This window comes from Silene latifolia, chromosome 3, assembly GCF_048544455.1.
Source record: "Silene latifolia isolate original U9 population chromosome 3, ASM4854445v1, whole genome shotgun sequence".
NCBI lineage: Eukaryota > Viridiplantae > Streptophyta > Magnoliopsida > Caryophyllales > Caryophyllaceae > Silene > Silene latifolia.
In genome coordinates, this window is record NC_133528.1 from 3,477,309 (window position 1) to 3,764,544 (window position 287,236).

General features: G+C 37.6%; 24 protein-coding genes and 5 long non-coding RNA genes across 41 annotated transcripts; 19 read left to right on the top strand and 10 right to left on the bottom strand.

Annotated features, from left to right (window-relative positions):
* The first annotated feature begins 7,357 nt into the window (after positions 1-7,357).
* Positions 7,358-13,843, top strand: LOC141646791 (kinesin-like protein KIN-12F). Its single transcript, XM_074454748.1, has 16 exons — positions 7,358-7,867; positions 7,961-8,098; positions 8,982-9,065; positions 9,158-9,283; positions 9,373-9,432; positions 9,568-9,621; positions 9,707-9,799; positions 9,902-9,997; positions 10,108-10,256; positions 10,761-10,901; positions 11,028-11,157; positions 11,329-12,069; positions 12,150-12,248; positions 12,331-12,399; positions 12,533-13,288; positions 13,392-13,843. The coding sequence occupies exons 1-16, from the start codon at positions 7,601-7,603 to the stop codon at positions 13,641-13,643; spliced, it is 3,255 nt and encodes a 1,084-aa protein (XP_074310849.1). The 5' UTR covers positions 7,358-7,600; the 3' UTR covers positions 13,644-13,843.
* Positions 13,844-15,056: 1,213 nt separating this feature from the next.
* LOC141646793 (chloroplastic import inner membrane translocase subunit TIM22-2-like) lies at positions 15,057-18,208 on the top strand. Its single transcript, XM_074454750.1, has 5 exons — positions 15,057-15,349; positions 16,703-16,767; positions 16,870-16,942; positions 17,038-17,091; positions 17,576-18,208. Exons 1-5 carry the CDS (start codon positions 15,163-15,165, stop codon positions 17,929-17,931), a joined length of 735 nt encoding a protein of 244 aa, XP_074310851.1. The 5' UTR covers positions 15,057-15,162; the 3' UTR covers positions 17,932-18,208.
* A 544-nt stretch (positions 18,209-18,752) lies between these two features.
* On the bottom strand, positions 18,753-24,003 carry LOC141646797 (putative cytokinin riboside 5'-monophosphate phosphoribohydrolase LOGL5). 3 transcript variants are annotated; one of them, XM_074454754.1, is made up of 5 exons: positions 23,682-23,985; positions 22,361-22,489; positions 21,981-22,165; positions 21,041-21,317; positions 18,753-20,123 (listed from the first exon to the last, which is right to left on the bottom strand). In XM_074454754.1, the coding sequence occupies exons 1-5, from the start codon at positions 23,904-23,906 to the stop codon at positions 20,082-20,084; spliced, it is 858 nt and encodes a 285-aa protein (XP_074310855.1). In that variant the 5' UTR covers positions 23,907-23,985; the 3' UTR covers positions 18,753-20,081. The 3 variants fall into 3 exon arrangements, with proteins under 3 accessions (XP_074310855.1, XP_074310854.1, XP_074310856.1); XM_074454753.1 differs by having other exon boundaries at positions 20,043-20,123; positions 21,000-21,317; XM_074454755.1 differs by lacking the exon at positions 18,753-20,123 and having other exon boundaries at positions 20,827-21,317; positions 22,361-22,484; positions 23,682-24,003.
* Positions 19,113-20,072, top strand: LOC141646796 (serine/threonine/tyrosine-protein kinase HT1-like). Its single transcript, XM_074454752.1, has one exon. It carries the CDS (start codon positions 19,113-19,115, stop codon positions 20,070-20,072), a length of 960 nt encoding a protein of 319 aa, XP_074310853.1.
* A 1,086-nt stretch (positions 24,004-25,089) lies between the features above and the next one.
* Positions 25,090-28,364, bottom strand: LOC141646798 (small ribosomal subunit protein eS8-like). The gene is made up of 5 exons (XM_074454757.1): positions 28,201-28,364; positions 27,955-28,027; positions 26,049-26,385; positions 25,519-25,685; positions 25,090-25,361 (listed from the first exon to the last, which is right to left on the bottom strand). The coding sequence occupies exons 1-5, from the start codon at positions 28,202-28,204 to the stop codon at positions 25,286-25,288; spliced, it is 657 nt and encodes a 218-aa protein (XP_074310858.1). The 5' UTR covers positions 28,205-28,364; the 3' UTR covers positions 25,090-25,285.
* Positions 28,365-30,207: 1,843 nt separating this feature from the next.
* LOC141645815 (uncharacterized) lies at positions 30,208-31,160 on the top strand. The gene is made up of 2 exons (XR_012545176.1): positions 30,208-30,551; positions 30,745-31,160. It is a non-coding gene; the product is annotated as an uncharacterized LOC141645815 (long non-coding RNA).
* A 560-nt stretch (positions 31,161-31,720) lies between these two features.
* On the bottom strand, positions 31,721-40,851 carry LOC141646800 (uncharacterized). 9 transcript variants are annotated; one of them, XR_012545620.1, is made up of 6 exons: positions 40,559-40,827; positions 38,126-39,613; positions 37,760-37,946; positions 36,272-36,350; positions 35,447-35,540; positions 31,721-32,080 (listed from the first exon to the last, which is right to left on the bottom strand). XR_012545620.1 is itself a non-coding variant. In XM_074454761.1 (6 exons), the coding sequence occupies exons 1-5, from the start codon at positions 40,561-40,563 to the stop codon at positions 35,485-35,487; spliced, it is 1,794 nt and encodes a 597-aa protein (XP_074310862.1). In that variant the 5' UTR covers positions 40,564-40,851; the 3' UTR covers positions 31,721-32,080; positions 35,447-35,484. The 9 variants fall into 9 exon arrangements, 7 of the variants coding, with proteins under 7 accessions (XP_074310862.1, XP_074310864.1, XP_074310863.1 ...); XR_012545619.1 differs by having other exon boundaries at positions 35,447-35,543; XM_074454761.1 differs by having other exon boundaries at positions 35,447-35,543; positions 36,296-36,350; positions 40,559-40,851.
* Positions 40,852-41,635: 784 nt separating this feature from the next.
* Positions 41,636-48,250, bottom strand: LOC141646799 (glycerophosphodiester phosphodiesterase GDPDL3-like). Its single transcript, XM_074454758.1, has 8 exons — positions 47,853-48,250; positions 45,628-45,924; positions 44,059-44,673; positions 43,564-43,602; positions 43,204-43,488; positions 42,921-43,063; positions 42,255-42,735; positions 41,636-42,179 (listed from the first exon to the last, which is right to left on the bottom strand). Exons 1-8 carry the CDS (start codon positions 47,953-47,955, stop codon positions 41,884-41,886), a joined length of 2,259 nt encoding a protein of 752 aa, XP_074310859.1. The 5' UTR covers positions 47,956-48,250; the 3' UTR covers positions 41,636-41,883.
* A 3,487-nt stretch (positions 48,251-51,737) lies between these two features.
* Positions 51,738-54,054, top strand: LOC141646801 (uncharacterized). The gene is made up of 4 exons (XR_012545621.1): positions 51,738-51,924; positions 52,024-52,091; positions 52,650-52,708; positions 53,772-54,054. It is a non-coding gene; the product is annotated as an uncharacterized LOC141646801 (long non-coding RNA).
* Positions 54,055-59,386: 5,332 nt separating this feature from the next.
* On the top strand, positions 59,387-61,390 carry LOC141646520 (uncharacterized). Its single transcript, XM_074454391.1, has 5 exons — positions 59,387-59,525; positions 59,621-59,727; positions 59,824-59,969; positions 60,062-60,320; positions 61,382-61,390. The coding sequence occupies exons 1-5, from the start codon at positions 59,387-59,389 to the stop codon at positions 61,388-61,390; spliced, it is 660 nt and encodes a 219-aa protein (XP_074310492.1).
* A 7,506-nt stretch (positions 61,391-68,896) lies between these two features.
* Positions 68,897-70,378, top strand: LOC141646802 (uncharacterized). Its single transcript, XM_074454766.1, has 2 exons — positions 68,897-69,041; positions 69,144-70,378. The coding sequence occupies exons 1-2, from the start codon at positions 69,003-69,005 to the stop codon at positions 70,203-70,205; spliced, it is 1,101 nt and encodes a 366-aa protein (XP_074310867.1). The 5' UTR covers positions 68,897-69,002; the 3' UTR covers positions 70,206-70,378.
* Positions 70,379-74,990: 4,612 nt separating this feature from the next.
* Positions 74,991-78,381, top strand: LOC141646521 (carbon catabolite repressor protein 4 homolog 1-like). Its single transcript, XM_074454392.1, has 8 exons — positions 74,991-75,004; positions 75,104-75,473; positions 76,463-76,543; positions 76,718-76,926; positions 77,122-77,377; positions 77,474-77,627; positions 77,733-78,233; positions 78,286-78,381. Exons 1-7 carry the CDS (start codon positions 74,991-74,993, stop codon positions 78,131-78,133), a joined length of 1,485 nt encoding a protein of 494 aa, XP_074310493.1. The 3' UTR covers positions 78,134-78,233; positions 78,286-78,381.
* Positions 78,382-79,479: 1,098 nt separating this feature from the next.
* On the top strand, positions 79,480-84,336 carry LOC141646803 (sodium/hydrogen exchanger 4). Its single transcript, XM_074454767.1, has 14 exons — positions 79,480-79,689; positions 80,783-80,901; positions 80,994-81,091; positions 81,169-81,228; positions 81,314-81,360; positions 81,443-81,637; positions 81,858-81,904; positions 82,010-82,076; positions 82,193-82,293; positions 82,378-82,479; positions 82,723-82,867; positions 82,939-83,001; positions 83,091-83,174; positions 83,537-84,336. The coding sequence occupies exons 1-14, from the start codon at positions 79,534-79,536 to the stop codon at positions 83,822-83,824; spliced, it is 1,572 nt and encodes a 523-aa protein (XP_074310868.1). The 5' UTR covers positions 79,480-79,533; the 3' UTR covers positions 83,825-84,336.
* Positions 84,319-90,229, bottom strand: LOC141646804 (uncharacterized). The gene is made up of 6 exons (XM_074454768.1): positions 89,665-90,229; positions 87,583-87,691; positions 87,299-87,470; positions 86,741-87,216; positions 85,518-85,659; positions 84,319-84,649 (listed from the first exon to the last, which is right to left on the bottom strand). Exons 1-5 carry the CDS (start codon positions 90,078-90,080, stop codon positions 85,537-85,539), a joined length of 1,296 nt encoding a protein of 431 aa, XP_074310869.1. The 5' UTR covers positions 90,081-90,229; the 3' UTR covers positions 84,319-84,649; positions 85,518-85,536.
* Positions 90,230-117,931: 27,702 nt separating this feature from the next.
* Positions 117,932-124,026, top strand: LOC141646807 (proteasome subunit alpha type-2-B). Its single transcript, XM_074454772.1, has 12 exons — positions 117,932-118,215; positions 119,355-119,423; positions 119,511-119,587; positions 119,706-119,770; positions 120,466-120,512; positions 120,899-120,974; positions 121,421-121,488; positions 122,234-122,303; positions 122,655-122,740; positions 123,127-123,189; positions 123,420-123,485; positions 123,736-124,026. The coding sequence occupies exons 2-12, from the start codon at positions 119,383-119,385 to the stop codon at positions 123,782-123,784; spliced, it is 708 nt and encodes a 235-aa protein (XP_074310873.1). The 5' UTR covers positions 117,932-118,215; positions 119,355-119,382; the 3' UTR covers positions 123,785-124,026.
* Positions 124,027-124,781: 755 nt separating this feature from the next.
* On the bottom strand, positions 124,782-129,181 carry LOC141646805 (uncharacterized). The gene is made up of 5 exons (XM_074454769.1): positions 128,802-129,181; positions 127,797-127,894; positions 127,399-127,680; positions 125,646-125,697; positions 124,782-125,051 (listed from the first exon to the last, which is right to left on the bottom strand). The coding sequence occupies exons 1-5, from the start codon at positions 129,047-129,049 to the stop codon at positions 124,973-124,975; spliced, it is 759 nt and encodes a 252-aa protein (XP_074310870.1). The 5' UTR covers positions 129,050-129,181; the 3' UTR covers positions 124,782-124,972.
* Positions 129,182-132,236: 3,055 nt separating this feature from the next.
* Positions 132,237-138,483, top strand: LOC141646808 (fimbrin-1-like). The gene is made up of 15 exons (XM_074454773.1): positions 132,237-132,525; positions 132,980-133,113; positions 133,695-133,865; positions 134,095-134,333; positions 134,447-134,618; positions 134,704-134,742; positions 134,860-134,928; positions 135,262-135,378; positions 135,808-136,025; positions 136,152-136,307; positions 136,424-136,623; positions 136,920-137,077; positions 137,168-137,264; positions 137,384-137,475; positions 137,942-138,483. The coding sequence occupies exons 2-15, from the start codon at positions 133,027-133,029 to the stop codon at positions 138,194-138,196; spliced, it is 2,070 nt and encodes a 689-aa protein (XP_074310874.1). The 5' UTR covers positions 132,237-132,525; positions 132,980-133,026; the 3' UTR covers positions 138,197-138,483.
* A 14,307-nt stretch (positions 138,484-152,790) lies between these two features.
* On the top strand, positions 152,791-170,703 carry LOC141646806 (protein ENHANCED DOWNY MILDEW 2). Of its 2 annotated transcripts, none has more exons than XM_074454770.1 (20): positions 152,791-153,003; positions 153,838-154,255; positions 154,358-154,454; positions 156,202-156,255; positions 156,371-156,549; positions 157,673-157,775; positions 157,890-157,991; positions 159,332-159,579; positions 159,660-159,749; positions 159,870-160,331; positions 160,454-160,604; positions 163,032-163,133; positions 163,638-163,730; positions 164,859-164,900; positions 165,679-165,789; positions 166,731-166,802; positions 166,906-167,024; positions 167,120-167,183; positions 167,263-167,420; positions 169,392-170,703. In XM_074454770.1, the coding sequence occupies exons 2-20, from the start codon at positions 153,846-153,848 to the stop codon at positions 170,443-170,445; spliced, it is 3,711 nt and encodes a 1,236-aa protein (XP_074310871.1). In that variant the 5' UTR covers positions 152,791-153,003; positions 153,838-153,845; the 3' UTR covers positions 170,446-170,703. The 2 variants fall into 2 exon arrangements, with proteins under 2 accessions (XP_074310871.1, XP_074310872.1); XM_074454771.1 differs by having other exon boundaries at positions 152,916-153,003; positions 153,583-154,255.
* A 5,114-nt stretch (positions 170,704-175,817) lies between these two features.
* Positions 175,818-184,738, top strand: LOC141646809 (DNA topoisomerase 1-like). Its single transcript, XM_074454774.1, has 16 exons — positions 175,818-176,127; positions 176,614-178,020; positions 178,170-178,364; positions 178,888-178,968; positions 179,845-179,904; positions 180,020-180,114; positions 180,227-180,383; positions 180,475-180,600; positions 181,502-181,582; positions 182,162-182,252; positions 182,333-182,466; positions 183,046-183,114; positions 183,213-183,302; positions 183,506-183,609; positions 183,715-183,883; positions 184,345-184,738. Exons 2-16 carry the CDS (start codon positions 176,620-176,622, stop codon positions 184,411-184,413), a joined length of 2,922 nt encoding a protein of 973 aa, XP_074310875.1. The 5' UTR covers positions 175,818-176,127; positions 176,614-176,619; the 3' UTR covers positions 184,414-184,738.
* A 3,850-nt stretch (positions 184,739-188,588) lies between these two features.
* Positions 188,589-192,285, bottom strand: LOC141645816 (uncharacterized). The gene is made up of 2 exons (XM_074454003.1): positions 192,176-192,285; positions 188,589-189,848 (listed from the first exon to the last, which is right to left on the bottom strand). Exons 1-2 carry the CDS (start codon positions 192,279-192,281, stop codon positions 188,770-188,772), a joined length of 1,185 nt encoding a protein of 394 aa, XP_074310104.1. The 5' UTR covers positions 192,282-192,285; the 3' UTR covers positions 188,589-188,769.
* A 786-nt stretch (positions 192,286-193,071) lies between these two features.
* On the bottom strand, positions 193,072-194,760 carry LOC141646522 (uncharacterized). Its single transcript, XM_074454394.1, has 2 exons — positions 194,651-194,760; positions 193,072-194,021 (listed from the first exon to the last, which is right to left on the bottom strand). The coding sequence occupies exons 1-2, from the start codon at positions 194,754-194,756 to the stop codon at positions 193,072-193,074; spliced, it is 1,056 nt and encodes a 351-aa protein (XP_074310495.1). The 5' UTR covers positions 194,757-194,760.
* A 6,331-nt stretch (positions 194,761-201,091) lies between these two features.
* On the bottom strand, positions 201,092-209,068 carry LOC141646810 (transcription initiation factor TFIID subunit 6-like). Its single transcript, XM_074454775.1, has 12 exons — positions 208,806-209,068; positions 206,632-206,718; positions 206,439-206,540; positions 206,244-206,352; positions 205,767-205,870; positions 205,545-205,682; positions 205,335-205,430; positions 204,774-204,898; positions 203,939-204,071; positions 202,636-202,761; positions 202,447-202,558; positions 201,092-201,719 (listed from the first exon to the last, which is right to left on the bottom strand). The coding sequence occupies exons 1-12, from the start codon at positions 208,929-208,931 to the stop codon at positions 201,355-201,357; spliced, it is 1,623 nt and encodes a 540-aa protein (XP_074310876.1). The 5' UTR covers positions 208,932-209,068; the 3' UTR covers positions 201,092-201,354.
* A 10,782-nt stretch (positions 209,069-219,850) lies between these two features.
* Positions 219,851-220,600, top strand: LOC141645817 (uncharacterized). Its single transcript, XR_012545177.1, has 3 exons — positions 219,851-220,016; positions 220,109-220,366; positions 220,479-220,600. It is a non-coding gene; the product is annotated as an uncharacterized LOC141645817 (long non-coding RNA).
* A 2,295-nt stretch (positions 220,601-222,895) lies between these two features.
* On the bottom strand, positions 222,896-224,736 carry LOC141645818 (uncharacterized). The gene is made up of 3 exons (XR_012545178.1): positions 224,661-224,736; positions 223,537-223,624; positions 222,896-222,990 (listed from the first exon to the last, which is right to left on the bottom strand). It is a non-coding gene; the product is annotated as an uncharacterized LOC141645818 (long non-coding RNA).
* An 18,351-nt stretch (positions 224,737-243,087) lies between these two features.
* On the top strand, positions 243,088-245,147 carry LOC141645819 (uncharacterized). The gene is made up of 4 exons (XM_074454004.1): positions 243,088-243,170; positions 243,666-243,905; positions 244,580-244,828; positions 244,932-245,147. Exons 1-4 carry the CDS (start codon positions 243,168-243,170, stop codon positions 244,953-244,955), a joined length of 516 nt encoding a protein of 171 aa, XP_074310105.1. The 5' UTR covers positions 243,088-243,167; the 3' UTR covers positions 244,956-245,147.
* A 9,549-nt stretch (positions 245,148-254,696) lies between these two features.
* On the top strand, positions 254,697-257,082 carry LOC141646811 (uncharacterized). The gene is made up of 4 exons (XM_074454776.1): positions 254,697-254,785; positions 255,771-256,010; positions 256,506-256,757; positions 256,870-257,082. Exons 1-4 carry the CDS (start codon positions 254,783-254,785, stop codon positions 256,891-256,893), a joined length of 519 nt encoding a protein of 172 aa, XP_074310877.1. The 5' UTR covers positions 254,697-254,782; the 3' UTR covers positions 256,894-257,082.
* A 3,450-nt stretch (positions 257,083-260,532) lies between these two features.
* Positions 260,533-262,943, top strand: LOC141645820 (uncharacterized). 2 transcript variants are annotated; one of them, XM_074454005.1, is made up of 4 exons: positions 260,533-260,621; positions 261,910-262,161; positions 262,260-262,508; positions 262,649-262,943. In XM_074454005.1, exons 1-4 carry the CDS (start codon positions 260,619-260,621, stop codon positions 262,661-262,663), a joined length of 519 nt encoding a protein of 172 aa, XP_074310106.1. In that variant the 5' UTR covers positions 260,533-260,618; the 3' UTR covers positions 262,664-262,943. The 2 variants fall into 2 exon arrangements, with proteins under 2 accessions (XP_074310106.1, XP_074310107.1); XM_074454006.1 differs by having other exon boundaries at positions 260,539-260,621; positions 261,916-262,161.
* A 4,464-nt stretch (positions 262,944-267,407) lies between these two features.
* On the top strand, positions 267,408-268,940 carry LOC141645821 (uncharacterized). The gene is made up of 4 exons (XM_074454007.1): positions 267,408-267,610; positions 267,899-268,150; positions 268,249-268,497; positions 268,641-268,940. Exons 1-4 carry the CDS (start codon positions 267,608-267,610, stop codon positions 268,653-268,655), a joined length of 519 nt encoding a protein of 172 aa, XP_074310108.1. The 5' UTR covers positions 267,408-267,607; the 3' UTR covers positions 268,656-268,940.
* Positions 268,941-281,561: 12,621 nt separating this feature from the next.
* LOC141645822 (uncharacterized) lies at positions 281,562-282,494 on the top strand. The gene is made up of 3 exons (XR_012545179.1): positions 281,562-281,687; positions 281,791-282,039; positions 282,183-282,494. It is a non-coding gene; the product is annotated as an uncharacterized LOC141645822 (long non-coding RNA).
* The last annotated feature ends 4,742 nt before the right edge of the window (positions 282,495-287,236 follow it).

Here is a 287,236-nt window from a genome sequence, read left to right on the forward strand (position 1 = left end):
TTCGAATCGGATCGGATATCCAAATATTTTAATTCTAATATCCATATCCAAACCAAAACCAAAGATTTCGGATCAGATATCCAAACCAAACTTAACTTTCGGATCAGATATCCAAACATTCGGATCAGATTCGAATCGGATATCGGATCAGTTTGGATAATCGGATTTTTTGCTCTGCCCTAGTACGAATGGAGAAAAATAAATCGGAAAATGTACTAGTGTGAGGTTTGACTGATATTTTGTCCGAAATACTCAATTTTTTTATGTGGAAAATTTTAAGAGGGAAAAACTCGTGTTTACGAGTTTAGAAAGTGATAATTTTTTTAAAAAAATGATCATCTTTCCGAGCAAGGTTTTGAGGATGTAGAGGTAACACCAAGCATGGTTAATCGGGAATTTGTGCGTAGAATACAAAAGAGTGAAGTTAGAAAGGCGTTAAGGAAGATGGGGTCAAAGAAAGCAGAGGGACCGGATGGTATACCCATAGAAGTCTGGAGGTGCTTCGGGGAGAAAGGGATTGAATGGGTAACCATGCTCTTCAACAAGATTTGGAGGAGCAACAAGATGTCATCGGCTTGGAGGAAAAGCACTCTTGTCCCTTTGTACAAGAACAAAGGTGATGTCCAAGAGTGTTCCAATTATCGGGGAATTAAACTTATGAGCCATACAATGAAGTTGTGGGAGCGGGTAATCGAGCAAAGGCTTAGGAGATATGTAGACATCTCGGAAAACCAATTTGGATTTATGCCCGGGAGATCGACTATGGATGCGATTTTTATCATGAGACAGTTGATGGAATACCATCGGGACAAGAAGAAGGATTTGCATATGGTTTTTATTGACTTGGAAAAGGCATATGTTAGAGTACCAAGAGAAGTACTTTGGTGGGCTTTGGCGAGAAAGGGTGTGTCGCGAAAATATATTGACCTCATAAAGGACATGTATGAGGGGGCTAGTGCAAGTGTTCGCACTAATGTTGGGAGAACGGAAGAATTTCCTATTACCATTGGGGTGCATCAAGGTTCCACACTTAGTCCTTTTCTCTTTGCTATAGTTATGGATGAGTTGACAAGGGATATTCAGGACGACATCCCTTGGTGCATGATGTTTCTTGATGATATTGTGTTGATTGATGAGACAAAAGAAGGGGTGGAGAGAAAGTTGGAATTGTGGAGGCGGACTTTAGAGACTCGTGGGTTCAAAGCTAAGCGGAGTAAGACTGAGTATTTGAGGTGTCAGTTCACTAAGGTGGCAGGGTTGAGATCGACAGAGGCGGGGAGTATTATTTTCGATGGGAATGTTGTTGAGGGTTCGGTTTTCTTCAGATATTTAGGATCTATTATTCAAAAAGATAGGGAGTTAGACGGAGATGTGGCTCACAGAATTAAAGCGGGATGGTTGAAATGGAAGAGTGTTTCAGGGTTTCTATGCGATAAAGATATGCCCCAAAGATTAAAGGGAAAATTTTATCGCACGGCAATTAGGCTCGCCCTACTTTTACGCCTCTCCGAGTGTTGGGCCGTGAAACATTGTCACATTCAAAAGATGAGTGTGGCGGAGATGCGCATGTTGAGGTGGATGTGCGGACATACAAGGAAAGATCGGTTAAGGAATGAGGTGATTAGGGAAAAGGTAAAAGTGGCGCCAATAGAGGACAAGATGATGGAAAACCGACTAAGATGGTTTGGCCATGTGAGAAGGAGACCTATGGACGCACCGATTAGGAGGTCGGAGACTTGGAGAACATAAAAGGTCCCTAGAGGCGGAGGAAGACCGAGACAGACATGGTTGAGAGTGATAGAGCACGATATGAGAGTTCTGGGGCTTGAGGAGAGTATGGTGACAGAAAGGGCACAATGGAGGGAAAGGATACATGTGGATTTTTAGTATTTGATATTTTTTTGCCAGATTTAGTGTCTTTCTTATTTATTTGATTTAAAGAAATTAATTTATTTATTTTGCTCTCCTTTATTACACACTTTTTCAACAACCACTTTCTTATAGATTTTACCTGGTTCATTCCGGATCCTTAACTCTATTTCGGTTTTTAAAAATCGTTTTAATCTTTTCCCTCGATTTAAATTTTAAGTTTTTATAAAAGAAAGACGGAATTCGATTTTAAAACCCCTTTAGTTCACCTTGACTTTACATTACATTTTCGTTCTCCCTTTTTGTTCTTCATCTTCCCTTTTTTTAGTCGCATTTTGAGGCGTGCGTTCACCCATGGACGATTCGAAAGGATGATTCATGTCAGCCGACCCCAAATCATTTTGGGATTAAGGCTCTGATGTTGTTGTTGTTGTTGTTGTTGATCATCTTTCCGAGAATTACGATTTGAAAGAAAAATTAGTTGTATTTGGATCTTGTGGCTACTGGGTAGGAGTTTTTGTTTGTCAATTGATCGAACAAACTTTGAGTGACCATATCTCTTAGTCACGAATTCCAAACTCGTCATTTTTTTTCAAGTCGTAGTTCTCGGAAAGATGATCAATTTAAAAAAAAAATCGTCACTTTCTGAACTTGTAAACACGAGTTATGGCCTCTTAAAGTTTTCCGAATAAAAAAATTGGGTATTTTGGGCAAAATGTCAAATCTCAGGGGCAACCTAGGTAGCACGACACTTCTCTTAATCAACCGTTCCGTGTCCGACATCGTGTCTGACACCGACACTCCTCGGACACACGCCCAAACGTGTTCGACACCTATAAAGCCGTGTCTAACTTTCAACATTTATTTGGCCACATGTCTGACGCGTGTCTATGACATTTGGACATCATTTGGGGTGAATGATGTTCTTTAGACGAGATATGAGCTATCGAAAGAGATTGATTAGAATATGCGTTTGGATGGAAAATGAAAATGGGTTATAATATCATACTTTTATAAAAATAAAATCGAACGTTTATAACTATAAAATATACTTTTTATTAAATTTAAATGATGTGTCTCGTGTACGGAATTTCATGGGATGTTGTGTCACGTGTCCGTGTCGTGTCCGTGTCCGTTTTAGTGCTACCTAGGAGGCAACGCGTGCATTTTTCGAAAACAAATTGATGGGTTAGTACTTAGTAGTTGTTTAGAGGTGTTAATTGTAGAGACGTTGATTGGGTGGTTTTAGATGGGTATTGTCGTATGGGTAGAGATAGAAATGAGCTGTGTTGGCGTAGAGATGGAAGTGGACTGTGTTGGCAATTGGCATGTGCTTTGAGCTTTGTATCGGACAACTATGTATGGAAGAGAAAAAGACACGGTTAGGAAAGGGAATGTGGGTTCTGTGTCATGACGGTGAAATGGAAGTGGCAGTCCCGGCATGGTCCATGGCTTGTCGTTCCGTGCTTGGGCGTGCTCAAGCGTGTCCTGCCGTGCCTTGGCTAGGGACGGTCGTCTTTCTCAAATTTCGGCCCGGCACAACCATTGCGTGTCGTACCGTGTTAAGTCGTGTTAGTGTCGTGCTAAAGTGGCCCATTGGTCGTGCTGATGCATGTCAGTAACACCCTAGCCTGAACTCTAGGCTGAGAGCGGTTACTCATTATAGCTCGTCAAGTTATTTACTTGGCATACACGTATGGATGATAATGAGACGAGACAGCTCGCAAGCAGCTCGGTCAAAGCTCAACTCGTGCGAGCTCGCCTCGAGAGCATAACGAGTCAAACATTGGCTTGACTCGAAAAACATGCGAGCGGCTCGAACTTGTGTGATTAGATAAGATATTGCTCATATTTTATACAAATATTGTTTTATGATTATATTTTTGTATCACACATATTAAATGTCTCACTGATTACCAAATATTTTTAAATATAACCTTTAAGCCTTGTTATTGAAAATATAGGAAGAAAAAAAATGAAAAATTAACAGTTATATATAGGCTCGATTTGAGTTCGAGTTTGGCTCGAGATCGAGTTAAAGCTCGCAAGCTTGATAACGAGCACATTTTTTCAAGTTCGGTTAAGCTCAAGGTTTTGGTTCTTGAGCACAAGTTGAGCAAGGCCAAGCTTGGGCTCGACTCGACTCGTTAACACCCACACGACAGCCTGCATCTGACCCAACCATGTTCTAATATCCCTAGTCAATTTGGTGCGCGTTAAGTCGGGTTATATTGAGGCCTAACTAAGGAAGAATCAGAGACTGTTTGTAGATTTATTTGTAGCCGCATCATTTAAAGACAATTCAAATGGGATGAGATGAATGTTAAAAGAAGAGTTAAACACGCGCTAACTAGCCTCTTTTAAAACGAATATATCCGTCTTGAGGTTATAACGGATCAACTGTCAAGTGTATTAAAAAACAAAAATAAATTGCCTAGAAAATAACAAGATATTTGTCTTATCTACATAACTTGATCCGTCTTAAGTTTAACCGAGAATTTGTGAACATCCTATCATTAAGGGTTCAGCCTGTTCACGTACCTAGAAAGTAGAAAGTAATAGAAATTCATGAATTAAGGAGAAAATTAAAGGACAATTCTGAATTCTATTCCTACTATCCAAAAGACCAAAAGTATTGAGCCACGCAAAAGTGCGATTAAATGAATTCAATCATTTGACTTCAAAGAAGCCAATTCGTAGAGTAATCGTTATTGGCGGTGGCTAGACCACGGGTTGGTCGGGCGGATTTTGGGTACGGTCATTTATGATTTAGATAAAATGCGATTTGTACATATCAGATTTCAGTCCGTTTTTCTTAAGATCATTGTTTTTTGTCTGAAATAAGACGGGTAACATGTCATCATTTTACAATAAAATGTTGTTATTTTTTGATAACATGTTACCATTAATGTTCACATCATTTTCAGGGTAAAAAATGACACATCTAGTCATAACATTTTGAAATTAATTGGTTACATTTTCTTAAAAAATGGCAATATTTTATCCGTCTGACAAATAAGACCAAAAGTGTCGGCCTGAAACAAGAATTTGTGATCAGATTTATAGGAGTTCAAGACTAGGAAGTTAGGGTTAGAATAACCAAATTAATACCTTTTTACAATTTTTTTTTTAAAATTTTAAATATACATATAATTATTCTTAATTTTTATAATTATCTAATTTAATATTAGTATGAATAAGCTTTATTTGGTTTAAAATTGTGAATATCCCAATTGTATAGATTTATCAGCTGTTACATGAAGGTAATTCGGTTTATTCAATAACGATTTGAGTAACTAATTAGGTGATAAAAATATGCTTTAAAACAAAAATAAGCATGTTCTATTTTGGAATTTTGAAAATTTAGATTATTTTTATCATTTTTATATTTATATTTGATCTAAATCCTAAATTCCAATAGATTTACCTATTTATGAGTCGGGCATTGGGCCGACCCGTTCTGAACCTAAATATGCAGATTATTATCAGATCGGATCGGTTTTAGGTTTGGGTTGAAAAGCGCGGGTTATTTTCAAGTTGTTTTCGAGCAGGTTTTGGTCGATTAGACGAATCGGATTATGTTTTTAGTTTTCGACGGGTCTAGCCATAGCTACATCAGTTTCCCAAAATAGAGGGTATACTTGTATGCGAGTGGGTTCTAACTTCTAACTATAAAAAAGAAAATGAAACAAAGCAAAATGTGACTTTTTTTCTAGCAATAATTAGGTTAGAGTGTGTATCCTAAAAAAATCATCTTACAGTTAATTAGTGTAATAGGCCCTAAACCCTAATATCTACTCCCTAAGCTAAATATCCCACTATCTTGGATGATGTAGAATTTATGGAAATGGATCATCTCCATTTCCTTTCTCTCCATTTCCTCTCACAATCTATTTAAATAATAATTACCCCTTCACTCTCATTTCCCCTTTATTTTTATGCGTAAATTTAGAACTGTTAGATGTTGCCAAGATGCGATCCGAACCATTCATAGGAACTTGCCTCTCCATTTCTTTTTAGGAAATGGAGAGAAATTGGGCTCTAGAAAAATGGAGTGATCAACTAGTATATGAGCATATTTGACATGAATAGTTTATGGGAATGAATTTATATGCTGATTATATAGCTAATCTTAAGGATAGGGTAAATTTAGGTTTGGATGAAAAAACGGAATGAATCAGATCATTCGGCTTGGAGTTGATGGACCAAATTTGCACCAAATTCTTTTTGTCTAGCCCTTGTCCCTCATTTTTTTCTCTTAAGTCTTGATATAGGATCTGGTCTAGTCTAACATCGGTTTTTTTAGGTACTTATAAATTTACATTTTCCTAAATAAATTGACATTTTCTTAAATAAATCCATAGTAGTATACCTACAAAAGATATTATAAACTTAATATTAATTAATGATTTAAAATTTTAGTTACTTAATTTTAGTTAGAGAAAACTTCAATTCATTTTTATGTCTCAATAATAACAATTAAGAAAATAGTTTTTGATCCATTTCGGTCTAATACTGCCTCAAATCTTTCGTGATCAGTTTCGTCCAAGACCAACATTTTTAGGTCTGATTTTCTGCCCACATAATTTTGATTTCGGGTCTTCAGTCCGGTCGGACTTGATTCGAATTTTGCCTGGTCTCGGAGTCGTCTTGAACTCATGCTCACCCGCCAATCTTTGTTTTGATCAATTAGAGAAGTTTGTTGTTATGCATAAGCCTCCCAATTACCTATATCTCTGATCCGGTAAAATACCTACTATATTATTCTCTTTGTATGTCTCATATAACGTAACATTTTGTAATGGTTAAAACAAAAATTACATTATAACTTGAATCGTAATTTGAAACTTCCGGTCCTCTTATATTGGAATTGAAATCACCTGTCCCACTTTTGCGTTCCAACTCCTGTCCCATTGCTTTTATCTTGCGACACATTATCATTAACATAATAAAAATGATAACAATTTCTCTTAAATTAATGATGTGTCACAAGGAAAGTATTGTGAAACACGAGATGATACACAAAATGGAAGAGAGAATCCGCTCTCCTTATATTGTACTCCGAAACACCAATAACATCATTTCTCACTAGAAGTGTGCGACGCGGCGGGCCAAGTTGGGGAAGTGGAGCCCAAACACGACACTAAATGAGGACCGGACTGGGCCGAGCCAGTTTTGTCTAGCACTAACCCGACCCAGCGGACCCACTAAGTAGCGGGCCCGTGCCAGTCGGGACTGGGCCTTATATATATATTTTTATTTGTGTTTGGACCGGGCCAGATCGAGGAAATCGCGGCACTAGCCCAACACTAGGAGCTGACCGGGCTGGCATTTTTCAACCCACACACCCGAACTGGACCGGGCTGGCCCGCCATGTTTCATAGCTCTATTTCTCACAACAAAAAATCATTCAGAAATTTGAAAAAACAACTAAAATGGCTCCTCAAAAGGACAAATAAGTCATTTAACACCAAAAAATTCAAAAATCTGAACACCACCAACACCTCACTTTACAACCAACGGAACTCTTTTAACAACTCACACACATTTGAAAAAAACAACAATTTTTCTCAACGGTCATCATTTTTGATACACAAAAACTTCCACAAAATTTGAATTTCCTCACTCAACTTCTTCTTCTTCTTCTTCTTCTTCTTCTTCTTCTTCCGTAAATCATATTCAAAACCCAACAATTAAGCCATCAAATTTCTCTCAAATCCCTGAAAAAACAATGAATACGGTTTCAATTTCTTCGGTTCGAAAACTACTAAGCAAATCTAAATCTTTATCAACTAAACCCTCATCAATGGCTTCCAAATCTCAATCTTTCGCTGTTACCGGAGACGAAAACTCCCCACCAATTGATCCCAACATTCAAGTTAATGAATCCCAATTTCCTATTAAAAATTCTCCTATTAAATCTCCATCTAAGCTCTCAATTTCCCAAAATGCAATTGATTTTACTAAATCAAACCCTAGAATTGATTCATCGGTTAAGGTAATGTGGTTATTTAATCTCAAATTTGATCTTTGTTTCTAAGTTGTGCTTTTTTCTTGATTTTGTGAAATGGGTTTTTGTTTTTTTTTGTAGGTTGTGGTGAGGATTAGACCCAAGACTGTTAATGAGAAGTTAGGCGATCCGTCGATTAAGAAGGTTAGCGGCGATTGTTTGAAGGTTGGAGATCGGGAGTTTAAGTTCGACTCGGTTCTTGATTCGAATTCTAAACAGGTTAGTAGTTTGGGTACTTCAATTTTATGTTGAGCTTAGTGTTTTTTTTAGAAATGTATAGATTCAGGGAAATCTTATTAATTTAATATAATGTAGATTGCGCGATATTTGTATAAGTTTGGTATTAAATGACGGTCATTTAGAAACCGCCTCTTTTTATTGCTAACACGGTTACCCTACAATTTGCGAAAGCCCTTTAGGCATTGGTGTGAATTGTTAGATTCAGGGAAATCTAAGACATATAATATAGATTGCGCGATTTTTTATATGTTTTTTGGTATTAAATGAAGGTCATTTAGAAACCGCCTCTTTGTATTGCTAACACAGGTTACCCTACAATTTGCGGAAGCCCTAAATTGTTGTTGTTTCGACTGAGTTTAGTGTGTTTATTAAATGAAGGTCATTTAGAAACCGCCTCTTTGTATTGCTAGCTCAGCGTACCCTACAATTTGTGGAAGCCCTTTAGCCATTTAGAAACCGCCTCTCTTTATTGCTATCACAGCGTACCCTACAATTTGTGGGAAGCCCTTTAGGCATTTAGAAACCGCCTTGTTGTTGGAAATTAAGCTAGACAAGTGATTCGATTACTGACCTAACTTGGCGTTTCAATTGTATTTGTAATGGTTTATAAGAAATGTTGAATTGTCATAAAAATGTGAACTATTTTGTGCATAGATTGGTAGAATAATGTATATGTTTAGCATTAGGTAGACCTTAAATTTACGAGTTTTTGGGTAACACAGGAAGATGTTTTATAAGGAATGTTTTACAAGCAGTTTTGAATTGTCATAAAAATGTGAACTATGTTGTGCATATATTGGTAGAAGATGTAAATGCTTAGCATTGGGTGGATCTTAAATTTACGTCTTTTTGGGTACAACAGGAAGATGTTTTTGATTTAGTCGGGTTGCCGTTGGTGAAAGATGCATTGGCTGGATACAATGCTTCAGTATTGTCTTATGGACAGGTACTTACAGAACAACATCATCTATCTAATCTTTTGTGTGGGTGTATGGATCTGCTTTGTGGGTTCTCAAAATTGTGTCTTAACTGTTGTAGACTGGAAGTGGCAAGACCTACACGATGTGGGGTCCGCCAGGCGCCATGGTTGAGGGTCAATCTCCTAGTACACAGCAAGGAATCGTCCCACGAATGTTTCAAATGTTGTTCCGTGAGATTGAAAAAGTAAGCTTCATTACTCGATTGTGCTGTTCGCCTGTCAATATTACCACTTCTGTTGCCATAGTTAAACATGTATTGATGTTTACTTACAGGAAAAGGCGGACGCAGGTGACAAACAGATAAACTATCAGTGTCGTTGTTCCTTCCTTGAGGTAATTTCCATTTGTCTTGACTTCAATAGAAACGGATGTGTTTATAATCGAAAGAAAAAGTCAGGAAGTAAATTTCTGCTTCGAAATGTCAATCAAGGGTATCTGATAAATTCTTCAATTGATTACTGTAAACAGATATATCATGGACAAATCGGGGATTTACTTGATCCCACCCAGCGAAATCTTCAGGTATGTTCTCATAGTGTTGCTTTCACATATCTGTTGTTGTGGTTTGTGTAATGACAGTATCTGAGAAGCATCCTATATGTTTCAGATTAAGGACGATGCCAAGAATGGTTTTTACATCGAGAATTTGACTGAGGAGTATGTAACTTGCTATGATGACGTGACCCAAATACTGATCAAGGTATGTGCTGATGAAACACATGTACAGACAACACACCTGTATTCTTATGCTCTTCCATGAGTCGGAATTTTCTCATGTTCAATCTTTCTGTTTGCTATGCAGGGTCTTTCTAGTCGAAAAGTCGGTGCCACAAGCATAAATTCTAGGAGTTCTAGATCTCATATTATATTTACCTGTGTGATTGAGTCCTGGTGCAAGGTATTTTTCTGATTTTAGTCAGCTTTTACTAAATAATGTTATACTCCTATCATATAATACAGTCGACGAATTTTATGTGTTATTACTAAATATATATCATTTTGGTACAGGAAACTCCAGCAAATAACTTCAGCAGCTCAAAAACTAGTCGAATCAGCCTTGTGGATCTTGCTGGACTAGGAAGAAATAAACAAGCTGATGCCGGAAGAGAATTTGAAAGGGAACGTAAAGAACTTAACAGCTCTTTATCACACCTCGGGTATGACATTATGAAACCTCCATGGCATTTTCATTTATGTTATTTCAACCGTAGAATAATATTTTGTCCATGACACGGGTTTCTAGCCATGTTTAAACTTGATCATCTTGTGGAAATGCTATAAACCCTAGAATGCTACTAAAATAAGTTTCTGCTACAAACTGTGTGCCATAACTTCTGCAGTTTGTCGTGATATAGTGTCGTGTGCTCGCAGCATAGACTTGCAACCATGAACTTAAGTTTGAAGAAATAATGTGTGAACATTTAACCTTCTTTCAGTGCATTAGTTCTTGCTGTTGCTCTCAGCTGTCTGGTAAAAACATTACTCCTAAGTCCTACCCCATGAAAATTTGCAGTGCTTCTGTATGTCTGCTGTCTGTTGTTCAGGGTTACCGCTTACTGGTTCTTGTCTGAAATCTGACATTAAGAACTTTAAGCTTAGTCTACACTTTCTGATTATGAGTTCTTGCCTGTAACACTTGAAAATCCATTTTTTTTTTGCAGACACTTGGTCAATATTTTGGCAGCAGGAACTCAACCTGATGACCGCATGTATACAGATTCTTCTTTGACACACTTACTACAACAATCACTCGGTGGGAATGCCAAACTTGCCGTCATCTGCAATATATCTCCAGATATCAAGTACTTTTCCTTCCTTTTTTCATGAGACTCTCCCTTAAGTACCCTTGTGTCGGACATAGGAAAACACAGTGCGCTCTCAACAAATTATCACTGCGCTGTTGCTAATCTTCGTGTTTTAAAATGCAGAAATTATGTTGAGACTCTTAGCACACTGAGATTTGGACAAAGGATAAGTTCCATCCAAAACAAGCCAGTCATCAATGAGATAACTGAAGAAGACATGGATGATCTTACAGATCAGATCCGTCAGCTGAAGGTACCTACATTTATTTTCCGCATTCCTTTTGTTTGGATGGAGATATATGGAAATTTTCCAACATAGGAAATTTTTCCGTTCCAAACAAACCCGAGTCTTGAGCTACTGGTCTTTGCATTCAAAATGGTAAATTGATGAATATTTTTTTTTTTTTTTTTTTTTTTTTTGCAGGATGAACTTATTAGAGCAAAACTGAATGTTAAATCAGCTGGGCCTGCAGATAGACAATTTACCGGGAAAAATATACGTGAAAGCGTGAACCAATTGAGAATCAGCCTGAATCGGTCCTTGGTGCTACCCATAACCAATGATATCGAAGAAGACATCCATGCTGATGAAACTGATGTTACAGAACTGTGTAAACATCTAGACGACTTACACGCATCTTGTGATAGTGACAGCATGAATTTTGCATCAGTACGAGGAAGTTCTGACAGTTTTTTCACAAGTGAACATGAAATCAACTGCTTACACGACTCAGTTGAAATCGATTCTCCTGAGGCTCCTGATTCCTCTTCAAGAAACAGTATTTCCAAGGCTTTCCAAGAGCCACCCTTGTCCGAATCTCCAAAAATCAGGAATTTTCAGAGAAAAAGTGTTATCATAGAGGATACAAAATCTCTCTCAGCCGTGTCATTAAGATCAGTTAGCGAGAATGAACCAGTGAGATCCTCTCTGAGGTCCAGCAGGCTTTTCTCAGGACCTCCTGAATCTTTAGCTGCTAGTCTTAAGAGAGGCCTAGACGTCATTGATTCTCATCAACAAAATTCGTCATCAATTAGGGACTCCGTTGCTTTCTCCTTTGAACACTTGATGTTGAAACCTTCTCCAGCTGCTGACAAAATCAATGCTTCTGTTCAAACATTGTCACCTTCCTCATTTATCTGCGCATCTTGCCGTCAAAAGGGAGAGGTAAATCCTAACTTGACCGTCATTTTTTTTTCTTTTTCCTTTTTAAACGCCTGATTTAACAGAAGCGCGTTTATCTTTAGGGGGAAGGAGAAGATGCTGCTGAAAGCAAGGACAAAGTAAAAGAGCTTGAGAAAGTCTGTAGTGAACAATCTGCAAAAATCGAGGAGCTCAATCAAATGGTAATGAATGTTTTCTTCTGTAAATTTGTGAAATGTATTATGAACTGAAAATTTTTAGGGCTGAAATTTTTTTACTCTGCAGGTGGAGCAACTGAAAACCGAAAAAGAGAGAGTCTTTACTTCCCAAAAAAGCCAAGCAATTGAAGACAAGGTAAGAATGTACCGCCATTCTCGTGTCATTGTTTTTTCTATGAAAGGTTTTAACTCGGCTCATGAGCACCATCACTTAATGAATAATGACTGTCTCTGATTTCCCTTTTCTGCATATGTATGTGTATTTGAAGGGCTGTGAACCTGAAATTATAAAGGAGACATGTGCCATCGAGGAGAACCACAAGAGCGAGAATGAATCCTTTGACGTGAGAGAAAAGGAAGAACTTCTCGCGGAGATCCAGTTCTTGAAGAACAAGTTGCAAGTTTATACTGATTCATCAGCTCCAAACAAGTCCATAGACAAGCTAAGATCCTCATTGCTGTCACGTTCGATGCAAATACGTAAAAGCATGAGTTCCCAATTCAACAATGCTGAAGAGATGGAGAAGGAAAGAGAGAGGTGGACTGAGATGGAGAGTGAGTGGATTAACCTGACCGATGAGCTAAGAATCGACATTGAATCCCATCGAGAACATGCTGAGAAGGTAGAGACTGAATTAAAACAAGAGAAAAAGTACACTGAGGAATTGGATGATGCACTTAACAGGGCAGTACTCGGTCATGCCCGGTTTGTTGAACATTATGTTGAGTTACAAGAGAAATACAATCATTTGTCTGAAAATCACAAAAGGGTAATGGAAACCATAAATGATGTTAAAAGAGCGGCTTCAAAGGCTGGTGCTAAAGGCAGTGGTGCTCGGTATGCTAAGGCTTTTGCTGCAGAACTTACGACAATTAGGGCAGAAGAGAAGAAGGAACGAGAGCATTTGAGAAAGGTGAACAGGAGCCTTAGACTCCAGCTCAGAGAAACTGCTGAAGCTGTTCATACTGCCGGGGAACTTCTAGTTCGGCTCAAAGAAGCTGAAGAAACTGCTTCATTTGCCGAGGTAAATCTTGTACACAATTTTTTACTAGAGAACAGCCATGATACCCTTTGACTCGATTATTTTGAAACTGCGATTAAATGCTGGTTTTCGTTGTTCTGTGCAGTCGAATATGACAGAGCTTCAGCAGGAGAACGAGAAGCTGAGGAAGCAACTGGAGAAAGTGAAGAACAAACACAAGATGGAAATGACAACAATGAAGCAGTACATGGCAGAGAGTAAACTGCCAGAATCAGCATTAAGAAGGCCTGTTCATTTCGACGAGGAGCCTCTTCCTACCAGCACTTACATCACCCCACATGATGATGAGGCTTGGAAATCTGAATTTGGAGACATTTATCAACATGGTCACTACTAATTTTCGAGTCGAAAATTAGAGTACTCCTGATATTTGGGATGTTTAGCAGAATGTGTTTGATCCTACTTGGATAAGCAAACCCATGTTGAATTTTTTATCTAGTGTTTAGGGTGTGTATTTCAAATATTAAAATTTGTCATTCTTTAATTGTATTGAATGTTTCTTACATTAATCGTAGGGAGAATTCGCTTACTATTCAACGGTAATTGTTTAATCGCCTAATCCGAAAAAGACCCAATCTGACCCGAACTTTTTTAACCTGTAACTAGGGATGAACAAAAAATCCGATTATCCAAATCGATCCGATATCCGATCCAATCCGAAAGTTAAGTTTGGTTTGGATATCTGATCCGAAATCTTTGGTTTTGGTTTGGATATGGATATTAGAATTAAAACTTTTGGATTCCGATCCGATCCGAAACTATAGTTTTCTAGTATAATTTCGAGAAAATAAAATTTTATTTGATACAACAACTTAATTAATGTTTAAAATATTAGAGAAATATGTAAGTGGTACTTAAATTTTATGTCGAGAACATTGGAGTAAGAATACTAAAGAAAATCATCATGTAAGACTATGAATATAATCATGTTTCAAACTTAATTTTGAAGTAAATTCAAAAGTATGGATATCCGATGGATATCTGCATCTGATCCGATTATTTTGGATACCCGAACTTTGGATATCCGAAACATTTTGTTTGGATATTGGATATCTAATTTCAGGATTTCTAATATGGATATCCGATCCAAACTGCTAGTTCGAAACCCCGTTTCGAACTAGCAGTTTGGATCGGATACCCGATCCGTACTCTGCCCTACCTGTAACTGATCTGACCCGAAAATGACCCGATCCAAAATCGCCTAACTCGAAAATGACCCGACAAAATATAACTCTTATTGAACCGAAAAGACTTGAAATGACTTTTTCTCTCTTATTCATTGACCTGAAAATGACCCGACCTGAAATAACCCAACCCGTTTGACCCGAAACAGACCCAACTAACAAACCCGAAACCAAAAATGAACCGGCCCAACCCGAATTAACCCGAAATCTATGAGAGACCCGAACTGAACCGACTCGAACTAACCCGACCTGAATTTAACCCGTTTGCCAGGTCTAATCTTCCCCTTTCCTTTCATTTTATTTTAACCGTCCGGATTTATTTTGAAATGATTGAATGGTGAAAGTGCGAATAATAATTCAATTTAAAATCAGCTAGTCTTGCTTGTGACGAGCTAATCCCGTTACAAGCTTGTGACCTCTCACAAAAAGGGAGAGAGGACAAGGTGGGCACCCCCTTGTGCTTCCACTCACCTCTTAATAGGTATTTTGTGAGAGGAAACGGTATCCGTCACAAGCTTGTGACGAATATCGCCCGTATTCAATGAAATTTTGTCAAGAAATGGAGAGAATCGTAACCCGAATTTTATACGCCGACGTGCGACTTACGAGGAGATATACTGAAAAAAAACCAGTGACACTGTGACAGCGAATTAAAAGAGAGAGAAAGAAAACATGTCGGAATCCCCAAATATTGACAACGACGATTACGATTTCGGTATCGATGAAAACCCTAACCCTAACCCTAGTTCTTCATCCAACGCCATTGCTAACTTGAACAACAATGCTCCTCTCGTCTGCCTCCTCAAATTCGCCGGCGATACCGCTGCCGGCGCTTTCACCGGCTCTCTCTTCGGATACGGTTGTTTCTCTCTCTCCTTTTTATTTTGCCTTTTTTTTTTTTTTTACTATTTTATGGTAATTCAGTTGTTTTAGTTAATTATTAAGTATTACATGTGATTAAATGATTGTTAGTTATTATTGGATGTTAATTGAGGGAAATTTATTGAATTTTTCGATATTTTGATCGTTTAATTGTGTTAATCACGTCTAATTTGGATAAGGAATTGCGGCGGAAGCGAAAATTCAGTTTGATATGAGGTTTAAGTTGGTTGTTGTGTGTGATTCTTGAGTTTAGACTCGAAACAGTGTTTTCGATGTTACCTCGATTGCTTAGGTTAGATTGTATTGTTTCTGTATATAATCGCTAATTCGGAAATGTGGAAGCATTTATGTGTAGTTGCGCTTTGTGAATTTCGACTGGTAGAAGTGAAAGGAGGTAGTTTGCTGTATTTGGGAGTTTTATAGTCGTGTAGAGCTTCTGTTGGTAGTAATGTCGGTTTTGGAGTAGGCAGAGGCAGTGTGGTGTGGTTTCCGTAAGCTGATGGAGATTATAAGAGGCTTTACTAGCATGTATTCAGTATGTTAGTACGAGGAAATCGATCTAAGGATTTATAAAAGGGACTTTTGGAACATTTATTAAACAAGGAGAGTATTGACAATCATATTTGTGATGGTAGTAGCATTCGTATTGTTATGGCGAAATTGGTCTCGCACTTATAGATGTCTTTTGGTGAGATGTTGCAGAGGGTGCTTCGAAATAGCAGAGCATTGGTTAATTGGTTGCAGTTTCAGTCGTTCTTTTAGACCTTAGTTTAGAAGGCGTGGGATGCACACCAAGCGATTTTATGGCAATCATGTGCAGCGCTGCCTCAGACAACTATACAAGGCCACTTTTTTTTGCTAGCAAACTTGCAATTTTAAACTAAAATTTATACATGTACAAATGTAAAATAACGTGTATTAGAACTAAGCAAGTGTTCTTGTCAATATGATGAATGTTAAAAGCTCCTAATTTACATTTCTCTGTTTACACGTTTAAATGTATACACCTTCAGGGCTTCGAGAAACGTTATATTCAATTTGTTGAGAGACAATAGAGGAGGAAACCTTTTTTTTTTTCTTTTTCCAGTTATGGTTTACCTTACTTATTCAATGCGGCTAATGCCATTCTGTAAGTAGTCATTCAGAAGCACGTTGTTTTCTTTCATGACTCTCATTATCGAGTTTCTTCTGTGAGATGTTTAGCACATGACCTGAAGACTGGTGAATTTTCTTCTTCTTGTGGCTATTACTGGACTCTTGTCATCTAATATGCTAATTGTTCTGTTTTATTCGATTATCTGAAAGATATTTCTAATGTTGTCCACTATAGGTGCTGGATTGGTCAGAAAGAAAGGATTTAAGGGATCGTTTGCAGATGCAGGTGCTTCAGCCAAGGTATAATTGTCATCTTGCATTGACTTAACTCTTTTTATTCCTTCCTCAAGATGTGTAGTTTTCGTTTCATGTGGGATATATGATATATCTCTTCATAAACAGACATTTGCAGCTCTGTCTGGGGTTAATAGTTTGGTGATGTGCTTCATGAAGAAGCTACGGGGCAAGGATGATGGTAAGATGACTTAAAATTTGATGCTCCTTTTACAATGTGCCGTCGTGATGCAACTTATATATATATATATATGACACTTTTCCTTCTATTTCAAGTCATAAATGCAGGAGTAGCTGGTTGTTGCACTGGAATTGCTCTAACTGTCCCAGGTACGTTCATGTCGGAGTAATATGCACACTCACTTATAATCATAGACTTTTTAGAGCCGTTTTTTCGGTGGTTTCAGATAAGTTGGTTATGCTCGTTGGTTTATCAACAGAATCCTATTTTGTCACCATGATACCTTAGGCAACCGGGTTCTAAAGGATGATTCATGTCACCCGACCTCCAATCATTTTGGGATTAAGGCTCTGATGTTGTTGTTGTTGATGCCTTAGGCAACCAAAGTGAAAAATTGTTAAAACACGAGGTCATCAAAGTGAGTAATTGAAAAGCTGTTTAAAAGTCTTCAAGCCCCAGCGCACGTAATCTGTGAAACACATTAGGACATAAAGGGGAAATTTTTAATTACCTTAACCTTTTCGATTTGTGATAGGGTGTTTTTTATCGTTTACCTCAAAACACAATTCTGCTATCGTTCTAAGGTATAAATCTAATTTATATATGTCAACCATTGTTGTTCTTTCGTGGCAGGGGCTCCTCAGGCCCTCCTACAGAGCTGTCTTACTTTTGGTGCATTTAACTTCATCCTGGAGGGCTTAAACCGAAAACAATCAGCACTGGCGCACGATAGCCCAAGAAACCCCGGTATTTCTCAAGATATCCTCAAGAATTGTGCTGCTTTCGGGGCATTTAACCTTCTACTAGAAGGCTTAAATAGGAAACAAGAACAACTAGCATTGGTGCATTCCTTACGAGGGTCCCGAAATAACCCAAATACACTTCCTCCCTTAGCATTCCCTCTCCCAGACGAATTTAAGACCCAATTTTCGTCATTCTGTCGATCTTTGAGAAAGCCAAAAAAGAACCACGGCCATGGTATACCATAATTTCCGGGAATTTGTGCCTCATAAAGCACTTTTTTTTTGTTTGTTAGTATCAAGCTTGCAAACTTTTCCCCGCTGTTGTTGATTTACGTCTTTTAATCCATCTCTTCCCTCTGATTTGTAAGTTAATCCTGATTTTTGTCTGCCTTAAAGTTATGATTAGGAGGATTAGGGTTGGTGAAGGTACCGACAACTTACTTCAGCGAAGAGCTTGCGCAGTTACCATGAATATATGAATGTAGTTCATTCCGTTCATTCCGTGTTTAGCGATTTCAGTCTCATTTTCAAGCTGCAGTTAACGATAATTTAAATGTTCTTTCGTCTTTGGGCTTTTCAGGCTTGTAATATAGGGTTGTACACAATCCTCAAGTCGAATTAGTCAAGCTCAATATGACGGCCTCACCGATTTGCATAAATATGCGACAATCGTCTCAGGCGTAGAACGGAGAAATAAAATGAGAGCAATCTAGAACATGAATCTTAGCTATTACTTGTACATTTAAGTCGATTTGGATGACTAATTTTGGCTTAAATCGACATTTGACGAACATTTGTTTTGAAAATTTGAAGAAAATTTGAAAACCAGCAACTCTTTTCCAAAACGGTCTTACAACATAAGAGCAAGCCGAATAAGGGAATAACCCAAATTAACAATATAAAATATATTTATTTAATATTTTAATTGCGCTTCTTCTTGTTGGGTTGGTCTTATAGAAAAGACCGTCTTATCCAACCATTTGGGTTTGAAAAATTATCAGATTGGATAAGACCGTCCTATCCAATAATTCGTGAATACGTGATAAAGAAGCAAAAGTGCAATTCAAACTAATAAAGATATTAGTTTCCATAAAAAAAAAATCAATAAAACAAAACAAATTGCAGCTAGGATTGTATAAATAGTCCAATACCGTGTCTCCTACGATTCGTGTTCGAGTAGTACTAGGTAAATACAATTTTTATTTTTATGCAAACAATCAAGAACAAAGAAATATTCCCATAAAAGATTATTAAGTATATTATTATAATTTATTTATTTATTTATACACTACACTATGGTTAGAATTTTTCCATCAGAGAATAGTAAACAATCTAACGTGAACAGCATGAAGATTTCAGCATGGCAGAAATATTTTCGCCATGGAAGACGGGTTCCTTCATCGACTGAACCGTTTGATAACAAAAACATGTTTGATCTTTCGAGATTGTCGATTGGTCAAGAGTTCGGTCAGGGGGCTGATAGTCGAATTTACCATGGAACATATAATGAAATGCATGTTGCTGTGAAGGTTATTCAGGTTCAAGACCAAGAAGTCGACAAGGAACGTTGTTTAGCTCGTTTACAGAAAGAGTTTGATCAAGAATCGAGTCTTTTGTCTAGACTTCATCATCCCAATGTGCTGAAATTTGTAGGAGCATTCAAACAGGAAGATGCTTTCTGCATTGTGACCGAGTATTTGTCAGAGGGTTCTTTAAGATCATACCTGAACAAACTTAGAAACGAAAGTACTCGTCTTACATTACCGACAGTACTCGTTCTTGCTCTTGAGATTGCGCGTGGGATGGAGTACATACATTCCCAGGGTATAATTCACAGGGATCTCAAACCCGAGAATGTTCTGATCGGGCATGGGTTTGGCTTGAAAATTGCTGATTTTGGCGTTTCTTGTGAGGACTCCTGCTCGGAAATCCCTGAAAGTTATGTAGGAACTTACAGGTGGATGGCACCGGAGATGATAAAAAGGAAGAAATCTTGTAATAAGAAGGTTGATGTGTATAGTTTCGGTCTCTTGTTGTTTGAGATGATATCAGGAAGCACTCCGTTTGCTGATATGAGTGCGGTTCAAGTTGCATATGCTGTGGCTAACAAAAATCCAAGGCTGGAGATTCCAAACGAGTGTTCAGATCCGATGAAAGCTTTGATAGAACAATGTTGTTATTCGGATCCCAAGAAAAGGCCCGACTTTGGTTGGATTGTAGAGGTGTTGGAGAAGTTCAAGGCCGATCTTGCTCATGATGGAACACTGAAGCTGGTGCAGGATTGCATTAGACAGAATGATCATAAGAAGATGAGCTTTCTCCGCTGTTTCACAAACCCTAGTCAAGTACGAATCTCTGAAATTTCAACACTTGATCCTCAAGACTAGACCTGTTGTTCAGAAAGAATCGTTGCTAGAAGGTAGGATTTGGACTCGGATCTGCCAGGTACAGAGTCGAAAAGATAAGAACTAACAATCGACCTTAATCTTATTTTCAGGTCATGCATTATAAGAGGAGAAATCAATCCGAGGTACGAGTGAAGGTCCTGAAAGCTATGGCTCTGTTTGATAAACAACAGATTAATATTGGCAGAAGTAGATTGTGAAAGCAGGTTATAATTAGCAGATTTTGTTGACAGGTTTGACTAGTATATTCTATTAGAAGATTTTTTTAAACGTGTTTCGTAAGTAGCTGATTTAAATTAGCAGATTATCTCAATCTTTTGTAAAATGACAAATAAGGACATGAATGAACTATGGAATAAAGGTAGGGTTATATTTTTCTAAGGGTAAAAATGTGAATTTATGTTTTTCCCAATCTACTCTTAGAATATGCTGGGGGAGCAGCATATTGTAAAATAGTAGATTCGGCCCCAATCTATTATCCCAATATGTTGTTTACCAAACACCCCAAATAGCATATTGACTGGTCAAATATATGCTAAAAGTCCCAAATATGCTAATTTTTTGTCAATCCGCTGTTTACCAAACACGCCCTATGATTCTAAAACATCTCAAATTTATGGAGGTAACATGATAAATCCCTTCAGCTGATGTTCAATTCTAAAACATCTCGAACCTTCTGCATGGTTAATTCACTGGGGTTGATGTTATCAGGTTGAAAATACAGAAAAAAAATTGTGGTGCCGAGACAGTGTTCTCTCGTTCAAATGGGAATGTGAGTGCAACAAAAGATGACACGAAAGTGGTACAATCGAATTTTTCTCAGTGCAAAATCAGGAATATCTCAAGACATTCTCGGTGAAAAGTTGGACAAATAATTTGGTTTAATTGCGAAAAGGAAGATTGTAAAACCTGGCTAAATGAGCTAAAGCTTCCTCATTAGTTTCACACACCTTCCAAAGTGGGTCCACCTCTCCCTTGGCAATAGTGCCCCAGTGCTCACAGTCTTGAAGAAATTCTAGCAATTTGGAGTAGTACGCGTCATAATTCATCACAAGGAAGGGAACCGGAAGCTGCGATCCTATTCTCTGGAGCTGAATCAATGCCAGCATCTCAAACATCTCATCGAGAGTGCCGATTCCACCAGGTAGCGCAATTACAGCAGTCCGATCAGAAGGACTGTTTCTCACTGCAGCATCTACAAGTCCGTGTTTCCTGGCTGAGAAGAATCTGTAGACGATGAAAAAGTTGTTGCATCTCAGACGATATGTAAAAGTTGATGAAGAAAAATATATTTATGACAAATTTGCCGAGATGAACAGAATTATAAGTGTATTGTAAGAATGCTCTTACTGAATTCAAATGTACTCTGTTATAATAAATGCAATAATGATAATCAGGCTTCGGACATTGTCCAAAATTCATAGTTTATATGTTCTTTAATAAACCGAGAAGTCTGAGGTATAATCCTTGTTATACTCCTAATTGATAATATAATTGTTTCTTGAAGAAACAAGTACAGCCCACGTGCATTGATGTCTAATGACGTGTTATTAACCGCATATAAATCAGGTGCATTGTTCCGCTCACAACGAGATTTGCAAGTTGTGTTATTAACCGCAACACTGGCACTTCTTAATCTACAGATTAGGGGAAAGGACCCTAAAAACCTACCGCTTGTCTTTTTTTTTTGCTTTACGAGCAAATATAGCAGAGAAATAGAGTATTGCAGCGAAAGAAAACACTAGGCTGACTCATTAGCATGTGGATGTTGGTTTACAATCAGAATGTGTAAACAGTATCTAATTATACTCCAAACCATAAAATAATACAGCATTTTGCTGCGATATTCGGAAGTAAAATGAGTCAACAAATCAAATTTCGGAAAGGTACCTGCATGTAAGATATGTATCATGGGGCAGGTACGGATGAGAACCTGTTGAACTCCATTGACCAGCTTCTTTTTCAATCTTAAATCCCCCGACAGGTTTCCCTGCTTCCATTGCTCCCCTTGTAGCTGCATCCATGAGCCCTGGACCAGCTCCAGTCCAAGAAGTGCAATCCAATAGATTCGCAATCTGACAATGAAAATCACATGTAGGAGTAAATTATTGTTCTTTTTTTCCCCTATAATTGACAAACGGCATGCGCTGATGATCTTCAGACACATTCTCAATTTCTCATGAATGCTTGAGCAGAAAATCGGAACAATTCTGAGTACATTTTTACAGCATATATCAGAAAGGGCGGGACTTAGGACGGAGACAACGTACCTCTCTACTCAGATTAAGTGATTGCATGTAATGTGGATGATCCGGGCCTGGTCGTGCAGAACCAATGTAGATCACCCCCCTGCCTAGTCGGTGAATTAGTTTATAGCACCGTTCAATCTCCAATCTGACCTTTTGAAGGAGGCAAAATATTAACAAGATAGAACATCATGCAAAAGACTAAGCATTCAGTAAAACTTGAATCTGAAAGCCGCTACCACGCCCAAACCTAGCCCCTTCCATGGTAAGACGAGATTGCCATATTCCAAAGACAATATTAACCATCCCCAAACACCACTAACCTAATAAGCCATTTTCTAAACATCCTCACACAAATACTGAAGAAAGATTCCAAGTGTTCATAACGAGATCTCTTGAACCAACGTGCAAACGTTTGGACTACGAACCAAGCTATATCAATGGTTAGCTTCAAACCACAGTACTTGGTATATCATTGCCAATTACTACATTCATGGACTCTTCTTTATACTATCAAAGAAGCAAAGATAACCACAAGAGATCAATATTTACCAATCTAAACTAGCTACTTCTGAAAGTCTGAAACTGTCTACTACAAAACTCGAACTCTCGAACCGAAAGATTGGTGTTCAGAAACTACATTCAAAGAAATCCTATTTACATGCACCACGAATCTGTTAAGAGTAAAACCGATCTTGGGACTCCAACCATCAGCGAGATGGTTTCTTGACATGGTATCAGAGCCAGTATGACCTCAGGGGTTCGAGTATAAAAACCGATCTTGGGACTCCAACCATCAGCTTAAGGTTTTGGCTTTTGGCTTTTGGATTTTGGCTTTTGGTTGAGATGGTTTCTTGACATGGTATCAGAGTTAGTGTGACCAACAGGTCACGGGTTCGATTATAAAATCAATCTTGAGACTCCAACCATCAGCTTAAACTTAAGCTTAAGCTTTTGGTTGAGATGGTTTGTTGACAGAATCAAATGCCATCCACTCCACAAATTTGATACTAACATTTCTTTTGTTGATCACTTACATTAATCAACTAAGCACAGAGATACCAATCAATTGAATAACCGTAAATAATAAGCTATACACTAAACACACTAACATTTTATTGAAACATCATATCTACCCAAAATTAATTATAACGGAATAAAACAAAATGGCTCACTAAACTAGTTGCCCTTCTTTTTATTACAAATGTAGTTCGACAAAATTTTCATCTTAGGTCATTCGCAAATCGCAAACAACCTCTTTTTTTTTTTTGCACAAAGGGTACGGGAGTCATTGAGACACTGGGGTAATAAAAAAATGAAATTACAAAATGGGAAATTAAATTACCTCATTTGCACTAGTTCTTTCATCAAATTGGATCATTTCAGTTGTTTTACAGCATCTGGGTAATTTAAATGAGATTCCATGAAAATTGGTACTATAAATCTTGAAATTAATGAAATGGGTAGTTCTTATTTGATTGAAAGATTGTAACTTTGAATCAAATTTGTGTGGATTTGGAGTAATTGCAGCATGAGAGAAAGATGAGCTTGCGAAACTGGTTAATCCCATGGTTGAGTTTTTGGTGACTACTGCTACAAGAACTCAGGTTAATTCACTGGACGTGTGATAGCCGGTTGGTTAAACACTCATTTCAATTCTCACTTTAGATGTACCGAGGGCCCAAGGCTTTCATCTCTTAAATGAGTGGTCAGGGTTTCGATTCCTAACTCTTGCGAATAAAAAAACTCAGCTGTCATTAGATGATAGCCGGTTTTTTTATTGGTTAAATACTCATTTCAACTCTCACTTTAGAAAGAAAAAAGACGGGTTTTTCTAAATTAATCTTAACACAAATTCTTATTTCAAACGAGCTGAAGCAAGACGCGCTGTAATCTTAATGCTTTTTATTTTTTCTAAAAATATGATTTTAAGTGATCAACAATTTTTGCCTGAGGAGTGAATTGTGATAAGCAATTATTGTTGTGAAATGTTATAGGCTTATAACGCGTCACAAATAAGAATTTTTGTTAAATGATAGCAAGATGAACCGATTTTTAGGATAATCGGCATTTGATACTTAAATTTAAAAGAAAAGATCATACTAATCTTATAAGAATAATATGAGTAATAAGATACTGTAATTATACAGTAACAATTATCTAAACTGCATAGATAATCGGTTTAGATAAGTGGTATCGATCATACGAAGTATAAGTTTTATGAAGTTTAGATAAGAATTATACAAGTTTCATAAAAATGGTACAGATTAACATAATTTTCGACTTTAGAGAAGAATTATACAAGTTTCGTAAAACTGGTATAGATAATTTAATTTTGTCCCGATTAGCCCGAAAGATTAGGTACACATGTATAATGATTTCCACAGCCTACTCTACACTTCCAGACCAAAAGAGTTGCCTATCTAGCGACTGATGATCTAGGCTAAATGTTTGTCGGGTATAGGCGTATAGGCAGGCAATCGGCCAATTTTATATCCCGTATTCATATAAAACGAATTCAGGACTCAAATGTTACAAACCGATTCTAGACTCGACAACGTCTTCATCAACTGATTAAAACGAAAAAATCATGAACGCTCGTAGATTCAAATCCAGTTAGTACACTTCCACTCATATTGCAAGGCCCTTGACGCATAGTTGGATAACAAATTATGTCGAAGGGCCTTGCAATATACAACAGCTCAACACTGCATCTGAGGCTTATTTAGGCAAGAATGTGGGAAAGAACCATCTAAAAAAAATTCGGTAGAGAACTTCAACAGTCCAACCCCATGAGAACAAAAATATTTAAACTTGACTGACGGATTACAAAATGGTTTCGACTCCAACTAAAAACAGGTCCAACGATATGCTAATGAAGAGCCATTTGTCGATCAAAAACCAAAGAGAAATAAAACATCAGGGTGACTATAATGCTACAGAGGTAATTTAAGCAGCTGATTTGCCCTTCTTCCTCTGGATCTTCTTCATGTAGAACTCGAGCTCCTTGCCCTCCAGAATGTAACTGAAATTATCGATGAAAATGGTTATTGCAATTATCGACCTAATTTGTCAATAGGTATCAAAAGAAGTACACATGAATCATGACTCCCATGTCGGCAAAAGAAGAAGGTGTTTGGTAAAACATCGGTATCAAGGAAAACATGAAATTTGTTACTTACCCATCACAACGGCCACATTGACCAGGGCGTGAAGATATGCAAGCCAACAAACGACCGCCACCAAATTGTTCTTCAATGTGAGCGTCAAGTTCACGATCCACCTGGCGTTTCTCAAGCTTTCTAGTTAGATGGTTGCTCTTCTTTGTCTCCTCGGTAGCCTCACCATCCTGCTAACATGAAACATAACTGATTATCTGAGTTTTAAACCATAGAGGAGAGTAAATAAGGCAATAGTAAACCTCAACAGACAAACAACTTCAAAATGTGGTTAATTTGAGAAAAATAAATCAAAATATGCAGATAACAACAGAGCCGAGAAGGAAAACTGCCAGTTATCTGGTAAAACAGCGAGCAAATGTACATGACGTAAAGACAGCATCAGCGGAAAAACAATTAGGGTGCACGAAAAAAAAAAAGGCTTACCTATAAACCCAATAATTAAACAAGAAATTAGAAAATTGGGCTGTTTTCACTAAGAACAACATTTAATACAAGACTTGTACATTAGGAGAAGGGAGAGCAAAATATACCTCTCCTTCCTTCTTGGCAGCAGCAGCGGCAGCCTTCTTCTTGCGGCCAATTTCAACTCCGTAGTGTTGTAGATACCATTGCTTGAATGGTGCAGCATCAACTTGAACAATGGCACTCTTCACCAAAGTTTGTGTCCTCACCAACTCATTGTTTGATGCATTGTACACCACATCCAAGATACGGGTCTTGCGGGTAACGGCCTCGCTACCCCATGAGTAGTTACCAGTATCCAACCTCAACGCCCGCCACTTCACATTACCACCACGGACTCTGACTCTTCTAACAGTCTTGTTGCTTGACAACTTTGTGTTAGCTGGCTGCCTTCCTAACTCGTACCTTTTTTTTTCAAAAATATATTACAATGAATAAGGTAAATTGAAAGCGAACAAATCTAAGCAAAACTAAAGTTGCTGACAAATGAGGTAATGCAGTAAAAATGTGAAGGAAATTGAACAAAAACAATCCACCAACGCCATCACAAATAAGTTCACATAACCACAATTAAGCTTTTCGTCGCAAAGAACAGTAAGAATAGTACCTACTATTAAACTACAAATTAAACAATGTCTTAATAAATTGAGATAATTTCTAGCCAGCTTACTGTTACATTTCTAGTGTTAATTGAATGAAAAATGTAACCATGGTCACTATTGGGCCATTTTCTTGAGACTTACGTAGACGTCGATGTCACGAAAGTTTGATTAGTTTTATATATTTTCCAAAAAAAAAAAAGAAACCTAGTTTAAACAGAACTGTAAGCATGAAGTCAAATATGTATGTCACAACATCAGCCGTCTTTAACAAATTGTGTCAAAAACAACAAATGATGAAGGGCACATTGATATAGCTTATGATTATGTTGCGTGCTGATGGAGTGACAAATCAGCACAGGACCGTCAATAAGCACACAAGTTTCCAATCTGATGACCTACATCGATCAATCTATAGAACAATATTACAATAAAGGCGGAAATTTTCTTTGAAAACAAACACAAATGAAGAAATGAAGGCAAGGTACTGATACATTTCCTCAAAATGTAAGAAAACTTTCTGCAATGTCACTAAGTAATGTAAATTAAGGTTGTGTAGCATGGAAATAGAGCAACAAATCGACACAGGACTGTCTCATTGGCGCACAAACTGAATCCAATGTGACGTAAACTATCCACATTTGAACCAAATTTACTTAACTATAATCGACTGTTTAATCTAATGTGACTTAAAACTATAGTCGATTGTTGAATCAAATGTGCATAAGTTACTCTCTTTCACGAAACAAAAACTTTATCTACTACAAGCAAATGTCATACACTAAACCAAATTAATTTCAAGACTAAAACTTCACTCAAATACAAGAGACGAATGAATCATCAATCAAAAATAGAAAAACAAATGCCATACAATTCAGAGACAACCATGATATTGTATCACTTTTGCGAACTAATCAAATAATCAACTGTGTATTCTTGTGAGGCTGTTTTACATTAGGATTCACTGACTGAAAAACGACACCCTTATCAATTTAAATGAAAAAATAAAAACTAAAAAAGCGGTTATAAAAAAACTCGTATTTACACAAATTCTTGTGTAAGGCGATCTTCCACAAGAATTTTTGATAAATCATTTACCAAAAAATAATTAACATAGCAACTAGATAGTACTCCCCCTCCGTCCTATTCAATCAATTAACCTTTTATATTCTTTGTGAAGGGTATTTTAATCAAAGATAAACAAATGATTGAGACGGAGGGAGTAATCAAACATAACCTTTCACAAGCACATCAACACAAATGTAACAAATCAAAATGACATAAATATTAAAACAATGAAAATCAATAAATTTGAACATCAAAAAATTAACAAAAATTAAAATTTAAAAGAAAGTAAAGTTCAAAAATGAATTACTTTCTCTTCTTCCTCCAAGCCTTCTTCTTGCCACCAGTGGCACGCCTCTTGTGCATGGAATCACGAGAAATACCTACAACAAACACAAAAACCAATCAATACCCAGAAAAATTCAGATCAAAAATAGGGTATTTGAATCAACAATTTGTATGATTATCAATCAATTGATAAAAAGATCTGATCTTTCTACAAATTGGGGGTTTTTCAATAAAGAAATAATTAGGGATTAGGGATTAATTTGCATACCCATTTTCGCAAATTGTAGAGAAGATCCCTCCCTCTCACTCGCTCACTCTCTTACACTAAATTCTGGGTTTGAAGAACTGAGCAGATTAAAGAGGGAGATGGGTTGATAAGCTGCTCTAGGTTTTGTGTAAAACCCTAATTTTGGGGAATTTACGATTGTGTCCCTTTAATTTGGGCTTTTTGTTCATTTTATTTTTAGCTCAAAAATGTTGGGCTTATCTTATGTTTTAGCCCTACAAATTTGCAATTGAGTTTTTTCGGGTAGTACTCAGGACATAAGTTTAAATTTCGTCGACTTTAAATTTGCTCGTGTTGGATGACACTCTTTGCAAAATAAAAAATAAAAATAAAATAAAATTGGTGGCAAGATGGATCTACTCTTGCCGCCGGCGATTTTTATACAAGCCTGTTTTAATTAGAGCTTTTAGAGGTCGTTTATCAAAAGACTCACTACACACTTATAAACTAGTAGACCCAGAAAATTAAATGCGTATAAATATTTTTACAAACATTATATATGTTGACTTTATATCGGAATTACCATACTACGAAGTAATGTACAAGAAGTTATTAACACGGCTCTTCTTATAAAAAATAATCAAAATTTCCAAAGATAAACAAGAAGAAAAACTCAAGTTTTGTTGTAGTGATTTTTTTTTTTTTTTTTTGAAAAAAAAAATAGTCTTAGGTTTTGACTCTATACTGTTAAATCGTATTAAAACAAACAAGAGGTGATTTAGAGTCTGGCCATGGCATTTAGTCTTCATTATTTACTCCCTTTTCTTTTAATAGGCGCCAGTCTTTTTCATCTGGTCGTCTGGGCTTGAGGCTTTATCCCATGGAAAGTGTGCTATGGACGGTCCAGGTTCAACTTGGTTGACCCTAAACTAACCCTTAGGGGTGGTCGCCTGGTCGGGTTAGTTCCAGGGAGAGCGCCAATTATGTGGCTGCTTTATCTGACCCGAGAAAACATGCGTATGATTTAGGGACATTTTTGTTCCGGCACCTTCAAATCCCGAAAACCGTTTTTACACACTTACTTTTGAGCCGTTAAGAGGTCGTACCGGGGCATGCTTCATTTCCTCCCAGTTTTCCACCACGTGTCTCGGGTCGCTTCATGAGTTACCTTATTCGATTTTTCAGTTCTAAGTAAGAGGTATCCATCTATTTTTAAGGAACACCTCATTTTCGTCCAAAACTCGTTTCTTGCATACCGTCATCCTCGAATGTTCACTGTTACTTCTCAAAATTTGTGTGGCTGCTTTATCTTACCCGAGAAAATGTCCGTATGATTTAGAGACATTTTTGTTCCAGGACCTTGAAACCCCGAAAACCGTGTATTATACACTTACATTTGAGCCGTTTGAAAGGTCGTACCGGGACATGTTTATTTTCCTCCCAATTTTTCTACCTCGTGTCAGGGGTCGCTTCATGAGATATCGTATTCGATTTCGGCCCTAATTAAGAAGTATTCATCTATTTTTAGGTAGTACCTGATTTTCGTCTAAGACTCGTTTATCGCATACCGGCACTAAAATTTGTGTAGCTGTTTTATCTCACCCGAGGAACTCCCCGTATGACTCACAGACATTTTTGTTATAGGACCTTGAAATCCCGAAAACCATGTATTATACACTTCAACTTTAGCTGTTTATGAGGTCGTATCGTGTCAAGGGTCCCTTCATGAGTTACCGTATTTGATTTTCTACCCTAATTAGAGTTGGCCACATGACGGGCCAGCTCGGTCGACGGCGCCACATCGGGTCATTAAACCAGCTTGGAAGCAATTGTGCCAACTAAGTGAGATTACCCCATTACCTCGACCGCCCTAGAGCCAAAGTTTTACAGCACAGCCTACTTTTGGCCCGTAAAAAAATAGATATGGATCGGGTTGGGCCAGACAATAGGGAGACCGGCCCAACACTCCCGCTCTTCGTTGTCTTCCGTGCCACCGTCACTAACCCCACGACCGGGTCATTGATCTAGTCTAATTATTATATTGTTTTTCAAAGGACCAAGTGTCAGGACGTAGTTTATCTTTGACATCAAACCAACTTGGACGATTTGAGGGGTCACACTAGTCTCAACTCTCAAGCAAGTCAACCAGACCTTGTTTTCGACAACCCCGAAAGGCAGGCCAGGCCGGGCCGGGGCGACTCGTGCAATTGGCCACCTCGGCCATCTCTATAAAAAACTAAAGGACAAAAAAAGTCATAAATGAAAACCAAGAAAATAAGAAAAAAAGCACACACTTTGATTGCTGCAAAGGTATAAATAATTCCCTTCAAATCCCACAAGATCCAAACTTTCAACAAAATATCATTCAACTCATCAACTGTTGACCTCTACAGGTAATAACCCCTCTATTTTTAATTAAAATAATCATGCACACAACCTGTTTGATGAAATTCCTCAATGAAAGTTTCCTAATTTATCTTCATTAGTTGCACAATTATTCGATTTTTACGTCTAAAATGCGATCAATATCGTCTCAAAATGTATCAGACCCGATATAATATAATACCATGGTTGCTGCATTTACAGGAAGCTAACAAGAGAAGAAGCAGAAAATGGTGGTGTGTTATCCCTCGACGCCACGAAAGCTGGCAATGACAATTGGATGGTTTTTAGGAGGCGCCGCGCTATTTGGAATCGGTATACATTATTCGTACAAGAATATCGCTCCGCAACAAGCTCGAACTAAAGCTAGGAATGATTTTGTTAAGGAATTTCTTACGAGGAAGTATGGATATGATTGGAGCAAACCTGGTGGAGGAAATAGACGTCGGAATGTTTAGTACTTCCTCCGTTTCATTTGATTCTTCACGTTTGATTAAGATACGGTTACAAAATAAAAACGTAAAGAATTCAAATGAATAGGAGGCGGTAAAATTTGATACTACTGAACTCAATTTCATACTATGTATTTCAAGTTTTTAACTGTGTATTCATATTCTCAACATACGGATTTTGTTTGCGATGAATCTTGAGTTGAGACGGTTTATAGACGTGATCAACTTAATCTCGTATGTACTCTACTGGACGAAGAATTTTGGACGCGGTAATCGATAATCGCTAATCCGTTTTAACAGTAACGATTCTATTCTAAACCCTCTAAATCCACTAACTAATTAGTACGGAGTACAAATTTTTAAAAAATTAAACTAGTTTTGATTACTTGCGTTGTCGATTCCTTAAATTTGGGGGCGGAATTGAAGCGGTGGTGACGGAAATGTCGTACTTGAAAAAAAAGGTTAATATATATGGGGGGTTTAGAGTGAGGGGTAGATTAGGAAAGTTAACAAATTGTCGACGATATTTAGTAATTTGTCGAGGACGTTTAGCGGGCTGGAACCTAAGAATGGCTCGAAACTTTAGTCCAGAACTAAATCTATCTCTAATGGTGCGATAATAACAAGAAATACTCGGTAGCAGTGTGATTTACTATGTATCAATTTCTCATCTATACTGGGTATTCTCGATTAAGCATCCGGCTAAATAATTAGCTGAAGACGATAAAGCACAAAAAACTTCCCGGAAGTGGTGTATACTAACAGAAATCATTGCAATACATGGTTCATACATATCAATCTGTGTAATGTCGCGCCAAGATAAAACTATATGAGGTAATAGACATAGAAAGCGCTAATCGCGTACAAAATTACAGCTAATGATGTCTCGAACTTTACTCGTACCTTCACAATACAACGGGTGAAAATTACATAATAACCCTGTAGGTTGTGTGCTCAGGTTTAAAGAGTTGGAACGGATGATATGCTCAGAACTGGGGTACACAGGAATGAGAAGGCGGAGGAGAATGTCGTGCGCATAACTCACCTTCAGCCTCTTCGATTAACGCCCTGAAAACGTAATTGTGCTGCTGAAAAAGACAGAAATTGTCTGTTAGAATTCAATTACAGGAAACCAATTAAGAAAACCGTAATTAAAGAAGTTTATGACCACAAACACAACATTCATTGCGAGATTCTCAACAGGAAGAGACGAGCTAAAACTAACGCAGCCAAAAAGGTCTTTATCACGCTGTATACGTCTCTAGAGCCAATCCGCCCAAATAGCCCTAATTATCGACGAAAAGAAGATTCACTGTATGGTTCTAAGGGTTTTAGTAGTTCAACCAGGAACCAATAAAAAGAGTCGTTTCTGTCAACAAATGTAGTGCAATCACACAAAAAAGGAACACTACCTACAAGAGTTCACAATTCACTCGCAAATGTTATCTCGAGCTAATTCAGGCAATTCTTCAAGTAGGAAAAAAACGCTAATGACAAGATTTAGCTAACTGTTTATCTTATCAAAGAAGCTACTCGCTGTATGAGGGGAATTATATGTGAATACATTTCACATTATCTAATGGACTCGTGAGTATACACCAGTCCCCTATATCGCTGTAGACAGATCTTGACATAATCAGCACCAAATTACATTCCGACATTTCAGGTAGACAACTATTCAAGCCAAGAGAAAGTTGAACCTTCTTAGTCTAACTAATTCTTATTAGTATCCAAGGATTAAAAAAAGGGCAGCCCGGTGCACGATGGCGTCCCCGCTAAGCGAGGTTCCGGGGAAGGGTCCCACCAGAAGGGTGTAATTGGGGCAAGCCTTCCCTTGCCAATTTCGCAAGAGGCCCACGAAAAATATTACAAAATCATATCCCTCCCTGGTAATCAGGCACATTATATCAGATCTTTTCCCTACATGACCATTGGATTTGAATTCACGGATTCGAATTCACAAAAGATTTCAACAATTTATATCAATCTTTTCCCTCAATGACCATTGGATTTGAATTCACAGAATCGTTAATTCTCAATTCTTGCTCCTTCATCACTCTCTTCTAATTCACATAAGTTTTCAACAATTAATATAATTCTCAAAATAATTGTGACAATATAACTAATGTAACCAATTAATGTAATTAAAATATTAATATTAATATTAAATATGATTTTTTTTTAAAAAAAAGGATATTTTTATGATTTAAGAAAGGGAGAAAGAAAGTAGTAGGTGGATTATACATCTGATGTATTACCACCAATTCTACAGTTTCTGAGCATTATAATAAAAATTTTGAGTTTTGTTTTAAAAATTATGAGTTTTTCTATAATGTTTATGAGTTTATTCGCTTAAACATTAAGCTCCAAAAAATTACAATAAAACTCAAAAATATTACATATAAATTTAGTAAAATTTGAGTTTTGATGGAAAAAAATTTATAAATATACTGAAAAACAAATAAAGTTTGAGGTAATAAGTTCAAATAATATACATATATGCTCATAGACTTTAAAGTTGGAGGTAGTACATCCGATGTACATTCCTTTTCTCGAAAGAAAGCGTTGGACACTATTTTTTACACGTATTTTGTCCCGTAACCCGTCTAAATTGTCACCAAACAAAATACATTCTAGTTTCTTCAATACAATTCGTTAAAGAGTAGGAATTAAGAACGATTAGTAAATTCGTTAGAGAGTAGGAATTAAGAATGGAAATTGTAAACTCTGAGGAGCACTCCCTAATCCTATTCGTATTCAGCGTTATCAAATTTAAATCACCAATAACGACTTTCTTTCATACCCATATATATATATACACACACATGATCATCTTGCTTTATTGTATGTATATGCGTTCAGAACATAATGCACAAAGAAAAATGGCATTTCCAATAGGGTACAAGTTTAAGGCTCCGTTTGGCATGACACTTCAGGTAGCTTATTTGACCAAAATTTCAGCTACCTAATTTTTTTGCAAGTGTTTGGCAAGTAGCTTATTTGGTCAAATAAGGTACCTGAAATGAAATGCTATCTCATGTAGCATTTGAGAAATCAGGTACCTGAAATGACTTATTTTCCATTTTGTACCCCTTTATTCTATAATATTAAATAATTTCATATCCTTTTACGTCATCTTACCAAAATCAGCTACCTTTTCAGCTAGTTTGTCAAACACATTGTTATATAATCAGTTACCTTATCAGTTTTCAGCTACCTTTTAACCTTAACAGAGCCTAAGCCTACTGACGAAGAACTTTTAAGCTTCTACCTTACAAAAAAGGTTCTTGGCCAACCTTTACCGTCGCCATATCCTCAAATTACTGAGAAAAATTTATACATTGATCATCCATCAAATGTATTTTGGTCTCTAGGAGTGTCACATTGTAAGGAAGAAGATAAAGAAAGGTATTTCATCACTCTCTTCCGATTCACATAGGATTTCAACAATTTATATCAATTAGAATATGAAAAAAATTAATATTGCTATTTTTTCCTACATAATCAAGGGTTCCCATTAGCAAAAATGAGTAAAGATGACTTATTTTAGCCATTCCTTAACAAGCCTAGCTACTCGTAATTGCTTGTTTGTGATGTTGTGTAGAAAATTTAACCTGCTTAACTACAGTACAACACTACAACATCATGACGATTATGCATCTGCCACTGAACTAATGTTTTGCTGTTACAAGCGGAACTAGAATAACCTCGTTTTTTAAGACTAATAATGGTTAGAATTGTTGGAGTTTTACTATCTTTAAGGGGATAAAAAAGGAGTTCTGATGAACACAGAAAGAAATTAATGGAGAGTGGGAAAGGCGATGGAGGGGTCAAGTAGAGGAGAAAGGAAATTCCTATTTTAACTCTTAATGAGCAACTGTGATCAATAACGAAAATATATTTGTAGGATGGCTAATTTGGAAAAATGTTTTGTGTGAAGGTCATTTTGGCAAACGATCCCACTTTTTTTTACTCTATTTGCAGAGATCAGTGTCCACAAACAGAAGTTCCCAAATAAACGAGCGTGCACAGCAAGAAAAATCCTCGCGTATTCTCTCCTAAACTAATCTCCTAGTACGTGTTCATCATAATCAGTAACCTACTTGAACATTTTGCTTGAACGAATCGCAAAGTTTAGCGCCTACAGATTCTACACAAGTGGATCGAATGTAAAACCTCTTTCTCCAAAATACGAAAAAGAAACCCTAGCCCAGAGATGAAGAGATGTTTCTTCTCATGAGGAATAGTGTCAAAAAGTTGCCACCAAACTTATTTTAAATGATACCCACAAATAATCATATCTGCATGATTTGGATCGTTAATTTTTTGAAATCATCTGAAATTCACATACTCACAAGTCACACCTCATACAATGATTTCAGTACATCCATAACCAAGCACTAAATGCGAAATATCTACTGAACAACTAGTCATGACAAATTGAGGAACATTACCTGTGGATTTGATATCAGCGGTCTGTAAATTTGTTAAGCTATAGTTGAAAAGGATTTCTCTCCTGTGGTTGCTGCTCCCACCCCTGTAAAAGGCCTGCTAAAGTTTGACATGAATATACGAAAATATAAGGTGGCAATAAGTACTAACTGTGCATATGGCAAGAAATAACGAAAAGCCTCCTTCATAATCAACAAAAAGAGATTGTCTCTAACCAGGTATTACCCCTATGCATTTGGATTCACTACAATTTCGCTTTTATGTGATATTCGAAGCAATCCACTACATTTCTGGTTTGGTAAGAAATTACACAGACTCCAAACTCCAAATTCCAAACTCCGAAGTCCAAAGTGAATGAAAGCCTAATTCTTCTCTCATATATTTCCGATTCCCTATAAATTTGGTCGAAGAGCAAATGTAGTGAATCCAAAGATGGGAGATTTTTGGGTGTGGGGGAAAGAAAACTAGAATACAAATATGTTACGAGTTTATGACATGCAAATATTTGTGTTTCAGACACAACTAGAAATTCCCGACTTGGCAGTTTTTTCAGTGATAGAAACGAAAAAAATGCGTACAAAAGAGTTAAGAGTATATGTTATTAAAGAGAAAAAATGTTTCATTAACTACGGTGTTGTGAATATGAAAGGGGTCAGAATGCCAGATTGCCAGATGCCTCGCTCCAAAGAGTGAGCCATATATCAATTCATATATGGAAATTACCAAGCTTTTTAATGGATCCCATCAAATTCATAAAACTTCCCACACAGCCATGGCCACTGAAGCTGAAGTGGATAAGAACTAACATAATAAGAAAACAATAATACCAGCACTTTAAATATCTGGCATACTTAGTGGAATTTCTCCCAGAGACATGTAGATCGGATCATCTTCAGTGAACATACCCTGCAATGAAAATGTGCACAGCTAACTGTTAACGAAAAGAAACATAGCATATTAATCTAAAAATACATGTACTTCAATAAAAATTTAGTTAGTTACACGTCCACAGTTATTGAGCTCCCTACATATACATACAACACTCACGATGAATTTCATTTTCAACATTTTGTCGGCATGTCAGAAGTTGTGTAAATGCGGTCATGGACTATAATGAAAGAAGTTAAATTTGTAATCCACATTATTGATCTTCGTTTTCCAATAAATTCCTCGCATCACACATTGTCAACATATCAATCTCACAGTGACAACACATAATGACCAAAATAGATTCTCTAGCATAGGCTATGAGATGCATGCTGAATGCTGAGCATTGAAGTGTGAGGCCAAAATGAGATTTGCCAACATGCCATCTGTGAAGTAATTAGACGTCAAATCATCCATAGATTAACTGGCCCAGGAACAAGGCGTTGCAGGTATTTTACTCATGAAGATCCTATGTTCTTTCGATGTATAGGTGAGGCTAGCTTATGCACTGCTATCACATAAACAAGGCTTAAATTAAACGACACACATTTCATTTTCAAGGAAATCACTAGAGAGTTCCCGGCCTATTCTATCCTTTCATGTGACCACAAAGAAGGAAAATACAATAGAAATGACTACGTTACACATACTCTTCATTTTCCCTCAAGTGCCGGTGTCAGACATGGGTATAGACATTTGACACTTCATTTTAGAATATAAACATAAACATAAAACAATTTCAAAGAATTCCTGGATCTTAATGGCATACACTTAGGGGTCGTTTGGTTGCCACTTAGAAAACATAGGCATTGGAAAATCCCATGATTTTGAAAAACATGGGTTGTTTGGTTGCCATAAATTTTGGAAAATGTAGGAATTAGAACTTCCCAGGAACTTCCAATGCCTACATGATGTAGGAAGTTGCTTACCTACTCCCCCCTTGGTCATTGGAAGTTCCTGTGGAATTTAATTCCTACATGAGCAACCAAACATTTTTCCGAAATTCACCCGAATTGGATGAGGGAACTAAATTCCCATGAATTGTATTTTCCTATGAAAATTAAGTTCCTTGATCAACCAAACAACCCCTTACAGTTGTCGGGTACTAATATCAGAGTTGGTGCACAGAGGAATGAAGTCAGCAAAACTTATACTCCGTACTACTCAATACTTAAAAAGCAAAGGGAAAAAAGTGACTCTGCTTCACTGTATTGCTTTCCACCCTTACATCAAAGGGTGCCTAAGTAAATAAATCCCCTCATACAAACAAGCTCATCTAACTAACCATCCCCCCCCCCCCCCCTCCCCTTTTTTTTTATAATTATACGAATATACGGCTCTTTAAAAGGGTACTCAATCAATAAAAATTAAACCATCAGGGTCTATACCTCCCCATGATGCATCCCCATGTCATTTTGCAAAGAATTTATATCAGGCTGCGCTGTTGAGCAATTTGGAACATCATTGCCAAGCAACTCTGAGATCATGAGCCCATATTTATCCTGACCATCGGCATTATCATTTGCATGCTGTTGATTATCTGCAAAGTTGACCATGTTTGTAATGCCACCTTCACTGCTAATTAAACAACAGTCTTTAGTTACGGCAACAACCGATAAAGCCAATGAAACATAACAAATAAAACCTTAAAACCTCATCTCACAAACAGATAAGGCAGGATTATTGGAAACTATTTTAGAATTTAACAACACAGTTGCTACTTCTAGAATAAAAAGTGGACAGGGATAACATACTTTTTTGTCGGAAAATTTGAGTCTTTGCCTTCCTCCATTGACGAGCTTTCTAGGTCTATTATTTCCACATTTTTTCTCACAGATCCAGAGTCATTATAGTCACCCATAAAAGTACTAAAGTTGTTACTCATGGACAGATCAATGTCAATCTGCGCCTCTTTCTTCGGGGCCGACAAAGAGGGATACAATAAAGACCCCACAACATGACCCTCATGCATCTCAGATCCTTCCATTAAATTGAGATCACAGATTTTGTACGAGCTTGAGAACAGCTGCTTCTCCTCCCTTCGATCCATGGCGGACTCAACACCGCCGTGCAGAGGCAAAGAAACAATGTGAAAGCTCTTATGATCAGTAGACTCATTACAAATAGTAGCATCTCTTTTCTCAGGTGAAATAGGGTTGTTCTCACTCATATCTGAAAACGGGTATTCATTACTTTGAGCAACTGAAAGCCAAGGTCTAGCTTTCTTTGCCCCCTCTGTCTTACAGTCCTCTTCATGAGCTCGCTTTTCACCAGTAAAAGGGTGGTCAGACAGAGCATTAATAGGTCCCACACTCCTAAAAGGATGGTCAGATAGAGCATTATTAGGGCAATTGGCACCGGAAATTTCACTTGAAGACGTTATTCCAGAGGAATCATTCATGTTATCATGCTTTACCGAGTTAAGAAAATCACGTCCAGTGTCACTAACATTCATCTCCTGGCCAATTAAAACAGGTTCTTGCTTCAGACTTATATCAGACAAAAAACAATGAACCTTAGACATGTTCGTATTTTCTTTAGGTGAAGCATCATTGTAGTTTTCAGATAGCTGAACCTTTTGCCCGTGATCAAGATTACAAGGGCCATCTTTCATTTCCTCCTTTGCTTCATCAAGGGAATTAGGAGGCTTTTTATTATCCTTGTCTTCAAGTGAAAAAGCAATTCTTGAGTCTGAATCAATAAGAGGATGGCATATCTCAGTCTCATGCTTTGCATCGTCATGGCTGCCTTCCTTATTAACACAAACTTCAGAGTTTTCCTCCTTATACTTATCATTATCCACGTCCATTGTATTGGGGGAACTTGTTTTTTCAGGAAGAGACACTACCCTTCCATTTTCCTGGCTATAATCAGAGCTGTAACTCCTAGAGGTCTCATGTTTTCCCTTTTCCCCAGAATAATTCCTCGACATGGTCACATCATTACCATTAAGAGATCTTTGATCACTCGAAACTCCACTGGGTGTTTTGGAAATTCCCTGATCTTGAGAGTTACTATGATCCTGAGTCTTTCCTGGGATCACATCTGAAGACAATAAGCCGCGAGAAACCAAATACTCAACCGCAAGCTGACCTGCCTCCACAAAAAGATCACCTTTTCGCTGGGGTTGCGGAGATGGAGGTGGCTGAGATGACTGATAAGGCCTAGGGTTTCCACGACCATAACCACGATTGAAATTTCGCGGTTCAGAGTTGTAGAACCCTACTCCTGACACATTTGACCTACACCAACCAACAAAGTTCAAACCAGGTTTGACATCAATTACAAACAACTAACAAGCTGAGTTGGAGCTCAAACACGCTAGGAAGGACAGTCGCCTCCTCTACGTGTGAAATTTTTAAATTTCTAGTTGAAAACTTTCAACTTTTTTCTAGTTTCCATTATTGCATTACTAATCCACCCTCCCTCAAATACTTCGTCTAACAAAGAATATAGTTGAAAAGGGGGGCTAGCAAGGGCGGTTACCCCTTCTTACTGAAAAATTTGAAACTTTCGAACTTTTTTCTAGTTTCCATTTTTGCATCACTAGTCCACCCCCTAAAATATTTCGCCCCCCCCCCCAAAAAAAAACCCTGTTCCGCCACCACTATCAAGGATCGACAGCTTAACAGCATATGAACCCTTCAATGAATCAATTACATGATTGAGCTAAATGAACTATCAGCTTTACAACTACTAATTTAAGATCCTACAATTCAGTTGCATAAACCTTGATGTGTTCTCATTTCTAATCCAGAAAGCATACTCCCTCTGCCTCAATCATTTGTTTACCTCTGATTAAAATACCGCTCACAAAGAATAAAAAACGTAAACAAATGATTGAGCTAAATGGACTATCAGCTTTACAACTACTAATTTAAGATCCTACAATTCAGTTCAATAAACCTTGATGTGTTCTCATTTCTAATCCAGAAAGCATACTCCCTCCGTCTCAATCATTTGTTTACCTCTGATTAAAACACCGCTCACAAAGAATAAAAAGGATAAACAAATGATTCGGACAGAGGGAGTACTAATTTCAAACACAAAATTAGCTCAAGCTACAAATTTTCACAACACCATAGATTAATCATCCATAATCATAAAAACAAAGATTAAGATAACATTTTAACACACAAAATATATAATACCCACAAATTAGATGCAGAAATAAAAGGGAAATTAACCTCATATTCCTTGTAATTATTCAAAAAAATTCTGGAGAAAGAAGCTTCAAATCCTTGAAATTTCCATAAAAGGTACAAACTTTGAATTGATTTGAACAGTTGAAGGAAAACCCAGATGATAGTTGCGAAATGGGTCACCAAGAACACAATTTAATTAAGATTTAATTAATTGATTTAATTCAATAGAAATCCACACGATTCCAATCACGCATGAGGTTTGAGGAATAAGCAATTTTTTTAATTTTTTATTTTAATTTTGGGTGGATTATACTTTTTTATTTTGGAGAGTAGACAAAAATAAACCAAATTGGGCTAAAGGGTTCATGCTTATCGGGTCAAGATTTGGGTTATGTTTTTGAGTCGGGACGGTTTTTGATAGGTCTGTGAGACTCTGACTCTCTGTGAGTCTTTTTCAAAGAGAATTGATATAGCAAATTAAAATATGCATGATGGAGTGGATTCAAGGACGATGGGCAGTCTCAAAAAACGTAACGGTTCAATGTTGATGTCGTTAGGATAAGATTTTGACATGATTCAACCCGACACGATGACTAATCGAGCGGCAACTCTTCACTCAAATTCATCTTACCTTTTTTTTTCTTGACTTGTCATGATCTGGCCTGTTATTAACTCAAAACCAATACCAACCGACTTGAATGACCCGAATCATCTAACACTCTAACCTAAGAAATTCGCCAATCAAATGGTGCAACCAGTGGTGGAGCGAGGGGGGCTACCGGGTTAGTAGGGGCGGTCGCCCCCGCTAAAGTGTGAAAATTTAGAAATTTTCAGTTAAAAATTTCAAAGTTTTTCGAGGCTCCCTTCTAATATTTCCCTTTTACCCCCGTTGAAAATTTTCGCCCCTACTACCTTAAAATCCTGGCTCCGCCACTAGGTGAAACCGTAAGAGTTATTGTTATATGCTTTAGGTTTCAAAATAAAAGACTGGGAATTTAAGTAAACAAAAAATAGGGTAACAAACTTTGTGTAATTTAACTTGCTTTTTCTCGAGTAAGAAATTTGCTATTTTTGTTGTAAAACCAGCTGACAATAACTAATGATCACAATGTAAGACGGTTTCGCAGGATACTTACATGATTAATGATTATTCAGAGAATGAATAAACTATGATCAGATCTTACATTCTTACATAAATACACCAGAGAAATTACAGGCTAATTCTGAGAATCAGAAAGAATACAATAGATAAGAATACACACACCTTAATCTAACAAAAAACCGTCGAAAAAAGGAATACAATATGAGCATAGAATGTGGAAGAAACTTGGTAAATGATTTTCAGGAGAAAATTCATCACTAACATATCACAGGAGTTGACAAACTGCCACAATTATAGCCAGGCAAGATAAAAGAGCGGACGCTGTAATCTGATGCTGTCCGTTTGGTGAAGTTTTCGGGGTTTCTGGGATTGTTGCTGTTGGAGATGAAGCATTCTGCATGACAAGAGGTAGCGGCGCTTCTGAAATATTAGCAACAGTGAGAATAGGGTGAGGAGCCTCAGCCGGTGGCATGAGCTCAGGAACACCGAGTGAGATGAGTTGTCCAGGCTGAACTGGTCTCATGAATGTTGGCGTATTTTTCATCGTCAGGCACAGATTCTCTGCAAAAATCACCAGCAGAATGAATATGTTACTCGGAATAGGCATGTGCAAAGTTTACTGCATTTAAATCTTACTCTTGTAAGCAGCACCGGTTTGTGGAAACTCAGTTATTATTCCATCAACTTTAGCGCCCATGACATAAGAATTCATCTCGGCAATGGGTTCAGAAAAGAAGTCATACGATATATCCACGAGTTCATTTTTTAGAACTTGTACGTACACTGGCAACTTGAATGAATGTAAATGTTGAACGACATTTGATAAATCAACTAGAAAACCCTGGTTTGTTTGGTAAACCGATTCCTGGTTGACAACCACAGAATCTGAAAAGGTCTTGAGATCTGCTATGGTAGCATTAGAGGCATCGCGTATGAAATTATCAACTTCGTAGATACGTTCATATTTCTTTCCCTTCAGCGCTTTTAAGACTGCGCTCTCAGGGGTCTTGATCATGACCTTTTTGGCTTTTGGACTGTTATAGCCAGCTTTCTCCAAGGCGGTCGTTACTGCATCAACAACACTCATGCTCTGGTTTACTGCTAGGTATTCAGCATGCTGCGGTAAAAAAAGTGAAGCTTTACATTTTTACAATTTCCTTATAAGAATTGAAAATGTCTTAGTCTAGTGGTTAAGACTGACGTATCCTGAACAATAGGTCTCAGGTTCGATTCCCCCTCCCCCTATTGTAATGCGACTAAGTGCGCGCTTCGTGGTCAAATCTCTGAAGCAAAAGCACTCACCTCTATCTTCAGCAAAATAGCAGCAAGTGATGACGCGTTTTTTGCAAGCGCCAAAAACTCGGACAAGGAAATGAGCTTTCCAGCGTTCTTAAATTTAGGATTCCTGTATAAAGAAGACTGTACATATGGATTTGCTATCACCGCTGCAAATCAACGTATCCTTAAATAGTTAAATCATTAAAATTAAATATCAGATAACTGATTGCTACTCTAGGATAAACATTCAGATCCAGAAAGACAATATACACGCCTAACATAACTCGTGAGTATTAAAGCTACTTACGTGTCAACCCTTGAATATCGGCCCAATCCAGTTTGAATGAAAATATTCCTGCAGTTGGCTGAATCTCAGTAACAACTGACAGCATGGACCTGAACTGAGTTTGAGTGACAAGCGTACTATCGATGAGATTGATAGAGCTCAAGCAGAAAGGAACATTATCCTTTGACATCTGAACGGGACAGTCAATTACATCAGCACCATCTGAAATAGCCGCTGTGTATGATATGTCTGTACAGCCGGGATAATCTCCACTTGCCCCGTAATGCGATATAACCAAGGGCTTTGCTACAAGAGGATAAAGAATTTCTCTGTTACTAGGGCATAAATAAAACAGAAGTCTTTAGAGGAAAAGTTCTGAACCTGGTGCTGATGCATTGCTGCTCACATGTGCAAAACAATCTGCGGAAAATATACGGAAACTCTCAGCATAGAACTAAATCAGTAGAAAAGAAATATTACACATTTACACACAGTGGCGGAACCAGGATTTAAAGCCAGCGGGGCGAAGAGGTTATTCTATAAGGCAACCTCAAAAAAATTCGGAAATTTTAACTAAAAATTTCGAAATTTTCCACCGCCAGCAAGGGCGGGCGCCCCTGCTAGCCCCCCTTGCTCCACCACTGATTACACAAGTTACAGGCAGAAATATCTACTACCTACCTCCTAAATCTGCTGTCCCATTTGACTGATAATCAGCCGATGTCAAATTTGACCATTAATTTTCCGAAACATAAGTATTTTCAGTCTTATTAAAACATTTGCAGAAAAAATTTGCAGGTAACGCGTGTTTTTTTTTTTTTTTTTTTTTTTTTTTTTTTGCAGAAGAAATCATTGGTACAGAACAGCAAACGATACCTCTTGCTTCTGATGCGGTTACTGAGAAGTCAGACAGCATGCCATCAACGGAGAAGTCACCATTATCAATGAAAGAGAGATACTCGGCCACAGGACTGTAACTATAATTATAAGCAATTATATTGTCATTTGCAAAGTCTGCAGCAAAAACTTCAATTCCGATATTATGAGCATCAACCACAAGGGAAGTATGAGGTTGCAGATAACCAGTTGCATCAACAGGCCATATGTAATTCCTCGGGACAAGGATTCCAGACGCGAAGCTTTTGATAAATGTTAGATTCTTCCGAAGAGAATCATAAGTCTGGTTGGTTGATGGTTCTTTCATACCTTTGTCAAGAAAGCGGAAAACCATTTTGGTTTTGGTCGCTGCAAATGGCTTAGCTAGTCCTTGTAAAAAGCTAATATCAGGAGACGAAATGTGACTAATGATCACCTTCTTGGAAGTACTAATGACAAAATTTCTCATGCTTAACTTCCGTTGGATATAAAAAGCATCATGCTGAATATTTAACCAAAATCCCGCAGGTTTATTTTGCGTATACACATCCTCTACTGTCAGAATTGAAAACTCGTCATCAAAATAAGGAGGCCGCGAAAGAAATCCCTGAGTTACTGCATCAAATGAAGAGATAAGTCAGTAACAGTTATCAAGAAGACACTAAGGCCTTGTTTGGATAGGAAAAATGGAGGGAAAGGGAGAAGAGGGGGAAGGAGGGGAGGGGAGAGTGAATGGAGGAGGTGATTTTCCCTCCAAATCTTGTCAATATTGGTGGGGAAATAATTTGCCTTGTAGGAGGGAAAATGGACCCCTATAAATCACTCTAGCATCGTTTTGTTAACCAAACAAAGGATTTCTCACCCTTCCAATTCCCTTCCCTCCCTTTCCTCCAAATTCCTCGTTCCAAACACACCCTAATTGAAAGATTTGGAGGGAAAAGAAAGGGAGGGAGGGTAGGGGATTTAAAATCCCTTGTTTGGATAGCAAATGAGAGTGGAGGGAAATGGAGGGGGAGAGATTTGGAGGTATTCAATTTCCCTCCTCCAAGCCTAATCAATATCTTTCCACAATAGGCAAGATTTGGAGAGAAATTGTATCCAAACACCCACACTCCATTCCCCCTCCCCTTCCTTTCCCTTCCTTCCCCTTCCCGCCTTCCCCCTCCCCTCCCTTTCCCTCCTTTTTTCCTATCCAAACACACCGTAAGTGTGTGTTTTAGGGTGTGTTTGGATTTAGGGTGTGTTTGGATGGGGGAATTTGGAGGGAAAGGGATTTGGAGGGATGAGAAATCATTTGTTTGGTTAGCAAAATGGAGGTGGAGGGATTTGGAGGGGAGGGAAAACGGATCCCTTCATTTCCCTCCTCCAAGCCAAATTATTTCCCTTCAACAAAGGAAATATTTGAAGGGAAAATGACCTCCTCCATTCTCCCTCCCCTCCCCTTCCCTTCCGTCCCTTTCCCTTCCCTCCTTCCCCCACCGCCCCTTTCCCTCCTTTTTTGCTATCCAAACAAGGCCTTAGAGGAGTAAAAACCGAAATAGAACTGTCAAAGCGCGACAGATGACTTACAAGCGACAGATGCAAGTTCTTTGAGAGAAAAGTCACTAGGGAAGTATGCTTGTATTAAATTGCCATCAACATTATATCTGCTCATTCTATTTTTCGGGTAAACGTAAGTGACAGTAGAGGCATTATCCAGCATGAGACTTGGAAAACATATTCCAGCTCCGTCTTTAGTCAGCTGGACATCACACCACAAGACTACGTCTGGTACACTATTCATCATTGTCGCGTTGTACGCAAGATAACTAGAGTCCGGAAACATGCCTGATAATCCACCTCGTGCTATAACCAGCGGTGCTGACCCTGCATAAACCCGATTTTCTTCTGTTAGGACTAATATATACTCCGTATAACTGAAACGTATAAAACTGAAATTGACAAGGCTGTATTACAGGATAGATTCGAGATGCAGTATGATGAAATAAAGCAAATTAGCTCACTAAAATGTCTGCACTTCCGACATTATAAACTACAGTATCAGTTTCTCAACAGTCAACCCAATGTTCATCATGGGTATTAATAATAGGCTTAATAGCCCAACAATGTAGATTAATTATTATAATACTCCCTCCGACTTAACAGGTTGTTTACACGTTTATTCTTTTGATCATAGGTTTTAATCAAATGTAAACAATCTGTTTATACCTATAGAGAATCAATACTATATATTAAATTCAGAAACCAAAGGATTTCAATGTAATTAAAGAAAGTTATACAAATTAATTATACTATATAGTTTTAAATCAATAGTACCATGTGATGGACCCGATTAATGGATCTCAATGCAAATATTATATAATTTGGGTTAAAATTAAATTATATAGAAATTTGGTAATTTTCCTAAACATTTGTAAGAGACTAAAACATCGTCAATTTCCTTAAAATAAAATAATTAATTAAGAGGTCAATTTCCTTAAAATAAAATAATAATTAATTAAGATGGTCAATTTCAAGGAGACTAAAAGAGAGAAGATGTTTGGTAATTTTCCTAAATATTTATAGAAGACTAGAAGATGGTCAATTTTCTTAAAATAAAATAATTAATTAGTATAAACATGCACACTTATGGTATTAATTATTATCATCATAAAATTATATATTAAATTTAAAATATATGCAATTTTATTAAACTTTATAGTTTATTAGATGTGTAGAGACGTTAATTATTTAACATACACAAATATAATAAGTAGGTTATAAATAGTTCAAGTTAGATTCCATAATATATAATATTGCATAATTCTTTCGATTTGATTTAATGCATATATGTAATATATTTATATAAATATATAATTTTTTTTAAATTGCATGCCTGAGTAGTAAAAGTAATTTCGTCAGTAAAAAAAAGAATTGTAGTAACATTGGATATAGTTATATGATAGTAATCACTCATTTGAATAGTAAAAGTAACAATATTATCAGCGATATTAGTGAAAGTGATAGAAACAACAACGGAAGTAGTGAAATAATCAATATTAATGCGCCAATAGTGAAAGTAACAATAATTACGGCGGGAGAAGTGAAAGTAACAACGATTACGGACAAGGAGTGAAATGTTATTACTATTGTTTCATTAATAAGAGTAAAATATTAATAACGGAGTAGTGAATTTTCTCAAAATTTATTTCATCGTAATTTTAGGGTATGTCATAGAAAAACATATTAATGAAAAATTTAATGGAAAAAAATAAAAATTTATTGGTTGTAGAGGTAGCCCGGGCGAAGCCGGGCACCAATACTAGTATATCTTATTCCTAATTCTAGTTATTGTATTATATTTAGCTAGGTCGTTTATCGTAAATATTTCCTAGTTCTAGCGTCGTATATTTTCCGTATCTTGTGTATATTTCGATTTCCATATTCTCTAATTATGTAACCCTAGAATCGTAGCCCTGTACTCTAGTATATAAGTTGTATTCATGAATCGTAAACTATGCAATGCAATGCAATTCAATAATATTCAACCGTTCATAATTCCATCAATACCCATTTCACATTATCCAAAACCAACATCAAATCTTTATACTTTTATTTTTTATAATGACGAGGAAACCTGTAACCGCTACCGTTTTACCAGGTGGGCAATTCAGCTCATACCCATGTCACATTTCAACCAAAAAAAAACATACTTCCTCCTCTGAGTCATTTATTTCTTTGTTTACGTTTCATTAAAATACTCATAAAACAAGAAAAAGCGTAAAAAACCAAATGAATTGAAATGAGAAAATTACCATCAAGAGTTAGCCATTTAGAAGTAGATTTCTGAGCACAAGTAAGTGTAAAAAGCTGAAGTAGAAGAACACCAAGAGTAACAGTAACAAAATTGCTAGCCATTAATGATGTATGATAATAATGTGAAATGGGTATGAATGTATGATCAGAATATGAAGATTGGATTAAGATATAATCTGAATTTTAGTAGAAATAATAGAAGAATGATTAAGTCAATAGTAAAGACAAGAGTTGACTGAAAGAGAAGGATAGACTGCAGAGTCACAGCCTCACAGTAGTAGGCTAGTAGCATTCTGGACTGTCACTCTGTCAGGAATGTATGTGTGTGTGGATGACTTTGAATGTGTGGGATTTTATTGGCTGCTTACTTGTGCAGCTATGCTGTTGTCTGTTGTGCAATTTGTAAAGAAACTTTACTTATCCTCTCCTATTTGTGTAGGGTAGATAGACTCATAGACTTGATAAACGGTTTAATCGGGTCGGGTTCAGGTTGGTTAGTATTCGGATTTGTGAGAGTTTGAGTCAGTTGAGCCGGGTCATTTACAGGTCAAATATTATCAAATTATTTATAAGGACTAATTAGCGTACAATAATAAACATTATGGTTAGTTATATAAGGTCGGCTCAATTCTGGTTTGGGTCAGGTTACAGTTCGGATGTCGACTTGAGGTCGTTTGGTTCGAAGTATTGGAATGGTATGGAATGGATTGTGATACCATGGTGGTATAGAGTTAGAACCTTATACTTGTTCATGAGTGTTTGGTTCGACTCTGGAATGGATATAGAGGTAGTAATAATATGGAATGGAGTTAGAAACTTGAGTAGAAACATGGGTATGAGATTCCAAGGGATTGAAATGGAGTTAGAATCCATTGGGTATCTAACTCCAAACCAAAAATCTCCAACCAAACACTAGAATGGATTGAATCCATTCCAAAAGCTCCAACCAAACACTTAGTATTATTTGCCCATTTTGGAAGAAAAATACTCCCTCTGTCCCGGTCAATTGTTGTTCATTAATTTTGGCACAAAGACCAAGGAAAGAGGAATGAACCAATTATTAAATGACAAGTGGAACAAATTGAGTGGGAATAATCAAATTGTTCATCAAGTTCATACTTAAAATAGAAAGGACAACAAATGACTCAGACACCCCAATATGGAAAAGGACAACAAATAACCGGGACAGAGAAAGTAAAATATTACTCCCTCCTATTCACGGTTTTATTCCCTATTTTCTTAAACAGATTATTCAGGTTTTCTTCCCCTTTCTTATTTTGAAAACTTTTACTCTTATTTTATTCATTCATTTCTCCTATCACCAAACTCCACCTAAATTTTACTCTTATTTTATTCATCCCTCTCTCCTATCACCAAACCCCACCAAACTCACAATTCCTTATTTAATTCCTAATTATTCATTCATCTCTCCAATCCACAAACCCCAACATCTTCCTTTATTCATTCTTTAATCATCTCATAAAGTCTTGTGCTCATATCAAAGAGGAATAAAACCTTGAATAAGAGGGAGTAGTTGATTTACAAGACTCCTCAAAATTTTTTTTTTTTTTTTTTTTTTGACAGTAGGAGAAAAATAACTTACAATGTCACATATGTTACAAAGTAAGCTATTCGACTTAGTAGCATACAGATTACATGCAACTTGTTTAAAACTAAAAGTACAACAAAAAGATAAACTATAACATCGAAGGTTGCATAGTATCGGACGGAAAGGACTCCTCAAAATTTTGATATTGCTTTCTATCGTTTTACCTTGCAGGTATAAACCGGAACGACAAGCCGAATCTGCTACCGAACCGAGTTAACTACCCCAAAGTGACGGAGCAATTTTGTGAATCTGCTACCAACAAATAGAATTTGGATCCTCTCCATTTCTTTTTCTTTTAGGAAATGGAACTTAAACCCTTTAAATAATATTTTTTCCATTAAACCCCATCATTCCTTTATTTTTATCCATAAATTTAGAATCGTTCGATAATCCCAAGATGTGATCTGGGCCACCAAAAAGAAATGAATTCTCCATTTCTTTTAAGAAATAAAGATCTCCACTCCAACAAATATACCAATCTTTCGGAAGATGCTACACATACACAATGTGTATGAAATTTTCCATACACAGCCACTCACAACGCGACACGTGGCAAACTAGAGTTAACCTACATTAGTTAGTATAGGGTTATATTAGTAATTTTGCAATTGTGGTTAACTTGTTAACTATAGGTAGTTAGTTTATTTATGGAATGTTTTATTCAATTTTAATCAATAAATCAAATCAATTATTTCGAATTTTTTTTCATTTTATTCCATATTTATTTGTTTTTCATTGTTGACCAATGTTGAGTAAATCAATCAAAACTTTATGAAGATCATGATCGATCATCAATTGATTAACCCTAATTTTATTTGTTCAAACTTGAGTAAACTCAATCAAATTTTTTATTAAGATTAGAAGTTAACATGATTAACCATATTATTAGTCGATTATTTTTTTTCTGATCAAAAACTTGACTAAATTGAATCAAAAATTACTGTAGATCATAATCAATTAAACAAACTTCATGAACCCAAATTTTGGGTACATCGGGTTATTAATCGAAAACTTGATTAAATTGAATCAAAAAATAATCTATATCATAATCAATTAAACAAACTTTGTGGGAAATCGAATTCATCAATCGATTGAAAATCAATACGGATTAAATTCAATCAAAACTTAATCAATTAATTTATGAAAATTATATTCAAATTTATTTTTCTATTCTTGATCAATTTTCCCTCCATATTTTTCCCTCCAAAATCAAGTGCTAAATCAATGGATTGTGTAAATATTTCGAATAAAAAAAAATACAGAAAATCGAAAAGTATAATAGACGAATATAAGATAAAATGGAAAAGATATGGTGAATATGAAAGAATTTCGAAAAAATAAAAGATATGATCTTCATTAAATCATTCCTAAATTATAGCCAACCGAAATCTTAATTGAATCATTCCTAAAAACTATTATAATATAATTAAATGTAGAAGATAAATGGACGTGTTGATACCCCTGCTAAGTTAGTTACGAGTCACTTTGCAAATATCATATCACATTATACTCCCTCACCCGTGTTCGAACCTCAATAACAACAATTTCTTTTTACCTTTTACAATTATCAATTTTTCATCAAAGCTACAAATTTAATAAAAAAAAACAATAATTAAGGCTCTGTTTGGCAGTACGCTTCAGATACCTGATTTGCCTCAAGTAGCTTTTTTGCAAAAAAGTCCAGGTACCTTGTTTTTTTAGAGTGTTTGGCAACTACCTTTTTTGACCTTAAAAGTCGCGAAACGAAATCTTTTCTCACGTAAGATTTTGAAATCAGTCTGATTTCTTTTTAACTACCTATTTTACCCTTATTTTTTTTTAATGTTATCAATTTAAAAAAAAAAAAAAAAATTCATTCAATTCAATAATCCTCCAAAAAAATTACCGCAGCCGTTCACTAAATTCTTCAGCACTCTTGCCCACAAAAAAATGAATTTCTACAATACAAGTACAAAACTTGAGCGTCGGATTGCATTTTTATAAAGGTTACATTCTTATAAGCTTGTTTATATAAGAATAGCTATAATTTTTAGTCGGATAATAATAGTAACCGTAATAAAAAAAATATAATAATTCCCGTCTTAAATTTGAGACGTAATTCCGTCTAGCAAAGATCGTTGCATTCCTCTTATAAAGCCTTTTCAAATCGGACCAACCCGATTCCGACAACACATCACTCTCAGCTACCCTCTTACACTCTACTTTTAAATAATTCTTTTATTTTTCATTATTATTATTATTATTATTATTATTATTATTATTATTATTGCTGCTTTACCCGTCCCCACCCCTACATTTGTCCCTTTCTACTCCTTCCTTCTTTCCCGAGCAAACCAGCAAAACAACAGAGTTAAATTACCATTTTCATCCCGTCTTCAACTCTAGATCCCTCCTCAATTTCTCAACCAAATTTCATAATTCTTGCACCATTCTCCTCCTTACTTCCTCCTCCATCTTTCTAGGTAAGAAAGTTGCGGTCTTATATGACTTTCGTTTTTTACCCGTCTTATAAAGTTTCGGTTTTTGCCTCAATCCTTCCGTTTCCTTCCTCGTTGATGAAGGTTTCGAAGATCCGGAGGAAGACTCAAGCTTTTGGGACCGTTTATTCGAATATTAAGTAGCGTTTAAGGTAACGGTTATAGGTTACTCGACAAATCGTCATGAATTTACCTTCCTACTCGGCTTTTTCTCTTTTTTTATTGTAAAGTTTATCGAGGGTAGATGGTTGTCCCAAAAGTTACCTTATAACTCAAAAAAATTACATATAAGCTAAAAAAATAATTGATTTTTAACGTCGTAAAACTAAAATGTAATTTATATACTCTATAATACTCGAAAAAAATACAAAAAAAACACAAAAAGTCATTAAGTATAATGTAGTACATCTGATCTGATGTACAATTCTTTTTCTCTTGTAAATGTCGCATGACTCTTTTTATTAATGAAATAATCTTTTCGTTTAAAAAACAAATATAAATAGTCAACTAACAGTCAATTAGGAAAGTTAGTTACTTTATCATCAATTAGAAAAGTTAGTTGATCCTAGTTAGTTAGAGGAAAGTCGGTTTATGGTCCTATATATCTCATTCATTACATATTTACATCTACAAATTACATGATCAATAGTACTTAATACTATTCGTTATCAAAATCAGATTATTTATATTTTATTACTGCAAATTTTCAGGATGTTTAAGAACATATTTGTACCTTCAATTTTCGTCATGATGCTAATCGTGTCATGTGGTAAGTTTTTAATTTATGGTACTCTTTTTTTATCTTCATTTTTTTTTTCATGTTAAAACGTAAATACATATGGGTTAGAGCTGATCAAATGGTCCCAGCCATTGACCCTACCTGAGCCACTTTTTTGAAGGGTTTAGGCCTTCTGTTTTGGCCCAAAAAGGCCCATGGACCAGCCTAAAAAGGCCCAAAATATTTTGGGGCCTGGTTTGGGCCAAGCGTTTGGCCTAAATTTTCGCCCAATCTGGCCCATATTTATTAATAATAAATATTTTTTCTAACAAAACCTATTAAAGTAGCGTTAAAGTTATACCCAACTCTTTACAAATTCAAGTATATTTTTTTAGATTTATAAAACAAAGTATACATAACATAAATCATATCTACGAGTGCATGATTAAGCATTTTAAAGTAGTGATGTTTGTCTTTATTTTATTTTATAGAGCAATTCATATGCATTTCATCATATTTTGTACAATTTTATAGTGTATGTTTTAAAAGTTGTAACTAAAGGTATTACGCTAATTATTTCCTAGGGTAAGTCGTAAATTTTAGGATCCGAAAAAGCCCATATAGGCTCAAAAGCCCGCATTAGCACATAAGGGTCGAGTTTGGGCTTGCTAAATAAGCCCACACATTTTGGCCCGACCCGACCCAGCCCACAAAAATGGGTCACTTTTGTTAGAAAGGCTCGACCCAAGCCCGCATTGGCCCGTCCCATGAACACCTCTAATATGGGCCATAGTTCTACATACGCTAGAGTTTGACATTTTCACTCTAAGTCGAAGAAATTTGCGTTGTCCTATACTCCGATGAGGGCCATGAGGCGATGAAGCTTCAATCTTAAAACCGCTATATCTGTTTTAATATTAAAATGAGTCAAATAGCCATATAACACCTCATCTGCACATATGAGATTATGTTTTTTGTTAATCTCAATGCATTATGTTTTTGTCGATCTTATCAATTTTATTTGACCTGCTTTTATTTTAAAACTGATATCTTAAACATGCATGTTTATTTTTAAGACTGATATGTCCGTCTTGAACATGTCAAATTGAAATAGGTGCAAGGGTTAATATTGGAGAAGAAGATGTGATGCTTCCAGATGGTCTAACTTGTAGAGGCGTCCCAGTATATTGCTCGCAAAAAGCATGTGAAGAAGATTGTGGTTCACGCAGAGGTCTATGTAGGCCTGAATTTAGCCTTTGTTGTTGTTACTAAAAATATTTATCCAATAATTATTGAAAGAAATAATAAAAATTACAAATATTATTCTAAAAACAAAAAGATTATGGAATGTAATTTTCTTATGTTATTTATATATTCCATCTTTTTCTTTATGAAAATGTTCCTCGTAAAACAATTTCGGAATAAATAAGTATAAAAAGATACATAGCCTTATATATATATATATACACAGTACTTTATAAAGCTCTTTATTTATTTTAGAAGGGGCATTTTACTATTTTAATCAAAGTCAAACAGATAATGAGACGGAAGAAGCATATCTGAATACATGATCAACGAAAAAGGTATTTCCTCGGAATCGAACCGTCCTTTACAAAGATGGTGTAACTTTCCGCTAAACCGAGCTGCTAAGTGCTATTGTCAGCATTACATAAATTGGCCATCAGAGGGAATTTTTCCAACACGGCTCCAAAATTTCTCTACAAAACTTCAAGATTGGAATCAACAAGTTTTTGGCAATATATTTAGACAAAAACGAGAACTCATGGCTCGTATTGAAGGGTGTCAGCGTGAATTGTCAAAGAAACGCATAACCTACCTTATAAAGTTAGAAGCACGACTTCGAAAGGAGCTTGACGAAGTTATAGACCGTGAAGAGTTATTGTGGTATCAAAAATCGCGAATGGAATTTATTAAGGATGGTGATCGGAATACGGCTTACTTTCACGTTAGCACGTTGGTTAGAAGGTGGCGAAACCGTATTACGTCTTTGAAAAACGAAAATGGAGCTTGGACAGAGGAACCGGCAGAGATTAAAAAAATAGTGGTTGACTACTACAAATGGCTCTATACAGAGGAGCTAAACGAGGCTATTGAAGATAAACTCCCGTGGAACATTTTCCAAGATTTTTCTAACAGTGATTGGGAATGGCTAAATCGACCTTTCAATATCGCTGAGTTAGAAAAGGTTATAAATAACATGGGAGCGTTAAAGGCCCCCGGTCCCGATGGTTTCCAAGCTCTCTTTTATAGGAAAAATTGGGATGTGGTGGCAGAATCACTTTGTGACATGGTCCTTAAAGCCTTGGAGGGTAAAGGTATGCCGGAAGGCCTCAATGATACGCATCTGGTACTTATACCTAAGGTAACCTCCCCAGAAGTTATCTCTCAATTCCGTCCTATTAGCTTATGCAATGTAGCGTACAAAATTATAAGTAAGACATTAGCTAATCGTATAAAAAAAGTCCTCCCACATATTATTTCTGAGACTCAGAGCGGATTCGTTCCGGGTAGACAAATTACGGATAATATCGTTGTATTTCAAGAAGCTATTCACTCTATGAGAAAAAGAAAGGGAAGACAGGGTTTTATGGCCATTAAAATCGATTTGGAAAAAGCCTATGATCGCCTCCGTTGGAATTTCATTTATGACACCATGAAGGATATGGGATTCCCGGGTCTCTTAGTGGACGTTGTTATGGAATGTGTGACTACAGCGAGAATGCAAGTTTTATGGAACGGAGAGCCAACTGAACAATTTACTCCAACGCGAGGAGTAAGACAAGGTGACCCTCTTTCTTCGTACCTCTTCGTCATGTGCTTAGAAAAATTACAGCAAGCAATCGATCTTGAGGTCCGTAATAAGAACTGGCGTCTTATTATTATTGGCCGGAATGGGCCGTCTATTACCAATCTCTTCTTTGCTGATGACATGGTCATTTTTGGGGAGGCAAACGAGGAGCAAGCTCTTGTTATGAGGTATGTTTTAGACAATTTCTGTGAGGCCTCGGGTGAAAAAATTAGTGCAGCCAAGTCCAGGGTATTCTTCTCCAAAAATACCGAGACAGATGTTTGGAATCGCGTGAGCATGGCCCTCGGTTTTGAGGAAACTGAAGACCTTGGTACCTATCTTGGGATGCCTACCATCAACGGTAGGGTAACTCGCCATACCTTCGAGCACTTAGAGGACAAAATGAATAATAGACTCGCGGGTTGGTCGACGAAGAAGTTGTCGCTTGCAGGCAGGGAAACGTTGGTTAAATCAACTCTTACGACCTTGGCAAATTATAGTATGCAAACTGCTAAGATCCTGCGTACTATTTGTGATACAATTGACAAGAATTCTCGCCGTTTCTTATGGGGAGGGGATGAGAATAAAAAATCTATCCACTTAATTAATTGGGAAACATTAAGTGCAACAGTAGAAGTCCGAGAGGAGGCCTAGGAATTGTTTCACCAGGACAAGCCAATGCAGCCTTCCTCACAAAACTTGGATGGCGAGTTCTAGCCGAACCTCAAAGTTTGTGGTCGCGAGTCCTCCGAGCTAAATATTGTAACAACAGATGTGACATAGACATTTTCCAACCCAAAAGCAACATGTCTAATGTCCGGGCGAGGGATATCGTCACGATCTAGGACCATAGTTAGAGGTACGGCTACCGCAGATGGGTAATGGAAGACGAACTCTCTTCTGGGATCATAACTGGGTTGATGGTGTGTGCCTCTCCGATAACGTTTTAAGCCCTATTCCCGAAGATATTCTAGGTGCTACTGTTAGCGATATGTGGTGCGAGTCCAATGGTTGGAAGTGGGACTTGTTCGCTGACTTCTTGCCACAAGAAATACTTCTCAAAATTGCATCCATTTCCCTAGTAATTGATCCGAGTTTGGAAGACTCCCTCTACTGGCAAGGCACTTCGTCTGGTAAGTTTACTATTAAATCAGCTTTGGGATATTTAAAAGGAGTCAATTACGATGAAATCCCGGAGTCCCCTGTTTGGCGCTCCATCTGGCGCCTCCCAGTCCAACAAAGAGTCCGAGTCTTTATTTGGCTAGCCGCCCATGGTCGTTTAATGGTTAATGTGAATCGGGTAAGAAGAAATATGGGAGATGATCCGAGATGCCCTCGTTGTCATGAAGCGGAGGAGACAGTTGAGCACCTCCTACGCTCGTGTTATGTGTCGCGGCAATTATGGGAGCTGGTAGGTATTAGCCGCAATAACAATTTCTTCTTCAACTCCAATTTTTCGACTTGGCTGACAAAAAACGCAAGTAATGATATTGAGTCCTCCATAGAAGATTGGCCTATGTACTTTGCTATTACTTGTTGATGGATATGGAGGTGGCGCAACAATATTGTTTTCGGACGAGAAAACGATAACCCACTAGACCCGAAGACGTTTCTACAGCAGCAATTTGCCAGTACGAAACAAGCCCTTGATCGTCATAACATCTTCATTCCCATACCACGCAGCCCACGGACTGAAATCTTCATTCGCTGGCTTCCCCCACCTCACGGGTGGGTCCTTCTAAATACCGATGGAGCTTCTAAAGGTAATCCGGGTCCAGCTGGGGGCGGAGGTATCTTTCGTGACGAGACCGGTAATTTCATCACTGCGTTTTTCTTCTCGTGTGGGTCCTGTACATCCATGAAAGCGGAGCTCCTAGCTCTCCTAGCCGGTTTAATGAGAGCTAAAGAACTCAATATACCAAAGCTCATTATACACATGGATAACTCTCCTTGTGTCAACCTGATAAATGAAGACCAACTGGTAAGTAATAATCTGAAATTTCTTGTTAAGCAGTGCAAGAAATTAATTCGAGATACCCAATGGAGAGTAAAGCTAGAGCACACATATCGAGAAGCCAACAAAGCAGCTGATTTCATGGCTAACAAGGGCGTCGCTTCAAGTACTTTAGTTACGCATTTAGATCTTCCTTTTAATGAGCTTCGTCCTATCCTTAGGGAGGACATTTTTGGGGTTACTACCCCTCGTGTAATAGCTACTAATTAATTTCGGGACTTTTGCCCCTCTTTCGCACCAAAAAAAAAAAAAAAAAAAAAAAAATTCAAAATCTCATTGAAGACGGCATGTATCCGTCACTTTGGAGTGACGGATACCATTTCCTCTCACAAATGACCCAAATAGAGGAGAGAGGGAAGCACATGGGGTGCCCCCACCTTGTCCCCCTATCCGTTTTGTGAGTGGCATTACCCGTCACTTGCTCCGACCCGTCTTCAACAAGACTAGCTGTTACATAAATACCCAACCGAATTATATCACCCGAATATAACTCGAAATGACTCGACCCGGCCCGAATATGACAAGTGACAAAATTAATATATATCGGGTGGGGTTATTAGACCAGTAGATCAAGGTAAATAAACGAATATTTTAATCGGTGTGAGAGGTGAAAGTAGAAAAGAATGTTGCAAGGAGAAGGTGAATAATATTTTTCTTTATCCCACTTTTATTGTCTCACTAGCTAGTATTCCCGCTTGGAACGGCCTGTTTAAAAATTTTATTATGATAATTGAAGAAAAATAATATAATTCATATATGACATTTAAATTAATATCTTTACTTAGAAATAAAAATAAATTAATTTTTCCAACTCTTAATTTCTTATATTTAACTTCAATGTTTTAAAATAAAATACATACAGTTTGAATAAGAATTTATTTTACTTTTATCAATTTATATTTGATTAAACTTGACATATGTTGTAAATGTCGTATGATTCTCTACATACTAAGAGAATAAGAAAGTTCAAACGTTTTCCCTCCAAAATACAACCCCATTTAAAGAAAATAAAATAAAATTACATTTTCTTTCATTAAATTTTTATCCTTTTACTAAAAATATAACATTTTTATTAACATATAATACTTTTATGAAATTATAATTTTATTTTTATCAAAACATAACTATAATCTTTTAATCAAATAAAATAAATATGGTAATTAGTTTCGTGATTTAATGCAGACTTACTTAGGAGTATAAAGCAAAACCATAAATTGTTATTGTAATTAGTTTCGTGATAAAAAGATTCATTAAAAAAAATTGTGAAAATTTATAAAAAAAATTGAATCATTAGTTTCGAGTTAATAAAAAAAATACACATTTCACTACATTACCCAATTTTTTTATCAATTTTACTGATCGATTATTTTGTTACATCAAAATATATGGAGGTGAATTTTGAAAATTAACGAGGTGTCAATTTAATATATAAGCAATATATAATATATAATACTCCCTCCTATTCTCCATATTGTTCCCCTTTGTTGGGGGCACAAGAATTAAGGAGGGAAATAAAATATTAATTGTGAGTTGGGTGGGGTTTGGTTATAGGAGAGAGGAATGAATAAAATAAGGAATTGTGAGTTGGGTGGGGTTTGGTGATAGGAGAGAGAAATGAATAATTAGGAATTAAATAAGAATTTGTGAGTTGGGTGGGGTTTGGTGATAGGAGAGAGGAATGAATAAAATAAGATTAAAAGTTTCCAAAAAAGGAAAGGGGAACAAAACCTGAATAATCCGTTTTAGGAATAGGGGAACAAAATGGAGAATAGGAGGGAGTATATAAAACGAAAAATCAATATATATGTCGTGCTATTAGGGATCTAAACTAGTTTTTTTATAATGAAATAATCTTTTCGTTTTAAAAAACATATATTAAACGCCAACTTATCAGTTTGATTTAGCCATGGCGAGTCCTGAGATCAGGAGCTGTCTGACAATAGAACAAAGCCTCGCCAACTATGCAGAAGTCATCTTGAGCGTAAAGTCCAACTTATCTGCAACAAAATCAGTTGTCATAGTAGTCGGAGGATCCTACGCTGGACGTAATTTTATTGACTCTCTTAAGTTATAAGCTCGTTGATTTTTATGTAATTTTTGCAATTTTTCCGTAGTTTTGGTAGCTTGGTTTCGACTGAAGTACCCCACATAGCTACTGGTGCACTTACATCCTCTGCACCCATACTTTCGTTCGACAGTATTACTCCAGAAGATGCAGCCTGTGCAGTTGTCAGCAAAGACTTTCAGGTATCATACAATTTACAATTCCTAATCTTTGAAATATACGAGTATCTTAATTTTCGCTTGTTAAATATTTTTCTGACCCTATATGGCTATGTTCAGGAACTTGATAAGAACTGCTACAACACAATTCGTCGATCATTGGCAATTATAGATGACATTGCATCACAGGAGAATGGTTTGGAGTTTCTCAGCCGATCTTTTAATACCTGTAGGAGAGTCACTTCAAAAAAATCCAACCGTTTACTGTTTGACACTAAGAATATCATAAAAAGCATAGCACGTGCCTATAGGTGACTACTAGAGGTCTAACATTATTAGACTTGATTATTGGCTTCAGACCGTTGCAATTCTCAAGTGGCCTAAAGACGTACCTGAGCAATGTCTACACATTGGTCGCCCAATATAACAGCCGCTTCAATACCTTCATCACATCAGTATCTAGTGCTATTATGGGAGATAAAGACCCCATCAACGGAATAGTCAAGGCTAAGTCTCTATTTGTTGGTTCGGAAAACTCTTGTCTTGAGATTATAGCAGATGGAGATGATCGTGCGGTCGTTTTTGATACAAACTCCCTGAAGGCCTGGAAATGGCAGGTATTTTCTTGATTTACTACAAAAAAAAAAGGTCAATAGTAAGTTAGTAATGGACCAAATCAGTCAGTAATTGAACATTTGAGACGGTTTTGATCCGTCCTTTAAAATTGTCGCAAAATCAAAATCTGCCCCTTAGCTAATTTGCGATTGTCTCCTGGAACGAATAGTGCGACCTTGACTTTTTTTCACTACGACGAATTTCAACAGTAAACATTAGACAATCGGTCCGTTGCAGTGATACGGTTGCTACAACCCATTTTTTCTTTGTAGTGATCCATTTTTCTTATAGTTAATAACTTCAGTAATCAACTGATCATATTACTTATAAAATGCAATTGAAAACTTCTTGTCGTTTTCATCCTACAACGATGTACTGAGCTTGTGGCGCCTAAGGGTTGCAGTGAAGATTCAATCCTTCCACCAAGTCGGTTTAACATGACTGCGTATACACAAGATTGTCTACGCAGATACACCGTGTTGCCTCGCCCTAAGTGGATTACTACCTACTATGGTGGTCAAGCTTATTAATTTCCGCAAGAGTTGTTTCCTCATGACCCGAAATACTATAAGGCTATACGGTTTTACTGATCAATTATTTTGTCAAATCAAAGTATATCGAGGTGAATTTTGAAAATTAACGAGGTGTCAGTTTAATATATAAGCAATATATAATATATAATATATAATATATAATATATAATATATAAAACGAAAAATCAATATATATGCCTCGCCAACTATGCAGAAGTCAACTTGAGCGTAAAGGCCAACTTATCTGCAACAAAATCAGTTGTCGTAGTAGTCGGAGGATCCTACGCTGGACGTAATTTTATTGACTCTCTTAAATTATAAGCTCATTGATTTTTATGTAATTTTTGCAATTTTTCCGTAATTTTGGTAGGTTGGTTTCGACTAAAGTACCCTCTAAGCAATATTATCTTTTCGAATGGTTTAAGAGACCCTCTAAGCAGTGCAGGCTAAGTCATTAAGTTACAATATGTTTCGCTTACAGCAAAATCTAACGTAATTTTATACTTAACATACTGTTAAACTATATACAGGGTGCTTAAGGACATATCTAGTACTATTGTTGCAATCACAACAAAAGAAGGTACGTATACAGTAAACCCGTCAGATCATGAAACTAAACACTACAAAAAAAAAATACGGAAACGTGACGGAAATACTTCGTCAATACAACCCTTTTCCGTCAGAAACATGGGTTCCTGACGGAAAAACCGTCAGGAATCAACCGTAAGTACGATTCGTCACGAAAAACGCATTTCTGACGGTTTTTCCGTCAGGATTTCAAAACTCTGACGGCTTACTGAAGGTAATTCCGTCAAAGCCCTTATCTAGGGTGGGCCAGAAAGTCAATATTTTGTTGACCTTTCTGACGGAAAAACCGTCAGGAAATAGGAATTCTTGATGGAAAATCCATCAGTAAAGTCAACATTTTGTTAATTCGTTTTTTCGGTCTACATGCTCCCGTTGTCTAGACTTGACTTCGTCTCCCGACGATCCAAAATGGCTTATTCATCAACGAGAAAAGGAGATGAGGGTATTTGCTGGCTGGATCGGGGCAACGAAACATCCCAACAACGGATGCAAGTTTCTACAAAGCTGTATGACTGTATTGTTACTTGCATTTAGTCTATTAGCGATTCTACAATACTTGATGTAATTTACAATGTAAAGAGTTCAAAAATTAATGAGTATCCCGGGGCTTGTGTAATTATACAGTTGGCTCACAACTTATTTATCAATAGATAACCAATTCCACTTTGCTTTGACGGGTCAAGCACTACAAAAAAAAGGTTCCATAGCGACGGAAAACTCCGTCGCAAATATGTCAATCCCGTCGCAAAAATAGATCTTGCGACGGAATTGCGACGGATTTAATCCGTCGCTCTATTTCGTCGCAAATTTTGGTTCTGCGACGGAAATTCCGTCGCTGCTAAAGACCTGCGACGGACGGTCTTGTCGCAAATACCCGTCGCAAAACAGTGACTTGCGACGGAAAATCCGTCGCATGTCACTGTTCATTGAAGGCCACGTGGTCACCAAAGTCAAACAGGAAGTCAAAATCTGCGACGGATTTTCCGTCGCTAATCACTGTTCATAAAGGCCACGTAGGCACTTAAGTCAAACAGAAAGTCAAAATCTGCGACGGAAAATCCGTCGCAGATCACTGTTCATATGGGACACGTGTCCCTAAAGTCAAACAGAAAGTCAACCCTTGCGACGGAAAATCCGTCGCAAATTCCGTCGCAGGATTAAATACCCGGTGGGTTTACAGCGTTCTTCCAGCGCCAAATTGCTTTGAAAGCAATTACATATACTCCCGTTTCCTACAAACATTCGTAAAATCCAGCAATTGAGAAATTCACAACTCGTTCAAGACGAGATTTCCAAACAACGTCTTCACATTAACTTAAAATAAAAGGTTTACAACCGTTTAGTACAATAATTGTTCAACAAAGAAAGCCAAATAAGTCCATAAACTACGGGGTAGGAATGATAACTTCTAATCAACAAACAACTACATCAATACACGGGAGTGGGAGTAGGAGTAGGCCTAGCATTGTCGCCACCATCATCATCAAAGTCATTTCTAGCTCCGGATGAACCTCCCGGTTACAAGTTTGAGTGGTAAAACCTTGTTGGCTCAAGAACTCCTCTATTGCCGCAAGCCTTTGAGATTGTTCGGCCTCGACTTGCTTTAGTCGCGCATTCTCTTTTGCGACTCTACCAACAAAACCCGGAGTATGAGGAGTAGAAAAGAGGTTACCGGTCGAGCGGCGGTGGTGCTCCCAAATTTGTGGTGCTGCATTTCCCGCGCCAAGTACTCTACCTTTCTTATCAAACCCTCCATGTTCTTCAATATAAATTTCATTATCATCAATGTTCTCGACCCCTTGGCTCAAGCTCGGTTTTCTTTGAGATGATTTTACCCTATATCAATAAAAAACGAAAGATTAGATACCATCTACTAAATAATCATGATTGAAAAAATGAGTTAAAAATTAAATAATTATAGTAACTTACGAAGAGTTGACCAGTTTTTTTGGATAACCATCCTTTTGTGCTATGCTTCCTTGTCTTCTCCAACATTTGCAAAGCGGACGGAATATCTCCTTTCCCATCTTTATCAATCTACAATTTTGATACTTGTTAAATATAATTACTAACTTTAAATAAAGTTAAAGAAAAAAAAGGTAATAAATTAAAAAAAGGAAGTGAAGAAATTACCATTGAGTCCATATATTGCAAAGTGCTTTTTCGACCCATTACGTGAGTAGCCAACGCCTTCCCTTTCTCGTCACTTCCCGACCTACGGTTGGCCGAATTCTGCTCCGATCTTGGCGTGAAAGTAGGATCTTCAAGTGGTCTATTCTTCAATTGACGGTGCAAGTCAACACTAATCCAATCCGGCTTTTCATGCTCTTCCTTATGATAAGCTCGATAAATCATTTGCCGTAAACGGGTCTTCATGGCATCTTCCCAAGCCTTCTTAACCCTTGCCTTGTCACGGGGATCGTAACTAACACGCCACTGTTCAATAAAAAATAAAGTTAGAAAATAAACTTGATTGTAAATAAATATAAAATAAATGAATAAAATACCTAGTATTAAATTAAATGACAATTGCTAATACCTCAAACCAATTCCACCAATCCTTCTTTAGAGTAGATGACGCCGATTTCCAATTAGGAGCATGTTCTTTGTAGTTGCATCCAATATTATCCGATATCAAGCTCACAACTTTCTCATTCTTGAACCTGAAAAAAAGAATGAGAAGATAATAAATATATATATAAATCGTTATAAAAATAATTAATTACGAAGAAATAACATACTAACCAAACGCCACCATCTTGCTCAAGAGAATCGAGATGAATTTTGTCAACTCGCTTTGGTATTTCTTCATTCTCGTTTCCCCGTCCTTGGTTTCTGCATTACTATTACTACCATGTCTTCGTCTCCTCGACGCCATAGAAACCAACTAAATTCCTCAACATTGTTAGAAATCAAATAATAGCAACCAAATAACAAATTAGCAAAGTAAGAAATTGGCAACGTAAGAAATCAAATAATCAAATAATAGCAACAAAAAAAGAAATTGGCAAAGTAAGAAATCAAAGCTTCAAATAATAGCAACAAAATAAGAAATTGGCAAAGTAAGAAATCAAATAATCAAATAATAGCAACAAAAAAAGAAATTGGCAAAGTAAGAAATCAAATAATCAAATAATAGCTACCAAATAAGAAAGATTTCATTAAATTAAGCCATACGGCATCTACAACTAATAGTACCAACAAAGTAATAAGATTGAAAGAAAGGGTACAAAACATCTACAACTAATATAAATCCTAGACATCATCATCATCATCATCATCATCATCACTTAAATTAGTGTTTTCGTTGCTTTCAAAAAGCGATTCTAAAAAATCCTCATCATCATCTTCTTCTAAATACTTCTTCAAAGCCTCCTCTCCTAACTCTTCCTCATCTTCATCTTCTTCTAAATACTTTTGTACCTAGCTCTACCACATTTTCTACAATTGTCGAGAAGAGCGTCGTCCATCCAAAAAAGCATACATCCATTAAAACATGCATCTATCTTTTCATGAGGAAGTTGAAGAGCTTTGAGAACATTTTTGGTTTCATAGAAGTTACGCATCAAAATATGATCTTGAGGAAGAAGGTCTCCCATGAGTGACGTGAAACCATCTACACATTTATGGGCTAAGTTGTATTCACATTTCGAGAGACAAGCCTTGCACCGATCGTAGCAATGAGAGCCGACATCCCTCGTAGACAAAGTTGCTCGGCACGTTTTAACATTTGGAAAAAGGCTAATACATTGGGATTTGGAGATTCATCAACCACCTCGGCATTAAGAGCTTCTTCCCTAATTTGATCAATGCTATCGCGCAACGCATCCTCTACCATATCCCTATAAGGATTGTCAGAGGGCATTGCCATTTCCTCTTCCTCAACGGGAAATTTCTCTCCGTGACACACCCAATCATAATAGTTGTCACAAAAACCCTTTAGACCAAGGTGTTTTCGTACATCTTATTCAACTAAAAACTTTTTATTTTTGCACTTACTACATGGACACCTAATTTCTTTATTTCTAATGAATTCGTCTTGTTGCTTAACATAATCAATGAATTTATTAACCCCTATTACAAATTCCTTCCTTAATTTTTTATTGGAATCCAACCTTTCATACATCCAGTTTCGTTCTAATCTCTTCATTGCAAATCTACATATATATTAGTAAATAAAAATTATTAATAAAAATGGTAAGAGCATTCATAAACTTATCTTTGAATTTTTCATACAACAACAACAACAACAACAACAAAAACAACAACAACAACAACAACAACCACAACCTGCAAAAAAATACTTTCGAAGATTGGGGTCCTTATCTCTCCAACCTAAACCCATCTTTGAATCTTTCATACCATTAGTAAATACCCAATTTTTTTTCTTGATTGTAATGAGACAAAAATTCGGCAAAGACTTCCTTACGCTTCTCCAAATACATTATTTAGAATGAATTCTCACTCTACATATGTATTCGGAGAACATTAAAGGAAATGTCAACCAAATTTTGTCTCATAACAATCAACAAAAAAATTGAGTATTTACCACCTAAATGGCATAAAAGATTCAAAGACAAATCCAAAACGGGACTATTCAAGAATTACACCTAATGTGTAATCCCTGAACGGGTACTAGGTCAAAAATATATTAACAATCACAACACAAGCATAAGATGAATTAATATTTGTAAAAAAAATATACATGACACAAATGTACACAACTTATCAAAACAAACTTAATAATTACTAATAAATCTTATAAAACTAAGCAAAAGTAGAGTAAGCATCCTTAAATTGGTTTAAACATCATAAATTGTCTTTTAATTAAACTAAATCATTTTAATAATCCTAAACTTAATTAAATTAAGCATTATAAAATTGATTTAAACATCCTAAATTGGCTTTTAACTAAATTAAACTATCCTAATAATCCTAAACATTCTAAATTAGATATTAATTAAACTAATTTATTTTACCAATCCTAAACTTAATTAAACTAAGTATTATAAAATTGATTTAAACATCCTAAATTGGCTTTTAACTAAATTTCACTATCCTAATAATACTAAACATCCTAAATTGGATTTCAACTAAACTAAACAATCCTAATAATACTAAACATCCTAAATTGGCTTTCAACTAAACTAAACAACCTAATAATACTAAGCATCCTAAACTAATCATAATTAATTTAAACAATAACCATAAACCCTAATTAATCAAAATAGTAAAATAAATTAAACAAACCTTAAATTAATTAAGAGATGGAGACAAGGGAGAAGAGCGGCGGTGGCGGGACCAAACGGCGGCGGCGGCGACTAGGCGGCGGCGAGGGAGCAAGGCGGCAGAAAAAAAAAAGGGAATGGGGAAAGGAAAAAAGGGAAAGGGGAAAGGAGAAGAAAGGGGAAAAGGGAAAGGAGAAATAGGAGGAGTGATTTGGGGAGTAGGGTGGTGGTGGGAGTGGTGGTGGTGAGATTGAGGGAGACGGAGTTTTGGGTGATTTGGGGGAAAATAATTGAAGAGTGATAATGAAGGGGGAGGAGACGCTGCTGCCCGTATAAAAAAAACATGCGACGGACTTTGCGACGGACTGTCCGTCGCAAACATAAAATAATAATAAATCCTGCGATGGAATTTCCGTCGCAGACTTAAAATAATATTATTTTTCCAGCGTGTTAAGAGGTGTACAGCTGGACACTTTAAAATGTCTGCGACGGAAATTCCGTCGCACAAAAAATATTATTTTAATATAGCGACGGAATTTCCGTCGCAGACTTTATTATTATTTTATTCTCGCGACGGAATTTCCGTCGCAGCCCTTCCCGCCATGTCAGAAAATTTGGTGGTCTGGGAAAATAGGCTGCAACGGAAAGTCCGTCGCAAGTCCGTCGCAGAGTATAAGGTCCGTCGCAGTGTCCGTCGCAGGTTTAAATTTGCTACGGATTATTATTCCGTCGCAGTGTGTCCGTCGCATCGAGACGTTTTTTTTGTAGTGAAGGGCAGGCCGGGTCCATTATCCTGGCCCGGGCAATTCAAATGGGTCATGCCGGGTTGAGGGCCGGACTGGCCAGGCTGGGAAATGCTGACCTGAGTGACGGGTTGGGTCGCGCTGACCCGTCAATTTGGCTAGCTCTAGGGTTAACCCACATTAGTCACCAAAAAATTTTTAGTCCGTATGTTATTATTTAGTATTATGAAAGATAAATTTCGAACTTTCTATGTTATTCCACCATTTCACATTTTTTTTTTTTTTTTTTTTTTGGGCAGCTGTGAAAGAAAACTTTCTTACAATCCCATAGCTCGTTTCACTAGTCGATGAGCCACAGAATTCAGGTTTTTAGGAATAAAACTAAAACTAATACAATGAAAGAAAGGTAAACTAGCTTTAATATCAAGTAGGATTCCTTGTGTCAAATGGTGTCCGTTCTCCACTCTTGTGATCTGTAGTAAGATCTATAGGCAATCAGAAAACACATCCAAATGAAAAATCCCATTATCGCTAAGCCATCTTAATGCTTCTCGGATACCCTTTGCCTTGTAAAGCAGATTCAGTCCAAATACTCCTGCCGCCTTCAAAGATGATAGAACCTTTAGGGTACGCCACCCAACCAGCGAGAGACATTAATGACGTATTCCATCCAGCATCCACTTTCACCCTAATAGTATTACACCCTCTGCCTATGCCTATCAGATAAACCGGAAAACTATTTTCCAGTTTTTCCCGAACTTCATTACGTAGACCAGGAAAAACCCCTTTTGTACTTACCATCCCTTGGGTAGCCTCATAAGCAGCAGTTGCCTCAGCAGTCATCTTAGATTGTAAATTGTAGAAAGCCTCGGGCGAAAATGAATCCCCTCTAAAAACGAGATTATTACGCGTAAACCATATGCACCGGATTGTAGCAAGCAGGTTAATAATAGAATAGCTAGATAGGCTTATCTCAATTACACTGTATTTCTTCATCGGCTAACAATGAACATATTTGATCCCTTTTATTTATTAACATTTTATTTAAGTGAAAACAATTTTTACAAAACATTCTTTTCGGGCATAATCATGATTCTTGGCACATATTATGAAAATACATGCCATATGATGAAACTATAAAGTCGGAAACATCACATTGCCAATTAATTTTTTTATTAGTACAAAAAAAAACCAATTAATCTTTTTATAAAAGAACAATCTTTTTAAGTTAATTTAGTGCGAGACCAACACATTAAACTATAGACTCAGTGGATATACTCATTAAGTTAAATATTTTACGTTGATTGTGCATGTTAAGAGAATATGTTGTAACTTATTTAGTATCCACTCATTTAATTGCGCTGAACTAATCAATTTAACTAAGACAAATGCATTTTATTCGCATTCCCAAACTTTCTTAATGTGAATTTGTGGTGGAAGATCAATGAAAAACCTATAAATAACCCACTTAATTTTTACTCATATTAGAAAAACACAAAAAAAATACAAACTCAACCATTGTTTATACTCCAAAAAAGCAACAAAAAAATAAAAAAGAAAACAGAAAAAGAATAAGAGAATAATAAGTTTCAATGGCATCATACATATTCAGCATTATTATATTTTGCTATGTAAGTAAAGTGATCGTACCTCTTAAAACATTTTTCAGTTATGTTCATTTTATAACGTTCGCTAATAGAAATATATTTGTTGTTTTAATTATTATTTATTAGGCTGCAATTTTATCTAGCGAAGCAACACTCCTCCCTCTTTTAGCTTATGGAGCAGCAAGAAAGCACATGATGTTACATGGACAAGGTAACGGGCAAGGACAAGGACAAGCATTTGGTAATTTAGGATTTCAAGGAGGGGCTAATGTTGGGGGGCAAGGTGCCGCACAAATAGGAGGACAAGCTTTAGGAGGAGCTAGTGGTGCTGGCCAAATTGGAGGCTCTGGGGAAGCTAGCGAGGGTGGACAAATCGGAGGCTCTGGTGGAGCGAGTGGGGGAGGGGCTGGGCAAATTGGAGGCTCTGGGGAAGCTAGTGGGGCTGGACAAATTGGAGGCTCTGGTGGAGTGAGCGGAGGAGGGGCTTTGAAAATTGGAGGCTTTGGGGAAGCTAGCGGGAGAGGAGGAATTGGAGGGGGGGCTAGCGATAGTGGACAAATTGGAGGTTCGGGAGGAGCTGGTGGAGAAGGAGAAGCATCAGAGCAAATTGGAGGTTCAGGAGCTGGTGGAGAAGGAGAAGCATTAGGAGATACATCAGGAAAATTCGATGCTTCTAATGAAAGTGGAGGTGCAGCAGATGCGTCAAAACAAGGAGATGCATCTGGACAAGGTGAAGGAGGAGCTAGTGGCTATGGGCAAGTATCTGGACAAGTTGGAGGGGGAGATAGCGGCACTGGACAAATTGAAGGTTTAGTGGGAGCCGCTGGAGAAGGAGATACATCAGGGAAAGTTGGAGGTTCAGCTGGAGCTAGTGGCTCTGGGCAAGTATTTGGACAAGGTGGATTTTCAGGAGGAGTTAGTGGTTCGGGACAAGCATCAGGAGATGCGTCTGGGCAAGCTAATGCTTCCGGAGCAGGAGATGCATCTGGACAAATTGGAGGTGGGGCTAGTGGCGGAGGGCAGGCATTAGGACACTTCAAAGGTCAGTTCTCTGGTGGAATTTCTGGTCGCGGTCATTTAGCCGGTCAAGCATCAAAGTCTAGTGAAAGTGAAGCTTCCAAAGATCCAGATTCAACAAGAAGAAAATCCAGAAAACTTTTAGAAGTTGCAAATCAATTGATAAGATAATAAAAGAAGAACTTGTTAAAGCTAAATATTTACTTGATAACGGCACTCACTTCGTTTTATTACAATATGTACAAGTGCTTGATGGTCGATTATAACACTCAAATGCGATGTCAATTTAGAGACATGAATAACGTAATAATACGAAGATCGATAATTGATCGTTGCAATTTTTATCATTGACTCATTATATTGCCAGTTTTGCTTCTGACGTCTCACAACCTTCTTTTTCCTTTTTAACGTTATTTATATCTGGTGTGAATCATCACAAGTAGAATTGCTTCAATTTATACACAAAATCTTATTATACAGAAAACCACTCTTAATATGCTCGTTCATCTACTCTAAAAGAAACTTGTGCTTTGCTGCCATTCAATTTGAATTATCATACTACTCCCTCTCATCCAAACTAAAGGTAACAGTTGCTTTATCACACTTGCCGAGACACGTTTTGCAACGTGAATATCTTTAGTTACACATTGTTAAAAATTATAAAAGTTTGATATTCGTATAACATTCATAACGATAAATCAAACAAGATCTTACATGACTATATTTTGTCTTACAGATTAAGAATTATATCAAAGATTCTCTACGACCATAAATAGTGCCAAAAAGCAAGTGTTACCTTTGGTTTGGATGGGAGGGAGTATTTACTTGGAACACTTCTTATAACATGATTTTCCAATAATTTCTTTTTAAACAATTTTACTAACTTATTAAAATAATCCCTCGTATATTTAAGTAAACATTTAACGACTATAATTGTATTAATCGTCATTTTATAAATTGTTGTTACTAATTTTGTTTAGTGAAATTGTCTACATAATCGATTACTCTACGAGAGTTAGTAAATATTTCACACTCACCTGTTTTAGAGCCTTAACCTAACATCGTATATTTTTAAGTAAACATTTTAATAACGACTATAATTGTAATAATCGTCATCTTATATATTGTTGTGATAGAGCTGATCATGGGTCGGGTCTATGCGGGCTTGGGCCGGGATGATAAAAATGGTCCACATGTGCTGGTTGGGCCGGACCGGGCCAAATGAGAGGGCCTATTTAGCGAGCCCAATCCCGGCCCTTATTGGCTAAATCGGGCTTTTGGGCCTATATGGCCTTTTCGGGCCCTAAAGTTTACGACTTACCGAATGAGATAAGTAGTATAATACCTTCAACTTGTACTTTAAATGTGCACTTAGTATAAAAAATCGCAAAGTATGATGAAATACATATGAATTAATCTCCAAAAATAGAATAAAAGACAATCATCGACACATTATAAAGTTTAATCATACCTAGTAGATATGATTTATGTTACGTGAACATCGCTTTTAAATCTCAATAAATATATGCATGAGTTTATAAGGAATTATATATAAAATTTACGCTAAAACAAATTGTATACGAAAAATATTCCTTAATTAAATAAATATGGGCCAGGCCGTACGAAATTTGGGCCAAAGCCGGCCCAAAAGTACATTGGGCTTTTTTGGGCCATCCCATGGGCCAAAATAAAAGGTCTGAGCCCTTCAAAAAAAAGCAGACTGGGCCGGGCCGGATCAATAGGTTTGGGCCATTTGATCACCTCTATGTTGTCACCAATTTTGTTAAGTGAAGTTGTATACATATAATCTACTAGATTTTGTGCCCGTGCGTTGCACGGGTACTAAAATAATTTATACCAATAATGTGTTCCACTACTTTATATTTTAGACTTTTAGCTGTAAAATAATGTGCATATATTTAAATTCTTCTACGAATATGAGAATACACACATTCTCATTTGTGATGGACAGACGGGCCAAATAATACCCATATGGCTAGGGAAAGACAAACTAAGAGTAATATATATAAGTTAGCATTGAATTGTCTCATTGTTCATATACTTGTATAGTTGTATATATTTTTTCCAGGTTAGGATCCTTCTCGATAATGCTGCTGAAGTTTCACTCTTTCGGCTCCCTCTTGTATATATAACCTGTAAGGTCACCTGGATCGTACTCCAGGAGATTTACTAATAGCGAGAAGTTCATTGTAGTTCTTCGGCCGTGCTCCGCTTCTTTCCTTCCTCGCTGCCGCAGCTCTCCTCGTATCATGGTGTTGTGTATATATATAATGAATTTGGTAACTAATTTTTTTGGTAACTAATTAATAAATAATAATGGAATAACTTGAATCCTACTATATTTGAAACTATTATTTACAATATAGACATTTGACCACACAAAGACTACGGAGTATAACTCTATCACTATATAGAAACCAAACACCAGTCACTCGAAGCTCCTATAAGAAGGCAAATAAACAGTTTGCTTAACCAAACACCAGTCACTCACATTGTCGTTTATTTTATTAAACAACGCAAAACATCAAGTAACTCCGGCAATTGGGACTGTCATTATCGTGGAGACTAAAATTATTTCACACAAACACACAAGTCATCAGCAACAACTCTAATCTGACCATAGTGAGCGGTTGACAAAACACTCTGATATACGGGTCGGGTCGAATACGGGTCGGGTTAATCTATTAACTTTCTTTTTCCTCTCTTTTTTCTATGTAAACATATGTGCATGATTGCTCAAAATTGTCTTACAATTATTTGATTTATCAAAACATATATAATGTTTCTTAAATATCGTCCTTATAATATTAAGGAGACTCTGCTTATTCACAGGGGTGTGTGTTCATAGCTGACTTTAGTCAACCATCTTTTGAGGTCGAAAACTCATGAAACTTAACTCGCGATTCGGAAATACCCTAACTCAAAATAGACGGTTAATTTAAGGTTAATAGTCAGCCTTATCCTTTCGACACGAAATATATTTTTTTATTTAAAATCTTAAATTAAAAGTTATGTACATATTGATCCATGTTTTGATTGTAATGCAACCCCTTTTTTGATTCAACTCGTATAAGCCGATTTTGCATATCTATGAGGCTTGTACCTGAAAAGATATATGAATAGGAATAGGACTTTGAAGCAACATTGTTGCACTTATTAAATTGACGTAAAAATCAATATATTTGCATATGTGATAAGAACACCCCATTTCAATAACCGTAGCATTTTCCCCTCTTTCGGTCTTTTTTTTTTTTTCAAATTAATTGGCTGCTATTGTTTTGGGTAAGTAAAATACTGAACTTCCAAATTACCCACTCTCCATCACTATTTTTTAATAACTTTTGGTGGTCAAACATTTATAAGCCTTACGTTAGGCATTTTCTTAAAGTGTTTTTTTTTTTAAACCCAAGATAATATCATACAAATAAGAAGTGGAAGCCATGTATCATCAAAAAGTTAAACTAATTATTGAGACTTCAGATCCAATCCAATTAATGGAGAACCACGCAATCACTTTACATATTTGTTCTAAAACAAATCCAGAAGGGAATTATCAACCAAAGTTAATACATCTGACTTCAATCTCTGATGAACAAAAATTCTATATACTCTTGCATACGGAACATAAAATATAAGGAAAATAATAGGAAACATGTATACAAATTGACAAATAACAGAAAAATATAGGCATACTGTATTTTCTCTAAATTAAAAATTGAATTAAGTTGTATAAAAATTATTGTCATCTAGCAAAAGAAGCAAAATCATTAATTAGAATCAGTATATATACAAAGTACTGTAACGATGTAACTAAAAATATTTCTACAAATAAATTATGCGTACGTACGAAGTATTGTGCAGATTAATCTCGAATAAATTATGCGTACGTACATTAATTATATTTCTACAAATACAGTATGAAAAGCAAGATACTCTCAAAAATATAAATTATAAATAAATTTAAATGAACATCGAACATATGCCGCTACCTGTAGTAATTATTGTGCTGCGAGAACTTGATTCATCTTCAATCAACCCTTTTATGAATTTGTATCCCTACATAAGAATACGAAGTATTGTGCAGATTAATCTCGAATAAATTATGCGTACGTACATTAATTATATTTCTACAAATACAGTATGAAAAGCAAGATACTCTCAAAAATATAAATTATAAATAAATTTAAATGAACATCGAACATATGCCGCTACCTGTAGTAATTATTGTGCTGCGAGAACTTGATTCATCTTCAATCAACCCTTTTATGAATTTGTATCCCTACATAAGAATAGTTAAATCAATTTTAGAACTTTTAAAAACAAACACATAACTAAATATAGTCCTACGTACTGAGACTACGGACTAAAACCAATAAAAATAAAAAAGCACATGAATGGCTTTACTGAATGAAATGACCGTATATATACATTGCCCCAATACAGTATTGGGCAGGTTTTGGACTCTATCCTTAACCTTAAAACTCAATCTTTTTGTAATTTACTCTCTCTATCTTATTTAAATTTTATCATTAATATTTTTAAAATTTCTCTATTATTTATCTATTTAACGTGTTTCATTAAAGTTGGAGTCTCTAGAATTGCCTGAAAAAAGCCTCTTTTATATATATATATTGATTACTCTACAAGAGTTAGTAAATACATATAATCAATTAAGCTAATTTGCATAAAATCTTTTACAAAAAAAAATAAAAAATAAAAACTACTCCGTACAATAAAGAAAATATTTGTCAAACTCATATAATTTCAGTCAACGAGAAGTCTTACCTTTATTACAAAACCGTCTTACACAATACTTACCCGACTCATATAAACGAATAATACGGGTAACTATATAAACAACACTTGCTAAACAGAAAAAACAGACAAGTAACTGTTACTAATTATATCAAGATTCTTATAATTTCCACAGTAAAAATGGTCAACAAAAGGTAAAAATTCTTGAACAACAAAAATTCATCAAAACTTATTTACATTTTTTACTAATTTCAAGTTTTTAACCCATTTTTTTTTACCTTACAATGTTGCAGGAAGATGATAGATTACCATGGCAACGATGGAAGTCTCGGAAAAGACGAAAACTCGATAAAAATATTAACTTACAACATTTTGGCAGCACATGTACCAACTACAACAAATTGGGATGAAAGGAAATCTAAGTTGCTTGAAGAATTAAAGGACTACAAAGCTGATGTTATGTGTCTGCAAGAAGTTGTTGATACAGATGTTACAGAATTTTTTGGTCCTCAGTTGCTCGTACATGGATACGAATACATAATGAATACCGAAAGAAATGATATGTATTTTGGTCCAGGGAACAATTTCAAGATGGGATGTGCCATTTTTTACAAGAGTTCGAGTTTTCGAGTTAATAAAAATTCCCCGTATGGGCCTTATAAGGTACAGTACAATGCATAATTCTCTGTTTCGATTTTTTGGATGAATTATCTGTTTTCTTGGATAAATTACTGAGGTTTTAAGAAAATTTGACTGTAAAAATTCATTAAGATGCTGAAAATGTGTTTTGATCGGCTTACTGTCATCGTAATTGAAATGGGTTTTCGTCTGCTGTTCATCTGAATATCTGATGTTTCTGCAATATGGGCAGAATGGTATGGTATACCGTCTCTGGTCGCAAAATGTTGCAGTCGTAATCTTGGAACATTGTGTCATGTATAATTTTCTGTTTTGATTTCTTGGATGAGTTATCTGTTTTCTTGGATAAATTACTGAGGTTTTAAGAAAATTTGACTGTAAAAATTCATTAAGATGCTGAAAATGTGTTTTGATCGGTTTACTGTCATCGTAATTGAAATGGGTTTTTCGTCTGCTGTTCATCTGAATATCTGATGTTTCTGCAATATGGGCAGAATGGTATTGTATACCGTCTCTGGTCGCAAGATGTTGTAGTCGTAATCCTGAACATTGTGTCATGTATAAGGTGCAATGTATAATTTTCTGTTTCGATTTCTTGGATGAATTTCTGTTTTCTTGGATATATTACCGAGATTTTAAGAAATTGTGTTTTTGATCATTCCTGTCTTCTTGATCATTCTGCATTTTTTACCGTTTCTGGTCGCAAAATGTTGCAGTCGTAATCTTGAACATTGTGTCATGTATATGGCTAAGACCGGCTCAAAATATGGTCATGTACTGATGTAATGTCGCGAGTAGGACCAACCTATTTCGACAGTTTCAGCGACGTGACACCTGAAAAAAAAACTTAACAGGAATGAATTTTACTTTTTGTAGCATAAAATTTGGGAAAACTGTACAAAAACATATTTTATGATGTTCCGGGATCCCATCTAGCAAATATAGACTCGCGAAAGCGTACTGATTAATGTAGTTGTTGTAGTACTGACAGGCAATTCCATGTAAAAATGCAGATAAATTTTCGTCGTGCTGCACGCCAGTTTCTGAGAGATCATAACCTGGAAAACCCTGAAAATGCAATTAGATACCTGAAGGTAAAGTAATTTCTGAAAATTTATTTTCAGAGATACGTTTCGATTATTTAGAATGCATTAGATCCTGCAATTTCATGTTTCTGATCCTAGTTAACTGATCCTGCAAAGAGCATTCTTTCAGTTTCTGTTTCGATTATTTGGAATGCATTTAGATCCTGCAATTTGGTTTTGCAGGATAAAGCTGGGATTGGCTGTATGCTGGAGTTTCGACCCCAAAAAAAGAAAATAATGATTTTCATAGTGACTGTGCATCTTACAGCAAACGAAGAATTGTCTGATGTCAAATTGCTTCAAACCTATCTGCTGCTTAAGGGATTGTCAATCATTGAAAAAGAGAAAATCCCAATTATTGTTGCAGGAGATTTTAACATTATTCCGAAGAGGTATGTTACTGTTAATGCTATCTATGGAAAAGATCTAGGGCTTTTGCTCAGGAGAGAATTGCTGTGAATGGAGATTTTACTTCTTACAAAATCCGCGCTTTTTCAGTCAATCGCAGCATTCACAGCAGATTTGAACAGAATTTTTTTTAGCTCACTGGTTGCAGGATCAGTTAACTAGGTTATTCAATTTTGCAGTGAACCATATATGATGATCACAAATCGGCAGATGCCTAAACCTGCGGAAGTTAAGAAAGCGTCAACAGATGAGACGGCACCAAAAGATGAGACAGCAGCGACAGATAAGACAGTGGTGACAGATGAGACAGTGGCAACAGATAAGACAGCGCCAAAAGATGGGACAGTAGCGACAAATAAGGCAGTGCCGACAGTTGAGAAACCTGGCATAGATCTAGGCTTGTTTTTGAACGTACCACCCATGGCAGCCTCGCTGGTATGATTGTGTTTATCCTTGAGTTACGGGAATTTATGCAGAAAAGAAGTCGAAATTTGGTTAATGACTAAATGTTGGTATTTCTGAATGATTCAGGAAAGCGCATATTCGACAGTTTTTAAGCCAGGGAGTCACAAAGGGCTAAAGGAATGCAGAAGAATGAACCCTAAAACAATGGAGCCTATATTCACAACAGCCTCAAACGCAGTGGAATATTTCAAAAACACGATTGACTACATCTTTTATACAAGTACGGAATAGTTATGAAATGAGCTATATATATTACTTTTCGTATACATACAAGAAAATGATTAAAAGTTAAAACTTAAAACTCACCGTGTGTGTTGTCTGTCAGAGGAAGAATTCAGCGTGGAGGGAATTCTAGAGCCAATTGATGATGTCGAGGTGCTACCAACAGAAGATTGGCCATCAGACCACATAGCTCTCATGGCAAATATGCAGCTAAAAAAGAAGCGGAAAATGGTTGTCGAGCAGGCTAAATTCCTGAGACAGCCAGTTGCTGATATCTGGAATAAGCGAGATGAAAATTCGCCATGTAGTAGCAAGGACACTAATGATCAAGAACCTGAAACATCTGCAAACAAAGAAGCTGCTGCTGATCAGGAATGCGAAACATCCAGCAGAAAAGAGTCTGTTTATGAAGAATACGAGACGTCTACAAGCAAAGATGCTGCTGATCAGGAATGCGAAACATCCAGCAGCAAAGAGCATAATGCAAGTATGGAGGAAGATTAATTTCCTGCAAACATAGTCCGCTATGGTTGCGACTGACTTCTAGTGATTCGTCAATTAGTTTCTGCACATTATACTTTCTGAGCATTAAGGCATAATGCAAGTTTGGAAGAAGATTTATTTCCTGTAGCTTTCGGGTCTCATACTTAATGCAGCCCATATACTTTATCTAATTGTTAGATTTTTCTGGTTTAAATGCAGCATTCACTGTCATGATTAATCAGCCGCCTCAGTTAGCTGCGTCCATTTTTTTTTCCTTGCTAAATTGGTCTCATAACCACAGTCAAGAGTCGAGCAGGAACAGAAGAATGCATATAAAGAATCACAATTCCTTCACCCCAGAGGCTCAGTTCAATATTAATACAACATGCAGCAATGTAATGCAGAAACAACAGTTTATGTTCCTAAGGTACTAACAATCAATCGGCTGAGTTTCGAGTATGAACCTTAGAATACAGCATGCTGCTAATCCTGCCAGTGTCTACTGTCTAACCGTCCTCGTCCTCGTCCTCGTCCTCTCTTTTTCATTTTCGTATTCCATCTTATGTTCCATTATCCCTTCTTCTGACATATCACCTTTAATCACCGATCACAATTCACATCCACCCGGTAATGCTAATTCATTTTTCTAAAGGAACTCGAAATAATCCAACCTAACATATCCGAACATAAGCTTAACTCAGTAGTCAGTTGCTAAAGTCCTAAAAAGTGGAGTTAATGACGTGAGTTCAAATCTCGTCAACATCAAAATTAAATCACCTGTGTAGCTCCCGATAGACCAAAAAAAACAGGACCCAATACAAAATATCCAACCCTTTCAACAATAACTCGAATTAAACCGAACTGATTTTTTAAAATAATGCTCAAAAATAAAGTATTTGTCGTTTTGGGTCGGTTTTGAAAATATTTCTCAAAATGGTGTCCACGTAGGCTCAGGATTTCTGGACCCGAAACACGCCACTACCAATGGCGTGTTTTGGGAAGGAAACACGTTATCAACAGCGTAGTGATGTGTCTTTATAACAATTTTTGACTTCAACCGACAGAACTTCAAAAAAGAATAAAAAATAAACCATTTTGACAAATATTTTTCAAAACCGACTCAAAACAACAAATACTTTATTTTTGAGCATTTTTTTAAAAACGGATTCAATTAAACCGACCCGAATAACCCGAATAACTCCAACATGACAAAACAAACGTTGAAGTTCTCATGTCTGACAAACAACACCTCTACCATATTACACGTAAAGCAATAGTACCCTGTACCCTCCACGTGTTAACACACTAATTGAACTTTGTACTTCCGAATAAAATCAACCAATATTATAAATAAATCAAATTAATTTTTTTTAAAAAAAATCTTGATAGTGGAACAGTGTTGAAGCTTGGAAAGAGTGAAAATGGGAGTGGAAATAGTGAAAAATATGGGAGAAAGTGGGCATGCACAAGTAGTGCCAATATCAGTGTTTATAGCAGTTTTATGCTTTTGTTTGGTTGTAGGTCACTTGCTTGAAGAGAATCGTTGGGTTAATGAATCCATCACTGCTATTGTTATTGTATGTCTTTCTTTACTTACTCTCCCTTTTTTTTTTACGGATAATTATAGGACGTCACTGGATGGTACTAGGCTCTGGTATCGAGTCTTGGTGCAACCCTCTTTACATGTTTTAACAAGTAGGGCACCCTTAATATTGAATAATGTTATGCTAGTAACTTGGTACTCACTTCGTCCCAATCATTTGTTACTTTTCATTAAAATATTCCTCAAAAATAATACTCCATCCGATCCAGATAGATGTAAACATAAGCAAATAGTGGTTATTTAAGGAAAGGTGGAAAAGTGAGGATAGGAAATATTGATTGGGACACATGAGTTTAGGTGGATTAAATAAGTAGTCACCCAGTTGGTGAGTTGATGGTAAAGTTGTAAATAGATAGGGTATGTAAGGTAATTTAGTTATTTTTCATGCCAATATATTACCATTGGTTTGGTTCATCCATTTTAGGTTAGGGTTACCATCCCTCTGAATCGGAGGGAGTATAAAAGATAAATAAATGACTGAGACGGAGACAGAGAGAGTATAGTAATTGGTGATTGTATAAGTGTGGAGTGAATGAGTTATCTTGGTCAATTTCATGTTATTATGTAACTATGACCTTATTATGTAACTATGACCTAAGTCTAGGTGGTAATTAGAGTGATGAATTTTTAGATTTAATATTGCAATCACTTAATTAGTTGTCAGTCTCTCGTAAGACGGATATAATGGTGTTAAATTTATAACGGGTCAAAATTACCCCACTTGGATAGATTAGACAAAGCTTTTTGCTGGTCCCTAGGCATTTCTGTTTTGTCTCATTTATCCTAATTCCTACATAAATTCTCATATAAGACGGGTTAAATGCATACCAAATCACATGGCAAGAGGCCTACGAAATGCAAAAGGTTTCATCTTTATTACCACCATGTGGTAGTATTTGACCCGTCTTAAGCAAAAATTACCGTTTAATCCTATTTGACCCGTGACCCATTTTAAGTTTAAGACGAATATGCTCGTTTAAACAAGAATTTGTGCTTAACATGATTTGAGTCTAATGGTTAAACACTCAAATGTGTAAGTTACAATTTGGTATTACTGTTTTCATCAGGGATGCTTAACTGGGATGATCATATTGTTCATTAGCAAGGGAAAAAATTCTCACATTTTACGATTCGACGAAGAACTGTTCTTCATTTATCTGCTGCCACCAATTATCTTCAATGCTGGGTAAGGATAATAAAAACATGTAATTTATTTGTTCTTGCATCATTGAGCTAAGTATCATAATGGTAGTGCTTCTGGTTGCCTATGCCATACAGATTTCAGGTTAAGAAGAAACAATTTTTCCAAAACTTCTTGACTATTATGCTTTTCGGAATCATCGGTGTGATTATATCAACATCTGTCATTGCAGCAGGTAATCTGCTGAACAAAATCAAACCTTTTAAAAATCTGAATTTGCGCGTCCTTGAAAACTAAATCCTGTCTGTTTAGGTTGCTGGTGGCTGTTCCCTAAAGTAGGTTTAGTCGGACTGACAGCGCGGGATTATCTTGGTAAGACCCTATTTAGTTAAGATTCTACATATCCCTTGACTGTCTGAGAAACTGATGATGCAAAAACAATTTTCTGCTTATTTAGCTATTGGAACTATTTTCTCGTCGACAGACACCGTCTGCACACTTCAGGTCAGTTGATCTATTCCGGTTAGATAAATTCGACGTTCTTTTCCAAGGGAAGTCAATTTCATAAGGTCAATTTTTTGTGTAGGTTCTTAATCAAGACGAGACTCCGCTGTTATACAGCCTTGTCTTTGGGGAAGGGGTGGTAAATGATGCAACATCAGTAGTTTTGTTCAATGCAATTCAGAAACTTGATGTGAACAGGGTTGGAGCCGGAACAATTGCAGGCGTATTTGGTGACTTTCTGTATCTTTTCTTTGCAAGCACTGCACTCGGGATTACTGTGAGTGATTATATCCTTGTAAATTTCTTCATTAAAGCGATACCAGCTAGCTTATGTGGTAACGTCATTATCGCCTCATACATATAGATAGGTTGATACTCCGTATTTGATAGAGATATCAGTCTGAAACGTGTTTCAGAACATGTGACAGTTTCGCAAATCCTATTGATTCTTGTGTGTACTTCGTATATTGTTTCTGAGTATATCCATATTCCTGCAGGCCGGACTTCTGACTGCGTATGTTCTAAGAGTCTTATATTTCGGTAGGTAAGTGCTTAATTCATCGAGTTTTCTTTGGTGATTATTATATTTCGCACTTTCGCAGCACCATTAAGTGGAAAGTAATGTATTTTGTACAAATGGCCTTGATAGACATTCAACAGATCGGGAAATCGCCATCATGATTCTGATGGCATACCTGTCATACATGTTGGCCGAGGCAAGTATACTCTTAAGAGTCCAAGATATTTTCGAGTTTCTGCTTCAAGGCGGTCACCATACTGATGGCATCATTTCTTTTCGTTTTTTTTTTTTTTAATGTTTTGGCCTGTGCAGCTGTTGCTGTTGAGCGGAATTTTGACTGTTTTCTTCTGCGGCATTGTCATGTCACATTATGCGTGGTATAACATTACCGAAAATTCTAGGATCACGACAAGGTACGTTAACCTTGCTAGAAATGTAAATCCCGTAGTTGATTTCTGATTTTGGTGTGAAAATTTTGTTGTTCCCAAAATTTGCAGGCATATATTTGCAACCATGTCATTTATAGCGGAAACCTTCATTTTCCTTTATGTCGGTACTGATGTTTTTGATATCGAGAAATGGAAAATGACCAAGTTGAGGTATCTTCCCGTCTTTGAAATCTTTGACCGTATGTTACTTAAAACCATACTCCCTCCTAGTCTGAGTGTTGGTTCCCTTTTCCATTTCCATGTTTCTGGTGTTGGTTCCCATTTCCTTTATTTGTAAGTTTTGTGTGGTCCAAATTCATTTCCTCAATTTTGGTGCCTAAAAGAAAGGGAACCAACACTCAGACTAGGAGGGAGTATTATTTATGACGTATGCTTTTTTTTTGCTATCTGCAGCTTCAGGAGATTAATGGGCATCTACGCCACTGTGGTCTTACTGATACTACTTGGACGTGCCGCCTTTGTGTTTCCTCTATCTGCCATATCTAATCGCATGAATAGAGATCGCAGACAAGGATCATCAATTTCATGCAGAAAGCAGGTAATCTTTCTCGTAAAATGGTAACTTCCCGATCCTGAATGTCATAACATTACTAGCTGCTGCTTTTTTAGGTAATTATATGGTGGGCAGGGCTTATGAGAGGAGCCGTCTCCATTGCTTTGGCATTTAAACAGGTTTTTATCGCTTTCATAAGTCGTCTTCCAATGTGAAGTCTAGTTTTAGCGGTTCCTTTCCTAATTATTGTGATCATTTTGTGATGTAGTTTACATACTCCGGGATTACTCTGGACACTGTCAATGCTACCATGGTTACCGTCACTGTGATTGTAGTTCTTTTCACAACATTGGTATGTCACAAATCTATTTCTCCTAATTGTTGTAGCGAAACTATAGCTCGAATTCTGAATTTAATAATTAAAACAATTTTGCAAGTTTTTTCTGGATTTTTTTTTTTTTTGGCTAAACGAAGCGCGCACTAGTCGCATTACAATAGAGGAGAGGCGGGATTCGAACCTAGGACCTATTGTCCACAATACCTCTGTGTTAACCACTAGACTAAGACATCTTTGGTTTTTTCCGGGAAATTGTGGTAGACAAAATTGAGATTTATCGCGAAGCGAAGATTCTTTGGGTTTAGCACGATCTTTACTTTAACCCGTCTTCAATTTACTTGACAAATCTCCTCAATGGGTTACTTGTGGTTATTCAGGTTTTCGGGTTTCTTACAAAGCCGCTAATACTATACCTAGTCCCACACACTCCGCCTCAGGAGTCAAAGACTCCGAAAGAAGACCTCACACTGCCAATGCTTTCCATGGATGAATCTGCATCCACGAATCTGAGTCGGGCAAAGGACAGTTTGGCATTGTTGATGGAGAGACCGATCCATATCATACATTCTTATTGGAGGAAGTTCGATGATGCTTACATGCGCCCTACCTTCGGTGGACCTGCTGGCAACCAGCAAAGACAACCAAATCAGAGCCAAGACGGATAGTGGCGTGGGGACCCCTGAGTAAGATTATTCTACGCGCAAGTCACGAGAGACATTACACACACTTGGTTCAACAACTGATGCATTGCAGAAAAGCAGTAAGCATCACTGATAAGAATTGCGGATTGGTCTAGCATTTCTGTTCCCTCTAGTTAGAACAGTTGCCTTGGTTGCATGAGTAAAGCTCGAAACTACTTTGATCAAGCAATGTTTCATTTTAATCCAGTATATAAGAAGTAACATCTCGAGAAGCGTAAATTTTGGTAGAACAAGTACTGTAGGAAAGTTACAGAAGCAAGTGCCTTTTTCAATTTGTTTGTGGCACGCAATTAATTCACGGGAAATGATAAATACAGCCCTTAGGGCGGTATTTAAGAAGCTATAAAAGGAAATAAATCCTTAATATTTGTGTGTAATTTAATTTCTAAGTTAATTAAATGCTTAAATACAACAGGGTTGTATTTAACATTATTTCTTTTGATTAAAAACGATGGAAATTACGCTGAAGCAACAAACACTAAATAGTTATGAATAAACATTTCATACAACGGGTCTTCATTAGTTCTAAAACCTACAGACGCGTACTGTATTAGGAAGAACAGCAACACAAGAGCCTTAATCCCAAATGATTTGGGGTCAGTGTTTACTGTATTAGGAAGATCATAGTATAAATACGATTCTCCAAATGACTTGCGATTTCACCTATAACCTTGCTTAGAGTCTAGTTACAGAGTTACAGTCATCCCTACTACTCACAACTACATACTGTCCAAACTAATTGACATGATCTACTTGCTAAACCTCCTACCATCACCCATCGAGCATCGCCTGCACATAACAAAAGGGTCAGTGCTTAGGTAAGCCCACCTGATGATAAAGTACAGCAACATTATACGAAACCCCTCCTAATCACGTCAGATGTAAATGTAAAAATACGTCAGATGTATCGAACAGTGGACATTGGACACCCAGACATGAGTGTCTAGTGGGAACACTTAATTTTACGCCAAAATACCAGCATTTTTCATAAAATGGCCAAAACCAGGCATTAAACACAAACGCGTGTTAAAAAATACTAATCAAGTCTAACATAGGCAGTAGCCTTGCAAAAACACGCGGACCATGGCATGTTCTAAGAGACTGCAAAAGTTCAGTTAGATGAATCATACTACATGCTACATCAATTCTTCGTATTAGTCGGTTAATCTGTGGGATACGAACGGGACACCCTGTTTTTCCATTACAAATTTGTATTTTCAAGATGAAATTTGTGACTATACGTCTAATTTGAATTAAAAAAGAAGCTTAACATGTACAGATAACAGAAATGAAAGCTAGCTATGACAAGGCAAAAGGTAGGAAATAACAGTATTTAAAGAAAATAATGACAAAGTAGTGTAATCGTTATCAGTCTTAATATGACAAGCAATTTTCATCTTGGGTCATTCAGAAACAGCCTCTTTGAGTTGTTATTAACACGGGGGTAAGGCTACATACATCTGAACCCCCTTTACCCCGCAATTTGCAGGAGCCATCGAGGCACAGGGTAATGTTCATGTTGTGTGTTGATGCTCCTTCGCATCAACCATTGATCCTTACATAGGTAACCCAGAAGCAGTTAAAGAAAACAGTGTCGCTAAAAGTGACCAGATACAGCTGTTCACAAAACATAAGTTAAACACAAATCCTTACTAACCCGATGGAGCGTCATGCACTCATGCTTGCTGGGAAAGATGATTACGAGATAAAGTGTCAGGAATTGCAGAGGCATTAATGCTTTCACATCCCAATAGTTGCTGAAGCTTTGGATCACACCTGACCATTGAATTCTCGGGGTCCTGTAAATTTTCATAAAAATTAAATACGATAAAAAATCAGTCAGTTTTCCAAAAATAATCTAAACCACTAAACTCTATGAGGATTTAGTGCGGAAGTACGCAGACCTACTAAAATAAACACTCTCTGCCATAGTATATGACAATATGACATACCTAGTATCCAGATATTGGGATCGATAGTCGATACTCCCCACTAATAGTGTAGACCAACCTTTTTGTCCTAGGTGTAGACCAACCTCGATAGTATAATTTTACAAATTACCATGTGTGTTAGAAAGTCATGTATAGGACAATGATACAAGTCATTTATGAAGATGAAAAAACAGTGAATGCATGAGCTGTCTGCAGCCATACTACGCCGTTACTTGTACTTTTGCAGTCAGAACTTAAGATTTAAGAAGGCTTCTTATTTGCCCAATCCACGCAAATTTAATCTGATTCACGTGCATCTATTTTGAGTATTAATATCACGGCGTTTGACTAAAATCCATGCATCAGATACTCTATTAAGTTGAGTGTTGCATATTATGAATTCGTAGTCTTACTAACTAGGCAACCTACTGGGTAGAGAATAAGAAAAACAGGCCAACATTTTCCGATACATACCTCTCGTTCAAATTACCATCATTAATGGTAGATGATACCAAACAAGCACAACAATTTCTAAACAATCTTCATTAAACCAAAAAAATGTCAGATAAAGATAAATAAATGTCAAAACTTTTTAAATTTGAACCAGTATTCTCATGTGGTGATAAATGGTTCGGTGATAGCAGTCATAATACACTTGGGAATAGGGTGTCATTGCATGAAATACACTTGGGAATAGAGTGTCATTGAATGAAAGTGGAGTCATCCAATGGAGAGCCTCAAAACATATATGAAAGTTATAACAGGTCGCAATCGAGCAGCCCACTATAAAAGGCTTCGGATTATGTCGCACTGTGGTACCATTCAAAACCCTAATAAAGGCCAGAACGAATCATTTAAAGTGTAAACGACTCAGCATTGAAATTACATAGAGAATATAGAAAGCAGGATCAATTTAAAAAATGACGGGGCTTTTAAACAAGACACTCACTTTCAAACCTTCGGTCTTGATATACTCCTCAATCCGCTTATACACATCTGATTGAGCCATTTTCATTTCACTGGTTCCAAAAAAATTTGCCAGTGCTTCGGAAATTACAATAGGAGGAACAGTCTCAGAGCTTGAAGCTTGACACTCCTCAACCTTCACTTTCTCCCGCTCCTCCTTAATACACTTGTACATATCTGGTTGAGGCATTGTAATTTCACTGGTAGCAAGCGTATTTCCCAGTGCTCCGGAAATTAAAATGGGAGGAACAGTCTCAGAGCTAGGAGCTTCACACTCCTCAACCTTCACTTTTTCCGGCACCTCAATACACTTGTACACATTTGATTGAGGCGTTTTTGTCTCGCTGGTACCAAAAGTATTTGCCGGTGCTTCAGTTTTCACAACAGAAGGAGCAGCCTGAGAGCTTGGAACTTGAGACTCCTCAACCTTCGGTTTCTTCGACTGTTGTCCAGAATCCTCTGCAACCATCAGAACATGGACTTAAAATGCATCTTAATATGCGCATACCCTATAAATAAACACTCAGAAAATTTTACACACTTGTAGGATCAAGGCGTAGAATGTGTTTTGCCAGTAGCTTGTTCATCTGAAACATATCTGTACAGTCAACTTCAAATACCAGTCGCAACTCTTCATTGCAAATTATCTTTCTTTTGTTACTTGGATCTTGAAGATTGTGCTTCCTTATATAAGCCCAAAGTTGCTTCACAATCTACACCATGTAGATACACAATTACTAAACTACTGAGGAGAGTAGAGTCGCTAGCGAAGAAAACCTAAAAATATGTAAAATACACTAGGAAATACTGATAAAGATACCAAACCTCCGTTCTGGGCATGGTCGGTTGGCCAACAATTGCCTGAAGCTGAGGTGTCACACCACAGAGTTTATTTAACCCACCTGAACCCCCTCTTCTTTTTGGTTTTTGGTCGCTGTAACAAAAAAAAGGTGGAAAACAATACAGTAAAATTAAAGAATGATAACTTCAACAGGAAATATAAACACGTGGTTAAGCAGAAGAATGGGAAGTTGACATCCATGAGTAGAAATTATTGTCAGTTTCGCTAATCACAAAGCCCTCCATGCATTATTTACTTCCATTTTTGTTGCCGCCGATAAAGACAGTGTGCCTTCACTTAAATATACAAGGAGTCAAGCTATCATCGATCATGGAATCCAAATAATTTCAAAAGATACTCACCGGCCAGTGCTGAACTTGCAGTGAGAGAATTATACTAGACCGGCAATATAACGAACATAAAAATTTTGCTTAAGAGACAAGGGCACCCACATTGCAAATGCAATCCAATATAGTAATGTAGCGAATGTAACTTATGAGTCGGGCTAATGGGGCAATAGCTTCAAAAAAGTTCGCCGCAAAAGTTTTTTGTGTTCGTTTTTAAGTCGGTAGTCTACATTCTCGCTTCCCATATTTGCAAATGTGTCAAACTGTCAATCCAAAAATCTTTTCCAGTAATGGAGAATATAAAAGTTAACTTATGGAAAATCGTGAGTATCTCAACATAACACGTTATCGCTATCTTTATAAAGCATTATATTTATATAGCAGGGAATCTAAGACGAACCCTAATCGAATAGCAAAAAAATATAATGACACTCAAACGCGCAACTTCCTCCCAGCTATTAAACACACTGTAAAATCATTCCTCTAAAACCACATCTACACATCTTAATTACTTCGAAACTCCCAATTACGGAGTAATAATTAACAAACTTTAATCCAACCATAGCAAGCCCTACAAACGCTCAATTTCACATAAAAGTCCGAATATCTTTAGCCAGAATAAAACACACAAAGCATCCCTACAGTTCATACAAAAATTGAATCAATCAATAAATAAAACCCTAAAAAGCAACACCACCAAATTAAATCATAAATCGATATTACTCCCACCATTCATTCATTACCATACATTTGTTCAAAATCTCGACCTTTCACAACCAAATTAATTCATACATGGATATAACCTCTCCATCCATTTCATTTCCACGCATTTACTCAAAATCTCGACTTTTCAACACCAAATTTAATCATAATTCGATACACTCCCTCCATTGATTTCATTTCCATATGTTTTTTTCAAAATTTTAACTTTTCACCACTAAATTAAATCATAAACCAACATACTCTCTCCATTCATTTCATTTCTATACATTTGTTCAAAATCTCAACTTTTCACCACCAAATTAGTTCATAAACCGATATACACTCTCCATTCATTTCATTTCCATATACATTCGTTCAAACTCTCAACTTTTCACCAACAATTTATCGATATTACTCTCCAGTCTCCCCAATCATTTCACTTCCATACATTTGTTCAAAATCTCAACTTTTCACCACCAAATTAATTCATAAACCGATATATACTGTCCATTCATTTCATTTCCATACATGTTCAAAATCTCAACTTTTCACCAACAAAATGATTCATAAATCCATACTACTCTCTCCATTCATTTCATTTCCATACATTTGTTCAAAATCTCAGCTTTTCACCACCAAATTAATTCATAAACCGATATACACTCTCCATTCGTTTCATTTCCATACATTTGTTCAAAATATCAACTTTTCACCATCAAAATAATTCATAAATCGATACTACTCTCTCCATTCATTTCATTTCCATACATTCGTTCAAAATCTCGACTTTTCAGTTTTCACCACCAAATTAAACCATAAATCGATACTTCTCTCCATACATTCATTCAAAACATGGACTTTTCACCATCGAACTAAATCATGAACCCCTATACTCTCTCCATTCATTTCATTTCCATACATTCATCCAAAACCTCAACTTTCCACAACCCAAAAGCTTAAAAACAACAAAAACGACAACGATTACAACAAAGCGAAAAGATGAAGACGAAGACGAACCTATCCTTAGCAGGAGGAGTAGAAACAGAATCACTCCCAACAATCCCACCACCAGGATTCGCAAAATTGATCTCAGTTGGCCCTCTCGCAAAATACCCCTGATTACTAAACACATGCTGTCGCACATTCCCATACGCTTGCTGAACCACACAATTAGGGTTAGGGTTAGGGTTTATATGATGAATTGGCAATTGTTGCAACAGCGGTTGTTGCGGTTGCGGTTGCGGTGGCGGAGGAGGGGGAGGGGCGAAAAGGAGGTTAATTTGGGAACGAATAAAATCAATTTTATTAGAAAGATCAAACCCTAATTTAGATTGAAGATGAAGAACGACTTGATTTAGGGAATTAAAGGAATTAGGGTTTGTTTCACGGAAAAGGGATTGTAAACCTTCAGCAATTAGTTGGTCAGACGCCATTATTGTGAATAATAAATAATTAAAATTAACGGGAAAATAACGGCTATTAATTTTAACTTGTTCTTTCTTATCCACAACTCTCTCTTCTCTCTCTCTAAACTAAGATGTTGGTTGTTTCTTGTCTCTCTCTGTGTTTGTTTTGTGTCTTTGTTTATGAGATTTAGTGAGGGAGAAAGGGAGATGGTGGGGTGGGAGTGTGGTAGTGGACACGTGCAAAAAGATTTGGATTTGTTGAAATCGATAGCAATCGGTTGGATCTGGATCATGTTTAACTTTTTTAAGGTGGTTTGAAAGTTGGTGACTAAACTTACCTCTTACCTTTGAAATAAAGGGATAAGTTGGTCTTATTCCTGAAGATTAATCTACTAGTCTTATCATTATCATTATCATTATATATATAAAAGAAGACTCATTTCCAGCTGAGGTGGCACAAAGAGATTTCAGAAAATTGGATTTGAAGCTCTCTTATTAATTGGACAAAGTTGTACATAAGCTCGTATAAAATAATGATTTAGTAGAAAAAGCAGGGGCAAAATAGTCCATTTCACATCGTTAATAATACTCTACCTGTAAACCAACCATCAATCTTCTATTTTACATATTATAATGGTTAATTTAAGGCTCAATTGCAAAATACTACCTAATACTTTCAATATTTTTCAAAATACTACATATTATATTTATTTTTTCAAATTACTACCTACAAAGCTACAACTTTTCCTAAGTTGCTACCCAATACCTAGATTTAGGACTTAATTAACCATAATTAACCATTATTAGGTGACTTTCATTGATTTAACCCTTTTTAATTGAATTCTATATAATCTACTCATAATACCCTTACTAATCCTTCCTTTTTCATCCTTTTCATCCACCCACCACCACCCTCAACAACCTCCTTGGATCTAGGATTTTCGATTGGTTGGGATTTGAGTGCGGTGGTGATGGTGGTGGGACTTGGCTGGTGGTGGATACAGTTTAGGGTGTGACTGGATTAAGGTGATCGGGACGGTCTTTGGTTGCGCGCGTGGTTAGGTTGTGGTGACGCGGTGGTGGTGGTAATGATGGTGGTGGTGGATTTTTGTGGTGTTAGAAATGGTGAGGATGGGTTAAGGGAGTGTTTAATGAGGGGCAAAATTGGTATAACATATTAAAATCTGAATTTTTGGTCATTTAACCTCAATTAAGATCTAATTTAGGTATAAGGTAGCGATTTGGGAAGATTAGTATTTTTGTAGGTAGTAATTTGAAAAAAAAAATATAATATGTAGTATTTTGAAAAATCTTGAATATAATAGGTAGTATTTTGCCATTTTTCCTAAATTTAATTAAAGCACCACCATTATTAACCCTCCATAACAACCACCACAACTCTCCATCTCATCGGCACCACTACCCACCATCAATGGCCTGAACTCCTACACCAACTTCTGCCGGCAGCACGAAACCACCATTGCCACCATGACTACCACGAAACCACCATCACCACCACCCTCTCTTTCCACAAATATGTATCGATTTTAAGTGATCGGGTCTTCGCCAGCGTATGGGTGGTCAAGGGAGGCTCTTGCGGTTGGTGTTGGTGACTGCTTCTATTTCATCTCACTGCGAGCATCATCGAACTCCGAGCACCGCCTCTACTCGCCCCACAACCATGGTTGCGCGGCATTGCTTCCCACCACCGGAGCCAACTATATTGCGCTAAGATAAAGTCGACAATAACGGGGACAGGGGAGGTTAGCCGGTGGTTGATTGGAATAAAAAGTGGACATGAGAGGTAAAAGGTTGGCGGTTCAAGAGACAGATATGGAGTTGGTGGTGATAACTAAATATTCTCATATCTTTATTTTTGTTTTATTCTCTCCTCTCTTTATTGTCCTCGAGATTTATTCCTCAATTAACTTTCAAATTCTTAATTCGAGAATGAACACATAAAATTGTGAAGTCAATTGTTCTATACTCCGTATATAATTGTACACATTTTTCAAGCTTCTTCATCTCATCAAATTGAAGAGAACAATTTAATTGGTTTAAATAGCAATTTTTTAATGTTAGGTCCATTTGAATATTTAGTTTTTTATGATTTCTTTATGCAAGATTAATGTTCTTCCATGATTTCTATTCATATATATGGAGTTGAATCCCTATATATGAGGGAGGAACTCAACTTTGGAAGCTAATGTGACAAATCAATGATGGGGTTTTCTAATATGTGTCCAATGGGCTATTTTGTATAGTTAGCACGGATTGTACCTTTATTCCTAAAATCGAATCTACTTTGCTCTAAAAGTTTGAACAATAGATGATCTACTTTGTTCGAAAAATTTGAACAATGAATCATAGTTTTCCCATTATAGTCAAGTAATTTAGTTAATTCTCAATTACTAATTTGTGAGTAATGAAAAACGCCAAAAAGCTACTCCGCATCTCTGGGTTTGTGATGTGTACTCGGAGTCTACTCACCTAGGAAGTATACATGTATTAATGAAGGGAAATTTGGCAATTTTATGGGGTCCAAAATGATATAAAGGCTACCCCAACTTATTACGTGGATTTGTTGTAAAAAAAAAAAAAAAAAAAAAAAAAAAAAAAAAAAAAATTATTATTACGTGGATTCACCACGCACTGCCACTTGCTATCTACCTTAACATGGCACATGGTAAGTCTTATATAATAGTCACCTGCCTTATTATATTGTGCAAGGCACAACTGCACAAGAAAAGAACTTGCGTAAAAACGGTTATGGTAAGTCTTATACAATAGTCAGTAGTCACCCTTATTATATTCGCTGAGGCACGTAAAAATAAGTGACCCAGGATAAAACATAAGTTGAATGCACGTTAAAATATTCAGCAAGTGTGATACTCGCTCTTACTTTACTTCACTTTTCCACTGCTTTTTTTCTCAATTACACCAACCACTACCACCTCCAACCACTACCATCATTTATCTCCCTTGCTAGCATTATACACTCCCACCATGGAGATGCCGGCGTCGACCTCCTATTACTGTCGCTACCTTCCCTGACTACCAGACCAGTCACAGTTTTTCTAATATTTTTAACCCGTATTTTGTGTCTTTTGATTACACTATTGTATTTCTGATTTTATTGGTATGTAGGAAAAATCTCGTGAGATTTGTGGCGCAATTGGTTTTGGGGAAGTAATCATAGTTTGCCACAAATGCAATGATACTCGTGAACATAGGTCCCTTCTTATCTTTTAATTGTCCATGTCATTGTTTTACGTTTAGCTGGAAAGTGATGGAAGCATTTGCACAAATTTTATTGAAACATATTTTATAGCTTAAATTTGAAATCTAAGTGTATTTAATGTTCATTCCCTTATAGGTATTGTATGAATAAAGTGCCTAAATATGCTGAAGAGTGGGTTTGTGAAGAATGCAAACTAAAAGCAGGGGCGGATTTAGGGGAGTCCGGGTAGGCACGTGACCACCATGAAATCTTCAAAACAAATATTTATAGGTATGCTAAATATACATCAAGTTATAGTAGATCAGTTGGTGGAGGTTGTGTACGCATGTTTGTTAGGTCCGGAGTTCAACTCCTCATGTTGTCGAACCTCGAGATAATATAACAAGTGTCAACTACATAGACATTGAACCACTAGTTCTTATTATTTATGTAAGTACTATAATATTATATATCCTACTAGTTTTAAACCCGTGCAAAATTGCACGAGTATGTATTTGGACCAATATTAATGTTTTTGGATGTATTTGCTTTAAATGCTAGTTGAAGACTAAATTAACTCGTTTGTTTATCATTGTCACCTACCATTTTCGGTGTGCGCGGCTAATAGTTAAGTTGCCGAGTTTTATATTCCAAGTAATACTCTGTCATGATTGATTTTTTAAACAAAAAAAATTTTACCATAGTAGTTTTAAAAAATTATGTTGTTAGGTTGTTGTTGCATGGTACAATAATATTAACCAAAATACATGAATATTTTATACTCCAAGTAAATACTCCGTCAAGATTTATTTTTTAAACAAAAATTATTGTACTCTGTAGTTTTAAAAAATTATGTATGTAATTCATTTGCGTTTTATGTTCTATCCCGTATATAAATGTAATTCCTTCTCGTAGTTATGTAATTTTATTATTATTTAATTTTGTTTTAAAAATTATGTAATTCAATTTCATTTACTCCCATTTATAATTCATTCTGTGTATATGTTATTAATTTTATTTACACAGAATGTATAAAATTATTTCATAATATTAATTCATAAAAAAATTTCATAATATTATTTCATAGAATTTGTTGGAAGACGGAATTTATCGCATGTTTGAAAAGACGGAAATCTGAAAAATAAATACATTGCACACTAATGGGTCCCACCATAACATGAATTTCCAAAAAAAAAAAAAAAAAAAAAAAAAAAGAGGTTGCATTAATGATGTGGCGCGCTCAGGATTGAGTATTGTCTTTTGTATTAATATAGATAAGATTGTAAATGGTTATCTTCAACGTAACAAAAACTTTATTGGAAAAAATATCGAATGAAACAATTAATTTGCCATTTTTTTTACTTTCCAATACATTAATTTAGAGAACAAACTAGTTTTATTACCCGTGAAATTCACGGGACTATCTATCTTGTCGATAGTGTCATGCAAAACCCGAATTTGCGATCGCACTGGACCTTGAGGATAAAATAGACTCGTAAGGAAAAAAATATTAATCAATACGCATATATTTATTATTATGTATATGACCACAATTTACTAACTTTTGCCCACGATTATTAGTGTTTTGCCACGGATATTGCTTCATTTGTTAGTGTTTTTGCAACGATTATTGTTATTATTGTTTTCTATTTTTTTTATTATACTTCATCCGTGTCAGTCATTTTTCGACCTTTTATTATTATTTCATTTTAAACAGTTGATTTACGTAATAATTCAACATAAAATAAAATTTTCAAAATAGAAACTTCTATATTTTTTATTCACGAACTATAATTCATAATAGATTCAATGATTAACATTGTTTTGAAAGAATACGTGAGAACTATAAACGCTGAAAAAAAAATGATGATTTTGTCAGCCAAATTTTTTTAATAATAAAATCCCAAAATTTAATTAGTATTTATTTTGATGTTTAATGACTATTTAGTTTTACTTTTAGAATGAAAAGCCAAATTTGATGATTGTGTTATTACAAAATAGTTTATACGCAGTTTCTTTGATATAGATATTGAAAAATGTAACAATTATACTATTGGTGTTTAACTCAGTTTAAAATTTAATTATGAAATTTATCTTTTTTTTTTCTTTTCTAAATAATAGGTGATGACATTGTCTGCTTAGAACTCTCCAAAAAAGTGAATGGTGTGTTATTATACTATAAGCTTGCCTTTTATATTATTTATAGACTATATATTGTACTTTAGTTTTTGTTTTGATTAATATACTAATAACATTTGGTTTTAAAAAAACAAAAAAATACCTTAAAATCATCAATGAGTTTAGCAAATCTTTATTATTTCCACCAAATATCATACAATCATAATTACACCATAAGTATTCAGGAGCCTCTTGTGCTTGTACCAGTTTTTGTTTGTGTGCCAAAATAGCTACTTAAAAATAATGGAGTAATAAGAAGTTAATGTATGTACCTTTTTCCCTAAAATTATGACCCGAAACAGAACTGAATTGAAATTGATCCGACCCGAACTATATCCAACTCGAGTTAGTACAAACTGATTAAAATGGCTAATTGAAATGAACCCGATCGAAATTGAACTGAAACCGAAAATAATAGTCAAACCGAATCGATTTAATCCAATCCGAAACCGAATCAATGACCCGTATGTATTAGGAGATTGGGCCTATACTAGGCCCGGCAACAATTAGGTTAGCCAAATTAGGGTTAAGGTTCTAAGATGAGAGGTATTATAAATACCCTCACCATAATCATGGAAGTTATCAATCAATAATACAATTCTCCCTTATTATCGTCTCCCCCTCTATAATCTTAACAGTATGCCAGGTCATTGAGAAATATGCCGTAGGTAAAGTTAAGGTGATTATCATTTTTGTACGTATTTTTTTGTACTAATTTTTATACGTATTTAAAGAATTAATACTAAGACCCTGTTTTTTAGAGTTAATTTCGACTCTTATAAATTCAGTTTAGTTTAGGTCCATCAAGTTCAGTCCAGTTCCGATGAGTTCAATTACAGGGTGGTGGTTAATGGTTGTAGTGGTGGTGGGGAGAGGGTGCAATGATAGGGGTTGAGAGGGACGTCTTAGTCCGAAGTATTGGGTGCGGTCACCAATGCGGTGGAGGATTTGCTGGTGGGTCCCAAGGTAACGCTGCTTCCAGATGTCTAAGGCGATGGGGCGGGAGTAGATATGAGATAGAAGGTAACTAAAGCATTAGGAGGCGAGCAAACAAGAGGGGTACTAATATGATAAAAAAGGGGGGGGGGAGGAGGTAACTATGAGTAAAATTAAATGTATATTACGTAAATAAATAAGTTATAAAAAATACAATAATTTTATCTCCACTTTTCATATTTCACCTCTCATAATTTAAAAAGTCAATAAAAAAAAGAAGCAAAGTATACTTTGAATAAAATTAAGCAATATTAACTTATCGGGGGTGTTTGGTTGACGTTATTGGAATGGATTGTAATGGATTTGATTCATTCCAATATTTTGTTAGAACATTTTGGAATGGAGTAAGATACCTATTGGATTCTAACTCTATTACAACCCCTTGGAATCCATACCCACCTCCTCCCCCATGGATTCAAACTCCATCACATACTTCTTATATGGTTTCTCATTTCAATCCATTTCATTCCTAAGCAGCGAACCAAACGACCCCTTAAAAGTGGATGAATAAAATGGGAGGTAATTTTCTTGCAAAAAACTTATCAAAAGTGTATGAATAGAAAAAGTAAAATTTTCTAAAATTTAGTCATTTACTAAATCCAAACAAAAAGTATGTTTTTACTTTTAATAATACTTTTCGTTACCACCCGTGCAGTGCACGGGTTCAAAAACTAGTTATATATATAAAAGAAGACCCCTTCTTAGCTGAGGAGTCACAACGAGATTTCAGAAAATTGGATTTGAAGCTCTCTTATTAATTGGACAAAGTTGTCCATAAGCTTATATAAAATAATGATTTAGTAGAAACACAGGGGCAAAATAGTCCATTTCTCATCGTTAATAATACTCTACCTGTAAACCAACCATCAATCTTCTATTTTACTTATTCCAATTGTTAATTTAATTAAAGCACCACCATTACTAACCCTCCATAACAACCACCATAACTCTCCATATCTCATCGGCACCACTACCTACCATTAATGGCCTGAACTCCTACACTAACTTCTGCCGACAACACGAAACCACCATTGCCACCATGACTGCCATGAAACCACCATCACCACCACCCCCTCTTTCCACAAATATGTATCGATTTTAAGTGACCGGGTCTTCGCTAGCATATGCACTACTACAGATATAGGGTATAACAACGGTTAAAGACCGTTATTATATAAAAAAGCGGACGTTGTTAAAGCGTCCGTTGTTAAAGGTTTTAACAATGGTTGGTTTTTTTAAGAAACCCGTTGTGAAAACTATTAACAACGGTTAAAAACCGTTGTCGTTACGAGACATTCGTTGTGGAAGTGTGACTAATTTTTGGTGGGAAACTTCTAACAACGGTTACAATAGAAAAAACCATTGTTATAACTAAAGACAACGGGTTTTTTTTTTTAAATAATTGTTGTTATTGTTTTAAAAAAAATAAAAATAAAATAAAAATACAAAGCATTACTGCCAAAATCCCTCCTGCATCAATTAATTATATATTACTAGATGCATGCATTATTACTGCCAAAATCCCTGCATGAAAGGACACAATATATGGAATGCGAAGGATTATAAGATTTGAAGCAGGGATATGGCACAACTTCCTAAACAAAATTCGTAGTAATTTAAGCAGCAAACCCTAAACATATTAATTAAAAAAACAATTCAAACGACACATTGCTAATTATAAATTCATTCAACTATCTCAATAACCAATCCATTATATCACTATCTCCACCCTAAACTCCAAAGCCTAAATCTTTAAAACCTAATAACTCCAAACTTCCTTGAATAATGAATGATACCATTCGTTTAACATGCATTATGACCGAGTACAACAAAAGTTTCACACGCCGCTTGCAGAAATTCGAGAGGAAGTACAAGCTCTTCCTTGAGGAAGCTCGGATCGCACTCAAGGAGGGCAAAAAAAATGGCTTGTTAGAGCCGCAGATAATGCAGCTATATGAAGATATTGCATCTGGGAAACGAAACCTCCAAATAGCAAAGGAAGAGATGATGAATATCATAAAAGAGAATGCATCCCTATATGAACATCTAAGAATTGTATTTTTAGCAATGCATTAAGTTCATGTATATATATCAATTAATTAAGTTTATGTATGTTAAATGTGGATTTGTTTTACTATTCTCTCCATCATCTTCTTTATTTTATTTTATTTAATTTGTTTTACTAATAAACGCGGAAAAACTAAGAGGATAATAATTAGAGAAAGAACAATGACGGAGAAAAACACATGCAAATAAAATAATTAGAGAAAGAATAATAATGACGGAGATGACAAAATCTAAAACCATAAAGCGATAGATATATACCTGATAATTAGAGAAAGAAAGAGACGATGACAAAAAAAGTGACGGAGATGATAAAGCGAAGATGAGAAAGAGACGATGAGAAAGAGTGTGGTTGTGTATTTGTGTTTGTGTTTGTGTTTGTGTTTGTGTTTGTGTTTGTGTTTGTGTTTGTGTTTGTGTTTGTGTTTGTGTTTGTGTTTGTGGCTGTAGCTGATCTGTGTTTGTGTGGTATATATTGTAGTATTTGCTTGAAAGTATTGACAACGGTTATTACACATAAACCCGTTGTCATCAGATAATATATTAACAACGGTTCCTTTGACAACCGTTGTTAAAAAGTATTAACAACGGGTTCTAATATAACCGTTGTAATTACTTTTCACTAATTTTGCGCCAAATTATTAACAACGATTATAATGTATTACAGAGTAAACTGTTGTTATTAGTTTTTATATTAACAACGGTTGTGCAAGTTTGACCCGTTGTTAAAACCAATAACAACGGTTAACAACACATAACCGTTGTAATAAAGTTTAGTAAAATTTCGCGCCATCCATTCTACAACGTCTTATGGTGATTTTCGTGAATAAGCGTTGTTAAGGGGCCGTTGTGGTTGCTTGGATTTGTAGTAGTGATGGGTGATTGAGGGAGGCTCTTGCGGCTGGTGTTGGTGACTGGTTCTATTTCATCTCACTGCGAGTATCATCAAACTCCGAGCACCGCCTCTACTCGCCCCACAACCATGGTTGCGCGACATTGCTTCCCACCACCGGAGCCAACCATATTGCGCTAAGATAAAGTCGACAATAACGGGGACAAGGGAGGTTAGCCGATGGTTGATCGAAATAAAAAGTGGACAAGAGAGGTAAAAGGTTGGCGGTTCAAGAGACAGATATGGAGTTGGTGGTGATAACTAAAAATTCTCATATCTTTATTTTTTTTTATTCTCTCCTCTCTTTATTGTCCTCAAAATTTACATCCTCAATTAACTTTCAAATTCTTAATTCGAGAATGAACACATAAAATTGTGGAAGTCAATTGTTCTATACTCCGTATATAATTGTACACATTTTTTAAGTTTCTTCATCTTCATCAAATTGAAGAGAACAATTTAATTGGTTTAAATAGCAATTTTTTAATGTTAGGTCCATTTGAATATTTAGTTTATTATGATTTCTTTATACAAGATTAATGTTCTTCCATGATTTCGATTCATATATATGGAGTATTGGAGTTGAATCCCTATATATGAGGGAGGAACTCAACTTTGGAAGCTAATGTGACAAATCAATGATGGAGTTTTTCTAATATGTGTCTAATGGGCTATTTTGTATAGTTAGCACGGATTGTACCTTTTTCCCTAAAATCGAACACAAATTCTTGCTTGTGACGCAGATACCCGTCGCAAACTTGCGACGGGTCAACTTCATACCATATTAAAATCGGGTCAGGGAACAAGCTGGGGACAAACAACTGTGCGCATTTATTGAGTGTTTTGTACAACATGTCTATGTGTGTACTTTATTACATTATTTTAATCACTCTTGATTTTCCAACCCATTATTTTAACACATTAAACACAAAAATACAACACAAACTGACGATTGATTTCTCAATCCATCAGCTAAATTTGATACTCCATTATTTGCTATTTTTCCTCATTCAAAGTTCATCATCCTCCCTAATTCCTCATTTTAACTTTCTTTTTTCAATAACACAAATAACCTTCCTAAAAATACAAATAAGTTCCCTTTCATCTTCAACTTATCATCATCTTCATCTATTCTTTAGTCAAAAACCAACATTTCGACGGCAAGGAAGACGATGACTACTTTACCCCACCCAGAAGGTATTCTTATTTTTATTGTTAGCATTACTATTAAAATGCATACACCAAAATGTTACATTTGTTAAAGGTATGAAAAAATCAATATAAAAGAAAATTTTTAATTTATTTTGTTTACATTTGTTGAAGACATGAAAAAATCGATACAAAAGAAGAATCTTAATTTATTTAATTTGTTCAATCAAATCTGTACAAAAGAAGAATCTTCATTTTTTGTTGATTATAATTGAAAATTTTGCTTGAATATGCATAGGATGCTAGGGCCTAGGAGTCATAGTAAGATTTGTTGTTAATTCGGATTTTTGGGTGTTTTAATTTTGGGTTTTTAATTTTAAGGATTCTTTGGTGCTTTAATTTTGGTATGTTCCATATCCTATTACATGTTAACTACATGTGACCATATATATGTGACCATTTATGACTTATGCATATATGGTAACATATTACGGAGTATATCGATATGATGATAATTTATACTTGTGAATTGTATATTTGTGACCAATTTCTTTGACAATGTTGCTAAATTGAGATGGTTTCATATTTTGTTACAAAGAATATATTTTATACTACTTGTGAATATAGCCTAGTTTTGTTGATTATTATTAATGAAAATGTTACTGAAGATGGTATCATATAAAGTTAAATTATCAACATGGTGAACTATTTGGCAAAGTTATGGAGTACTATAAACTGTAACCAATTATCAACTGTTTGTGACCAATTTTGCCAATTGTATAATGGTAACATTATTTTATTTACGTGGTGACAAAATGTATATATTTCGATATTTCATGTCCAAATGAGTCCACAACTGAACGTGAACCTGCCACTTAGAATCCCAAGTACAACAAAAGCTACACAGGCACGACAATCAGAAAAAGGTCAAAAAACCATTGGTGATGCTGCAAACGGTGGAGGTGGTGCCAAGAAAGGTTGAGGCACTTATTTTGGACATGTTTGATGTTTGTATTAAAACAGTTGTTAATTAAGTTGTATGTAAAACTATGACTTGTGTTTCGTGTTTTGAGAGCTTATTTTCAATATATTAACATTTAAATAAGTGAATTACTTATGGCATTCTATATGTTAAATAATGTTATCATTTTTGCACAAACTGTTACAATTGAAATTGGTAACATAATGGATAAATATGTAAACAAGTTGCCATTTCTCGTGTACTACTTATGGCACTATATTTTAAAAATTATGTCCATATCTTTTATTAATATGTTAACATTAAAAAAAAAAAAAAAAAAGAATTACCTATGACATTGTATATGTTAAGTAATGTACCAAAGTGTACAATCTGTTACCATTTGTATATTTACATGTTACCAATTTAAGATTTTTTAAGTTCTAATAAAACATATTGTATAATAGTTACATACCCTCACTTATATTGTTACATTTTGTAAAATGGTTACGTCTTCCGACTAAGATGGTAACATTTTAAACACATACTCTCAGCCCACCATTTGTATTCATATATGTCATTATTTTAAAAAAAAAAAAATCAATCAAATCGAACATATTGTAAAATGGCTACATAGAGTGAATCCTAAACGAAAATTCATATGTAACATATGATGCATTAATATAAGGGTTAATTAATGTTAATACTCTGAACTTTAGGGGTGCTGCTCAAAATACTACCAACCTTATTTTAACTACCAATAAAACAAACTAGCGATCCCTTCACTTTGAATAGAATTGCTTTTTTGTTAACCTGTTACAACAGGTAACTTTTTCCCCTTTATTGGTCTTCATCTTCTTCTTTTACCTTTCTTTCACCCTTTTCCAGTCTTCATCTTCCTCATTTACAAAAGTGGAATTAAGACCTAATTCCTCAATTTCCCTTTACAACTCCTGCGAAAAAGAATGTTATAGCAAGATTATTTACAATAAAACATAGCTAATTCCACAATTTCATACATCCATCTAGCACCACCCTTAACCATGGAAGCCGCCATTTCCTCCACCATTTCAAACCTCTAACATCACCCTAACTACCTCTACCACCAATTAACCAAAAACAGCCCAAATCACTTCAAATGCGATGGTCAATAACTCACCCAAATCTGAATTGAACTGATATAGATATACAAGGATATAATTTTGCGATATAAAATGTGGTGCAATAAAAATCATAATCGAGCATTGCCCACTGCATAACGATGATTTTATGCCACAAAGTATTGCTTTTTTCAGTGCCCAATTCAATATTTTGATGCAGAAAGCTAAGTAATAGTGATGGTTTGGTTTGGTTTCCGACGATATATAGTTTGGTCGGATGATCTTTATGGTATATTTGTGAATAGGCATCTATCATTAATTATGTACGGTACTTCATCTTTGAGCCTTTCCTTTGCACTACAAATAATTATGCTAATCATAATCCTTAAAATCGATTTTAATTTCAACAAACCCATTCGATTTTTTGGAGGAATATTATGGGAGAACCTTAAAATTGTTTTGAGTGAACCCAGATTTTTTGGGTGTTTATCAACAAAGCTATATCAATTGGAAACGCAACTTCAAACCCATAAACCCAGATTTTTTGGGGGTTTGACAACAAACCAAAATCGATTATGGGTGAACCCAGATTTTTTTTTGGGGAACCTAGATTGTGGTGGGTGAATTTAATTTAGCGGAGAAAGTTAAGAATCTTCATATTAAGGAATTGGTTAACAAGTTTGGTGCTAACATGTTATTGGTTAATCTTGATGATGGTGATGATGAAGTGAATAAGATGAAAGCTACTCCGTATTTAGTAACCGTGTTTAATTCCAGGAAGATTGGTTCTTGTGCTTCTCAATCTTTCACTCTTTCTTCTAAATGTGGATATTTTTGTGAATGTACAAGTAACAATGTGATAGTTCTGGGGTTTTGTTTTGGCTAGTAGATGTGACAATGGTTAAAATAAGAGGTTAAAAGAGTTGACACGAAAGTTCACTTGCTTAGCAGGTAGCCGGTTGACCTAGTGTAATACAAGTAGAGGGGGCATTAGTTTGTTTTATTGGTAGTTAAAATAGAGTTTGGAATATTTTGAGCAGCACCCTCATAGTTTAGAGTATTCATATTAAATAACCCTTAATATAAACATGTCCTTTTTGTATGTGAACATGAACATATGGTGTTCATGTCCTTTATATAAATTTATATAATGTTTGTAGAAGTTCACAATATGTTACCTTTTATATGATGGGTAACATATTTGCATTTAATGTGATCATGTGTGTCAATCATTTTAAATTAACTCTTTGAACGGTAGACTAATAGTAATGTGCATACTCTTTCTCAATAAGTTATCATAATATTAATCCATAACATTCATGTTAATTATGTGTTCAACATCTCGAGTTATGTTATCTTTGGAGTGTGACCCTTGTATTAATAGGAAAATTATATAAAGAGGACAACACATAGTCACACTATATTCCTAAAAATGTTCGTAGAATTTCTCTATATGTTACCTATTTGAAAATGGCAACATATTGGCATATTATGCAAACACTTTCCATACAAAAGGAGCCAATACCCAAAACCCGATAAATCAACTCACGAGACAGATTTATCAAACAACAAATCCAAAATCTAACGTATTTTTTTTCCTCAATACAAACTTATCAAATAACCAAAAAAATACTCACATATTTCATACAAAAGGAGCCATACCCTAAATTTAACTCTTTTTTTTTTTTACCAAAAACCCAGATATTCAAAACCTAAATTTAACTTTTTTTTTCTGTATGCATGTACCAAAAATGAGCCTTTGACTGCTCAATCGGCTCATTTGTCACCACTTTCTCAGCATCTAACAATAAAAAAAATCAATTTAAAACTAAAAATCAAATCAAAATACAAAAAACAAATAAACTTTAAAAAATCAATGAAAATGAAAATAGCTCATCCGACATAAATAAACAAATTTTAATCCAACAAAACAAAAACAAACAAACAAACAAATAAACTGAAAGAAAATTTGAGAGAGAACACAAATTTGTGTTACTGTTTTGGATTTTAGTTGATTTTTTCACGACCATCTTACCAATTTTATGCTAATATTTTGGATTTTGGTTCATTTGTATGAATAAGTAGGAGAATTTGAGCGAAAAGATAAATTTGTGAGAAAAGTAGGAAAAGTTAAAAGAGAAATGATGAAAGTGACGGTAAATGTGATAGGAGTAGGTTAGTTGTGACTTTTGAATCATGTGGTAGAAAGGGTGTCTAGGGAAGGCAAATATTTTTATTGTTCTTTTAATACCCAAAGAGTCCACTCAGTAATTAATGTCGCATAGTATACACGTTATAACTTCTCTACCGTTTTGCATCTATTTGGTACAATACGACCCGTCGCAACCTTGTGACGGATACCTCCGTCACAAGGAAGACGGAATGAAAATCAAATCTACTTTGCTCTAAAAGTTTGAACAATAGATCATCTACTTTGTTCTAAAAATTTGAACAATGAATCATAGTTTTCCAATTATAGTATAGGAATTTAGTTATTTCTCAATCACAATTTGCTAGTAATGAAAAACGCCAAAAAGCTACTACGCATCTCTGGGTTTGTGAGATGTGTACTCGGAGTCTACTCACCTAGGAAGTATACATGTATTAAATGAAGGGAAATTTGACAATTTTATGGGGTCCAAAATGACATAAAGGCTAATCCAACTTATTACGTGGATTTGTTGTCACAAAAAAAAGAAAAAAAAATTATTACGTGGATCCACCACGCATTGCCACTTGCTATCTACCTTAACTTCGCAATAATCTCCATATGGCACATGGTAAGTCTTATATAATAGTCACATGCCTTATTATATTGTGCAAGGCACAACTGCACAAGAAAAGAACTTGGGTAAAAACGGTTATGGTAAGTCTTATACAATAGTCAGTAGTCACCCTTATTATATTCGCTAAGGCACAAGAACAGGTTCGGTTGTGACGTAAAAATAATTGATGCAGGGTAAAACATAAGTTGAATGCACGTTTAAAAAATTCAACAAGTGTGATGCTCACTCTTACTTTACTTCACTTCTCCATTGCCTCTTTTCTCAATTACACCAACCACTACCACCTCTAACCACTACCATCGTTCACCTCCCTTGCTAGCATTATCCACCCCCACCATGGAGATGCCGGCGTCGACCTCCTATTGTCGTCGCTACCTTCCCTGACTACGAGACCAGTCACAGTTTCTTCTAATGTTTTTAACCCGTATTTTGTGTCTTTTGATTACACTATTGTATTTCTGATTTTATTGGTATGTAGGAAAAATCTTGTGAGATTTGTGGCGCAATTGGTTTTGGGGAAGTAATCATAGTTTGCCACAAATGCAATGATACTCGTGAACATATGTCCCTTCTTATCTTTTAATTGTCCATATCATTGTTTTACGTTTAGCTGGAAAGAGATGGAAGCATTTGCACAAATTTTATTGAAACATATTTTATAGCTTAAATTTGAAATCTAAGTGTATTTAATGTTCATTCCCTTATAGGTATTGTATGAATAAAGTACCTAAATATGCTGAAGAGTGGGTTTGTGAAGAATGCAAACTAAAAGTAGGGGCGGATTTAGGGGAGTCCGGGTAGGCACGTGACCACCATGAAATCTTCAAAACAAATATTTATAGGTATGCTAAATATACATCAAGTTATAGTAGATCAGTTGGTGGAGGTTGTGTACGCATGTTTGTTAGGTCCAGAGTTCAACTCCTCATGTTGTCGAACCTCGAGATAATATAACAAGTGTCAACTACATAACCATTGAACCACTAGTTCTTATTATTTATGTAAGTACTAGAATATTATATATCCTATAGTAAATGGTTATTTTCAACGTAAAAAAAATTATTGGAAAAAATATCGAATAAAACAATTAATTTGCCATTTTTTTTACTTTCCAATACATTAATTTAGAGAACAGATTTAAAATATTAAAATAATTTTTAAGATAAAAATAATATACTGGATTTTTTTCTCAGCTACCTCCTTAAATGAAATTCATGCGTCCGCCCCTGCCTAAAAGGTACTGTATTTCGATCATCTCTACTCTCTTGCACTTAAGTCACTCCGTTTGAGTTTAGTTCAAAGAAATTTAGATCTAAGTTCAGAAAAGTTTAGATGTTATCTTTATTCCATCTTTTGTAGCATAAAAGAAAGCGGATCTTTAGCTTCATAAAGAAGGAAGCTGATGTGGAACTCGAGCTAAATTGGGTAATTTTTGTTAATGGTATTTTTATCGTAGAAGAGGTAGAAGCAATGTTTACCCGAAAGAAAGAACGTCAAACCATCACAAAGGTTTACACAAGGAGAACATCTCGAAACACCCATGTGCAGAATATTTCACCAGTGGCTCACACATTGCGGGATGAAAAACTACCAACTTCTAAAGGTATTAAACCCTCTTTATTTCATATTTCCTCTAATTCATTGTTTTCTTTCTACTTTTCAATATGTGAAAGGATTTTGAAAAATTCATACAGAATTCACCGAGTACAAAATAAGTAGTATACATTTGCTGTCTGCTTTTAATGAGCTCTCAAAGAGTGTGTAGAAGTGAGGGTATAGCGTACCATATGTTACCTGAATGTATAATAATTGAAGTAAATAATTTCAGTAAGGATTTGATCTTTCAATTTCATATCGTTTATTTTGAAACTATTTCGCCGAACTTTCCCAAAAAAATCATAAGAATGTTTGTATACCATAAAATTTTGAAACCTGCAATAATAATTAAAGAAGGACAAATAATATGGAAACAAGAATTTATTTTATTATCGAAGATTGAGGGTTACAATTTTCGTAGATCTCTTGATTCCATTCTAAGGCTAGGGTTTGATAGTTTCTACGAGGGTCTTATCGACTTAATCTCATAGGGAGATATGGGGTCGTTTTGTGACTTATTTCATCCTACCTACAATTTGGTAGTAGGAAGACGGGGTCGTTATTTGACTTAATCCATGCTCTCCTTCTAACCTTAGAGACAGAGTTGTATTTATATTAGAGTAACTTGGAGGGCAAGATAAAAATTTCTAAAATATCTAAGATATTATCACAATATTTTTGATAATTATCTTTAAATACAAAAGATATTAAATAAAATATAGATACCAAAATATAAAATTTTGGTGTCTACAATGTTCTCTCATATATTTCTAAAAACCTTCAACGATCACTATTTCGCAAGCTTAGCTAGACTTTGTACACAACTTTTCTGAACATTCTCGACATTTTGAATATTTTAAATTTATGATAAAATTTGTGGTAATGTGAATTTTCTTGAACATTAGCGAAATAGATTGAATAAAACAAGCACTTTAGCTTCCTAATTCGGAGATAATGAGAAATGAGTGTAACACCCCCATATCCAGAGGAGCCTTAACTAGGCCTTCCTTAGCATATAAGGGCGTTACCATCTCGGTTGCCCGAGGAAAGCAGTTACCAAACGCCAATAAAAGAACTATTAAGTTATATTACAAGTGATTCAAACTAAAACACAATATAAAGGTACAACTCAAAGACTACTCGCTATGACCATCATATCTCGTGAAGACTCATCCCTGCCCGGACTCCAGCTATCCACGACTTCAACACCTGCTAAGACCGACTGCTCACCATGAGGGATCACGGCAGACACATAACAAACAAACAACACACAAGGTCAGTACTGAGACAAGACGAGACAACCACAAACGACAACACAAACAATGACACCAAATCCCAATCGCAACCTCAACAATCCAACCAAACTGTCATTGATCCCACTGGACCAGTCTCGCTGGGGGGACCGCAGCCGTTCCCACCTAAACCCCGCTCATCATACGAGCGATAACCCTGCTCCTTAATGTGCACATCCCCTTTCGTGGCGGGTTCCACGAAGGGCGAAACTAGGGCGTGAAGTCACTCCCGCAAGTGACCCCACTCAGCCGAGAACGCATCTCGAGAACCATCACAACGATCACAACCACAACCACAACACAATACAATTACTATGTCAAGCAACCACAATACTATCACAACGACCGACACACTAGACGATCTACAGCAACTGAGTAGGCGAACCTACCTTTACGCATCCGCAACCAATCCATGCCGACAAACACAGCATCCAGCGCACAAGCAAAGCCTACTAGCATCATGCAAATATCTATTACTACAAGCAAAACCCTAACTATGGAAACAAAGGCACGGATGATGATTATGACATACCTATTAGGGAGAGACAAGGCAAAAGACCGCTACCCGACTCAAGGGACGCCCTCCTAAGGCATAAGAATCTTCAAGAGACATCCATGGAGGTTTTGAGGTGAAAGGGGAGGGAAAGAGGCGGCTGAAGGATAGGAGGAAAGTGGCGAAAGTGATTTGCGGATTTAACAAAACGCGATATAAAACCCCCGCTGAAAACCAGGCACTCGATCGAGTACCCAACATACTCGATCGAGTAACCCCCTACTCGATCGAGTGCCCTAGCTACTCGATCGAGTAGCCTCTACTCTATCGAGTACCATTCTTAAAACGCACCCCAAGATGGTTTGACATACTTCCCTAAGGCTACTCCCGCCCCCAAAGGACAGTCAACGCTGGTCAAAGGGATCCCTAAAAGGGCGGGTATTACAATGAGCACCTTTTACTAAAGAAGAGGTGATAACAGGTACGGGTTACCATCTGTTATCGTTATTCGACGCAAGGTGGAAGGATTTTTCTTACTGATGCCAGATGCCACCTCATTTGGTCTCTGCCTCTTTGGCAATAATTTTCGTAGGCAGAAATACAAAAATCTTAAGCTTGGTTAAATGTCCAGATTATTTCTTATTACCTACCCCAAGTATTTTTCCACTTTCTTTGTTGATCTAATTATGTAAAGCTATCTTTGTGGCAGATACTGAAAAATGGTGGTTCAGAAACAACAAGATCTACAAGATTCACCGCCAGTTGTCGGGCTTTCAGCTAAAAAGGCTCAAACAACCAATGCGGAAGAGAAAAGTAAGGATCATATTTCTAACTTACTACTCCCTCTATTTTCCTATTTTCACCCATTTGCTACTCCCTCAAATTACCTTTATTTCAAAATATGTGAAAGGAGTTTTAAATTGGCTTGGAGGTGGTATTTGATTTGTGATTTTTTTTTTTGTTAACCTTGTTGTTATCGATTCCATTTGTGCATTATTGGTTGTTTGTTGCTTGGACATAGACTTAGTAGATAGAATATGCTTCCGTTGACTTACAAATGACTATCGAGCAGAAAAGCTGCTGATTGAAGTACTAATTTAAAATCATGTAGAGACTATAGATTTGTAAGTTTATCGGTCACTGAAAGGATTTTATCCTCTGTTTAATTTGTCCTCAAACCATGGTCGTGTCGACATATGGGTACCGTCAAAGTGAAGTGCTGAAGAAATGTAGGCGCTTACTTACTTTCTCAACATAGAAAAAAATTGGGTTTCTATAATATTCACCTAAAAATCTTTTTTGTGAATTCATATCTAGTTTGCATCCTTTACTTGCCAATTAGAGTCTCTGCTTGGTCCAGGCATTCTTTTAAATTGCACCGCCTCTGGTTCATTTACCATTTTTTTGGGTGGTATTATGTATTAGTCAGCTTTAGATGAAATATTACTGCTCCGCTGATCTTCAATATGACTGAAATATTACTACATTCCAAGCGCAAAGTTATGCACTTCGGTTGATGTATGCATTTTTGATTTTCCTGATAATATTTAATATGTATACAGGAGTGGGTGTTTCTTTTGATGCTCAAAGCGAGCACTTTGGTTCTGTTGGTAAAAAGCTTTTGAATGTCCCCTTGGACCTTGATAACTATCTCCCAAACCACCCTGAAGAGGTTCCAACGTGGAAGCGAGTTACGGTTTTTTTCTTGTTATATGCAGTAAATTTGAATGAAAAGATAAACTCTAAATTCATCTCCTAACTGAATGACCTCTTTGCATTTCACAAATACCTCTATTGTTTTACATAAATGTTACGGAGTATTGTAAAACTGCATATATCTGACAAAATACCCGTGTAGCGAGACTTTTAGTTGCTACCATAAATATAGATGTCTTTTATGGGCGGTCTCACAATATAATAGTGTATCAAGTAAGGGTAACTAATGAGATTGTTTACCATATTAGCCCTTTTTCTTGATGTATAACTAGGTTAGATCCCGTGCTATAGCACGACATTTTATAGATTTTGTTATATAAAGTCGTTCTAAATTTAATTATTTACATAATTAACTATAATTTTAAGTTAATGTTATAATCTACTCATAAACCTCCTTTTTTTAAGTATCAAATAATGGTAGTAAATATCCTTTTTTTACCTCTTAATATTATTATTATACTCCTATAACCGCTGCATGATCTAACCTTTTTTTTTTGATAAAATGTAAGTATGATATCAAAAGATAACAGTTGTCCATACAACCGAAAAACGGAGCCATTACATCGGTAATAAAGGATTGGAGATTTCTCATAAGATATCAAAAGATATCTTTGTTTAATATATGAGATAAGTTGCAGAATAGTATATGCAAATTGCAATGATTGAGTAATTTTCATAAGATGATCTTATGAAGAAATTATTTTATCTTACGTTGATTGAGGAATTTTCATAAAAAGATATTTAGAAATTATTTGAAGAAATTAATATTAGCCCTTTTTCTTGATGTATAATGTTGATGCTAACTTTATGTGGTTTGTCAAATGTTCTGAATAGAGGAAGGATTAATATCACGTTTACCGACAATATTTCCAAATTTATATCCTTTGATGGAATTCAAGCACATCCGTCTTGCAAGGTTCACAGGAAGGTGTACGATCAGTCCAAACAATTGCCCAAAACACTTCAAGCTGAGCTGTTACCTATGCTGAACTTCCAAGGGAGTTTGTTTGAGGATAATGTCCCTGGCGTACTAGACATTGGTCTACATTTTCAATTTCCTAAAGGGTACCTATCTTATTATACTTATAATTCCTTATTTGTTATTCTTTTTGGTGCAAGTTAGAGGTTCTAAAGAACTCATTAATCTGATTGCAGTTCCGATCAAAACTTAACTTCTCTTTTGGAGCTTTTGGATGACTATGAGATGCTTTTAAGAAGTGAAATAGATGAAGTGAAGTTTTTTTTTTTATTTCTTCGAGACGTCTCCCAAAAGGTTCTCAAAGTAAGTTCATTTAAGCATATAGCAAATCTTTATTATTTCCACCAAATATCATACAATCATAATTACACCATAAGTATTTAGGAGCCTCTTGTGCTTGTACCAGTTTTTGTTTGTGTGCCAAAATAGCTACTTAAAAATAATGGAGTAATAAAGAGTTAATGCATGTACTTTTTCCCCAAAAATTATGACTCGAAACAGAACTAAATTGAAATTGATCCGACCCGAACTATATCCAACTCGAGTTAGTACAAACTGATTAAAATGGCTAATTGAAATGAACCCGATCGAAATTGAACTGAAACCGAAAACAATAGTCAAACCAATTTAAACCGAATCGATTTAACCCAATCCAAAACCGAATCAATGACCCGTATGTATTAGGAGATTGGGCCTATACTAGGCCCGGCTACCATTAGGGTTAGCCAAATTAGGGTTAAGGTTCTAAGATGAGAGGTATTATAAATACCCTCGCCATAATCATGTAAGTTATCAATCAATAATACAATTCTCCCTTATTATCGTCTCCCCCTCTATAATCTTAACATGGTATCAGAGCTTCACGCTCTTGAGGTCTAAATCTTAAATTTCGCTGTCCTGCCGGTGGGTTAATAATCGCTCACCGGCGGGATTGATCTACTAATTATTCTGAAAAAAAAAAAGACAAAAAAATAATCAAATGTGACGATTGATCTCATATTGTTCAGGGAAGGCAGGAGTAATAATAAGAAGTGAAACTCCATCTTAGTGAAGCACTACTCCAACGTTCATAGTTTGTGAGGGATTTGCATGTTCCCAAAATTCATATGTTTGTTTTTACCGAGTGTTCAACTACCCCAAAAAATTAAAAAGGAAAAAAAAAAGTACTCTAATCGCATCGTTATTTTTAGAAATCTTCAAATTTGCTTAAAGTGGTATAAAAAATATTGGCGAGTTACGCATGAAGAAAATTTGTCTGGCCAGTCCTATACGCAATGAAAATTGTATGGCGAGTCCTATACGCAACTTGCGATGAAGATGAAGACCGATAAAGAAGACGATTGAAGATTTTGATTTTTTTTCTTCTTATCTTGCAAACTCGTTGAAATTTTTTCTTTGTATTTCTCCAATCGTAAAGTTCGTAATACGTACTGCCTTTACGATTGGGGGATGGTATTTAAATACTCTCACCATAATCATGTAAGTTACCAATCAATAATACAATTCTCCCTTATTATCGTCTCCTCCTCTATAATCTTAACAGTATGTTGGGTCATTGAGAAGTATGCCATGGGTAAAGTTAAGGTGATTATCATTTTTGTACGTATTTTTTGGTACTAATTTTTGTACGTATTTAAAGAATTAATACTAAGACCCTGTTTTTTAGAGTTAATTTCGGCTCTTATAAATTCAGTTTAGTTTAGGTCCATCAAGTTCAGTTCAGTTCCGATGAGTTCAATTACAGGGTGGTGGTTAATGGCTGTAGTGGTGGTGGGGAGAGGGTGCAATGATAGGGGGTAAGAGGGACGTATTGGTCCGAAGTGTTGGGCGCGGTCACCATTGCGGTGGAGGGTTAGCTGGTGGGTCCCAAGGTAACACTGTTTCCAGATGTCTAAGGCGATGGGTCGGGAGTAGATATGAGAGAGAAGGTGACTAAAGCATTAAGAGGCGAACAAACAAGAGGGGTACTAATATGATAAGAAAAGGGAGGCAACTATGAGTAAAATTAAATGTATGTTGCGTAAATAAATAGGTTATAAAAGATGCAATAATTTTATCTCCACTTTTCATATTTCACCTCTCATAATTTAAAAAGTCAATAAAAAAGAAGCAAAGTATACTTTGAATAAAATTAAGCAATATTAACTTATCAGGGGGTGTTTGGTTGACGTCATTGGAATGAATTGTAATGGATTTGATTCATTCCAATGTTTTGTTAGAACATTTTGGAATGGAGTTAGATACCTATTGGATTCTAACTCTATTCCAATCCCTTGGAATCCATACCCACCTCCTCCCCCATGGATTCAAACTCCATCACATACTTCTTTTATGGTTTCTCATTTCAATTCATTCCATTCCTAAGCAACGAAATAAACGACCCCTTAAAAGTGAATGAATAAAATGGGAGGTAATTTTCTTGCAAAAAACTTATCGAAAGTGTATGAATAGAAAAAGTAAAATTTTCTAAAATTTATTTATTTACTAAATCCAAACAAAAAGTATGTTTTTACTTTTAATAATACTTTTCGTTACCATCCGTGCAGTGCACATGTTCAAAAATTAGTTATATATATAAAAGAAGACCCCTTCCCAACTGAGGAGTCACAAGAAGATTTCAGAAAATTGGATTTGAAACTCTCTTATTAATTGGACAAAGTTGTCCATAAGCTCATATAAAATAATGATTTAGTAGAAAAAGCAGGGGCAAAATAGTCAATTTCTCATCGTTAATAATACTCTACCTGTAAACCAACCATCAATCTTCTATTTTACTTATTCCAATGGTTAATTTAATTAAAGCACCACCATTACTAACCCTCCACAACAACCACCACAACTCTCCATATCTCATCGGCACCACTACCCACCATTAATGGCTTAAACTCCTACACCAACTTTTGCCGGCAGCACGAAACCACCATTGCCACCATGACTACCACGAAACCACCATCACCACCACCCTCTCTTTCCACAAATATGTATCGATTTTAAGTGACCGGGTCTTCGCCAGCGTATGGGTGGTCGAGGGAGGCTCTTACGGCTGGTGTTGGTGACTAGTTCTATTTTCATCTCACTGCGAGCATCATCGAACTCCGAGCACCGCCTCTACTCGCCCCACAACCACGACTGCGCGGCATTGCTTTCCACCACCGGAGCCAACCATATTGCGCTAAGATAAAGTCGACAGTAACGGGGACAAGGGAGGTTGGCCGATGGTTGATCGGAATAAAAAGTGGACAGGAGAGGTAAAAGGTTGGCGGTTCAAGAGACAGATATGGAGTTTGTGGTGATAACTAAATATTCTCATATCTTTATTTTTTTTATTTTCTCATCTCTTTATTGTCCTCAAAATTTACTTCCTTAATTAACTTTCAAATTCTTAATCCCCCCTACTACTAAGAGAATAAAAACTCTTAGTAGTTTTCCCGCCTAACAAAATAACTCTCAAAACTATATATGGTAACAATATTACATTTATATTTACCTCTTTTACAAGAAACAATTATTATCCCTAATTTATTAGTATACAATCATTTTCATAAATGTTATCCTTCATCAGTTACACTCTAAAATTACGCAAATCTTCTTTTTATAGTATTATCCTTCATCAGTTAGACTCTAAATATGGTTTTCTAAATGACGTAACAAATTTTTATGTATTTTCTTTATTACAAATAAAAAATGAAAATAAAAAATATTAGTTAATTTTTTGTAAACTGTCTTTTAAATGCGTAGTAAACTGTTTTTACCTGTTTTCGTTATAAGGTAATACGCATTTTAATTAGATCTTACATCACTTAATTTTATTTTATGTCATATCCTATAACGATATAACATTATAGTGTTATTTTTAAGAGTAAAGTAAAAACAGTTTCTGACAAAAATAACTTAAAACTTTCGTTTCCTACCCCTTACTAAGATTATATTTAGTACTCCGTACATTATAACATTAAACTCCAAGTATAGTTAATTTATACAATTAATTTAATAAAAAAAATTCTTTATAAAACAAATCTAAAAAATACCGTGCTGTAGCACGGGAACTATACTAGTTCGAGAATGAAAACATAAAATTGTGGAAGTCAATTGTTCTATACTCCATATATAATTGTACACATTTTTTAAGCTTCTTCATCTTCATCAAATTGAAGAGAACAATTTAATTGGTTTAAATAGCAATTTTTTAATGTTAGGTCCATTTGAATATTTAGTTTATTATGATTTCTTTATGCAAGATTAATGTTCTTGCATGATTTCGATTCATATATATGGAGTTGAATCCCTATATATGAGGGAGGAACTCAACTTTGGAAGCTAATATGACAAATCAATGATGGGATTTTTCTAATATATGTCCAATGAGCTATTTTGTATAGTTAGCACGGATTGTACCTTTTTCCCTAAAATCGAATCTACTTTGCTCTTAAAGTTTGAACAATAGATCATCTACTTTGTTCTAAAAAATTGAACAATGCATCATAGTTTTCCAATTATAGTCAAGTAATTTAGGGGTTGTTTGGTTGGAGCTTAGAATCCATTCCATACCTAATGTTTGAACCAAACGCCCCCTTAGTTAATTCTCAATTACTAATTTTTGAGTAATGAAAAACGCCAAAAAGCTACTCCGCATCTCTGGGTTTGTGAGATGTGTACTCAGAGTCTACTCACCTAGGAAGTATACATGTATTAAATGAAGGGAAATTTGGCAATTTTATGGGGTCCAAAATAACATAAAGGCTACCCCAACTTATTACGTGGATTTGTTGTCACACAAAAAAAAAAAAAATTATTACGTGAATCCACCACGCACTGCCACTTGCTATCTACCTTAACTTCATAATAATTTCCACATGGCACATAGTAAGTCTTATATAATAGTCACATGCCCCTTATTATAGTGTGCAAGGCACAACTGCACAAGAAAATAACTTGGGTAAAAACGGTTATGGTAAGTCTTATACAATAGTCAATAGTCACCCTTATTATATTCGCTAAGGCACAAGAACATGTTCGGTTGTGACATAAAAATAATTGATCCAGGATAAAACATAAGTTGAATGCATGTTTAAAAAATTCAACAAGTTAATATCGGGTCCGGCCGGAAGTGGTGGGGTATTTGGGGACGAAACGAGAAACTTTGTCTCGGGCTTTTTACTTCTCTTCGGGTTTCTGTTCTTCTATGAGAGCCGAACTCTTAGTATTACTAGCCGGTTTGGAAAGAGCTAAGTAAATTGGAATCGGAAAACTGCTCATACACATGGATAATAAAACTTGCATTCAACTAGTCTTGGAGGAGCAGCTTCTCAGTAATGATCTTAGACCCTTGGTAATGAGGTGCAAGGGTCTTCTACGAGAAAGGAGAAGTTCTATTAAGCTATAACACCCTTATCGAGAGTCAAATCGCACTGCCGATTGGCTTGCCAATCGAGGGGTCAATTATGGGATACAACCCACTATTTTGGACAGTCCTCCTTTGGAGCTTCGAACAATCCTTCGCGAAGACATTTTCGGGGTTGCTACCCGTGTAATAGCAAGTTAGTCTTGGGGTTCGCCCCTCATATGTACCCAAAAAAAAAAAAATAAGAAAAAAAATCTTATCTATATTAATACAAAAGACAATACTCAATCCTCAGCGCGCCACGTCATTAATGCAGTTTTTTTTTTTTGGAAATTCATGTTATGGTGGGATCCGTGAGTGTGCAATGTATTTATTTCTTCACATTTCCGTCTTTTCAAACATGCGATAAATTCCGTCTTACAACAAATTCTATGAAATAATATTATGAAAAAATTCTATGAATTAATATTATAAAATAATTTTATACATTCCGTGTAAATAAAATTAATAACATATACGCAGAATGAATTACAAATGCGAGTAAATAAAATTGAATTACATAATATTTTTAAACAAAATTACATAATAATAAAATTACATAATTTCAAGAAGGAATAACATTTATATACGGGATCGAACATAAAACGCAAATGAATTACATACATATGTTAAAGTTGATTATATTTCTTTTATCCGGATGTAAAGTTTTTTATGTATGCAATTTTTTTTATAAGAGTAGGTTACATTATTTTCTTATAAACCAGTGTATGTGAACACGTGTTTTTAACAAATTTAAACATAAATTATGTAGATCGTAGATTTAGACCAACTAGATAAGTACAATAGAAATGTAAAAATAAATATACATCCAAAAACATTAATACTGGCCCAAATACATACCCGTGCAATTTTGCACGGGTTTAAAACTAGTACTCCCTCCAATTTTTTTATCACAAATTCTTATTATAGACGGACACTATCCGTCTGTACGTATAGACGAATACCATTTTTCCTCACAAAATACCCATTTGCCATAAAGTGGAAAGCACATGGGGTGCCCCACCTTGTCCCCCCTACCCATTTTATTAGAGGTCTTTACCCGTTTCTTCGCCCCATCCATCTATATCAAGACCTATTGTTTTTTTATATCTTCCCCTTTCTATAATAATGTGAGGAGTATTTTATTGAAAGGGGAAGATAATAGAAACTTGGAGGGAGTATATTATTAAAAAACAATACTAATCCTTCAAAAAGAACACAAAACCTACTCATCAAGCTAGTTTCTGTCTTTCCCCAAACCAAACCAATCCCCAAAATCTAGGGTTTCATTCGCTACCAATTCAATCGATTCCCAAACTCTGCAAACGCGGATTTCTGGGTTTTATTAGTTCATCGATTCAAGGTAACACTACAAACCCCTTTACTTGATTTGCATTGTACTTATTCCGATTGCTTATGTTCATCGCTTTTGTTATTTGATCAATTATTTATCGCTATTTGTTCGATTAATCTATGTATTAGTTTAGTTAAAAATCTGAAATTTGGTTAAATTCTATTGCAATCCGTGACGGATCTTAAGATGTGAATACTTAATCTCGTGTGCGAATACTTACACCCAACTATCGAGTTAAAGGGGCCGATTGATCGATGGGACCGGACCTCGTCTCGATATAATTAAGGTCCTCCACTGGCTGCAATGTATTTAAAGGTCCGCTATACAAGTTACGGAGTATTAGGTTATTTGTTCAGTGAGATGTATATGGAGTTAAATGATCGGCCCGGCCTCTCTTGATATAACTAAGGTCCTCCACGGCTCCACTGGCTGGCTGCAGTGTATTTAAAGATCCGTTATACAAGTTGTTTTGTTGATTAGAGTGCATTACCCAATATCGGGGGAACCTAGCTAGTAGCAAAAGGCAGCATTCGCTACCCCAAATTTACAAAAAACGGTTAAGATTATGGATTTTTGATTGGAGTGCATTACCCAATATAAGGGGGAACCTAGCTAGTAGCAAAAGGTAGCATTCGCTACCCCAAATTTTCAAAAAACGGTTAAGATTATCGATTTTTGCTACCCAAAATTCATAAATATGCACCTTAACATAAGTGTAAAACAATATGAAAAAAATTCGCTACACTAAATTTTGCTTTCTAGGTTCGCCCCGGTGAGTATTCGTTCTCTGTGATCATTGTGACCGTTGCGATTTACAGGAGGTGGATAATTTGCTCCAAGTATCAATTATCACTTTAGCTGTACAAACTGATACTCCCTTCATCCGATTTATATTATCCCCGCATTCCTTTTCGTACATTTCAAAATAATCAGCCCCATGTTCTGTTTTTGCTATCATCTCAAGTCATGATGATTAATATGAGTCGTAATGTTTTTTATAATCTTAAACAAGACATCTAGTCAAATTGGGATAGTTAAAATAAAGGGACTATAAGCTAGATATGTAATGTATACTGCATAGTAATTTGATAATATGGCTCAAATTGCTATTCGTGTAATGTTTACCATTTGTTATTGAATCATTTCAGCTGTGTTATTTCTTCACACTAATCCGACATGGGAGACAGTCAGTACTCTTTCTCGCTTACTACTTTCAGGTACCTATCTAATGTATTTTGTAAAACTTTTGAATCAACGGTTTCATATGTTTGATCTCATATTATTTTTTTTGTCTTGCAAAAAAGCCCTTCGGGTAAATTGGTGCAGATTGAACATGCTTTAACTGCTGTTGGCTCTGGTCAAACATCTCTTGGCATTAAAGGTTTTCTTCCTTTCATTGTAATTTATGATTTAAGAATTTTATATTTTTTTCATTAGATTACTTTTGAATCCATAGTTATTTATTCAAAAATTTAAATTAGTGTGTTTGGTTGTCGCAGCTGCTAACGGCGTTGTTATTGCTACTGAGAAGAAGTTGCCTTCAATCCTTGTCGATGAAGCATCAGTGAGTATTCTTATCCTTTAAGGCTTTGTTTTGATGGTGTATTACTGGGTTGTACGTGTTACCGCATGAGCTATTATTGAATTGGTAATACATTAATACTTGTCTTTTAGGAGATTTCCTTGGTTTGTTGTCTCAAATTATATTTTGGTGATTGGTGATTCCCTTAGCTATCTAATGAATTTGGTGATGGAATTGATTACTTGGTGGTAATTCCTTATGCTCATGTTAGCCGCAATTAAATTTATTTGGGTTACAAGGCTTTATTGTTGTTGAATTTGATTTGTTATCTTACACTCAAATCAGTCATATAGAGAAAGATAATAAGCTTTACATAAATCCCAGCTTACAAGTTACAAAGAAATTGTTAGTTTTAAATTGGTCCCAATCGAGCTGTGAGATTCAGAATAATTTCAGTTTGTGGCTATGAATCTATGATTCATATACAACTGAATCTCTTTAGTGATTTGGGTAAATGTTATCTTTATCCTTTATTATTTAATGTAGTTAAGGGCATGATATAAATGATAAAAGCGTTGCACGTAGGTAGTTGATAGATGCCATTTGTTTGACCTCTTGGGGTAAGAGTTTGCTATTACTCATGCCGTGTGTTATTTGCTACTGGGTACATTCTACATCCCATATCAGTATGTGCTTTTCCAACATGCTTGATGATAATTATTTCTTGCTTTTTGTAGGTCCAAAAGATTCAACTTTTGACATCTAATATCGGAGTTGTTTACAGGTTAGCGTCTTCTGCAATTCATATTAATATATTCAGTTATTGGCGCTAGCGCTCTCTGTGAAGCTTTCTGTTACTCTATAAGCAAGTGTAAAATCAGCTTATCCATAGAAAATTCCTTTTTTATAGCAATCTCTGCCATTGAGCATATTTGGGATTACTTGATCCTGAGTTTTAAGAATGATACTTCAACGCGGACCACTGGTTTTTGTGCAGTGTGCTTTCTGAAAGATGTACAGAATTGTGCTATCTGTATTTTCTTTGATGGTTCTATGTTTGACTCTAGATGTTCTAAAATAAACACATAATTTTTTTTAATTGCTATTTTTAATTTCTCCTCCTTAATTCATTTTCTTTTGGGTTTTCTTCTTTCTGTTGCATATCTTCAGTGGCATGGGTCCTGATTCTCGCGTTCTAGTCCGTAAGAGCAGAAAGCAAGCTGAGCAATATTTCAAATTGTACAAGGTAAAGTCAATAAAGCCAATTGTTGTCACTTTGTTTCTGTGTTACTGGTACTTATTTTCTGTGGCTTTACATATAGTAAGCCATGTATTTGCGAAATTGCGTTCATGGTGATCTTGTTGGGTTGTTTACGACTTTGATATCCTGAGGCCTAAAATTTCTCTTGAGTTGTTGTGCTTTTTGCCTGTTGCTTAGCTTTTGTAATTGCACAGGACTTCATGCCTCCATTTATACCCTCTTAAAAAAGGATGTCAACTAAAATATGAAAACTATTATTGTAATTGTCTTCTCTTCACTGTCTCTTGAATAAGTCTAGCTTTAAACTATTGCGATGGTGCTTGTAGCTCCTTCTTTTATAGTCTCTAACTTACCTTTCAAAAGGTTAATACTGAACTTCTTAACCTCATATATGTTGTGATGCACTAATGTATCTGAATGTTCTATTTTAGGAACAAATCCCTGTTACACAGCTTGTTAGGGAAACTGCAGCAGTCATGCAAGAGTTTACACAATCAGGGTAAGGATAAAATTCAGCGGAGTTATTTCACCTTGTACTGATGCGTGATGCACTGATGCCTAATAATTTCATGATTATTTGCATTCCGTTGAGTGACAATCAATTTGATATCAAGCTTTCTATTCCTACATTTTTCTTCTAGTATATAGTGGTGCTTAACTAAAGGCACTAAGATCCAAGTTTAGGCATAACTCACGACGGTCCCAAACAACAAACAATCACTCACAATTCTTGTAGTGTTGCCTTTCTGTTTGTGGTTTTCTTACTGTACCTTTATCCTCCAAACCTTTTGTTTTCCGGTTAACTTTCACCCTTCCCATCTTCACTATTTCAAACTTCAAATATCACTATGGTTGTGTAGTCTATGTATTAGGCAGCTTAAATCAACTCATGACTTCCATGCTGTAACATGAGCAAAGCCCAATAATGAATATGAATATAGTTGTTCCATAATGCAGTTTTCTTAAGCTTGAGATTTTACCTATTGAACTGAAAAATTCAAGATTCGCCTAATCAACTTCCATCTTTACTGAACTTGCACTGCTTTGTAACATTTTTGTTTTTTAATGTGTATGTGTAGACCTTTTCCACCTTGTGTTGTATGCCTCCCAAGAAATGGTTATGGACTATGAATCTATGATGTATATGGACTATGTTGTTTATAGAATTGAAAGAAAGTTCACCATGGATTGAAAATGCTGATATTTTCCAATAATCTAATGAGTTTCTTTCGTTTTGTATATAGTGGTGTCAGGCCGTTTGGAGTTTCTCTTTTGATTGCTGGAGTTGATGACAATGGTCCTCAGTTGTACCAGGTACGCTAGTATTGATATTTAACCTGACAATATGCTATGGGCTCATCTCTTTCTATAAATTGAAAATTGCTTCTTGAGATGGTTATAATTTATAAATCTACCTACCTCTATGGTTGCTTTAAGCCATTAAAAAGAGTTCAAAATATCTAAGAATGCAATATCAACTTTAGAGTTGACTTGTAGTTTGAACAAAAATCTTAGAATCCCGAGAAATTAACAGTAAAAAGTTTCTGTCGGGAATAATGAATTCTCTTAAACTAGGTTTACAGGATCTTAACTCTTAACTCTTTTCTTGCTTAAGAGTATATAGTTGCTTCTTACATAAATAAAACCCTTTTGTTACTATTTCAGGTGGATCCCTCTGGTTCATACTTCTCATGGAAAGCTTCAGCAATGGGCAAGAATGTGTCCAACGCAAAAACGTTTCTTGAGAAAAGGTAGGCTACAAGTGGATCTTTAAATTCTAACTTTTAAGGACTTGAAACAATCTACTCACTTACTCAAAAGCAATCCCGTCTAATGTGCACTTGGAACTTCCAATTCGAGAATTTCTTGCACTTTCTGTTCTTCAGGCAAGATAGTAAGGCTTTGCCTTCTTGCCGGATGAGGCTGGATTTTATATATTTTTTGTAACTCCTGCAAATGCTTTGAAAAAGAACTGTTGTAGTGTCTAAACTACTCTAAATGTGGTGTGGCAAGACTGGCAATTCACGATCACCACGTCAGTAGCTTGCTTGTCTTAATTCGTTGATTTATGATCTATCTTATCTTGTTATCAGCTATCAGTTTATACTTTATATGGTTATTCTGTAAATGAACACAGATACACAGAGGACATGGAACTGGATGACGCAGTCCACACTGCAATACTGACTCTGAAAGAAGGGTAAGAAACAACTGACAACCTCTCTGAGCCCCATCTCGGGTGTTTTTATCCAGTAATCGTGTTCTTGACTAGGTCATATAGTTTCACTTTTGTATATTAACAACTTATAATAGCATCTATGAAGATTATGAGATTATGTTCAACATTCATCAACTCTGGTCCAGCGAATCAATTATTGTATGCAGAGATGCAGTACTTTTTGCCTTACGATTTTTATTGGTGCAATGCAGTTTTGAAGGCCAAATTTCGAGTAAAAATATCGAGATTGGGATTATTGGAACTGACAGAAAGTTCAGGTATGTATTCTCTCGTAGTTTTGTCTATCGTAGCTTGGTAAGAATTCCCTGAAAGGCTGACCTGATATGTGCATCACGTACAGTTTTTTTTTTTTCCAATCTTGACCGATAAATGAAAGCAATATGTTCGTCTTCTGAAATACCCTGGCATTTTGAAACTGTACAAGATTTGTGTTGTTTGTCAACCAGTTTCAATAGTATAGTAATTCTCTAATTTTTGCTTAACAGTGGTGATTTCTTGTCATTGCAGGGTACTAACTCCTGCCGAAATTGATGACTACTTGGGTGAAGTCGAATAAATAGTGATCTGCTTTCGGTTCTGGTGTTTGATCTTTGGAGTGAATCCTACTGCAATTGCTGCTAGTCTTTCTGTATTAGCTATGTAATTGTAGGATTAAAACTGAAGTTGGTAGATCTCGAAAACTTTGTAGGTGATAATTGGTTCTTTTGAACATCCTTTCGTAAAACCGACTTAAGTGATGGTCCATCTTTGTTATGCTTTAACATGTTCTGAATCTTCTAATCAGTGCTTCTTTAACCATTTCTCCTGATAATTTGGCAGAACAAATGTTGTTTTGCAGCCTAGTTATCTCCTGGAAAGATAAATTGGTTATTAATTTGTGCCCAAGGGAGTAAGGGCACACGCCAAAAAAACCGAGAATTCATAGACCTATTGAGTTTTGCTAGACTATGATCCTGTTCTTTTGGACTGAAACTGGACTTATAGGATCTAAATTGAACTTATAGGATCTGAATTGAACTTAGGATTTGAATTGAACTAAAATAATCTTATAAATCTAAACTGAACTTAAATTAAATAACGTATAGGAGAATTATAGGATCTGAACTGAATTGAACTTATAGGATCTGAACATAAATTATAGAATTTGAACTTAAATTAGCTTGAAGTCCAAAAGAACATGGCCTATGCTCAGGACACCGGTTTTCTCATAGGATCTGAGTAAACTTAAATTAAGTGACTTTAAGTCCAAAAGAACATGACTTATGCTCACGACACCGGTTTTCTCATAGAATGACCGACACGAATGATCACCTATTTACATATGGCCATCACAATTACGTCAATTAAACATACCATGATCTAATCGTCTAACAACACACGCTAGTCCTACACTCCTCAATATACACTTCTCGCATCTTTCTTACTACCCTTCTTAATTTTGCTACGCTTTTTACCATGGCATCCACAGTAAGGGTACACCACAGTTGATGTGGACAAGTTGGATGACACATGAATTGCGAGTAGGTGAAGAGTCATCTCGTGAGACGGGACACTTTAAACAACATTTCTCTATTAAATAGTTGCATCATGCCGTGTTGCCAAGAAAATACAACATAATTCCTATTTAAAGCGAGACTATAAAATACAATGTCAAAAAGAAAATGCATTACATCCCCAGGAGCACTAGGAAGTATTCGAACATGACATCTACCCTCGCAAAATCCTGCCATTATGAGGAAGTAGATCAAGGGGATTTAGTCTTGCTTTTTTTCTTGCGTGAAGCAAAACTACTTGGGCCGATTTCAATTGACATCCTCTTTGTCCTGCAATAGGAATGGTGTGCCTTTAAGAACCACTTTGATTACAATAAGAATAATACAGTCATACTAGAACATTTCGGTCTGATACTTTGATACTTTGTATCTGATGAAGTACATTATAGCCTCGTGACTCGTCTCAGTTAGTGACTTATTGTGTCATAAATGCGATCAGTACAGTCATAAAAGCATGGATAATCCAGCCACAACGCGATGTTGCAACCCATATTTGGTAAAGAGACCCCGGTGCTTTATAAATGTTCTTGGCTAGGGCAAATTTACAGGGTCGGATGTTAACCAATGTTGAGAGATTGCTATGTTACTCCGACACTTCACTTAACTGCCGTGTCGTGTGTCGTCGTGTCGGACGTCGTGTCGGTGTCCGACACGACACGACACTTTGACACTTCAATTTAGACCACAAAATAGGAAAATTCACCCAAAATAGCCGTGTCCGACACTCCGACATGTGTCGGAGTGTCGGAGTAACAAAGAGAGATTGTTTCCGAATGATTCATATGAAACAATCATTGTTTTCGCCACTAAGAGCAAAAGAGATTGTACGCCGAAAAAGACACCTGTAAGCTTAAGACAACATACCTGGTTGACAATTCTTCAGAAGTCGCGTTTTGCTCCGCTTCATTCTCAACATCTAACAAGAGTCAAAATGCAAGGAGTGTTATCATACATTCAGCAAACATCTAGTTTAAACACATATTGTCAAGTCGTTTAAGATTAGAAGACATCCGTGGTTAGGACTTAGGAGAGAGACTTATCATCTAGCAATATTGTTAATGGGTCCGTGTCCACAGTTACCAAAAGCACAATCGAATTTGGACTCCTACTGTTCAACAATGCAGAATACCCAAACTAATTTCTACGGTGTTAAAAACAATAATACAACTAGCAGAAAGCAGACGAGCTGTTTATGGCTTTATGCTACATTACATTATATCCCAAATAACAAATATTCTTTGACTCGATAATGAAAAATAACAAGATGAATCATTTAAAATTCTTACTCCCGACTAGACATCCATCAAATAGAGAGTAAGGAAGGAGACAGAGGGAATCAAATTGATAACAAATTGGTGAGGACTGAGGATGACGAAGGTGAGGCCGTGAGGGCAACAAATTTAGGAATTTACTTTTCTTGTCCCTTTAAGAAACATGTTCTCAAGTTGTAAGGATTTGGAACAAAATGTCTATCTTCCCCCCGAAGGCCCCAACTCTAACCTATGTTACTTAGACTCGTTTAGAAGTATCCGACACGGGTGCGTGTCTAAGTGTCGGACTCGGCTATTTTTTTGAAAAATATGCATATTTTGGTCTAAAATGAGGTGTCCGAGTGTTATACCCATGTCCGAGTGTCGAGTGTCGAGTGTCAAACACGGGTACATGAGGAAATTAGAAGAGTCGGAGTAACACGAGATACTTCATTGATATATGAAACATAGGTGTCCAGTATAAATGGAAAGGGGGCAACTCAATAGCACACATCAGTATGAGGTTAAGTTCATTTAGTAAAAATGTAATTATATAGGATGATCTAGCATGATTAGTCAGTAGTCAAATTATCACTATCGCGTAAAAGGATACAAAGGGTTTACCGTCTTTTATCTTAAATGAGCAGTTTTACATCTGCAATGGACTCAAATTCTTTAGTTGTGGATTATGAAGGAATAAAGCAAATGGCTTAATACACAGGTTACACTTCTTATTGTTCAAGCACAATTTTCCGATTTATCACTGAGAAACAGCCTCTGTATATTATTGTTAATGTATAAAGGTAACGCAAGGTGAGGGGGTCATAACTCATAGATACACAGCCTATGTTACTCCGACTCGGCTTCAAGTGTCGGACACGGGTGCGTATCCAAATGTCGGACACAGCTATATTACGAAAAATTGTCAAGTTTTTGGTCTAAAATGAAGTGTACGAGTGTCATACCAATGTCCAAGGATCGAGTGTCAGACACGGGTACGTGAGCTTATATGAAGTGTCGTCGTGTCGAAGTAACATATAGTACACAGCCTATGTTACTCCGACTCGGCTTCAAGTGTCGGACACGGGTGCGTATCCAAATGTCGGACACAGCTATTTTACGAAAAATTGTCAAGTTTTTGGTCTAAAATGAAGTGTACGAGTGTCATACCAATGTCCAAGGATCGAGTGTCAGACACGGGTACGTGAGCTTATATGAAGTGTCGTCGTGTCGAAGTAACATATAGTACACAGCCTGGTCTCACCACTGGTAGGGACAAGAGCCTTTGAGGCCCTCGGGTAACAATGTAATGTTGTAACTTAAATGATCAAGAACTTAAAAATTTTACAAAAGCAGAGGTAATATACCTGCCCCATCAATGTCATCAGGTAGATCACCGGACTCGCAGTCTGAACCCCACCTATCACCTCCATCATCAAAGTCCCAACGTTCTCCCACAGGTGGCACCCAGAAGTCAGTTTCCTCTGAATCACTATCCGCCGGTACATCCCTCATCTCAGAAACAATCTCCTCTTGCTGTTTCTCTTTTTTCTTCTTCGACTTCTTCTTCTTGTTCTTTGCCTTTTCCTGTTTAACACTCTTGCCTTCTCCATCTCCTTCTACTAGCGCAAAACCAGCTTCCACTTGCTCTGCGCACATAAGAAAAATCAGCAAACCTCTAAAGTCTAAAGTCCCATCTTATTGTCTTAAATCACACCCCAAATAAATAAATAAAAGTAAAAAACGACAAGTTAAGTAATCACACCGAGCTTATTGAAGAACCGTTTTCCGTTGATGTGCTTCCATATATGCTCTTCAGACTTGTTTATGGTGTCACCAGTCAATCTACAAACCAACTTAGAGCTGCACTACACAATAATATCACTTATCACATATCACTCCAATACTATCATAAATTCATAATCACAGTAATTTGGAGTCAGCTTTAGCCACGAGATAATTTGGAGTCAGCTACCATGAACATTCAATGTGAAACCTTCACTCAAATATTCTAAAACAGATTAAAATAACAAAATAATAAAATTTCCTACATCATACTCCGTATTACCAAACACAACTCTAGTCAAATGGAAAACGCACCAATAGCAGTGGCGAAACCAGGATGTTCAGTTAGGGGCGAAAATTTTTCAGAAGCAAACTATCACTAAAATAAGATTAAATATGAAGAATATCCCAAAAAAAAAAAAAAACCATTGTCTGGGACTAGCACCTATGGACGGTCCCAAAGGATGATTCATGTCAGCCGACCCCACATCATTTTGGGATTAAGGCTCTGATGTTGTTGTTGGGACGAGCACCCTTGCTACGAAAATGCACCCAATATCAGTGGAGAAACCAGGATTTCCAGTTAGGGGCGGAAATTTTCAGGAGCAGACTATTACTTAACTAAGGCAAAATACGAAAAATATCCAAATTTCATAGCCCCTTAGTTCCGCCACTGCGTAATCGCTTCCCAATCAAAAATTTCAAACCTTTCATTGTTCGGGAAACACTCCGGCTAGCCCCCTTAGTTCCGCCACTACCCGATAACGTCCCAAATTAATCAATTACACCCAAAACAAATAACAATCCCTATATAACAAAGCTCAAACATCCAAAAAACACAAAAAATCAGTACACAACACACATAAAAATCAAATTTTGCAGAACACCCATTAATTTATAATCAATTATGAACATACCCATATAATAATTTAAACTAAAGAACATAAGAAATTAAAAGGGTAATTAAATCAAATAAAAATCAAACCTGTTAAGAGGATCGAGTTTGAACATGTTAAGAGGAGGTTTTTTATGAGTCAAAGCAAAGTCAATTAGACCCATACGACACCGTTTGCTTATAGAATATGAATCTTTAGCATGCTCAGGTAATTCATGGCCAGTTTCTATGCATTTAAATCTGCCATTTTCCAGCTTTTCAAAGGTTGGTTTTCCTAAAAGGTCTTTACCTTCCTTTTCAATGTCGTTCATGGTGGTTTCTGTGTTTGATTCATCCATTGAATTGAAGTTTTGTTGTTTCTGCAATTTAGTGATTTTTGAGTGTTTTGGGTTGTTATATGACCTAACCCTAATTAGAAAGGGTGTAATTTCAATTTGGGGATTTTGTTCGGGCTACTTTGGCCTAGAGGTGTACAACATAGCGAGCCATCCCGGTTTTGTAACATCAAGCAGCCCGGCCAGCAGTAACCCTAGCCCGGTATAGTCTATATATCTCCTCGGGTTGGGATAGTGTCGCAACTTCATCAGCCCGACCCGGTCCAAACACAATTTGAAGGTTCGTCTCAACCCGTTTCTAACCCGCTACTAAGTGAGTCGGCCTAGTGCTAGACAAAACTACCCCAACGCTCGGTTCTCATTTAGTGTCGTGCATGGGTTGCTGCCTGCTGGCACTCAATCCAGCCCACCCCGCATCGGTCCTGGCCAACACACACCTCTGCTTTGGCCCAAGCATTGGTATGGCGGGAGGAGGTCAAACTTGAGATGAGAGCATTGTCAATTGGTTATATTGGGTCGGAATAAGTTATGGTATGACGGATTTGTGGATAAGATGTGGCTATTGTTTTTCGAAAATTAGGATTTACAATAAAACGATGTATAACAGGTTACCTATTAATAGGATGGATTATAGATAAATACATACTAATATTTGTTTGTTTTGTTTTTTTATGAAAAAATAAATGTTTTTTTATGATGATTTATACGCGATCCTAGTATTAGGTGTGAAGTATTTATTATTTTAGGCAATAGTTGTTGTTCTTGGTCGAATGTAGAAAAACTTTTAAATCTTTCCACAAACTTAAATACAACAAAGGGGGTTTGATTACGGACAACTTCGTAGTTATAGTCGATATTTTTATTTTTTTGACAGCCAAGAGAATAACTTACAGTATCCCAATGGTTACAGAGTAAATCTATTCGGCTAAATAGCACTAGAAATCCAGCTACAAAGTCTAGTACTATTAAGCCAAACTTAGAGATTACATAAACATTATTTAACATTACAAAAGCATAACAAACTAGAACAACAAAGTCTTGATGGAGGCGAGCAGAAGATTGGTGACGAGCAATTGAACCAGCGTCATCGGCACGAAAGATCTCCAAATATCGTCGGGACATACGAGTCGCAAAGAGACAATAACAAGATGTACTTATGCTATTGCGAAAAGAACGTAGAAAGACAAAGTGACAAGCAAAACGTTGATGTCTGCCATCAAAGGAGAAAAATCTCTAGCACCTTATGGATCGGCCTCTCATCGCTACCCCATCAAAACCATTTATTCGACACAGTTTATCCTTAATAAGATAACAATCAACACGAGAAATACAACAGAGACTCCTATTTGCTACATGCTACATGCAAGCATCCTTAAAGCAAGATACAAATCACTCAACTCATAGTTCTCACCCAGGAGTAGTGCATACATCTCATAGTCGATCATCAAGAGGCTTTAATGTTGCACATACTTGGTTGTTTTACTCGAAACAACTTATCTTAACAATATGCATTTCATTCACGAGCCTTGCAAAATAACCTCTTAACCAAAATAACTAGGTAAAAGACCGAAATCTAGGATGGACAACTTTCTGTAATATACCACGACGCACATAAGGGAGGATAATATACGTTAAAAACATGTATTAGTTTGTGGTCTAGGTACTACGTAACAATCTGACACGCAATAATAATATTTTGACATTATTATTTAAAAAGTAAAAAACATTTTTTTCAACTCCATGATTTATGCATTATCAATTTATTACTCCCTCTACATTTCTATGTTCTTCCCATTTTATTATAATACTACTCACATATAATGGAGAAATGGGAAGAACATTAAAATGTGGAGGGAGTATTATTTAGCAAGAATCTTACCTCAAAATTACACCTTTTGAAATCAATCCATCAACATCATTTTACCTACAAAAACTTTACATCAAAAGGTAGATTCTAATTCATAAAAAACTAACAAAGTCGGTCGGTTGGTCGGTCCCCTCACCCTACAAAACATCCATAAATGCCAAAATTGGACAAGTAAAGATAAAATAACAATAGTCACAATGTAAAAGCCATGTTGTCATTTGTCAATCTCAAGTAGTAGTCACATTTTCTGGCATCCATGCATTTTTTTATTCATCTTCATATTCACATTTGTATGGGTGTCCATCTTTACGTGTGAACCTTCCAAATTCTATTTTTGTCAACATTTGCAATTACGGAATAAAAAAATTATAAAATATTAAACCCGCTTTATATTATACTTATATACTTCGGTGACGGGAGACTTGCAGTCCCTACTTTGGGTGCGCACATGGTAAATTATCAGGTATATGTAATAGCCTGTAAACTACGTATACCAGGTAAGTCATTCGAGAGTGACATGCTCAAAGTCTGTAAAACATACTCTTATACTCTTATGCCATAAACACTTAACTGCTTGAATCTAAGGCCCTTAGAATTTCATCAAAATTTTAACCACTAGACTCTACTCTTGCAGGCATACTCCGTAATTATGTAAGTTCGTTTCATTTTATTTTACAGTTTAAATCGATTTATTCAGTCTGTTCTGGACTTGTATCCAACTAAATAACAAATTAAAAATACGGTTTTTCTATCCTATGCCGTTTAGGCATACCATAATTAGGTTTCTTATCCTATGCCATAGTTTTTCTTTTAAAGTGATAGGACATTGCAATTTCCCATAAAAAATCCACTAATTCTTTCCCCTTTTAAGTTTCTTATCCTATGCCTAGTGAGCATAGGATAGAAAAACCCTTAAAAATATTTAGAAAATGGAACTTTTTTTTTCTATGGCTTAAACCCGTTTATATTATACTTATATCTGAAGTTTGTTTTACACTTTTATAATTTTAACTAAATACCATAATTAAAAACTTATAGAATAACTTAGTAATATACCGTCTTTACAAAGTTATTATCATACTTCTTTGAATTTATTTTACATTTTCTTTTACGATTTAAACGTAGTCTATATTAAACGTACGTAAATTATTTTTACACTTTTATCCAACTATTTTTATTTACTCTTACGTAAATTATACCAAAATAATTATCTCTACGTAAATTATACCAAAATAATTATCTCTATGTAAAAATATGTGTGAAAATGGTACCGAATTCGATATCATACTACCCGATAGATGACAGTGCTGTCCTTAATTTATTACATCTGTCTGTCGATCTGTTTAAAAAATATTTATTAAATTAAAAAAAAACCTCAAGAAAATCAAGGATTTCAATATCATTCATGACCCCTTTGGTTTGCTCATCACCTAAGCATTACCCCAAACAAATCTCTTATATATATTTTTATTCCATTTTTAAATCGAAATATTCATTTCTGAAAAATAAACCTAAGTTTCTGTTATTCAAGGAAATATTGAGTTTATTTGAGGAAAAGAGTCAAACTTTGTGCCCAAGAATTTGTTTTTTGGGACTTTAATTCCGGAAAAACGTAAGAATTCTTGATTTTTATTGTATTTTAGTATTACCCATTTAATTTTTTCATGTTTATATGATTGTAAATGTTGTTATATATTATCAGGAATAATGGGTAATGATTGTTGAATTAATTAATTAATGTAACAGTAATTTTTTTTTAAAATGGGTAATTATTAAATTTTGATTTTGATGGCATGTGTTATAAATCTTGAAATGTTTGAAAATGATTTGGTATTTATGTTGGAATAATGTTTGAGAATTTGAATGTTATGATTTATGATAGGAATGATATAATATTCGCACCGTCTCAGTCATTTGTTTACTTTTATATTATTTGCGAGGAGTATTATTTTAACCAAAGGTAAACAAATGATGGGGCCGATTGGGACGGAGGGAGTACTATAAAGCAAATAATTTGGTACCTTTGGCATTGTTTGGTGTTGATTTGATTGTGTTATTTTGATCAGATTTCGAGTAATTGGGTGAGAATATTGGAGATAAAGGTATTAGAAAGATGTCAGGCTATGCGGGTGTGGTTGTTTCTGATCCCTTGCTTCATAGCCAGTTTACTCAAGTTGAACTTCGGAGCCTTAATTCTAAAGTAACTATCTTTACACCCCTTTTGATTTATTTTATATTCTTATTATGTTATTGCATTGTTGCAATTTGTGGGTTCGGGTCGGTTTGTAGGGTAGGATTACCCTTCCCAAGTGTTGTGACGAGACGTGTGGGACGTGCACTTGCCACCCTATGATAGCACTCAGGTGGGGTTGTCCTTACGCGGTTTGTGTTGCCTATGTTACTTGGACATGGCTAGAAGTATGAGACACGGGTGCGTGTCCTTGGACTTTGTTTTTCTATGTAAAAGCTTAAGTTTGTGGCTTGAAATGAAGTGCACAAGTGTCATACCCGTTTTGTATTGCCTATGTTTCTCGGACATGGCTAGAAGTATGAGCCACGGGTGCGTGTCCAAGATAAAAACTCGAGTTTGTGGCTTGAAATGAAGTGCACAAGTGTCATACCCTTGAGCTTGCCCTAGCATGGGTATGCTGGGCAATATGAAGTGTTGGAGTAACATAGCTAGTCGTAGAATTTGGTCTCTCGAGTTTTAGATCCCTAATGCCTGTGATTAGTGTATGCTTGTTTGTAAAATTGGATTGTTTTCGTTGTTGTGTGCTTTAGTATGCTTCACTGAAGAAACAGAATGGTAAAGTCACCTTGGAAGATTTGCCACCACTTATGGTCAAGCTAAAGATGTTCAATAAAGTGTTTAAAGAGGAAGAGATTAAGGGGATTTTGAGTGAATCGGCTCCAGATATGAATCAAGAGATCGATTTCGAGGGTTTCCTTAAGGTACTGTCTATAGCTTAAATGTTTTTTTTTTTTTTGTGTGCTCTAGATCAATGTATGATTGAATATCAATGCATTAGTAGATATCTACGGTTGCTATTTATTTTTAAATTAACTCTTCGGGAGTTACAATCTTATAGAAGTTACATGTTCATTATTTACAACATTGGAGGTTAGATGTACTCTATGCTATACTACTATAGGTGACATAATAGGTTATTGGCAATGACAGGTACATCTAAGCTTCCAAGCTCGAGCCGCTGCACAACAGGGGGGTTCTAAGACTTCCTCTGCGTTTTTGAAGGCAGCAACAACTACACTTCTTCATACAATTAGTCAATCCGAGAAGGGATGCTATGTTCATCACATAAACAGTTATCTTGATGATGACCCTTTTCTTAAGCAGTTTCTTCCTCTCGATCCTAACAGCGATGATCTTTTTAATCTTGCAAAAGACGGAGTTCTTCTATGGTAATAGAGCATGGTGACTTTTGACTTTTGAAACCATAGTACTTTTGCTAATGTGTTAGTTATTGTGTAATTCTTTATGAGGGATCCTTATGAACTGCATTATGCTGATGCAGTAAGCTTATAAATCTTGCTGTCCCGGGCACAATTGATGAAAGAGCGATAAATACAAAAAAGGTTCTTAACCCATGGGAGAGGAACGAAAACCACACTCTCTGCCTCAACTCTGCAAAAGCTATTGGATGCACTGTGGTTAACATTGGCCCTCATGACTTGGTTGAAGGCAGGGTATGTCTTATCTAGCTAGTCACCCCCTACGTACGTAAATCTGCCTAGTCATTCTGATCGTGAACTTCGTTGTTTGTGATTGCAGCCACATCTGCTTCTGGGATTAATTTCTCAAATTATAAAGGTATGATAGAATGAATTGGGCTCTCTTAGTATTGGACATCTAGCTTTCCTCGTTTTGCTCCATGAAACTGAGGACAAATGGGCGCTGATAACTTTTACCAACTTCTCAATGTTGCAGATCCAACTGCTAGCAGATCTAAACTTCAGAAAAACGCCACAGCTAGTAGAATTGGCTGATGATGCAGATGTAATACTTTCCTCTTTATTTATTTTTTTTGCTAAATTGCGCTTTTCGCTCCCACCGGCCACCCCAGTAAGATTGCATGTTTATTAGATTTCAGTTTGAGACTTGATCGTAGGATAGTTGATCGCAGCCTGATATCTGCTTTATTCCATAAATGTGGCCGATACTGTCTCAAAAGTCAAAACATGGTAGCTGTAATCTTTATAATTTTGCAAAATCTTTGCGATTAGGTATTGTGGCTGATGTCTAATACCATGAACATTTGAGAGATAATCATGCTTTCTATATAGTAGCAGCATTGACCCTGACAATATAGTATTGTGTGGACGATTTCAGGACATTGAGGAGCTTATGGGTTTATCCCCGGAGAAAGTCTTGCTTAAGTGGATGAATTTTCATCTTCAGAGAGCCGGCTACAAAAAAATTGTTTCAAACTTCTCATCAGATGTAAAGGTAGTTTATTACTTACCTGTATGGGTGAATATCTTTTACTTGGCCACTCGCTTTGTATTGGTCGCTTTAGTATGAGGTATTGAGTCATGTGCTCGTATGGTACTTACCATTACTTCAATTCCAAGCTGTTTGACCTGAGTTAAACTGTTAACAACGGCATGTAAATTTTGTGATTCGTGGAGTGATCTAGTGAAGTCTAGAACTAAAATTGTGGTATTCATTGAAATTTTTTCGCTAAATTGAACCATAATATTTGAAAGTTGGAATAATTAAGATAGGAATGTATAAGGTCATGCTTTTTAAGTCTCCTCAGAAATTAGATGATCAATGGCTGACGTTGGATGGAAGAAAGTTGCTTGGTGTTTAATGGCACCTCAACAGAAAGATATCATCTTTCAGCTTATAATGGTGTGTGTGATGTCTTTGTAGGATGCGGAAGCTTACACATATCTGCTTAACGTTCTTGCACCAGAACATTGCGATCCAGCCTCATTAACATCGGATGAAAAAGATCCTATAGAGAGGGCAAATCGGGTACTTGACCATGCAGTAAGAATGGGTTGTAAAAGATATTTAGATCCCATGGACATTGTTGAAGGCTCGTCGAATTTGAATCTTGCGTTTACCGCTCAAATATTTAAGCTGAGGTTAGAAACATGCATTTAAAGACCTCACCACTTGTAATTATAATTTTTTGTTGTCTTCATTCTAGTTGTTTTGAGTATTATACATATGTAGTAGTGTCCATTTAACATTCTCAATTATCTTTTCAGGAATGGTTTGTCAATGGACGGCAAAAATTTCTCTTTTGCGGAGATGATGGAGGATGACGTGCAGACATCTAGAGAAGGAAGATGCTTCAGGTTTTGGATTAATAGTCTTGGTACTGCCACCTATGTCAACAATGTGTTCGAGGATGTCAGAAACGGGTTAGTGGTTTATATCCTTATCCCCTAAGTAGTGAAAACACTCCTGCTTTGGCTTGATATTCACAAGGTAAGCTGTTAATCAATTTAAAATTTTGCCTACTACTTTTGTGTTGCAGATGGATACTTCTTGAAGTTCTAGACAAAATATCTCCAGGATCAGTCAATTGGAAGCACGCAACAAAGCCTCCTATAAAAATGCCTTTCAGGAAAGTGGAGAATTGCAATCAAGTCGTAAAGATCGGGAAACAATTGAACTTTTCCCTTGTAAATGTGGCTGGGAATGATATTGTACAAGGAAATAAGAAGCTAATTCTTGGTATGTATGCATTGTAATTTCCTTCTAGTCACAATTGAGTTTTTGAGCTCGTGCAAGTGTCTTCATATTATCATTTCTAAGTTGTAACTTAAGTATATTAGGAGAATGATCACTTCGTTTGACCACGAAAGTCATGTAGGTAAATAAAAATGGGCGGAGGGAGTATGATTCTCGAATTTGTCCTGCCAGTTTTGAACTATGATTGCTGGTTTTACTCGGCTGGTTGACAGAATGCACATTGCAGCTGCTCTGAATCTCTGATTAAACTGATCATATAATGTTTCTCGTGCTTCCAGCGTTTTTGTGGCAATTGATGAGATGCAACATGCTGCAACTTCTAAAGAACCTCAGATTTTACTCAAACGCAAAGGAGATAACTGATGCTGACATCTTGAATTGGGCAAATCTAAAGGTGAAAAGCTGCGGAAGAAGGTCTCGAATAGAGAGCTTTAGGGTACGGTTTAAGAATTGATCCAACTTTTCTCTTTTGTGTCGCTTTTGTTTGGAAAGGGAGTTAAATGGGTGTCTATGATGTTGATCTCAGGATAAAAGTATCTCTAACGGGTTCTTCTTCCTTGAGCTTTTGAGTGCTGTGGAACCCAGGGTGGTCAACTGGAACCTTGTCACGAGAGGCGAAAAAGGTATTGTCGTCTATCCCTTTCCATAGTTATGTAATAGAATAAATTTCCTTGCTCTCGTCTCTTCTGTGTATATTCTGAATTGCTGAAACCAACTTTGTCCATTGTTCTTGTGCTTGTAGACGATGAGAAGAGGTTAAATGCTACATACATCATCAGTGTTGCTAGAAAGCTTGGATGCTCCGTCTTTTTATTACCTGAGGATATTATGGAGGTAATTTTTGCAAACGATACTCCCTCATATTTTTATACCACAATTTACTTTGGCGATCAAACAATTATATGTTTGCCCTATATTTTCTCACAATCTAAACTGACAACTTTCCTGCCCATGGGAATGGAGAAAACTCTTTGGCCAGACGTTTACCAATTCGTGAGAGCACCCGCGGCGAGGGGATTATACACTGTTGTCGACGGTGGACACCCCGGTTTACACCAAAAAAAAAAAAAAAAAAAAACAGAAATTAAAAGTGATGATTTTGCAAACCAGGTTGCAGGAGTTCTTTGTATTTGAACTAATTTTAGGTTAGGTAGTGTTATTATAACTCGAAACTGCTTCCGTAGCCTAATCGGAAACTGAACCATGAAAAACTGTTCGTTACATCGACTTGTTTTTGTGTAAAAAGTAAATTTCTTTCTTCTCCTTCTACTTTCGTCATTTCTTCAATTTCATTGTACAGGTTAACCAGAAGATGATCCTCACCTTGACCGCAAGCCTCATGTACTGGTGCTTACAACACGAGGATATGGAAAACTCCCAGTCTCCTTCACACTCAGAGACTGCAACCACAACCGACATATCCTCAGCTGCTCCATCAGTATATAGCGAGGACGAGAGTTCCATTTGTGGAGAAATCTCGTCTTTGAATATCGACGATGCTGCTTCTGACTGTACCGTCTCTTCCCTAGTTGAGAACAATGAAGACTTCCAGTGAATGAATATGTGGCGTCACCTGTCGATACTCATGTAAAGCCTGAAACCTCTGAGGTTGCACTCCTGGTGCAAAAGCTACAAGGAAAAAAATGAGAATATAATTGTTTCTCGAATTCTGAGCATGTTCTTTCACTGCTTCCACAGATTTTGCACCTATGTAAAGCTCAAAATGTTCCGAAAACATCTTGTTTTTGTCTGAAAAAATTAGTTAATGACATTAAATTAATATATACCTGAAAATTTTGAATGTTCTATAGTTCTATATATAAAACTACTCTCTCCGTCCCATATTTATTTCTCCTTTCTTTAATTTACCTCGAATTAATTGTGTTATTTTGACTATTTCTAAATTTAGTAATGTAGAGTGTACATAAAATAGTTATCATTGTGAGACCGTTTATGATGAGAACGAGTGATCATAGTATTCTTATTTACATTCGATAAAGAAAAATAATTTTATCTTCTCTTCTTATTTATACACTAATATCAAACTGATTTTTTTTTTTTTTTGTCAGAGGTGAAAAGATGTATTACATAACGTTTAGACTCTCTGAGCCCATAATACAGCTAAAATTTAAAACTAAAACAGCATTAGTAATACAAACTAAAGAAACTAGGGTAAAATGGAGTAAAATGGAATGTTGATAACGAGCGAATGATCTCGAACTTCGAGATACTGCTGATGCATACAAGTCGCCGGGTGACAATAATAAGGTGAACTTACGCTCTTGCGAAAAGAACGTAGAGAGAAAAGGTGAAAAGCAAGACGACGAGGTCTGCCATCGGTGGAGATAACTCTCCTACACCTTAGAGATTGAACCCTTTGATCATAAGACCAACAAACCAAGAAAACCAGCATGTAAATAGAGGAGAACAAGAACAGCCCCTCAGCCAAACTCCGATCCACAGAATCTAAAAGACGCCGACATTGATTCCAAGACGGAAACAAACCCCAAATGGTAGAGGGACAGGACACCCTAGACCACTGGAGGAGACTCCTTCTCAAGAAGATCTTTATTGGTGAACATGATAAGCAAATTAAACCGACAATAACAAACAGGACACTTACATCAAACTAATTATTATTAGAGTTATAACAATACAATGCAAAGATGAGCTTATAGAATAAAGAGGCTCAAACAAGGGTGCTATACTCCTATTAAATGAGTATTAAGCATTCCTTATTTGACGATATTCTTATCAAGTATAGATTTTATATTAGGACTTCATCATCGGTTTAAAGTTTAAATTTTTGATTGAGATGACGGTGATCTAAACCTTTTGGTTGGGAACTACGCGGGAGGTGGTGGTATCCATCTCCTCCAATCTTCCCGTTTCCTGATTTTATCACCTTGTACTTCAACTATAACATAGGGTCTCATAACTTTCAATATAAAGAGGATATCATTTGTCAAGTTCTTTACCTTGTTAAAATTTGAAAGTACGCCAATAGAAACCCATCCGTTTTCATCCATTCTCTGTTGCAAACATTCGTCCTTAACCAAATTATCATTAATGAAGTAATAGTCAATCTGCTTCATTATCTCAACACGTAACCCAAAATCCAATGCAGGGTGATACATAACAAGTGCAACAAACAATGTGTTCGGAAACCGATGAACAAAAGGCACATCACGAGGCATCATAGGGTTCAGAAAAGGCCTTGAAGGATGAATACACATCGTATTAATACCCAAAACCCTTGAAGAACTCTTGGCTGCATAAAACATCTCCCATTATAAGCCATACATAAAAATAATATTTTTTTTTTCGAAAAATTCACGCGGTACTCCTGAGGGTTTGACACTTTGCACAAAAATATCCAAATATTTGATCAGAAATACGTTAAAAGGCCATAATTCGTATTTACGAACTCAGGAAGTGAATTTTTTTTTTCAAATCGATCATATTTCCGAGAACTGTGATTTGAAAAAAAGTTTGACGAGTTTTGAAACTCGTGACCAAGAGATATGATCACTCAAAGTTTGTTCGGTCGAAAAAACTTTGAAACACAGTAAACTTTTAGCAACGGATCCATATGCGACAATTTTTTTTTTTTTTCTAATTTTAGTTCTCGGAAAAGATGAGCGATTTAGAAAAAAAAGTCATCACCTCTTTAAATTTTCCAGATAATTTTTTTTTGGGGATTTCGTGCAAGGTGGCAAGGCTCACACAAATAGGATTATACATCCAGTTATACCATAAGCACGGCACAACCAAGGTATAAGAATACGAGTTTATATGTATTTTTTTCGAGCTAATTTAAAGTTAATGTTTTTAATGTGAAAATGGGTGAGTTCAATACTTTCTAAAAAAACTCATAGGCCATGTTCTTTTGGACTGAAATTGTCTGAACTGAACTGAACTTAATGGAGCTGAACTGAACTGAACTGAACTGAACTAAACTGAACTGAACTGATCTGAATTGAACTGAACTGAACTGAAATAATAATAAAAAGGTTATAATAATAATAATAATAATAATAATAATAATAAATATTATAATAAAAATAATACCAATAATAATAATAAATATTATCATAATATTATTCATTAATAATAATAATATATTAATATAATCTAATAATAATAATCTAATAAGATATATAAAAAATAAAATATTAATATAATAATAAATAAAGTAATAATAATAATATATTATTAATATAAATGATAACATTATTAATAATAATAACTAAAAAATAAATAATATAATAATAATAATAGGTCTAATATAATAACTTATTAACATAATAATATTAAATATAATAATAATAAATATGTGATTAATAATATTAATAATGAGTATATTAATAAAATAATAAATAATAAATAATAACTTATTAATATAATAATATTAAATCTAATAATAATAATAAATATGTTATGAATAATATTAATAATAATAAATATATTAATAAAATAATAAATATAATAATAATAATAATAATAATAATAATAATAATGATAATGATAATAATAATAATAATAATAATAATAATAATAAATGTATTATATATATATATATATATATAATAATATAAACAATACGAATTAATTATTAATAAATATAATAGTAATATAATAAATATAAAAATAATAATATTGATGGGGCATATTCTGCACCGCTGACCAAGTCAACATATCGGGCAAGGTCAAAGATATCCACAGCAAGTCAACGGCTTAGGCAGCCTAGCCGATCTGACCCATCGGCTGTCGGCTGGGTCTCGGCATGACAACTTGCCAGCCGGGGCACATACCCGCGTACTCACATCCAAGACCCCTCGGCGGTGAGTCAACAAGGCCCGCCGGCCTGCCATAGGTCCCTCGGCCAAGGGGTAGATCAGTCTTTCCACCTGCTAGCCACTTGGCCACTTGGCCACTACGTGACAAAAGGTGAAAGTCTATAAATACTCCTCAACCTTCATTGAGGAAAGTATCCACAACTTAACCTAAGAAACACTATTCATCTGGTATAATCTTCCTTATCTCTTTACAATATACATTTAGCCAAGGAACAACTTATCCCCTAAGTTACTGACTTGAGCGTCGGAGTGAGTACGCTTGGCACAAAGCCAAGCCCTCAGTTCGTTCATTGTTGCAGGAGAGGCCTAGAGGAACGATAAAGACAAGAAGGATTCAACCAAGGACATCATTCTACAAGCAGCGGGTGGTAACGAATATCTGCTCTGGAATTACACCCGGAACAATTGGCGCCGTCTGTGGGAAAACGCTACTAGAAGCTAGTCACATTCATTCCCAAACAACAACAAAAACCCACCCAAAAAGCTAAGAAGATGTCAAAACAACAAGACGCAGTCGTGACCGACGAAGCCGCATTCTACCAAGATGATACCTTCAACAATTCTGGAGTCGTGCATCCCTCCACCGGCGGAGTAATCCAACCGGAGTTCGGGATGCCAATAATACCGACACGCCGTTTTGCCCAACCAGTCACCATCATGGGACATGTGGTTGACATAAAAAAACGAAAATGGTCCTGGACCTAATCAGTAATACGCCTGCTCACACCGTCACGCCGACAAGAGCGGCGGAAACCGTCCAGAGACCAGGGCCCAAAATGTGACTCCGAGAAATTTGAACGGAGCACTAGGAGAAGCCGACCCGGCCAAGTCGCCGGGGAGCCCAAAGTGGGCGTGGTAGACCTAAGTCCTTCCCGCGCTCATGGGAGGACAACGTCCCCGCAAAGACGAACGAGGCTTACCCCAAAGGAGCCCGAGGAGTCCGACTCAGCAGAGTTGGAGAAGAAGTCCGAGTCGAAGAAGGAGTCCTTCCCGCTACGAGGAGAGGAGCCGGATTAGGAATGCGAGGAGCCGATCGCCGCGTGTCGTTCGACACATGGTCGACACCCCTCAACGCCTACGTCCTAGAAGTCCAAGTGCCAACTAAGCTCAAGTTGCCACCCCTATCATACAAAGGAGATAGTGATCCGGTACCACCACGCCGAGGCTTTCGAGTCTTACATGTCGGTATGGGAGCAGCCCGATGAGGTCTGGTGCCGAGTTTTCCCAACAACTTTGCATGGGATGGCTCAAAGTTGGTACAAAGGGCTTCCCGACGGCTCGGTATACTATTACGCCGACCTAAGAGACGCCTTTCTAGCCCGAAGACTCTTGCAACAAGAGAAGGGCCGTGGAGACATCGGACCTCCTAACTATCAAACAGGAGGGGGGGCGAGTCTCTACGAAGCTATGTGAAGAGGTTCGATGGAAAGGTCCAGCAGATTCGAGAAATTAATCCCGAATCGCGGCCTTGGCGATGAAGGGCCTCCCAAGGGGAGACTTAAAAAATGAGCTCATCAAGTGCGGAGGCCCGAGCTTGGATGCCGCCAGGAGGATGGCCGACCAGGCCATCAAGGTAGAAGACTATCACAAGACCTGGGTAGGCCCCGGCGAGGCCGAGCACTCCGAAAGAAGAGCCACCTGGAGGACAACCCGGATGAAAGACGCCGTGACAACAACGGGTCACGGTCCGATGAAAGACGCTTTGTGAGAATAGTAGGTCACGGTCGGACAAGTCGCCAGAAATGAACTCGGCGGATGCCGGGGGGAGCTCGGGAACGTACTACAAAAAACGGTACGATGATCACACCCCCCTAGTCGTATCGGCCGCCGAGGTCTTCGCGTTGAGCAAGAACGAGGGCCAGAAGTGGGAAAGACCCCCTAGGCCGAGGAGTGACGGTGACACGAGCCAGTACTGTGAGTACCACGGCCACACCGGACACCTAACCAACGACTGCCGGCATCTGAAGAATGCCATTGAAGAATTGATCCGGAAGGGGAGCCTCGGCAAATATGTTGCCGGAGGCCAAAAACCGGATGCTTGGCGGGTCAAATAGCAAGTCCGTCTTTGAACGGATAGGAGTAATCCATGTTGTCATCAGGGGCAACAGGAACGATGGGTCCGCTCATGGGCACAAACGGCACCTGGATGAACCATATCAGGCCATCAACTTTGTGCCCAACACAGCCACCCCCGCTCCCAACATCCCCGATATGACCATCGGGCAGGAGGACTACGAGGGAGTCATCGCTCTTCACAGCGACCCACTTACAAAATCCACCTGGACATAGCCAACCACTTGGTGAAGAGGTGCCCGATTGACACAGCGCCTACACGAACGTTATGTACGAGAGAATGCTTCCTCGGCCTCGGTGCGAGGGTTGAAGATTTGAGCCCCGCACCAACCCGTTGTACGACTTTTCGGGGCGGTCTGTACCCCAGGGTCGGTCAGTTGCCGGTGAGGTTCGGCGGGGAGGTGCGCCAAGAATGTTATGTCCGACCGTAGTCATCGACGGCACGTCCGCCTACAACGTTCTCATAGGTCGGGTCACTTTGAGCGAAATCGACGCCGTGATATCCATCCGGCCCCGACATTGATATACATCTCGGACCGGGGGGAAGCACATAAACTCGTCCGAAGAACGAGAAGGACCACGGCGTATGGGAGATACACACTAACGGCCCTTCCACGACGGATAGCTCGAAAGCCAGCATCGTTATCTTTAGCCCGAACGGAGACGTGTTTGAGCACGCCTTGAAGCTTACCTCCTTGGCCTCAAACAACGAATCCGAGTACGAGGCAGTGATAACCGGAGTCAAGCTAGCCAGAACCGCCGGGGCGGAGCATGTCGTGGTGAAAACAGATTCGCTCTTATTGACCAACCAGATCAAAGGAGAGTACAAGGCTCGGGACCATAGAACGACAAGGTATCTAGAGAGGGTGAGAGCCGGTGCTTCAAAATTAAAATCCTTCCAGATACAGCACACTCCCAGGTCCGAGAAAGACCGAACCATCAGCATGGTTGAAGGAGCAGAGACGGAGGAGGTGGAGATTGATCCAGGCCGCACCGTAACCGTCGGTGTCAACCTGGAACCAAAATTCAGGGCCGAACTCCTGGACCTGCTAAGGAAAAATAAGGACGTCTTCGCCTACTCAGCGGCCGAGATGTCGGGCGTGAGCCGGGAGGTAATTACTCACAAGCTAAACGTACTTCCCACCGCTCACCCCGTCAAGCAAAGGATGAGGAACTCCTCAGTCGAGAAAGATGAGGCCATCAAAGCCGAGGTAGATAAACTACTTACGGCAGGTTTTATTATGCCTTGCACTTATCCTGAGTGGCTAGCCAATGTTGTGATGGTAAGGAAATCATCGGGAGCATGGAGAATGTGTGTAGATTTTACCAATCTTAATAAAGCGTGCCCCAAATATTGTTATCCTTTGCCTCGAATAGATAGCTTAATCGACGCCACGGCAGGCTACACCATGCTGAGCCTGCTAGACGCCTTCTCGGGGTATCACCAGGTATTCATGGCTGAGGAGGACATGCCTAAATGCGCATTCATCACCGCTAACGGCACATACATGTACAAAATGATGCCGTTTGGTTTGAAAAACGCCGGCGCAACGTATACAAGACTGGTGGACAAAGTGTTCCAAAATCAAAAAGGGCGAAACATTGAGGCTTACGTCGACGATGCTATTGTGAAAAGCAAGTCCGACAAAATGAGCACTGGCCGATTTACACGAAACATTTTGTTCACTAAGGAAATACAAAATGAAGCTCAACCCAATGAAATGCAACTTCGGTGTCCGGGCAGGTAAATTCCTCGGTGTACTTGTCAGTCAGTGCCAGAGGCATCGATGCAAATCCAGACAAAATCCAAGCAATCCTAGACCTGCCGGAACCAAGGAATCGAAAAGAGGTTATGATGCTTGGCCGGAGAATGGCGGCTCTCGTCCGTTTCATCTCTCGGTCAGCCGACAAGAGCACCCCATTCTTCAAAGTGTTGAAAGGGAATAAAGACTTGGTGGGGGAGGAACAGAGCGCGGCTTTCAAGCAATCGAAAGCTCATCTTCGACTCTCCCAACTCTGTCCAGGCCGATCTTTGGGGAGACGCTATACCTATACATAAGCGATTACCTCGGCCACGGTCGGCGCCGTGATCATCGGGAAGAAGACAAACAAAGAACACCCAATCTACTTTGTCGACCATACACTGTTGCCCGCCGAGAGAAATTACCCACTAATTGAAAAAGCAACCTTCGCCGTCGTCGTTGCCACGAGGAAGTTAAAACCCTACTTCGACGCACACCCCGTGACGGTCCTAACCGATCAGCCATTGGAGAAAGCTTTGGAGAAATTCGAACAATCCGGCAGGCTCATCAAATGGGCGTGGAACTCTCCGGTTTCGGCATTCAATACAAACCAAGGCCTTCGATAAAGGGGCAAGCACTTGCATTTCCGACCGAATGCACATATCAAGAAGAGCCAAACCCGGGCATATGGGAGGTTTACACCGACGCTCCTCCACGATGAACAGCTCAGGAGCCGGCATCCTTATCATCAGCCCAAACGGGGACGAGTTTGAGTACGCCTTGAAATTCACCTTCTCTGCCTCGAACAACGAATCCGAATACGAGGCGGTGATAACCGAGTCGAGCTAGCTAGGGCAGGGGAGCGAAACACATTGTCTTGAAGACAGGACTCACCGTTGGTTACTAACCAAATCAGAGGGGAGTTTGAGACTCGGGACGACGGAATGATAAGGTACCTAGAGAGGGTAAAGGCCGACATAGCGAAATTGAAATCTTTCCAAATCCAATGCGTTCCCAGATCCGAGAACAACCGGGCCGACGCTCTCTCCAAACTTGCAAGCTCAACCATCAAGAATGTCGGCAACCGTCTTTGGTAGATATCGAGAATGCGAAGAGCATCACCGAGACCGTCGGCATGGTGGGCAACATAGAGACCGAGACAACGTGGATGACTCCGATAATGAAATACAAACTTACCGGTGAATTGCCGGAGGACCGCAATCCCTCGGCCAAAATAAAAAGGATCGCCGCCAGGTACTTGGTGTTCGAAGGGGAACTGCGTACGGAAGATCCGTAATAAGACCACTCTTGAAGTGTGTCGGTCCAGTAACGCAGAATCGATATCGACAGAGATTCATGAAGGCATCTGTGGACACCACATGGGGGCAAGGACACTAGCCCACAAAGCTCTCCGAGCCGGCTACTACGCCCACCATGCTTCAAGATTCGAACAAAGACCAAGAAGTGGCGCGAACCGTCGGATGCATGCCCCGGTGATACACGCTCCCTCCAGAGACCTACAACCGGTGCTTAGTCCCCTTCCTTTCGCACAGTGGGGGATGGACATGCTAGGGCCGTTCCCAACGGCCTCCGGAGGAAGGAAGTTCTTGATCGTCGCCGTTGATTACTTCACCAAATGGGTTGAAGCCGTAGCGATCGGCGAAGACCGCAGTGGCGTCGAAAGGTAATCCGGGAAAATGTTATAACTCGCTTCGGATTACCCCAAGTTATGGTATTTGACCACGGCCGAGAGTTTTGGAGCGACCTGATAATGAACTGGTTAGAAGAGCTTGGCATCAAGTTTGCGTACTCCTCCGTCTCCCCACCCACGAGCAACGGCGGGCGGAGGCGACAACAAAACAATCCTCAACGGTTTGAAGAAGACGGTTGAAGACCTTAAGGAAGGTGGGCCGATGAGCTACCGGTGTCCCGTGGTCCCTTCGGACCACGGAGAAAGAAGCAACAGGGTACACCCCCTTCCACTTAGTCTACGGTTCCCGGCGATCCTACCAATTGAAGCGATCGTGCCAACATTCGAACGGCTACCTTTAACCCAGTTGAAAACGAGGAAGGCCTGAGAGCTTCCTTAGACCTGGTCGAAGAAAGCCGAGATACAGCACGCCTCAACTTGGCAGTATATCAAAATCGGATGAAAAGAGCCTACAACCGAAGAGTCCACAAAAGGGACCTAAAAGTGGGAGACCTAGTCCTAAGGAAGTCGGCCGCCACCAACAAAGGAAATATTCATGGTAAACTGACGGCCAATCGGGAGGGCCCTACAAGGTGGTTGAAGAGATGAGGAGGCGGGCACATACCTGGGTGACAGACATGGGAGGTGTGCCTTTGATGAGCCATTGGAACACCGATAACTTAAGGAAATACTTTGTATAGCGGCGGAGGTGTCCAACCCCTTGTGGACACCCCAACGCACGATCATAACAAGCAAATGAATCACCCAAGTTTTCCATCAGAGTGTTTGTCCCCTCCACAAAATTGCCACCAAAGGGCACTCAAAGAGAAGAATTGCTATCGAGCCATAACCCCGATTACCTCGGCCTTAGCCGAGAGCGACGGGGACACAATGACCGATACGCAAGAAGAATTGCTATCGAGCCATAACCCCGATTACCTCGGCCTTAGCCGAGAGCGACGGGGACACAATGACCGATACGCTAGAAGAACTGCTATCGAGCCATAACCCCGATTACCTCGGCCTTAGCCGAGAGCGACGGGGACACAATGACCGATACGCTAGAAGAATTGCTATCGACCAATAACCCCGATTACCTCGGCCTTAGCCGAGAGCGACGGGGACACAATGACCGATACGCTAGAAGAATCGCTATCGAGCCGTAACCCCGATTACCTCGGCCTTAGCCGAGAGCGACGGGGACACAATGACCGATACGCCAAAAGAAATGATAAAGACGTTACGCAGTTGAGATATGCATTCTAACTGACTCGGCCATGCCGACGGTAAAAACGAAGGCACTCGATTAATAACGCAAGAAAATAAGTCAAGGTTCGTGATCAAAGTCCCGGCCAAGCCGAGGACCGAAAAGATAAAACTTTATTGAAAATGATTGCAAGGAGAGTACAGACGACGGCCGTCCCCATAAGGATAGCCTAAACTCTACCTACCAAAGCTTTACAAAAAGCTAGGAAACAAAAAAACAAAAGGTTACAGACTTGGGATTTGAAGCGCCAAAAGATGGCAGGGAGAGAAGGCTCAATAATTGGCCCCCGAACAGCTAAAGCTATCCGAGACGCCGGGTGAGTCCGTGACGACCGCCCGTCTCCCTATGCTGTTCTTTCCCTCCATCGCGGCAGCAGCAGCATCCTCGATGGCCGGCACGAGAAGAGGGCTCGACATTTTCAAGTGCCTTTAGCCTGTCACCCTCCTTCACCTTTGCATCATAGACCGCCTTGGCCTCGGCAATCTGAGCCGCCTTCGCCGCCTCCGCCTTCTCTCATTGCCCCGCCTCCGCAAAGACATCGGCCATCTCGTCAAAAGTCGGTCAAATTTATCCCACGGGAAAGAGCCCTCGGGGACGAGCTTTCTTATTGCCTCCCTGGTCGCCTCCTCGGCCTGGTCCCGGAATTGGGCGCACATTTTAGGGAGAAGATCATCTTGAAGCATTGACATATCCTTCTCCTTTTGAACAAGGGCAGCCTGCGCGTCCCTGAGCGCCTCCGCCTGGTTGTGGAACAGATCCTTCCACTTTTCCCCCTTGGCAACCACGGCGTCCTAACCATCCTTGTACCTGTCCCGTTCCTCCATCATCTTGGCAGTGGCGGCATCAGCTTCCTCAACCTTGGCCCTCTCGGCCGCTAGCAACTTCTTAGTTTCTTCCACGCGCTTCTTGGCGGCGAAGAGATCCACTTAGCCTTCCCGCTTCCCCCTTGCGGCGAGAGAGGTCAAGTTTAAGCTTTGCGATCGGTGGCGCACTTGGGCCATGGTTTTCTCCAGCTCCGTGATGTAGGAGCCGGCTTGTTGGGTCCACTTCGCCACCTCTTATACAATTTCACACCCTCTCGCCACAAGCTCGGAGGCGGGAATTTGGCTTTGGGCGAGGAGTCAACGATGACATTTCATCACCCACCTTCTCAATAGCCTTCTCAGTCGCTTCCTATTCTGCCGCTTCAGGTGAGAGCGGCACTGCCGAAGGAGGATCTACAAAAAATTTACACCGAGCATCCATGTCACCATGCATTGACACATCAGAAAGCCGATCATCCGGGATGTCCAACGAACCAGCTAAATCCGAACCACAAGTTAGATCCGTACCCGTCTGGACCCTCTTCGTTCGAGGGCCGGTGAGTTAGTCTTCTCCCGCAACGATGGAAGGAAGGACGGGGCTCTTTTCTCTTCTTCGGAGGAGAAAGGACCTTAGCAACGGTCACCGCCCCATCGCGATTTCGATGACCTCCACAGCTCCCCGAACCACCGGGTCGAAGAGGTAGCGCCCGCGCGCCGCCAACCTCGGACGCCGCTTTTTTGTTCTCTTTGGCACGCCCCCGAGAACCCTTGCCGTCGGGCCGCCGGATCCGGTGACTTCACCTCCTTATCCATGAGCTCGTTGGGAGACGGTCTCACGATCACGCAAGTCGGCCGTAGGATCTTTGTCTAACGACCTTCCCGTCCTTGTCAAGCCCTAACCTCTGCAAGGTCCTCTCGCATGCATCCTGGCCAAACCGATCTGCAAGAAATCAAACAAAGGTTACATAAAAGTAAAACAAAGCTCCGAAACAAGAGCATAACAGGCAAAGATGGGCCCCACACCGACCCCACTCACCCCGGGCCGAGGGCCGGTATGAGGCCGACGTGGCGAGCACTCATCCTGAAGAATGATCCGAGTCGGGGCGACCATCCCTTCTCAAAGATCAAACAACAGACGCCCGCTTCTCATCCTCGCAAGAGGGACCATCGAAGCGTCCATTTTAACTTTACCCCGGGCGGTACACTCTCATACTCTTCCCGGTTCTCACACCGCAAGTAAACAGGGGCTGGAAAGACCGAGGCAGGGGGTAGTCCTCCGGCACTTGAACATACACCCATCGCCGTTGCCAGTCTTTGCAAGAAGTAAGTTTGGACACGGAGACGAAGCCTGGCTCCGCCTGCACGCTATACCAACCCACTTTACCAGCGATTGACGGCCGTAGATGATGAAGGCGGCGGAATAAGTTGACTGTCGGGATCTCCCCCCTAAAAAGACAGAGCCACACAAAGCCAACTATCGTCCTCATGGCCAGCGGATGTAGTTGGGCCACAGCGACGTTCATAGCCTTGATGATGGCCATGACGTATTTATTCAGCGGAAACCGCAGCCCATACTCCAGGTGCCTGATGTACACGCCGGTGTGACCCGGTGGAGGGCAACAGACCGCCTGACCCTTCTTAGGGATAACGATCTTGTACCCCTCACCGAAGGAGAAATGGCCTCCGAAAAATGTTTCGCCGGAACAACTGGCGAACTTATGGGACCAAGCACGGTCAAGACCAGTCGTGCAGGGCTCGCCATGATCCGGGATAGACAGCCTCCTACCATCAGAAGGAGTCCCCTCATCCTCATCAGCATCGTCATCCTCATCCTCCCGTTTTTCCAAAATTGGTGGATCGACTACGGGAGAAGGAGACCTAGGGCCCCCAAACCTTATCGGGATGACGTCTAGTATCCCCTCCCCATAAAGACGCGACGGGGAACCCCCCGCCGCAGAAGTGCTAGTCCCGGCGTCGTGAAAGACATAATAGCAATAATTATTTAACAAAATAAAAGTGAAGAAATTTGTTTGTTTACCTTGAAGAAAAACACTCACGAGTAACAACTCGAGAAATAGAAGACAAAGAAGCCTTTGAAAGTTTAGAGAGAAGAAAATTTTGGAGAATGGAATTGGTGGCCAATTTCACGGAATAATCGCCCTATTTATAGGAAAAGCCCATAAAGAAGGACCAATCAACGAATGTGACCCATGAAGCGTCAACCAATCGGCGTGCGCGGACACGTGTCGGACATGCAACCACGGGATGTCAATCGTTGCAACAGTCGAACGTCAATCAATGCAACAGTGACCAAACGTCTTCAACACGTCCATTCGTATCTCTCCGCCTATTCACCTTCCTCAACAAATTCCCAAGCATCTGTTCTCCGCCGGCCACATGATCAACCAAGCTAAGTAGCGCCGGCCGGGGGCAATCAAAAACAACCGCACTCTCAACCCCGGTCTCGGCCAAATATCACTTTCTTTTCCACATCGGATGCCCTTTACGCATCCATGCGGAGGGGGATATGGTACGGCCTAAGAAAAGACCAGGCCGAGGTAAAAGAAGCCGCCGCAGAAGAAGCCGATCTGCGAAATTTTTTACAAATTGCTTGCGCAGAATATACGCTCAAACGTACATCGGAGCCCATACCACGGCATAGACTACGCTGGGGGCAAATTGATGGGGCATATTCTGCACCGCTGACCAAGTCAACATATCGGGCAAGGTCAAAGATATCCACAAAGAAGTCAACGGCTTAGGCGGCCCCCTAGCCGATCGACCCATCGGCTGTCGGCTGGTCTCGGCATGACAACTTGCCGGTAGGGGCACATACCCGCGTACTCACATCCAAGACCCCTCGGCGGTGAGTCAACAGGGCCCGCCGGCCTGCCATAGGTCCCTCGGCCAAGGGGTAGATCAGTCTTTCCACCTGCTAGCCACTTGGCCACTTGGCCACTACGTGACAAAAGGTGAAAGTCTATAAATACTCCTCAACCTTCATTGAGGAAAGTATCCACAACTTAACCTAAGAAACACTATTCATCTGGTATAATCTTCCTTATCTCTCTACAATATACATTTAGCCAAGGAACAACTTATCCCCTAAGTTCTCGACTTGAGCGTCGGAGTGAGTACGCTTGGCACAAAGCCAAGCCCTCAGTTCGTTCATTGTTGCAGGAGAGGCCGAGAGGAACGATAAAGACAAGAAGGATTCAACCAAGGACATCATTCTACAAGCAGCGGGTGGTAACGAATATCTGCTCTGGAATTACACCCGGAACAAATATAATAATAATAATAACAATAGTAAATACATTAATATAAAAATAATAATAAGAATATCAATAAGAATAATAATAGTAATGTTGAAATAAATCAATCGAATCAACTATACTGATCTCAATCGAATCAATTGAATCGAATCAATTGAGTGAATCAAATCAATCAATCAATCGAATGGAGCTGATCGAATCGATTAGAATCAAATTAAGTCCAAAAGAACAAGGCCATATTATTTAATATAAAGCTCAAATACTTTTTTACAAAGCTCAGATTCTATACCGTAACATATACAACTGATTCTATAGTCCATAAATTGCAAAGCTCAGATACCGTGTGAATTATCCATTTTTTTTTTTTAGTTTAAATACGTAATGATGGCCGCGGTTCCCTCGTTACCAAAAAAAAAAAAAAAAAAAAAAAAAAAAAAAACGTGATGATCTGAGTTCAAATGTAATACGAATACACAACTCCCTTGTTTATAGCTAGTTTAATACCGAACCGTATTCCACTATTCTATAATCTAATCAAATACAGTACGAGTAATAATTTTGGTTGCATATAAATTGTTACTAAACACTAATTTATCTTCAAAGTTCGAGCGATAATTAATCACACTATTGAATCCCTAAATTCGTCCCCAAAGGTAAACCTAATTGATCCTTAGGGTTTAATTTCAATCAATTTTCGTCGTATTCTCTTCTAATATCAATTCAATTGCTTCATACGTACCTTCTTCTATAAATTCTAGGGCTTCATATATTAACATTATAATGATGTTCATAATTTGAATTGAATTGAATTTTGCGATTTTTTTCCTGGTGTTTTTGCATGTTTGCTATTATAATGCTGTTGCTAATGATTTTCTGGAGTTATTGTGAGGATTTGGGGGAAATTTAATTGTATGACACTTGAATTATGGTAAAAAGAGATTAATTTGATGCTTTTTTTAGGGTTTAGTTTAATATTTGGATATACTGCTTTGAAGGATGTTTTATTGTAGCTGATAACTGATTATCATCATTGGTTGTTTTGTTGTTATGTAATGGGTTTTGTGCGATTTTGAGGATTTCGGTTTTGAATTATAATGGAATAAAGCGAAATGACTCACTAAAGTAACTGTGATTTTTTTTGGATAAAAGTTGTGAAGTTAAAGACCATCCAATTCTCGACGTAGTTTTCATTTGGGTCATTGAAAATCAACCTTTTTGTGTTATTAACGCAGGGGTAAGGCTGTGTACACTGAACCAGCTACCTTGCCTTTTGCGGGAACTCTTGAGGCACACAAGTAATAGTGTCTATGTGGCATTGTTTTATTGCTTGCTTGTGATTGGGGATTGAATGGGAGACAGTTTAGAGTTCAACACTTCAACGATGATACTAAAAGTTTACTGTATCATTTTTAAAAATCGATTCGCAAATTTGATGATTTGATTCCCTGTCTGCTCTGTTAAGGTTCTGATTTGTTTATTAAGCACAGAAAGAAATATGGCGTCCTCTGATGACGAAGCGGAGGAAGCCCCGTCGTCTGTGACACAGTACTATTTTGAGGATGACAAGGCGGAACCTATCTCCTTTGCTGTTCTTCCTGTTTGGTGGAGTACAAGGGAGGCTGCCCAAAAAAGCTCAGGAATGAAGATCTATGTTCGTGGAAAATCTGGTGATGGACTTGGGAATCTTTATAAGATTGTGAAAGCTTGGAAGTTTGATATCTCTGGAGTAAAGCCTGAGATATCTGTACTTCATGAGAAGAATTGGATCACGCTTCAAAGACCAAGGAAGTCTTATGAGGAGTTTAGTAGGACAGTGTTAATAACCGTGAATTTTCTAAATTTAGTGAAGAGAAATCCGGAGTTGCTTGGAAATGATCTTTGGGATAGAATGTCGAAAACTTTCAGGTACTTGTGCGATAAATTGCCCTTTTTCCATTTCTAGTACACGGTCATGGAATTCCGGAGTTGCTTGGAAATGATCTGTACACTGTCTTTTTTATTTTGTAGCTCGCTTGATGGCCGCCCTTCTCTAGATGACCTAGTTGATCATAAAGCATTGATTGAGAAAGCTGTAGAGCGTGATGACTCATTAAAGAAATCAAAGGTTTGTTAGTTTGATATATGCTGTTTGGATTATTTCCCCCCTTAGGTTATTGGTACTTTTTGTATGCTTCCTGTTGGTGTTGTTTTTGACGAGGACATGAAGTATTAACTATCAATATTTTCTAGAACTCTAGAAGCTGAACCCCATCGTTTATACACTTTTTTTCCCTTTTTGCTGATAGAAAAATAAGGATTTTAATAAAAGAATCTCATGTAGCATAGAGGTCATCAAGTGTACAGAATTACAATTCAATAAGTGGGAGCAATGCCACCCGAAAAGGTATCTGGATTCACCTTACGAAGCTTAGAGTGCTAATTAGAATCATCGACTCATTGAGGTTAGTGCGACCTTGCCCCAGAAGAAAGCTATGACCGTTTTATAAAACAGTTAGTAATGAATATGGCAGCCTTGAGGGGGTTTGGAATTTTTTGCATTGCAAACGAGGTTAGAGGTTTTCGCGACTTTTGATCTTGGTAGCATAAATTCTTTGGCACAAAGCCGGATTCATTATTCAGATGTTTTAGGGCTTGCGCTAATTGGATGTATAACTATATGTAAAGATTTGAACATGTTTTGGAAGTGTTGACATCTAGATGTGAATGAATTTACAATTGCATTAAAGTGAGTAAGCAGCGTATTACCATAAACCATGAATCGTCATGAGAGAGATCAAGGTACATCACATGAGTGTGCATGAACATGAAGAGTTCTAGACAACTATCCAGCAAAGAAAAAGAAGTAAATGACTGCTTATCAAAACCCTTACCATCTATCTCTGTCATGTTTACCATCTTGTCACATATAGTTTGATCTTGTTTGCGGGCGAGCATGGAAATAGGGGAGGAAGTTTGGTTCACTAAGCAATTGGTTAAGTTATAAGATATGTAACATGTCTGCAGACTCCGCACAATATTTGTTGTCATTATAATATACTAGGTTACTTTTTAGTGTATTTTGTGGTTTCCATATGCTTCTGAACTGGAAGTGAAGCCAGTGGTTCCCGACTTCCCGTGAATTGCTCATCTTGATTATATGCATGCTTGAAGCTATTTAGAAGGGATTAATTTTGAATAGAAGGCTTGTATAAAGTTATTTTTATGTGCCTTCAGCTTTGAATTTTCGGAGCTAAATTTTTAACGTGGATGGAAATTGTTGTTGGCAATTAGCTCTATGACGAAGTTCTCATTTTTCATCAAGATTTTAAATTAATCTAGTTCCTCACAGTCAAAAGCTTAAAGCTAACTTTCACTGGTGTTCAGCTGGTGAGTAAATCAATTGGATGCTGATTTTACAAATGCATAATTATCTTCATCCTGGGTAATATTGTGAAATGGATGTATTTTCTGTAAGACAAGATAACTTCATATGGGTAGTTCTCGTAAATTCCAAAATGAATTTTCTGTATTTTCACAGACTTCAATAGCGGATAAAAATCCTTTCTTTCCTCATCTGTTATATTTCTTTACATCATCGTTGTTTTTAACTCGATTAAATTCAGTAGTAGTACTTACGCTCAAAGTGAGTGTATAGTTGGGGCACTATGGGGCCATGGACGATACTTATTTACATGAGAGAAAAGAAGGGAAGGGGAGAGAGAATAATGTAGACGGATTGTAAATAGACCCCTTAACTTCATTTTGTCAACCTTTATCTATTATTGTGTTTTAGACTTTAATAGAAATTAATATTCATAAAATATTTTGTGTGTTGTTCCTTGTTAATTGACGATGACATGGTTTCTGGCCAGTACCTAATGATGTGTCTTGAGAAGAAGCTTCAGAAGATTAACAAAGATCCGGAGGTATGCTAATCTTTAGCATCCTATATTTTGAATTTTTTTGTTCTGACATCTTCCTTGTGTTGTGGAACTTGAACTAAGCTAGTGATGTATGTACTCTCATTTTTGTTGTGCTTAGAATCCAAGAAGTAAAGGAAAGAGCGCTTTTATTGTTGAAGACGATGATTTAGAGGAAGGTGGTTCTTTAACTGAGAAAGATGGTTCTCTTGATGGGGAAGATGGGGAAGATGATGAGGAAGATGATGATATTTTTGATTCTGTCTGTTCCATTTGTGATGAAGGTGGTTCTATTTTGTGGTATGTATATTCTCTGTTATTTAACTGCTTGACGGATTCTTAGTGCTTTTGATTAATACATTCTATTTGCGTCCATGACATGTTTGTAGTGCAGTCAGTGTGACTAGTGATTGGACCTTAAAACTAGTATTGACATTGACCTAATTCTAAGTATCCACATCCCAATCTCAATATATTCTTAATTGATGACTGTGCATTTCTTTAACAAAATTTCATTGTGTGTATATATTCTGTCTTACCTGTTGTTTAACGGGAACCTATAGTCACTGCTGTAATGCATTATTGTTGTTGTATTGTTTTTGTGTTTTCAGCAACAATAAGAGGTGGGTACTAAAATGTGTGTGACTATGACCATAGTGTGTTTGCGAATTGCTCAAGTGTATCATGATTCATGATGCATTGGCACATAAAATGATAAAATATTACGTGACACAACATGACGGCCTATTTCTTCACATTTAAAAAATGCCATCACATTTTTTCATGAAATTGCTATATCGTCAATGTTTCAACAACTACAACCGTAAACTCAAAAGATTACTCATAAACTTAAATTTAATCACCAGTTGCAGTATTGCTGTTCAATGGTTGAATATGGGCTGCTACTTTACCCTTTTCAGTCATGTTAGCCATAATGACCAAAATTTGGCTGTTCTTTATATAAACCTTTCTGTATTGGAAAAGCTGAAATTCCTTCACATGTCGGCGAATATGTAATGATGCAGGAGAGACTCAAACATGGACAGAAACATCTTCAACATAAATAAAGCATTTTTCTTTCAGATGAAAAGTTCTGGATGTGAAAACCTTTACTGAATGTGTGTTGTGCAGTCGCGCCAGTTATGTGAAATGTGACGTTGTGCGGTTGCAAAGTTAATTTGGGAATGTTGAATGTGGAGTACTGAACTTATGAACCTCTTGTGTGGATGTAGCCATTTTCTTCTTTCCTAGCTTTTATTTTATTTTTTTCTCTCTTTTGTTTTGAAGGTTGACAAATTCGTGCTTTATTTTTTTATCGAGTGTATTTGACCTAGATATATGAGGAACATCAGAATGATTACTTCTTGTTTTGATTTCCACCACAATGATTAATTGTGATAATAGTTGATTCCCTTTTATGCAGCTGTGATGGAATTTGCATGAGATCTTTCCATGCTACCCTTAGAGCTGCTAAAGAGGCAGATTCAAAATGTAAATCGCTTGGTTTTTCTACGAAAGAAGTCGAGGTATATTGTATTTTCCGTTTCTTTCTAAGCTCTTTTCTTTTAATAAATAAATAAATTAATAAAGCTCTTTATTTTTCTTTCACGAAAAATATGTTCTGTAATTTCCTTGTACAGGCTATGCAGACTTTCAAATGTCAGAATTGTCAGCATAAGCAACATCAGTGCTATTCTTGTGGGGTGTTAGGTTCTTCCGATAAAGATTCCGGGGCTGCTGAGGTATATGCTTTTTAGATATTGAATTTTGTCCTATTGTGTAATGTTCTTTTTTGCTCTTGCTTTGTTTGTTCAGCATGTGAATTCAAGCGCCCCTCCAAAACTCATGCCTTCCGTGTGAGACTACATCTTAAGATTGGTAGTTGAGTCTTGAAATTGGCTGTCGCAGAATTTTTCCCCGTATACTTTGTGTATGGAGTATATGTAGTCTAAAAAAGTGAAAGTAACAGTAAAGATATTGCACTTTGTTGATTGATTTCCCTTGATTACGCAAGTTAGATCACAAATTTATATTCCTTCCATTTCATTTGATTCTATGCATTTGATTAGAATATACCCCTCAGATATTTCACAAATGTATAGAATCAAATGGAGTGGAGGGAGTATTAATGTAGAAATGTTATAGAAATAGTTACAGGTAAAGGCGTTTGGGATAATCTTAAAATTTACCAAACGAGTCATGCATCTGTCTTCAATCTACATGAACGGTCAAGACGCTTGTTTGAACATACATGCATGTACCAATTTTTTAAAAGAGAAAGTTTGACACTCGAGTTTCCATTTCCAATGGAGCCATCGTGCCCACCGGCACATTATCCTTTGATTTTGGATTGTAATCTAATAAAGCAACATGGCTCACTAAAGTGACTGTGCTTCTTTCTATTATGAAATAGCCATCTTTCAATGTACTTCTACACAATTTTTCATCTCGGGTTATTCATAAACAGCCTCTTTTTTGCCCCACATCTCTTCACTTTTCATTATTCAATTATATAAATTGGTTTCCCGACTTTCCGTGCATTTTACTATCAAGACGATTATTTTGGGATGGAGGAATTATAGAATTTAGGATCAAAATTTTTCAGGATCTCTATTGAGCTAATTCAGAATGAGACTACCGTAATCTTGGAAACACTTAACTGACTTGACCCAAAGTTACCCGTTTAAAAGAGCACCCAAAACCACGGTATTAAATGTCATCTTGCGTTGCAACCAATTCAAGGTGACTGCAACCATGAAGACATTTATAATGCAATGAATAACGATCAAGGTCAGAGTTAATATGGTGGCCTCGGCTGAATCCATAAGTATACCTAAAGTGCATAATAAAATGATCAACGTCTAGTTCAAAACAATGTTTGGCCTATATCTTGTGTGAAATTCTCCGTTTAATGCTTCAAGATGAGGTCATGATGCTGTTTTCCTGCAGGGCCTTTCCCCAATGTTGTAGTTTTACCTGTAACATTATGATATCACATGATGGTTTATTTGTTCTCACATTCTCATATTGACAACTGGTATCATTTGTTTACTTTGCACCTGCTTTGTGTTGCCATATTTAGGTGTTTCAATGTTTTAATGCAACCTGTGGATACTTCTATCATCCTAGTTGTGTTGCAAAACAACTACACCGGAGTGACGAGGAGGCTTCAAACGCACTCCAGAAGGACATTGCCGCAGGAGAGCCATTTACTTGCCCCCTTCACCTATGCTTTGCTTGTAGACAGCCGGAAGATAGAATAGATCCTGAATTGCGGATGGCTGTGTGTAGGCGCTGTCCAAAGGCATACCATAGAAAATGTTTGCCTAGGTAATTTGTAATTTCAGCTATTTATGCTATCTCCCTTTTCATTCAGTTGTAGGTTCAACTTGTTTTCCTAAATTTACCAGGAAGATTGCTTTTGAAGATGATGAAGATGCGGGTATCGTCCAAAGAGCATGGGATAACCTTTTGGCTGGCCGCATTTTGATATATTGTTTGTGAGTGATATTATTCATTTTCTTTATCATTAACCTTCTATGTATACGTACAATATACAGTGTGAACATTCATTATTAGTCCGTCAGATTATTCTGATTTTTCTCTATGGTCCTTACTAGAAAGCATGAAATCGATGAGGACTTGGGCACTCCTCTGAGAAATCATATCATATTTCCTGGTGATGCTAAAAAGGAGATGAAACCGTTGGCGCAGAGAATTATGAAGCATAGAGTATTGCAGAAAAACAAAAAGCCATCTGTAGCGCCTTCTCGACCAAGACCTGCTTTTGAGTCTAAAAGGACTCTCCTGGACAAACATCCTTCTAAGACTGACAGGAAAATATCTAAACCGCAAGGCACTGACACATTGGGGAACATGTCCTCAGAAAAGATGACTGACAGGAAAATACCTAAACCGCAAGGCACTGACACATTGGGGATCATGTCCTCAGAAAAGAAGCCTATTTCCGCAAAAGCTGTGCTGAAGAATCCTGAGGGGTCAGATTTGGTGAAGCCTAAAACAATTCGCAAAATTACAGTGGAAAAGTCTGAAGTGAAACTAGATTCAGATTCAGAGACAAGGTAATGTTCTATCCAGTGTTTACCCTGAGAAGGTCATTATCTGCTGGTATTTTCTTATGGTTTATTGAATCCCCATATGCCAATATTATAACGAAGATATTTTGTGACATGTTTCCATAAAGGATTCTCAAATTTATGGAAGAAGCTTCTTCTAAGATCACATTGGATGATGTCATTCGGAAACATGAGAAATGGGTCCCCAGTCGTGTATACAAGCAGAGAATGGATCCCTGTAGGAGTATAACAGATGGAAAAGTGGAAAGATGTACAAAGGTACCTAATTTGCCCGTTTGCCCTTGATATTTCTTATATGTGAGTATTTATAGATGGTTTATCCAATCGCAAAAATGCATGTATGAAACTTTAGTGTGTTAGAAAGGCTAGGGCAGTACATGTTTAGGATGAAGAAATAGAAGCATAATTTAATGGGTTGGAACTTGGAACCCACCTTATTTTCAAAGGGGTTATAACTGAATAGGTTGGAACCCATCTTATTTTCAAAGGGACTATAACTCAATACTGATAAGAAGATAGATTTTCCCTGGCTAGTTGCCGGCTCCCCACCCCGGATGCCATCTTGAGAAAAAGGTTTTAACACAGGTGTATCCTGTATATACTCTTGTATTCAAGTCTCAATGGTGTACCCAGCCCCTTTCCTTCCCATCACTGGACTCCTGACGTTCTTCTCTAAGGGGTGATGGGAGCGCGCCATCTCGGTGACGACAGAGTATCCAACCCGCCTGATGAGGCTGGGCGGCTCAGTGTGTGTTCATTGAGTTGAGTTTAATGCTCTGTGTTTTTTTAAGCCTAGTTCTGGAGATCCTGGTATATATTGAAATAAAATTTGAAGGGGAAAGTCAAGTGTACTTTGACGAAGAACCTTAGTTTGAAGATGTGCAAGGCACAGTGAGGCGTTAAAGGGCCGGAGCGACAAACCGCAGGCCTTTGAGATGCGAAGCGCCTTATTTTTAGCAACAAATTTGTAATTTCTATATCAAATTTTGGCCAACAGTACCTTTTTCAGGAGTTTTCAGGTTTGTCTAACATTTAAAGAGTAAAAGTTGGGAATAATAGCGAAAAGAAATGACATCATTTAAGATTTAGATAAAAAAAGATATGGAAAATGCGCACTAGTGAGTTTTGGTTAGTGAGCCTTATATAAAAGGCGCATCTAAAATGCATCGAAGCGTTTTGGCTATTGCCTCATCCAATGCGCGCATTAGGCGCACTCCGGGTGCAATTTTTTAAACTAATCGAAGAACTGATAAATTTTGGTTCATTATTTATGGTATACTGAGATGGTGTTTGGACTTCATTTGTGGTTGTTCTACTGATATACTTAGTTCTTTTTACTTATCTATAAGAATTTGAAAACATAGTTTATTTTCGCAATACGTTTTTTTATTCAACGCAGTACTTTTTGCACCGTATTTTCCATTTGCATACTCTTGAACTTAACAAAGAACAAACTAAATTCTCTCCAATTTTAACATTAGAACCTCGCAAATCTATCAAAGTACATCAAATTTCTTCGATTATCGTCATAAATTGATTGTAGAATAGGTTATATAATTTCTAAACTACGATTAACGAGATAAATTAATTTTTTTGGGGTTTTTTGGTTGTTTCAATTAGGGTTTTAAGTTTGTTTATGTTGAAGATTGGTTGTTGGGTGGTAGTCAAGTGGCGGCGCGTGGGGAGGGACTTCATGAACGACGTGGGCTGCGTAAGAGTGGCATGGTGGGCATGAGGGTGGGGGGTTTTAGGGTTCGTGGAGGGGGGTAGCAAGGGTGGTGTAAAGCGCAGCATAAATTGGTGTGGTCGGACTCATAATGCCGTCAACGGCTCCTCACAGTGGCTGGTGACTTGTGGTGGGGGTTGGTGGTTGGAGATGCGAATGGTTGAGGTTGTAAGATTGGTTTTGAGGGTGGTGGTAGGGGAGAGGGAGGTTGTTTTGTGTTTGTTGTACTGTAACTTCCTCTCTCTTATTTATTTTTTTCAACACAGTACAGTAGACAATAGTACACACTACACAGTACACGTTTCTATTTTATTTTCTAAAAATTTCTCGACGCAGTACAAATTGTGTTCAATATTCTTTTTTGAGAAAAAAATATCGCAGTATCTCAATTATTTGTCTGACATCGCATACATTTTTTTTTTTTTACCAAATTTGTTCTATGCAATACACATATGGGCAGTGTTTGGGGTGGCTAATGGAGGCGGTGGTGGAGGCTGGTAGGGGTGATGTTGGTTGTGCTGAGTGCGGTGGTTGGCGTTGGTCGGGGAGGTGATGGGCGGTAGTGGTTGGGGGAGAGAAGAAAGAGAAGTTGGTAGAGGAGGAGATAATGAAAGAGAGGGTAGTAATTGAATGAATTTGAAAGGAGTGGAAATGAGAGGGGCAATTCAGGTAAATGTGTACAGCCAAAATAAACACCCTTTGAAAATTGTCTTACAATCTCAATTGCTCCAAATGTAGAGATCTTTTCTTCTAAGATGCTCGTTTGAATTTCTTTTTAAGAATTTCCTTTTTTCCCTTACTTGTAAGGTTATAGGTTATTCTACAAGTGGCTTTTCACGTTAGAGGTTATTTGAACATTTCGTCCTGTGTATTTTCCCGCTTTGGCCTTTTCCTTATGTCAAATGTTTCCTCTTCGACTGACATGCTGTTTTTTTCCCTATTCCTGAATATATATGTAGTCTGTTCAAGCAGCTATTAGAAAGCTAGATGCAGGGGGGAGTATTGAAGATGCAAAAGCTATGTGTGAGCCAAAGATTCTTGACCAGTTGGCCAAATGGAAGGTAATTTTGTTAGTACTTTGATAGTTCTATGTAACATTGCTAAACTACCTTTCTTCATCTTCAATAGTTCTGAATTTATGTTTTCACTCGTACCTATTTGTTGTGAAAATTATCCTGTGTCTTTCTAGCTCTTTTTTTTTTTTTTTTTTTTTCCTGAGATGATAGTTGAGATCCATCCTTTTGTTTTTATAATTATTTTGGGCTGATATCATTTGTAGTAGTCATAAAATGTGTGCTAAATTCACCGGGTTATATCTTAAATCCAGAACTTTTAGTTTACTCTGACTGAAATATGATATGAGACTCTTTAAATCTAGCATCTTAAATTCAATCCTCGGCGTTTCGGAAAGAGATGCCCCGTTATGATATCTGAGAGCTCAGCTTGTATTCAGATTAGGAGGGCTACTAAAGTCATGCGCTCTAATGCTCTATAGCGTTGGTAGCTGATGTAAAGTAATCGGGTTATGAGGTAAATAATTTTTGTTTGTTTTATCTATGGTGCAGAGCAAGCTAAAAGTCTATCTTGCCCCTTTCATATATGGTATGCGCTATACATCATTTGGTCGCCATTTTACCCAGGAAAGCAAGCTTAAAGAGGTAAATTGTTTTCACTTTATCCTCCTATTTTTTAATGTCATGATATATGTTCTTTTCACGACTTCTATGGGGGTGGACTAGCAATAAATTTGCTCAAGGTTTGAATTCATAGTCTTAGTTACTACATTTTTGTGTGCGCAAGCGCGTATGTGGGTATGTGCATGTGCATGTCCTGTATATTATGTGCTTGCATTTGTGCACTTGTGTCTAAACTCTTAATAATTGGTGAACTTGATCTTTCATTTAAATATTGGTGATCATTATGTTCACTAGAGTCTTGACTTTATCTATTTCTATACACATAGCCAAGCATTAGCCTTTTTGTGATGCTGAACATTACTTTTAAGTTTTAAATGATTTACTTACAATTAACGGTCACGTCAAGATTGAATACTTAATGGATACTGAAGCATGATTTTTTATTAATTTAAATTGCTTTTTTCACAATTTAAGGAACTTATGCTTTAATCCTGATAAACTCCTTTTGCTACTAAAGGTAGGATAATTTGTTTTTTTTGCTTATCATTTGTCGTTTGGTAAACAAGAAATTCCGCAAATCATTTCGATATAAGTTTTTGCTTAACAGAAAAATTAATATTAGTTTTAGTTCCAATAACAACGCAATTTTGTTTAATGTGTAAAAAAATGTGTTAATTTTGGCGCCACATGGATATGTTATGATTGTTATCTTGTGTTTGATGTGTAGTAGAACTGATGGGCTTCAAACTGTCATATATGTATAGTGATAGGGTTTTGATGACTTCTCTGTTGCCTGAATTACATTGGCATTAGCATTAACATTCATCTTTGGTTTTCATTCTCAGCCTAACGCCCTGACAATCTGTAATTTCATTTTTTTTTAAGTATATATACATCTTACTTGAAGATGGCAATTTCCTACTCCTGTATAGTTGTATGAGACATCAAGGTTATTTATATATGTTGATATGCTTTGCTACTAAATAGGGAATTAATGGTGTAAAGAATTTAAAATGGTTCCGAAATGTTGCAGCCGTTCAATGTGAACTTCGTTGAAGCTTTTCTATACTATATTCTTAACTCGATATTTTTGGCTTAAGTTCACATTCTCGGCAAAATCTTTGTGCTGATAGTCTAATTTATGCGCAGATTGTTGAAGAAGTTCACTGGTACATCAATAGCAACGACACGGTATGATTAGTTGATAACTTATGCTGTGAAGGGTTCTCTCAAGATTGCTCATTGCTTACTATTTTTGAAACTATCATACAAGCATTATATAGTCACAAGTACACCATTCATTTATTGAAAAGATTACTCCTGATTTAGTAACTTTTGTCCTTTTGGTATTAGGGCATCACCCCTGTGGTGTTGTTTTGTATTCAGGTTTCCTTCTTGATGTCTTTGAGTGAATACTACTCCCTCCATCCCATATTTATTGTCCCCCTTTCTATTTTGGTAGGATTTAAGGAAAATAAGTGAACTACCAATTTTACCCTTTGAATTATAGAGAGCTGACAGCTGGGACAATAATATTATGGTGGGGAGGGGATAGTTAATAATCTAGAGGAAGGGGACAATTATTTTGGGATAAATTTAAGGAAGAAGGGGACAATAAAATTAGGATGGAGGGAGTATATTTTACTTATCAACAAAATCCCCCGTTCCACTAAAATTGGCTTTAGAATACTTTGTGCGCTTTTTCTAACCTGTGCTCACATGGAACACGTTAATGATTTTAAAATGGACAAAATGGGGAAATTATCTTATGAGAATTCACTTTTGTAATTTCTCATGAGAGATAATTTCCTATTATGTACATTTTTGGATCATTAACGTGTTCCAAGTGGCCTCCGGCTAACTTTTTCTCGAGATAAGTCTGGGTCCTACTTGAAGATGGTAGCTTTATGAGTTGCAATTTTCCAGATTTTAAAATTAGTGGCCTGATAAGCAATTCCATTCTGTACAGATTGTTGATTTCTGTTGTGGAGCTAATGATTTCAGCAGGCTTATGAAAGAAAAACTCGAAAGTACAGGGAAAACATGCAATTACAAGAACTATGATCTTTTCCGCCCAAAGGTATGTTTCTTAATTTCTCCAGTATCTTACTTTGATATGAAGCATAAAACTTATTTGTGGTTATTTGATTGCTATCTTTAGTTATGTCTTATACTCCCTCCGTCTCTCCCCAAGGTTCACTCTCATCTTTTACAAGTGCGATGATCTACGTAGGATGTTTATAGGTCTTAAGAAACAGTTCTTTTTGTAATTGAAGGATATCCCATATTATTATTTCTTAGACGAACTTCATGTAGTTGTTAACAGACGTGAGTAATAGGGTTGCAAGCTCTAATAGATTTGGAACGGAACATTGTTGAATCTCTAGGTACTCCTATCTGCAAACAGTTTTTGTTCTGCAGATGTCATTTTTCTTCGTCAAAGAAATCCTCCTTATCTCCTGGCAAGGAGACAAATAGTTCTTGTTTTTATGGGGTTTGGAGGGGGAGAGATGCAAGTATTGGACAGACTGGCAACCAGAGGGTCTACATACATAGCTAATGTTTGCTGGATTTTAGCCGTTCCTTGCTTCTTGCAATTCATTGTAATTGCATCATATCATATCTTGTTTGAGACTCTAGGGAATAATCACCACTTCTCATTTTTATTTATTTCTAATCCTGATGGTATTTGTTTAAACTACTTACCTGGCTGTCGTATATGCTCTAAACTTGGTCCTCGTTAAATTAGTACCTTGTGTAAATCGTTTCCATTTTCAGTGAAGCCATAGGTTCACTTTTCCTTGGCTTCGGAGTATAATGAAACAAGAAAAATGACTAACAAAACTAGCGTGTTTTCCTATTTTGTGAAGTAGCTGTGGTTGATGCTATTCTTGACGCAATTTTCACCGCGTGTCATTGTAAACAGTCTCTCAGTGGTTTGATCACTGTGGTAGGGTTGCATACATCCAACCCTCTCTGTGAGTGGCTTTGAGGCAGCTGGATAATATATATTTTGTGCAGGATGACTTCAACTTTGAAAAAAGAAACTGGATGGAAGTTCAACCCAAGGAGTTGCCTACTGGGGCTCAGTTGGTGAGAAATTTTTCTTTGTATAAATTATTTTTTATGACCTTTTGGGGTCGCGTCTGACTTCAAGTACATGTCCCACATTATAATTTTGGTTGTACTGGTGCAGATCATTGGTCTTAATCCTCCTTTTGGGGTGAATGCAAGTCTTGCCAACCAGTTCATCAACAAAGCCTTAGAGTTTAAACCAAAGCTCCTTATTCTTATCGTTCCTTCTGAGACAGAAAGGCAAGTTCTCTCCTTTTGGTAGCTGGGCTCTCACGTTCGTTGTTCTTGCTCCATGTGCTTATATGTGGAAGTTTTTTTTTTTTTTTTTTTTTTAGGTTGGATAAAAAGAAAATACGCTATGATTTGATCTGGGAGGATAGAAATCGACTTTCAGGAAAGGTAAATTGAAAAGGTTGTCGTTTGTTTTATTCTTGGATGTGGTTGCATGTGCTGATAGGTTGGCATTTAACCTTTGCAGTCATTTTATCTTCCTGGATCTGTCGACATATATGATAAACAAATGGAAGACTGGAATGTTGTGCCTCCAATTCTTTATCTATGGAGTCGGCACGACTGGACTACTAAACACAAGGCTGTTGCAAAAGAACATGGTCATCTAGAAGAAGGAGAAAACGAGTAAGTTTTAAGTTCCTAGCTGATTCCTGTCAGTTTATGCTCTTTCTAACAGAATTGGCTAAATGCGAGTGATTGGAACCTTAATTTACCGGCAGTTATACTTAATATGAGTTGTGTAAGATCGAGATTGGTAGGTTTTATTACGTATAAAGTCGACCCTTAGTCTCTTAAAAGACGGTTCCATGTTAGTCCAATGTAAGTACAATACCTACTTGCAGAGTCATTTACCTATCCTTCAGCAAATTATTAAAGCAAATTATTTTCCCGCCAACAAAGGAAATATTTGTAGGGAAAACTTCCTATCTCCTTTCCTCTCTCCTTCCCTCCATTTTTAATATCCAAACGAAGCCTAGAAGTAAAAAATATCACACATCATATTTACTTGTCTAACTATTTGCTCTTCTTTGGCTTTGTAATATGTGATGTAATATTGCAAAAGAGCTCGCTGAATTATCGACCTTAGTTATATTGTGAGGTATCAGTTGGCCGATGTAAGTTTTATCTTGAGCATAAAACTTGCTAGTCTTTGACTTTGCCATCTTTAAACAACCTATGTGATGTACAAGTTGTACATCAAACCCATCAAACCCCCAAATCTCACTTAAGGCAGGAGCATGTGAGGGGCTAGAGCCTAGAGGCCTAGAAGAGTAGTGTTATATTGTCAAATTTGACTTTTGTGTGTTGAGGCGCCATCAAGTTCACCCTTTTCTTAGTAACCCTCTCACTGGCCATTTTGGGTGTTCAAAGTTAATGATGCAGCAAGGAGCCAAGTGTTTTTATTTTGGGATATTCTATGGTGTACCCTCGAGTTTTTCGGTATTCTATGTTGTACCCCTACATTTTTGAAATTCTATGATGTACCCCCTAACTCTATACATTAGTCTATACCACGACCTTAATTATTGTCTTTGCTAACTTAGTTTCTTAGTTGACCTATTAAATCGTTTATTTACCATTCCAATTACTCGATTACTTACGTATTTAATTCTTAGTTCGCCGAATTACTCGTTATCCCACCAAATAGTATACGAATCTAACTTAAAGTTCATCAAATCTCCATTATCATGTCATGAATCATAACGGATGTTTTAATAGTAGTTTGTGCTTATTAAAGGTAATTTCTGATGTTTCTCATGTAGGATGGTGATACAACATTAATACGTCGAAATAAAATTCAAAGTACGGTTGTTTGATAGTGATAAAGTTAATTGAGAGTTAAACGAGGTCATGATAGAGAAATAAGTAAGAAGTTTAGGGGTACAATGTAGAATATGAAAAAAGGAGGGGTACAACATAGAAAAGCGAAAAACTCAGGGGTACCCGTATAATATCCCTATTATTTTATTTTTTATTTTTTTTATTTTGCCTTTCCATGTTTGCTGTGAGTGTTTGTAAACGTGTGCCTTGGGCGCACCAAGTACGAGACTTAGGTGTAGTTTACGAGGCATGCAACTAGTTTACTATGCTTTACATTATCAGTAAAAGGGCTAATGTTTTTTGAAAAATATGAATTTTATGCAAAATTAATAGGCATATGATGTATAAATGACAGCTTTTAAAAACTAAGATTACCCCAGGAATGTGTATGGAATGTCGTTAATTTGCTGTCAGCACACCCCTAATCCACGCATGGATATTTTTTCTTGAACTTACCAACAACAACAACATTACCCCAGAGCCATCATGGCTCCCGCAAATTGCAAAAAGGGGGGGAGGGGGAGAGGATGTACGCAGCCTTACCCTTGTGTTAGCAACACAAAGAGGCTGTTTCCGAGTGACCCAAGATGGAAATTGCGTCGAGAACTGCATCGAAGGACCGCTACTTCACAAAAGAAAGAAGCGCAGACACTTTAGTGAGCCATTTTCTTGAACTTACCAAGAGTGGGAATTTAATTGCTGTGTACCTTGTGTTTTATAATACTTGTTTAATTTATTTATTATTTTTTTCTGCTGGGGCAATCATGTTAACAGACAAGGCCTTGAAGGATTCTCAGAGAAACTTGAGCATGTTACCGAGACAAAAACTGAAGGTGTTTCTGCCTTTATTGATGAGCCTGAACGGCTTAAAGAAACGACAGCAGGTGAGAAGCAGACGGCTCTCAAAGATCAGCTTAGAGAAGCACGTAAGAATAGTATCCCTGAAGATAAAAGTGTCAATAAGGACTCGAGGAAAAAGAGGCCCATTGAAGAGACTTATACAAAAGAGGACATTGGATCATCCTGGGAACATAAACGGTCTCGTTCTCCTTACAATCCTCAACAACGATTGCCCCATCAATCCCCTGCCAATGCAAGAAGTGGAACCCTTTCCCCTCCTATAAGGTACCAAACTTCTCCTCCTAATATTGAGATGATGGATCCGGGTCGTGCTCAATTTGAGCCTACCGGCTATAGAGATGGAAGATATCTTCGGGAGAGTCAGCCTCGTGGGTTTGAAGAATTCCCTTTGGATAATATGGAGATGCAGGGTCCGAGTCATGACCCATTCGACCGATCTACAATTTATGGTAGTGGTATGAGAAGCGGGTACACAAATCCAGTTGGTCGATATGATGATCGGGTCGGAATACACGACCCTCACATTAATATACCTCCAGGTGGCAGATTGTCTGTAGATGCGGGCCCTCACGCTGGCTACCCTCCACGAGTTTCGCCATATGTTCCTGATTATCCTCCACAAATCTCGGGAGAGTGGCCCCCGGATTACATGCGAGGATCAGGCGGCCATGTTGCAACTCACCCTTATAGTGAACCAGGACAAAGGTTTAGGCCGTCAGCGTTTTCCATGGATAATAGTACTCATGGCAGAAGGGGTTCCATGTCAGTTATGGATTCATATGGTCCTAGATTGGATCAGCCAAACTACGGAACAAGAAGCAGTTATGATACTGGTCATGGGTCCCTTCCCGAGACTGGCAGGTACAATCAGGGATATCCTGGTGCACCGATGGGTTTCACATCAAGACCTAGTCGTGACCCTTACCAACACCCTCATAGTTCTTCAGGTGGTTGGATCGACGACTAGATCTCAATAATGTATCTGTTCTTACTTTTGTTCGCGTTAGTGGTGGTATAATATCTATGGCTAAATGGTTGTATGGTAAAATGAGTCGAGTTTCGAAACTTTTAGCAAAACTAGTTAGAATCGTGTTTGAGAGTTGAGACACCATATGGTTTACGATAGTTTCTAGTTAGAATCGTGTTTGAGAATCATGGCTGTGTGGCGGAATAACATTTCTGCTCGCACTTTTATATGTGAATAGTTAGAATCGTGTTTCAGACACCACATATCTTGTATTACATCCACTCTTGGGTGCCACGGACGGCATAGCATATTCACAGGTGTTTTTAGGGAGGAAAAATGCATGACATGTGGGTTGTGTTCATCAATTTTTATTATTTGTCGAATACTACCTTCGAGTTTTCGACTCAACATATTTTGTACGTCTTATTAAAATATACTCCTCACAAATGAATTTTCTTTTAAATAACTATTTATTACATATTTCTTGCCTCTAACAATTACAAAAATGATTAGTATTTATTGCACAAATTAGGAGATATCGAGAGTATCTAGACATCAAAAAGTTCTTCTGTCAGACGACTTAGCTCTGTTGGGGGCACACGCTATCTTAAGGTCTTTGTTGTCAAATGAGCTCTTTTAGCGAATTACTTCATTTTTTTTGGATCGACTTCCCTAAGCTTGGTATTTATACCAAAACTCATGCCTTGCGGAACAAGACGATAATATTGCTAGATCTATGCTTACCAAAATACAATAGATTTCCTAAATCATATTATTCTTATTTCCTTATACTGAGCTGTCTCGAGATACTCTCGATATCTCCTAACATTTATATTTATCTTTGTATTGATTTATAAATTATATTAAATGTGAAATTCCTTTGGCATATTTTTGGTTTTTAAAAAATCTTATAAAATAATACACTCCGTAATGTGTAAGAAATGGGTTACTTGAAATCAACTGAGATTAGGGCTTCATTTAGATCAAGGTAGGCTTTTGAATTCTTGTCCTACATCATTGATTCATTGCTAAAAGGCCCATGTAAGAATGAACAAACAAATTCATTGAAAACTAGTATAGACCCCGTGCTAAAGCACGGTAATTTTTAGATGTTATTGTTAGATATGTTTGCATTTAGAGTATTAGTTTCAAGTCATTTTCAGTTTTTTAGGGATCATATTGATAAAATTTTACTATTAAAATAAATACAATAGGAAAGTCGACACTTTTAATCCGAATAAATTAATAAATTTTACTTGAATTATTTTGTCAACTTTATTCAGAAAATAAATATTATATTATGATATTCACTAAAGGCATAAATCTAGTGAGATTTATATCATCGGATCAAATATGTATAAATCTAGTGAGATTTATATCATCGGATCAAATATGTAATAACTGATGAAAAATGATAATTATGGAGATGATTGCATACTAATTTTAGTCGTAATTATGGAGATTGTATAATAATACCCTAGATTATCCCTAATATAGTGGGATGTACGTTTAACTACAATATAGTGGGCTGTTATCCATTCTCATTCTCATTAATAGGCCCATATGAGGATTATGTAATTTAGGCGGGAAAACTACTAAGAGTTTTATTCTCTTAGTAGTAGGGGGATGCTTTTCAGTTGTCACGCAGCTGTAAAATTGTTACCTCATTTCTTTGGCATAAAGTCGGAAAATAATTAAATTTGCCAAAAATTTGGAAAAAATAAAATAAAATACCCTGATAATATAGCTCATTTTGACTAGTAAAAGTTTTTAACCAACTACCCTAGCAAAAGTTTAATTAAAAAAATAAGTATGAAACATACATGCAAAAATATTATACTCCCTCCTATTCATTCATTTTGTCCCCCTTCTATTTTGCACAAGAATTAAGAAAATGATTTTGGACCACACAAAACACTCTATTCCACTCTACCCCACATGTAATTAAATTTGGACCACACAAAAGTTACCAAAAAAGGAAAGAGGGACAAAAATCCGACTAGCTTCGATAAGGAAAGAGGGACAAAATGAATGAATAGGAGGGAGTACTTTTTTTAGTTTTTCATAATTAAGTTTTGAAAAAAAAAATCCATTTCTATATTTTTTTATTTTTTTCCCAATAATGATTATTTGTTTCTACAAGAAAATATTGTAATTTTTTTTTAACTTTATTACATTTTAGGTTAGATACATATATGTTGGGTGGAATTATTCAATTTCTCGTGAGATTTTTGGTAATGGGTTGAATTTTATTTTATTTTTTTATTGAATTTTCTTTTTTGTGTAAACCATCCGGTGGGCTTAATTACACCATTTAAAATTTGAGGTGTTTAATCTCGCGTTTAGACAAACTAAGGCCCTGTTCTTTTGGACTGAAATTGTCTGAACTGAACTGAACTGAACTGAACTGAACTTAATGGAGCTGAACTGAACTTAATGGAGCTGAACTGAACTGAACTGAACTGAACTGATCTGAACTGAACTGAACTGAAATAATAATAAAAAGATTATATTATTATTATTATTATTATTATTATTATTATTAATAAATATTATAATAAAAATAATACCAATAATAATAATAAATATTATTATAATATTATTCATTAATAATAATAATATATTAATATAATCTAATAATAATAATCTAATAAGATATATAAAAAATAAAATATTAATATAATAATAATAATATATTAGTAATATAAATGATAACATTATTAATAATAATATAATATGTTAATAATAATAACTAAAAAATAATATAATAATAATAATAATAATAGGTCTAATATAATAACTTATTAACATAATAATATTAAATATAATAATAATAATAATAAATATGTGATTAATAATATTAATAATGAGTATATTAATAAAATAATAAATATTAAATAATAACTTATTAATATAATAATATTAAATATAATAATAATAAATATGTTATGAATAATATTAATAATAATAAATATATTAATAAAATAATAAATATAATATAATAATGATAATAATAATAATAATAATAATAATAAATGTATTAAATATAAATATAATGATATAAACAATACGAATTAATTATTAATAAATATAATAGTAATATAATAAATATAAAAATAATAATAATAATAATAATAACAATAGTAAATACATTAATATAAAAATAATAATAAGAATATCAATATCAATAAGAATAATAATAGTAATGTTGAAATAAAAAATCGAATCGATCGAATCGAATCAATCGAATCAATCAATCAATTGAAATCAATCAATCGAATCAATCAATCAATCAATGGAGCAAATCAATCAATCGATTAGAACTAAAATTAAGTCCAAAAGAACAGGGCCTAAAGGGGTTCGATTATTACTTTTGCACCCTTTTTTTTTTTAATTCTATTTAACGTTTTTCAGGAAAACAAATCTAATAATGTCCATGACTATGGAGACTAAAGCCATGTTTGGTAAACGACGGATTAATATTAACATAAACAGGTTACAAAAACAAATTATAATTAGCAGATTTTATTAGCGGGTTTGACTAAAATATATAATTAGCAGAGTTGTTAAGCGTGTTTGGTAATTAGCGATTTCATTTTAGCAGATTGTTTATTTATTTTTTGTAAAATGACCAATTATGGACATGAACAATTAATTAAAAAGATATGTTTCCAAGGATAAAAATGTCAATTTATATCTCCTCCAATCTAGTAATCAAATATGCTTGGGGGGCACCGGGGCAGCATATTGTAAAATAGTAGATTGCGCCCCAATCTACTATTTCAATATGTTAGTTACCAAACACCCAAACAACATATTCATGAGTCAAACACGCTAGGCTCTGTTTGGTAAACAGCGGATTACTATTGGCAGAAGCAGATTGTAAAAGCAGATTATAATTAGCAGATTTTGTTGACAGGTTTGACTAGCATATTTGATTAACAGATTTTGTTAAAGGTGTTTGGTAATTAACATACTTAAATTAGCAGATTATCTTAATCTTTTGTAAAATGACAAATAAGGACATAAATAAATTATTGACTAAATTAATTATTCTATAATAAAGGTAGGATCAATATTTTTAAGGGGTAAAAAGGTGAACATAATTTTTCCCAATCTACTGTTAGAATATGCTGGGGAGAACAGCATATTGTAAAATAGTAGATTCGACCTCAATCTACTATTTCAATATGCTGTTTACCAAACATACCAAATAGCATATTGATTGGTCAAATATGCTAAAAGCCCCAAATATGCTGATTTTTTTTGCAATCTACTGTCTACCAAACACCCCCTAATGTCTTCAATATGCCAAAAAATCACCAATCCGTCGTTTACCAAACACCCCCTAGTAATAAAAGTTGGGTGAGAATCTTAGGATCTCACGCTCATGTACTTATATATGAGGTAATATTGTGGATATGTGGAGATGTTTTGTCTTGAGCGTCTATCAGGCTATGTTGTTTATATTTTAAGTATGTCATGCTAATAAAAAGGGACTAAAAGGTGCATGACCTAATTTTCAGGATTTGTAGGCTATAGGCTATCACGTATAATAACCGGAGGTGTATTCAATTGCATATCTAGGAAGGTAATGCTTACAGGTTTTCCCGTAATTAAAAAAAAAAAAAAAAAAACTTGTACGACAATCTTATACTAATAATCTCGTCATCGAATTGTCCTATACTATAAAAAAATTATACCGGAATACTACAATTTTTAATCTTCTTCAATTTATCAGCTTAAGCATTACTAGACTTTATAAAGCTAACTTCTGACTTATGCTCTGTTAATTTGTGTGGTTGGATAAATTGTCTTGCGACACTAATCTTTTGTAAAAACTTAACTTGAGTGGCGGTAAGTATTCAGATTGGAAGTCATTCATCTCCTCTATGTCATTCTTTCTTTCTCGTTTGTTGAGAATTGCAGGTGCCCTAGACTTGGGATCAAGGTTGATGCTTCTTGGTCAAAGGATGGTAACGCAACGGTAGGATGGATTGTCAGCTCAATGTCTGTTTCTTCTTATTGTGTTTTTTTTGGCAAAAAATTTAGTATGAATGCGTGTCAAGTTGAGCGACCGGAGAGTATTTAAAGCTAACCGAACATTCGACAACTTTCTCTGTATTTTTCGTTTCTCCGTTAGTTTTGCTCCACAAACCCTTACAAAAAAAGGGCGCACCTTATGGCAAAACAAGCTCAACTAATATAATACGGAGTCTTTTTACCTTTGGCAGAAACACAACAAAAAAAAAACATAATTTTGTTTTTGACTTAATTATTTTTAACTAATATAATTATTTAATTTCCAATTATCCACATATTTTCACAATCTTGGACCTTTAAATTCTCATTTTACACTATATCTAAAATTCATAAGACTCATAACCCCACCTCTTCTTTCTCTCTCCCACACCTTGCTTTTGTGTGTTAGTCCTACAAGCAAAGCAACCTAACCTAAACCTGTGAAGACGCCATTTTTTCATCATCTTTAAAAATTAAATAAAATTATAATTAAAATTGAATAAAAAAAATTTAATTTTTTTTAATAAAGATCCTTTAAATCCCTATTTTTTCCGACCAATAAATTCATACAACATTCAGATTTGCAGATTACCCAAAGAAGAATTCTTTCAGGAATCAGTCATTTCTCATCTACCCTTTTCTTGTTCTTGAAAATTGAAGGTACCCATCTTTTTATTTTTCATTTCCCCCCAAATTTAGGTTTTCTAGGGTTTCTCATTTCGTGTGTTATGGAAATGAATTGAATTTGTAATTGCTTTAGTTTAAGAGGTTTAAATTGAAATTGGGGATATGGGTTTTGTTCGGAACTTGAAATTATCATCTGGGTATTTGATTTTTTGCTGATTTAGCTTAGTTTTGTTGGTGTTGTTTTATGGGATTGACATTTTTGTTGCTCGTTGTTTGCAAATTTGAGAACTTTTAGGGTTTGTAATTGGGAGATGTTAAGCCAGTGATTAATTTGTATTATGAGAGAATTTGAGTTGTTTGTTGTTGCATACTCTCTGCATTTTTGTTTTAGATTGTTAATTTGAAAGTTGTATGGGCTTATTTGTTGTTTATTTCATTTATTGAGTATAATAATTTGGGGATGAATGAGTTTGTGCATAAAAATTGACGTTTTTACGTTTCGATTTGCCTACCATATAGTTGGAAATGGCGGTTGAGGCTTATGTGAACCCAAACCTCATGGTTGATGATAGTGATGATGAAGAGCCCTTGGTTTTTACCCGGAGGAAGACGAATTCAGTGAGCACTGAATTAAAGAATTCTTCGTCATCAGTGAAACCCGATAGGCAGTCTGGCCAGCCGAGTTCAGGCATTGGAAACTCGAATGTTAGGAATTCGAGTGCCTTGAAAGGGAAGACGGTTCAATCTACTAAGCCACCTATTGGAACGCTAAGGTCACCACCTCCATCTTCTGGAACACAAAAGTCACCACCTCCATCTTCCGGAACACAAAAGTCACCACCTCCATCTTCCAGGCCCCAAAAATCACCACCTTCTTCTTCTAGACCATCGCCATCTCCTCCTCCGTCAAGACCAGCTTCTACTAAACCGCCTTCAGTAAATGGTACATCTTCGGCAAATCACCAAGTGAAAAGGGCGAATTCGGTTCAACTTAAAGACGATAAGCGGTCTCCCATTTCAGTTAAAGATAATAGGGGCCCTCCTCTTGCAACTAAACGGGATAATTCAGTTTCAGTTAAGAAGGAAAAGCGTCCAATTGATGACTCTGAGGACTCTGATGATGATAAGCCACTCAGTGCACGAAGTGCGGTTGGGCCACAAAAGGGAAAAGCCAGGATGGTTGATAAGGAGGTCAAGTTATCAAAAAGTGATTCTGAGGATTCTGATGATGACAAGCCTCTTAGCTCTAGGATTGACAAAGGGAGGGCTTCAGATGGGTTGCCAGAGACCCAAAAATTAAAGGGTAGGGTCAAACCACCAGAGGATTCAGATGATGAAAAACCTTTATCATCTAGGTATCAGGTGAAAAGCAATGCAGGGACGTCCTCTGGCAAGTATGATGATTCTGATGAGGAAAAGCCCTTGGCTTCTAAGCTTCAAAATGGATTCATTAAAAGGGAAACTCAAAATAAGGTCCCAGTAAATTCAGCTAAAAGGCCTATAGGTCAGGCCCCTTCTGGTCAATCTTCGATTAAGAAAGTGAAGATTTCAGAAGCATCCACCTCAACCAAAGTTAAGCAAACACCAGGGAAAAGTGAGGCCGAAGACGACGATGACAATACTCCTATTGCTCAACGGGTGAATAAAGCTGCTGCATCCAGTTCAGGCAGTAAGCCAGTGCTTGCAAAGAAAAAGGTTGATAAAGTTGATTCTTCCAAGTTGAAAAAAATCAACAAGAAGTCAAAGAAAATTATAAAGCAATCACAATATTCTAGGTCGTCAAGAGAGTTACCTAGCTCTGGTGATGGGCAGAAATGGACCACACTAGTTCATAGTGGTGTCATCTTTCCTCCGCCGTACACACCTCATGGTGTCAAGATGTTATATGATGGTAAACCGGTCACCCTGACACCTGAACAGGAAGAGGTGAGTCTTTTCTTCTTAATGCCTCTAGGCCTCTAGGGTTTGGATCTTTGGTTCCTTGTTCTAATAAATTTGCTTGCGGTTGAGTTCGGCACTCAGACTGGTAACTTGTTCTATTATTCTTCTAAGTTTTACCCAACGTTTGTTCGCAGGTGGCCACTATGTATGCTGTGATGCTGGAGACAGATTATGTACAGAAGGAAAAATTTAATGAGAACTTCTTCAGTGACTGGAAGAAGCTTCTTGGCAGGAATCATGTAATTCAAGAGCTTAAAAAATGTGATTTTAGGCCAATACATGAATGGCATCTAAGAGAGAAGGAGAAAAAGAAATTAATGACCACTGATGTAAGTATCACGTTATAGAATATTTATTTAACATATTCGATCCACCTTTTCGATGATTAACCTGCTAACAATCTTGAATGAAATAGTCTTCATGACTATCATTAGTTTTAGTGACTTGACCAATTTGATTATAGTTCTGCAATTGACAATGAGCATTATTTCTTTGCTCCTAAATATTTAATGCCTACTTGCTTTGAAGTTGGTGAATGCACGGTTTTTTGTGCTTGTTGATCCAAGCAGATAATTGTTTGATAGCTGTTTGTGTGAAGTGTTATAGTTGTTAATATATGTAAATGTTCAGGGTCATGGTTTTACAAAACTGGACTCATCTTTACATTGATGTGACTATTTTGCACGATACCTTACATGTCATATTATGTCACAAGCTTTTAGTTTGTTCTGTTTTCACTTTCACCAATCAATGAATGTTCCTGATGCTTCCGATGAACTCCACAAAGAGATTTCAGGATTTATATTTAATCATTTGGCTCTTGTATAATAACAAGGATGACCATTGTTGCAGGAGAAGAAGGCTTTGAAAGAGGAGAAATTGAAACTAGAAGAAAAGTATATGTGGGCTATTGTTGACGGTGTCAAAGAAAAGGTTACCTCTTAATTTCTCAACATGTTCTAATATTATATGATAGATACAGTTCTACTTTAAAAAATGAATTTCCCGCTCTCCCATACCCACATGCCTTTTTTCGTCTTTGTAAAGGAAAGCATATATTATTTCACCATGTTGGCTGTCATAGGAGCAGGAATTAATATTGATTTGTTCAGGCCGTTATCTCTAAGGAGTAATTCATCTGAGTCAATGAAAGGATTGTTGATGCTTTATTTAAATTCTTTTGGTGAGTGGTGACTGGTGAGGGTAGGGAGAGAAACTGTTTTATTTTCATTTTAGCCTAGGACACACAATTCCTTTTCCATCCTGATAGAAAATTTAAATATTATTGAAGCATTGAAGAAGTAATGGCATTTTAGAAGAGAAACACCTTCCGTCACTAGTTCACGAGTTCTTGACTTCGCAATGGAATGTTACCATGAGAAATCTGAGAGTTCAGTTAACTTATATACAAATCAAGCTGATGCTGTTAGAGGAACCTTTGAAAGCTTCTTGATGTTCACGAGTTCTTGACTTCGCAATGGAATGTTACCGTGAGAAATCTGAGAGTTCAGTTAGCTTATATACAAATCAAGCTGATGCTGTTAGAGGAACCTTTGAAAGCTTCTTGATGTTCTGTACCACATACTCACTGGAAACAAAATGTCCAATCCATCTTATTTTATCTTTTTTTTTTTCCTTCGTGATTTGAGTGCCACTGAATGATGCAATGAAAGTAATTTTGTTGTTAATTATTACTGTTGTTTAGTTTCTTTTGTACTAAACCATTATATGTAATTATGCTTGCTCAAACTCAAATTTGTGTGCTGTATTCCAATATTGAATCTGAAATTGTGTTGTTATCATTTTCAGGTAGGAAACTTCAGAGTGGAGCCTCCTGGGTTATTTAGGGGCCGTGGCGAGCACCCAAAGGTCTTTGAATAACTTCTCCCTTTTTCTTCCAGCCTCCCTGTAGTAGATTCGGTGTAATGCTAATGCACTGTGATATTATTATGCATTTCTTTATTCTTCTAATTTTGTAACACAGATGGGAAAGTTAAAAAAGCGTATATATCCAAAGGACATTACTATAAACATAGGGAAGGATGCTCCTATTCCACAATGCCCCATTCCAGATCAGAGGTGGTTTGATATTTTATTATTTATCTTTTTTATATGTTGGTTGAAATTGCAAAGAAATAGCAAATCTGTTTATTTCTGGGAGTGTGTTAAGACGTGTCATCTTGCTTGGCAGCTGGAAACAAGTAAAGCATGATAACACAGTTACTTGGTTAGCCTACTGGCATGATCCAATAAACCCAAAAGAGTTCAAGTACGTGTTCTTGGCAGCCAGCAGTACATTGAAGGGTCAGAGTGACAAGGAGAAATATGAAAAGGCGAGAAAGTTAAAGGTAACTGCTTACATATCCGACTCCGAGTTTCTGGTAGAATTTTTGAGCTTAGAGTCAAATTTTTGTATGATGCTTGCTTTATCAAGTGCAGGACTACATTCAAGGTATAAGAACAGCATACACTAAAGATTTTGCCAGCAAAGATATGACTAAACGACAAATAGCTGTTGCAACCTATCTAATTGATAGGCTGGCACTCAGGGCGGGTAATGAGAAGGTATAAATTTAGGCCGCTTCAATCAGGAAGTCTAGACTCTAGACTCTTTCAGCTATTTTCTATTCTGCTATAAATGGATATTCTGACTTTTAGGACTTGAGCTCAAAAACAAATCTTTTTGGAGCTAATTAGACCATGATTCTGTCCGTCATGTCATTATCCATGCCTTGTCTCTATATATTTGAAGGCTGTATCATGCACTGAAGATTGTGTGTCAACAGTCATTTTAGCTTATGTGTGGGTCATATATCAACTGAAAATTTTCCTAGGTAAATAGTTCATATAATAACCCAGAAGTATGAAAGAAATCCAGACTTCGATTTTAAAACCTATAAGTTTACCTGGCTTTTGTATTATGTTTCACTCCCCTTTTGTTTTTCACTTTTTCTTTTCTATTTTTCGCATTTTTGAGGTGTGCGTTCACCCATAGACGGTTCTAAAGGCTGATTCATGTCAGCCGACCCCAAATCATTTTGGGATTAAGGCTCTGATGTTGTTGTTGTTGTATTAACCCAGAAGTCTTGAAAGAAGGATTGTGCAGCTTCATCATTATAGAGAGTTGATGAGTTTGCTTCCCTAAAAAGGCAGTGATCTAATTCTTCAATTAAAACCACACGGGTCTATAATGCCGTTGGTCTATAATATGTTGTTCTAGCGTACACTCCCTTGTCAGTCCAAATAATTCCATGGTTTGTATTTCTGCTGTGTTAGTCCAGTTGTATTTTGAGACCGATTTCATTTCTCGTTTGGTCCTCGAAGATCTAGTTGGCTTTGACTTATCATCATATCTTTAGTTTTTACTTCAACCTTGTTTTAGAGTTACTCTTCTCAGCCACCACATATTGAACACACTCTTTTCAGCTCTGGAGAGTTTAATTTTGTGACACTTAATGCATTACAGGATGATGATGAAGCAGATACTGTTGGTTGTTGTACATTGAAAGTGGAAAATGTAAAAACTTTACCACCAAACATATTGGAGGTATGATCATTTCTACTCTGGATGTAAGGCTCAACTGCTAATGTTGTAATTAGTCATCTACAATATTTGTTGTTTGTGTGTCTCCCTCTCCCATTTCCTATCCCTTTTTCCTTCATCTACCTTGCTCTCCTTTTCATTTTCATTTGTCTTTTACGGTGGAGGGCTATTATTTAAAAAGCGTGCATGAAGTCTTACTAAGGCACTAGCCAAAGCTCCATGGTGCAGCTTATGTTTGCTTTTGCATATGTGGCTAACAAGGCGTACTCCTATGCAATTTCATGTTTCTTCTATTTTATGACGCAAGTAGCTTTATAACTTCTCTCAATCTGAAAAGGGGTATAGCTCCGAAGTTTGCTTTAAAATATAATTTTCTCTACAAAGATAGTAAGCCTCGTGTGCGTGAAGCGTGCACCTTCACCTCGCTCCTTATATCGCACCTTATAAAACTAAAAGATTGAAGGTGGGATGGGGTTGGGTAGAATGGCAGCAGGACGGGGTGTTTTGCATGTGTTGACAGGTAGCCATTATTTCGCACTCTTTAAATAAATCATGAATTGATGGAACTTTGCTGGTTTCCAGTTTGATTTCCTTGGTAAAGATTCAATCAAGTACTACAAACAATTTGAAGCTGAGCCTCTAGCATACAAAGCTGTTGAGCAATTCAGACAAGGTTTGGAACATGGACTACTTTTTTATCTCGAGCTGTTTGTTTGTTAAATCATAATAAATGGTTGTAATTATTTTCTACAGGAAAAAATGGTAGTGATGATCTCTTTGATAAGCTGGACACTAGCAAACTGAATGCCCATCTTAAAGAGCTTATGCCTGGTCTCACTGCCAAAGTTTTCCGTACATTTAATGCGTCTTACACGCTGGATGACATGGTAAGTCATCAACTATGATACTACACCTGTGGGTAAATGTATAAATATTTTTTGGGAAGTTATTTAATAAGTTGGTCTTCGCTCTTCATGGTTGGTGCTGTCAAGGCCTATATCACTGAGTCTGACATACATGTGTTTTACATGGCCCACACGGGTGTGCGTCTAAGTGTCAAGACGCTAGTTGTTATATACTACAAATTCAGGTTTAAGACCAAGTGTCCAAGCATCTAGTTTAGGACCTCTTGCAGTTACGTAATTTTTGGATACTAAATGATTGAGTGTAGGACCTCTATCTGATCTTCCGAAGTTGTCAATGGTATTAAATCTAGTCGTCTTCTTTGAATTGCGGCGGAGTTACCAAGGTTTTTAAGGTTAATCCGATGACCAAGACCATGGGGGGATATTTGATCCCTAGCTCAAGTATCAACAAATATCTTATACCATGTTTTTGTCGAACCTCAACACCTCCTCGTACCCAGCTGCTTAAGTATAACTTTAGAAGGATCCCCCATCTTAAAAAAATTAACACAGATAAGCTAAGCACACACTTTTCTCAAAGTTTTTTTTTGTTTATAATAGATTGCTCAAGGGGCAGGAAGTGGAGAGGTGCCAGAAAAAATCGCAATTTATCAGCATGCCAACAAGGAGGTATGTTGAGTAATCTGCATTCCGTGATAACTTCTTTTCTAATTATTGATTCATGTTCAAAGGCACGAGTTCTCATGATGGCCATTATCTTGTTGCAGGTGGCAATAATCTGTAACCATCAACGTACTGTATCCAAAACTCATAGTGCACAGATGGAAAGGCTCACTACCAAAATAAATGAATTAAAGGTACCATTTTGTTTTAACTTAAGAGGCTAGGGAGGTAGCGTTTTTGTCCTATATTATTGGCATATGTACTTACCAAAAAATGCTGTGTTTTTGGAGTATTTTTGGTGGCGTTTTTCATTCCTCAATCTTTGCTCTTTTGGGAAAATTTAGTGATTACATGCTTGTCCGGTTTAATGTTTTGGACGCTGATTCTATACATGTAGGATGAGTTGAGTGACCTAGAGACTGATTTGGCCCGGGCAAGAAAGGGGAAACCGCCATTGAAGGATCGTGATGGAAAGCAAAAGAGAAACCTGAGCTCAGAAGCGTAATTAACCCTGTGCCTTTATCTGTGTATTATTTTTCGGTTAGTGTAAATTGTTACCTTGGGTTTTTTGCTTGACAGAAGTTTTTTTTTTTTGTTATGGTTTAGGATTGAGAAGAAGATACACACCACAAAGGCGAAAATAGATAAATTGGAGAGGGATATGCACTCAAAAGAGGATCTCAAAGAAATCGCCCTAGGCACATCAAAGATTAACTATCTTGATCCTCGGATCACTGTCGCATGGTGCAAAAGAAATGAAGTTCCCATCGAGAAGGTAAATTTGGATTACGTTTCCATTTTATTTAGGCACTACGAGTTTACGCTTATCCCACCATCTCCCCTCTCTCCATTTTCATCCTAACCACAACCATCTAGCCTAGCCTCCCACTATCTCCAATTTTTTCGTAGTTTGGCCTTTTAGAGTAGACGATAAGGGTGATTGGGAATGTGGCGGGTGGAAGGGTAAAGTTAATGATAAATATTCAAACTCCACTTGCATCACTTCACCTATAAAACCAATCCAAAAGCAAACAAAAATATAGATGAGAAAAAAGGAGTGGATGAAAGAGTCGTCTCTGATGGGGTGCTAACCGTAACCATATTTAGATACTTTTTAAAAGAAAGGTCCCTAAACAACGTTGTTTATTACGCTCTTTGTATTCTTCAAGTAGTAGCATATTTGTTTTTCTACGGTTAATGAAATTTCTGTAACTCGCTTGTGGTGCACATTTGTAGCTCTTTAACAAGTCCCTGCTAGCAAAGTTCGCGTGGGCAATGGACGTCGATCCCAGCTTTAGATTCTGATGGGGGGTATTGCATTTATCTCATCTCCTTTCTTCAGCTCGTGTCATCACCTACTCATCCAGTTTCTTTCAGACGATTCCTGCTTCACTAACATTGCTCTGCAGGATTCTCGAGATGATCATTCTGGGGTTTATCCCCATTGTTACCGAGTAATACTTTAAGAAATTTTTTTCTCTCTTTATCTGGGACGATGAGTAAACTTTGACGAAATATTTAGCTGATTATGGTTGTAGGCATTCTAGTGTCGGAACATTTTCAATGATATTCAACAACTCAACAGAATGAAGGAATTTGTTCTTTTAATGAAGTTGGTTAATTGTCTGAATACCAGTTTTGTAGTGTCGGAGCAAATACTGAATGTCAGGTTCGTTTTAGAAGTGTCGATTCTTGTCGGACGTTTTTTGTTTTCTTTACTTCCAAGTATAGTTGGGAATTCTATATTTTTTTGTTTCCCTTGGTGAAGAGTGGTAATCCACCATAGTCGTTTCCTTAGAGCATCCGCAACAATGGGGCTCCCCATATTTTCTCTTTCCTTTTCCTATTCGTCCACCTCATTTTCCACTAACTTTTTCATTTACCTTCCCCATTTCATAACTATATCTCTGCAACAATGGGGTTCCTCAACAATATTTTTATATTTGACAAGGATGATTAGAATTTATTAAATAAATCGATTATTAAGATTTTAATTACCAATTTTAATTAGTTAATTATATTGATAACTAATTTATTATTGTTAAGTATTTTTTATTTTTAAGTAATTGAGTTAATAAGTTGATTAATTCCGAAAATAAGACAAGAAAGATAATTTTTTAAATTTGAAACTAAACACGAGAAAGATAAAACAACCACGCTAAATAGATTTGAAGTTACAAACTCAAATGTACTTCATCCAACCCGACTCGATTCTACTCTATTTTGCTCTAAATAATCCTGCAAAAGTAGAGGAACCCCAACAATTATTTATTTATTAGAGCATGACCCACTTTTTCATTTGGGAAGCTCCTCCAAAAGTAGAGGAACCCCAAATGTTGGGGAGGTTGGCGCAATGATGAGGAGCCCCATATGAGGAGAAAAAGTGCATATGGGGAGGCACTTCCCCACCTTTGCGGATGCTCTTAGTGCGTACTGGTAATTACCGCGAGTGTAAATGATGGGCTGTAACTGTAAATTGCCAATGGTGGTGGCTGGTGATAGCCTGATAGGTGATTGGTGGGATCACACGAGTACGGTACGGAAGTTTTTAGCCCATGGAAAACCTAATTATGAAGCTTTGGACAAGTTAAAAAGTTTTTAGGTCATGAACAACACCAAATTTCATTTACTAGTTTATCCCTTCATTAACTCGCAAGTAAAATAAATTTAATAGTTTAAATGTTATGTTATGTTAAATGGATAGTCGAAAACCTAACTACTTCCTCTGTTCCGGTCATTTTTTGTCCTTTTCTGTATTGGAGGGTTTCAGTCAATTGTTGTCCTTTTTATTTTGAAATTGAACTTAATGGGCAATTTGATCATTCATACTCAATTTGTTCCACTTGTCATTTTGTAATTGACCCATTTCTCTTTCCTTGGCTTTTGTGTCAAAACTAAAGGACAATAATTGTCCGGAATGAAGGGAGTAGATAAGTTAATTAATAATCTAAAAACACAAACAAAAAGTATTACAATTCACAAGGAAGATCAGATGAGTACTTGAAATTAAAAGATTAACTAGTTTTAAACCCGTGCAATTAAATTGCACGGGTATGTATTTGGGCCGGTATTAATATTTTTGGATGTATTTTTTTTCTTGTATTTCTATTCTATTTATCTAGTTGGTCTAAATCAATCTCTAATAAAATGTTTAAACTTGTTACAAATACGTGTTCACATGCAATGGTTTAAGAGAAAATAACGTAATCTACTATTGTAAATAAAATTTGCCTACATAAAAAACTTTACATCCCGATAAAAGAAATATAATTTAATAATGGTAAATTTCATAAAAATAACCCAACCTTTTAATAATCTTCTCAAATTAACCCAATCTTTCTACTTAAACAATAATAACCCAACCTTTTTATCCATCCAACAAAAATAACCAAAATAACCCATTCTTCACTTGGTGTTGAATCTACAGCAGTAACAGCACCAAAACCCCATATGGATCCACCATCTTCAAATTTTTCGATTTTCGATCTTAATCAGGTGAACACCACCACCCCTAAAACCTGAACAAATCATGAACTAATAGGAAATATACTGACAACAGCCGTCAGTTTAATGTATGTGATGAGATAATCGAACAATAGATAAACTTTAATGGAAATGATATCAAGGAAATACTAGTTGATTGATTTTACGAAAGTTGCATTTTTGTTCTGGTAAGCCAAGTACCCATAAAAGAAGAGTTAGATGATATGCGCCGATGTAAATAAAAGAAAATTCGGACTTTTGACCAATTTAATCAATTCCCAGTTTATTCATTGATTTCCTATTTGAATTTGTTGTAGGGTTGTATTATACCAGTAAATATGTATTGAATGGTTTAAAGAAAGAAATCAATCTATATGATATCAGTAACATTTTTCGGCGTTGTTATTCACTTGGTTGAGGCCATAAACCAAAAAATTCAAAGATGGCTGTTTGAAGTTTAACCACGGGAATTCTAAGTTAACTTGGTAATGGTGGATTTGGGTTATTTTTGTTGGAGAGGTGAAATGGTTGGGTTATTATTGTTTAAGTAGAAAAGTTGGGTTAATTTTAGAAGATTATTAGAAGGTTGGATTATTTTTGTTAAATTTGCCTTTAATAATCAACTTTAACATATGCAAATTATTCTAAAAATTGAAAATTTTCATGATAGACTACATTAGTAGTCGTGGTAGAAGTACGCATATCTGAATCACAAATTTCATGATAGACTACATTAGTAGTCGTAGTCGAGCAATATGCACTCTATTACCTAAGAGAGTACGTCTTATCACGTGTGCCCTCAGATCAGTCACAATTAGTCTCGTACCATTACACAACCCACGTGATTGATCAATGTTTCACAAAAGCATCACCATAGCACCGACCTTCAACCTCAATTGTTGATTCGGGAGTCCGACACATTTTATACTGTTGATGAATTCAGTAGAGTTAATGTCACCGTCACCTGTACCTCTGTCATCACTACACACCTCATCGGAGCTTAAATAATTTCTCTCATCCTTTTTAATAAGCGACGACTAAACATATTCATTTACTGATTCAACAATCTCGTGAGTATGGGCGAGGATTGCCCTTTGCTAGAGATATTCCGGATTTCACAATTGTGCAAGCAGATCCAGATAAGTGACATTTACTAATGTCTTAATAGGATTCGTACACGATTTTAAGTTGTGGACGGGTTTAGTGCTTGACCCGATATAGTAAATTTGCCATAATTTTTGCTCCAAGTAAATAAATCCTCGGATTTTTTTTTTAAAAAAAATATATGTTAAATTTTTACAATTGTTTAATTATCGTGTTATATTTTAGAAAAATATTTATTAAAACAATTTTTAATCATTTGTGTGATAATTTTTAAAAATTTGTAAATTTAAATATTTCAACAAATGTCAACATTTATTTGTTTTTTTAGAGATAAAAAAATAAATTTTGCTTGAAACGCTTGTTGAACAGTAAATTTACTCGGTAGCGTATCATTGTCACCTACCATTTTCGGTGTCTTGTACTGGTAGTTAAGTTGCCGAGTTTTTTTTACTATAAGTAAATACTCCGTCATGATTTTTTTAAAGAATATATCATACTATCTAGTTTAAAAAAATATGCATGTAATTTATTCGCATTATATGTAATTCACTTCCATAATTAAATATAATTCCTTCTCGTAATTATGTAATTTTATTGTTATTTTTTTTAAATTATGTAAATCAATAATTTGTAATTAGTTTCATTTATTCCGATTTGTAATTCATTCCGCTTATATGCCATTAATTTCATTTATTCGGAATGTATAAAATTATTTCATAGTATTTGTTCTAAGACGGAATTTGTCGCATGTTTGTATTGACGGATTCTGAAGAAATAAATACTTTGCATAACGAGTCCCACCATAACCTGAATTTCCAAAAAAAAAAAATTAAAAAAAAAAGTTGTATTAATGATGTGGCGCGTCCTGGAATCAGTATTATCTTCTGAATTAATAAAGATAAGATTATACGACTCTTAATATTATCTTAGAGAAGTGACAATGTGACATGCATGCTTCATTATTACATAGAAGTAGTACATAATACTCGTATTACAGAAACTTAAACCACTTGTTGCATGGATTACTATGCCACCTAGTATCGTCATCTCATTTTCCTTGACGCAACACTTTTTCTAGTGACCCTCACTAATTATAGTTTTCTGCATGTTTTTGCCTCCTCCATCGAGCGACACTTTGCTTTGCTCTTCAGATGAATGTGGCTTATTGTAACCACCTCGTCCATCGAGAGACACTTTGCTTTGCTCTCCAGTTAGATGTGACTGCTTGTTATAACCACCTCGTCCATCGAGCGACACTTTGCTTTGCTCTTCAGATAGATGTGGGTGCTTGTTGTAACCACCTCGTCCATTGAGTGATACATCGCTATGTTCTTCAGATGGATTTAGGTGCTTGTTGTAACCACCTCGTCCATTGAGTGATATATCAGTTTTTTCTTCAGATGGATTTAGGTGCTTGTTGTAACCACCTCGTCCATTGAGTGATACGTCTGTTTTTTCTTTAGATGGATTTAGGTGCTTGTTGTAACCACCTCGTCCATCGAGCGACACTTTGCTTTGCTCTTCAGATAGATGTGGGTGCTTGTTGTAACCACCTCGTCCATTGAGTGATACATCGCTTTGTTCTTCAGATGGATTTAGGTGCTTGTTGTAACCACCTCGTCCATTGAGTGATATATCAGTTTTTTCTTCAGATGGATTTAGGTGCTTGTTGTAACCACCTCGTCCATTGAGTGATACGTCTGTTTTTTCTTTAGATGGATTTAAGTGCTTGTTGTAACCACCTCGTCCATTGAGTGATACGTCTGTTTTTTCTTTAGATGGATTTAGGTGCTTGTTGTAACCACCTCGTCCATTGAGTGATACGTCTGTTTTTTCTTTAGATGGATTTAGGTGCTTGTTGTAACCACCTCGTCCATCGAGCGACACTTTGCTTTGCTCTTCTGATGGATGTGGGTGCTTGTTGTAACCACCTCGTCCATTAAGTGATACGTCGCTTTGTTCTTCAGATGGATTTAGGTGCTTGTTGTAACCACCTCGTCCATTGAGTGATACGTCAGTTTGTTCTTCAGATGGATGTGGGTGCTTGTTGTAACCACCTCGTCCATCAAGCGACACTTTGCTTTGCTCTTCAGATGGATGTGGGTCCTTGTTGTAACCACCTCGTCCATTTAGGCTAACCACCTTCTCTTCCTCTACAAGTTATCAAAATGAAAATGAAAATATTAGTAACGTCACTGTCAGGAAATTTTCTTTTCGAAATTCTGATATAAATGTAAAGACTGTTTACGCAAAATTATTTCCGTACCCATGAGTCCGCCACTGAGTAGAGTCAAGTGTGAATTATAAAATGAAAAAGAGCAAATTAAAAATTATTCCCCTTTAAAATCCTGTTTTTTAAAATTATTCCGTTATATAATTTTTTTTTTTAAAATTACTTCTTTAAAATATACTTTTATCAAAAATTGTTTCAAAACTCCAATTTAAGTAAACTTATTCCGTTTGTGACTTAGCCAATTTATAGTTTGAAAGTTATAATTATGTAGAAAAATAGAGGGAGAGTTTAAAACCCAAACTGGATTTTAAAAGGGAGTAATTTTTAATTTACTCAATGAAAAGACTCAAATAATTTTTTTTTAATACTGTTATATTATAACTTTCCTAATTATACTCCGTGTCACCTAATAATGAATAACTTAGTTATACATACGCAGAATTGTTTTCATAGAAAATTAGATTTAATCTTAATCGTAAAAACCTCAGGAAGTAGTGAAAATGAATTTATTTACCAGACTTATATATTACAATCATTAGTTTTATTGTCTCTTCTAATTATTAACTTAATTTAAGGCCTGTTTCAACATTAGCAAATTAGTGAAAGATTAGTGTGGATCTCGTGCAAATACACGTTTTTTTTAAATCAAGATGTTAGAGAATTTAACAAATGCAAAGATGGTAAAAATTAAGCAGAATTTAAGGGGGTATTTGGTTGGAGCTTTTGAAATGGAATGGAATGATTTATATCCATTATAGTGCTTTGTTGGAGGCTTTTGGGAGGGGTTAGAATATATAAATCATTCCAACTCTATGGAATCTCATATCCATGTATATACCCAAGTTTCTAACAAAGCCTTATAACTACTATGTGTACACCAAGACCGAACCAAACACTTATAAACAAGTATAGAGTTCTAAATCCGTACATTTATGATATCACAATCCATTTCAATGCATTCCATAACTTTGAATCATATCTTTGGCCCAATTCCATAGAATAGTCAAAAGTAGAGGCCCTACTCATAGCTAAAATAAAAGTGTGAAAATTTTGAAGTAGATTTATTCTTTTAGTTAATAGAGGATTACATAGTACGAGTAATAAATAGATTTTAAATTAGCTAAAATGTGAAGTAATTGTTAAATTAATAGCTAAATCGTTCTTCTTTTTAAAAGCAAAAAAAATAACGGATTCCTCAAATTCATTTAAACGATATAGTAGTACTACCATTAAGTGAATTATGAACCAAAATTTAACATGAACTATATAACTTCCACTATTAGGTTAACCTAACAATAAAGAGATCATGTAAATGTAAATTAGCTTAGTTTATAAAGTGACGAGACATGTTCTACTCATGACATACGTTCAAATCCGTCAGCATCAAAATAACCCATATGCCTCTCTTTACACAACACACACACAAAAAAAAGGAAAACTTCACCCTAACAATCCCATGTTTGGTTGATCCGCCATAAGTAATCCCAAGTTACAATCTTCCAAAAGTAATCCCAAGTTAGCAATATTATTCCGGTTTTGCACCCATTATATAAACCTTAAATCTTCTACTCCGTATTAAATAAATTGAAATAAAAGCTGGAAAAATGAAAGTAATTTATTTTACAAAAAACATGAGTAATATATAATTATATAAATATACTAAAATCCAAAATTACTTTTTACAGTTCATTTATAAAAGAAATATAATTGATCAAATAAATTTCGGAGTTTTGAAGAAATATTATTATCTTTTGTTTGATCACCATTTTGTAAAAAAAGAAAAACATTATATAGTCTCTATATTACTGTATTGTGTTTTTTATGAAACTTTATTTGTTATAGTTTATTTCGTTCCAAATATCATTTTTTTATTGATGAATAATAAATGGCTTAAGAGATGGGTGCACAACTGGAACAAAGTTGACAACCCGGGATTATTTTAGAAAGATTGTAATGTGGGATTATTTATGGCGGATCGGACAAACTTACGATTATTAAGGACAATTTTTCCAAAAAACAATAAAAACATCGTATAATAATTTAGGTTATTTAGTTCAAATTTTCGGTTTTCAATCTAGTTACGTCTGTACACCTAAAAATTAAAACCCATCGTCTTACATATATCGAATGATCGATCATATATCGAATGATCAGACACTCAAGGTAATATTACGCATGCATAACTTTAAAGTCTTTAATATCGATAAAGAAAACACGAAATAAATAATTACGAGAAAAGAGAATTACGAGATTGTTTCTTAGAGAGATCGCGACCAGCGACAAGAGACGAAGACACAAGAACGAGAATAGTAAAGAGGACACAAAGGAAGTGTAAGGTTTTAGAATACGCCATTGTACGTGTTATATTATTCTGCAAGGGGACTCCACTTATTTATAGTAATAAAGAGTAAATACGGTTTTTCAAAAATGTGCCCTTAAAACACACATTAAAATGCTAATTAGAGAAATATTTAGAAGATTATTTCGTCAATTAATCTTTATATTACTGTATAAGATGAGATTTGAATGGATGTAAATTGCTGGTTCGCAGTGATTATTGCTTACATCAATCACTATTCTTCGTCAAATTTGATGGCCGTATTTTTCCACAAATTTTCTATTTTCTTCCAAAATTCTTCATAACTAATCATGTTAAATAATCATATTTTCCGACATTTATATGTTACTTTATTTGTCAAAAAAAAGGTTATTTTGTGAAAGATGTTTTGATGATGAGTATATTGTATACATATTTTAGTTATAATTAATACTCTATATTTTATATTTTTATTCTCCAGTATTTATGGTTAAAGTTTGAAAATTTTAAGCTTCGAAATACAAATGGAAAGAAAATTAGAAAAAGGTCGAAATAAAACTAAGATTACAAGTTTATCAGGAAAGTACGTCCATACATCATACACATCCAACTCTAATTATTACACCAAATTTACACAGATTTTCTTAGAGGAGTGACATATGCATGCTTTACTTACTACGTAATACTCCGTACGTAATACTCGTATTACTTTAGACGTAAACAAAACAAAAAAGAAAACAAAAACTTAAACTAGATCCACACACTCATGACACCAACATGACACCAACAGGTAGTGTCATCTCATTTTCCTTGACGTCATAGAGTTCTAGTGACCCTCACTGGTGATTTTCTGCATGTTATTGCCACTTGTCGTCTCTTCCTTTGGTGGGTGAGGCTTGTTGTATCCTCCACGTCCATTCACCCCAACTTCTACCTCTTCTTGTGGCGGCCATCGTCCACCGCCACCTTTACCTCCATGTCCACCGCCGTATCCGCCACCGTAGCACCCTCCTCGACCGCAATAAGGCAGAGATTGTTCCTCCGGTGGCCATCGTCCGCCACCACCCTTACCACCGTGACCACCACCACCGTAACCGCCATGTCCACCGCCGTACCCGCCACCATAACCGCCATGTCCACCGCCGTATCCGCCACCGTAACCACCACGTCCACCGTTGTATCCATCAACATCTAGAGACTCCTCTTCCGGCGGCCACCTCCCGCCACCACCGTAACCACCACGACCACCGCCATATCCGCCGCCATATCCACCACGACCACCGCCATAACCGCCGCCATATCCACCACGACCACCGCCATAACCGCCACCGTATCCGCCTCGACCACCACCATAACCGCCACCGTATCCGCCTCGACCGCCACCGTATCCTCCATAACCCTCGGGATAAGAGAGGGATTGATCTTCTTCAGTTGGTGGTTTAGGTTTGTTATAACCACCACGTCCATCCAGCGATACATCGCTTTGTTCTTCAGTTGGTGGTTTAGGTTTAGGTTTAGGCTTGTTATAACCACCACGTCCATCTAGAGATACGTCGCTTTGTTCTTCAGTTGGTGGTTTAGGTTTAGGTTTAGGCTTGTTATAACCACCACGTCCATCTAGCGATACGTCGCTTTGTTCTTCAGTCGGTGGTTTAGGTTTAGGTTTAGGCTTGTTATAACCACCACGTCCATCTAGCGATACGTCGCTTTGTTCTTCAGGTGGATGCGGTTTGTTGTAGCCACCACGTCCATTTAGATCCACATCTTTTTCTTCCTCTACAAGTTATCAAAATAAAAATTTATTAGTAAGTGTATAAAAAATGATAAGATGACAAAAATAAAACTTTAAAAGAATAATATGTATGAGTATGGTCATTTTAATACGCTTTTATAATAGAATCTCTTAAATACCAATTTAATTAAATCCCAAAATTAGGGACTAAATTTATGACCGGTCCTATTAGACGCTAAAAGGTTGGTACATGCTTTCTAACGTAACTCGCTAAGTTAGTTAATTAGCGCTAATTAACTAACTTATCGACTAATGTTGGGTAGCATGTACCAACTTATTAGGGTGTAACTACATGCTACTTCATAGTTTCTAAATTAGTCGTTAAATCATAGTGACAAAATATTCTCCTAATAAATATACCATCTTGTGAATAACGAATTAAAATCAGTCATAAACCTTTTTAAATTAAAAATACATAAATAATTGGGACGGAGTGAATTAACACGTTATTTTGGTATCACGGTGAATAATAATATACTTTCTAAAAATAAAAATAAAATAAATAAATAAATGAGACAGGGGGGAATATCGTAATTAAAACGATCAAACACTCAAGCTACGTACACATCAACACATGCATGAATTTAATTAAAAGATTAGAGAAGAAAATTACGCGGTTGTTCAGTCGAGAGATCACGAGCTGAGACAACAACTGAGGACACAAGAAGAACAATAGTAAAGAGCACACAAAGAAAGTGTAAAGTTTTAGAGTACGACATTTTTTTTTTGGTTAATATTAGACTCAATTATTTTTGCTATGGTATTATGCAAGGGGACTCCACTTATTTATACCCAAAAACTTATGTAAATAAACTATATTAAAATGATTATAAATTTATGTAAAAATAAAACTAATGTAAGAGATATTCATGAAAATTTAGATTTTATGATAAGATTTGCATGCAGCCATGCAGGTGTAAATTGTTGCTACGTACGTACGTGATTGCATGCGTCAATATTTTTGGGTCAAATATGATGTGCGGATTTGTCCTCTTCCGGGCTGCATCCGGTTTCTGTGGACTTGGATATATCGGTTTTAAGGTTAAAACGGGTTAAATTGTATTCTATTATCTATATTATTTGACTCGTTTTAAATCTAAGACAAATATGTCCGACTTAAATTAAAATTTGTGTAAATTATTGCAATATTTTATGTTATTTGAAGATATACGTACGAAGTTTCGTAGAAGTATCCAAGATTATCGAACATGCATGGACATTTTATGTCCATGTGCTCTTGAAATTTTATTATTTTTGACATGCTTAAGAAGTAGGCAGTCAACTTTTGCTGCTTTAATCGGCAAGTCAAATAGTTTTTTTTTTTCTTTTTTTTTTTTTGGGTAACGAGAGTTACGATGACGAATGTGAGGCTCACCGGCTAGAGTTTGAATTCAGGTTACCGTACGCTTCATAATTTTACCAATTAAATTATAACCGATATTTGCACCGTAAAGTCAAATAGTAATGTAATCATATGTGTAATATCCCAGGGAAATTCTCATTTAGCTGATATATTCATCATAAGTTTAGGATGGGTTGAATATATTTCACTTTAATCGTTTGTAGATTTATTACACAGAAGCACATAGCCTAGCCAGTAGCCAGTTATCATAGATGTCTACCAATTGAGGAGGACTAAAGTACTTTAAATGATATCAGAGCAACCATGTAAATATACGATTATGCAATAATTACGTAGTAGAGAGAAGAGTTTGCATCGATCATTCATCCATCACTCCTGGTTGTAGTGGTCTCTTTGTGCTTTCAGGGTGTCATATATAGTAACGGGTTAATAAGGATGTTAATAACTTTACATCTGGTGTATGTTGTATCCATCTCTCTCCGTCCTACTGATATGGTTTTGGTTTGGGGGCTGATCAAGTGGCTTTTTCTATTGCTCCCTATCTTCTTACTCACTTTTCTTAGCTACGAGTTTCTTGTCTGTAGGGACTGTTTTCCAAAGTGTAGGAGTTTTATTTATCTCCTCTGGAGGTAGGCTTTCATGGTCTACATTCCGCCTTTCCTTTCTACGTCCTTGTGGCGTAAGTGCACTTTGCTAATTCTAATGAGTCAAGGATCTCGTTGGTTTCCAGATAATCTGTAGCACACCTGATAGATGAACCAACTCAACCAAAACCTTAAGGTGATGGTTGGGGCCCAACTATTATAGTTATTTCTATTACGCTCCCTCACTCAAATGCCCGTCGGGCTTGAAGAGTGGATAGTTGTGCACCGGCTCTAATACCATGATAGATGAACCAACTCAACCAAAACCTTAAGGTGATGGTTGAGGCCCTAGGGGATGAATCTCCGAGACACATTTTTGTGTCTTGTTGCAGGTATTTCTTCGAAGCTCGGTTCATTAAGATGAGTAAAGATCGAGTTGTTCGATCTTTTGGCCACCTGTGATCGTCATTCAAGAATGTTGTGGATATTGAAGTTGATTCCCGTATTTAGCCGTCCGTACGCCATCAACACACTTATGATACCCCATGGAGTTACTTTACTTTGTTGTTTTAGTTTATTGTATTAGTAAAATAAGTGCATTTGATCAAATGAGCTGTATAAAAACCCTTTATTCACGGTTATAAAAAAAACACCCTAAAAGATGAGAATTTCACTTTTAAAATCACGTGAATTAATTAATTAATTTTATTTATATGATTAGTGGGACCTAAATCTTAAAATAACTTAAAAACAAAATCTTAATTGCTCATCTGTTCTCAAGGTATGTTTACATAACCTATCGTCGGTCATATTTGACGTAAATTCAATTTAATAGTTTAAATGTATGGTCTTTTTATAGTCCAAAATCATTCTCACATATTTCCTTAATCTTTATCTAATAATAATAGATAACTATTGAATGCTTGATTGCAAGTTTAACCGAAATTTAAAGTAACATACATATCCAACTCTTTTTATTACACCAAATTTACATCCATTTTCTTAAAGACGTGACATATGCATGTTTTACTAGTACAAAACAAGACAAAACAAAAACTTAAAACACCGGCTTCATGAATCCACGATATCACCCGGTAATGACATCTCATTTTCATTCAGATAACATACTTCTACTAGTGACCCTCACTAATAGTTTTCTTCATGTTATTGCCATTTGTTGTTTCTTCCTTTGGTGGGTGAGGCTTGTTATAACCGCCTCGTCCATCGAGTGACACTTCGCTTTGTTCTACCGGTGGATGTGGCTTGTTGTAACCACCTCTTCCATTGAGTACCACGTCGCTTTGTTCTACTGGTGGGTGTGGCTTGTTGTAACCACCTCGTCCATTGAGTACCACGTCGCTTTGTTCTACAGGTGGGTGCGGCTTGTTGTAACCACCTCGTCCATTGAGTACTACTTCGCTTTGTTCTACAGGTGGGTGCGGCTTGTTGTAACCACCTCGTCCATTGAGTACTACGTCGCTTTGTCCAACAGGTGGATGTGGCTTGTTGTAACCACCTCGTCCATTGAGTACTACGTCGCTTTGTCCAACAGGTGGACGTGGCTTGTTGTAACCACCTCGTCCCTCGAGTACTACGTCGCTTTGTTCAACAGGTGGGTGCGGCTTGTTGTAACCACCTCGTCCATTGAGTACTACGTCGCTTTGTTCTACAGGTGGATGCGGCTTATTGTAACCACCTCGTCCATCCAGTACTGCATCGCTTTGTTCTACAGGTGGATGCGGCTTGTTGTAACCACCTCGTCCATTGAGTACTGCATCGCTTTGTTTTACAGGTGGATGCGGCTTGTTGTAACCACCTCGTCCATCCAGTACAACGTCGCTTTGTTCAACAGGTGGATGTGGCTTGTTGTAGCCACCTCGTCCATTTAGGCCAACATCTTTGTCTTCCTCTACAAGTTAACAAAATGAACATGTTAAGTAGTGTCAGTGACGGATCCAAAAATTTTTCTTTAATTGCCTCGCTACTTCCTACGTGCAGTGAAAATGAATTTTTACCGGACTTAGATATTACAAGCACCAATTTAACTGTCTCTCCTAATGAGGAACTTAATTTAGGTCAGTTTTAACATTAGTCACGTAGACGCATACGTAGGCAATCAAATTAGTGAAAGATTGCATGGAAATAATTAAATTTTAAATTAGCTAAATGGTACGAGTAATTGTTAAATTAGTAGCTAAATCGCTCTTCTCTTTTAAGTCGACAAAATAATGGATGACTAGTTCATTTAGAGGATATATAGTATTAGTACCATTAAGTGAATTATAAACCAAAATTATTGTACATGAACTATATAATAATAATTTCCATTATTACGTCAACTAATCGATAAAAATATCGTAAAATAATATAGGCTATTTAGTTCAAATTTTTCGGTTTTTCAATTTAGTTACGCTTGTTCATTTAGAAACACTCAATAATAAAAGGTGTCGTCCCATCTAGCATGCATGACTTTAATATCTATAAAGAAAAAAACGAAATAAATAACTGGAACAGAGGAAATATATAACGATAAGAAAGGAGAATTACGAGATTGTTCCTTCGAGAGATCACGAGCTGCGACGACAGCCGAGGACACAAGAACGACTATAGTAAAGAGGACACAAAGGAAGTGTAAGGTTTTAGAATTCGCCATTTCTATTATTTTCTTGTTAATAATATTACTTGACTCAATTTGTACTTCTATATTTTGCAAGGGGAATCCACTTATTTATACCCAAAATTTTATGTAAATAAACTATATTAAATTGATTATAAATTCACGTAAAATTAAAAATAATGTAAAGAGATATTCATGCAAATTTAGATTTTAAGATAAGATCTGCATGCAGATGTAAATTGTTGTTACGTACGTGATTGCGTCAAGATTTTGGGTCAAATTTGATGGACGGATTTATCCACTTTTGGGGTGTACCCGTTTATGATATTGGATTGTTTGGGTATGTCAAGCTGTCGACTCGGATATATCCGTTTTAAGGTTAAATCGGGTTAAATACTCCGTAACATTTTATTTGTATAAATAAGACAATTTTTTTCGCTAGTATCTAACATTTTATTTTTGTCTTATTTATATTATTTGTTTTGTTTTAAATTTAAGACAGATATATCAGGCTGTAATCGAAATTTGTTCAAATTATTGGAATATTTTATGTTTTCTAAATATATACGTACGAATTGAAGTATCCAAACTTTGTGTCCATGTGCTCTTGAAATTTTATTAGTTTCAGTCCGTCTTGTATCAGACCGTCTTATTTCAGACCGCAATAAGACCTCTCACAAGTGAGAAGCACATGGGTGGTGGGACACCCCCATGTGCTTTCCCACTCACATCCTAAATGAGTTTTTTTGTGAGAGAAAATGGTATCCGTCTGACCATTTCAGACGGATATGACGGTCTGAAATAAGAATTTGTGTATTAGTTTTGACATGCTTAAGAAGTAGACAGTCAACTTTTGCTGCTATATAATCGGCAAGTCAAATAGTTCTTTTTTTTTTTTTTTTTTTTTTCGTGGTAATAAGAGTTTTGAGGCTGAATATGATGTTGATGTCCGAAATTTAAACTTACCAATTAAGTTAATTGACATTTAAATCATCGAAAAGGCATATGGTGATATACTGATAGTTACGAGCAAAGCAAATCTACTACGGAGTAGTCCGTAATATTTACTAGGTCCAGATAAGTACCGAAACAAATGGAGGAGATTAAAGATGAAAAAAAATGAGATTTCGTTATCAAATGTTATAAAAATGAGATTTTGTTGTCAAATGTTACAGAATACGAGTATTTTTTTTCGTGCTAAAACATGTTCGTGTATTTTTTTTACAGAATAGGAGTATTTTTTTTCGAGTATTAAAAATGCAACTATCTATACAAATGCGTAAATAATTACATTTAAAATGTAACTGATGAAATTATCGTGAAACCGTCTTATGTGATAAACTGATACTTGGTCTTTTAAAATGTTCGTGTCTGAGTTGTTTATGGCGGTTGAATATCATTGACTTTTCTTTCCCCACTAAACTGAGGGGATGCAAATTGTTGCCACGTGTCCACTTATTCACCACCATGAAGCTGACTGCTGGTTGCTTGTGGCTGGCATACCCTCCAGCCTACACCAACATCACACCTCATTTTCTCTAGACAGATGTCACTTAACTTAACTATCATTGAAGATGGCCATTATCCGTCACAAGCTGAACACGGATAGTGACCCTCTCACAAAATGCAAGTGGCTTGCACTATCCATTTGCATTTTGTGAGAGGGACACTATCCGTCTTCAGCTTGTGACGGATAGTGTCCGTCTTCAATAAGAATTTGTGCTAGTAAAATCGTATGAAAAGTGATAGGAGTATTTTACTATTTATAACAGAGATTCGAATCCTGTCAGTATTAAATCTCCCATTATGGCTCCCTTTACACTAAAAGTTTTTCTGCTCTGTGTTCGATACTCTTCATCTCATTATTCGATTTTTTCGTAATTATCCGGATTTGTTGTCTGATTGTCTCCACTCTAAATATAATCACAAATTTCGGTCTCACATTGTGAGACGGTCATTTTTTAGATAAAAATAAATCATTTATTAATATCAATAAAAGAGTGATTTTCTTACAAATGGATGACGGTCTTATACTCTGAGACCAGCAACTCTCCTATAGGACCGTCCTATAGCATAGGACTGGCCCAAAAGGAGAGAAGCCCAAACAAAACAATTAAATTTATTTATATTTTAATTTTATTTTAACGACCCGGCATTTTATGATGAAAACTAACATATCTAAATATACAATTTATCAATATAAAATTTTAGGTTCTCAAAATAAAATAATTTTCTACAAGTTTATTAACTAATTTATTTGGACTTTTAGTTATTGGGCTAGTCTTATAGATAAAGTGGTCTCACACAACAATTTGTGATTAACTATTGGTCTCTCCATTTCGATTAAATTGTTCTTATTCTTTTAAGTCGGGAGTGAAGGTATTTCTGTTTAAAAACAACTCGAAAAGGAAGGGGACAATATAAATGGGCCAAGGGAGTATATAGATGGGCCAGATAGATCAAATCCAATCTAAACATTCGGTCCGTAAATTAGGGAACTAGGACGGATTAACGGGCCTAAATGCGCAATTACTGACCGATCACGCAAAAGACTGGACGTATATTACACAAAGTCATCTGTCTCGGACATCAAACACCAGCAGCTCTATGGTTGAGTCGAAGACAGCTCTCCAAAGCTAAATTCCGATCAGGGAAGTTGATAATTAAATCACATCTGAGCAATTACCGAATCTTGAATTAATAAATTTACACTGATGATACAATCATACAACTCAAAGAATTACATAAACCAGTTATAAAAACAATAACAATTCAGGAGCTGGGGTGAACGAGAACATGCCGTCCCCAAAACATTCAAACAGTGACGACAGCAAAGGGCCGCCATCAGTGTCGTCCTTCCATGCCTGAGCTAGAATTGATGACGTACTCTGAGATTGACTATCCGCCTTCCCTTTCGCGCTGCTGCTTCCTGGCGTGTTTTCATTTTGCACTTGTTGGGTGATTCCTGAGAGACTGCCATCAACGTTATATCCTCCGGCAACCCCTTGCATGTTGCCGTGCATGGTATTCATTGGTATTGCTCCCATCGAACCATCCCCCGCTTGTTTCTTCATTGGGGGCTGTTGCAATAGGTTGTCCATATCCGCTTTCCGCTTGCCTGAATATCATAATTAAGAAGACAATACAAATATAAAATTTTTTAGGAGGTGTTTGATCGTAGGTCCCCCGTTCCCTCCCTCCATTACCCAGAATAGGATTACCCCCTTGTCCTCCAAATTGATTCCCCAACCCCCAAGGGTTTCACAAACCCGTTCCCTCTTACCCGACTCACCACCAACATCCACTGATCCACCCCTTCAATCAACCACCACCTCTCCCACCGTCACCATTATCAGTATTGGTGTCTGCTTGTCGTCCTCATTGACCGACCCACCACCCCCAAAAGCATCAGATCTAGACGTTACCAAAATGTGTCGGGTGCTTTATTCCAAATGCAGGTACAGTTCAAGGTTAGTTAGGGTCAAAAGATGAGTAAAAGCAAATGAATAAATACGAGGATTATATAAAATAAATTTTGCAGAAGGGTAAACCGAGTTTGTGTCAAATTCAACAACGCTGTTTGGGTTCCGGTCATGTACGGACACGGGTGGGTCGATATTTTCGAGTTTATGACTAAGAGCATATCAGGTTAGCTTTTGACATTTCTAGCCGAAAGTCCATCACCCTTATTTTAGCTCCAGAAGCAATCGGCCCTAATCACCAACACAACAGCAACAACAACTACAACATACTCCAAGGTCTCAAGAGCGCTCTCAAATGGTTGTTTCACAAAAATAGCTAGGGTCGAATAACATAAAATCTTATAAATAAGAAAAAAATCTCACTTGATAATATGGTTGCAACTTTCTTATCAAGCATTGAGGTGGGCCTTGTGATTGGAAGAAGTAAACTCGGGACTTTTTTCAGATGATCATGCATGCACTGGCCAGCGGCAAACTGCAAGGTGTGTTGCAATGTCAGTTCCAAAACAAAATGACGGCCAAGAAACTATAAACGCGGAACTTATATCTGACCAGCAAGGCCCCATAAACTCTCCACGCTTCTTGCCTTTTGATCTCATTCTTCTGCCCCTCTAGTTGCATTTCTGGTTCCAGTAGTTGCATATATGGTAGTAGATTTGGTAATATGAGAAGACGGACCTGGAATCATGAAGCACTGATCAACTTCTTACAGTGCACAAATTAAAGGAAGAGTTAATATCGACATTTTTATAAACTGAAGGCCTGAAGCCAATATTAAAACAATGCACAAGCGAACGGAAAGGGTTACATTCGACAGAATTTGATAACCGACATTAATAAGTAGGGGTGAGCAAAAATATACGATAACAACAACAACAACATTACCCCAGTGCCTCAATGGCTCCCGCAAATTGCGGGGTAAGGGGGGGTCGGATGTACGCAGCCTTACCCTTGTGTTAGCAACACAAAGAGGCTGTTTCCGAATGACCCAAGATGAAAATTGCGTCGAGAACTGCATTGAAGGACCGCTACTTCACAAAAGAAAGAAGGGCAGCCACTTTAGTGAGCCATTTTGATTTATTCCATTATAATCCATAACCAAAGAGTAAAGAGTCTTTGGCTCCAGTGGAAATATGGAAAAAGCAAAAATATACGATACGGTTTTATAATACGAATACGATATGGTATACGGTTTGAGTTATACGGATTTCCGTATATACGATACGAAAATCCTAGACAATACGGTTTTCATAAAACCGTATCGTATCCGGGTCGGGCAAAAACAAAACCGTATATACGATACGGTTTTTGTATCAAAGGTAGTCATGTTAGAGGTAATTATCAGCTCTTAAATAACTATAATGTTTAATTGCGCATTTGTCACCAAACCGTATCCGTATATACGGATTCCGTATAATCCATATATACGGTTAAACCGTATCGGATCCGTATAGTGATTTTCGCAATTTTTAAAACCGTATACCCGATACGATTTTCAAAACCAGTATCGGGTATACGGTTTTGCTCACCTCTAATAAATATAATAAGGGCCTGTTCTGTTTAAATTATTCTTGTTTGGCTAAAGTTCAAAATTTTATGTTTTCTGAATAATAAAACCTTCTGTACCTCGCTGAACTGTCATGAAAAGAATGGAAAAAGGTTGAAATACTGAGTAGTTTTGAGTACACCATTTTCTGCTTTGGTTTTGTATTTAGTCAAGACATTAGACGCCCTTACCCTTCTTCAGAAACCAAAAAAATCTGGTAAAGTTTATTCAGAAACCGAAAAAAATCTGGTAAAGTTTTTTCACTTCGTATCACAAAATGTTAATACATAATTTTTTATATGAACATACCACACTAGGTCCAAGAGCAGCCAGTCCTTGAATAGCACCATAATGTTGAGGCAACGCTTTTGTCGGGTCCAAGAATGCATGGAGCAGAGTTCTGGTAACTCGAGGCTGAAGATTGTGATATACATGTCCAAATCTGTAAGTTTTTCAATGAGACAAAACACTGGATTATGGGGAACAAGTTTGACGGACAAGGGAAGTAAGATGATTTATTATTTTCAGAGAAAGAGGCAACTTAAAGAAACAACGAACGAAAAGACGACAAACAGAACCAGTAATTAAGTTTCCCTAGATTAGGCAGGGACCGTTTGACATACTACTACCAAAGTCATCAGAAAATCAAAAAAATAGCTTAGTTCGGAGCTATATTCATGATTCATCACCCGGGGTTGAGCAAACATGACTAGAAAGTCATCCTCAGAGCCCTTCATCTACACAACCAGCAATTGATCAAAACAAAAACACAGCCACCTTTTCAGCTCCCAGACTAGATAATAGCCACGAAAAACTGGACCAGTTGTGACAAGTTTACTATTCCCAGGGAAAAGAAAACTAGGAACAGAACGACGTTGGTGCTTGGCACAGAAGAGAGGAACCCAATGTTGGTGGTGGGCTCGTTAGCAACTAGAAGAAAAGATTAACGGTGGTAGCTGGTAAGCATAGAAGTGAATGATTGTGGGAGGTTTAATGCGGGATTTCACTTCGTAGCACTCATCACCACGAGGATTAACCACATATCTGCCTTTCTGCCTTGTAAATTGCTGTGTAAAAGACAATAACACAGTACGCATATCTTTAATTATCTTCCCAATTATGGAGTACAGAATCAAAACTTTACCTTCGACATATGGTGGCAATTAGATTTGCAGCGAAGTTCCTGAGTTCCCAATGATTGTCAGACAATTTATTTCCTAGCCTCTTCGCGACTAGACAGGTAAGTATAGACGGCATCAGTTGATGTAGCTGCAAAAGAATGAGAGTGCTTTAGACGCCAAAATAGAGAGCCCAACTCCAGATTACAGCCTATTTTATCCATATATGATGAATGATAACTGTAATCGGGTAATAATGTTCATCGTCTTTAAAACAGAAGCCAAAAAAAGTTTTTTCCGCAATTTGATTTCATATGCATTGAATCCAAACTCCTAAAGGTCAAAAAAGATGTGTCAGCTTGGCCTTAATAGAGGCACATATGCCCAAGACATGTCATTTCACCAACAATTTAAAATAAGGACGCCGACAGTTTATTCAAGCTTAGGCTAGGCAACTTTGGTAAAGCATTTTTATTTTGAAGTCACGATGCCACTTTTCTAATATTCTCAAGAATCAAAACTGAAATATGAAGATACATTTAAGCCTCAATAAAAAAATAGCAGCATAAAGAACCAAGTGGATTTACATAAGGTTCTAAGTGTATCTGTTGGTTTTGCAGAACACTCCAAACAACACGCATCAGGGCGAACAGCAGATCAAACTTAGTCAAATTCCGAGAAACCTGCGGTAGTCGTAAACATCAAGTATTAAGAGCGAGTCACGGAAAAATACTTGAAGAATATACTTTTGGGGTCGATCAATTTTTATATGAAAGTAATGAAACATAGCAAGTTACCTCATCCGCAACGAAGAATGTGAAATAAGGGAGAAGAGGATGAAGTCCTGAATCAGTTGCCAAACTCCGTAAAGCTTCTTTGAAAAGAACAGTGTCAGACTTGTGCTTAGTCAACTCAATAATTTTGTCAAAATAAAGCTTCACAAAGTGACAGAAAGGCAGTCAGACATTGTGAGGCAAATCAAGAAGAAAATAAAGATAACGGTAAGTCTAGATATGAACCTGAAGCTCTCTAGAAAGGACATGCTTGACAGGTAACTTAATATCAATAGGAGGTCCTTCTTCTTTACACTCTAATTTCTTTCCATCAGAAGAAGCTGCAAGTGCTGTGAAAAGCAAGTTTACATTAGGAAATACTCCCGATATTGTCCCATTTGACTTTGGTGGTCAAACAATATCGACTTTGATTGAAATTTTCTCCAATTATACAATAATAACAACCTTAAAACATGATAGTACGAATAACAATGTTCTGCTATGCTTTGAAAGATAAAAAAACAATGTCACTGTATCTAAATGAAAACCTATAAATTGGGAGAAATTATTGGTGTGAAGGTAAACATTTGTGGGGTACCAAAGTACTATGGAACAATATATTTGGGAAATGGCAGGGCAGACCTTTAATGTAGGGATATACGAAGTGGAAACCCTTAAACCTACTAAACTAAATGAAAGAGTGTTAAAGTAAAGGTTTGGTACCTTCAGCTGGAGGATTTTCAGGAATAGCGGGTTGTACTCCTTCAATAGCCAGCCAATGGACCGAAACAGATGTATCCAGCGGCGCTCTTGGCAAAGGTGCTTCAGTGATCTATGTAGGGAAATATAGGTCGTGGATGAAACAACTAAAGAAACTAGAATGACTCTTTCCAATTATCACTTATCAGCAGACCTTACATTTTTAAGCTCGAGATCACAGTCATTGACATAGAACAAATCGTGGTGTCCGGCAGCTCTCTTGAAGCGCAATGGATCATTTGAGGCAAATCCATAGATGGGCTGGTAAACAACAACAATAAACAAACCTTAATGTAGAGAAACAGAAGAATAGGTAAAAGAAAACACATTGAACGGGCAGATATAGTCTCACCTCTACATTTCTCAGCTTCAGGGAAGCATCAACATCCTCTGCTGTCAAAACAGTTCGCTTTGAATGTCGCATACATTTGATTGCTTCCTAATCCCAGAAATTACAATCTCAGTTTCCTGGCATTTGAAAAATTGTACTCCATAGCATGGTATGAAAATGCAGTAGCGATACAATACACGAAATTGTATTGGATCATGGCCAATGCAGCCTTAATTTCAAAATCATTTAAAAACTGTGCTAAATCTTCACTTCTTTAGATAAAAAAACTGAGTTGATCTTACTAGTTTATAATCCATCAATTAGTGGAAATCAATTCCATAGGGGAAGTCAGTTATTTCAATTACGATTTCCTTGTTTCCAAAATCTACGGAATTCATGAAGAAACATCGGCTGCAGTTTAGCTGTGTACGGTGGCAAGACCAAAATACATTAAAACATTTGTAACTCCTCAGCGCGCAAATGAAACATCTCAATGGTTACATCGTCAAATTAGCTTCAAACCACATAACTTAGGGGAAATGCTAGAGTACTAATTAACTGCAATCTGAAAGGACCCCAAACCAGAGAGTTTATTTCGAATTAAGCTCAAGCCGAAACAATGTCATTCTGGAACTCTGTATAAACCTTAGTCTCACACTGATGGTGGCTGCTAACTAAAGTAACCGCGAAGAGATTAAGGAAAGAAGAGATAAAGAAGATTATGATGGACATATTGGTGCTTGTTAAAAACTTAAAATACGTCCGCCCTTTGGATGCGCTTAAGCTAAGCCTCTGTGAGGTCCTAGCCAAGAGGTCTCAGTCCACACCCTCTAGATAAGGAGAAACTAGGGATAGACACACTAGTGTGCAATTTCCAATTTTTTCTAGTGGTTTTTTTGGCTATGTCCTTCTCTTTGCCACATTATCACCCGCTTCTAGCCTTCTACTCTTTTACACATCTAGTTAATCTTCATTTAAAGCCAAAAGGTGCATTGTTGCACAAAATATAATTTTGAAAATACAAATTTGTTTGCAAAACTGGAGCGCCTCTTGTCTATGAGATGCCACTTGTGTTGTCATAAACTTGGTTGTGTGAACAAGTGGGAGTATTACCTAGGCTTTGTGACCAAGTAAGAGTGTTGCTTAGGTTTTGTGACCAAGCAACAATGCTACCATGGCTCAAGTGGCCGAGTGGGAGTATGACATATTCCGGGACTCTAGTAGCCACCGGAGGTACGATATACGGTAGTGGGCAGTTAGCGAACACAACGATCCAATCGCTTCCGCATTAAGGTACGCCACTTTTTGCTGCAAGTCTTGCACCTCACCACCAAGGGCACTCTTTTACGCATTCCTCCTCATTTAACTCTTTCTAGTTGTCAATGGTTATAACCAGTCCTGAATTCTAGACTTTAAAACCCGCAGAAAACATCAAGCTGGAATCTATATCGAAAAATCCCTAAGAGGCTATGATCAATGAAGACAAGTCTAGCAAGGTCATGACAAGTTTCGAATCACGGTCTTCAATACCATAACACCTAAAACATCCCCAAATCGAACTTCATTACAATTTACATCCTTTATCTCACAATCTATGCTCTCACATAATATTGCCTCATCAAACTTCCCCTAAATTAATTAACCCTTTTTCCAAATTATTCTGAGGTGCCCAAATTCTACCTCCTAATGCAATTAAAATGAAAACCATCTACATATTCTACAAATCCACCACACAATGGTAAAGCAAACTTGGAAGTATCAAACTAATTGTTCAAATGACATAAAAACCCATTAAAAGACGGGACTTCTACAATCATTTGTTTACCTTCGATTAAAATAAACCCCCCGAGACAAAAAAGTTAAACAAATGATTGGAATCAGGGGAGTATTAATTCAAACCCAATACAAATATAACCCATTAGAAAGAAGGGATTTTTAAGCATACTCCCTTCGTCCCGATCATTTATTTACCTTCGATTAAAATACACCAACCCAACAAATAAAAAACTTAAACAAATGATTGGAATGGAAGGAGTATTAATTAAAACCCGATACAAATTCCTAAAATTCCACAAATATAGTACATACCCAAAAACAAGAAACCCAAAAAAACTTGAACTTTTCAAACTAATTGCTCAATTCACAAAAAAACAATTAAAAAGAAGGGATTTTTAAAGCATATAATTAAGCAATACCTGCATGATTTCACGAACACGGTATTCAACATCAGGAGCAACAGCAAGAGCAGCATCTGGTGTTAAATTAGTGATGCCAATGCTTTGAGCTATTAACTCTATTGTCTCCTTTTGCACTACACTCATCTCTTCCCCCTTCCTTTTCTATTCAATTTTGGAGACAATTTAAGATTTTGATTACTCTAATTTATGTCTCTTGACTCTTGAAGGTGTGATCTTCACTGCTGGTATACTTGTGTTTTCTTACCTTTGTATCTTGAACTAAAGGTGACAATCGGGTCAGTCGATCGGGCTTAAATCGGGTCAGTTCTGATCGGTCGTATTATATTCGGGTTATATCGGGTTGGCATGCCCTTTGGGATTGAGACGGGTTTGGTAGGGTCATTAACGACTTGAGTGATCGGGTCAATTGATGTGTCGAATTGGGTACTTTGTCGCATTACTTCAATTATTTTTTATTGAGTTAGTTAGTTTTCGACCATTGTTTTGGTTTAGGTACTTTGTTATCAAGTCAAACTTATCAAGGTAAAATAAAAAGGCCCGGTTTTTTTCGGCTTAAGCGAAGAGTACACTCTACAAATCCAAATTCTAAATCGATACAAGTAAAGTTGACAAACTGATTAACAAAACCCCATAGAACCAAAAAATTTAGCAACTCCAAATCGACCAAACCCGTTTGCAATCCGACACCCGATATTATTTAATGATAAGTGAGCCTTGATATTGACCCGACAATTATTAAACTTAATATTGATCAAAATGAAAGCAATCCAGGTCTTGTTCTTTCTGGCTTACTTTCAGCACATTTCAGCTCAACTTTATTCAGTTTAGTTCAGCTTCATTTAGTTCAGTTCAACTCATTCTTTCACAAATTAACTCTTTTTTTTTGACAAATTCACTCTTAACTAAGCTCAATTCAGTTCAGCTTCATTCAGTTTAGTTCGGTTCAGCTCAACTCGATTCAATTCAGTTCATGTTCTCTTCGTTCCGGTTATTTATTTACCTTAATTTTTTAAACAAATACAAAGAAAAATTGTTTACCTTTGATTTTAGTACTCCTCACAAATAATAAAAATGTAAATATTTTCTTAAGTCAGAGAGAGTACTACGTATCATATATTATATTAAAGCTGAAATCGGGTCGATAGTTCATACGAGTGTCAAGTATCATAATCATAATCATGAGAAATTGACATATTTAAAATTTCATTTAGAACTAATTATAGTCATGTTATTATAGTAAAACTAAAATTTGTTAGTCATCATATATTATTATATTAAAGCTGAAATCGGATCGGTAATTCATACGAATGTCAAATGTCATAATCATGAGAAATTGACGTATTTTAGAACTAATTGTAGTCATGTTATTATCATATATTATAATAAAACTGAATCAACATCCTAATAAAAAACAATTAGAAGAAAAAAAGAAAGAGAGAGAAAAACCCTAGAGAGAGAAAAATCCTCTCTCTTTTGAAATGACTGAACCCAACAGCGGCCTCCCGCCGGAGATTGTTCCTATAGATGCATCACATGTCAACGATGAGTGTCCCAATAGTGAGATCCCTACTATCCCAGTTAAGAATGCTAAGAGAAAGACTATGCATTTGAGTAATTTCCTTGCCGCGTCACCGACTCAAGTTGGCTCCGAGGAAATACCCAAAACCCCCAGCAGTGGCTATTGCTCCCCAGAGAAGAGACCGGCTGTGAATTCATCCTATAAGGATATGGTACAAGAATTCAACCCCCAGTCTTATTCCTTCGATGATCCTATGCTAGACGACTTCGAGGATGACTCCGAGGATGACATCGACTACAATGACGAAGAGGAGGATCAGACTTGCCCTAGAATTTGCCTAACGAAGCAGGAAAAATCGCAAATTCGGAAACCATGGCGCCATTCTTTGATCGTTAAGATGTTCGATAAAAACATCGGCTATCTTTCGCTCATGAGGAAACTACAAGCCAAATGGTCGATTAAGGGTAAGCTTACTCTCACGGATTTGACTGGTTCTTATTATATCGCTCGCTTCTCATCAAGACAGGATTATGAGTTCGTTATCACCCAAGGACCTTGGATGATTGACGACCATTATCTAACTATTCGAAAATGGGTGCCTAATTTTGTACCGGCGGAGGATAGCATCAAGTACTTGACTGCATGGATTAGAATCCCTAATTTGCCAGTCGAATATTTTAACGAGAATTTTCTCAGAAAAGTCGGCTCAAAAATAGGGAAGGTTATCAGAATCGACAAGAACACAGCCTTAGCGGAACGAGGACAATTTACCAGGTTAAGTGTGGAGGTTGATATCTCGAAGCCGCTGCTATCTAAATTTCGATTGTATGGAAAAGTTTATTGCATTCAATACGAAGGATTGAAAATGATATGTTTTAAATGCGGGAAGATGGGTCATCAAGTGGAGAATTGTGTCAAGGAGATAGACGATAACTCCACTATGGTTACTGACTCCGACAATGGAAGTGCAAATGCCCCTGTTCCCATTGTAGAGCACTCCCTGGAAGCCGGCCTCCGTCCAGAGGAACAATCCGACTTCGGAGATTGGATGGTCGTCAAAAAACCCCCTCGTAGAAAGCCAGTAGGCAAAGGTGACGCCGCCAATGCGCAGACTAACAATAAGCAGAGTACCTTCGAGTTCGGGAGCACTTCTAAGGACGGGTCAAGGTTTGGAGCCCTTAGTAATCTGGGTCAGTCTGATGGTAGTTCTAATCCAACCCATGGAATTTTTGGTCAATCAAAAAATTATTCTTTAAACAAGAATATCCCTTCAAATCATAGTCAAACTTCTACAATCCTTCCTAATCTAAACCAATTACCAAAAAATAGGAAAATCTCATCTCCTAAAAATATTAGCAATAATAAAACTTCTCGAAATATCCACCAAAGATCTCCTCTTGGTCCATCGTCCCACGTTGAGTCCAATATCCTTCGTAATATTTCCAATAATATTCCTACTCCAACTAAAAATCAAACAACAAAACCTACAACCAATAATATCAAATCCACCAATACCATTATTCAGCCTATCAACCCTATTATTCCGCCACAAACGCAGAAAGAAAATTTACCTGTAAACACCGAGATACCAGAAATTGCTCAGAATGCTCAATTACTCGACAGTAGTCGAGTGCAATCCAGGGCCAGAGCACTCGATTGTGGACCTAACCCAAGTTCTAATGATACCCCCATATCACAGGTTCATGTTCACGTCTTGGGAGGGGATGGCCGTACCCTTTATGGGGGTGATGGCAAGGGAGTCTCCATCAATGCACCTGACATTCGAAGTGGTCAAGAAGAATCCAACGAGCCTATGGGTCGAGATGTCGATTCCATGGAATGTTAATGAGGTATTATCTATCGTCAGTCGAGCGTATGTTTCGCAGTTGTCTTCTTTACCTTATTTTATGTCGGATAGAATCCCAAACTTGACACCGAACTTACCTCACATCACGTGTATGGTATGGAACTTTCAAGGATCTGCTAGCAAACCAAAGCTCGCAGCTTTAAAAGACGTTATTCGAACTTATAAGCCCTCCGTCTTTGCTCTTATCGAAACCCACATGGGAGGAGAGCATGCTGAAAAAGTACAAAAAATAGTAGGATACGATAGCCATGCTAGAGTTGATGCTGTAGGATTTCGAGGAGGGATTTGGGTGTACTGGAAATCGGATATCGTCGAAATCACTCCTATTACTAAACATCCCCAATACATCACCATGGAAGTATCAAGAAGCAGCGGTACTCCATGGTTTTTCACAGCGGTTTACGCAAGCCCAGACCCCCATAATAGAAGAGAACTCTGGGCCGAGTTAGAGGAGTTCGCGAGGCGTAATAATCAGCCCTGGATGGTGGCGGGTGATTTTAACGAAACGCGAAATCTCTCTGAAAGACACGGTGGTGATGCGAACATGGCCCGTCGTTGTGAAATTTTTAATGAATGGATCGAATCTTGCGAATTGGTCGAGCTCGAGTTTTCAGGGGCTGCTCATACTTGGTCTCGGGGAAATAGTGTCGAAACCAGACAAAGTGCTAGATTGGACCGAGCTTTATGTAACAGTGAATGGAGTCTCCTTTTTAGCGAGGCAAGTGTTAAGCATCTGCCAGCTATTCAGTCCGACCACTGCCCCTTGCTAATTTCCCCAAACGGTTTCGCACCCCTCAATGCTATTAATAGACCGTTTAGGTTCCAAGCTGCGTGGCTTACTCACGAAAAATTCTCTGATTTCGTTTCTAATAACTGGCAACCTGGAGGTGATCTTACATCTCAGCTTTGCTCCCTTTCCTCGAAATTGCAGAACTGGAACGAAGAAGTCTTTGGCAATATCTTTAGAAAAAAGAGAGAGCTTATTGCTAGAGTTAATGGTTGTCAAAAGAAGTTAGCCTTAGTTCGAGACAAAGGAACTATCGTGTTGGAGCGTAAACTCCGGCGTGAATTAGACGAAATTTATGAACGGGAAGAGATCCTCTGGTACCAGAAATCGAGGGTCGATTTTATTAGAGATGGAGACAGGAACACCTCGTATTTCCATGTTAGTACTCTTATCCGTCGATGGCGCAATCGAATAAACTCTCTAAAAAACAGTGAGGGCGAGTGGGTAGAAGACCGAAGAGCTCTTATTGATCTAGTTACTGATTTCTATAAAAATCTCTACTCACAGGAGGGTGATTATGATGCGAATGCCGAAATCCCATACGACCTTTTTCCCGAATTAACTCCTGATGATTTTGGGTGGCTCACTCGACCTTACACAGAAGCCGAGGTGGAAAGTGTAGTTCACAATATGGGCGCCTTAAAGGCTCCGGGCCCAGACGGCTTTCAAGCTCTATTTTATCAAAAGAATTGGGAAATAGTGAGACCGTCTGTTTGTGCGACAGTCATCAATGCACTCCAAGGAAAGGGTTTCCCAGCTGAGTTCAACGACACCCACATTGTCCTAATACCCAAGGTAACAGGCCCCGAGTATATCACGCAATTTCGCCCGATAAGTTTATGCAATGTCTCTTATAAAATTGTTAGTAAAATTCTGGCCAATAGAATAAAAAGGGTTCTTCCTCGATTAATCTCAGAGACTCAAAGTGGGTTTGTCCCGGGCCGACAAATATCCGACAATATTGTTGTTTTCCAGGAGGTCATTCATACAATGAGGAAAAAGAAGGGCAAGAAAGGGTTTATGGCAATAAAAATCGATCTTGAGAAAGCTTATGACCGATTGTGCTGGGACTTTATTCGAGACACTCTAAATGATATGTGTATACCAGCTTACTTAGTAGATGTCATTATGGAATGTGTCACAACTTCTAGAATGCAAATTTTATGGAATGGGGAGCCGACTGAGATGTTTATACCATCAAGGGGTGTTCGGCAAGGGGATCCTCTATCATCTTACCTTTTTGTGATGTGTCTAGAGAAGTTACAACAACTGATTGACGCGGAAGTTCGAGAAAACCTATGGAAGCCGATCACAGTTTGTTCGAATGGTCCTCGGATTTCTAACCTCTTTTTTGCGGACGATATGGTCTTATTTGCAGAAGCTACAACTGAACAGGCAGCAATCATAAATAAGGTGTTGGATATTTTTTGTCGAGCTTCTGGCGAGAAAGTAAGTTTAGCCAAATCCCGTGTCTTCTTCTCCGCAAACACGGATATAGCGGTCCAGCAATCCGTCTCAAACAGTCTGGGCTTCGAGATAACTAATGATTTAGGAACATATTTGGGTATGCCCACAATAAATGGACGGGTTACTAGAAACACTTTTTCGAGTATAATAGAGCGGTTCAATAGAAGGCTTGCAGGGTGGAGCACCAAGCACTTATCCCTCGCGGGCAGGGCTACTTTAATTCAATCTACGTTGTCTACGATGGCTAATTATACTATGCAGACGGCGAAGATACCAAAAACCACTTGCGACACGCTAGACCGTAAAATGAGAAGCTTTCTCTGGGGAGGGAATGAGGAGAAAAGAAAGGTCCATCTAATATCATGGGAAACTATTCAGAAACCGAAAAGCTTAGGTGGACTCGGCATCAATTCCTCTCGTCAAGCTAATGCAGCGTTCCTTACAAAATTGGGATGGAGAGTTTTAGCAGAACCTCAAACTCTTTGGTCTCGAGTTCTTAGAGCGAAGTATTGTAGTGGGAGGTGTGATATCGATATGTTCTCATCCAAGGCAAATATGTCTAATGTGTGGGCAGGTATCTCATCGCAAGCTAGTAATATTGTAAAAGGTACTACTTCAGCAGTTGGAAACGGCCTTAGGACTCTTTTTTGGGACCATTCATGGGTCGAAGAGGGAACCTTGTCTGACATAGCTGTAATGCCTATACCTAACACGTTGTTAGGAGCCACGGTGAGTGACATGTGGGACGATGATAACGGGTGGAAATGGGATACTTTCGCCAACTACCTTCCGCAAGAAGCTCTCCTAAAAATCGCCTCTTATTCGCTGTCTCCGGATCCTAATGTAGCCGACTCTCTTTATTGGAACGGTACGTCACATGGTAAATTCTCTATAAAATCTGCCTTGAATATTATAAGAGCCTTGGAACCGTTCCCGGAAATTAATCAGGTGCAATGGCATGTGATATGGAAGTTGCCGGTACAACAACGAATTAAATTCTTCATATGGTTAGCTGCGCATGGTCGAGCTATGTGTAATGTGAATAGAGTCAGGCGTAATCTTTCAGACGATCCAAGTTGTCCACGGTGCCAAGCTAATGAGGAAACCATGGACCATGTTCTCAGATATTGTCCTATTTCTCGCGATATATGGTCCTCATTGGGTATCTCGAACTCATCGTCCGCGTTTTATTTGTCATCGTTTTCAGATTGGATTTCGTGCAATGCTTCTAATAAAGTGCTCGTGGATATACAAGATTGGTCGATGAAATTCGCTATTACTTGTTGGTGGATTTGGAGGTGGCGAAATAATGTCGCTTTCGGCCGCCCTAATGAGAACCCTCTTAACCCAATTGCTCTCCTCCATCAACAGTTCGAATCCTCTAAGCTTGCCTTCGACAAACACTCCCTATTTTTACCTTCACCCGGTTCCATTCGCAATGAGGTTTTTATTCGCTGGCATCCACCCCCTTTCGGCTGGTGCTTGTTGAATACGGATGGTGCGTCTAAGGGGAATCCGGGTCCTGCAGGTTGCGGTGGTATTTTTAGAGACGATACAGGAAACTTCATCTCTGCTTTCTTCTTCTCTGGTGGTATTTGCACTTCGATGAGAGCGGAAATGCTCGCTCTAGTAACTGGTCTCCAACGGGCGAAGGAGCTTCATATAGACAAGCTTTTAGTCCACATGGATAATGTCACTCGTGTGAACCTGGTGTTGGAAGAACAACTTCTTAGCAATAGCCTTCGCCATCTTGTGACTCGTTGTAGAGAATTAATTCAGGATCCTGGTTGGAAGGTCAAGCTTCTGCATGTGTATCGAGAGGCAAACAAAGCTAGTGACTGGCTAGCGAACCAAGGAGTCTCGTCGTCTACAACAGTGATCCATCTCGATGAACCCCCCGCGGCTCTCCGTACTATTTTACGCGAGGATATTATGGGTGTTACAACCCCTCGTTTAGTTCCTTAGTTATGGGCTTTGCCCTCTTATGTACCAAAAAAAAAAAAAAAAAAAAAATAATAAAACTGAAATCCGTTAGTCATACGAGTGTCAGGTGTTATAAAAATGAGAAATTGACATATTTAATATTTGAGTTAGTACTAATCGTTGTCATATTATTAATTTTAATATTAACATACTTAGGTTTTAAATCAATATTTTTTTAAAAAAAAAAAAAACAACAACCAGTCTTTCCTTACCAACTAATGAGTCACTGTCAAAATTGCATATCATAAACTACTACAACGAGTAAGTTTGCTACTAATCACAAATTTTGATTCTTTTTTTAAATTAAAGTGTGTTATTTAACGAAACAAGCGGAGGATAATATTTCATTACCTTGAAAATATCTTACTTTATTCTACTATTGGATTTTAGAAAAAAGATAAAAATAAATATAAATTAACTAAAATTTTTCAAGTAACTCCATAAAACATATCAGATCACGAGTAATAGATAACATTTCGTTATAAAAAAAATCAATTTAGATACTTAGTATTATTTTCAATTTGTATAAGTTAGAGTGACTTCAGAAAAATTTCTAACAACTAATGCATAACATTATGATATTGAAAGGTAATGAATAAATAAGGTGTTAGCAACAAAAATACTTTATCCATTTTAAGTTTATTGCTCAATTTTTCATTTTAAATTCCAAATTAAATGTGTTGTATGATAAAATGATATACAATGTTGAGAGACAAGTGATAACATGACTCCATAAACAAAAGAAATGAAAAGTTATTATTTGGCGACTTGAAAGGCGAATGAATGGACAATGTTGATGGTGGGAGGTCGTGATAAGGGAGGGGTCGCGATGGGTAGGTAGGGTATTGGGAAGTCGCATAAGATTACGAGAAGGATTAAGGGTCACACATGAGGTGGGTCGGGATGGTGGTTATGCTCGAGGTACGAGGGGAGGGGGGGAGGGGGGGTTGGAGGCAAGAGAGAGAAGGGTAGTTGGAGGATGTAGGATATGGATTGCAGGGTGGTGAACAGTTGTGGGGAGGATAAGCGGTTGAGATAGGGGTTGAGAGGGATGTCGTGGTCTAAGGTGCGGTCACCACTGCGGCAAAGGGTCTGCTGGTGGGTCTCGAGGTAGTCGGTCAGTAATGTCGAACCTTGCTTCCAAATGACCGGGCGATGGTGGGTGGGAGAAGAAATGAGAGAAAAGGTAGAAAATTGAGAGAAGAACAAACAGGAGGGGTATTATGATAAAAAAATGTGCCACAATGAGTAAAATTAAATGTATACTGCATAAATAAACATGGTATGAAATATCCAATAATTTTATATCTACTTTTCATATTTCACATTTTATAAGTTAAAAAGTCGAGGGAAAAAAAACAAAGTACTTCAAATAAAATTAAGCAATATAACTTATCAAAAGTGTATGGGTAGACCATTTTCTAAAATTTAGTAATTTACAAAATCCAAAAAAATACGTAAGTTTTTACTTTTAATAATAATTTCCGTCACCACCCGTGCAGTGCACGGGTTCAAAAACTAGTTATACTTTTAAGTGAAAACAATACAGTTGAATGTCAATATCTTATTTACGCCATTATTTAGCTTGTTTATTATCGGGTTGAGTCAATATCGGATCACAGGTCAGATCATGCCGGGTTACCGGTTATCGGTTTATCGATTTAGTCTCATGTTGGTTTCAATTCACTCAATTTTTGGATTTTATTGAGTCGATTAACCTTTAAAATTATTGTAAGAAAACGTAACACTCAGTATACTGCCTCACACCCTCCAAACACTCCAAACAAATTGAAATTTAACCTATACTAATGGGACGAGCGGGGTTCTTTACATGGAGACAAACCTATACGGAGTACTATTCAGTATTCATTGTCACTCAATAAATAAAACGTGAAATGAGTGTGCTCCACAAACAAAACGTGAAATGAGTTTTTTCGAAATATTTTGTACTTTTTTCTTTTTTCCTTTTTTTTTTGTAATTTTTTTTATATATATAAATAGTCCATATTGTTGCTGCAAATTCAACACACAACCTATAAATAATTTCCATTAGTCACGGAGTAGCAATTTCCTCGATTAAACTTAACAACCGCCTCAAAATATGGTATGCACATGCATAATTACCTTAATGGTTGCATACTTGTACTAGTCGATTGTCTACGTTTACTTTATTTTTCACTGAATTGATAAAATATATACATAATTTTATATGAGAATATGAGACGGTTTTATATTGGTTTAATGAGACTATATCTCAAATGATCTTTTCACTCAATTCATTCTTTACATCTTAATTAATTAAAAATCAAACGTAAAAAATCAGATGATAAGTTGGGAAATAATATTTTAAAGTTGTTGTTATATTATATGGTTGATGCAGCCACAGGTAATTGAGCAGTACGGGCCTTATGGTAGCTACGACAAGCTGAGCTTCAACTTCATACTTGACAAAGGTGATGTAATCACAGGGCCGGTCCTGAAAGTATTGAGGCCCTTGGCAAAATCGTAAAAAAAGGCCCCTTTTTTTTGGTACTACAAAAAAAAAAAAAAAAAAAAAAAAAAAAAAAAAAAAAAAAAAAAAAGGCCCCTTTAGTGCTTCCCCCAGTAATTTCATTAATAGAAATATAGAATCATGTAAACTATCATTTGAGTGAATTAAATTTGCATTGACAATATTTTAAACAAATTTGTAACTCCTTCGTAAGTTCCTCGTATTTTTTTAAGGCAATATTGATAATTGGAATTCAATAAGAGACTTTAAGACTTAGAAATTCAATAATTCAATAATAAATTCAGAATCACAGTTCACAAACAAAGACAACAAAACAACCATACATGCTGAAAATCCGAACAAAAAAAAAAAACGATATAGCAGTCACTAGATCCATGACCTAAAACACCCACAACAGTACAACTTATAAATCAATGAATCAACAATTTAAATTGATAAAATTGAAGATTACGAAAAAAAAAAATGATTTAGAACACCCCTAAATTTCTGAATTCTTGGCTGACTAAGGCCACGAGGCGGATAGATAACCAAGGAAGAGGCGAACGGAGGTCGAGGAGCGGTAGAGACACAATCACCCAAATTTTTTACTCCTTTTCAATATTCCAATTTTGAAGGAATGAAAATGTAAACTGTGGAGCAAAATTTGGGGAAAAATTGATTTTGGTAGATGCAAATGAGAGAGAGAGTGAGTGATAGATTTAAAAGGAAAGAGTCAAATTAGAAAATGTAAAAGTAATGTTACTTTACTTTTTCCCTCTTTGTTTACTGAGAAGAATCAGTGCGTTTTGATTTTTGAGTTTTTTTTTTTTTTTTTTTTTTTTTTTTTTTTTTCATATTGGGCCCCCTCTGTTGTTGGGCCCTTGTCATTTAACCCAGTAAACAACCCTCTGGGCCGGCCCTGTGTAATCACAAGGCTACAAATTGAGAGCGGCGATGTTGTTAACGCTCTTACTTTCGAAATACTCGACACATCTGGTAACTACACGACAATAAAGTCGGATGGCACCGTGACTCCCGGCAAACTCGATCACAGTAGTGCCAAAGACCATCTGCATGCCCATGATACTGAGACGGTATCGTGATTTATTATTTTAGACTCGCTGGTTCCATTTAAATCATTTATTATTTACTTTTAATTAAAATATTTAAACGTAATATACTGTAGCTGACACTGGATGGTGAGCGTATAACACAAATAAGTGGGTACGAAGGGGAGTACTTAGGAAATCGTCATGTGGTACAACTCTTCATTCATACCGATGTTGCTCCGGAAGGATATGGACCTTATGGGCGCAAGAAAGATGCCACCGATATCAAGGCCTTCAAGTCTCCTGACCTAATAACAGGACCTTATGGTCCTGTTATTTGCTTTTTTGGTGCTCAAGGAGATTTTCTTAACTCCCTTGGGGTTTTCATCCCAAAGGTAACATGACATCATCGTCTTGAGCTTACGACGACCTTTTGTCATCTTACGTGGTACAACTCTACATTTAATGATACTAACTTGTTTAACATTTATGTCATGGTAAATTCAGGCGCCTAAGGAATGAGAGATTGTTCGAGGGATTGTTGGTGAACCGACGGTCATTATACAACTTTCGTCATCGTCTTTTTAAAGTCTAAATGTACTAGCTTGTTAAGATTTATTGCACTGTTTTTTTTTCCGGGTCTGCTTTATTGGAATAATTTGTCAATTATGATGAATCATCATTATGTACTATTTGCGGAATAAAATTAATTATGTATGTAAACGATAATCTTGCTACTATAAAGGTACGTTTACATTTAAACTAGTTGTTGCTTTGCGCGCAGCACCTGAGTTTTGAGAAACCAAATTGAGTTATTACTAGCTAAAATAGTACAAGTAAGAAACTAAATCAAATCCAATTAGGGTTGCTACTAAAAGATACTCTAATCTATTTACACATCGTCTTATAATCTCTTACTAGTATAGATCTTGCACAATGCTTGTGGTATATATAGAGTTTTTTTTATGAAAATACTTTTATTTTATGAAAGTACAAAATGTAAAACTAACCAAATAGAGTTAGAGTAAAGTTATTGATGGGGCATATTCTGCACCCGTTGACCGAGTCAACACATTGACCAAGGTCAAAGCTAAAAGACAGCAAGTCAACATATTAACAGCCTAATCGACAAAGCCTGTCGGCCTGTCACTTGGGTCTCGGCTCGGCAACTAGCCGGCAGAGAGGCATATCCACGTACTCGCATCCAGTCCCCTCGGCATGGAGTCAACCAGGCCTGCCGGCCTGTCATGGGTCCCTCGGCCAAGGGTAAGGCAGTCTTTCCACCTGCTACGCCACTTGGCCACTACGTGACAAAAGGTGAAAGTCTATAAATACTCCACTTCTCTCATTGAGAAAAGGATCCGAATATCATCTTAATCTGGTATAAACTCACTTATCTCTCTACAATATACTTTGCCAAGTTAACACACAACTTATCTCTTTAAGTTTACTGACTTGAGCGTCGGAGTGAGTACGCTCGGTACCAAGCCGAGCCCTCAGTTTGTTCATCTTTACAGGAGAGAGTGAAAGGAAGAGACAAGCAACGACGTCATTCAACAAGCTCAAGTGGTCATAATCCTGCTCCGGAATTACACCTGGAACAATTGGCGCCGTCTGTGGGAAGTAGATACTAAAAGCTAGTCACCTACCTTACAAAAAAAAAAAAAAAAAAAAAAAACAAAAACAAAACCCACTCAGCAAGCTAAGAAGATGTCAAAGCAACAAGAAACTATGAGTGAAGGAACTGCATTCTTCCAGGATGACATGTTCCCTAATTACAAAATCGGGCGATCCCCACCGGCCGAGTCATCGAACCGGCGTATGGGATGCCGAAAGAGCCAGAAACACCGCTGCCTACCGGCCAAGTCACTGTCATGGGACATGTGGTCGATGCAGCCAAACTAAAGCTATTCCTGAACCTGATGGGTAGTACGTCGATCACCCCCGTCACGACGACGGTGACGGCAGCGCATCCACAGGTGACCAGGGCCCATAAAGTGACTCAGAACAACTTGTCCGGTGCGATACAAGGAGCTGGGCATGCAAGAACGCCAGCAGAGCCCGTGGTGCCAGTGGCAGACCTAAGTCCTTCCCCCACTCGCGGGAGGACAGCGTCGCCGCGGCAACAACGAGGCCACCTTCGAAGGAATGAAAGAAGTCCGACTCACCAAAGTCGGACAACAAGAAGCCCTTCCCGCCAGAGGGAGAGAAGCCGGACTAAGGTTGCGAGGAGCCGATCGCCGCGTGTCATTCGACACGTGGTCAGACAGCCCCTCAGTGCCTATGTCCTCGAAGTCCCTGTGCCAACTAAGCTGAAGCTGCCGCCCTTATCATACAAAGGGGATAGCGACCCAACCGACCATGCCGAGGCTTTCGAGTCGTACATGTCGGTATGGGAGCAACCTGATGAGGTATGGTGCCGAGTCTTCCCAACGACCCTGCATGGGATGGCTCAGAGTTGGTACAAGGAGCTACCTAATGGCTCAGTATACTTTTATGCCGACCTAAGAGACAATTTCATAGCCCAGTATGCTTGCAACAAGAGAAGGGCCGTGGAAATATCAGATCTCCTGACCATCCGACAGGGGGAGGACGAGTCCCTCCGAAGCTACGTGAAGAGATTCGACGCTAAGGTTCAGCAGATCCGAGAGCTAAACACCGAACTGGCGGCCTTCGCACTGATGAAAGGCCTCCCGAAAGGCGAGTTCAAAAACGAGTTGATCAAGTGCGAGGACCTCTGTAACACCCCGGTTTATAAAAGAAGTCCTCGTCAAGACATTCCTGAATAAAACGGACTGTTACCATCTCGGTTTCCCGAGGTAGTGAATAACAAATTAAACTCCAAGGCGATTTATATAATATTTTAACTTAATTATTACAAATCCTCTTTTCAAATTAAATTACAAGAACTAACATAAATAAAAGTGAAGTCTTCTAGATGATGATCTAGTTACTAAGTCGTCTGATCCAGTGTCTCACGCCCATTCAGCTCCCGTCCTATCTCTTAAACCTGTCAAGTCTGCTCGCCAATATTTGGGTCGTCACAGGTGTTCATGAATACACAGGGTCAACCGCGAGGTTGAGTAGGGAAAACAATAAAACAATAAATATGATATGCATGATACTCCGCCACCTCCATCACCATCTCAACTCAATCTCATATCTCATATCCCCATACGCCCGGCCATACCGATCCCCGGCAGACACAACAATCGACCGTCGTCGATATACCAGCTAAACAGCTGAGGTTATCCAGGGCAGGTCCTGCAGAACCCGCCTGGGCCTTATCACAACAACGTAATCATCACACCGCATCACCACCACATCCTCCATCTCCAATGCATATGAATGCTCAAAAGAAATTGATGCAACACAACATATATATATATCAATGAGCTGATGAATCATAAAATCTTGCCAGTTACCCGATGTTGTGATATCATGCTCAATACGATCAAATCAGTCAATCACCTTTCCGAATATAAATGATAACGTAAATCAACAACCAGAAATCCAGTCAACACAATTCAACAACGACGATAATAGGACAAGTGTATTTCCCTACCTCAAGTGCCAGCAAATCCAATTAAGCAGTTAAGCAGTCCAGAAATAAAGCAATGAATTTGATTATCGATCCTTCACGAGTTCGTCACCTAAAATAATTATAATAATTATAATTACTAACTACTAAATATAGCAATTTCCCAAAATAGAAGCTTCCCGAAATACAATCCCGACACCAACTTATGCCCAATTGATAGCTAAAATAACCGATTAGTATTTGACCCAGCTTCCCAAAATAGACAGTTATTAAAGTATAATTTCTTAAAATGGAACTTTCCCGATATAGTAACTTTTCTATTAAACAAACCCGACTCAGAATAATTAATTATGATTAATTATTATTTTATTTTAATAACTCGGAACTAAAATCAAATGATAATTAAAGGATTAAACGAATTGAATAATTTAAGTAAATACCCGAATCAACTTTAAACAATTCAAACATTCCGACTCAAACCCGTCTTTAATTATTTTAATGCACTCGGGAATTAATTAATCAATTTAGAATACGATAATTTAAATAATAACGAAACGAATCAAACCCGACTTTAAACAAACACACGCGCCTTCACACTCACCCACACCCTTCACCTGCCGCCTGAACAGCCCCGACAACCACCAGCCGTGGTCCCCACTTCAACCCAGCCGCCAACAACCCAGCCCCACTGGGTCGACTGCCGCCGGCGAGGAGAACCATGGCCGTCTTTTGGCCTGGTTCAAAGCCGAACCTCACCAAACACCCACTGTTTCACCACGCACTACCACCGCAACCAACAACTACCCACTGCCCAACAACCACCATTCAACTCGCCGACAGCCCACGTACCCAGACACGGTGGCACCACTGTTTCGACCTCCCCCGAGTCCACGGTGGTGCCACCCCAATCCTAACCACTTAAACTCACCTGAAAACCGTAACCCAACCCCCTGTGTCTACCCATGTCGACAACCCCTACTGCCGCCGTTTCCACCACCCACACTCACCCTAACCACCACCATGTCACTCTCCACTGACCACCCATTATCATTACCCCGACACCAACCACCAGGGACACCTCCCCTAGTCACGAAATAACAACCAAAACCCGACAGAAAATGAAAACAGAGGAAAGGTTGTGCTCTTACCCTTTTTACGCCACCACAGCTGCCACCAGGGCCACCCACGGCCGTCGACGTCAGTCCCTAGCTCTTCCTTGCAGTACGGTCATCACTCACGCTCACTCTCTCCCTCTCTTTATGCGTGAGGTTGATGATTTGGGCTGATGAAAAGGGAGGGACAACACATGGGAAGAAGAGGTGTAAAGAAATAAAGAGGAAAGGAGTATGGACGGTTGGTGTTGGTGAAGTAAAGAGTATGGACAAGCACATGTATTTGTTTGCTGGAAAAGGAGTAAAGGAAGAAAGGGAAAAGCTTAAAAGAGGAAAGCAAGAATAATAACACATGGTAGGGTAGTAGTAATAATGTAATAATAATATTAGAATAATAATTATATATATAATAAAGATATTTGTAAAAGTAGAGTGTAGGATGTTAGGTCGGTGCGATGTGTTCTCAAAGTATGATAGGTCGAGAAAGGTTAGACTCACATTTCGAATTCCATATAAAACCGTCACAATTAATTTATATCGATACAACGCGGTTAATTAAAATAATTTACGTAATTATCGACTCAGCAATTATCCCGCCTTAATTAGTAATATAAAATGTATAATAATTAATATATAATAATATCCGTTTAATAATATCCGTTTAATTCAATAATATCCGATTAATTTATTATATAAAAATACGGGGTATTACAACCTCAACCTGGAATCCGCCAGAAAGATGGCCGACCGAGCCGTAAAGGTGGAAGACTATCACAAGACCTGGATAGGCCACAGTGAAGCTGGGCACCCAGAAAGGAAGAGCCGCCGGGACAACACAGATGAAGGTTGCCGTGACGGGAATAGGTCACGGCCTGAGAGACCTAATAGGAAACAGAACTCGGCGGGCGCCGGGGGGAGTTCGGGACCATACTACCAGAAGCGGTATAGTAGTCTCACCCCCCTGGTCGCCTCTCCAGCCGAGGTCTTCACCCTAAGCAAGAACGATGGACAGAAGTGGGCAACGCCCCCCAAGGCGAGGGGGGACGGTGACGCGAGCCAGTTTTGCGAGTACCACGGCCACAACGGCCACAAAACTGACAACTGCCGACATCTGAGGAACGCCATCGAAGAGCTGATCCGAAAGGGGAGCCTCAGCAAGTATGCAGCTGGAGGCCCAGGAGCAAGCGCCGACGGGGCGAATAGAAAATCCATTTTCCAACGGATGGGAGTGATCCAGGTTGTCATCGGGGGCAACGAGAACGGTGGGTCAGCTAATGGGCACAAACGGCATCTAAATGAGTTGTACCAAGCCATCAACTTTGTGCCCAAAACAGCGATCCCCACTTCCACCATCCCCGATATAACCATTGGAAAGAAGGACTACGAGGGAGTCGTCGCCCCGCACAGCGACCCGCTTGTAGTCCACCTGGATATAGCCAACCACTTGGTCAAAAGGTGCCTGATTGACACAGGCGCCTACACGAACATCATGTTCAGGGAGTGCTTTCTTAATCTCGGCCTGAAGATTGAAGACCTGAGCCCCTGCGCTAACCCGCTATACTGACTTCTTCTGGGGCCGGCCTGGTACCCCCAGGGTCAATCGGGACCGCCGGTGATGTTCGGCCAAGCGGACGCGGCTAAAAATGTTTTATCTGAGTTCGTGGTTATTGATGGTTCGTCTGCCTACAATGTTCTCATAGGCCGGGTCACTTTGAGCGAGGCCGATGCTGTGATGTCCATCCGGGCCCTGACATTGATGTACGTCTCGGACCGGGGGGAAGCACAAAAGCTCGTCTCAAAGGACGAGAGAGATGAAGTAGTCAACATCCAAGTGTCTGCCAGAGGGTGCAACATGCAATCCCTCAAAGTGGCGAAGAAATCGGAGAAGGGGAAGAGCCCATCCTTGCAGTAGGAGGGCGACCCGATGAATACCAATGTCGGCATGGTCGAAGGAGCCGAGACCGAGGAAGTGGAAATTGACCCAGGGCGCACCGTAATCGTCGGTGTCGGCACGGAGCCAAAATCGAGAGCCGATCTCCTAGACTGCCGAGGAAGAACAAAGATGTCTTCGCATACTCAGCCGCCGAGATGCCAGGCGTGAGCCGGGAGGTGATCGTTCACAAGCTGAACGTACTCTCCACCGCTCGGCCTGTCAAGCAGAAGATGAGGAACTCCTCGGCCGAGAAGGATGAGGCCATCAAAGCTGAAGTAGACAAACTATTAGCGGCGGGCTTTATCATGCCTTGTACTTACCCTGAGTGGCTAGCAAATGTTGTAATGGTGAGGAAATCGTCAGGGGCGTGGAGGATGTGTGTTGATTTTACTAATCTTAATAAAGCGTGCCCTAAAGATTGTTATCCCTTGCCTCGAATAGATAGTTTAATTGACGCCACGACAGGCTACACCATGCTAAGCCTGCTAGACACCTTCTCAGGGTATCATCAGGTGTTTATGGCCGAAGAAGACATGCCTAAGTGCGCATTCATCACCGGTAACGGCACATACATGTATAAAATGATGCCGTTCGGTTTGAAGAACGCTGGCGCAACTTACACTAGGTTGGTGGACAAAGTGTTCCAAAATCAAAAAGGGCGGAACATCGAGGCTTACGTCGACGATGCTATTGTAAAAAGCAAGTCTGACAGCGAGCACTTAGCCGATTTGAGCGAGACATTTTGTTCACTAAGGAAATATAAAATGAAGCTTAACCCAAAGAAATGCAACTTCGGTGTCCGGGCCGGCAAGTTCCTCGGCGTGCTTGTCAGCGCTAGGGGAATTGATGCCAATCCAGAGAAAGTCCAAGCAATACTAGACCTACCGGAGCCGAGAAATCGAAAAGAGGTTATGATGCTGACCGGAAGGATGGCGGCTCTCGCCCGTTTCATCTCTCGGTCGGCCGACAAGAGCACTCCGTTCTTTAAAGTCTTTGAAAGGGAATAAAAACTTTAGCTGGGGAGAACGAGCACGGCTTTCAAGCAACTGAAAGCCCACCTTCTGACACTACCGACCCTGTCCAGGCCGATGCTGGGGGAGATGCTATATCTATACTTAGCAGTTACCTCGGCCACGGTCAGTGCCGTAATCGTCAGGGAAGAAAGTAAGCAACAACACCCAATTTACTTTATCAGCCATACACTGCTGGCCGCCGAAAGAAATTACCCACTAATCGAAAAGGCAGCCCTCGCCCTCGTCGTTGCCGCAAGGAAGCTAAAACCCTACTTCGACGCACATCCCGTGACGGTCTTAACCGACCAGCCATTGGAGAAAGCATTAGAAAAATTCGAAAAATCCGGCATACTTATCAAATGGGCAGTGGAGCTCCCCGGCTTTGGCATTCAGTACAAGCCGAGACCTTCGATAAAGGGGCAAGCGCTTGCAGACTTCCTAGCCGAGTGCACATATCAAGAAGAATCACATCCCGGCGTGTGGGAAGTGTATACCGACGGATCCTCCACGGCGAACAGCTCAGGAGCCGGCATCCTTATCATCAGCCCTAACGGAAACGAGTTTGAGTACGCCTTGAAGTTTACCTTCTCGGCCTCAAATAACGAATCCGAATATGAGGCGGTGATAACTGGAGTCGAGTTAGCTAGAGCTGCCGGGGCGGAGCGTATTGTGTTGAAAACAGACTCCCTCTTAGTGACTAATCAAATCCGAGGAGAGTATGAGACTCGAGACGACGGGATGGTAAGGTACCTGGAGAGGGTAAAAGCCGACACCTCAAAATTGAAATCTTTCCAAATACAGTGCATCCCCAGGTCTGAGAACAACCGAGCCGACGCTCTTTCAAAACTTGCCAGTTCAAGCATCAAGAATGTCAGTCGAACCGTCTTTGGTGGATATCGAAATGCTAAAAGCATCACTGAGACCGTCGGCATGGTGGGCGACATCGAAGCCGAGACGACGTGGATGACTCCGATAATGAAATACAAGCTTACAAAAGAGTTGCCGGAGGACCGCAGTTTGTCTCAGAAGATAAGAAGGATCGCAGCAAGGTACTTAGTGTTCGAAGGAGAATTGTACAGAAGGCCCGTAATAAGACCACTCTTGAAATGTGTCGGCCCAGCCGACGCGGAGCTTATACTGACAGAAATTCACGAAGGCATCTGCGGACATCACATGGGGGCGAGAACGCTAGCCCACAAAGCCCTCCGAGCCGGCTACTGCTGGCCTACTATGTTGAAAGATTCCAGAGCAAAGACCAAGAAGTGCAAGAATTGTCAGATGCATGCTCCGGTAATACATGCACCTTTCCGAGACCTGCAACCGGTACTTAGTCCCCTACCATTTGCACAATGGGGGATGGATTTACTAGGACCATTTCCGACGGCCTCCGGAGGAAGAAAGTACCTGATCGTCGCCGTTAACTACTTCACCAAATGGGTCGAGGCTGTCGCGGTACCTGCCAAGACCACGGCGGCCGTAAGAAAGGTGATTTGGGAGAACATCAGAACTCGTTTTGGGTTACCCCAAGTCATTGTATTTGACCACGGCCGAGAGTTTTGGAGTGACATGGTGATGAATTGGTTGGAAGAGCTCGGTATCAAATTCGTATACTCCTCATCCCCACCCTCGGAGCAACGGGCGGGCGGGCGGCGGCTAATAAAACAATACTGAACGGGTTGAAGAAGAAGGTTGAAGATGTAAAGGGAAGATGGGCTGATGAACTACCCGGCGTCCTGTGGTCACTTCGAACCACGGAAAAATAAGCAACAGGGTACAGTCCATTCCACCTAGTCTATGGGTCTGAGGCCGTCCTACCAATTGAAGCAGCGGTGCCGACATTCGGAACGCAAACCTTTGACCCAGTCGAAAATGAGGAAGGCCTGAGAGCCTCCCTAGACCTGGTCGAAGAAAGTCGAGATACGGCACGGCTCAACTTGGCAGTATATCAAAACCGAATGAGAAGAGCCTACAACCGTAGGGTCCACAAAAGGGACTTAAGAGTAGGAGATCTAGTCCTAAGAAAGTCGGCCGCGACCAACAAAGGAAACATCCATGGTAAAATGACGGCCAACTGGGAGGGACCCTACATGGTGGTGGAGGAAATGAGGCCGGGGACATACTGGCTGACAGACATGGAGGGTGTGCCTCTAATGAGCCACTGGAACACAGACAACCTTATGAAGTATTTCGTATAGCGGCGGAGGTGTCCGAGACCGTTGTGGGCACCCCAACGCGTGATTATATCTTATGAAGAATTATCCAAGTTTTCCATCAAAATGCTTGTCCCCTCCGTAGTCGTACCAGAGTAGACGCCACGGCCAAAGCCAGGCAGTCACTACAAATGTAGTTGATACTCGCGAAAGTGACCAACATGCTTAGTAGACGCCAGCCGGGCAGTCACTACAAATGCAGTTGATACTCGCGAAAGCGACTAACATGCTTAAGAACGTATAAGTACAGTTGAGAACGCAAATATGACTGGCCCGGCCAATCCGGGAGTGGCAGAGGAAGCGATCAATATGTCTATAGATACGAATGCAGTCGAGCCGTAACCTCGATTGCCTCGGCCAAAGCCGGGAGTGATGGGGAAACGACCGATATGCTAACATGTTTACAACAGTAGTTGGGAAGCGCAAATCTGACCGCCTCGGCCAAAGACGGGAGTGGAGGAGGAAGCGACCGACATGCCAACATGTTGCTGAGCAAGTTGGGGAACGTAAACCTTGCTGCCTCGGCCTGTTCAGGTGCAGCAGGGGGCACGACCAATATGCTAAAAACGTTTAAGTACAGTTGAGATACGCAATCTAACTGCCTCGACCAAGCCGAAGGTAAAAACGAAAAAGTGCTCAATATGTTTAAAAACGTAAGAAGACAACTAAATGGAGGACAAGATGAAAGACTCGGCCAAGCCGAAGGCAGATAAACAAACTTCATTAAAAAAAAATGTGTTTACAAGCAAGACAAAATCAAGTCGACGGCCGTCCACATAGGGATAGCCTAAGCACAACCTACCAAAGTTTAACAAAAAAAGAACAGCAAAAATTACAACATTTCAGATATAAAGCGCCAAAAGAATAGCAGGGAGGAAAGGCTTAATAGTTGGCCCCCGAACAGCTAAAGCTGTCCGAAGGGCCGGGTGAATCTGGTGACGACCGCCCGTCTCCCTATGCTTGTTGCTGCTCGCCACTGGCAGCAGTAGCAGCATCACCAACGGTGGGCGGCCCAGAGGATGACTTGGCAGCTTCACTTGCCTTTGCCCTCTCAGCCTCCTCTCTAGCCGCCTTCACCTTAGCATCACGGGCCGCCTTCTCCGCAGCCTCCTGAGCGGCCTTCGCCGCCTTCGCCTAGGCCACGGCCTTGGCCTCCGCAGCAGCCGCCTTCTCATCCAGAAGCCGGTCAAAATCTTGCCACGGAAAGGTGCCTTCAGGAAGGAGCTCCTTAATTGCATCCCTGGTAGCATCTTCAGCTTGGTCCCGGTACCGGGCACACATGTCAGGGATGATGACGGTTTTAAGCATCTCAATATCCTTCTCCCTCTGAGCAAGTATAGCCTTTGTGCCCTTATGCTCCTTCGCCTCGGCCAAATGCAGGGACTTCCATCTTTCCCTCTGCTCAACCATGGCCATGTAACCACCCTCAAGCTTGTTTCTCTCTTCCCGCAGCTTAGCGGCATCAGCCAGCGCAGACTCAACCTTAGCTCTCTCGGCCAGGACCAGCTTCTCAGCTTCCTCCTTAAGCTTTTGCTCAGCGAGGAAGTCCTTCATGGTGGCCAGGAAGTCCTTCTTCGTCCTCTCGGCCTCCTTCTTAGCAGCGGCAAGCTCAAGCTTAAGCCGTTCGAGCGTAGGGGCAGTTTGAGCCACGAGCTTTTCTTGCTCGATAAGATGAGTGCCGGCTAGTTCAGCCCACTTCACCAGCCTCTTGGCCAACCTTATGCCGTCCGCCCTGAGCTGAACGGAGGAAACCTTCTCGGATGAGGAGTCGGCGGCGGCATTTTTGTTGCCCGTCTGCACAGGCTGCTTCTCCAATTGCCGTTCGGTGAGAATAACAGCTGGCGACGGCTGATCTATAAAAACCCAGACAAAGCGTCCATGTCAACATTCATTGACATATCAGAAAGCCTGTCATCAGGAATGCCTAAAGAACCTGCTAAATCCGAGCCATGGTGTGACACCCTTAAATCTAACCTTAAAATAATTATGTAATTCTACAGAAAAACTGGTAGGATATGTTTGTAAATGGTTCAACTAGTCAAAAACCTGCAATTTCAAAAATTTTTCTAACTAAAACATTCACAACCAATCCAACTCAAGAAGTCCAACATTCCCAGAAGCGGATGCCAAAACCCTGCAAAAGCTGATGAACTACTTTACATGCCATAGCTAAATAGAAAGTAGAAAGATACAACCCAAAATAGAAAAAGGGAGACATATGTCCCTTCAAATAATATACAAACCAAAAGATAAAAGGGTTACTATAAGAATAGCCAAAAACTAGGTCCAAGGTTCCTTGCTCACTAGCTCGTCTGTGACCCCAACAAGCATCAACAACCTGTCAATCGCATTTTATACAAACACGAAAGCCACAATTCAGTGGGGAGTAACTTCGAGTCCTCCCAGCCAGGAATCGTCAAAATTAATGTACATGTAGTAAAACATGTAAACAAGATGATAAAGAATTCAATTATCAATTATTCTAACATATGAGTCCTAAACTGACCAAACTAAACTAACATGTGAAACATTTAACAAATTGTAATCCAAACTCTATCAACCATAGCCGGCTTGCATCTCACCTTCTATGATTCATAGAATCATCAAACAAGAAAGGGCAATATATCAAAGACAGGCATAAGTTCTTAGCACCGTCAATAGTCACTTTGTAACTCGAGTCTATACCACGAGGTAGGGAAGGTAATCGAACCGGTATCTTGGCTCAGCGGTTAATATTAATAAAACATGGCCAAGAGACAACACAACCCTAGCCTAAAATCTGCGCAGACCTAGACATGCGGATACACACCACCGCACCCAAGACCCACAACTTTTTTAAAACAAAGTGAAGTGAGTACCCTAAGGACACCACCGAAGGGTTGGCTAGTACTTAAGCTGACCACTTACTATCAAAATAAGTAATCGAGGTCATGCCCCAACTTGGATAAACATCCACTAGTCGAAACACAAAGGCTATCAAGCGGTGAACATATACTCGTCAAAGACTATAAAGACCTATCTATGATGAAGGCCGAAATACTCACCTAGGACCTAGTCCCACTAGTCCCACTTGAATACTTTAGCCCACACCACACACGACTCACCACACAAGTCAATTAAGACACCCACTTAACCATAAGAGGGCAATAAGTCCTACTTACAAACATAAATTCTAATATTCTATCATGTGAAAGACTATATAAATGTCTAATCAAAGAGATAAACCAGAAATCCTCAATACAAATTTCCAATTCTAACAATATTAACCATATTAAAGGCTTCAGGGAATCTAGGGCCGTTTTTACAATATAAAAAGCTACTTAAATCAACTAATTACACATGTGAGATAAAAATATAATGAATGACCTAAAACAAGAAAAAGGCCGACTATCTAATTCATTCAAAATTTCATCCAACCGAATTTTTACCCGCAACCCCACCTACTGCGGCAGTGCGGGTCAAATTGCGGTGACCAATCACTCAATTAATCGACATCGCATCGATCAAAGGGACTAAGGCTCGATTTTTAAAGGCACAATCAACAAAGCATTACAATTATCACTATAAAATTCATTTTGTAAACTATCCTAACATGTGATAATTATCAATATAACATAATTTTTCTACCATTAACATAACTTTTAGTTATTATTATGATTCACTTTACAAGTTTAACCATGTGTACTTATTCTAATTACATCCTTAATGAACCTAAAATGACGGACAAAACATGGAGAACCGCGAAACAAGTAACGGACCGACCCGGGCCAGCCGTGGGCCTGCCACGGGCCTGCCGGCCTGCTACCCCACCCTTACCCCTCTTATTTTTTTTTCATTTTTGCTCAGTATAAGACCGTCTGAAAATTAATTAATCGTCCCCAATTCAACTTTGATAATTTAAACTAACAAAAGGCATAATTTAAGCTAACAATTGACATGCATGCAACCATTCTAAACATGTAAAAACTAATTCTCAAACAAAAATTCACCAAATATACAAAAATCAAAAACATGTGACGATCTTTCGTCGAGTAACTCGAAATATGTTACCTTAAGCTAGAAAAAAGAGCAATTAGCACCTCAAACCCAAACCCTAACTAGCAACTATCCGCTATCTTCGATAATATACGAGTCCCCGAACTCGTCTTCCAATCCTTCACCTAAATAAACAATAAAAACACACTAATTAAGCATAAAAACCGAAATTACCGAATTTTGGTCTTAAAACAACTTCAAGAAAACTAAAATTAAATTGTACCCAGTTGTAGATCTCGACGAGGGGATTCCGGAAAGGTAAATTTCGTGAAAAACCGATAAGAAACGAAGAATTTATGGCCAAAACAGCTTGAAATTTTGTGAAAATGGTGTTTGGAGTATGATAAGGTTGAAGATGATGAAGGACTAAAGAAAAATCAGAACAAAGAGTAAAGGGGAAGGGGATGCCGCGTGAGGGAGGAAGGAAAGGAGGAAAAAGGAAGTGCGGGATTTTTAGTCGGGATTTTTACGAGTCGGGTTTGACTTGTTTCAATAATAATTAAATCCGTAAGTCAAATGCAAATTCCGTCAAGACCAAAGTCTTTAAACACGAGATTACAATAAAATTGAGTATTCATACGACCCATTTCCCAATTCGTTTACCCAACGTTCAAACGAATTGTCATTTTCCCCCCGATACGCCCTTATTTCGAAATAAAAGTTTTACACGGTTTAAACTATTTTTAAACATTTCAAAACTATCAAAATAAATACTTTTCTTCAAAATATAATAAAATTATATTTCTTTGAATTATTTTTACTTTAAATACACTAATGTCAAATTTTACTTGATTAATTAATTATTTTCGAAATATATTAACGGTCCGAAATTTACGGGGCGTTACACATGGGTTAGATCCGTACCAGTCTTAGCCTTCTTGGGCAGAGGGCCGGCTGACCCCTTCTCTTTCCCTGCCTCGGTAACAGCAGCAGCAGGCGTTGTTTCCTTCCTCTTATTTGAAGGAGGAGGACCCTCCAGAACGGTGACGTCCTCGTCAACATTGACGACCACTGTATCCTTTTGGACTGCGGGGATTGGAGATTGAGTTGGAGTTGACGTCGTAGCCGCCGTAGACGTTGTTTTTGGTCTCCGGCGCGACACGTTACTGCCAATCTCCGCTTGAGTCGCCCCCACATCCATTGCCTTCAACGCCTGCTCCATGAGTTCGTGCGGGGCCAGTCTGCGATCACGCGGTGCGGCCTTAGGATGCAACTCAACAACTCTCCCGTCCTGGTCAAGTCCCAACTTGTTTAGGATGGAGACGGGGAGATCACGGCCAAATCGATCTGCAAGAAACAAAGTCAACAGTTAAGCAAAAGAAGTAAACCAAGGCTCAAATACAGAAGCATAAAAAGCAAAGGTGGGCCTCATACCGACCCCACTCACCCTGGCCGAGGGCCGGTATGAGGCCGACGTGGCAAAGCGGCTCGTCTTGAAGGACGATCTGCGTCGGAGGCATCCATCCCTTCGGCGTGCCGTCCCTCTCAGCCTCGAACAGGCTCATTGCCCGCACTTCGTCTTCCTTAAGATAGACCTTCTTGGCGTCCATCTTAATCTTATTACGGGAGACATATCTTTCATGCTCCCCCTGACTCTCACACCGCAAATTGACGCGGCGCTGGAAGGACCGGGGCAGTGGATAGTCCTCCGGAACCTCGACGTATACCCACCGCCCCTTCCAGTCTTTGCAAGATGTCAGCTTGGAAACGGTAACATAACCCGGCTCGGTCTGCACACTGTACCACCCCGTGCCGCCTAGGGTAGACTGCCGAAGATGGTGGAGCCGGCGAAAAAGGTTCACCGTTGAGGCCTCCCCTTTAAAAAGACATAACCATACGAAGCCAATGATCGTCCTAATGGCCAACGGATGCAGTTGTGCCACGGCGACATTCATGACTTTGATTATGGCCGCCACGTGTTCATTAAGAAGAAAACGGAGCCCATACTCCAGATGCCTAATATACACGCCGATACAGCCTTCGGGAGGGCAACAGACTGCCTGATCACCCTCAGGGACAATAATTCTATACCCCCTGCCGAAGGAGTAATGGTCTTCAAAAAGTTCAGGCCCGGAGACACTAGCGAACTTGTTCGTCCAAATACGGTCGGGTTTAATCGAACAGGCTTCGCCGTGCCATAGGAAATGCGGCCTCTCTACATCAGAATGGGTCTTTTCATCATCATCATCATCAAAATCCTCCAAAAATTTCTCATCAATTTCAGGAGAAGGCGACAAGCGCCCCCCGAACCCTATCGGGGTGACAACCAGTGGCTCCTGTTCATCAGGATGCGGCGGTTCGCCCCCCGGAGTAGAGGTACTAGGCAGAGCATCGGCAGCAGACATGGTGGCAACAATTAATTAACAAATAAAAGTTGGGAAAGAATTTGTTTGTTTACCTTGAAAGAAAGTGTTACGCCGAGTAACGCTTCGAAAACTAGAGAGAGAAAGAAACTCTTCGAAAACTAGAAAGAGGAAATTTTTTGAGAAAAAGAAGTTTGCAGGTCAAAATGAGGGGCATACTGCTCTATTTATAGAGCAAAGCCCATTCAGCGGACCAATCAGAGCAAGACCCATGAAGCGTCCACCAATCAACACTAGGCCACGTGTCAAGCATGCAGCCACGGAATGTCAATCGACATACAGTGACAAATCTTCTTCGACACGCTCCTTGGTATCTACTTGCTAACGGCCAGCTGATCAACCAAGCTTGGCAGCACCGGCCGGGGCCAATCAAAAGCACACGGCACTCCCAACCTTGGTCTCGGCCAGCGCCATTTTCTTTTCCACATTCGATGTCCATTACACAACAATGTGGAGGGGGGATATGGTACGGCCTGAACAGGACTAAGCCGAGGAAGAAGTTCGACATGCGCAGAATACACTCAACACTCATCGAAGGTCCATACCACGGCATAGACTACGCTGGGGGCAAATTGATGGGGCATATTCTGCACCCGCTGACCGAGTCAACACATTGACCAAGGTCAAAGCTAAAAGACAGCAAGTCAACATATTAACAGCCTAATCGACAAAGCCTGTCGGCCTGTCACTTGGGTCTCGGCTCGGCAACTAGCCGGCCGAGAAGCATATCCGCGTACTCGCATCCAGTCCCCTCGGCATGGAGTCAACCAGGCCTGCCGGCCTGTCATGGGTCCCTCGGCCGAGGTTAAGGCAGTCTTTCCACCTGCTACGCCACTTGGCCACTACGTGACAAAAGGTGAAAGTCTATAAATACTCCACTTCTCTCATTGAGAAAAGGATCCGAATATCATCTTAATCTGGTATAAACTCACTTATCTCTCTACAATATACTTTGCCAAGTTAACACACAACTTATCTCTTTAAGTTTACTGACTTGAGCGTCGGAGTGAGTACGCTCGGTACCAAGCCGAGCCCTCAGTTTGTTCATCTTTACAGGAGAGAGTGAAAGGAAGAGACAAGCAACGACGTCATTCAACAAGCTCAAGTGGTCATAATCCTGCTCCGGAATTACACCCGGAACAGTTATGAAATGTGTATTTTTATGAAAGTACTTTTTTTTTACCATAAAGCTACGGATTTCATTTGATTATTTTAATTTCTCCATTTTTTTTAATGAATTTGTTTTTTTGACACGAATCTAATAGTAAGTATGTGTTAAATTATTTTCAAATATAACAACATATAAATATTTATGATTCTCTAAAAAAAATATTTATCAAATAATACAAATTTTAAAAAATAGTGTTACATATCGATAATTTTCATTAAGCATATACACCGTTGTACAATGTACGAATATTATATAACTGTATCGTATATATTTTATCATCTCTACAATCTAAAAGTTTAACGAGGTATACAATTTGGACTTATGCACAATAATCCGAACATGGGTCAAATATACATTATCACAAATGACAATAATAATAATAATAATAATAATCAGATGATGAGTCCGAAAATAATATTTTAAATTTGTTGTTATATTATATGGTTGATGCAGCCACAGGTAATTGAGCAGTACGGGCCTTATGGTAGCTACGACAAGCTGACCTTCAACTTCATACTTGACAAAGGTGATGTAATCACAATTCACAAGGGTACAAATTGAGAGCGGCGATGTTGTTAACGCTCTTACTTTCGAAATACTCGACACATCTGGTAACTACACGACAATAAAGTCGGATGGCACCGTGACTCCCGGCAAACTCGATCACAGTAGTGCCAAAGACCATCTGCATGCCCATGATACTGAGACGGTATCGTATTTATTATTTTAGATTCGCTGGTTCCATTTAAATCATTTATTATTTACTTTTAATTAAAATATTTAAACGTAATATACTGTAGCTGACACTGGATGGTGAGCGTATAACACAAATAAGTGGGTACGAAGGGGAGTACTTAGGAAATCGTCATGTGGTACAACTCTTCATTCATACCGATGTTGCTCCGGAAGGATATGGACCTTATGGGCGCAAGAAAGATGCCACCGATATCAAGGCCTTCAAGTCTCCTGACCTAATAACAGGACCTTATGGTCCTGTTATTTGCTTTTTTGGTGCTCAAGGAGATTTTCTTAACTCCCTTGGGGTTTTCATCCCAAAGGTAACATGACATCATCGTCTTGAGCTTACGACGACCTTTTGTCATCTTACGTGGTACAACTCTACATTTAATGATACTAACTTGTTTAACATTTATGTCATGGTAAATTCAGGCGCCTAAGGAATGAGAGATTGTTCGAGGGATTGTTGGTGAACTGACGGTCATTATACAACTTTCGTCATCGTCTTTTTAAAGTCTAAATGTACTAGCGTGTTAAGATTTATCGCACTGTTTTTTTTTTTTCGGGTTGCTTTGTTGGAATAATTTGTCAATTATGACCAATCATCATTATGTACTATTTGCGGAAAAAAATTAATTATGTATGTAAACGATAATCTTGCTACTATAAAGGTATGTTTACATTTAAACTAGTTGTTGCTCTGCGCGCAGCACCTGAGTTTTGAGAAACCAAATTGAGTTACTACTAGCTAAAATAGTACAAGTAAGAAACTAAATCAATCCAATTAGGATTGCTACTAAAAGATACTCTAATCTATTTACACATCGTCTTATAATCTCTTACTAGTATAGATCCTGCGCAATGCTTGTGGTATATATAGAGTTTTTTTATGAAAGTACTTTTATTTTATGAAAAGTACAAAATGTAAAACTAACCAAACAGAGTTAGAGTAAAGTTATGAAATGTGTATTTTTATGAAAGTACTTTTTTTTTACCATAAAGCTACGGATTTCATTTGATTATTTTAATTTTTCCATTTTTTTTAATGAATTTGTTTTTTTGACACGAACCTAATAGTAAGTATGTGTTAAGTTATTTTCAAATATAACAACATATAAATATTTATGATCTCTAAAAAAATATTTATCAAATAATACAAATTTTAAAAAATAGTGTTACATATCGATAAATTTCATTAAGCATATACACCATTGTACAATGTATACGCATATTATATAACTGTATCATATATATTTTATCACCTCTACAATCTAAAAGTTTAAGGAGGTATACAGTTTGGACTTATGCACAATAATCCGAACATGGGTCAAATATACATTATCACAAATGTCAATAATAATAATAATAATTATTATTATTATTATTTCAATTTGAGTTGAGTCATGTACATACTCGATGTTGATATGTCAAAATTTGACCCACCCTTAAACCCATCCTTATCCAATCTGTTTGTTCAGGATCTAATTGGCCACATATTTGAATAATTCATCTAAAATGAGTTATGAAGATGTTAACTATACAAATTCTTATTTTAGACAAATATATCCACTTTATACTTAAAACAGATCAAGTATTAGCCACTTGGATACAAGAAGTCAAGAAGACAAAAAGAATAATATTTAGGAAATAACAACACATTGTCCAATTTCTCACAATAGTTTAAATATTTAACCCCTTTTTATTATCAAATGGATGGATCCCTCCGTTTTAAGGTAGACCGTATGACACAATTTTTTTGGCCACATATTTTGATCTATCACGTGTCATGGGTTGATTTATGAGTTACCGTATTTGATTTTCATCCCTAATTAAGAAGTATTGATCTATTTTTACGGAGTACCTAATTTTCATCCGAGATTCGTTTATCAGACCCTGCACACTCAAATAATGTCCTTTGTTGCTTATCAAATTTTTGTGGCTGCTTTACATCACCTAAGAAAACATTCGTAAGATTTATAGACATTTTTTTTGTCGGAACCTGAAATCCCGAAACCATGTATTATATACACTTAAGTTTGAGTCGTTTTGGAGGTTGTATCGGGTCATGTTTATATTAATCCTAGTTTTTCTTCTACGTGTCAGGGGTCTTTTCATGAGTTATGTTATTCGATTTTTAGCCCTAAATAAGAAGTATTCATTTTTTTTAATTAAGGAGTACTTGATTTTCGTCTAATACTCATTTATCGTGTACCAAAACCCTCAAATGTCCTTTGTTATTTCTCAAACTTTACGTGGTTGCTTTATCTGACCATAGGAACCGTCCGTTTGATTTAGAGACATTTTTGTCTCGGGACCCTGAAATCCTGAAAACCGTGTATTATACACTTACATTTGAGTCGTTTGTACAAGGTCAGTTTCTTTTCCTACCAGTTTTTCTACCATGTATGTAGGGTCGGTTCATGAGTTACCGTATTCGATTTTCAACCCTAATTAAGAAGTATTGATCTGTTGTTTAAGGAGTACCTAATTTTCGACCGAGATTCGTTTATCTCGTGCCTGCACTATCAAATGTCCTTTGTTGCTTATCAAAAATTTTGTGGCTGCTTTATCTAACACTACTACAAAGAGTATTACACCCTTGAGGCTTGATCTATCGATTGCTTGTTAAATCCCGTGAATGGGGTGAAAGTAGGATACTCCAAATTTGGGGGTCAAAGAGTTTTATAAAACGTTCTTGGTGGAAAAAAATGTGAATGAAAGATCTCACTGAATTGAATTGGGTCCATGAATTGATGTCCTTTCATTGATTCATCTTAAATTGCATTGATTTATCTGACCTAAGAAAACATTCGTAAGATTTACGGACATTTTTCTTTCGGGACCCTGAAATCCCGAAAACCATGTATTATACACTTAAGTTTTAGTCGTTTTGGAGATCGTATCGGGTCATGTTTATATTTCTCCCGGTTTATCTACCATGTGTCAGGGTCTTTTCATGAGTTATCCTATTCGATTTTTAGCCCTAATTAAGAAGTATTCATCTATTTTTAAGGAGTACGTGATTTTCGTCTGATACTCGTTTATCGCGTACCAACACCATTAAATGTTCTTTGTTACTTCTCAAAATTTGTGTGGCTGCTTTATGAAAATCCGAGGAACCGTCCGTATGATTTATAGACATTTTTGTAAGAGAATTATAAACCACAAGCTAATAATAAGTTGAACTAGATTTAAGGTCAATACCTAGAAAAAAAACTTTTCAAATCAAAGTGTCATTTGTTTACCTTTATATATTGAGAATGTTTTTAACGAGTAATTTGTTCGTACTTCATCCATAGAAGTATATAACCTCCTATTGTTGACTTATCACACAAATGGTTACCTCTCCTCATTGTATTTGTACCAATTAAACAAATGAGAAACCAATTGGAATTTAACTTATAGTAATGATAGGGGACTGGTTCTTTACATGGAGACAAACCTATACTATTCACTATTTGCAAAGACAGTGGCCACACAAACTATTCATTGTGACTTGACAAACAAAAACGTGAAATTAGTGTGTGGGAAAGAGTTTGTTTTCATACGGCTCTTTAGATCTAGCTTATGGAGACAAAACCTATACTAGAACTCAAAATGTTAAAATTAAAATTCAAATTTTAATTTGGCTTAGAAGAGGAAAATAATTGAATAACAAAAGTATTCAATTTCCCTACAAAAGAAGACAAAACCTATACATGTTTTTTTTCCCTTTTACTTGTAATAGTATAGATTCTATTATTGATGAATAGTAATTTTATTTTTGTGGAGAAAGAGGATTAATTTCCGTCCTTTAACGTTTGGGGTTCTAAATCAAACCTTGTAAGAGTATTGGTGAACGATTTGGGAAGGGTGACGATTCAACCCGGGTAGTTTTATAAATTTGACCAATAAAGCTATATTAGGTTAGCACCTCGCTTTAGGTAACTTCCCTAGCTACATAAATTGAGCTAGGATATAGTGGGTCTTGATTGGATCGGATAGGATCGGAAGACTATTAAACATGAACTCTTTTGTGTGAGTCTCTTTATGGTTAAGATATTGCTTAGTTGACTTAGGATTTGACCTTAGAACCCGATTCCCCATCTCCCCCTAACGCCTTCCTGTTTATCATATTTCTTAAATCGTCTGTAATCATCCTCCTTATTGTGGATTCCATTTAGTGTCTTTAATTTACTTTTAGCATAATTAACTGCCTTAGTTTCACTAAAAGCGTTCTTTACATCAACTTATTTCGCTCTCATTATTTGTTAAACCGAACATAAACTACATAAATTACCGTTCGTGAGGATTTGATACTCTTCTTGCCTTTACTACGTTTTAGATAATAATTAAAATTTATTTAACATGTGGTGGTGGTGAATTCGTAGTGGTGATATGTCCTAATTTTATGATTAAATAACTCCAAAAAGAAAACTCCAGTTTTATTAAATATATTTAACATTGATCTCTACTTCTCTAGTAATCCCCTAACTCCACCACTACTTCCTTCGTCAGAAACTAGAACTACTTTTAACCTATATTTTATTATTTAGAGAAAAAAAATTGTACATCAGATGTATTACCTCATACTTAATGACTTTTTGAGTTTTTGTGTATTTTTTTTGAGTTATATAAAGTTTATAAATTACATTTTAGTTTTATGATGTCAAAAATCAAATATTTCTAAGCTTATATGTAATTTTTGAGTTATAATGTGACTTTTTGAGATTAATGTATAAGTAAATGAACTCAAAAACTTTATAATAAAACTCAAAATGTTAAAATTAAAATTCAAATTTTTTATATTAATGTTCAAAAATTATATCATCTAATGTATTATATCGAATGTATAATCCACCTACGGATTATTCAATATTTGCCACACAAACTAGTCAACCTTAAACTATTTATTGTGACTCACAAATAAAACGTGAGATGAGTGTGCTTAGAAAATGACAACCAGCCTTTTTTATTTACTTTTTTTTTTAGTATAAATACTCCATAATGTTGCTGAAAATTAAGCACACAAACTACGAATAATTTCCATTAAATACGAAGTAGCAATTTCCTCAATTAAGCTTAGCAACCACTTCAAAATATGGTACGCACATTCATAATTAGCTTAATGGTTACATACTTGTAATAGTTGATTTTGTACGTTTACTTTATTTTCCCTCACAACTAAACATAAACGTAATAATTCCTTTATTTTAATTTGTAGATTTTCCCTCAATTGATTCTTTACATCTTAAAAAATATTATATTAAAAAATCATACGGAAAAAAATTATATAAGTCTGGGAATATATCTCAAAAAATTAGATAAGTCTCATGAGAGACCTCGGGAAAAAAGAAGTTTAGTGGGTCTCTCACCCCATTATGTGAGAGGTCTCTCAATAACGCTATTGAGAGACCGTCCATCTGGAATTTTTGGGTTACTAATATTTAAGAGCAATTTTGATGTTAACGGGATTTGAACTCAGATCATGATCAGTATCACCTCTCATGACATACCAACTAAACTAGTTGACATCTGCTAGAAATTACTAATATTTAATTAGTTTAATTACTATATTAACTTGAATATAATAATTCAGGTGCTGGTGATTGAGCAATATGGGCCAATTGGTAGGCAAGAACGCCCAAAATTTAACTTCATACTTGAAAAGGGTGATACAATAACAAAGGTGCATATTGAGAGTGGTTTCGTTGTAGACTCCCTTGCTTTCGAAGTACTTGAGCCGTCCGGTGACGTCAAGACAATATGGTCCGATGGCAAAGTCACTGGCAAAGTCAAATTCGTCGACGGCAAAACCGCTGCCCATGAATCTAACACGGTACATTGATATGGCTCCGGTTGGTTTGTCGTAAAAACTTGCAATGCCTACAAGTATCCTTTTTCATTACCTTCCATTTCACATGAAATAGTTTAAATTGCGATGAAAATTATATTTCATCTTATTTTATATGGGTAGGGCTGGGCATCAGTTCAAAACCCGACCGGATCAGACCGGACTACAAAAATTCTGGTCCGGTCCGTGATCGGACCTGAAAAATTCCGGTCCAAGACCGGACCGGACCGGTTCGACCGGAATTTGTCATTAAATGCCCACTTTTACATATTCCGGTCAAAAAATTTCGGTCCATTAGACCGGATTAAAATATAATTTAAACAAAATTGCAAATATCTACATTTCCGGGTATCCTGGTCCGGGCCAGACTGAAAAACGGAATCTTAGAAAATGGTGGACCGGAGACTAGACCGGAGTTTCTTTATTCCGGTCCGGTCCGGTCCATTTTTTCGGTCCGGTCCGGATTATGCCCACTCTTATATATGGCGGGCCATATATGGGTATGAATTTGGTTTATTGTAGGAACTTGCGATGCTCGGGAAGTAACTTTTCCCATTAACTGGCATTTCAAATGAAATAGCTAGATTTGTTCAGTAATCTTATTTCACATTATCTTTATTTATTGTGTGATCGTTATATGTGTGTGTATATATATACAGATAGATTTGATAGGTGAGCGCATAACACAAATAAGTGGGTTCGAAGGGGATCTCTATAAAAGTCATTATGTGGTGGAGCTTCTAATTCATACCGATTTGAAACCGGAGGGTTATGGACCTTTTGGCAAGAAAATCGACACCGTCAACCATAAGGAATTTAACTCTCCTATCAAATCAAATGAACCTATTGTTGGCTTTTTTGGAGCTACAAGCCTCTATCTTGGTTCCATTGGAGTTTATATCTCAAAAGTAAGGCCTGGCCTCATTTTAATTAAAAAAATGAGGCCAATTAATTGAGACGGAGAGAGTATTCTTAAATTTGATATAATAATATTTTTCATGTTGATTCCAGGACACTTCAAAAACGGAAAGTTGAGCAATGTTCGTGGGACTATTGGTGAATGGCGGTCAAGCGGTCATTATAGAACTATTGTCATCTTCTCAATTAATGTGCTACGACTTTTCTCGGTTTCCTTTTTCTTTTTTATTTGCAAATTAATTTGTCACTTATTATGATAAGTTGACACGTAAAAGATAATCTTGATATAAAAGGTTTCTTTATGTAAAATGTAGAATTTTTTTTCTAAAATGGGGTTATGTAACAAAGTATTTAACAGATTCGGTTTATTTTGAAAGTAATTGTCCAAAATGGGTCCACATAGACTCAGTTTTAACGAAACTATGACTTGGAAAGAAAAAATGACGTTAAGGGGAGTGGAACAAGAGATTTCTTATCAATTTCTTATCAAAAGGCTATCGTTCCGGTCATGCGTACTTTAACCAGCGGGGCATAGTTACTAGTGTGATATTTAATATACTCACACATTTAATAGTAGTTAAATGCATACTTTAACCAGCGGGCCAGGTTCGACAAAGCTAAGTCTACGTGGACCATTTTTGGTAATTATTTTCAAAATAATCCCAATACATTAAATACTTTGTTACATAGCCCCATTATAGAAAAAAAAAATCAAAATATATATATATATATATATTATTTTGTATGAAATATAAAGTTGTGTTAATGTACGCGCATTGTGGTTGATTTTCAGCGAAGTTTCTATGCATGTGTAATAATACAATTGGTTTTTCTCGTTAAGAATAAAATAAATTCTCATTTTGACGGGCATATCCGTCGCAAATTTAAAATGGGTCAGGTATTATCAATGTGGGATAGATACGACAATAGTAGAGTGGTTAGGGAATAACAATTTGTTTTGTCTGATCTACCACATGAGAAATACTTAATCTATCGCAAGTTTGTCCGTCACCAGAGAGACTTACTGGAAGGATAAAGCATCTTCTTCAGGCAATTTCTACTAATTGATATAGTCAATTATTATGTGTATAATACCCTACAATCACTCCACAAGACAAAATATATGTTGATAAGCTAATCCGACATTGACCTGCTAATGACCCGACTTGACTTGTTACCCGTTAATAACCCGATCCGAACCTGATTTGACCTGACATAACCCGAATCCAATATAACCCGACCCGTTTTGACCCGACCTGAGTGACATGATTGCCACTTCTACATATAACTATATAAGTAACACATCTCATATATAAATAAGCGGCTATTCTTTTTCAAAACGAACATACCCGTCTTAATATTAGAACGGGTCAAATAACATCCCAAATGGTTATATATGACAAATCATCTTCTCTCTCTCTCTATGTGTTATGTTATGATCTTATCTTATCCATCTCACATGCGTAGAGAAATAGAATTGTATTAAATTGATTGCTAGAATATTATTGACGACAAAGGTTGCTTATATAACAATTATTATAATAGGACGATAATTAGAAACATAATTTAACTATAATATATCTTAGAGATCTATCTAACATCTAACATAATATAGAAAACTAAAACTAATAGATATCTAAAGGTAATTCTAATTTTTATATTATATTCTAAAACTGTCACAATATTACCATATTGTGAAATCTACTATTAGAGTTTATACTAGTGTAGATCCCGCGCAAATGCGCGGTATTTTAGATAATGACTTACAAAGATGTCAAATATTATAGTTTAGTAACATGTTTAAGTGATATACTCCGTAAGAAAGAAAATTTGATAGTTTTCACACCAGAGACGATTAACGTTCTAACAGAACCTTATTATATAAATTACTTCACTGTTACAAATAATATTATTATACGATTACATTAACTAAAAAAATAATCTCAAGTAATGAATTAATTATACAATAAAATTAGAAAATTGCAAAAGGAGTTGGTCAACTTGTAGTACCTTTGTATCATAAGACGGAAAAATCGAATTATAAAAGACCTTTTTTTAGTCGAACTTCTTATCATTGAATGTCAATAAATTTTTATCATAAAACTCTTCAAAGAAAAAAAAAATCGGTATCATAAAATAGACTGGAGATAAACTTATAGGGAATGTAATATATATATTGAATATTGTAAATATTTACATGTAAAAAATTATGTCCATTAATTTATTACTCATCATACCTATAGTATATGCTACAACTACTTAGCCTAAATTAGGAAATATTTTTTAGGCGGGAAAAATGGGAGTTGCACCTATTCATTTAGTAAATAGGGGATTCTTTATAACATGAACATACTTAATCCGTCTTAATCTTAAGATGGATATACCCGCCTAAATAAAAACTTAAGACTGATATTCCCATATTAACTTAAGACGGATATGTCGATCCCACGTAGCTCTTAAGACTGATATTCGTTTCATGCAATTTTGAAGTATTTAATTATTCGATTAGACTCACTATAGACAAATATATCCGTCTAGAGTGAATGACGGGTCAAATATGTTTAAAGTAGTGAAATTTTTGGGCTCCACCATACAACTTGTTACTTGTCTTATGCTTAAAGTTGGTGGATATTTGGTCCGTCTATAACTGTAGATGGATATCTCCCGTCGATAATGAGAATTTGCGTTAATTATTTTGAACCTTATAAATTATTCACGGAGCTTTGCTAATAAGCTATTGAATTTTGTAGTTCTAATAGTCGATTTATTAAAAATGTCATAAACGAAATTTTTCAAAAAAAATAGATATAAGTGATCCCAAATTTAAAATTTGTGTTGTGTGGTGGTATCTCCTATTTTCATCCCAATTTCATTTATTGTTAACTCAGATTTTGGTCTACTAAGTACTTGGGGGTCGTTTGTTTGACAATGAGAAATTGCAATGCTCGGGAAGATCCAATTACTATGCTATTCTATTTCATGTGAATTTGGAAAAGTTGTTTGGTTGTATGTGAGAACTCCAATTTCATAGGAACTTCCACTTACCTAGGGGCCTAGGTAACCAACTTTCTCCATTATGGAAAAATTAGAGTTCTTTGGAAGATCCAATTCATGTGAATTGGGGCAACCAAACAACAAGCTATTTTTAGACTTTCCATAAATTACAATTCATGTGTTTTTGATGGGCAACCAAACAAGTCCTTAATATGCTCAAAAGTTTACATTTTCGGAAGAGTTTTATATAATAAAATATACTCCCCCAGTCCCCCGTAGCCCGTAGGTGTGTATTTGTTGATGGTTCGTTTGCTCATTTATGGAAGTTTTACTATGTTTACTCTTGAAAAACTAAATTATTGTAGGAGTTTTAGTGAGTGTTTTACCCATTATAACTATTAGAAAAATACAAAATTTTATTTAAAACGACACTATCCGTTTAAATTTAAGACGGGTGATGAAACAAAAGAGTAATGCATAGGGAGTAATAAAATGTTTCTCAATATGTATACAATGGGTGTAAATTTAACCCGTTTTAATCTTAAGCCGGATACTCATCCCGTCTTAAAAAAAAGTATATAATGAAATAAGAAATTGAAAGTAATTGAAAGTCAAAAAAATTAAACCCATTTAAATCGGAGCAGCGAAGTGATATATTCACTAAGGTTAGAATTAAATGCACTATGAATTTATGATTAATTATTTTTTCATGAATCGGTCTTAAGTCTTAATTAATGAATTTGTAAAAGTACTAATTTTGGTATAACCTAAAAACAAATGTATCTATTGTTTCCAACTCTAATTCAAAGAATTTACAGTAATTTTGCTAATCAAAAGGAAAAATTAAATTAGATAAGAATTTACTTGTAATTGGTCTTCGTATTCCGAAGTATCAACTTACTATCAAAGCAAATCGACTATGGGTTGGAGACTCCACAAGTTCATTTTATAACGGCTCTTTGTTTTCCGGTAATAAATTTAGTATAATAACAATTTATTATTTTTTTACTACATAATATAGAAATTTTTAATTTCTGTAAAACTTTTTATGTATAGAAAGTTTTCCAAAATGCTGTGAGGCATGACTGGCCAGGTGTAAGGAGCCGCACATTTAGCTGCATAAATCCTGGGAATTGCGCGCGGTCCTTTCACTTCGAGCCCTTAGATTTTATATTTCCACTTATGTATTTTCATTTCTATTTTTAGTTTCATTTAGTACTCCAAGATTACTTCCTGCGTGTCGAATCTTGGAGTCTCGTTTTAGTTTAAGATATGTTTTTAGGCGTTTAGAAAAGCGATCACTATTCTACGCAATCAATGTATCCTGCTACCAGGACCAAACTATTAAATTTGCCTCTATGAGAGGTACTACTCTATCAAAAATCATTTCTCATCCAAAAGCTTGTTGTTGCTTGCTTTCAATAATCGTATTGCTTACTTTTATTGCTTTCGTGTGCCGGACTTGATAATCGTGACTAGGATTCCCGACACACATCCCGAGTCCCGAGAAACGTGCTAGTGGACGATCCCTCACTAGTGCGAGACCTTTGTTGCTTGCATTCTTGCCCTAGAGTTGGGTAAGGGTGCGCACCACGATCCCGCAAAAGTACCGGACCGTGACATTTGGTATCAGAGCCCGGTCTTCTGACGGGTTTCTGCAAGTCGCATTTGTTCATCGAGATCGAGAAAATGGGCGATAGTATCAAGGACCGAGTGAACGCCTTAGAGGAGTCGTTCGATAAGAAACTTCCCTTACTCGAGGGCACTGTTATCCGAATAGGAGACAGTCTCGAGGAGATGGAAAAGACGGTTAGTGAACTTGAGTCGAAGGTGGACGAGATGAGTACCCGGATCCAAGCGATCAATGAGGCAATCCCAGATGATCGGTCGGAAGAGATCAATCACCTCCATCGAAAGATCGAGGAGCTAGAGAACACTTGTGCCACGCTCTTGAAAGCGGTGGCCAATGACGGGAAGTCTTTAGGGGTCCGTAAGGTGAAGGCGCCCCAACCTCGTACCTACGATAGGTCGAGGGATTCGAAAGCGGTCGATAATTTCGTCTTCGATATGGAGCAATACTTCCGAGTAAGTGGGCTCGACGAAGAAGGTAAAGTCGACACGACAATTATGTACTTGGTGGAGGATCCCAAGATGTGGTGGCGGGCTAGGTACAAGGAAATCGAAGCGGGCATGATCACGCTAACATCGTGGACCGACTTTAAGAGGATTTTGAAAGATCACTTCTACCCCGAGAACACCGAGTTTGTCGCTCGGAGGAAGCTGAAGGAAGTAAAGCACACCAAATCAATCCGGGATTACGTGAGGGAATTCTCAGCGTGCATGCTCGAGTTACGGAAATGACCGAGACGGACATGACATTCGAGTTCGTCAACGGATTGAAGAGGTGGGCTCAACACGAGGTAATGAGACAGAACCCTCAAGACTCTATCTTCAGCCATATCGGCTGCGGAGCGTCTTCTCGATTTCCACGGGGAGCGAGAGGTACCTCGAGATGTGGCACCAACGGAGAATACTGGTGCGCCTAAAATTGGGTTCAATTTCAATTTCGGTTGGGAACAGTTGGTTTCGCTCACAGGGGAGCCATGCTCAAGCGGCAAGCAGTTCGAACTCGTCCACAAGCTCATCTTCAAAGGTGGGAAACTCAACTGCATCCACAACAAAGAAACCGTTCGCGTGCTTTGTGTGCAAGGGTCCTCACAAGATGGCCAAATGTCCCAACAAGGCCGAGTATAACGCGATGATTCAGAAAATGCCAAAGAGGGCTCAAGAGCGTCTTGACACGGAGCTGGTCGACTATCACCAAGAGTATAATGAAGACTCGGGTGATGAGGAAGACCAACCGCGCATGAGGTCACTACAGAGGATAAACGCGATGGGGAAGTTGGACGAACCCCTCGCCAAGAAATCCACCGGACTCATGTACGTGGACTTGATGGTGAATGGGAGGAAAGCACGAGCCATGATCGACTCGGGTGCATCCCACAACTTCGTGACTAAAGAGGAAGCTGATCGATTGGGACTAGTTCTGAGCGACACGAACAACTATCTCAAGCCAGTAAATGGGAAGATGAGACGTGTCCAAGGAGTGGCTAAGAAGGTCGCGGTTCAGGTGGGTGAATGGGCAAGGGAGCTCGACTTTACCACCGTTTCGCTAGATAACTTCAAGTTACTACTCGGGATGCCGTTCTTTAAGAGAGCATTAGCAGTGATAAAGCCAAGTGACGGTTCTATGCTGCTGATGGGGTCTTTCGTAGTGAAGACCGTGGATGAGGATGAGGACAATGGGAACCTCGGATATCGGCAATGAGGGTTGATACCGACGCCGAGACGGGGGACATAATCTTGGAGAGTACCCAATGGTTAAGGGGAACCGAGGGTGAACAAGACTCGGGCTAACTACGCTGCTAAGTGGCCCGGGAGACAAAATGAGAGTTTACCACATCAAAGGGGAGTAGAAAATGAGGGTCATGAGACCCAAAAAAGAAGGCCTCGTGACATTAGGGGGCCGCGTCGATGTGCTAAATCGACGTCCTGGTTTGAGGGTCAGTCGACCCAAACAAGAAGGCCTCGTACCATCAGGGGGCCGCGCCGAAGTGCTGATTCGGCGTCCTGGAGAACTAACTTAGAATCGAATGCAGGTACTAAAGTGGTGATGGACAATTTGAAGGTGCGCTGGAGCCAACACCTGGAACGATCTTCTGAAGCTTCCCCTTGAGCAAGGAGGCCATGGACTTTCCACAATGACCACATGCGAGTGATAAACATGGAGGAGATGATGTTCGACAGTCTAACCGTCAAGGAAATGCACTCTATTCTTGAAGGGACGATGAATCCGATCATGGTGTGGACCGAGAAGTATCTACGAGCCGGAGTAAAGAGAAAGCCAAATCTTAATGCAGCATAGACGGCCACAGCTCACCGAGGATGTCTCACTGAAGCACCATTCGAGATTTTTGTGTTGCCGAGGGCGGCAACAAATTAGGTAGGGGAGAATGTAAGGAGCCGCACATTTAGCCGCATAATCTCTGAGAATGCGCGCGGTCCTTTCACTTCGAGCCCTCAGATTTTATATTTCCGCTTATGTATTTTCATTTTTGTTTTTAGTTCCATTTAGTACTCCAAGACTACTTCCTGCATGTCGAATCTTGGAGTCTCGTTTTTAGTTTAAGATATGTTTTTAGGCGTTTAGAAAACATATCGCTAACACAATCAATGTATCCTGCTACCAGGACCAAACTATTAAATTTGCCTCTATGAGAGGTGCTAGTCTATCAAAAACCGTTTCTCATCCAAAAGCTTGTTGTTGCTTATTGCTTGCTTTCAATAATCGTATTACTTACTTTTATTGCTTTCGTGTGCCGGACTTGATAATCGTGACTATGATTCCCGACACACACCCCGAGTCCCGAGAAACGTGCTAGTGGGCGATCACTCACTAATGCGAGACCCTTGTTGATTGCATTATTCTTGCCCTAGAGTTGGGCAAGGGTGCGCACCACGATCTGGCAAAAGTACCGGACTGTGACACCAAGCATGTTCTTCATCTCTTCTAGCAATAACTTAGGAATACAAACAAGTATTCTCTATAAATCGAATATACTCCATATCTATCGTAACCTTCTGAATTATTGTAAGAGAACGCTCTTTATACAATTATACTGCTTCACTCACGCCCTCCAAACTTTTCCCTCCGTCCCGATGATTGGTGTACCTACTCTACTATTCCATATTTGAGCGTCTTACTTATTTAATTATCTTTATATATTGAGAATGTTTTTAACGAGTAATTTGTTCCTACTTCATCCATATAACCTCCTATTATTGACTTATCACACAAATGGTTACCTCTCCTCATTGGTACATTGTATTTGTACCAATTATACTGCTTCACTCACGCCCTCCAAACTTTTCCCTCCGTCCCGATGATTGGTGTACCTACTCTACTATTCCATATTTGAGCGTCTTACTTATTTAATTATCTTTTTATATTGAGAATGTTTTTAATGAGTAATTGTTCCTACTTCATCCATATAACCTCCTATTATTGACTTATCACACAAATGGTTACCTCTCCTCATTGGTACATTGTATTTGTACCAATTAAACAAATGAGCGGGACTGAGAAATTAATTGGAATTTAACGTATAGTAATGATAGGGGACTGGTTCTTTACATGGAGACAAACATATACTATTCAATATTTGCAAAGACAGTGGCCACACAAACTATTCATTGTGACTTAACAAACAAAAACGTGAAATTAGTGTGCAGGAAAGAGTTTGTTTTCATACGGCTCTTTAGATCTAGCTTATGGAGTCAAAACCTATACTATTTACATGTTTTTTTTCCCTTTTACTTGTAATAGTATAGATTCTATTATTGGTGAGTAGTAGTTTTATTTTTGTGGAGAAAGAGGATTAATTTCCGTCCTTTAACGTTTGGGGTTCTAAATCAAACATGGTAAGAGTATTGGTGAACGATTTGGGAAGGGTGACGATTCAACCCGGGTAGTTATAAATTCGACCAACAAAACTATATTAGGTCAGCACCTCGCTTTAGGTAACTTGCCTAGCTAGAAAAATTGGGCTAGGATATAGTGGGTCTTGATTGGATCGGATTGGAAGACTATCAAACATATATGAGACTCTTTTGTGAGTCTCTTTATGGTTAGGATATTGCTTAGTTGACCTAGAAATCGAACTTAGAACCCGATTCCCTATCTCCTCCCCAACGCTTGTTTATCGTATTTCTTAAATTGATTGTAATTATCCTTGTTATTCTGGATTCCATTTAGTGATTGTAATTTACTTTTAGGACTTGTTTGGTTGCCCATCAAAAACACATGAATTGTAATTCATGGGAAGTGTAAAAATAGCTTGTTGTTTGGTTGCCCCAATTCACATGAATTAGAACTTCATAGGAACTCTAATTCCTCCATAATGAAGGAAGTTGCTTACTAGGCCCCCCTACGTAAGTGGAAATTCCCATGGAATTAAAGTTCCCACATGCAACCAAACAACTTTTCCAAATTCACATGAAATAGAATAGCATAGTAATTGAATCTTCCCAGGCATTGCAATTTCCCATTATCAACCAAACGACCCCTTAGCATAATTAATTACCTTAAGTTTCACTAAAAGCATTATTCACCTCAATTTATTTGGCTCTCATTACTTGTTAAACTGAACATAGACTAAATAAATTACCGCCCGTGAGGATTCCGATATACTCTTCTTGCGTTTACTACGTTTTAGGTAATTAAAATTTATTTGATACAAGGGTGCGACAAACTTGTTATTAAACATCACTATGCCATTCCTACCTTTCTTTTTCTTTTTTCCTTTTCTTTTTCCTTTTCACTTTTCAATCAGTAAGGTCCTCCGGAGCAATGTCGACCGACGATTGGACTGGCCGGAGTAAGGAGTGCCGAACTGAGGTGGTGTTGACTTATATTCAACAATTTTCAAGGCTATAAGCCTATAACTAAGCCAATATGTAGAAGGATATCCGTCTCCCTCTTGATGACAAAGCCAAGAATTGAACTCAGGAGAGCAAAAACTCTTGAAAGGTGTGAAGGGATTATGGTTTAAGGAAAACTTAAAAATTTTCGAAAAAACTAAAAACTCGGAAAAAAAATTCCGCTATAAAAAACGAGCCTCCCTACTAACCTTCTAGCTTCGCCCCTACTTCCCCTTCGATCAAAAACTAGAACTACTTTTAAACTATACTATTCATTATTCACTATTTGCCACACAAACTTGTCAACCTAAACTATACATTATGAAAATGACAACCAACCTTTTTTATTTACTAATTTTAATATAAATACTCCATAATGTTGCTGCATATTCAGCACACAACCTACAAATAATTTCCACTAAATAAAGAGTACCAATTTCCTCGATTAAGCTTAGCAACCACCTCAAAATATGGTACGCACATCCATAATTAGCTTAATGGTTACATACTTGTAATAATCTTATACTCCGTATGATAGTATGAGACCGTTTTATAAGAGAATGTCTCTCACTAATTTAGTGAGAGACATAATAGGAAACAAAAAATTATGTGGGTCTCTCACCCTATTATGAGAGACCGTCTCTCGAGAGTTTTTGTGATATATCTTAAATGATCTCCTTTTCACTCAATTGATTCTTTACGTCGTAGTTAAAAAATCAAACGTAAAAAGTCAGATGAGTCGGGGAATATATGTTATATATCTCAAACTATATTTTATATATGTTGGTATATGAATTACTAATATTATTGTTTGTCTCTGAGACACCGTCTTTCGGGAGTTTTTGTGATATATCTTAAATGATCTTCTTTTCACTCAATTGATTCTTTACGTTTTAGTTAAAAAAGTCAAACGTAAAAAAATCAGATGAGTCGGGGAATATATGTTATATATCTCAAACTATATGTTAAATATGTTGGTATATGAATTAATCAGTATTGGCCCAGTTAAATATGTTAAATATCTCAAACTATATGTTAAATATGTAGTTATATATCTCAAACTATATGTTAAATATGTTGGTATATGAATTAATCAGTGTTGGTATATATGTTATATATCTCAAACTATATCTCAAACAATATATGAATGCTCTTATCTTGTAGTAGGTTAGTTATTGTATGTAATTAATCAGTATTGGCCCAGTTGTAGACATATAAATGAGTAAATGGAATAGAATTATATGGAATTAAGCAGTTTGACCCAATTGTAGATAAGATATAATGAAGCCCAAATATAGAATATTCATTTAGGCGAAAAAATATTAGAGCTTTCTTATTCTTTTAGTTTAGTGGGGATGTTTGTCTTTTGGTGTAAAGGGAGTATTCATAAGAGCAATTATAACAATTAAATTAACATTGAATAATAATAATATACTTCGCTTGAATGTAATAATTCAGGTGCTGGTGATTGAGCAATTCGGGCCAATTGGTAGGCAAGAACCCCCAAAATGGAACTTCATACTTGAAAAGGGTGATAAAATCACAAAGGTGCAGGTTGAGAGTGGTTACGTTGTAGACTCCCTTTCTTTCGAAATACTTGAGCCGTCCGGTAACGTCAAGACAATATGGCCCGATGGCACAGTCAGTGGCAAAATCAAATTCGTCGATGCCAAAACCTCTGCCAATGAAGCTAACACGGTACATAAGCAACTCTCTATTTTGGAGGAACTGGAATTCTTGGGAATTACAAACACAACCCCCTGTGTAGACTTTTCATGAATTATTGAATTTTTTGACAAAATAAGCGTTTTTCACCAATTAATTATTAAAATGGGTCGATTTTGAAATTTATTATCCAAAATCAAGTCGCCAAGCGAGGTGGCGATTTTATTTCTCAGCACAGGTTCGATAAATCTGATCCTACGTGGACCTATTTTGGATAATAAATTTCAATATCGATCCATTTTGATAATTAATTAGTGAAAATTGCCTATTTTAAGGAACTTCTCAATTAGTATATTTCATCTGATTTTAGATGGGTATGCGAATTTGGTTTGTTGTAGGAAATTGCGATGCTCGGGAAGTAACTTTTCCCAATAATTGTTATTTCAAATGATATAACTAGATTTGTTCTGTAATCTTATTTCACATTATCTTTACTTATTGTGTGATCGTATATATGTGTATATACAGATAGATTTGGTAGGCGAGCGCATAACACAAATAAGTGGGTTAGAAGGGGATCTCTATAATAGTCAACACGCGGTGCAGCTTCTGATTCATACCGATTTTACCCCGGAGGGTTATGGACCTTTTGGCGACAAAACCGATACCACTAACCTTAAGGGCTTTAAGTCTCCAGCCACATCAACTGAACCTATTGTTGGGTTTTTTGGAGTTACAAGCACCTATCGTGGTGGTTCCATTGGAGTTTATATTTCAAAAGTAAGGCCTTGGTCATTTTCCTTGTCCTTATTTTAATTAAAGCTAATAATTAATCGAGACGGAAAAAGTATTCTTAAATTCCATATATTAATATTTTTCATGTTGATTGCAGGACACTTCAAAAATGCTAAGCTGAGCAATGTTCGTGGGACTATTGGTGAATCGCGGTCAATCGGTCATTATAGAACTATTGTCATCTTCCCTTTTCTTTTTTATTTGCAAATTAATTTGTCACTTATTATGATAAGTTGACATGTAAAAATAATCTTGATATAAAAGGTTTTTCTGTTTTTTAAATTCCATATATTAATGTTTTTATTTGCTACGACTTTTCTCGGTTTCGTTTTCTTGTCATTATTGAGTCATAGCCTTATTTAGTTTTCCTTTAACTCCTTAGGTAGACCTGGCAAACGGGTCAGGTCGTATCGTGTTCGTGTCAACTTTAAACGGGTCATCACTACCCCAACCTTAACCCGACCCAATTACATAAACGGGTCATTTGTCTCAACCCTAATCCAACCCATTTAATTTTTCTATAACCCAACCCGACCTGTTTAACCCATTTATCTTTTACCAGGTCATGTATAACCCATTTATCTTTTAACGGGTCATTTTTAACCCATTTAACCCGTTTGACCCAATAAACTAATAAAATAAACTAAGTTTTATAAGCCTATTATCTCAAAAATGAGGAATGAAAATACTTATTTTTAAGTTATTTGAGTGGATTATTGATTCAACCCAAATATATCCTGACACTTTTTAATAAGCGGGTTATTCGTGTCGGATTCGTGTCAAAAGAGCTCAACCCTAACCCGATCCGTTTAAGTTTCGTGTCATGTCCGTGTCAACCCAATTACTTAAATGGATCGCAACGTCTTGACCCTAACCCGCTAACTTCGTGTCGGGTTCGTGTCGTATTTTCGGGTCGTGTCAATAATTGTCACCTCTATCCTTAAGTATCCCCTATTTACTAAATGAATAGGCGAAACTCCAACTTTTCCCGCCTAAAAATATTTCCCAGAATAGTGCTTGGTATTTTTAGCATATACTATATGTGTAGATATGATAATGAGTGAATTGTCAATTTAAATTCTATAAATAATACATTAAAAAATAATACTCTATAAATATCGTGTATTCGTGCATATATTGCACGAGGTCTATATTAGTAACTCTATAAATACCGCGCATTTATTACGCGGGATCTAAACTAGTTGGTAGTAATAGATTACTTTTGACAAGTTGACAAACATCAAGACTTGTCAAGCTACACAAGTACCGTACCCATGTGGTGGTGGTGGCCTTGTGGTCCTGGTGGCGAATTAGCTAGTAGTTGTGAAATGGTCTAATTTTGCACGATTAAATAACTCCAAAAAGAAAATTCCAATTAAATTAAATTTACGGTGGGTTTTGCTTCAGACGAGCCTAGATCATTTTGATCTAAATTAATAAGACGGGATTATAACTATTTTACAGCCAAAACAAGAAGTTACATTAAATTTAACATTACTATCTAAAACAAGAAGTTAACCATTTTGGTCTAAATTTAACCATTTTGGTCTAAATTTAACAATATTATTATTGAAAAACAAGTTAGCATAAGCGGTAGATTAAAAGTGACAGTCTAAAACAAGAAGTTACATTAAATTTAACATTACTATCTATTCCCTCTCTTCAAAAAAAATCCTAGATATCATATTATCCAATTTGTGGGGGTGGTATCTCCCTATTTTCATCCCAATTTCATTTATTGTTATTATGGATTTTGGTCTGTATTAGTAGGCTCAAAAGTTTACACTTTTGCTCACTCGGTTTCGGTCAATTGTTATTCCTTGGTTTTTGTACAAAGACACCAATAACTAAATGACAAGTAGACAAATTGAATGAGAATGATCAAATTATTCACCAAGTCCATTCTTAAAATAGAAAGGACATCAAATGATTGATACATCCTAAAATGAAAAAAGACAACAAATGACCGGACAGAGAGAGTATACAAGTTTAAATAGGCCCCGAAGAAGCTACTTTTGTGAGGTAAAATCAATTTAATGGAAAGAAAAATAATGCAACGATTTACAAATAATTTGGGTTTTTTGTTTAACTAAAACTACTTATATCATCTTTTGCAAAAAAAAAAAAAAAAAACTACTTATATCATCAACTTTTGGTACTTCTAAATTGAACGGAGATCTCATATTCGACCTCCTTTATATACTTTTTCCATTTTATTCAATTTTATACTTTTGCTCTTTGACCACTATTCATAAGTGGGGAGAATCTTTGATACAACTTCTAATATATAAAATAAAAAGTAGTCATGTGAGATCTTGTTTAAATTGTCTTATCGAGTACATTGTGACTATAGAATTTTTATTAAATTAAAGATAAGAACAAAAGAAAACGAGCATTGATATACGTGTATAAAACAACAAGCAAGTCTCTCTTGTGAAGGAAATATCCGTCACAAGCTTGCAACGGGTCAAATAATACACATGTGGGTTGATAAGACAAAACAGATTGTTACTTCCTAGACATTCTGCTTTTGTCTTATCCACCCCATATGAGTAATACTTGACCTGTTGCAAACTTCTGACGAATATGACCGTCACAAATGAGAATTTGTGTAAAACAAATGTATATAATTAAATTAAATGAAAGAAGTATCAATCAAACCAACTAGGATCCTCTCCATTTCTTTTCTCTCCATTTCCTCTCACAAACTCATTTAATAATATTATCTTATCTATACTCATTAACCATTTATTTTTATGCATAAATCATAAATCATTTGATGTTGACCAGATACAATCTGAACCGTTGATAGGTAATGGCTTCTCCATTTCTTTTTAAGAAATGGAGAATTTTGACTCCAATCAAACCACCCTATATCTAGGACCAAAGTCGAACGGGCTCTTATCACTTTGTTGATTGAGAAATAACTCACTCCAATCTCCCATGCAAAAAAAATGCAACGATTTAAAAATAATTTAAAAGAAAAATACACTTTATTAATAATAAATTGAGATAATATTTATGGTCAATATTTAGAGCAAAACCTTTTAAGACGGAGTGTTATTATAAAATAGTGTTTGTACCCAATAATAATTTAGGAATACAAACAAGTATTTATTATTTAGAGCTCGAGTGGATATCGAAAGTAAGCCTTTAAATTATTATAAGAAAGAACTCGTTATACAGCCTCACACCCTCCAATCGAACTGATCGAGCTTATACCCGAATCCAACCCCTTATTTGTTTTATGCAATTATCTATATGTATCTCGCAAATACCGTGACATACTAAAATATCAAGAAAATACTTACAAATTCCTCTTTTGGTCTTCTCATTTCTGAAAATTAAAATGGTATGGGTTCTTTATATGGATCAATTAGTCTCTTTTAGAATGGATACATCTGTTTTAATATTAAAACGGGTTAAATAGCAGTCCAATTTTTATAGACTTGATAATTCTTTTGGTAATATTTAAACGTTTTGATTTCGTTTTATTTATGTTATTTGACTGGTTCTAAGTTTTTCTCGTCTTAGACAAGAATATGAAGACAAACCTATGCTATTAACGATTTGTAAAGATAGTGGAGTGGCCACACAAACTTGTGAGCCAAAATACTATTCATTGTGACTCAACAAATTAAACGTGAAATGAGTTTGCTCTAAATATTTTGTTTTCATATACAGCGCTTTGAAAACTACCACCATCTTTGGTTTTTTGTTTCTTTTTTTTAATTATAAATACTTTATATTTTTGCTGGAAGTTAAATCCATCACATAAATTACGAATAATTACTCTTAAATACGGAGTAGCAATTCACTCGATTAAGCTTAGCAACCGCCTCAAAAATGGTAAGCATAACAAAAACTAGCTTAATGCATGGTTGTATACTTGAATAGTAGTTTTTTTTTTTTTTTTTTTTTTTTTTTTTTTTTTTTTTTCTAACCATCCGGTAATCCGAACCACATTGGACCGACTAATCCGGATTTCGGGGCGTGTCTAAGAATTACGGTATTTAAACCCCTCCCAATCGCAGTTGTGAGGGATCGATCCGCAGACACTCCTCCTACTGCAAGCAAAATTTCTACTTACTATCGCGCCAACCAACGATTGGTTGAATAGTAGTTTGTCGAATGGGTAAATAGATCTCAAATATTTTTTTCGCATATTGTTTTATTTACTTCATGTTAGAGTCACTGAGTCAATAATATACGTTTACTTAAAATTTCCATTATAAAGTAAACGTGAATATAAATAGTCCATTTGTTTTGTGAGAGAAAAATTCTTAAAGTAAATGTAAATTATTGACCGAAAGTGAATATCATTTTAGAGTAGTATGAGATTTGGTTCATCACAAATTACTAAATTCTACTCCGTAGTTTTTGAAATTTGGCAACTCGTACATTTTCAGTTACACTCGGTTATAAAATCCACGTGTCTCAAACTTATTTAGGGTACTAATATCTGACCGAAATAATTTTAATCGAGACTTCATGTAAGAACTGTTCAGTGGTGCACTCGTAAATGTGCTCTTTGGATTCCTTGGTCACCAACTCTAGGATTAACACCTTCTTCCGTACAATGGTGCACTCCACAACGAAAGTGAGAACTGTTCAGTGGTGCACTCATAAATGTGCTCTTTGGATTCCTTGGTCACCAACTCTAGGATTAACAGTTTAACACCTTCTTCCGTACAATGGTGCACTCCACAACGAAAGTGAGAACTGTTCTCAATAGGACGGAATATAGAAGAGAGATAAGAAGAGTAGAGATGTTTGTGTATTTTCTTATGCCATAAAAGTGTGAAAGGTAGAGCAATTTATATACAGGAAAATAGGCTTCAACAGTCACATTGGTTACCAAAAGATCTCAAGATTATTGGTCATCCTCCTTAACTAAAAGAATAAGAGATCTTAATGAATTTGACTATAATTGGGCTTTTATTATATTATATCTGTAATTGAACTTTCATTATATTTATACTCATCTACATCTGGATTATAATTTCACAATTAAATTTCAAACTGGGTTAAGTATCACTTGAATAATATTCTTATCTAAATAACCAGCATTCGCGCGGAATCTATACGAGTAAAACAAGTAATCAATTTAGGGTACTAATATTTTAAACTTGTTTAGCCACAGGTAATTGAGCAGTACGGACCTTATGGTAGCCAGGAAAAGCTAACCTTCAACTTCATACTTGAAAAAGGTGATGTAATCACAAGGGTACGTATTGATAGTGGCGACGTCACTGACGCTCTTGCTTTCGAAATACTCGACACATCTGGTAACTACACAACAATTAAGTCGGATGGCACTGTGACTCCCGGCAAACTCGATGACAGTAGTGATGGCAAAGACGATCCGCATGCCCATGAGACTGAGACGGTATCGTTATTCATTATTCTATACTTAGCTTGTTCCATTTAAATCATTTTATTTACCTTTAATTAAAATACTGAAACGTACATTATATAATACTGTAGCTGAAACTGAATGGTGAGCGTATAACACAAATAAGTGGGTACGAAGGGGATTACTTTGGTAATCGTCATGTGGTACAACTCTTAATTCATACCGATGTTCGTCCGGATGGATATGGACCATTTGGGCACAAGAACTTGTCCACCAACATCGAGCCATTCTCGTCTCCCGACCCATCAACTGGTCCTATCGTTGGCTTTTTTGGAGCTCAAGGAACTTATCTTCACTCCCTTGGGGTTTCTCTCCAAAAGGTAACAACATATGCATCCATACTTATATACTAAGATAAGATATCGTCTTGAGCTTAAGACGACCTTTTTTCATCCTACGTGGTACATTTAATGATACTAATTAACTTGTTTAATTAACATTAATGTCATGGTAAATTCAGGCACCTAAAGAATGAGAGACGGTTCGATCTTTCAGCTACAACATATAAAGAAAGTGATTCCACAAGAAGCACTAGTCGTGGAATTGTTGGTGAACGGCGTTCATTATAGAACTTTCGTCATCATCTTTTTAAAATAAAAAAAATGTACTAGTGTATGTGTTAAGATTTATCGCACTTTTCGTGTTTTTTTCGTGTTTGCTTTGTTGGAATAATTTGTACTGTCAATTATGATGAATCCTCATTATGTACTACTATTTGGGGAATAATGTTAATTATGGAAATGATAATCTTGCTATAAAGGTATGTTTATATTTAGATTAGTTGTTGCTTTGCGTGCGGTCCCTTAGTTTAGAGAAACCAAATTGACTTACTACTAAAACAATACAAGTAAACTAAATCAATTATCCAATTAGAGTTTCTACTAAACGTCAATGATAAGATTATAAAGGTGAGAGTAGTTCATAAGGAAATCCTATTATTGATAATAGTTGATGAGTTACATTGATATATGATGAGTATTTATATATAATACCTCTCGCATAGCTCTTTTAAGTAACACTAGCATATATATATTGTCCATAAAAGAAAACTTACCTTCAGCGCTTCACCCCACCCTAGACTTGGCAAAAGCAACCCGATCTGATTGACCCAACCCAAAAAGAATGGCCCGAGATCCGAAATTGAACCAAAATTCATCACCCAAATTTGTCCCAAAACCCGAATTGACCCGAACATGACCCAAACTTTCTTGACTAGTAACTGACCCGACCCGAAAATGACCTAATCCGAAACTACCAAACCCGAAAATGACCCGACAAAACAAAACTCTAATTGAACCGAAAAAACTTCAAATGGCTTTTTATCTCTTATTCATTGACCCGAAAAAGACCCGACCCGCTTGACCCAAGACAGACCAAACCAACAAGCCCGAAACAGGCCCAAAACCCAAAATGACCCGACCCGAATTAATCCGAAATCAATGGGAGATCCGAACTGACCCGACGCGAAATGGCCTGACCCGATTGACCCGTTTTCCAGGTCTATACGTTTCGGTTCATGTCTATTTTTCTACCACGTGTCCGAGATTGTTTCATGAGTTACCGTATTCGATTTCAGCTCAAATAAGAATTATTAATCTATTTTTAAGGCGTACCCGATTTTCGTCACAGACTACTTTATCGCATACTGAGACTCTCAAATGTCCTCCGCTACTTCTCAAAATTTGTGTAGCTCTTTTATCTGACCCGAGGAACCGTCTGTGTTATTTACGAAAATTTTTGTTCCGGGAACCTAAAATCCCGAAAACCGGTATTATTTCTCTTCAATTTGAGCCATTGAGAAGGTTGTACTTGGTAATGTTTCTTCTTCTCCCATTTTATACAATGTGGCTGGTGTCACTTCATGAGTTACTGTACCGGATTTTAGCCCTAAATAACAAGTATTAATACATTTTCAGGAGTAACCGTTTTTTGACCGAGACTGGTTTGTTGCATATCAACACCTTCAAATGTCTTCTGCTGCTTCTCAATATTCAACAACAACAACAACAACAACAACAACAACAACAACAACAACAACAACAACAGGTTTCTCACTGACTCTTTGACAGGTAGCATTATGGATGTCTCAGCAGGGTGATCACACATCTGATTGGATGCGTGCCGTTCCTATTTCCGAGTTAGGGCAAACTATGAACGGGAGGACTTACCGTTGTGTGCTTAGCTATCGACTGGTATTTCATTGTTTTCTATGCCTAGGTCGTGTCCTGCTTGTTCTCGGGTCTTTGATGAGGATATCTACATGGGATCATGTTCTGTCGTGTGATGAAAGTATTGGTATTAAACATCGAATTAACCTCATTTTTGTCTTAGACTCGTTTACCGCTTACCTACAACCTTAAATATCCTCTCTGTTGCTTCTCAAATTTTGTGTGTCCGATGTCGCTTCATGAACTATAGTATTCGAATTTAGCTCTAAATAACAAGTATTCATTAATTTTTAAGGTGTACGCGATTTTTCTCCAAGACTAGTTTGTCGTATATCAGGACACTCAAATGTCTTATGTTGCTTCTCAAAATTTGTGTGGCTGCTTTATGTAATCCGAGGAACCATCAGTATGATTTACAGATATTTTTGTTCTATGACCCTGAAAACCCGAAAACTGTGTATTTTGAGCCGCTTGGGACTACCATGTGTCTCGGGTAGTTTCATGAGTTATTGTATTTGATTTCAGTCCTGAATAAATAACAAGTATTCATCTATTTTTAAGGAATACCTGATTGTCGTCTGAGACTCGTTTATTGCGTACCGACACCCTCAAATGCCAAATGTCCTTTGGAGCTTCTCATAAATTGTGTGGCTACTTTATCTGACCCGAGGAACAATGCGTATGATTTACAGACATTTTTGTTCCGGGACGCTAAAATTTCGAAAACTGTGTATTATTATACACTTCAATTTAAGCTATTTGAGAGGTCGTAGCGTTTTGTGTTACTTTTTCTCCCAATTGTTCTTCCACGTGCCCGAGGTCGTTTCATGAGTTACCGTATTCGATTTCTGCCCTAAATAACAAGTATTCATCTATTTTTAAGGAATACCCGATTTTCGTCCATGACTAGCTTACCGCACAACGGCACACTCAAATGTCCTATGATGCTTCTCCAAAATTGTGTGGTTGTACCCGAGAAACCATCCGTATGATTTACGAACATTTTTTTTATTCCCGGAGCCTTAAATCCCGAAAACCGTGTATTATACACTTAAATTTGAAACGTTTGAGAGGTCGTACCGGGTCATGTTTCTTTTCCTCGCAGTTTTTCTACCTCAAGTCAGGGTCGCTTCATGAGTTACGGTATTCGATTTTCTGCCGTAATTTAGAAATATTCGTCTATTTTTAAGGAGTGCCTGATTTTCTACCGAGACTCGTTTATCGTGTACTAACACCCTAAAATGTTAAGGACAAACCGTTTAAGTTGAGTAATTTTAGCGTGCAAAATATGTGTCCTAAGTGAAATTTTACCATTAGGTTGATTTAACCTCACACAGCTGATAGCTTCTCCGGAGCTTATTAAAATTTTCTGAAAATGTAAACTTTTGAGCATGACGGGTAACAAAAACTGGTATGAAAAGAAAAATTACCCGATACGACCTCTCAAACGGATTATTTAAATGTATAATACATGGTTTTCGAGATTACAAGTTCCTAGAACAAAAATGTCTATAAATTATACAGACGGTTCCTCAGGTTAGATAAAGTAGTCAGACAAATTTTGAAAACAACAGAGGACATTTTAGGGTGTTAGTACACGATAAACGAGTCTCGGAAGAAAATCAGGCACTCCTTAAAAATAGACGAATATTTCTAAATTACGGCAGAAAATCGAATACCCCGTGCAACCACGGGCGGAAGAACCGGGCCTCCGGCTTTGGACACTGAATTTATAAGCTTTATCGATAAAATTTAATACAAACATCAAAGCATAGTACACTTGTACTCTCATATTTGGGGCCTCATTTTTTTGCGGTGCACCGGGCCTCTGTTTGTTTCAAAACGCCCCTGCGTCTTCAGCAAGACTTCCTGCTAAAAGATATAGAAGGAGATCCTTCTTCCTCTTTTGTCAGAAACAAAAATTATTTTTTTCATCAAATTTTAATACTTTTTCCGTTCCGTTAATTGTTGGCCATTAGTTTTAACATAAAGACCTAGGAAAGAGGAGGGGGGTAAATTACTAAATGACAAGTGGAACAAATTGAGCGAGAATGCTCAAATTGTTCATAAAGTTCATTCTTAAAATAGAAAGAACAACAATTAACTAAGACATCTAAAATGGAAAAGGATAACAAATGACCGAGACAGAGAGTATTTATCAACCTATACTATTCTATTCATTGTTTGCCACACAAACTTGTCAACCTATACTATTACGCAATTGCTAAATCTCGCACACCTAGTCAACCTCCAATCTCATCACCATCCGACCACCCATTCCCCATCCCTGACCACCCATCTCCATTCCCCGACCACCCATATCCTAACCACGACGACCACCTGCGTCGTCGAACACAAGCCGTCCACTACCCATCTCGAGTTAAAATTGATCATCACCAACCGTCGACCACCCTTATGCCTTCCCTCGTGCCGTCGACCCGTCCCTGCGCCATCGACCCCCACTGCCGTTGACCCATCCCTATCGTCGATCCAACGATCTGGTCTCCTTCCCTTTTCTCTGTTCATCAACAACCACGAACACCCGACGTCGTCCCTACGTCGTCGACGACCTAATAACCTTCCTCTCTCTGTCATGGTCTGTTTGCAGGGTGGTGAGTGGGGCGGCTGAGCAGATTTCTAGGGTTTTGATTAATTGAGATTTCTTAGATTTTGATTATTTGTCCCCTCTTTGTGCTTGAGAAATGAGAGGGGTAAATGCGAAAAAAGATGGAAAAAGTGTGTTGGATTTAGTAATATGCGTGTTGGATTTACGACGTCCCTACTATTATTGTGACTCAGAAAACAAAAACGTGAAATTAGTGTGCGAGAAAGATTTTGTTTTCATACGGCGGTTTAGATCTAGCTTATTTTCCAGAGTTAAAGTTTGAATCTTTACTTCCAGAATATGTTTATTTACATGTTTTTTCCTCTCTATCGTCAGCATTACTCAATTACTTAATTGACTTATACGAATTATTCACTATTTGCCCCACAAACTTGTCAACCTAAACTATACATTTTATGACTCATTAAATAAAACGTTAAATGAGTGTGCTACACAAACAAAACGTGAAAATACGAATAATTTCCACACAAACTTGACAACCTATACTATTCATTTTTTACTCTTTTTTTTTTTTATTATAAATACTCCATAATATTGCTGCAAAATCAGCACACAACCTACCAATAATTTCCATTAATTACGGCGTAGCAATTTGCTCGATTAAGCTTAGCAACCACCTCAAAATATGGTACGCACATGCATAATTACCTTAATGGTTGCATACTTGTAATAGTCGATTCTCTTCGTTTACTTTATTTTTCATTGAATTGATAAAATATATACATAATCTTATATGAGAGTATGAGACGGTTTTATATTGGTTTAATGAGACTATGTCTTAAATGATCTTCTTTTTACTCATTTCATTCTTTACGTCTTAATTTAAAAATCAAACGTAAAAAATCAGATGAGTCGGGGAATAAAATGTCTCAAAACTATATTTTAAATTTGTTGTTATATTATATGGTTGATGCAGCCACAGGTAATTGAGCAGTACGGACCTTATGGTAGCCAGGAAAAGCTAACCTTCAACTTCATACTTGAAAAAGGTGATGTAATCACAAGGGTACGTATTGATAGTGGCGACGTCACTGACGCTCTTGCTTTCGAAATACTCGACACATCTGGTAACTACACAACAATTAAGTCGGATGGCACTGTGACTCCCGGCAAACTCGATGACAGTAGTGATGGCAAAGACGATCCGCATGCCCATGAGACTGAGACGGTATCGTTATTCATTATTCTATACTTAGCTTGTTCCATTTAAATCATTTTATTTACCTTTAATTAAAATACTGAAACGTACATTATATAATACTGTAGCTGAAACTGAATGGTGAGCGTATAACACAAATCAGTGGGTACGAAGGGGATTTCTTTGGTAATCGTCATGTGGTACAACTCTTCATTTATACCGATGTTCGTCCGGATGGATATGGACCATTTGGGCACAAGAACTCTTCCACCAAGATCGAGCCATTCTCGTCTCCTGACCCATCAACTGGTCCTATTGTTGGCTTTTTTGGAGCTCAAGGACCTTATCTTCACTCCCTTGGGGTTTCTCTCCAAAAGGTAACAACATATGCTTAATTATATACTAAGAGATCGTCTTGAGCTTAAGACGACCGACCTTTTTTTAATTCATCCTTAATTATATACTAAGAGATCGTCTTGATATTAACTTGTTTAACATTTATGTCATATGATAAATTCAGGCACCTAAGGAATGAGAGACTGTTCGATCTATCAGCTACAACATAATAATATTGAAGCATACTACTTATATAAATTATGTGATTCCACAAGAAGCACTAGTCGTGGGATTGTTGGTGAACGGCGGTCATTATAGAACTTTCGTCATCATCTTTTTAAAATAAAAAAAAATGTACTAGTGTATGGGTTAAGATTTATCGCACTTTTCGTGTTTTTTTCGTGTTTGCTTTGTTGGAATAATTTGTCAATTATGACGAATCCTCAATATGTACTACTATTTGGGGAATAAAGTTTATTATGTATACGATAATCTTGCTATAAAGGTATGTTTATATTTAGACTAGTTGTTGCTTTGCGTGCGCTCCCTTAGTTTTGAGAAACCAAATTGACTTACTACTAAAACAATACAAGTAAACTAAATCAATTATCCAATTAGAGTTTCTACTAAACGTCAATGATAAGATTATAAAGGTGAGAGTAGTTCATAAGGAAATCCTATTATTGATAATAGTTGATGAGTTACATTGATATATGATGAGTATTTATATATAATACCTCTCGCATAGCTCTTTTAAGTAATACTAGCATATAAATACTGTCCATAAAAGAAAACTTACCTTCAGCGCTTCACCCCACCCTAGACTTGGCAAAAGCAACCCGACCCGATTGACCCAACCCAAAAAAATGGTCCGAGATCCGAAATTGACCCAAAATTCATCACCCAAATGTGTCCCAAAACCCGAATTGACCCGAGCATGACCCAAACTTTCTTGACCCGTAACTGACCCGACCCAAAAATGACCTAATCCGAAACCACCAAACCCGAAAATGACCCGACAAAACAAAACTCTAATTGAACAGAAAAAGCTACAAATGGCTTTTTATCTCTTATTCATTGACCCGAAAAAGACCCGAGACAGACCCAAACAACAAACCCAACACATACCCGGCCAACAAGCCCGAAACAAGCCCAAAACCCAAAATGACCCGACCCGAAGTAACCCGAAATCAATGGGAGATCCGAACTGACCCGACGCGAAATGGCCCGACCCGATTGACCCGTTTTCCAGGTCTATACGTTTCGGTTCATGTCTATTTTTCTACCACGTGTCCGAGATTGCTTCATGAGTTACCGTATTCGATTGCAGCTCAAAAAAGAATTATTAATCTATTTTTAAGGCGTACCCGATTTTCGTCACAGACTACTTTATCGCATGCTGATACCCTCAAATGTCCTCCGCTACTTCTCAAAATTTGTGTAGCTCTTTTATCTAACCCGAGGAACCGTCTGTGTTATTTACGAAAATTTTTGTTTCGGGAACCTAAAATCCCGAAAACCGGTATTATTTCTCTTCAATTTGAGTCATTGAGAAGGTCGTACTTGGTAACGTTTCTTCTTCTCCCATTTTATACAATGTGGCTGGTGTCACTTCATGAGTTACTGTACCGGATTTTTCCCTAAATAACAAGTATTAATACATTTTTAGGAGTAACCGTTTTTTGACCGAGACTGATTTGTTGCATACCTTCAAATGTCTTCTGCTGCTTCTCAATATTCAACAACAACAACACCAACAACAACAGGTTTCTCACTGACTCTTTGACAGGTAGCATTATGGACCTCTCGGCAGGGTGATCACACATCTTATTCGATGCGTGCCGTTCCTATTTTCCGAGTTAGGGCAAACTATGAATGGGAGGACTTACCGTTGTGTGCTTCGCTATCGACTGGTATTTCATTGTTTTCTATGCCTAGGCCGTGTCCTGCTTGTTCTCGGGTCTTTGATGAGGATATCTACAGGGGATCATGTTGTGTCGTGTGATGAAAGTATTGGTATTAAACATCGAATTAACCTCATTTTTGTCTTAGACGTTTACCACGTACCTACAACCTTAAATATCCTCTCTGTTGCTTCTCAAAATTTGTGTGTCCGATGTCGCTTCATGAACTATAGTATTCGAATTTAGCTCTAAATAACAAGTATTCATTAATTTTTAAGGTGTACGTACGCGATTTTTCTCCAAGACTAGTTTGTCGTATATCAGCACACTCAAATGTCTTATGTTGCTTGTTCCGGGTGTAATTCCAGAGCAAGTATAGTTACCACCCGTGGCTTGTTGAATGATGTCTTGAGTTGGATTCTCCTTTGGTCTTAATCGTTCCTCTCGGCCTCTCCTGCAACAATGAACGAACTGAGGGCTTGGCTTTGTGCCAAGCGTACTCACTCCGACGCACAAGTCAGTAAACTTGAAGGATAAGTTGTTACTTGGCTGAATGTATATTGTAGAGAGATAAGGAAGATATTACCAGATGAATAGTGTATTTAGGTTTAGTTGTGTATTTGTTGGATCCTTTCCTCAATGAAGGTTGAGGAGTATTTATAGGCTTTCACCTTTTGTCACGTAGTGGCCAAGTGGCCAAGTGGCTAGCAGGTGGAAAGACTGATCTACCCCTCGGCCGAGGGACCCATGGCAGGCCGGCGGGCCCTGTTGACTCACCGCCGAGGGGTCTTGGATATGAGTACGCGGGTGTGTGCCCCGGCTGGCAGGTTGCCATGCCGAGACCCAGGCTAACAGGCCGATGGGCTGCATCGGCTAGGCTGTCTAAGTCGTTGACTTGCTGTTGATACCTTTGACCTTGCTCAATATGTTGACTTGGTCAGCGGTGCAGAATATGCCCCATCAATTTGCCCCCAGCGTAGTCTATGCCGTGGTATGGGCTTCGATGTACGTTTGAGCGTATATTCTGCGGCGGCTTTTTTTACCTCGGCCTGGTCTTTCCTAGGCCGTACCATATCCCCCCTCCACATGGATGTGTAAAGGGCATCCGATGTGGAAAAGAAAGTGACGCTGGCCGAGACCAGGATTGAGAGTGCCGGTTGTTTTTGATTGCCCCCGGCCGGCGCTACTTAGCTTGGTTGATCATGTGGCCGGCGGAGAACAGATGCTTGGGAATTTGTTGAGGAAGGTGAATAGGCGAGGAGATATGAATAGGCGTGTTGAAGACGCTTGGTTACTGTTGCATTGATTGACGTCTAACTGTTGAAACGATTGACATTCCGTAATTGCATGCCCGACACGTGTCTGCATGCTGATTGGTTGACGCCTCATGGGCTGTTCGCTGATTGGTCCTTCTTTATGGGCTTTTCCCTATAAATAGGGCAGTTATCCCGTGAAATTGGCCACCAATTTCATTCTCCAAAATTTCCTCTAAACTTTCAAGGGTTTCATTGTCTTCTAATTTTCAGAGTTGTTACTCCGGCGGGTGTTTTTCTTCAAGGTAAACAAACTTTCCAATTTCTTAACTCTGTAAGTTATTATTGTAAACATGTCTTCTGCTGATGCCGGGCCTAGCAAACCGACGCGGGGGGGTTCCCCGTCGTGCCTTGATGAGGAGGAGAAGTTGGACGCCCTCCCGATAAGGCACAGGGGCCCTAGGTCTCCTTCTCCCGAAGTCGATCCTCGAATTTTGGAGGAATGGGAGGATGACTCGATGTCGATGATGACGCAGACGATTTTGGTGATGATGTCAAGAGGCTCGTCCCAAAGAGGTGGCGGCGGTGCGTTATGGATCACGGTGACGTCTGCAAGATACGCGTTGACCGAACTTGGACACATAAGTTTGCCAGTTGTTCTGGTGAGAAATTCTTCGAGGGTCACTTCTTCTTTGGCAGGGGATACAAGATTGTTATCCCTGAGGAGGGTCAGGTCGTCTGTTGCCCTCCGCCGGGCCATACCGGCGTGTACATTCGACATTTGGAGTACGGGCTCCGGTTTCCGCTGAATGAGTACGTCATGGCCATCATTAAAGCTATGAACGTCGCTGTGGCCCAACTGCATCCGTTGGCCATGAGGACGATAGTCGGCTTTGTGTGGCTTTGTCTCTTCAAGGGAGAGGCCCCGACGGTGAATTTATTCCGCCGGCTTCATTATCTCCAGCCGTCAATCTCTGGCCGCGTCGGTTGGTACAGTGTGCACACGGAGAAAGGTTATGTCTCTGTTGACAAACTTACTTCTTGCAAAGACTGGAGAAATCGGTGGGTGTATGTTAAGGTGCCGGATGACTATCCGCTGCCCCTCTCCTTTCAGCACCAAGTGAATTTGCGGTGTGAGACTAAGGTGGAGCATGACAGATGGGTTAGCCGGAAGAAGCTTAAAATGGATGCCAGCAAGGTCCTTCTTAAGGAGGATGAGAAGCTGGCGATGAGGCTTTTTGAGTTGGACAAGAGTGGGCTGCCGAAAAGATGGATCCCCCCAACGCAGATCATTCTTCAGGATGAGCCGCTTTGCCATGTCGGCCTCATACCGGCCCTAGCGCAGGGTGAGTGGGGTCGGTGTGAGGCCCATCACCGTTCTCATTGTGTCTCGAACTTTGATTTATTTCTTCTACTTAACTCTTGCTTTGTCTCTTTCGCAGCCACTTTGGACCGGACTGTCGAGGATATCTCCGGAGAATGGGGCTGCACAAAGATAAAATCAACAACTTGCATCCCAAGGCTCTAGCCCATGACCGCAGGACGTCGCCGAATGATCTTATGGATCAGCAGCTGAAAAGCTTGAATGTGGTGGAGGCCCAGGCGAGGGTTGTAAGTAACATACCGCGCCGCACGCGAAAAACAAAGCCTTCGGCGGTGATGGCGTCGACATCGGCTCCGCCTTCCATCCCCCCTGTTCAGAAGGAGACGGTGGAGATCGTTTATATCTCCAATGGGGATGACTCCGATGAAGAGGAGGGGTCGCCCCTTGTCCGTAAAAGAAAGCGAGACACCTTTACCGCGCCGTTGCTTCGCTGGCCGACGAGGAAATGCGCCCTTCGGCCAAGAAGGCCAAGCACGGTATTGATCTATCCTGTGGCTCAGACTTAGCCGGTTCCTTAGGCGCTGCCGGTGACAGGCTCTCCGGCATGTCTGTGTATGTTGATACTGATGCTTACTTTAAATTTTGTAGATCAGTCGCAGTCGTCCGCCGCTCTTGTTGGGCAGCAAGTGGAGGGGAATTTCATGGGGGCGGTGATCAAGACGTCACCGTGAACTCTTCGTCCCAGAAGGCTTCCCTCTCCCAGCTACAGGCCGGTGATCAAAATGTCACCACTGTCTCTTCATCCCAGAAGGCTTCCCTCTCCCAGCTACAGGCCGGTGATCAAAATGTCACCACTGTTCCCTCATCCCAGAAGGTTTCCGTCTCCCAGCTTATAGAGGAAGGCACGGAGCTGATCAAGGAGCTGGCGAGGTGGAACGATCTTACGGTGCTCGTATCACGAGCGGGGAGAAAGCCGTGGCTCAATCCGCTTTTGAGCTTAATGCCACTAAGAAGGTGGCCGCGAAGGCGAAGTGGATCTTCTCAATGAGCGAGAGGCTTAGGGAGATCTTTGAGAAGGCTCTCTTGGTGAAAGAAAACTCGGGCGGACGCTGAAAAGGAGGTCCTTCTTTGAGAGAGCCAAGGCCGAGGCCGCGGCGCCCAAGCTACGAAGTCTTTGGAGAAGTGTAAACTTGTTCGGAGGCACGCCGACCTCTACCTCCGGCGGAGAGAACGAATCCGGGGACCTATTTAAGGCCCGGGCGGAGGTGATTCGGAGCAAAGAGGCCGTCACCAGGCAAAAGGAGAAGGACATTTATATGCTCCAAACCGTCATGCTCCCTAACATGTGTGCTGAATTCCGGGATTTGGCCGAAGGAGCTGCTAGGAAAGTGATTGGGGAGCTCTTCCCTCTTGATGGTTCCTTTCCGTGGGGCAGATATGACGAGCTGCTTGATGACAAGCTTGAAGCCAAGGAGAAAGCCATGGCGGAGAAGGCCAAGGAGGCGGTGAGGGCGAAGATAGAGAAGGAGGCGGCCGCGGAGAAGGCAGCTCTTGCTGAGAAGGCTAAAGCGGCCAGGGAGGAAGCCGACGGGCAAGGGCAAGAGGGCCGCCGAGGCTAAGGCCGAGGTCCGCCGGCCGAGGCGCTAAGGGAGCTGCTGGGCTACCCATCAAAGAAGGTGTCGCTGCCGCTGCTGATGGCGAGCAACAACGGACATAGGGAGATGATATCTGTAGCCTTTTGTCTTTTGGCTTACCCTTGTAATTTCTTGTAATTCATTGAACATTTTTAATAAGAGTTCGTTTCTTCTGCCTCCGGCCTGGCCGAGGTTTTTACCTCACTTCTTTTCCTTGCGCTAGTATTTGAGCGTCTCAATTGTACTTTGGCGTCTATGTCTTCGTCTGGGTTGTCTTCTTACGTTATTAATTGAGTGTCTCTTTTGTTTCCGCCTCGGCTTGGCCGAGGCGGTCTAGAGTGCGTATTTCAATCGTGTTAACGCTTCTGAGGCATTTTGGACGCTTTGCAAGTATCACCTGCGCTGGTCGTTACCATCGAGGTGTCTGCTTCCTGGTGGTGATTGCCGCTCTTGTCGGTGTGTGACAGTGTGAGACAGCATCCGCTTCTTGTTATTGATCTTCTTAGTGGCGTCTACCACTTGGAGTGATGCGACGGCGTCAAACCTCTTGGGGTGACTCGCTAGTGGCGTCTACTACTTGGGGTGATCTGCGACGGCGCCTATTTCTTTATGGAGATCTAGTGGCGTCTACCACTTGGAGTGACTGCGACGGCGTCAAACCTCTTGGGGTGATCGCTGTGGCGTCTACTACTTGGGGTGACTGCGACGGCGCCTATTTCTTCATGGGGACTGCCGTGGCGTCTACCACTTGGAGTGACTGCGACGGCGTCAAACCTCTTGGGGTGACTGCCGTGGCGTCTACTACTTGGGGTGACTGCGACGGCGCCTATTTCTTCATGGAGACTGCCGTGGCGTCTACCACTTGGAGTGACTGCGACGGCGTCAAACCTCTTGGGGTGACTGCCGTGGCGTCTACTACTTGGGGTGACTTCGACGGCGCCTAGACCGCCTATTTCTTCATGGAGACTGCCGCTCTTGTCGGTATGACAGTGTGAGCTGACATTTGCTTACTGATAAAGACTACCGCTCTTGTCGGTATGACAGTGTGAGCTGGCGTCTGCTGCTTCCTAGTGACTAGAGGGAAAATGAACATTTTGACGGAAGACTTGGACGATTTTTCATTAGGTGAAAACATGCGCCGGGGTGCCCACAGCTGTTTTGGGCACCTCCGCCGCTACATAGAGTATTCCCGAGATTACCAGCGTCCTAATGGCCTATCAAGGGCACACTGTCCTAGTCAGCCGCTAGTTACACCCATGAGGTCGTCGTCCTGTTGTAAGGATAGACTTTTCCCTTTTTCTGATTTCTTTGCCACTTTGAGGGATTGCATGTTGCATCCTCTGGCGGCTATCTGGACGTTGACCACCTCGTCATTCTCGTCTTTGGAGACGAGCTTATGCGCTTCCCCCCGGTCCGAGACATACATCAGTGTTAGGGCCCGGATGGACATCACTGCGTCAGCCTCACTCAGGGTGACTCGGCCTATGAGAACGTTGTAGGCGGACGAGCCGTAGATGACCACGAAGTCAGCTAGGATATTTTTAGCCGCATTCTTTTCGCCGAATGTCACCGGGAGTCTGATTGATCCTAGTGGTACCAGGCCGGCCCCGAGAAGTCAGTATAGCGGGTTGGTGCGGGGGCTCAAGTCCTTGACTTTCGGCCGAGGCCGAGGAAACATTCCCGAACATGATGTTCGTGTACGCGCGCTGTGTCGATCGGGCACCTCTTGACTAGGTGGTTGGATATGTCCAAATTGACTACAAGTGGGTCGTTGTGAGGAGCGATGACTCCTTCGTAGTCCTTCCTTCCAATGGTTATATCGGGGATGTTGGAAGCGGGGATCGGCCGTGTGTTGGGCACAAAGTTGATGGCCCGATATAGCTCGTTCGTGTGCCGTTTGTGCCCATGGGCGGACCCTCCGTTCTCGTTGCCCCGATGACAACATGGATCACTCCTATCCGTTCGAAGACGGATTTCTTACCCGAACTGTCGGTCTTGTCGGCCTTTTGGCCTTTGGCAACGTACTTGCCGAGGCTCCCCTTCCGGATCAGCTCTTCAATGGCATTCTTCAGATGCCGGCAGTCGTTGGTTAGATGGCCGGTGTGGCCGTGGTACTCACAGTACTGGCTCGTGTCACCGTCACTTTTTGGCTTGGGGGGTCGCTCCCACTTCGGCCCTCGTTTTTGCTCGGGCGAAGACCTCGGCGGGCGATACGACGAGAGGGGTTTTATCACTATACCGCCTGCGGTGGTACGTTCCCGAACTCCACCCGGCGCCTGTCGAGTCTTGTTTCCTGGCAGACTTGTCCGACCGTGACCTATTATTCTCACGGCGTCTTTCATCGGACCGTGACCCGTTGTTGCCACGGCGTCTTTCATCCGGGTTGTCCTCCCGGTGGCTCTTCTTTTCGGAGGGCTCGGCCTCGCTGGGGCCGACCCATGTCTTGTGATAGTCTTCTACCTTGATGGCCTGGTCGGCCATCCTCCTGGCGGCATCCAAGCTCAGGCCTCCGCACTTGATGAGCTCATTTTTTAAGTCTCCCCTTGGGAGGCCCTTCATCGCCGAAGGCCGCCGATTCGGGATTAATTTCTCGAATCTGCTGGACCTTTCCATCGAACCTCTTCACATAGCTTCGTAGAGACTCGCCCCCCTCCTGTTTGATAGTTAGGAGGTCCGATGTCTCCACGGCCCTTCTCTTCTACCAACTTTGAGCAATCCCATGCAAAGTTGTTGGGAAGACTCGGCACCAGACCTCATCGGGCTGCTCCCATACCGACATGTAAGACTCGAAAGCCTCAGCGTGGTCGGCTGGATCACTATCTCCTTTGTATGATAGGGGTGGCAACTTGAGCTTAGTTGGCACCGGACTTCTAGGACGTGGCGTTGAGGGGTCGGTCGACCACGTGTCGAACGACACGCGGCGATCGGCTCCTCGCATTCCTAATCCGGTTCCTCTCCTCGTAGCGGGAAGGACTTCTTCTTCGACTCGGACTTCTTCTCCAACTCTGCTGAGTCGGACTCCTCTGGTTCCTTTGGGGTAAGCCTCGTTCGTGTTGCGGGGACGCTGTCCTCCCATGAGTGCGGGAAGGACTTAGGTCTACCACGCCCACTTTGGGCTCCCCCGGCGACTTGGCTGGGTCTGCTTCTCCCAGTGCTCCGTTCAAATTTCTCGGAGTCACGTTTTGGGCCCTGGTCTCCTGGGCGGTTTCCGCCGCTCTTGTCGGCGTGACAGTGTGAGCAGGCGTATTACTAATTAGGTCCAGGACCATTTTCAGTTTTGCTATGTCAACCACGTGTCCCATGATGGTGACCTGGTTGGGGGCAATGTGTGTCCGGCCTTATTGGCATCCCGAACTCCGGTTGGATTACTCCGCCGGTGGAGGGCCGCACGACTCACTTGTTGAAAGTATCGTCGTGGTAGAATGCGGTTTCGTCGGTCCACGATCGCGTCTTGTTGTTTTGACATCTTAGCTTTTTGGGTGGGTTTTTGTTGTTTTTTTTTTTTGTTTGGGAATGAATGTGACTAGCTTCTAGTATCTCTTCCCACAGACGGCGCCAATTGTTCCGGGTGTAATTCCAGAGCAAGTATAGTTACCACCCGTGGCTTGTTGAATGATGTCTTGAGTTGGATTCTCCTTTGGTCTTAATCGTTCCTCTCGGCCTCTCCTGCAACAATGAACGAACTGAGGGCTTGGCTTTGTGCCAAGCGTACTCACTCCGACGCTCAAGTCAGTAAACTTGAAGGATAAGTTGTTACTTGGCTGAATGTATATTGTAGAGAGATAAGGAAGATATTACCAGATGAATAGTGTATTTAGGTTTAGTTGTGTATTTGTTGGATCCTTTCCTCAATGAAGGTTGAGGAGTATTTATAGGCTTTCACCTTTTGTCACGTAGTGGCCAAGTGGCCAAGTGGCTAGCAGGTGGAAAGACTGATCTACCCCTCGGCCGAGGGACCCATGGCAGGCCGGCGGGCCCTGTTGACTCACCGCCGAGGGGTCTTGGATATGAGTACGCGGGTGTGTGCCCCGGCTGGCAGGTTGCCATGCCGAGACCCAGGCTAACAGGCCGATGGGCTGCATCGGCTAGGCTGTCTAAGTCGTTGACTTGCTGTGGATACCTTTGACCTTGCTCAATATGTTGACTTGGTCAGCGGTGCAGAATATGCCCCATCATTGCTTTTCAAAATTTGTGTGGCTGCTTTATGTAATCCGAGGAACCATCAGTATGATTTACGGATATTTTTGTTCTATGACCCTGAAAACCCGAAAACCGTGAAGTATTCATCTATTTTTAAGGAATACCTGATTTTCGTCTGAGACTCGTTTATTGCGTACCGACACCCTCAAATGCCAAATGTCCTCTGGAGCTTCTCATAAATTGTGTGGCTACTTTATCAGACCCGAGGAACAATGCGTATGATTTACAGACATTTTTGTTCCGGGACGCTAAAATTCCGAAAACCGTGTATTATTATACACTTCAATTTAAGCTATTTGGGAGGTCGTAGCGTTTTGTGTTACTTTTTCTCCCAATTGTTCTTCCACGTGCCCGAGGTCGTTTCATGAGTTACCGTATTCGATTTATGCCCTAAATAACAAGTATTCATCTATTTTTAAGGAATACCCGATTTTCGTCCAAGACTAGCTTACCGCATAACGGCACACTCAAATGTCCTCTGATGCTTCTCCAAATTTGTGTGGTTGTACCCGAGAAACCATCCATATGATTTACGAACATTTTTTTATTCCCGGAGCCTTAAATCCCGAAAATCGTGTATTATACACTTAAATTTGAAACGTTTGAGAGGTCGTACCGGGTCATGTTTCTTTTCCTCCCAGTTTTTCTACCTCAAGTCAGGGTCGCTTCATGAGTTACGGTATTCGATTTTCTACCGTAATTTAGAAATATTCGTCTATTTTTAAGGAGTGCCTGATTTTTTTCCGAGACTCGTTTATCGTGTACTAACACCCTAAAATGTCCTCTGTTGTTTTCAAAATTTGTCTGACTACTTTATCTAACCTGAGGAACCGTCTGTATGATTTATAGACATTTTTGTTCTAGGAACTTGAAATCTCGAAAACCATGTATTATACATTTAAATAATCCGTTTGAGAGGTCGTATCGGGTAATGTTTCTTTTCATACCAGTTTTTGTTACCCGTCATGCTCAAAAGTTTACATTTTCAGAAAATTTTAATAAGCTCCGGAGAAGATATCAGGTGTGTGAGGTTAAATCAACCTAATGGTAAAATTTCACTTAGGACACATATTTTGCACGCTAAAATTACTCAACTTAAACGGTTTGTCCTCAACATTTTTCAAGGCTATAACTAAAAGATATAGAAGGAGATCCTTCTTCCTCTTTTGTCAGAAACAAAAATTACTTTTTTCATCAAATTTTAATACTTCTTCCGTCCCGTTAATTGTTGGCCTTTAGTTTTAACATAAAGACCTAGGAAAGAGGAGGGGGTAAATTACTAAATGACAAGTGGAACAAATTGAGTGAGAATGCTCAAATTGTTCATAAAGTTCATTCTTAAAATAGAAAGAACAACAATTAACTAAGACATCTAAAATGGAAAAGGAGAACAAATGACCGAGACAAAGAAAGTATTTATCAACCTATACTATTTCTATTCATTGTTTGCCACACAAACTTGTCAACCTATACTATTACGCAATTGCTAAATCTCGCACACCTAATCAACCTCCAATCTCATCACCATCCGACCACCCATTCCCCATCCCTGACCACCCATCTCCATTCCCCGACCACCCATATCCCAACCACGACGACCACCTGCGCCGTCGAACACAAGCCGTCCACCACTCATCTCGAGTTAAAATCGATCATCACCAACCGTCGACCACCCTTATCCCTTCCCTCGTGCCGTCGACCCGTCCCTGTGCCAACGACCCCAACTGCCGTTGACCCATCCCTATCGTCGATCCAACGATCTGGTCTCCTTCCCTATTCTCTGTTCATCAACAACCACGAACGCCCGACGTCGTCGACGACCTAATAACCTTCCTCTCTCTGTCATGGTCTGTTTGCAGGGTGGTGAGTGGGGCAGCTGGGCAGATTTCTAGGGTTTTGATTAATTGAGATTTCTTAGGTTTTGATTATTTGTCCCCTCTTTGTGCTTGAGAAATGAGAGGGTAAATGCGGAAAAAGATGAAAAAAGTGTGTTGGATTTAATAATATGCATGGTGGATTTAGCACGTCCCTACTATTATTGTGACTCAAAAAACAAAAACGTGAAATTAGTGTGCGAGAAAGATTTTGTTTTCATACGGCGGTTTAGATCTAGCTTATTTTCCAGCGTTAAAGTTTGAATCTTTACTTCAAGAATATGTTTATTTACATGTTTTTTCCTCTCTATCGTCAACATTACTCAATTACTTAATTGACTTAATTATACGAATTATTCACTATTTGCCACACAAACTTGGCAACCTAAACTATACATTATGACTCATTAAATAAAACGTGAAATGAGTGTGCTACACAAACAAAACGTGAAAATACGAATAATTTCCACACAAACTTGTCAACCTATACTATTCATTATTTACTCTTTTTTTTTAATATAAATACTCCATAATATTGCTGCAAATTCAGCACAACACAACCTACCAATAATTTCCACTAAATACGGAGTAGCAATTAGCAACCACCTCAAAATATGGTACGCACAAGCATAATTACCTTAATGGTTGCATACTTGTAATAATAGTCGATTCTCTTCGTTTACTTTGTTTTTCACTGAATTGATAAAATATATACATAATCTTATATGAGAGTATGAGACGGTTTTATATTGGTTTAATGAGACTATGTTAAATTTGTTGTTATATTATATATATGGTTGATGCAGCCACAGGTAATTGAGCAGTACGGGCCTTATGGTAGCAAGGAAAAGCTAACCTTCAACTTCATACTTGAAAAAGGTGATGTATTGATAGTGGCGACGTTACTGACGCTCTTGCTTTCGAAATACTCGACACATCTGGTAACTACACAACATTAAAGTCGGATGGCACTGTGACTCCCGGCAAACTCGATGACAGTAGTGATGACAAAGACAATTCGCATGCCCATGAGACTGAGACGGTATCGTGATTCATTATTTTATTTTATACTTAGCTTGTTCCATTTAAATAATTTTATTTACCTTTAATTAAAATACTGAAACGTACATTATATAATACTGTAGCTGAAACTTAATGGTGAGCGTATAACACAAATAAGTGGGTACGAAGGGGATTTCTTTGGTAATCGTCATGTGGTACAACTCTTCATTTATACCGATGTTCGTCCGGATGGATATGGACCATTTGGGCACAAGGACTCTTCCACCAAGATCGAGCCATTCTCGTCTCCTGACCCATCAACTGGTCCTATTGTTGGCTTTTTTGGAGCTCAAGGACCTTATCTTCACTCCCTTGGGGTTTCTCTCCAAAAGGTAACAACATATGCTTAATTATATACTAAGAGATCGTCTTGAGCTTAAGACGACCGACCTTTTTTCAATTCATCCTTAATTATATACTAAGAGATCGTCTTGATACTAACTTGTTTAACATTTATGTCATATGATAAATTCAGGCACCTAAGGAATGAGAGACTGTTCGATCTATCAGCTACAACATAATAATATTGAAGCATACTACTTATATAAATTATGTGATTCCACAAGAAGCACTAGTCGTGGGATTGTTGGTGAACGGCGGTCATTATAGAACTTTCGTCATCATCTTTTTAAAATAAAAAAAATGTACTAGTGTATGGGTTAAGATTTATCGCACTTTTCGTGTTTTTTTCGTGTTTGCTTTGTTGGAATAATTTGTACTGTCAATTATGACGAATCCTCATTATGTACTACTATTTGGGGAATAAAGTTAATTATGGAAACGATAATCTTGCTATAAAGGTATGTTTATATTTAAACTAGTTGTTGCGGTGTGACCAAATTGAGTTACTACTAAAACAGTATGAGTTTTTCCATACACAACGAATTACATTGTAAGTTGTAACACGTGGCAAACTAGAGTTAACCTCCATTAGTTAGTTTAAGGCTAGGTTAGTAGTTTAGCATTGATGAAGCTCGATCCCACAACCTCTTGGTTTGAATGTCCTTACTATTACCACTGTGACACATCCATCTTGTTGTCATTTCTGCATATCTTTTGATATATATCTTTGTTACGATCTGAGTTAAAATAATATGTAATCATAATAGTCCCCTATTTACTAAAAGAATAGGTGATTTCTATCATTTTCCCGCCAAAATGCATATTCTCAAAAAAGGAAAGTAATGATAATTATGTTCATTCACTAAATAAGGAAACTAGTAATTACGATTTAAGTCATCTATTATATTTTCATTAAAATTAATCTTTTCATCAAATTAATTATTTACACTAAACTCTTAAAGTATAATATTTTTAAAAAATAAAATAGAATTGATATAAAATTATAAATTATTAAATCTTTTACTGATTCTATTATTAGATGATCAGTTGACTCACATTCCATATAAAAACAAAACTGTAAATCGTTGTTATTAGTTTCGTGACAAAAAAAAAATATACATTAAAACTCATTAGCTTTATGCTATAAAATTATTTTCGCTAAAATATATTTCAATTCATTACTCAATTTTCTTAACTAATTTTCAGTTCTGGCTTTTATTTATCAAAGCAAAATACAATGATAAGAAATGTAAACAATTATAAAGTACCAATATTATATAAGTTATTTTATAAAAATATTAAACTTTAAGCACCGTGCATGTATTGCACGGGGTCTAAACTAGTTATATTAATTATACTTCTAACTTATATTCAATGTACCTTCAGTATTAAATCAATGTACATACTAGGTTAGTTAAATGTAATTGATAAAAATCAAACTAAATATTTTATGTACCTATGGTAATTATTATTTGTAATTATAATTTACATAATTAATATAAAATTTACATTCATTATAGGTCACATATTATTATAACGAAAAATGTATGTACGTAAAATATATTTATGCCAAAGGTACATCTTATTTCCATTATAGATACATAATATATATCTATATGACATGTTATGTATATTTCAATTAACTATCAAGTGTATAAGTATATATATCATTAATTAACTCATTAAGTGCATCTTAGATATATAAGGGGTACATATATAGATTTGGGATCCGGTGAGAACCACTAAGATAATGAGAGCCGTGAGAACTCCCCCTTACAAAATTTTATTTTTCAAATAACCACGACATATTTGGATTCGACGTAGAATTAATGTCTAGATAATATATTTCTTGGTAAAAAATTATAAGTTATAGACGGAAATTGAGGCGAAATACATTTTACTAATTTTCATGCACTTAATAAACATTTTCATGTATGTAACACTTTTCATGAACCTAGTACTCGTTTTCATGCATCTAGAGCATGTTTTAGTGTGTCATTGTATTTTTGTACACTAAGTATATCTTTTTTTAATATAATAAATAAATTAAGTTTAATTACACCCAATATTATGCTTGAATGAACTAAATTAATGGTAAATGAAATGAGTTATGTAAACTATAAAGAGATAAATAAAATAAAAATTCCCAACAGATACAATATTTCATAATACATTAGATTTGTACTTTAGTTCGTGAATAATAATGATCGCTCTTAAAAAATATTTTAGTATAATATTTCATATTTATTTAAATATATAACTCTAATAAATTCATATAATAAACTAATATAAATTTGATTTGATAAAATTAAGTAAGAGAAAGATTTAACAAATATTTGATATATTTATATAAATTTGATTTAATAAATTAGGCTTGTCCCGTCCGACCCGCTAACAAAGAGGGTTTGGACAACGTCTTTTCCAAATTTTACAAAGGCCCGGCCCACGAACCCGCTCAAAACCTGCAAACATGTCCGTGGGCCAAAAAATCAGGCTAGCCCGGCTCACATCTAACTTAAGTCCGCATTTGACCACCTCTAATTTAAATATATAAACCTGATAAAATTGTGTAAGTAGCAAAAGTAACTCTATTAATAATGAAAATAATTGTAGCAACATTTGATGTAATAAATATGATAGTAATCACCCATTTGAGTGGTAAAAGTGACAATAATAGCAGCTAGAGTAGTGAAAGTCATAGTAGCAAGAATGAGAATAGTGAAATTAACAGTATTAAATGCGGGAGTAGTGAAAAAAATAAATAAATATGGCGGGAGTAGTGAAAGTAACAGTAGTGTACAACAAATGTTATAAAAGTAGCAGTATGAACAACGGACAAAGTTAGATAACAATTCGGTTTAAGGAAAATATTTTATTTATTTAAATATATAATTTCATAAAATTAACGGGAATAGTAAATTTAACTATAAAAATAGCGGGAATAGTCAAAGAAACAACAGTAACCGAAAGAGTAGTAAACGTAATAGTATTAACAGGGGTATGTCGTGGACGTAATAATATCAACGGCGGGAGAATAAGTGAATGTGTTTCATATAATTTGTTGATAAATTTTAATCTCATCATAATTTCAATATATATCATAAAACAATATAGTATAAATTGTAAATGTATGTGTTAAAAAATACTAACGCAATTATATTTCATAAAAAAATAAAATTTAAATGATAAATAGAGGTAGCCTGGTGGGGAAGCACATCAAACCTAGTTAAATATAAACTAAAGGTACAAATGATAATTACCATAAGTAAATAAAATATTTTGTTCAATTTTTTTCAAGTATACTTAACTAACTCAGTAAATACATTACATTAAATATAAGTTAGAAGTATATATTTAATAATTATTATAAGTAAATATTATTTTAACTTGGCTTTTAACATACAAATAACAAAAGAGATACTTATTTAGCAAAGAGATGGATGTGTCACAATGGTAATAACAAGTGTATGTGTACCAAGAGGTCATGGTTTCGAGTCTTATCAACAACATTTTTGATCTAAATATAGTTATTTAGATTAACTTAACAAGTTAACCACACATCTAAAATTACTAACTTAACCCTACACTAACTAATAAATATTAACTCTAATTTACCACGTGTCGCGATGTCATTGGTCGTGTATGGCTTTTTCCATACACCTCGTGTATGTGTAGCCTTTTTGTAAAACAGTACAAGTAATAAACTAAATCAATTCAATTAGGGTTACTACTAAGGGCTTGCCTGGAATCCATATAATTATTCGGGGGTAAATTTTAATTGGGAGATAATTACCGGGGAATTTAATTACTTGGGTAATGAGTTCAATGATGATAGGTTTGGCATTAGGTTATTGATTACTGAGTAGATATTTTACTCCCTTAATCATTACCCAGGGGGGATGGTGGGTAATGTATACTCTCATGCCAAACATAGAAAATGCACCTTACCTATTACTCCCATATTCATTCCCCTCCTTTTACCCTCAATCCAAGCAATCCCTAAAAGATACAAGACAAGTCCAATAAACCCTAATCCATTTACACATCGCTTTATAATCTCTTACTAGTATAGATCCCGCGCAATACATGCGCGGTATATATAGAGTTTTTATTTTTTGGGCGATGATAGGGCGCCACAAGTTGACACAAATTTCAGCGCCACCCAAATAAAATAATAATTTATATCAATAGTTAATTTTTTTATTTTAATTTAACACTACAAAATTTTAAGGGGCAAAATTGTAAACTGATTTTGTTCCCAAATTCGTTTATGATGAGAGTTCTTCAATCATGATTTGAATCAAACAAATGTATTCAACGAAGAACTTTGTTTACATAGCAAAATGTTCAATCCTTTGAAAATCACAACAATCCATATAATTCGTTGTTTCAAAAATTGAAACAATTGGCCTAGTTAACCTTGTCACGGAGTATGTATTTAAGCATAAAGAAAACAATGGATGCAACTTCTGCAATTTAAAGCGATGATCAACCTATGGCAATCTGGCATAGTTTATTGCAACAATTGAAGGATTTGATATCTAATTTGAGGTCATCTGGGTTATTTTTCCAGTCATGGACGAACAATATTAGTTAACTTCCCAAAAATAACCTTTATCACTTAATAATTATAATAATAATAATATCTTTTTAAATAAGTTAAAGATAAAAAAATGTTTACATGGCTATCTCATTTTCCTTATTTTTTTAGAGTATTATTTAAATCGACACCTCATTAGTATTTCATATTTCAGACTTTCAGTTCATTATAAATTTGATATGAAACAAAAATAAAATAAACGGAAAACTAACCAAATTAAACAGACATGTTTGTTCCGAGACCCTAAAATCCCGAAAATTATGTATTTTACAGTACTTTAATTTGAGCCGTTTGGTAGGTCGTACATGGTCATGTTTCTTTCACTCCCAGTTTTTCCACCACGTGTCTGGGGTCGTGTCATGAGTTACGTATTCTATTTCAGCCCTAAAATACAAGTTATCATCTATTTTTTAAGGAGTAACCGATTTTCGTCCGAGACTAGTTTATCGCATATCGGCACACTCAAATGTCTTTTGTTTCTTCCCAAAACTTGCGTGGCTGCTTTAGCTGATCCGAGGAACCGTCCGTATAATTTTTGGACGTTTTTGTCCCTAGACCTTGAAATCTGGAAAAACCGTGTATTATAC

Coding starts and splice junctions, on each gene's coding strand:
- LOC141646791 (XM_074454748.1), top strand. CDS start 7,601: ATGAATACGGTTTCAATTTCTTCGGTTCGAAAACTACTAAGCAAATCT. Junction 9,066..9,157: donor CAGTATTGTCTTATGGACAG/GTACTTACAGAA, acceptor TAACTGTTGTAG/ACTGGAAGTGGCAAGACCTA. Junction 9,433..9,567: donor GTCGTTGTTCCTTCCTTGAG/GTAATTTCCATT, acceptor TACTGTAAACAG/ATATATCATGGACAAATCGG.
- LOC141646793 (XM_074454750.1), top strand. CDS start 15,163: ATGTCGGAATCCCCAAATATTGACAACGACGATTACGATTTCGGTATC. Junction 15,350..16,702: donor CGGCTCTCTCTTCGGATACG/GTTGTTTCTCTC, acceptor TGTCCACTATAG/GTGCTGGATTGGTCAGAAAG. Junction 16,768..16,869: donor ATGCAGGTGCTTCAGCCAAG/GTATAATTGTCA, acceptor CTTCATAAACAG/ACATTTGCAGCTCTGTCTGG.
- LOC141646796 (XM_074454752.1), top strand. CDS start 19,113: ATGTTTGATCTTTCGAGATTGTCGATTGGTCAAGAGTTCGGTCAGGGG.
- LOC141646797 (XM_074454753.1), bottom strand. CDS start 23,906: ATGGGATTAACCAGTTTCGCAAGCTCATCTTTCTCTCATGCTGCAATT. Junction 22,166..22,360: donor CACTTAATCTGAGTAGAGAG/GTACGTTGTCTC, acceptor TTTCATTGTCAG/ATTGCGAATCTATTGGATTG. Junction 21,318..21,980: donor GATACATATCTTACATGCAG/GTACCTTTCCGA, acceptor CATCGTCTACAG/ATTCTTCTCAGCCAGGAAAC.
- LOC141646798 (XM_074454757.1), bottom strand. Junction 26,386..27,954: donor GCTTGGAGGAAGAAGAGAAA/GTAATTCATTTT, acceptor TGAAAAAAAAAG/GTACGAGTTAGGAAGGCAGC. Junction 25,362..25,518: donor CAATGTGGCCGTTGTGATGG/GTAAGTAACAAA, acceptor CGATAATTTCAG/TTACATTCTGGAGGGCAAGG.
- LOC141646800 (XM_074454760.1), bottom strand. Junction 37,950..38,125: donor TCAAATTTTCCGACAAAAAA/GTATGTTATCCC, acceptor TTGTTTAATTAG/CAGTGAAGGTGGCATTACAA. Junction 36,351..37,759: donor TGGGGATGCATCATGGGGAG/GTATAGACCCTG, acceptor TTTTCATTGCAG/GGTATGTTCACTGAAGATGA.
- LOC141646799 (XM_074454758.1), bottom strand. CDS start 47,955: ATGGCTAGCAATTTTGTTACTGTTACTCTTGGTGTTCTTCTACTTCAG. Junction 44,674..45,627: donor AGAACTTGCATCTGTCGCTT/GTAAGTCATCTG, acceptor CATTTGATGCAG/TAACTCAGGGATTTCTTTCG. Junction 42,180..42,254: donor AACCGGTGCTGCTTACAAGA/GTAAGATTTAAA, acceptor TGATTTTTGCAG/AGAATCTGTGCCTGACGATG.
- LOC141646520 (XM_074454391.1), top strand. CDS start 59,387: ATGGCGAGTCCTGAGATCAGGAGCTGTCTGACAATAGAACAAAGCCTC. Junction 59,526..59,620: donor CGGAGGATCCTACGCTGGAC/GTAATTTTATTG, acceptor TTTCGACTGAAG/TACCCCACATAGCTACTGGT. Junction 59,970..60,061: donor AAAAAATCCAACCGTTTACT/GTTTGACACTAA, acceptor TATTGGCTTCAG/ACCGTTGCAATTCTCAAGTG.
- LOC141646802 (XM_074454766.1), top strand. CDS start 69,003: ATGGCATCATACATATTCAGCATTATTATATTTTGCTAT. Junction 69,042..69,143: donor GCATTATTATATTTTGCTAT/GTAAGTAAAGTG, acceptor ATTATTTATTAG/GCTGCAATTTTATCTAGCGA.
- LOC141646521 (XM_074454392.1), top strand. Junction 76,544..76,717: donor ATGCAATTAGATACCTGAAG/GTAAAGTAATTT, acceptor TTGGTTTTGCAG/GATAAAGCTGGGATTGGCTG. Junction 77,378..77,473: donor CACCCATGGCAGCCTCGCTG/GTATGATTGTGT, acceptor TGAATGATTCAG/GAAAGCGCATATTCGACAGT.
- LOC141646803 (XM_074454767.1), top strand. CDS start 79,534: ATGGGAGTGGAAATAGTGAAAAATATGGGAGAAAGTGGGCATGCACAA. Junction 79,690..80,782: donor CCATCACTGCTATTGTTATT/GTATGTCTTTCT, acceptor TGTTTTCATCAG/GGATGCTTAACTGGGATGAT. Junction 83,175..83,536: donor TAGTTCTTTTCACAACATTG/GTATGTCACAAA, acceptor GTGGTTATTCAG/GTTTTCGGGTTTCTTACAAA.
- LOC141646804 (XM_074454768.1), bottom strand. CDS start 90,080: ATGGCGTCTGACCAACTAATTGCTGAAGGTTTACAATCCCTTTTCCGT. Junction 87,217..87,298: donor TCTACGCCTTGATCCTACAA/GTGTGTAAAATT, acceptor TGATGGTTGCAG/AGGATTCTGGACAACAGTCG. Junction 85,660..86,740: donor TCAAGACCGAAGGTTTGAAA/GTGAGTGTCTTG, acceptor GAAAATTTACAG/GACCCCGAGAATTCAATGGT.
- LOC141646807 (XM_074454772.1), top strand. CDS start 119,383: ATGGGAGACAGTCAGTACTCTTTCTCGCTTACTACTTTCAG. Junction 119,588..119,705: donor AACATCTCTTGGCATTAAAG/GTTTTCTTCCTT, acceptor TGGTTGTCGCAG/CTGCTAACGGCGTTGTTATT. Junction 119,771..120,465: donor TCCTTGTCGATGAAGCATCA/GTGAGTATTCTT, acceptor TGCTTTTTGTAG/GTCCAAAAGATTCAACTTTT.
- LOC141646805 (XM_074454769.1), bottom strand. CDS start 129,049: ATGGATGAATCAAACACAGAAACCACCATGAACGACATTGAAAAGGAA. Junction 127,681..127,796: donor ACGGTTCTTCAATAAGCTCG/GTGTGATTACTT, acceptor TTATGTGCGCAG/AGCAAGTGGAAGCTGGTTTT. Junction 125,052..125,645: donor TCTGAAGAATTGTCAACCAG/GTATGTTGTCTT, acceptor TTCCTATTGCAG/GACAAAGAGGATGTCAATTG.
- LOC141646808 (XM_074454773.1), top strand. CDS start 133,027: ATGTCAGGCTATGCGGGTGTGGTTGTTTCTGATCCCTTGCTTCATAGC. Junction 134,743..134,859: donor TAATTTCTCAAATTATAAAG/GTATGATAGAAT, acceptor TCAATGTTGCAG/ATCCAACTGCTAGCAGATCT. Junction 137,476..137,941: donor TACCTGAGGATATTATGGAG/GTAATTTTTGCA, acceptor TTCATTGTACAG/GTTAACCAGAAGATGATCCT.
- LOC141646806 (XM_074454770.1), top strand. CDS start 153,846: ATGGCGTCCTCTGATGACGAAGCGGAGGAAGCCCCGTCGTCTGTGACA. Junction 157,776..157,889: donor TTTCTACGAAAGAAGTCGAG/GTATATTGTATT, acceptor TTCCTTGTACAG/GCTATGCAGACTTTCAAATG. Junction 167,421..169,391: donor CTAGAAGAAGGAGAAAACGA/GTAAGTTTTAAG, acceptor TCATGTTAACAG/ACAAGGCCTTGAAGGATTCT.
- LOC141646809 (XM_074454774.1), top strand. CDS start 176,620: ATGGCGGTTGAGGCTTATGTGAACCCAAACCTCATGGTTGATGATAGT. Junction 178,969..179,844: donor TTGACGGTGTCAAAGAAAAG/GTTACCTCTTAA, acceptor TATCATTTTCAG/GTAGGAAACTTCAGAGTGGA. Junction 182,253..182,332: donor TGTTGAGCAATTCAGACAAG/GTTTGGAACATG, acceptor TATTTTCTACAG/GAAAAAATGGTAGTGATGAT.
- LOC141645816 (XM_074454003.1), bottom strand. CDS start 192,281: ATGGCGTATTCTAAAACCTTACACTTCCTTTGTGTCCTCTTTACTATT. Junction 189,849..192,175: donor TCTCTCTAAGAAACAATCTC/GTAATTCTCTTT, acceptor GATAACTTGTAG/AGGAAGAGAAGGTGGTTAGC.
- LOC141646522 (XM_074454394.1), bottom strand. CDS start 194,756: ATGTCGTACTCTAAAACTTTACACTTTCTTTGTGTGCTCTTTACTATT. Junction 194,022..194,650: donor TCTCTCGACTGAACAACCGC/GTAATTTTCTTC, acceptor GATAACTTGTAG/AGGAAGAAAAAGATGTGGAT.
- LOC141646810 (XM_074454775.1), bottom strand. CDS start 208,931: ATGAGTGTAGTGCAAAAGGAGACAATAGAGTTAATAGCTCAAAGCATT. Junction 206,541..206,631: donor TGAAGCTGAGAAATGTAGAG/GTGAGACTATAT, acceptor GTTGTTTACCAG/CCCATCTATGGATTTGCCTC. Junction 205,871..206,243: donor TGAAAATCCTCCAGCTGAAG/GTACCAAACCTT, acceptor TGCTTTTCACAG/CACTTGCAGCTTCTTCTGAT.
- LOC141645819 (XM_074454004.1), top strand. Junction 243,906..244,579: donor CTGCCCATGAATCTAACACG/GTACATTGATAT, acceptor ATATATATACAG/ATAGATTTGATAGGTGAGCG. Junction 244,829..244,931: donor TTGGAGTTTATATCTCAAAA/GTAAGGCCTGGC, acceptor TGTTGATTCCAG/GACACTTCAAAAACGGAAAG.
- LOC141646811 (XM_074454776.1), top strand. Junction 256,011..256,505: donor CTGCCAATGAAGCTAACACG/GTACATAAGCAA, acceptor GTGTATATACAG/ATAGATTTGGTAGGCGAGCG. Junction 256,758..256,869: donor TTGGAGTTTATATTTCAAAA/GTAAGGCCTTGG, acceptor TGTTGATTGCAG/GACACTTCAAAAATGCTAAG.
- LOC141645820 (XM_074454005.1), top strand. Junction 262,162..262,259: donor ATGCCCATGAGACTGAGACG/GTATCGTTATTC, acceptor ATAATACTGTAG/CTGAAACTGAATGGTGAGCG.
- LOC141645821 (XM_074454007.1), top strand. Junction 268,151..268,248: donor ATGCCCATGAGACTGAGACG/GTATCGTTATTC, acceptor ATAATACTGTAG/CTGAAACTGAATGGTGAGCG.